Below are 287,643 nucleotides of genomic sequence, written 5' to 3' on the forward strand. Positions count from 1 at the left end.
GTAAATATCCAATCCCCCAAGATGTTTTGTGATGGCAGAATGTAAAACAGCACACATCTCCTCAAGAGCCCTGAGGCTCTGATGTCCAGGGGATTCCTGCTGTCCTGAGCTACTCTGGGCCACAATAGCAGCAGAAGGCTCCAAACAAAAAAAGTAACATAACTCAAAATGTGGGAGAGCAGACAGAAACCCTTTCCAGTTCCAAAGGCAGTCCATCAAACTTGTGTCTCCTTTCTCTAGCCCATGCTGTCACACCAGATGTTTCTGCCTTCTGAGGGCTCTCTCCCAGCAGGAAACTACAGGTTAGATCTGAGCTAATGGTAAGGAACAAAGGCATCAGTACTGGGATGAGGGGGTGGGCAAGATACCTAATTTTTAAGACAAGGTCATTTTTACTTTTTAAAAAATAATGCAGGTGACGGGGAGACTTTTGTTATTATAGAAAATAAACTTTTTTTAACACATTCACTCGACTTCTTGAAAATCTGCCACTTACTCCCCTGATGATGCAGAGTCTCTATCCTTAGCTGACTCAGATTACTGAAGTGCCTTCTTCCTGGCTAATTGTTAAATATCCTGGTTTAGCATAATTTTGTTACCTTGCTTTTTCTCTTGTGATTACACATGGTGTTAAATACTTCCTGTAAAACTGTCACTTATTTGTAATGGCATAAAAAGCTTGGAATAAAACTGTGTACATCTTAGTGATTTATTAGAATAGTTTTTAATCTTGTACTTTGAAACTCAAAGTAGCCATTTAAGTTTGTCTGTGACTATGTCCCCAGTATTTGTTGTAGGGCACAGAAGTTGCTCTTACAGATTTACATGTGTTAATCAGAAAAAAAATCACAACTTATTGATCAAGTTCTGTGATACACTTGCTAGATATCACAAGTACATGAGTACCTGAAAAAGTATTCACAGACCTCACAGGTTCTTCAATAAGACCTTTTCACTGGGTTCACACCAAACACAACACTAATTAACAAATAAATGTCTTTTTTTTTTTGTTTGATCACAAAATACACCTTACTTACATGTCTGGTTTTGCACTGAAATATCTACCAGTCTTCTTTAGCAGGAATAAGCAATACCTGGTACTTACAGTTTGACAAAAGACATTTACCTGTGAGTAGAGCTGAGAGAGAGGGAGAGACTGAAGTTTTAGGAAAGTGAAGCCTGTATATAATAAAGTCATAATAAAAAAAAGAACCATGAAAGGTGGCAAATCATAAACAAAATAATGTGTATCTGAATATGAAGAATGGGATTAAGATGGGTCATTAAAAATTGCTAATTCTTGCTTTTGAGCACAACTGCCAGGCTTCAGCTTTAAGATGTGTGTTCAAAGGGAATCTTTGCATGATCACTCCATTTCCTGTTTCAGTTTGTGCCCATTGACTCTTGTTCTACAGGCTTTGCCTTCTCCAGCCACTCCTCTTAGGCATATGGATGCATTGACCAGATCCTCCTGAGCCTTTTCTTCTTCAGGCTGAATAACCACAGCTCTTTTAGCCTTCACTATGCAAGGTGTTCCACTTTCTTAATCATCTTCATAATCTTTCACTGGACTCATTCCAATAAGCCCCTGTCTCTCTTGCACTGGGCCTTCACCAAGGCTGAGTAAAGAGGAAGGATCACCTCGATGCTACTAATGCTCTGCCTGACCCAGCCCAGAAGGCTGTTGGCCATTTCACTGAGGGCACACTATTGGATCATGTCCGTTGTCCACCAGAAGCCCCAAGCCATTTCCTGTAAAACTGGTTTTCCAGACAGTTTGTCCCCATTATGTAGTGATGCATGAAGTTGTTCTTTCACAGTGGCAGGAGATGACATTTAAGTTTTTTGAACTTAATGGGACTCCTTTCAGATTGTTTCTTGAGCCTGCCAAGGACCTTTGGAACTGCATCACAACCATCTGAGGTCACTTGGTCTGTTCAGCCTGGAGCCAGAGAGGAGACCTCATTGCAGTTACAACTCCCTTGTGAGAGGAAGAGGAGGGGCAGACACTGACCTCTATTCTCTGGTAACCAGTGGAAGGACCCCAGGAAATGCCCTGAAGCTGTGTTAGGGGAGGTTTAGGTTGGAAATCAGGAAAAGGTTATTTCCCCAGAGGGTATTTGGGCAATGGCACAGCCTCCCCAGGGAAGTAGTCACAGCACCAGCCTGACAGAGTTCAAGAAGTGTTTGGGCAATGCTCTCAGGCACATGGTGTGACTTTTGGGGATGGTTCTGTGAAGGGCTGTGAGTTGGACTCTGTGATCCTTGAGTGTCCCTTCTGACTCAGCTTATACTGTGATTCTGTGGTTCAGGTCATTAATGAAAATGTTATTGATGAACATTATTGGCCTCCTCAGGCATATCCCCAGTGACTGGCCTCCAGCTGGACTTCAAGTTGCTGATCATAATCTTTCAAGACCAGCAGTTCAAATGGTTTTCCATTTATCTAGTTCATTCTTCATCAGTTCATCAATAAATATGTTGTAAGAGATGGTATAAGATGCCTTGCTGATCTCAAGATAAACAGCTGTGCAAGAAATTCTGTTCTTATTCTTTGTGATAGATTGGCATTTAAGAAAACAAATAAAAACACCTAAGGAAGTTAAAACTGCTGGCCATTTCTGAGAACTTTTCGTGAGATCAACCTGTGAACATCACCTTAAGACCTAAGCCCAAAAATTTCTTTGTCTCTTTGGTTTCTGGCTTTGAAAGGTAACAGAGCTCCAGCTGGCCCTTCATCCCCCGCCCAGGCCATACTTACATTCTTCTATGATCAGACATAGCTCCACTGCATGTACCAAGTCTCCAAAGCCATGAGCACCCTGGCCTGAATGACCATGCACTGATTCTGTTGTGTGCAGGATGCTGGACTGGATAGCCTCTTGAATGATGACATGTTTTGTTATGGCAGAAACAGCTGAACTGCTCCCTACCAAGAGGACCCAGGGCTAGGCTCTTCCTGCTGTGGAAAGGAGCTGGGATGGGAGACATAGGGAACCACCATGAAGGATCAAGCTTGCTTCTCCTGTTGGACAAAAGTAGGACAGGGGAGAGGAGGGCAGTGAATGCTGCTGTTGGGAGGGTCGTTTCCACATTCAGCACTGAGATACTGCACCAGCCTGGCTTGCCCTGGCTCAGCAGCCACTACACCAAGGATGGCAGCCCCTCACAACAGCCTCACCAGCCAGATGCTCTGGGTGAGGCCCCTGATAACTGTGAGCTCCTTCCCAACTGCTAAAGAACATTTCCTGGTGGTCAGATTGAAAGGAAAGCCAGAGGGTAAATCTAGAAGGAAACAAGCAGAAAGAGGCAAATCATGCAGACTTAGCAGTTTGCAAGAGTTGGAGTTTTTCATACTAGTTAATTATTTGCTCAGAGATGCTAGACTTTCAATAGCCTACAGTACAGTGGGGAGATAATGCAGTTATTAGATTGTGCTAAAGAAACGCAAAGAACATGAGAACATAAAAAAAACAAACTTTAAAAGGCAAGATTTTTTTTTCCTAATAAGTCTCAAACTGGTGATTTCTTGTTTTCATTTAACAAGGCTGAGATTGTTGAGTCAGACATGCAGTATTGTAGTGCCTATGGCAACATTCACTCAGAATCCACTTATAATAAGAAACACAAAATTGAAAAAGTAGCTCTTAGATGATCCTCGTCTAGATTTCTAAAGGTTGCAACCTGGTTGACCCAGAGCAGAAGTTTTAAAGGGATTATAAATAATGGCATGGGAAATTGAAAAGCAAAAGCAGAGAAAATGTTACCTTGAGAAGTCCATAAATTGCAAAAACAAGTAGCTGGTGAGCAAATTAAGTATCTGATATAAAGATGAAAGTCAACATGACTAAGTCAAGTTGAACACAAACAGGTAAAACTGAGAAGTTAATAAATTAAGAAGTCAAGAAATCACTCCTTACTGTGGTAAAGATAAAATCTCAAAAAGATAACATTTTTGAGAGTTTTGGGAAATGGAGCACTTAGTCACTTAGTTGCATACTGAAAATATATCCAATATTAAGTCCTGTTGGTCACTGCGGTGCTTCAACACCAACCAGAAATTAAACTCCAAGAAAGCCACTCCCTTCCCTTGCTCCTTCTGGTAAGAGAGGGACAAAAGCAGAGACTATGGGTTGAGATAACAATTTACTGAAAGCAAAAGGCAATTAAGAAACACACAGTAACAGCACCAATATTAATAACCAATATTAATAACCAAAAAAGGTGTTATACCTGTAGAAAGGTATTCACCATCTCAACTTAGCTCCACATGGATGATACTTTCCTTTCAGCACCACATCCTGTAGCTGTGTCTCAGAAAAATGGGAGAGAATGGATGGAGGCAGAAAAGGATGGAGTCTGCAGGGCCAGTGCTGACAGCTTTCCCACTGGAGAGAGCGAGGCAAAAAATTACACACTTCCAGCAGTGTTCTTACCTTTTCTTCCCAAAACCATGCCCCCTACAGAGGATGTGCCTGGTACAGGGTAACAACTTAGCCACGCCCATACGGCACTAAGCTCTGCCCCCTCTCTGCAACCAGGAGAATCACTTCAGTATTGTTGAGAGATTGTTCATTTGAGTTGTACTTGGAAATGCCTCCATGGCTGCATCATCCGCCTCTATCCACACTGCACAGCACTTTTGGAGGCTCTCAGTCGTGTCTGTACTGTCTCAAACACATCTCACCTGTCCTGTAAGGTCTTACTGCACACTTGGCAAGTCTCCTCCTGGGGTCTCAGTAGTCATTGCCACACTATGTGCATCCTCCACAGCCTATATAACAGACATGTGATTACTTTTTGTTATAAACCAGGGGCTAGGAAAGAGGGCCACTGGAAACAGGACAGATCAGTGGATTAACAGATCAGTGGAGCCTTTTCGGCGCCCTCCCCACATGTTGAATTATTGAAAAGATATACAGAGCAGTGAAGATTGCTCTGTAGGACCGGCTCATCCCAACAGAGGGGGCTCCTGCAGGGATGAGGCACACTGTCACATCTCATAGCATTCATTTGTCATCTCTCCAGCATGTGTCCTTAAGCCTGGGCTCCCTCTCCTTGGAGGAAGCCCGAGAGCCTGGCTCCACATCAGTAGTGCTCGCTGTTACCCAGGGACATGGCCAAGGCTGGTGGGGAATCAGGGGCCTTCTCTGATTAGTGTATGTTTGGTTGAATCCTGAAGCTAAGGTCCTTCCCCAGGGCACTGATTCCAGGGACAAGACACATGTCAACACATACAACATATTTTATTTTTGCCACAAACCTCTACTGCAGTCTGATATCATAATTCTTACTCAAAGAGATCATGGGCAGACAGCAGGCCCTGTTAATACCTCCTTAATACCCCATGATTATCTAATTCATTTCATGGAGAGTGATCGGCCTCTCAGTTTCAAACACCCTGAAGTCGGCCACTTACAGACAGAGTTGGGCTTAGTCCACTGAGCTGAGGACAGGAGACTCAGGGAAACACAACAATATCTGGGGATTTGTCTCAAAGGAAACAAATCCCACAAAAGCCGTATCTCTTCTTCTCAGCTGTTAAAACCTAAGGACTAATTGGCTAGGCAGACAGGGAAATAAAAGCTGTTAAAACAATCTCAGTCAAGCTACCCCATTACACAAAATAAAACCTGAAAAAAAATCATTTTCCTCCAACTTTTCCTAGGAACTTTACAATGTTTTTTCTAGAAGAATCCACAAAGGAGAATTAATAGCTCTTACAAGGGCAAGCAGGAATGGGCACAAAGAAAGCTTGGAGCTGCAGAAGGGCAGAACTGAAAATTAATAATTCAAGTATATTGTGCTTCGTTATTGCACACATCCTAAGACACCTTCCTGAACGGGCTAATTTTGAAGACATCTGAGTAAACCAGAATTATAACAAAAAAGTTGTTATGGCAGTCACATTTGCAATGAAATTCTTCTGGGTATATAACAATTTTTTGGAAACAAGATTAAGATTGTTTAAACAGTGTTTAGAAAATCTGAGATCTTATCCTAGACCAGAGCAAAATACATCATACTGATGTCATTGGACATTCTGGAATGTTTTACAATAAAAAATGTAGAAAGATATCACCTTGCATGAAAAAAAAAATGGCCTTAAAAATGGTTTAGAAATAGATGGAAGGGGGAAAGTGCAACTTGACTTTAGGTAAGTCTGTCTATGTATTAGCTAAGCAAAGGACCCAAAATTTATATATCCTGCCTGTCAGGACTTGACCCAGTAACTCAAGTGAGGACTACAAAGCAGTTTGATTTCCTCAAAAGAGCTAACTCCACTGAATAGCTAGGTCATCTTAAACTTTTACTAAAGAGCTAAAGCTTGAGTTAAATTCTACTAACTCAGGTTGAGAGTGCAAAAGTACTAATTCTGCTAAGAGGGGCCTGAAGTAAGCTGTCAGTGATTTCTGTTTAAGATTTCAGAAAGCTTTCACATATGAATCCAGGGTCTAATCATATGGTGCTGTAACTCCTCAACAACATCTGCACCAACTAACTTTAGCTCAACATCATTACTGGTTATTTTTCTCATAAGTTTGTTTTCTTCTCCTTTAGTCAGCTTCTGTGACACCTTCCTTGTTTCCAAAGGCCAATCCCGTGACAAGAACTTGGTCAGGGTGTAAGATGATTTCCATTATTAACAATATGATATGGTCCATATGAGTATGTTGCACAGTTAAGCACTTTTTATGTTACCAAGTAGAGCTGTTACTTACATATAATCGAGTCTCAATATTCAGGCAAGTTTCATACAGAACACACATTATTCTTGTATGATTTCTTTGTTTTTACACTTTAATCTTCTTCAATAGGGAAAACGTGGTCCCATAAAGCAACTTGCAAAAATTTTTATATATATTATTACCAGAAAATAAATCAGAGGTGAGAAGTAGGAAAAGGGGTAGGTTTGAGCCAGACAAGGCAGGCAAGAAATGGGCTAGAAGATGGGGGAAAAAAGCAGATGGGAACTAATTTGTGCAAGACCTTGAAGCAAGGAGTCTGAACTGTATGTGGGAAGCTTTAATACAGGAGATTTTTTCCATAAACATTCAAACTGAGGCAACAATATTTGAAAGCCTTAATAAGATATGAATTTGGGTAACACTTTAATTGTCTTTCTGAGAAAATTACTCCGGCAAAACAAACTCTGGACTATTTTTCATACTGTTTTCCCCATCTGTGGAGTCACTAAATAATTATGCCACTATTGTGTTTGAAGCCTCACTTATTAGGAATTACAGCAACACCTGGTTATACTGACACTAGCTATGGTTTAGTGATGAAACTTCCTGCAGTTGCTTTAGTAACCACTTCTAGTGAAGGATAGGTAGGATTAAACATTCTCTCACTCTTTTGGAAACTCATTAGTCTCTACATTACTAATGTATCAATTTAGTAATAATAATTCTTCATACTTACCAATGTACTGACCTCAGGACCTGACTTCTGGGGTGACATTTGAGAATGTCTTAGTGAATACATACTAGTTTTCCTCTGTGTTTGAGCAGGCTTTTTTCCTTTGTTGAATTTCTAATCAGCACCTGAAGGATCCCAAAAGGGTATTTCTCCAGTCCAGGAAAAGCCTCTGGAAAGGCTACAATGACATTGCCTCTTTCATCCTCAAGGTCTTGGATGCGGCAACTAAGCTCTAACTTTGCATATTTCTTGATCTATCACTTCCTAAAGGAGAAGTCAAGATCTAAGCTAACAGACTCTAACAAAGGTTCCCACTGTCAAGGGACAAAACAGCCTATTTTGCATACTGTTGCATCTGGAATTTTCCAAAGAGCCCTGAAAACTTAGACACCAAATGTCCATTGTAATCCCTCAAAAGTGAGACACTGAGCTCCTTGAGTAATGCTCCAGCCAACAAATCCAATTATGCTGAGGTACAGGTGATGTGACTGGAGCTGACTGTACTCTGACAATGGCTCACACTGGATGGGGGCAGGAGAGCACAAGGACAGGATAGCATTAGAAGCCATGTGGCATTCTGTGCTTTGATAGTTGTGCACTGACACTTCTGCAGCTCTCTTACCTCTGGCAGCTTTAGATGCCAGCTGCAGATAGGCACTCTAGGTGAGCCCAAAGACCTATTTGGGGGCAGTCTAAGTGCAGGTCTGAACATGCACCCTTCTGTAGATGTTTGTCTTTTCAGTAGTACAGCTTACCTGCTACGATTAAGTCCAGGAGCGCTAACACACAGACCTGGACTGGGAAAACTGCCAGACTTTTGGGATGATGCTGACAGTACAGGCTCTAGTACAAAAGATAAATTAAGTTTGTTTAAACTCCTATTATCTCTACCTATTCTTTAGCTGAAAGGTACCTTTTAGAACTGAGTGTAATTCTGTCATTCATGTGCTTGTAAGGTTTGGCATCTTACATAAGCATAATAGCAATTCTGAAAGTCTTGGAAGGGTGCAGAGAAGACATCAGGAAAAGCATGCACACCACAGAAGACTGTGCCAAAACAAATGAGTTTATAAAGATCAGTTTGCTATGTAGTCTATCCAAACATTGTACATGCCATGTCTTTCACCGTATATTCTTCAGACTATAAATAAATCAAATTGACATATATTCACAATCTAGCACCATCTGCTGCGTAAAGGAAGAAGGCATTTTAAAAGCAAAGGATCTGTTTGTTTTCTTACATGATACATCTTAATCAGTGAAATGTATTCCTTGTTTTATAAATGTGCAGCTTGACTTTAAATATGACAAGCATTTTACAAGAACCATTTGAGGAAATCCTTCTAACTATGAATTCTCATTTGCTATTAGTTTCTGTGCCACATTAAAATTTCTTTATTTCCAAAGCATTAAGCTGAGAACAAGAAGCAGGAAGGTCTTATCTGAAGTGTAGTGAATCAGACCTTTATGGAAGAGATGCATATAATCAGAGATAAGGGTTATGGTTTTTATATAAATTCTTCTCATTTAAGACAAATAATTGTCTGCATCATTGTGAAGGGTTTTATTTTGCTAATTATATTTTTCAACTGTTTTTTATAGCCCTTTACAACAGGTTTGGGGTTTTTTTTTCATTAGCTATGACAAGAGCATGAGCTATAACTCCCAACAAATTTCATTCAGGAACAAAAGTTATACATTTATTTCCCATTTATTTATTTATTTTTTAAAAAATATGTATCCTTCTGAAATTCTAAGATTCTCTATTTTTAAACGTTTTGGAAGATCATGGCAAAGTATAGAGGCATCTTCTAAAACTTATACAGGCTAACTCAAGAAATTAAGCTTAAGCAACTTTGTTGCCTCACGTGAAACTAAAATTAACTCGTTCAGGAACTTAACTCTTCTTCACTTCTTCAATAATTAAGCTTCCTTTTTGATATTAGCATACAATGTTACAGAACCACTGAAATAACAGAACAAACTTGTTTACAATTTAGACGTCTTAGACTAAAGCAGTGAAAAATTGTTTTGCTTCCGCCCTCTGCTTTGTCCAAAAGGTATTATTCTTAGCTAGCTGGCTGTCAGCAACACAAAATAAAGGGATGTTAAACTAAGTTTTTGCTTTATAAACAGAAAAAGAAAAAAAAATAGACCATAAAATTTCAGTGTGCTGTTGCAGTGAATTCTGGCCTGCACAAAGCTGAAGTAGTTTTCCTTATGGGCACTGACAAAGACAACTGTCACTGTGGGCCACAGGGTGCTGTGAGCTACAACCAGAATCCTGCCTCATCTCAGACCAGAGGCTGAAGGTCCCCACAGTCCTTTGTTTCCATCAAAAAATGTCAGTTTTGCTTTTTTCTACAAGGAGGGAGGAGCTCTCTGGAGAAATAACAAGCACAAACTGGAGGCCAACCATCAGCTGTGTAGCTACTCCAACGCAATTCCAAGTTGTTGCTTAGCTGCAGATGTGCATTCCAAACAGGACTCTTTAGCCCCGTGCTGTAGCTAGCAGGCTCTTTAGTGGAGTACCTCTGAGAACCCGAGTGTTCAGCCTCTTTGACTTAGCAAGTATACTAAAAAAATACACTGTCTGCTTTTTTGGTTATTTCTTTTGGTGAGCTACTCATAGCTTAGACTACTGAAAAACAGGTAAGCACAAGCCTTACACAGAAAAATAGGACTCAGAGCTGAAACATATTTTTAGTCCTCCAATTTTCTGAACAGAGAAAAAAAAAAATTGTTCATGCTGTAAGAGTCAGTCATATGCTCCAAAACTAAAATACAGGCCTCTGCTGCTCTTACTCAGTAGCAAGTTTTAAAAACTATAAATGAGTATAAGGACTTCACCTCTTCCCATTCTTCCTAAAGTCTTCTCACTGAAACTGCTTAGCCATCAGCAATGAAATTGAAGTGATGCAAACAGCAGAACAGTGGTGAATTTTTCCTTAGCACTCTGAACCTCACTTTACTGATGTTGTCTTTTTAAATCACACTTACTTCATTTCAGATCAGGACTTCAAACTATCTGCTACTAAACCACTCTCTTTAGAAGCAAGCAGTCTACAATGTCTAAAAAAATAAATTCAAGACTTTCATTACCCTTGAAACAGGATAATACATTCCAAACAGAACAGATTAAAAAAATCAAAATTTAAACATCAAAAAGACACACTCATATGTAAATCTACATTAAAAGACTATGAATTTTGCTCATAGCTTTCCATAACATTTCAGAATATAAGCTCAAAACATAGATGAATACACACCTCAGATCTAGTGATCTGTTCCTTCAGCTACAGCTTTTTTCAGTTGTTAAGAAACTTTCTCCTTTTTCTTGTAAAATACAAGTTTATAGCATAACATATGCTGAAGGGAATCATTCCTCATTGGATTGACTTTGAATATACCTGAAAGCGTTTTCGTTGCTTGTAGATTTTATCTGATATGGTCCAATGAACTTCAGTGAGCTTGAACATGACCTTGACATGTTGAACTTTACCTTCAGGTGAAAATTCAGAAAGTAACTGCTCACAGTCAAGTGCAGAATTACTCTTTTCAGACAGAATCCTTGATCTTCACCATTCCCTGACCTGAAGCCAAGGGCAGTTAGATTTTCTCCCATCCTCATGTCTCCTTGGCACACAGGAAGTATGAATCCAAGCCTTGCTGCTCACTTCATCAGATGCAGGTGTGGGGATTCTCTTTTAATATTAAAAAACATGTACAGCTTACAAACTGACTATTTCAAAATATACTTCCAAGCACATAACTTCTAGTGAAAAAAAAAAATAAAACGTTTTTAAAATATTTATTATTTAATTTTATTTAATATTTAAAATATTTCCCTGGAAATATTTTCAGCATGAATGCACCCACACAAACTCATAGATTTTTCTGGATCACTAAGTCATTTCTTTGCAACACCAGAGTTGCAACCATAGAAAGGGACCCTGAAGAACGCATGTGTTTTCATACCTGCAGCAGAGCTTTCTGATCAGATCACGTGCGTGCAGGTGTGTGGATTTAAAATATGAGTTTAATACAAAAATCTTTGAAAATATATTCCACTAAGTGTATAGAACCATTTCCTTGTTTAAAGTGATCAAGTCCTCCCTAAGTATTGCACTATGAAGAAGTTCAAAATCTAATCTCACTTGCATTGCAACTGACTATATCTATCCCACTTAGATGTCGAAGTGCCTGGTAGATTTTTAATCAGTCCCACTAACTTCACTGGGGAAAGCAAGTGTTCAACACCTTTATAAAATCAGGTAATTTTAGGGGTTGTTTAAAGCTGTAAACTCAGGACTGTGTTCAAACCCATTTAGCAAGTTTAGAGGAGTAAGATCTAGACCCCTGGTCTGTAAGACCCTGCCCTACAGCTTGGTCATTCACAGCACCATTCATCTCCCATGTGCATCCTCAGGCAATGGATTCAACAGTAACTACCGCATTAACTAGTAAGATATATGACAGAGTTTTGTGCCAAAACCAAGTTTGGCTGAAAACTGAAATTACCTTCAAGATCCTTACAACCTACTTTTTTTGCAATTCTTTGCACCCCCTGCCAGATGCATCCAGATTTCTTGATAGTGATTCTATGAAGAGGCTAATAAAGGAGGAGCCAATAATCATCAAAACTGCTTCCCAAATTTAGAAAATGGTATGTTACTGAAATCAATTGCTTTTACAAGGATAGCTGAGGTTGGATGTGAATCTTTGGAAACCAAAAGACCAGTTTGCAAAATGCCTAGACTAGTTTCTGATAATGTCCAAAAGCCATCTCAATTTATTTATTCTTCTTGGCTCTTGACTTCCAACAAGCAAATAACATTCTATTCTTCATTCACAAAATACAGCCGTCATTCCCTGTTCAACTTGACTCAAAAAACCTGAGTCCTCTCACAGAAAATAAAATACAGAAATCTTGTCATTTAATGCATATGGCCCTTGAACAAACTAGCATCTCAATGAGTAACATTTTGAAGGAGTTAGTCTTTCTTCCATCACAATTCTTTCTGCCTACGCTTTCCACGTTTTGCCCTGTAAATATGGTTAATTATGTTCTTTATTATAAAAATGCAGAGGACATACCTGCTTTACTGCAGCTACCAATAATTACAAATTCAGAAGGCAAAAACTGTGGGTTTGTTTTTGTTTTTTCCCTAGCTTCAAGTGGTAGGCAGACAGAAGCAATGGTAGACCTAGAGACGCTAAGAACACAAAATCCAGCGGGTATTGCGCCCAGGCTGGCTCTGCCATCAGCTCCGCACCTACCCTGCGACCTGAAGTTTTCTCACTTCCCTCCAGACACAAATTTGTCCGCAGGGAAACCGAAGGACGCGGGAACCTCCATGGCCGGCACATGACTTAATGAGCCCGGGAGCTGGGCCACACGGAGCCGCTTCCCGCATCTCCGGGACTCTCTGCACCCTTCCCGCCGCCACCCTCAGCGCAGCCGCCACAGGCGGGGCCGCGCCGCGCGGGCCGGCCAATAGAAGCGCGGGTCGCCGCGGGGCTTAGCCAATCAGCGCCGGCGCTGGCAGCGTGGGCCGTGGCTGCGGGGGGGAGCGGTGTGGGCGGCGGCCGGGACGCTCAGCCCGCCCCGCGCCCCGAGCAGCGGGAGCCGGAGCCCTGAGCCCGCGGAGCCCTGAGAGCTCCATCCCGAGGAGCGAGAGGCCCGCCGGAACCCGCGGCTGCGGCTGCTGACCCGCCTGAAATGCTGTTTTCCCTGGCCCTGGTTGCATCCCGGGCTTCCGACACCGCCCAGATCACTGAGGTTTCGGGAGAACGCTGTAGCCTCATGCCTGGCCTGACCGGGGCAATAAAATAAAATCAATCAAAATTGAATAAAATAACCCAAAATGTGGTGAAATTTAATAAAATTTAACACGGGAAAAAATTAGAAATAACACCAAGCAGGCAGCGCTGCTTAGGAGAGGCTGTCGGAACCCTCGGGGGTGCGGGAGCTCCGGCGGGCAGGAGCATCCCGGGCCGGTCACCGGGGCTCGCCCGTGAACCCATGCTGGACCATGTGCCTCCGCTAGGAACGTCGTAGGAATGGGGTCCTGAAAGTGAATGTGGCAGAATTTCATCTGCGTGTCTCCGTCTGTACTTTGTGTTTCGATTTAGCCGCTGCATAGTAATTAAAAAAAAAAAAAAAAAAAAAAAAAAAAGCCGACATCCCATATGCAGTTTGTTTGTTTGTTTTTTTTCCCCTTGGCTTTGGTTATTTGAGGTTGGTTACATTTAATTCGGGTTTGGGATTTTTCCTTAACTCTAAGACTAATTATTATGTATACAGGCCGTTAATTCACACAAGTTGACGCTCTGGAGTACTTTTTTTTCTTTTCCTTTTCTTTTTTATTTTTTTCTTTTTTTTTCTTTTTTTTCTTTTTTTGTTAAGGGTGGCCCAAGTATTACGATTTGATGGAACACTTCTATCAAAACTCACAAACTCTAAAGACATGAAAATATTTCCCGTATCACAGTTGAATTATTATACCCTTTCCACGACCTCACAGCACACATGATGCATCCATCCCCGGCAGCAGCTCCACGGTGGGTGCCCTCCTTTGGGAAAGCAGGAGACAAATATATTGAAATAAAGACCTGGCAGGAAATATTCCAGGTCCTGCTGACGGTGCTATAAATGACAACAGGATTTTCGACTTCGCCAACAGATTAAAAAGATCCCCCTCTTTGCAGGAGAGGGTTTTCCATTTATTTTCATGTCAGAAAGATAACTTTCGTCTTGGGATAAAATGTATCGAGTAAGTGGGTGTACAAGGCCAAATAAGGGGGAAAAAATAAAAGAAAAAAAAAAACAACGCTGCAGTGTCAAAGCTTTAAAGGAAATTCAAAATCGAAATTTGAATTCCTGCTTCCTATTGCTATCAAGCACGATATAGCCTTTAGTGACCAAACGAATGATCATATTTGTAGCTGAAATTCTCACAGATACTGAAAGTAATTTGTTTGTATTTTACATTGCATCGCCTACACCCCAGACTGAAATAGGGCTCGATCCTGAAAACTCACAGTCTTCTAAGTGTATCGAACAATCAAAAAGATTCACCGTCTGCTTCAGAGTTGTGAGCTATGCTAAGCCAAAAAGCGGGGTTCCCCCCTGACTCTGCCTGCCCGAGGGCACACGGAAAGCCCCAGCTCGGACCTGAGCGGGCAGACCCGCGCAGCTGGCGGGTCACAGCTGGCGGGTCACAGCTGGCGGGTCACTGTCGGCAGTGTTGCATCCTTTTGCCTGGTGAGTTGAACGAGCTGCCAGGCGAAAGAGATAATTTTCTGACAGTCATTTTTTTTTTAAAGTTGAACTCGTTTCAGGTTTTTCATACCAAAGAATAAGAAGATTCTTCCTTCAAATAAAAGTAACAACGATTCTAAAGAAGTGTGTGCAAAAGTGGCACGTTTGACGGAGTGCAAACAGGTAAAAAAAAGACTAATATTGTTCAGCCTTTAACAGCTCTGCCCTTGCCTTTTGCACAACAAAGTAACAAAAAATATTTAAAAAACCCGAGACACCGAGAACGGATTTGATTTGGGATTTTTGCCCTTAGGTGAGAGAAGGAAAATGCTCAGGCGACATTCAGAGTCAAATTGTTTAGAGCTTGACCCAAAGACGCTGCATACATATGGGTCTGAGCTTCCAATCATCAGAAGCATTGTGAAGAAACACGAGATCCTGCTGACAGCACTTCAACGAACAAACAGTAGTTTGTCAGTAACTTTATTTCTTTTTTTAAAAAAATCGCATGACAAACTGGAACCAAGACCAAAATACTGTATCCACTGTACATCGTTCATTAGAAAACAAACATACACCACATTTGTATTCTACCAAACAGAGAGTGTATTTCCTTTAAAATTATATAGTGCGTGCTTTTAGAGTCATGCTTTTTAATATTTATTTTACATTTGTTACTCAAATATTATCTGCTATAAATAATTGCAACTTGATCAAATGGTGCACCTGTTATGCGAACCTCTTCCGTGCTGCAGGAGTGGCTTTTTGTTGCCTGTTCTTTTCTGTCTTCCCAAAGAGCTGTTGGTATTGCTTTATCAGGACTCGAGCAAGCACAGGTGAGGTGTCAAATAAAGTGTACAGGTGCCAGAGGCGCTTGCAGACCCGGGTCTGCTGCTGAGCCCCACGGCTCAGACCACTGGAACGAGTGATGGGAGAGCGCATAGAAAAAAGCATCGTTTCCAAAAGGCACAATTTTCTCGACACGAAGGTACAATAAAAATATATGGCCACTGAATTGCGGGCGTCTATCGGGATGTGGTGCCTGTCCAGTGAGATCCCGGGCCCGCCAGGGTTTTGCCCTTCCACCCCTGTCCCGGCACCGCAGCTGCTGCGCCGGGGGAGACGCTGTGGAGGGAACCCGGGGACGCCCGCGCACCCCTGCCCGCCTCGCCGGAGGCTCTGCCCGCCAGCCCGCGCTCCTCCGCGACAGGGCCTCCCGTGGGACCGCCCCGGGAGCCCAGAGCAATAGGGAGGGGGGGCTGCAGTGCTCCCCTCACCCCTGCCCCGCCCCGGCCGCCTTCCGCATCACTGCTCGTGGTGCCGGCTGCCGCTCTCCGGGTCGCTCTGGTCGTCGGTGAAGCAGACGTCCACGTCGCTCTCGTTGTCAGTCTTTTGCTCCTGCTCGGGCTGCGCATAGCCAGAGTCACTCTTGTCCTCGGCTGCCTTGCCGAGGCTCTGCCCCGGGTGCCGGGATTTGACGTGCCTCTCCAGGTCGCGGCGTCGCACCAGCACCTTGCCGCAATACTCGCAGCGGTAGGGCGTGTTGCCCTCGGCGTGCAGGCGGATGTGTTTGTTGAGATTGCTGGGGTCCCCGAAGGGCCGCAGGCAGACCTTGCACTTGAGCGGCTTGTAGCCGGTGTGAGTCCGCATGTGGATCTTCAGCCCGTACTTGCGAGAGTACAGCTTCCCGCAGTACAGGCACAGGTGCCCGGTCTTGGGTTTCCCTCCGGCCGCACCGGCCGCCCCCGCCGGCAGCGTCTCCAGCCTCCCTCGGCCTTTCTCGGCCGCCAGCTCGGAGAGCTGCTGCGTGTGCATGGCGATCTCCCGGTCGATGCTGGCCAGCGAGCCCAGCTCAGCGGCATGCAGACCCGCCGCCGGCCCCGCGAAGTACGACACCGACTCAGGGTACTTGAGGAGGCCGCCGAGGTGCAGCTTCAGCGGGTAGTAGGGCGCAGCCCCGTAGAGCAGCTCCCCGTTGTAGACGGTGAGCGGCATCACAGGCAACCCGCACTCGCCCGCGTACGCCTTCAGCCCCTCGAAGGGTGGCAGCGCGAAGCGCTCCAGGGCCCCGCCGGGCAGCGGCGGGTAGCGGGCGGGCGGCAGCGCGGCAGCGGGCAGCCCCCGCTCCACCTGCCGGAAGGCCGAAGCCTCCTCCAGCGGAGAGAGCAGGGGGAAGGCGCGCAGCCCGCCGCCGCAAGCCAGCCCCGCCGCCGCTGCCGCTGCCTGCGGGGCGGCCTCACCCGGCAGCGCTCCGCACTTAGGCGGCGCCTCGGCGGCGGCGCGTCCCGCCTTCAGTCCCCCCAGCAGTTTGGAGAAGCCGAGGGCTGCGGCGCCCCGCGCCTCTTCCCGCAGCGAGCCGGCGGGGCGGAAGGCCGAGCGCGCCCCGGGGCACAGAGCCAGCCCGTTGCCGCCAGCCGGCCCCAGCAGCGGCCCCGGCCCGCGGGCGGCCCCCACGCTCATGTCCAGGGCGCGCTCCTGCTCCTCCTTGCCCGCCGCCCTTTTGGGCAACGCCGGCTTGGCGAGCGGTGGGGAGGCGGCGACGGCCTCCCGCTTGACGGCCTCCCGAGGGCCGCAGCCGGGCGGGGGGTGGCCGCGCAGAGAGGCGGCTGGCAGCTCCTTGGGGGGCAGACCGAAGGCGGTGGCAGCGGGCCGGCCGTGGTCGTGATGGAGGAAGGGCCGGCCGTGGCTCAGAGCGCAGTGGAAGTGGACGTGCGCCTTGAGGCTGTTGGGATACTTGAAGGTCCTCCAGCAGTACCAGCAGATGTACCGCTCCTCCCCTGCGGAGGCAAGCGGAGGGACCCGTCAGAGGCGGCCGCGCATCCCCGTGCCTCCCCGCGCATCCCCGCGCTCCCTCCGCCTCGTCCCGCCCCCGCCGTGCTGTACCGCGGAGCGGAGCGGGCGCTGCACGGTCCGGGCCGAGCTCCCGCGAGCGGGGCGCCGTAGGGCCGGGGGGAGCAGCTGCTGCCGCGAGTCGTCTGTCGGAGGGCCCATCTGTTGGCGTTTGCAGAGGAGGTAGCGTATGTCAGGGAGTCGGCTGCACCGAACAAAGGCCAATCTAATGATCGTGAGCCCCTCATTAAGCGGCGAGACAATATCCGATATGTATGGGCCATATGTAATCGTTCCCTTTCAGAGGACAATGCCCTTTGTGCCCCGTCCCATTTCGACTTCTCTCAAGCGGAACAGACCTCGGTGGCCGCGGCTGTGGTGGCTGCCCGACACCGCTGAGGCTCAGACTCCACTTTCCCCCTCCTGGCCTTGCTTGCCAGGAGGGTACTCCCAAGGAGAAGCATCTCCCCAGCCCAGACGGTGAAACGCCGCCTCTGTGGCCACCTGTCTGTCTAGGAATCTTTCCTTCTTTCCTTCCTTCTTTCCTTCCTTCTTTCTTTCCTTCTTCCTTTCCTTCCTTCCTTTCCTTTCCTTTCCTTCCTTCCTTCCTTCCTTCCTTCCTTCCTTCCTTCCTTCCTTCCTTCCTTCCTTCCTTCCTTCCTTCCTTCCTTCCTTCCTTCCTTCCTTCCTTCCTTCCTCCCTTCCTCCCTTCCTCCCTTCCTCCCTTCCTCCCTTCCTCCCTTCCTTCCTTCCTCCCTTCCTCCCTTCCTCCCTTCCTCCCTTCCTCCCTTCCTCCCTTCCTCCCTTCCTCTCCCCACTTTCCCCTTTTCTTTACCTTTCCTTTCCCTTTCCTTCCTCCTTACCCTTCTCATTCTGCCCTCTCCTCTTTTTCTGTCTCTTTGTACCCATATTTCTTTCTCTCGTTACTTCCAGTCACCATACTACGCTGATAAGCCCCTGAATTTCCCTTTTGGCTCTTTCCCATCCTGACCGTCCTCAGCTGACCCTCACCCCGCAGTTTAATGCACCGAAACACCTAAGGAGGAAATGAGAGCCCGCTCCAGGCCTGAGGGCAGCTCCTCACGTTTCGGGGAATCCCGTGAGGGATGAGACGGGGTGAGACCTTGCGTCGTGCCCCGCGTCTGTCAGGGCACCCGGGGAGGACGGGTTGCCGGGGTGGATGCGATGGCCTCTCGAGACGACTTTTGACCAGGATCAGTCGATGCCCGCTGCGGGTGGGAAACGGAATCTTCGCTCTCCGCGGGAAACTCGTGTGTGAACTCGCGTGGAAGCATTGCGAGCTGTATCTCCCCGCCTGTGTCCTCGTTGCCGCGCTCAGCTTTTCCTCGCTAGCCGTGGAGAGGCGGTCCCGAGATCTGCAGCATTGTGAAGGCGTTGGACGCTGTTTTTCGCCCCGTCGAGGAGGGAGAGAGACGGAACTGTGTCTGCCAGGACCCCGGAGAGGCATCGGCCACGGGAGAAGCAACCGCGGTGGCAATCCCACCGCCGTGAGACGGAAAACGGGTGAAGGAGCGGTATGGATGGAAAGGATTATGGCCACGGACTGCCACGGACCCCCTTCCGCTCTCTTCGTTTGCCTGTGCAGGTCATTTCAGCGGCGCGAATCGGCCCCGACATCCTGGGCAAAAGATGGTCGGGACCGGCTCCCGACTGCCACCGAGCCCGGCCCGCCGCTTCCCTCCCTCAGCTCCAGTTCGAGAAGAACGGCTCGAGGGGAAAACAAAAAAACAAACAAACAAAAAACAACAACAAAAAAAACCTCTCAAAACACTCCCACCAAAAACCACCTCTTTCTCACCACGGTGACCAAAATTAACGGGGTCAAACATAGAAGAATTCCAAATTTTTGATTTGGTTTGGTTTTTCCATTTTGTGTTTTTTATAAAAAAAAAAACCCTCCGAATTATTCCGCTGTCATTTTTTTCGGTTGGTGGGGGTTTGGGAGTTCAGTTTGATTTTTCGGCTTTTTTTTTTTCAGCATATGATCATTAAAAGAAGAGCACTTCAGCATGCGGTTACACTTTTTCTGAGTCTGCATTAATCAGACTGGAAACTGTGGGTCCGAAGACACAGCAGATCCGTAGGGCCGCTTTGCAAATCAGCCTTGCTTCGACGGGGCGAGGGGGATGCCGCACGTAGGGAGCCTCTTGCTGACCTGAGCTCTCTTTCGTTTGTCCCCCGAGTAGCATTGGTACCCATCCGCAGCAAGGGCTGCTGGAGAGGAATGGGGCACAACTCACCGTCCTGTCCTCCTTGCTACCGAAATTTCGGCAGGCTTTTCGAGGGGGTGACCCTCGGAAGATCCGTGACCTCACTGCCCTTCGATGTGGCGGGGACAGAGACGTGACCAAGAGGTTTTTTTCCGGGTGTAGTTTTCAATTTGGGCTCTTGCACATAACACGAGTCGATGAGATACGATAGCCAGAGCCTGGCTTTCCCGCAGCCATCCCTTCGGGACGGACCCTGGTCACCTTGTGGAGCGACCAGCCGTGACGGGGAGGAGGGGGCAGCCCCTGCCCGGATCGTGTACTCGCTCCCTTCCCGGGGACACCGCCGAGCTGAAGGATCTTCCGCGTCAAGCAGGAGCGGCTGGGGTTCCCTCATCTCCCGCGGAGCAGGCTCAGCCCGAGGGTGGTACCCACTGGCAGCTGCCGCCACCGACGCCCCAGGGAGCGTCCGGACCCAGGACCAGCGGGAGGGGGTGGCCGCAGCCAGGGAAGCCCGACAAGTGAATGCTGAAGTGTTTCGTCTTTTTTCCCCTCGCCTTTTTTTTTTTTTTTTTTTAATGTGCTGTGCAATTCCAGCTAAGAATAGGTTTGCGGATTGAAACGAGCCGTCCCAGACGGGTGTCTTCCCCTTCCCAACATCTTTGGATGTCCTGATTTCAGTGTGATTTGACGCCGACTTAACCTTTTACCTAATGTATTCTAATCTACAGGGACTGCCCGGTTTTGGCTTGATTATGTGAATCTACCCTCAAGAGAACCTGAAAAGAGTCTCTGAAACTCTGAGCACGGAAGGTAAACCCGATGTTTTTAGAAACTACTGAACCAATTTGCTGTCTCGCATACCAGCTATGGCGATGTTTCACAGAAACCCCATTTGCCTATCAAAGAATCATTAAATCAGGACGATAACGGAACAACTCGACGCACGGGGCCTTTCCATACGCTACCGAGTTAATAGATCACCCTTTAAATGTAAGCAGATGGAGTCTTAGTTTAAAGGGTGGTGTGTTAAATTCACGGCAGCTGTACTGGCATTTATTTTTCTGGGGCCCACGTTTGCCTACCGCAGTTTGAGTTCCCGTCAAAGGTGTCAGTTAAAGAGGGCTTGTTTTGTTTCATTTCATTTGGGTGCTCTGAAATGAGTGCCCGCATCTGTACCTTTCTCGTCGTGCGTCGGCGTGGCCGTGACGGGGATGTCAAACCACTGCGCCAGAGGGTTGGAGTACCAGACGGTGAGCTCCTCTCCCGGCTGGACATCTCTCAGCGCCCGGTAGAAAATCTGGAGAGGGAAGAAAGGAAACTTCTTCAGGTGGCTTGAGAGGGGAGGCAGGTGGCAGAGAGAGGTGCCACGCCAGTCCGGAGCCGCGAGTGGGGTACCTGTCCTCCTGGCAGATCTGCAACAGCCTCCAGTGTCTGCTCTTGGGAGTTTCGGGCAGCTCTGATTAACCCTATCCACTCCAGAGCTGAGCTCCCGGCTTCATCCACTAATTCCCCTCTGACCATCCGCACCTGGAAAACAGGCGGCACTGCTGTCATTTTCACGTGAAACGAAACACAAAGAGAGCAAAAAGCTTACCCGTCCCCCTGCCTGCCTGGCCCGTCAAGCTGCTTCCCCACACTAGACAGGGTGCTGAGCATCGCAGCTGAAAGCAGCGGCGAGAGCATCTCCTTTTGCCACCCGTTTAACGCTGCCATCCTCACCCACCTTTGAGCAGGACATTCCCCGGCTCGCAGGTGCCTTGGGAGAGATGCGACTGCCCTAGCAGGGGTTGCAGCTCTGCAGGGTAAGGATGGAAGACCCCGTGCCCGGTGAGAGGAAACGGGATTTTTCCCTTGGGTCTCACTGATCCAAACGCGCCCTGTCCAGCCGCAGCTGCTACATTTCGTTTAACGCTATATTAAATGCCTAGGTACAATTTTTTTTTTTTTAAAGAGTTTATGCAGACTTTGAGTGCATACAAAACCATTGTGACATGCGGGACTTGTCGGGAGATGGGGAGAGGGAAAGGGGAGAAGATTCTGCTCAGCTACAAAGTCCCTGTAGCCCCATACTTCATAATCTGTTTGCCCATACAAAGAGAAAATGAAGTGCCCATTCCCTGAATGACCGTGCAATAAAAGTCATCGGAACAAAGCAGTCTAAAGCGAGAAACCAAGGGAGCCAGATGAGAAATAAATTTGAGTGGGCTGGCAGAGCGTTTAAAAACAATTAAAGTGCATTAAAAATCAGAGCGGAACGCGTGAGCTGAGGCTGCCCGGGGGGCGAAAGGAGGGGTCTCATCCTCAGCCCCCTGAAGAGCCTGATGGACAGGACGAAAGCCTTTCACCTCCTCCTCGATCCTTCGCTCGGACACGGACTGACCTCGAAGCCGGTAGCCGGGTGGCCGTCATCCCTCCCTCCCGCTCAGGCTTTGCGGGCTGTTTGCAGCTCCGGGGGGGAGGTCCCCCGGAGGCTTTGGGGGGAGGACGAGCTGTGCTGGGCTGCCCCGACACCTGCGACCTGCACCCCGACGCCGTCTCCGGGGTAGCCCCGGCCGTCCCGCCCCACACTCCCTTCAGGCCCAAGCCAAAGGACTCGCGGCCGGGAATAGGGATTTGGGGCACGAACCCGAGCCAAATGCAGAAATAAATCCGTGCATCTGCCTCTACCCTGCTCCTTCTCTGGACAAAACCCGGGGCCTTATGCCCTTATGTGACAGCCTTATGCCCCCGCCTCGCCGGGGCTCCAGGTGCGAGGAGCCGGCCGTGGCACGTCCTGGCTCTACGAGGGAAAGGGGCAATGCCCCAGTGAGCGGAGGCCCGGGGGGCGGGGGCTGGGTGGCAGGACCAGGGCCCTCCGACACCTGGCACGGGGCTCAGGCGACGCTTCCAGCACGTCTATATCCAAGGCGGGGGCGCGTCTGCTCCTCCGAGAGAGCCCCCGTATCCTCTGGCCTCGCCCCGGAGGCCGGCCGGGCTGGGGGCCCCGGGCTGGGTAGGAGGGAGAGAGAGCACGGGCGGGCAGGCTTTCCTGGCAAAACCACGGGGAGACATCTCAAGGCGTTCTGGAAATGTTTCCCTTTGCTTTCCTGGCTCCCTCTAAGAAGGAAGGATCGAAGAGAGACGGGGGAAGAGCAGCCTCTTCTCCCAGAGCCGGCTTCCCCCGAGCCAACGAATAATCAAGGTCCAGCGGTGCAGGAGAGACCGTAGGAAAATACCTTTTTTTTGGGTCCTGGCTCCTTGCGGTCTGACAGGTACTTGCCCAGTTTGAAGGCGCCCGGCACAGGACCCAGGCGCAGCCCAGCCGGGATGCAGCTCTCCGCGCTGACGCTGATGGCCGGAGCCCTGCTGGTTTGCATCGCTGCCGCTGGGTGTGAGCGCTCGGGAACCCCAACTACTTAAGGGGGCCGGAGTGACAGCGGCAGGCGGCGGGAGGATGAGCACAGGCGTATCTCCGCCCGCAGAGTGACGCGGCGCTGTGTGGACGCCGGCTTTTCAACGAGAGCAGGAGGGGTACCCCTTGGCAGGGGGATGCTCTGGGGCGCAGAGTTTGGTGAGAGAGTTTGGCTCCTCGAGCAGCTGCGGAGTCCCATCCAAGAGGGTCACATGGAGCCTTTCCCTAACCCTCCTGCATAATCAGGCGGAGTGAATGGCTGGCAGACAATGGGCCAGGCGACCTTCCCATTCCTAAAAATCCAATTTGTCAAGGGCAAAGAAAAGGCGCTGGTGAATCAAAGGTCTGGAGGGACCATTAATCCTCAGCATGGGGTATTGTCCCCGAGACAGTTACGATATTTTAAGTGACAAATCCACTGTATAATTTCTCCATAAATTTTACTTCCTTTTATTGTTCCTCGACAAACCAGTTTTGGAAAATAAGTGACTATTTTAAGTCTACTTGGCTGAGCCTTTTGAGGTTTAATATACTTCAAAGATTTTTAATTCTCTTCCCTTGGCTTTATTGTAAAGGAGATTAAACAAAGAGATGGGGAATGTTTTGAGGACTTGTTAACTTCTATTGATTCCCGGCGTGTGCCATACAGAAATTGGGCAGGTACTTGATGGGAAAACACCAGAAAATACCTACACTTTTTTTTTAAGAACGACCATATTACCATCTCAGTGGTTTGGTTTCAGGCCAGTAATCTGTTTCAGAAGAGCTTTGATCCTTAAGGAGGCTGAATAGCACAAAATATGAGCTGCCGTAGCCCCTGTAAAACACAAACCGCTGCACCTGCAAGTGCTGGGGAAGCTGTGTCTGTAGTTCCTGCTATTAAGAAATAGAGACAGGAGGAAATAGAGACATACAGACACCAGGAAACAGGCAGGCACGGCCAGCAGATAACACAGATATCTAGCAAAGAGTGTGCGGCTGGATTCCTCCTTTAACACATCCACAAGTTCTTCACCCACACACAAAATCTCTTGCACCAAAACCGCTTTAGTAGGTGGAACCTGCAAAAAGCAAATGTAAATAAAGCCAGAACGAAGATATACAAGTAGAGTGTGCGCCTATGTCCCTCCTCTTCGCATAAATATTTTAATTAAGATACAACGAAGTGCTAGGATTAAGTCATCTTATAATTCAGGCTGGATGAATGTCCCAGGAATTTCCCAGGAGCTGAAAAGGAAAGGTGTGCAACTTTTTTCTTAAGTGCATGCAACTGTTCAGAAATGCCTGTCAGACCAGGAAGGACACTAACAAATTCAGTTTTCAACTTTCACTTTTATACTCCTGTCTAATTCCTGCTGTCGGGTTTTCTCTGTTCCACGCCTCATAACACTCAAAAAAAAAAAAAAAAAAAAGATTTCTAAACCTTTCTGCTTTGGAGAAGTTGCAAAGTTGCACATGAGATTTTATCCACTGCTTTCAGAAACCATTGCAGATATGGAGCTTTTTTCTTTCTTTCTTTCTTTCTTTCTTTCTTTTTTTTTTTTTTTTTTTTTTTTTTTTTTTCTCTTGGCGTTTTTGTAATAGTCAGCCCTAATAAATTTCAAAAGGAAAGCCAAAAAGCTTAGAGGTATATTTGCCGATAGACGCCAGGTAACTGAGCTGGCTCTTCATAAGTAATCCGCTTTCTGCAAGATAAACCTTGGCACGTCTCTCTCGATGCGATTGTGCGCGGGAGCTTTACTCTGGATTTGTTTGCCGCGGTCACGAGTGGCAGGCACCGTGAGAGCAAAGGCCACAGGGATGCGAGAGGGGAACGAGAGCGATTTTGCACCGGCGCCCCTCATCAGCTGGCTGCCGCAAAAATCTTCTTTCCCCCCTCCCTGCCCTTCACCGCGCCGGAAAGCACTGAAAGCTCAGCCTGGCAAGTCACCGCCGCCGCTGCGATGATATTTGTCCACGCTGGCCGCCCGCCGCGGCAATGAGCTGCCAACCCGCCCGGTGCCGGCCGGCCGCCCCCCGGGGGCCCCGGCGGCCGCTGCCAGGGCCGGGGCGAGCCCTGGAGTGTCAGCGCCTCTGCGGGAGCGGCGGGAGCGCAGGGCTGGTCGGTGCGGCCCGTTCCGCCCTCGGTGCTGCCCGCGGGAGCGGGGAGGGAAGCGCGGGGCTCCCCGGACCCGAGGCACCGGGAAGGGACGGGGACAAGGACGGGACGGGGCGCTGCCACCGGGGGCTGCCGGCCGGCACCGAGTAGTAGTCTGTGAATGTATTTTTAGCAGTGGTCCGTATTGGTGCGCACGCGAGATAAATGTCGCGCCCGCCCCACCCCGTGCCTTCCCCCTGCAGCATCAGTGACCATCGATCCCATCTCTCCGGGGTGCAACGCCAGGGACCGTCCCGAGAGCAGGGATGGGTTCGTTTTCACTTCGGCAGGGTTGGGAAGAGGAGGGGGGAGAGGATGTGGGGAACTGAAGATGACCCCTTTGATCAGCGGCATGAATGGGGAAAAAAGGATAAACAAGAAGTTGAGAGCGATAAATTTAAGCCATGAACATGTCCCTGTAACCTCTGGCCTGGCCACTCGAGGATGAGACCGGCTTGAAATTCCGAAAGCCGCAGAGGTAGAGAGAGGGCCTTTAAGGCTACCAAGGTATCCTACTGCTCCGCCTCGGGAGCCGCTCCCTCCCAGGCCTTAATGAGTCAAAAAGCGTGAACGACACGCGAACAATTTTATCAATAGGACCATGTAAAGGCCGACTGTGAGGAAAGTTATTTATTAATATAGCCGATTGTGGCTGGTTCCCATCCACTCAGAAAAGAAAAGCCCTTGCTCTGGAAGCATTCACACCAGTTCTCCAATTTTTATTCTGTCCTGTGGCTCAAAGTTGAAGTTCCCCAAGTGAAATAAATTGTCCACAAAAGAGGAAAGGAACCACATTTTCTTTTATTTTTCCTTCCCTAAAAAGGAAGGGTGAAACCGATCTAATGTGCCCACTGGAGCAAGATGCAGCATGAAAGGCCGGGTGTTAAAAGTAAAAGCAGCCTTTGGAGCAAATGGGATGGAAAATTAAATGAAATTAAATAGCTTGAACGACCGTATTGTCCCTTATTAAAAAGACACATTAATTACATGGTTTCAGCTTTATTCAAAGACAATGTTTAGACTCAATCAAAACATTCCACTATCGCTCTTTATATACTTAAACCGGGCTGCTAGAGGCACCATTAAAGAGAGATCACTTTTGCCCAGAGATGCGATGAAAGTTATTTTCCTTGGCGGCCCTTATTTATGCCCACCGCTGAACTGCCGGTGCCCCTGAGTAACACTTTGGCACACTGTTCTCCCTGATTTAACAGGTTGCCCCATAATGAGGCATGAATGTTAAGGAACAACAGTCATCCAAAGAGGCACAGTTGCAGAGAGCAATGTCCCACCAGGGAGCTCCATTCAAACCATCAAACCGCTCCGGCACAGAGAAGGTTCAACACCACATTCAGACCAGCATGAATGCCTGTATACAGGGCCCGGCTCATTATGCCGCAGAGCACCGCAGCGGAGGCTGGAACAAAATGCTGCAAGTTCATTCAGCAGGCCATACTCCGGCGGGGCGGCCCAGCCGGCGGCTCCCGGGGTGACCTTTTTCCCAAATGTGTTTGCCCCGACAGGGCTGCCCTTCCCCGGGCTGCGGGACGGGACGGTACGAGACTCCCGTCCCCGCCCGAGCCGGCCGCGAGGCTCCGCGGCAGGTGGATTGGGATGCAAGGCACGGGGTGGAGGGCAGGGGGAAGGCTTGCTGAGACCATGAAACATGGAAATCCACTTTAAACTGAAGAGACCAAAATGGACACTTCTCTTTCTTTTAGCTTTTCATTTCCTCTTTTTCTTTCTTTTTTTTTCTTCTTCTCCCATTTTCTCCATTTCTCTTTTTCCCCTTTTCTCCTCTTCTTCCTCTTCTTCCTCTTCTTCCTCTTCTTCCTCTTCTTCCTCTTCTTCCTCTTCTTCCTCTTCTTCCTCTTCTTCCTCTTTGCCTCTTCCCTTCCCTTCCCTTCCCTTCCCTTCCCTTCCCTTCCCTTCCCTTCCCTTCCCTTCCCTTCCCTTCCCTTCCCTTCCCTTCCCTTCCCTTCCCTTCCCTTCCCTTCCCTTCCCTTCCCTTCCCTTCCCTTCCCTTCCCTTCCCTTCCCTTCCCTTCCCTTCCCTTTCCTTCCCTTCCCTTCCCTTCCCTTCCCTTCCCTTCCCTTCCCTTCCCTTCCCTTCCCTTCCCTTCCCTTCCCTTCCCTTCCCTTCCCTTCCCTTCCCTTCCCCCATCTTTCTCTATTGCCGTTTCCGCGTTTCTTTTCCTCGATCTCGCTCACCTTCTCTAGTTTCAGCTGCTCTTTCTCAAACCCCCTTTCCTCTACCACCCTCTCCTCTGTTCTCTTCCCTCCCCTCACTTCCATTCCTCCCCCGTGACGCCTCCCGCAGCAGCCGCTGCCGCCCCGCCGCGGCGCTGCCGGTGCCCGGTGCCCGGTGCCCGGTGCTGCGGGCGGGCGGTGCCGACCGGCGGGGCCGAGCGGCTGCGGCCGGGCCGGCGGCCCCCAACCAGCTGTGCGGTGCAGACGAGATGCGGGTGGGATATTAAAGCAGCTTTTGAATAGTAATTCAGGTTCTATGGGAATCCGGGCAGATGACAGGAGCTCGATTTGGTATTCGTATTGTTAATCGCGAGCGTCAGCCCAGATCTGATTCAAACACGTTTAGTGCTCGTTAAAAATTCCAGTGTAGGGGCTGAGATTTTTTTTCTTTTTAGCCCAACTTCAATTGGAGGCGAAGCTTGCCACATAAAGTATTCAAAGTCTGTCTAAAGTTGCCTTTTAACCGTATTCCCCTTCTCCAGCAACCCCCACCCTATCTCTTGGTTCTTTCGGTTGACATGGTGCAAATAAAAGTCAGTAAACTTGTTGCTGAATTGCAATGTTTCGGTGTACCTTATAAATTCATACCTTTTCTCCCTCGATCGCCTCAGAATGAGCCCCTGCCTCAATTCGATTTTCCTTGCTGTTGGGCACATTTAGGAGAAAGTCTATTTGTGAAGTTCATTTCTAGGCAAATGTATTCAAGAGCTGATTGGGATGAATAGGACCGTGTGTCAGCCGCCCCTAATTGGGATTAAAGCACTTCGGACCATATGCAGAGAGTGACAGAAATTCTCAGGTTTCATTGTGCTCAGACTTCCACCCGCCTGGACACTCCCCCTGGAAAAGGGGGATTTATAAAGATTTCAGGGAGAAATTGAGGAAATAAAGGAGACTCAGAAAATGACCAGTCCAATGTTCCTCTGCGGGGCTGCCAGCATGGCAACTGCCGGGGACAGGGACTGGCAGTGGAGAGAGCCCTGGCCCCGGGTTTCCCTTCAGAGAGAAGGGCAGCAAAACTCAGGTTTCTCGTGCTCGGCTTGCTTTTGGGTTTAGAAACCCTGGGGATTACACGGGAGTTTAAAACCCCATGAAAAAAACTTCCTTGGGCGATTCTAGCCTAATGAATGGGCTCCTAGAGGGGAAGGGAGGCAGGAAGAGGAGATGCGTGTCTCAGGGAGACACCACTGCCTGCTCAGGCCAGGCTGACATCAGGGAAATCAGGTTTTATTGGGACGCCGTCCTGCTGCAGCAGGGATGGCCGAGGGCTGTACTCCCTGCTCAGGCCTGCCTGATTTAGTGCACAATACGATGGCCCAGACTGGATGATCTTGAAAGATTCCTTCCAACCCAAACCACTCGATTGGTCTGTGTTTTTAAAGCAAAGCTGCTCCGCGTCCATATCCACCTATTGCCCTGCCTGTTCGTCTGTCTGTCTGCAGGTCAGCCATGGTCTAGCAGCCCCAGCACCGCAAAGCATCCTGCCTCTGCTGTGGGGTGTGCTTGTGGGGCCACAGTGAGATGCAACCTCCAAAGCTCAGGCCTGGCCTCCACACTGTGATTATCCTTTGTGTGAGGTCATCGGGATGTGGTAGCCCAAAATGGTGGTGAGAAAATTAACAATTAGGTGAGTGATTTCTAAACGCTGTGGTCAGTTATCAGAAAGATGATGTTTAATCCCATCACAGCCAGACAGAAAAGTGCCTGTACCGCTACCGGCCTTTGTTTGCAGAGGCTACTCTGCACCAATGTGATGATGGAGAGCTGGTGACCGCTCTCTCACACTCTCCGCTCTCCTCTTGAAAGCAGCCATCGTCCCGACGGGGCTGTTTTGTGCCAATGTACCTGGCTGGACTCACAGCCCGTGTCCCCGCAGTGCCCAGCAGAACTTGGCAACCCCGGGACGACACAGACACGACTTTCTGTGGTGATGCTGAGCTGGGTGTCCCTTCCATATGGGAAATGCCCTGGTGCTACCTGTAGGCTTGTTCGTGGCGGTAGGAAAGGTCCTGCCCTCGCCAGGTGATCACACTGGTCACCCTTGCGGGCACCTTCCCACATCCCTGGGGCTGGCGGGGTGGGAAGAGGAAACCAGGAGTGTCCCGTGAGTCTTCTGGGCATGGCGCCCGATTTTCAGCGCTGAACAGGGTATGCCACATGCGACAGGAGGCTGGCCCGGAAAGCAGCGCTATGGCTCTTAACAGCGGATATTGCTGAAGTCCCAGATCAAGGACTGAAGTCGGTTCTCTAGGGCAGGTTTGCCCCTGCATACCGCTTCTGGAAAGTGGAAGGTCTGGTTCAGAAGACGTTGACAGAGCTCTCTGCTCCCAGTCTCCTCCCGCACCGTCGGGTTCCCGACGTTGCAAGACAAAGAGCGGCGGGCACGGCTGTGCGGGGGACGGGGCAAAGCGGTCGTGCCGAGTGGCCGCCGCTGAGACTGGTAGAAGCTCCTGACATAATTTCGCAGCAATTACGGCTGGCTAAGGGCCGGAGGAAAAGGTAAAAACCCAGCCCTGACGTGCCTCCGCCCCGAGACGGCTACGATATTTAAATAAAAAAGGAAAGGGCATCCCAGCGCCAGCCGGCAGCGCTGCCTTAGCTTTCTGAGCAGGGGAGCTGGCGGGTTTGCCAGAACAGCCCTAGCCCTGCCGGGGTAACCCGTGTTTGTCCCTGCTGAGCCAAGTCTTGGCCCCTCCTTGAGGAGAAAAACGCGGCCCAGGGGCCAGGGCGGGAGAACAGGGGCTTTTCCTCCGGCTGCCCGGCACCCCCGAGGTGCCTGTGGAAAGGATGTCCAGGAAAATCCACTGCCTGGGGGCTGCTCCGCAGGTTATAGGCAGAGCTGCGCGCAACCCTCTACATCTACAGTATCCATAAGTGTCGCAGGCACCTCAGAAACAGCAAGCGAGGTCCGTACACATGCACCCGAGTATGTTCATGTGTAAACATACACAGGCATTTATTTATAAATTGATATGCTTGAGTCACTATAATCCTTTTTTCTCCATGGTTTTCGTTAAGAGAGCAGGGATGAAGGCACTTCCTCTCCTTCCTGACCGACCCTGAGAGACAGGGCTGTTATTTATTGAAAAGCATGTGGAAAACCCAAAGATTACTGAACGTATACAGGACCGATGCCTTAGAAGTCTGCGTGGCACCGAGTTGTTCCTGCTCTCCAGGGAGCAGCAGGGTGAGGAAACAGGGGGTGCTTCCCTCCCTCCCTGTCCTCCAGCATCAAATATCCACCGAAATCCAATTCATGGATCTATATTCTGATCTGAGCCCTCTCTGAGTCAGGCTTTGTAAAGACAGCGGTTGTAACACTTAAATCAGGTTGCCTCCACCTCTAGGCAGGCAACCTAGCACTGACTTTTTATTTCAGTCTAGGCTTTAATTGTTTGGTGTTTTTAAATATACAGTGGGAGTACCCTTCTCTGAGCATTTCCACAGACTGTCTCTATCCGTTCTGACAGCTTGATAGATTCCAGCCAGACCCTGAATCTCTTCCAGGGATGAAATTGTGCAGCGACAGGAGAAGTCAAAGCACGCAGGCAGAGAGCCCATCCCACAAGAGCTCCCCTTCTCATCCTCAGAGGACTTCTCTGCCGTGCTCAGCTCGGCTCGAGGCGAAAAAAAGAATTATGTGAATTTGTTGCATTTTCCTGAAGACCGATGGGAGGGGCGGGGGGGAAGAGAGGTTAATATCTTTTAAAATCAGCTCTGTGTTTACAGAAGAATTTCAGCTGTAAAACAAGGCACTTAATTTCTGTAAATATTCTCCTCGAGGGGCACAGTTATAGTACGGTAACAGCAACGACATAGCTGGAGCTTGTTTGGTAGGGGGATGCCAAAGACCTCGGGAGAAGCAAGTACCATCAGTGGCGGGACAGGAGCGGGGATCCGGGTGCGGCGGGGAAAAGGCACCGTGCCCGCTGCCGCGGCGGATGCCCTCGGTTCGGGAGTCGGGAGGTGCAAACGGTGGTGGTTTCGCCTGTTGGGCTCCCGCCGAATCCAGAGCTTGATCTGAGGAGAGGCAGGGGAAATAAATCACTGGCACGGAAGAAAGAAAGAAAGGGATGAAAAAATGGTAGCTGCTGGAAGGGAGATCTCTCAGTGCAGTGGCACCAGGGAGCAGGGCAGAGCTTGCTGGCTGGCTGGTAACAGTGTAAATGGAGAAAGAGATCGGTTTTGCCAGCGAGTAGGAGAAAGGGCTATAACAGAGCTGACTTCCTAATGAGCGCATATAATGTTGTTAAGGGTTTCAGCGTTTTATTCTGAAGACACGACTTTTCAAGATACGACTATCAGCAAGAAGAAAAAAAATAGAACTTTAGCAAAAATGCAGCCATCGGAAACTGTTCGTTACACTCTGGTAAACATTCCCTCATGGTAAAATTGTTGGTGGGGGCAGGAAGCAGAGCAAGAAAACGCATCTTCTAGTATGTGCAGCTCTCTAATTAATGAATTTGACAAACTGAAAGGTCTTTCTCTGGTCCCTATGACTTGACTTTTTTATTTTCTTATTTTTTAATTTTTTTTTTCTTTTTTCTTTAAGCCAATAAAGATATGCAATACTAGAAAATATTTGATTTACATATACTGAATACCGTAGGTTAAACCCACATTATCTAGGATTTATCAAGTACATCATGAAGAACAGCTCGTTTTCTTCTGTTTATTTTGCCATTGTATATTCCAACGCTGAAATATGCATAATTTTTGACAGATTTGGAGTTATAAGACCAAAGAAACTTGTAGGTGTCATCTGTCAAAAACAATTTTTCATAACAGCCTGCAGATGTAATGTTGTTCTTTCTATTCATTGTTTGTGCTATTAAAATCTAAATAAAATTATTCAGAATTTTTTTCCCAATCGCCTGTGGACCGCTGCCCTCAGCTTCCCCAGTGTCATAATCTTTCAGTCTAAATATTCAAATATGCATTTAGATGAAGAAGACAGATTAACCTCAAAGTTTCTGTCTCATTCTGCATCTCTCACACAGAAAAACAAGGGCACACTTCAGGCACACTTCAGGCACACACATACAGAAGGGTTAGCTCTTCCACAGCTAGGAGGAAAAATCTAATTTATCTTCAAATATTTCTATCACAGCTTGGTATTTGGCGTGGGGGTCTTTTTAATAAGCTGACTTCCTTAAATTACTTGTGGAATGAACACTTAAAACTGGAATTGAATCAAGCTTTGCTCAGCTCAAAATGAGTGAGTCGAACTAATCCCTTCTTTTGTGTCATTGTTTTTAAAACTGAATTAGGATGTCCATCGTAGAGGTATTCTGTCTTAGAAAGGACTTGTCACTATTGTATCTAAACCTATGTGCCGAGTGATTTGAAAAAAAAATAAAAATCGACTGCGCACATTGAATTACCGCTGAGAAAACGTTTTCAACAGTCCCTGTGAGCCAGAGCAGCACCCCGGGCTTTAGGGCTCACCCCCAAGTACAGAAACTGCTTTCGGATGAGTGTGGGATTGGACCTTCTGCAAACGCTAGCCCTCATAGAAGGAATACTTGACTTCCACTCATCCCTTCTGAGCCTTCCAGGCAGCCCCCGAGGTTGATACCTCAGTGCACTCCAGGGCACTGAGGTGGCAACGCCACACCAAGCTGTCCGCACCCACTGGCACTGCGGCTTGCGGGCTAAGTCCCTGCCCTGCCCGATCTGTGGAAAATCCTGCAACTCCGGACAGCTTTTGTTTGAGAAAGGACAGCTCCTTCTACAGCCTGAGTGCCCCGTAGCCGGTGTGCTGAGATTTTCCAGTACTTAACCTTGCAAAGAAAAAAGGTTTTTTTTCCCGAATTTGGGGAAATCAAAAATACGTTTGTCACCTGGGATGAGCTTCTAGGACAGGAAATATCTGGATTTTCATCACAGCCCACCTGAAGCTGTCACCCCTCCCCGTTGTGCCAGTGGTCAAAGCGAGCCCCGCTCTCCGTGTCTCTCAACTCCTATAAATATCAACCTTATGGGCGCTCCCCCCGCAGTCTGTCCGTGGGAGCAGAAGCCGGCCCGGAGCCGCGGGGTCCGCAGCGCAGCCGCGCAAATTGTGCGGAGAGACCGTGGGATGCTGTCGGGGAACAGGCTGCGGTATCCCTGTCCTGAGGCTCCGCCGGGCTGGCCCCAGAGGCGACTTGTGTTGGAGGCCATTTGAACCCGGGGCAAGAAGACAGCAGTTTCTCAAACTCCCTTTGGGAGCCCACAAAACCAGGTGGAAAAGATGTGCATAAGAGATGATATAGATACAGATGATATAGCTATAGATGATATAGATATAGATGATATAGATACAGATGATATAGATATAGGTATAGATATAGATAGAGAGATAGAGATAGAGATAGAAATAGAGATAGATATAGGTGTAGATATAGATATAGATATAGATATAGATATAGATATAGATATAGATATAGATATAGATATAGATATAGATATAGATATAGATATAGATATAGATATAGATAGGTATGTGTGTGTGTTTCTCATATATGAAACCTGTCCAGGGGAATAGAGACACAGAATTATAGAACAGGATAGGGATATATTTTCTCTCTTTGGTTCTATAGTTTTTCTTATATAGATCTAGAAATCCCCTCTGAGTTTCTGGCTTGGAGAGAAACTGTTCATTACCAGATAGAGCAAGGCAGCAAAGCCTGCCCTTGTAAAAGCATCTCTCAAGTGTGATCCGGCGAAGATGCAACTAATTAACTCGCTTCTCTGTTTTCTGCTCATTTCTCTCCTTTAATGTCAGAGGCTTGTTGAGGAAGGGGGTGGGTTTCTCCTCAGGCCAGGCTCTGTCAAGCTCACCAGGAGATGCAACCCCCTCCCGCCTGCCGGGTTGCTTCAAGGTTACCCGATACCTTCGTGAAGTCGTGCAGAAAATCCAGCTCCCGAGGTCCCACAGGACTGAATCAAGCAAGAAAATAAGTGTTCCTCATTTTATTTGAGTTAATAAAAGCGACACAACTGCTGCAATGGCGGGAGGCTTGGGTTGAAGGTGGAGGAGCTGCTCTTCAGGGGGAAATGCAGGTTTTTGAGTGAAAACCTGGAGGTATAGTGAGAGAGGTTCTGTGGAAGTGGGAAAAGCCTCTGTACAAGCCTGGAATAGCACAGGAGCATCCCTATTGTTTTGCAGGGAGGTGGGCTGCAAGCCACTTCCATTTCACAGCAGTATCATTTCCTCTGGAAGGGCCAAGAGCTCAGTGCAAAAATCTACACCCTTGAGGCAGGCTCACTTTCTCCTCTTCTCGACAAGCTGTTCTCCATAATTTATTATCAGTCCTGGCCAACTGGAGAGGTCCCAGGCAACTGAAGGGTGGCCAATGTGATGCCCATCTACAACAAGAGTCATAAGGAGTAGGCAGGGAACTACAGGTCTGTTAGCCTGGCCTTGGTTCCAGAGAAGGTTATGAAACAGATTATCTTGAGTGCCATCACTTGGCACGTACAGGACAATTAGGACATCAGGCCCAGTCAGCACAGGTTTAGGAAAGGTAGGCTCTGCCTGATCTCCTTCTATGAACAGGCGACCCATCTACTGGATGAGGGAAAGGCTGTGGATGTTGTCTACCTGGACTTCAGTAAAGATTTCAGTACTGTCTCCCACAGCATTCTCCTGGAGGAGCTGGCAGCCAACGGCTTGGACAGCACTCTTTGGTGGACTAAGAACTGGCTGGTTGGCTGTGCACAGAGAGTGGTGGTGAATGGTGTTGCATCCAGTTGGGGGCCAGTCAGTAGTGGGGTTTCCCCAAGGCTCAATTTTGTTTAATATTTTTATCAATGATTTGTACAAGGGGATCAAGTATACCTTCAGTAAGTTTGTGGATGACACTAAGCTGGGTGAGAGTGTTGATCTGCTGGAGAGTAGGAAGACTCTGCAGAAAGATCTGGATAGGCTGGATTGATGGGCCAAGGCCAACCCTATGGAGTGCAATAAGGCAAAGTGCTGGGCCCTGCACGTGGGTCACAAAAATGCCAAGCAGCATACAGCCTGGGGGCAGAATGACTGGAAAGCTGTCCAGTGGGAAAGGAACTGGGGGTGCTGGTCAATAGCTGGCAACAAGCCAGCATGTGCCCAGGTGGTCAAGAAGGTCAATGGCATCCTATCCTGTATCAGCAGTAGTGTGGCCAGCAGGATTTGGGAAGTGATTGTCCCCCTGAACTTGGCACTGGTGTGGCCACACCTCAAGTCCTTGATCAGTTCTGGGCCCCTCATTACAAGGACATTGAGGTGTTAGGGTGCGTCTAGAGAAGGGCAACCAAGCTGGTGAAGGGTCTAGAGAGTAAATCATGAGGAGAGGTTGATATTCAGCCTGGGAAAAAAGGGCACTCAGGAGAGACCGTATCACTCTCTCCTGAGAGCTGCCTGAAAGGTGGTGGAAGCAAGGTGGGGGTTGGTCTCTTCTCCCAGGCAACTAATGACATGATAAAGGGAATGGCTTCAAGCTGCTCTAGGAGAGGTTGAGGCTGGACATAAAAAATGATTTTTTTTATTGAAAGGGTGGTTAAGCATTGGAACAGACTGCCCAGGGAAGTGGTGGAGTCATCATCTCTGGAACTGTTAAAAAAACAACTGGATGTGGCAATTTGTGCTACAGTTTTGTTGACGTGGTGGTGTTTGGTCAAAGGTTAGACTCAATGATCTCGGAGGTATTTTCCAGTCTTAATGATCCTATGATTCTATGAAAAGTTGCTTAGGGTGCAGAAAGGTCTCCTGTCCTTGTTGGGCAGCAGCTGTGGTCAGCCTCCTGACTTCTCAGGAAGCCTTTCATTGTCCATCACTGCTTAATGCTTGTTTAACTGAATGTTTGCAAAGAGGTGAGAGAGAGGCAAACTCTCCCTGTGAGGTACAGGCTACCTAAGAGACCTTCAGTCCACTATTCATGTCCCAGCAGAGGTCTCCAATGGAGTGACCCTGGAAACTTGGTCTTTCCTGAGGGCAAAGCACTCCCTGATGGGGCACATGCCCCATGTGAATGAGTGTCTGGCCTGCAGGTTGATCTGTGTAGCTCACAGGGTTTGAAGGACAGCCTGAATAACTGTCTTAGCCTAGGCAGGGTGAGCTGCTCAGGATCCAGACCCAAAGGCTACTCCCTGCATGGAAAACCTGAGCCATTGGAGTGGAGGATACAGGAGGAGCTGACCAGAAGAGGAAAAAAATCAAACCAACATAACATTGATATGAAACTCCATCCTGCATATGCTCCTGCTGCATATTTTACTGAGAGGAGGTGGGGTTAAATGCCAGAGTGTCTGTGATCCAGAAAGGAAAACCCTTTGAAATAACAGGCTACTATGTGGGAATGCTGAGTTTTAAAATTATTTTAAGCAAACGTCAGTAGGAGGTGGCTGAATCATCTATCCTCAACAAGGGGTTCTCACAACAGAGCTGATGGTTTTAATAACACCTCTCTCCCTTGTTATTTATCCTCATGTTGTAAACCATACCCTCATTATTCTAAGGTCTTTCCCTCATCTAATGAAATTATTCTAAATGTCTTCTACATAAAATATTAAGTGGTTGCAGGAGTCTTCTTTTTGTGTGGAAGGGGAAGTGTGTGTGATGGTGCTTCAAATAAAAAATTCTCCAATATAAATTCTTTGCCCCTGACATTGTCATTCAAAGCAACAGAGTCCTTATGTTCAGATACATGCATTACTGAGCAGCTGAATTTTTATTTCAGATGTATAAATATTATTTGTGGCTACTTCCTGCTGATTTGACACATGGGGTCACATCCAGGGCCACTACTCCTCCAATCCACCTTGCTTGTTGCAAAATACAGCCTAAAAGACCACCATTATTGGGAAAAATATCAGACAACTGTCACATTACCTAACTTAGTGAAATCATAACAAAGGCTTCCATTAGAAGTGACATAACATAAGCTGGAAGGGGTTTTCAATTCCACTTACACTTCTTTTCCCTATTCCTTCCCTGAAATGGCTCACATTCTCAGCATGTTTTGTGGAAGCTTTATTAAAGTCAGTAAATCTGGTTTTGTACCACTCACTCATTTCCTGAGGGGATATTAAACAGCAGAGGGCAAACAAGAATGCTTATTGTCAGATCTGTGAAAATATATGTACTATTTTCCATTAATAGATGAATATGTAAACATGTGAAAAACCTGAGAGTATCAGCAAAGACTGTTTTTGCGTTCATCCAAGGGAAAGAGATAAAGAAAATACTGTATTTCCAGTTGTGGAGGAGGACCCATGAACAAAAAACTGACCATGTATCATCCTATTTATCTTGCTACTTATAAGATGTGGATTGGAAGGTTTGTTTATTTGGGGAGAAAAAATCTATCCTACTATCCTGTGTATATTTATATCTAGCAATGGGCTACTGAGTATATTCAATATGTTTGTGATGATTTTTATTAGGGGGGTAGAGGGGGAAGAGATCAGCAGAGCTGACAGATAATTTCATCTCACAAATATGACAAAGTATAATTTTACCTGCAGGTTCTTAGCTGCGATTTTTTCATCCTATATCTGGATGTCCCTCAGAGCAGCAGCCAGGTCTGAGGCTGAGCAGGAGACATCAGAACACACAGCAGCACTGAACATCTGTTTCATGAAATCTTCTTTTGCTTGTTTTGACACACACGCACAGAGGACATGGTAAATAAAGCGATCCTCCACACAGCTCCTGGAAAATAAGCAATGTCAAGGGGAAAAAGCTCTGCCCTGTCTGCCCCCTGCCATGGCCCTGCCCAAGAAAGCATCCTGGGCCTCCAGGGAGATGGAGCCAAAGTGGCATCCACACATGGCAACCAGATCCCCTGCACTGTGGGTCTATACCAGCTGCAGGCCTCCTGGCCGGGCAACGGGCATCCCCAGCAAGGAACCTTTGCCTTCTTGCTCAAGGGATGCTGCAGGGCTGAGAATGACCCCCTCTCAATGCACTGGAAGCCCCCTCAGTGCCATTCTGAAGGCAGTATCTCCAACAGGGTGTCCCCTTGTAGGGTACCAGGAAGGTGGCTGAGCAGGGCAATGTGTACCCCAAGGAGTCTTTGTTTCTGGTTTTGGGTTGGTGGAGCAGGGAGAGTTTCCTCCTCCACAGCTCTGGTACTGGTGTGGTCTGCTGCAGTGCTGTGAAATGGGGTCATGCAATATGAGGTCTGTCCTGCTGGGAAAAAGCTTGGGAGTGGAGCTGGCAAGAATCTGTGGTGCCAAGTGCTCCCATTCCAGCAGTATTAGACAGCCCCCATGGTGCCAGATACAGGGCAAGCAGAGCTGTTTCCCATGCCCAGTGTGCAGTGCAGCAATGGTGTTTAAAATAGCTATAGTAAATATCCTGCCAAGGCCCTACTAATTATTTCCTGCCATACTGCAGTGTAAAACCATAGAATTGCTGAAGCTGGAAAAGATCTTTGAGATAGTCAAGTTAACCCAGCACTGCCAAGTCCACCACTAAACCATGTCACCAAGTGCCACATCCCCATATCTTTTAAGTACCTGTAGGGATAGTAAGTCCATCACTTCCCTGGGAAGCCTCTTCCAACAGTTGACAAGCCTTTTGGTAAAGAAAGTTTATCTAAAACTTTACTGCTGCAATTTAAGGCCTTTTTCTCTTGTTCCATCTCTTGTTTGTCGGGAGAAGAAACTGACACCACCTTGCTACAACTTCCTTTCAGGGAAGCTGTAGAGTGATAAGGTCTTCCCTGAGCCTCCTTTTGTCCTGGCTGAACATCTCCAGCTCACTCAGCTGTTCCTCATAAGATTTGTGCTCTAGACCCCTCATCAGCTCTGTTGCTCTTTGGATAAGTTGCAGCACCTCAGCGTCCCAGAGCTTGACACAGCACTTGAGGTGCACCCTTTCCAGTGCTGAGTACAAGGGGATCATCACTCTCATTGGTCCTGCTGGCCACACTATTTCTGATACAGGCCAGGATGCCATCAGCCTTCTTGGCTACCAGGGCACACAGCTGGCTCTTATTCATCCAGCTGTTGACTGTGCAGAAGCCCAAATCATCCCCATGAGAGTGAGAAAACACAGGTACTAAATCAGAGCAAGAAAAAGGCCGGGGTCAGGTAGAGAAAGATGGTGAAAAAAAGGGAGATGCTCACTTGATGTGATAACCAGAAACATGAGGTTTGCTGCTATTTTGGTCACTCTAGTATGTTCAGGGAGGTGATGACATGCTTCTCTGTTATACAGCAGCCTCTGTCTCACTCTCTGCTGATTCCTTGGTGCTGTGTGTGATGTGGTCGTGGGTGGCTGTGATCTGGGGCATTTGCTGGCAATTTGGTTCACCTCTTTGTGACATTGACAGAGCAGAGTAAGTACCTTTTCCCATACCCTGCAAAGTCTGGATATTTTTTGGGGAAAGGTGTCAGGTCTCAGGTCAGAGAGCCCCCACAGACTCCCCACAAACCCAACCTGTGGTTTCCATCATGTCTCCTTGCACTGAGAAGGGAAAGATAAAGGGTATGCAAATTTTTTTTCTCTACCTCCCTCCTCCACATTCCTATGTATAAACTGTCTCAAACCTAGAGTCTCTCTGGCATGTCAGAATGGTGTCTCATTCTGCAAGCAAAGATGTTTAGAAACACCACTGTTTCCATCTCTCCCAGTTCCAGCCAGGACAGGGTTAATTTCTGCTGTAGCCAGGAGGAGCCAGGGCCAGGATCTAGAGGTATTCTGTGCCACCTCCTGTCACTTTCCAGGGACAGGGCAGGAGAAAGGCTTGCTTGCAGGTTGGGACAGCACTGCAAAGGGAGCGGTTGGACATTGATGGGGATTTCCACAGGGTGAGCGACAACTTTTGTTTTCTTGTACCCTCTGTCATTAGTATTGTTGCAGTTACTGTTCATTTTTTGTCTCACTGCTGTTTCCAGTAAATTGTTCTTCTCTCAGTCCATGATCTTTACCTTTTGTGCCTCCAATTCTGCTCTCCAGCCACCCACAGGGGAGGGACAAGGGCACAGGGAAGTGTGCGAGTCATGTGGGGTCTGGAGTAGTTTCAGTGTGAACATGACATTTGAGAATATAATTTCTAAACCACGACAACATCTTACCCTGTGCATCTTCCCTCTCTGCTTCATAGCTCTGAAATAGGACCTATATTTCCCTTTAAATGAAATAGGACCTAAATTTCCCTTTAACTTACCTGTTCCTGCATGATATCGATACATCTCAATACATGTGTTGATAACATCTCAGATTCCACTAAAAATGAGAGCCACCACAGGAAAGAGCATGGAAAGAAAGAAGGCCCATGTACTTCCTGTTTATAGTTTAAATTTATAATTATTAAGTGACTATCTCTAGAGGCTTTCCCCGATGAGGGAAATTCCAGCTGGGAGTAAGCCGAGCTGTGAAAACTTGGGAACAGCTAAGTTTAAGTGAAATTTAGGTGAGGCGGAGACAGCACAAGCAAGCTCTGGATCTTCCTGGCTGCTTACAACAGGGACCTTATTAGGAGAAGCAGCTGTTTTACACTGACAGAGGGCAGGTTTGGGCTGCATATAGGGATGAAATCCTTCCCACGTGAAGGTGGTGAGGCCCTGGAACACGTTGCCCAGAGCAGCTGTGGCTGCCCCATCCCAGGCAGCGTTCAAGGCCGTGTTGGACGGTGCGCTAAGCAACCCGGCCTAGTGGAAGATGTCCCTGCACATGGCAGGGGCTGGACTGGGTGGTTTGGAAGGTGCCTCCCGGCCCATCCCGGTTCGCGTCCCTGGGCCAGCCGGCGGGGCTGCGGGGGCCGGCGGGGCGGGCGGAACCCGCGCGCGGGGGAACGGTTCCCAGCGCCGCGTGTTGCCGGCCGGCGGCGGCGGCGCCCGCCTCCTCCTTCCTGCTGCCTGCGCGGGGGCGGAGGCGCTGTGGCGGCGGGGCCGGGGAATCGCGGGCCCGGGCGCCTCCTCCCCGCTCCGCTGCTTCCCATGGCCGGGAACTTCTGGCAGAGCTCTCACTAGTGGGTGCCGCGGCCGCGGGGCGTGGGGTAGGGGTGTTGCGGGCCGCCGCCGCGCTCTGTTCATTCATTGCCTGGCCGGGCGGCGGGCACGGAGATGAAGGGAGGCCCGGGGCGGCCGGGGGAGCGGCGGGCGGGTGGCGGGGCCTGCTCACCGCGGGGCCCTGGCGGGGGCCCGGCTGGGCTGCAGTAGCAGCCCGAGCCTGCCCCGCTCAGCCGCCGCTTGGGAAGCGTTTGGGCGCTCCGGGACAGGGGTCGCGTCCCGGCGTCGGTGCCCGCCCCACCCCGGGCTCCAGCGGCGGAGTGCGGGAGCCTGGGTCCCTGACACGCTTGTGCCCAGCGGCGGGGCAGCCGGAGCTCAGCTTGGGTTGGACATTAGGAAGTGTGATTGAAACTGGAACGGACTGCCCAGAGAGGCGATGAAGCCACCGTCCCGAGAGGTGTTTATGGAAAGACTGGACGTGGCACTCTGTGCCATTGTCTAGTTGACTGGGTGGTGTTCGGTCATGAGCTGGACTCGATGATCTCAGAGGTCTTTTCCAACCTAATGGATTCTGCGATTCTGTCCTGAAATGCTTCATGCTGAGCGCGTCAAGGTTTGAATGGTGCCCGTAATGAAATGGCTGCAACATAAACCTTGTTAGTGACTGTCAGGGTCTAAGATCTGTACAGTCAGCTCAGGTTGCTACTGGTGGAGGCTAATCTCAGCCCCAGTAGTTCATGTTTTGTTGTTTGGGTTTTGGTTTTTTGTTGGGTTTTCTTCAGTTGTCTAACTTTCAAAAACCCCGAAACAGTTGCTTGAGAAGATTGTTTGTGGGTTTTTTAATAGGCCACAAGCCCTTTATCCCTAAGCCTTAATTCCTGGTCTGTTTGTATGGGAGACGCTCAGTATAATATTGATAAAGAATTGCTGAAATTATTTTCTATTCCTTTAGCTTACAATGGATTTTGGATAAACAAGATCTATTGAAGGAACGCCAGAAAGACTTGAAATTTCTGACTGAAGAAGAATATTGGAAGCTACAGATATTTTTTACTAATGGTAAAACTTCTTTTATTTCTGCCATAAAATCTGTGCAATGTGTGCCATGTCTAAATGGAGGTTTGAATTGCTTAAGGAATGTAATGTTTTCATTGTGGTATTACATATACTTTTTCAGCTTATTTTAAGAAAGACGTGGAATATAAATAACGTCATTATTTGTTAGTTGTACTAACATAATTCTAGGAGACCTTGAAGGCTAATTAGCTGCATATATAACCTTTTAACCTGTGATGGGACAAAACAGAAAATTTTCTTGTTTTCAAGAGGTTCTTATCAAAACATAAAAGGAGAAGCAAGCAGAAATTGCTAAGCTAGTGTATTAAAGGCTCAATGTCAAGCATTAGTACTCAGCCTGGGCTTTTGGTGAGTTCTTAGGGTGGGGTAAGTATTTTAGGTGATCTATGCCTTCCTGTTAAACAGCAGAGTTTGGAAACTTGTTATTTGTGTATTTACATTCTCTGAAACCTGCAACACAGCCTGTGTTTTGTCTTCTAACTGATTTCCCAGTACCAGGTGGCTCTCAAATTGTCTACAAGTTTCTGAGAGCTGTTGGCAGGCAGCCTGTTCTCACAGAGAATTTGGGACTTGTATGCAAAATTGTCTAAGATTTACTTGATCTTTCAAAGCATTTAGCTATCCGTATGAATGGCCATACCTGGCACAAAGGCACGTAAAATTTTCTCTGTGCAATTGTTCAATATTTTAAAAAATCACCTTATGCAAAGGATATTGCTAGTTAATAACTTGTTTGTAAGCAGATCTTTATCTGTTTTTTGCAGCAGTTCTTTAAAGTACAGAATGCTTATTTTTTGCAGCTGTCTGGCCAGACTTGAGACAGAGAAGTGAAGTGACTTTCCCAAAGCCACTGGAAGATCTTATGTCAGTGCTGGAATGATATCTGTGAAAGATATTTATCCCAGCTTCTCTCTTAGCTTAGTTATTTTTGTAACAATTGCATATGCTATAAACATGATCACTATGGATACCTCTGTGTTGTTGCTTATAGGGCATTAGGAAATGAAGCTAGCAATGATTTACCCATTTGATCCAGTCCTGAAATTTCTTGAGGTTAAAACCAAGTGTCATAACTTTATAGCACAAAAACGAGACGAAAGGAGTGTTATGGATATTTTTAAAACTGTATTTCTATGCTAATTTTTACTAGTATCAATTTGAACTGTGAAATAAGCTTTTTAAGTGTTTCACTTAATTGTTTTTCTTGAGTAAACAAAGCTTTACAAAGTAAACAAGTTAGTTAGTTTTGGTTTGTGGTTCCCAGGGTCCTTTGCCTTGGCACTCCATGCCTCCCCTAAAGGTAGGTGAGTGACTGGGGGCAGCTGGAGCTCTGCCAGCATCTCCCCTGTGCCTGTATGAACACAGCCTACTCTGCAGGAGAGAGTGGTGCTGAGCCTTCTCCCCCTCTCTAGCAAAGAGGGCAGGACAGTCAGGGGTGCTCTCTGGGCAGAGCTCGCCTCGATGGGTTGTGTCATCGCCTGCCTCTGAACAGAGGCCGTGCTTTGGGTCCCCCCTTGTCTCCCATCTGCACTACCTGAGAGCAGATGAGGCTCGACCACAGCATGTCACATTCAGTGCGTGTCAGCCCAGGAGATGGTTGTTCCCTAAAGCAATTAAAATCTGCATGGAGAGGGGCAATTTCCTGCTGCTTCCTCATTGGAAAACAAGTGCAGTAGATCACTAACTGATTGTATAGCTCCCTGCAGCTATGAAGAAAAGGAAAAAGAAAATCTTCTAAAGGAGTTTGAAAAAAGAAACTGATATTGGTTCCTCTGTTTGGATCACCAAGCCTTAACTGGTTTTGGTTGAGAAGTGTAGTAGTTGTTTTCCTTTTTTCATTATGGGCAGAAGCAGTAATGTTTGTGTTAGAGGCTACCCAAAATACTCAGATTTAAAACAACATTTATAAAAAAAAAAACCAAACCACTAAACCCACTTACTTTGTAAATGTACAGGAATAAATTATCTTATAGTTTCTTTTCAAATACTAGAATAATTGCAAGTGTTGGACTTTTTCCCAGCATATACAAGCTTCCATTTCATTAAGTCTCTCTAGGCTCCTGTCCATTTTTTTCTCCTAAACCACACTTGATTTTTCTCTGACAGCAGATGGCCTAACTATTCCTGAAAATCCCATGGGAGTATGAAACATATTTGGAGAATTCTGTTTAGCCTAATACTTGAATTTTTTTGATGCCCTAGTAGTAGGACAGCTTTTTAGTCCCATGGTGAAATTAAAGTCAAAAATTCTTTCCAGCCTCCCAAGATATGCTGATAAAATGTTTGATATTTGTGCAGACATTGCATACTGGGTTTAACACCCTTTTCGGAAGTACTGCTTGTCCTACTGTCACTGTCAAACTAGTCCCAATTTGGCATTCTTCTCTAGAAAAAGAATGATATGACAGAGATAGGCATTTAGTGTTGCTTTGGGCCTTGCCCATGGGTGACAAATGTGTACCCTGGCCATTCACAGGGGATATGTGATAAGAGCATGGATAAAAAATTCTCCACTTGAATGTTTAAGTAAAGACTAAGAATTTAGTGATGACTGACAACAGAATTGTTTGCTTTTCCCACCAGTGGTCACTGTCTTGGTATTGCTGTACATATTTTAAATATCTACTTAAGTATATTTTAAGGTACTGTTTTTGACATTTCTCATGAGGGAGGAAAAAAAGAAGAGGGAGTCTTCGCCCAGCCGAGCCGTGCTCAGAATAATGGCGGCGAAGAAGTATGGGAAAAATAACAAGTAACAACCTTATTTTTCACTGTGCCATTCTTTACATCCAACCCCTGCTCTTAATCCCAGCTTGATGCATCTAATTTGCTTGGCACCTTTCCTTTGCCTGGGAGGCCAAACAAGATCTACCTGCACAGATGACACCAGGGTTGTTTCTTGGCCAACTGGCAGAGGACCACCATGATGGAGCAGCTGACTGCATCCTCTGGTCTCCCACCCCCTCTCCCTAGACTAAATATGTCATTTTTTTAACACCTGCTGCCTCTGCCAAATTTAATGACCGTGTTTGTGTTGGCAGCTTTACTTGTTTGAGAGAAACCCATCAATTTTCTGTGGCACTGAAGAGCTGAGGATTTATATTTCCTGTGTCTGAATTTGTTTTGCTCTAAAATGGAATACCTGAGCTTCACCCTTCTGAGATTTGTGTTGTCATCTTCTTAAAGGTCATACTCATTTTGTACACAGTGAAGTCAAGGTTCCTTTTCCTTTTTGAAGGTGTCCCCAAGCTTCAGGAGGCAGCGGTTCTTCACCTGCAGGTCTGTAGGTTCACAGCATCGTGTTGTGTCTCTCTAGAGCAACTGAACTGAGGGAGAAGACTGTGGTGCTGCTCCTTAGAATCCCCAGCACTAGCCATGTTTTGAGACCCGTTGCTATTTGGTGTCAAATTGTTTAAAAAAACTCAACTCAAGCTTTTGTTCATTTTTTTTTAAGTTATCCAGGCTTTAGGTGAACACCTTAAATTAAGACAACAAGTTATTGCCACTGCTACAGTCTACTTCAAGAGATTCTATGCCAGGTAGGACTGTTTACTATGATGGTACAAGAATAAAACATTTGCTAGGCACATTTTGGTAGCCCTTTAAAAATGCAGTTCTGTGTTAAAAACAGTGCCACTTTTGTTTTTTGGATGGTGTAAAGCTTTTATGCTTTAATAAAGTTAACTTAAGCTTTGCTTTTTCAAAAGGAAGTGTGGTGCTCTTAATAGATTAATCGTTCTACATGTATGAAACAACATATTATAATTTTGTTGTAACATTTCAGATATTCCCTAAAAAGTATAGATCCAGTATTAATGGCTCCTACGTGTGTGTTTTTGGCATCCAAAGTAGAGGTATGAAGTATTACAATTTTTTAATGTAACATTATGTGATGTATGAGAGAAAGAAAACGTTTAGGACTTTTAAATTTTTTGTCTTTCTTCATGCTTTGGGGGTTAAAACCTTCTCTTTTTTGCATAGATTTCTATAACATTTAAAAAAAGGAGACAGAGAAGGCCTTCAAAATTTGTCTGAATTACCCTGAAGTGCCTCTGAAAATTGAAAAGAATATTTTAAATGACTGTTTCACTGTGACAGTGTTTACATATTTACATACACTGTATCTTAAATTGTGTATATCTTAAGCAGTGTCTCCTTTCTGGTGTGTTTCTCCTTATTTATATTTACTCAAACTTTAAAACATAATTGGAATTTTTTCCTAATTATCTTGTTCTCTTTCATATAGCAAGGGATCCTCAGAGTTTACCACACTTTCATTACTTGAATTAAAAGTATGTTGTAGATCATGTGCTGTCCTTGAGAAATTATCATAAGGAACTGACCCCTTAGGGATCATGGTGAGAGGGCTCTGTGTCTCCACTATTGGTACTTCCCTTTGAATGTGGCCAAGAGTTGGCATCAGCTGGGTGCTGCTGTTAGTCCTCTGTAGCGCGACAAGTTTTACAGGTATTTGAGAAGTGTCTGTGTAAGGGAAAAAAGTCAAATTGGCCAATTTATATGTCAGCACTAAGGAATTTTACAGAAGGAACTCAAATACTTAATGGACTGTAGAAACAGTCCTACTAAACTAGTGGTGACGTGATACTGTTGTCTGTAGAAGTCCTGTGACACTTTTCAGTGTTTAGAAGACATCAAGTAAAAAAGGGAGAGTGTTTTTTTTTTTTATCAACATGTTAAATAAGCCTTTAAGCAGGTACAGACATAGATTAGATTTATATACATAGATGTACCTTAAATTAGAAGTCTGTGTAGCCTTCCTAAAGCTTTTGCAGCTTTAGAGGGCAGCACTATTGATTCAGCTATGGACTTCTCTGAAAGAACACTGTATATAGAAAATTTTCAGATTGCTGTCTCAGCAGAGGAGCTAAGACTTCAGGAAAACATAACTAAAAAAGGTAGTTAATGGCAGGTTTGTAGAGACAGTTTTCTCTCCAAATGGGATAAGGAAAAAAATAACCTTCTTGAAGCCCTCTTGTCTATTTTATATAAAGAATGTTAGCCAGCTGAGCTTTTGTGGCTTTAGTACCTTTCGTAAATCTTTACTGTTCCTCACAAACAAGCAAGAAACTAGTCAATGAAATAACTCTTAGGTAAAGAGTTTAATCCTGTTCACCTTAAGGAGAAAAAAAAAGAAAAAGGGTGGGGGAAAAAACCAAATACTGCAATACTGCAAAAAGAATCCCAGTTTAGTAAGAAGCCATTATTTTAATTTGATAACAGTGTGAGTATATGGTGTTTCAGGTGGTTCACCTCATTTGGCATTCTTTTTCTTCAGGAATTTGGTGTTGTTTCAAATACAAGGTTGATTTCTGCTGCTACTTCTGTATGTAAGTATCAGTGATTTTCATTACACTCTAGTTAGGTATCTCTATAGGGAGATCACTTTGTTTCTTTGCTTTTTTTTTAGAGGGTAGCTTTTTATCAAATCATGGCGGACTGTAAGAGCCAGCTAAAACCATTTAGAATAAATAAATGGCTTCTGTTTCCAAATACAGAGACAGAAGGGTCCTTTTTGTATTAGTTTTGGTTAATTATGGTTGGAATTTATGCCAGGCATAAGTGAAAGCAAAGTCATAAAATAAAGCTACTGACATTTATAAACAACCTCAAGTAGTAAATTGAATTCTGACTACTCAAAGATAGAATTGGGAATTTATGGCTTTGTCTGTTTAGTAAAAGGTATGGCTCTGTAGCAGTACCTGTTTTAAGAATTGTTGGTAGGCTGTATACCTTCAGTTTTTTTAAATCCTTTTCCCCCATCATAAAATTAGTCTTCGGACATGATATTTATTTCTAAAAATACATTTTATAACCTATTGTTCGCAATGAATTCAATAAAATTACACTGTAGTTACTTAATTCTCTGTCTTTCCCACTTGTCTTGTATTTCCCCGTTCATGTAACTTATATCTTGTCCATCAAACTCTTAAAGTGATGTCTTCCTTAGCTGAATGCTATTATCTGACCCAGAAGGTCCAGCTGCTCTCAGTGGGCAATTCCTGGCTGTGCTCTTCCAAATGTATGTAGGTCAGCGCTTTCAAAATCCCTTGTAGCTGTTGAGGGGACAGGTGACTGGCTGCTTCTGTAGCCTCTGCATGCAGAGAGTGTATCAGTCCATGGGGCTGGCCGTGTGACAGTTCTGTCACCAGGAACTGAAACACATCTTTGGTGCCAGCATGACCAAGACCAGTATTGGATTTAGCACTGAGAGTTGCTATTTTTACATCCGAAGCATCATTATGTGGAAGTTTTGATGCATCCGTGAGAAGGTTAGATGGATTTTGGTGAATATGTGGCGGCGGCTGATTTTACGTGGACATCTAGTTCTTAGCTGTGCTGTTTCTCAAAATCCCAGTCTCAGGATCCTATAGAAGATTTTCCCCACAGCCCTTCCTTCAGACCTAGAAGTCCTGTCAGCCCTGATAAGTACTATGCATTTCATGGAAGTAGGGGCAAAATGCAATAGGCTTTCTCCAAGCATTTATTCTTTTATTCTATCTGGTCTTCCTTTACCAGAGTCGATTTGGTAGCACACAGTGGTTTTTGGGAGGCCTTAATACCAAGGGCAAGAAAAGATGAGGCAAGACAAGTAAAAGCAAAAGCAGCCTAAAAAAAGGGGTGACTAATGTAATAATGCCTGGTTTAAGAGGTTTGCTTGTTTTTAGCTAGGTAGCAGCATGAAGTTAATAACATTTGCTTCCTTTATAAGGAAGATAATTCTAGCCTGATTTTCAACAACCTCTTCAAAAGGTTTTTCCTCTGTTAACACATCTCACTAAAATGATAGCTCCATGTAATGGTTGTGTCTACAGCTTGCGTTGTAGGAAAAATTCTTTTTCTCCCTATTTTTCTCCAATTAGTGTTTTTTTTACCATGTACCTCTTGAGTTTGCATACATGTTGAGAAACTCTTTTATTTATTCTTCTCTTTCTTGAAATAATTAAATTTTCTGACCAGTAGCCCAGTCTTGGTGTCCTACAACAAATTTTCTAGCAAAGTTCACCATAGGTCTGAATGGTGAATTCTTAGGTCCAGAGGACTGATGCTGTCTTTCCTTTGAAGTGATTGTCATACTGATTTTCTGGAAGTAATATGGATAATATAATTTAATAATATACTGTCTCTCATAAATAAAAGGAATATTGTCCACTTCCAGGACGTTAAATGTTACCTGTTTTCCTTGGAGGACAAGGACTTAAAATAGATTTTTAAATGTTTCACTTGTTCAAATCTCAAATCCACATCTTCAAGTGTTCTTTTTCTTTGTTCAGTGTTCTGACATGAAATCACTCTGGTTTTGCATATTAACATGCTTCCTACCAGTGCACTGACTGTACTCACTCTCCTTGTAAAATACACAAAGATTCATTAAATATCTCAACTGGAGATCATCGTTACATTATGGCCTGGAAGAAATCCCTTACCCTGCCCTTGGGTTTGTTTTTCTAAGACTTCATTAGTTTTTTTAAAATCTTGCATGTTGAAGAATCAAACCTATGTAAAAAATCCCACATGAAAATTCCATTTGGATTTGGAACTGACATCCAGAACATCAGTAGCTGGAGAGCTCTGTGAGTGTAACTTGTGGGAAGTTAGGTGTCCCTAAGCTAGTTGGTGGTTAACCAGAAGACTTGGTAGTGGCCAAAGCAGCAGTCAAGTGTCTGGCTGAGTATCTGTGCAAATCTGGCTTTCTGGATGTATTTCTCTTTCCTTTTCAGGATCTTAAATCTTTTAATTTATTTCTTCTCTTTAGAATACAAACCTTTTGTATTGAAAGCCACAAACTGAAAGTTGTGCTGCCAGATTGAAATGCTATATACAGATGAATGAATAGAAAGGGAATGAAGTAAAAGTATTATTTACATTATTTTTAACACACTTTTTTGTGTTTACTGTAGTGAAAACTAGGTTTTCATATGCCTTTCCAAAGGAGTTTCCTTATAGGATGAACCATGTAAGTATGCTGTTTGAAATACAGCTTGATCAAATAAACTAATAATTATTAGCAGGAAATTCTGTCTTTTAAATTCTAAGAAATAAATATTTTCATCCTCATATGTCAGGGTTGTTCTTGATTATTTTTGCATAGAATATTGGGAAAGTTACTTTTAAAAATAAGAATATTATGTGACCTTCTTTCCTTAAATTGTTTACAGGAAAGAAAGGTGATGTAATAGGGTGACTGAAATGGTAGTTTTTCTATAGTATGATGAGAAAAGAGATTTAGGATTTTTTGAATATTCTTGGTTACAGATACATTGCTCCAGGGAAAGTAAATGGCCTTTGCACCTGGAGTGCTTCCAGGTTTGCACACATGAGCAGTTGGCTTACAGAAAGCAATTTTATTTTTGCCTGTAAAATTTTATGTCTCTTGAAAAATAGTTTTTAATTAGTACTTAAAATTTAAAATTACCAGTGGTTTTCAAGGTATTCTCAGTCACAATACTTAGAAGTTTTATAATTTTTCTTAAAACCAATTTTGACTTGTGCTGTAGAATTTTGAAAGCTAAACATCTCAATAGTTTTAGATTGGCTGTAAAAAATACTTTTTTGTTGGTTTTCAGCCAATCTAGAAAGCCAAATGATACATCAGAATATAAAATACTTAAGGCCTTATAATAAAACTGCACTGCTGTTTTACAGATAAAGGCAAATGGAAATACATTTTGGAGTACTGCTTTCGTATAGCCAAATTAGTCCAGTCTTTTCCTTGATGTCACCAGTACATCACCCTCTCTATTGAGAGTGAAAGCTGATTTAATTGCTGCAATTGGAGAGAATATTTCATGTGAAATTAAATCTGAAAACATTTTGAAAGGCTATTTGACAAGTTAGTGGGCTGATGAAGATGCTCTAATTCTACAAAAGAACTTCTCTATTGCTGTGAAGTTTTTATGCACTGGGAACAATTTGCTACTACAAGATGTTGAAACAAATCAGACAGGTGCTGCCAATGAAGTAGTCTTTCATAGCCAACTTGATGTAAAATATTTAAATTCATTGTTATTATTACTGGAGTTAAGTTGTGATAGTGATAAGGCAATAGCCAATAATATTTTTGTTTGGTTTTGTGTTTCAGATAAAATGCATTTAGGACTGTTGGAAATAGTTGTTGAGAATTCCTGTGCATTTGTGATGTTAAACTGTGTCAGTTAATTCTTTCTGCTGCCTGAAACGTGCTTATTAACTGTGATTTTGCTTCTTTACAGATACTAGAATGTGAATTCTATCTCTTAGAATTAATGGTAGGTTGAGTTTTTTGGTGGAACTGCTTCTGTTTTTATCAGAGATGTAACTGTATCCTCAGTCCTGATGCAGAGACTGGGATGTCAGTGTCCTTTTTTCCCTAGTTGGAATGTCTAGTCATTACCATGGGGAGTTGTATTCTTTCTGTGCCCTCTACTTCTTGCCTGGAAGAATCTGGGGCTACAAATATATGTTTTAGCAGAAGGTGTGGGTACTATCCCACTCGGACTAGTCTATAACAACCTAATAATTAGAGTAATCTTCTAGGAAGTGAGATGTGGGTTTGAATCCTGTGAGGAAGAAACTGAATTTAGGCCTCCCATTTTCTGAGATGGTGCTGTAACTCTTAGGCTGTTGGATCAAAGGAGCACAGTAGGACATTTTCTTCCAGATGCTTTCAAAGAAAGGAGCCATACCTGATTTTTGTAAGAATAGCTGTGTTTTTTTGTAAGAATAGCATTGCTGTGTTTGCTCGAGTAGCTGAAAGGAGGCAACCCAGGCTTCTTAGGGGGCTTGGGTAAAGTGGTGCCTAATTTCTGCATATGGCTTGGACTTGGACAGGTTAAGCACTGAACTCTAGTACTGCTGTACTAAGGTAGTTCTGCTCAAGTGCAGAAAAAGGGACAGAGAAACCAGGGAGCAGCTTAGTGAATTAGGCAACAGATGAGAGAATATGTTTTGGGAACTGAGCACAGAGGAGATCACATCAAAGTTTTAGTTTGTACCTACAAGTTGTTTTAATACAGTTTTTAGATTATTGTTTAGATTTAGTCTTTCATACCTCTGCTATACTTGGCAGTAACTCTTGAATTTTGCATACAGGAGTTTTAGTACAAGCAATTGCATTTACAAGAAGTTATGTTTTGGGTATTCACTTATTTTTCCAGTATGCTATGCAATATATGGTGTGTGCAGTAACTGTGTTTCACTTAAGTGTTCAGCACATGTAACATAATGTGGCTTTTCCCTGTAGTATCCACACAGTTGGCTGCTTTTAGCAAGAGGATTATTCCTTCTTGTTTATCTGGACCTGAAATGAGGGGATTTGAGAGCAGTGGAATTTTTCTTTTCCTTCTTTCCAAACCAGCATCAATTATTTTGGCATGCTCTCCATGTATGGTATTTAGTAGCAGACTGTTTTCTGGCAGCATTTTGTATTTCCAAGTGGGAATTACGGGTTTGTAAGCAAATGAGGTTTCAGTGTGCTGCAGATGTGACTTTCTGTATCTCTTAGGGGAAGGACGTTGACAGACTGGCAACTGTGCTGTGTAATGGTATTCTAAAGAGAGCACTGCCCTCATTAGAGCAGGGCTAGGTGTTAGAATGCTACTTGAAAAAATAATCAGTAATTAACTTGTAAACCAAATGTTTTAATACAAAATGACAACATGATCTGCATTGTAGTCTAACTTCTGTCCCAATGACATTTTTCCTAGGACTGCTGTTTGATAGTATATCATCCTTATAGACCCTTGCTCCAGTATGTGCAAGATATGGGCCAAGAAGACATGCTGCTACCTCTCGCATGGTAATGAAGACAATGGAAATAGTTCTTCCTTTCATCAAGAAAGCAAGTGTTTAATAGTTATGCTTCAAAGGTGGTTAAGCTTTTGCTGAACAAAGCAGGCTTAGCCATATTTGAATACAAAGGGTGCCCTAGTTAACCTGTGCAGGTATATATCCCTGACTTAGCTTATTCTGTCTTTAACCCTGGAATAATTTTGCTTTGCAGTGGTCTAATTTTTATTTTTTAGACTAGCTCTAATAGCACAGTTTTAACATTACTGAATGGTGACTATGAGTAGAGGAAATTTCTTTCTGTCAACATTGTCTTTTTGTTGTAGCATGTCATAGGAAGTAGAAGCAATATACAGGGTTTTTTAACTGTGTTAGCAGAACTCTTATTCTTCAACTGTTTCAAATACAGAAAGACAGTAGAAGTACTACTTTTATGCTAGCCCTTAGTTATTTGTGGAACAGATAATTATTTGATGGTATGCATACACGTCCACTGAAGAAAGACATTCATGTACTAAAAGAATATTTCCAAATAAACTTCTGTAATTTCAAGGGAAAAAAGAAAGGTGTTAAGAGATTTTTACAAGGGAAAAGATCTCCTTCCTTGATGTTTTGCCCTGGAGCCTCATAGTTGCGACCATCTGGAAAACTGACAATATATTTGTAAACAGTAGTTTTTGACGGAATATAGTCTAAAGGTGAATAGAAAGATACTTACAAGTTCTTTTTTGCACAGGAGGATAGTGAATGACACATATAGAACTGATCTTTGTCTGCTGTACCCTCCTTTCATGATAGCTCTAGGTAAGTAACAAGTAATGTTTCCTGTCATGTTTAACTGGATGTATTTTGTGCACTATCCCATCACAAGCATTGTGATGAGTGCTCTCATAAGGTGCTTCAGGTTGTGTTTCATACAGCACTGACACTGTAGCCTTGTAACTTAAAAAGCCTTAAAGAAAAGTTAGATAATGAATCCTGAGTTTTCTCTGTTGAACTGTGTAGGGTTTATAAAAAATTGAATATTTCTAACTGTGTTGGGAGTGTATCTTTGTTCAATATCCATGTCACCTGATCTTTGCAGCTTGCCTACATGTGGCCTGTGTTGTCCAGCAGAAGGATGCAAGACAATGGTTTGCTGAGCTATCTGTTGATATGGAAAAGGTACTTTGCTTTTTATTCCCACCACTTGTTTATGGATTGACCAGAAATAGTAGTCATAGTTGTCTTACACATCCACAATACTGATTTGAACTTAAAATTCAATGATCTTGATCAATGCTTTTGAAGTTAGGCAGATCTCTTTGGAAGGGAGACAATGTCAGGTAATTTGGTTATCACCCTGCCCTAAAAGTCAAGACAAAACCATTGCATAATAGAAGGGTATTCCTGGTATTGCCATTTTCCAGACAGAAACATAAACCAAATATCTTTTACATTGTTTTCCAGAAAAAGAATTCCCAGTGTCTTCCCATCACACAAGATTGCTAGCACCAGTTTGACTTCTAAATTCAAGTGCATGTGATTTTCTGATTCACTTTTCAGCATCATGCCAGCACACCATTGTCATTTTCTCCTTATACATGTGCAGAGTATAGCATAGTGTAGAACATTTTTGACACTTTCAGGTTGCCCAGAGCTGTGACTTCAATCAGTGCTAAACAGGGAGACGCCAAGATCATTCTGTTGAGCTCCCTGCTAATGCAAATTCCATGGCAAATAATCCCCTTCATTAATTTATTAGGTTTTTGTGTGCAGTTGTCCTTAGACTAACAATGTTTTTCATCCTCACTAGTTTCTTTGACATTTTAGATTGGCTTCTTTAACCTTTATTTAGCTCCAGCAAGGAAATCAAAGTAGTATTCATATTCCTTATCACACTGTTTCAGGTAGCACATATTTTTTTCAGTTAGCACGTATTTTTTTCAGTCTTTTTTTTGAGACTGAGTGTCTGGAATTAAATAGCCTGTTATGACTGACATGTGCCATTTCTCTTTGTGCCCCTGGTATTGCCCTTTATCCCACTGATGTTTCAGCATTGTGTTTGTATTCCAGAATTTATCTTGAAATTTAAGCTCAGTGTGGATGCTATGCTGTGTCAAGAGCTCTGTGAATTATGCTGTCATACATTTAATGGCGGGGTGATAATAAACTGGCAGCAAAGGAGAACTAACCTGTACTTAATAGATAAAATTACCATAAGATTGATACTGAATATCTTTGAATGTTTACATGTAGTGGTTCTCGTGTCAGTGATAAAGCCTAAGCTTGATTTTTTCACATGGACACCGTGGACTTCTTCACCAACTATGACTTTTGTTTCAAGGATAAAATATATTGCTCTAGCACTTAATCAAAGTTCATGTATTAAAAAGCAGAAAGAAGTCTATTAGAGAATGTTCCATTCATAATATGTTTCATCATTCTCCAGCTTTTATATAGAATATTGCACTAGAAATTTAATAGGAAATTAAGGTAGATAGAAAGTGTCCAAACTGGTGTGGAATGCTTAAGCTTCCGGAAGCGGAATATGAAGTGTCAACAATTCTTATTATATGTATATAAGAATATAAGAAGTATTTAAAAACTTCTTGGCTCTGTTTCTTGGAAGGAAAAGTTCAGATGAATGTTTTGTGGTTTTGGGCTTTTGTTTTCCCATACTGTGCCCTTAATATGTATAGAACATTGATAATGTAATCATCAATTACTGTTTTGATAATGTGTGGTCATACAGCTGCAGTCATTCTGCCCAAGTCTGTATTTTCCTAGGAGCTTAGAGCTGGACAGTAGGTGCAAATAAATAAATAAATAAAAAGGTATTTAGTTTGCAGGGGAAGAGAAGCAGTAAATACAATTGAAAAGGAAAGTATTCAGTTCAGGCTTTGATTCACAATTAAATTAAAAAACTGACTAAATGCTTTTTTGTGAACAGATTAAGTGTGAGACAGCTCTGTTTATAATATGAAAATTGTGTTGTTTAGTTTCAGTTTGGGGCCTGTTTAGTTAATTGCACACTTAAATGGGCTATGATAAAGGTAAAATCACTGTCATGTCTGACCTTGGGATCTCTTTTCTTTCTAATGCAGATTTTAGAAATAATCAGGGTTATTCTGAAGCTGTATGAGCAGTGGAAGAACTTTGATGAGAGGAAAGAGATGGCTACTATTCTTAGTAAAATGCCTAAACCAAAACCACCTCCAAACAGGTACAGTACTATATTACACCCTTCCTATGGAAAAACTAGACTAGGGTCTTAAGAATGTGTAAATGTTTAATTCAAGGTATAGTGTGTATTTTTACAGTGCAGATGTTTCTGATACAGAACCAGCCTGCTTGTTCAGGAGCTAGTGGGAAGCATAACATTCATTATCTTACAGAGAGTTTTAATGTGATTAGAATGTGATCAATACAGCTCAGCAAGTGTAAGGAACCCCAGTGTGAGGCTCCATGGCTGGGCCAGATTCAATAGAACTGAGCCTGCTTGATGTCGTATTTAATTACTGTGATTAAATATCACTGTTGGGGGAATCTGCACACACAAATTCCTGTGCACATGCTTATGTAATGTGAATTTTGCAGTGTTGACTTCTGAAGTAGATTCAGCAGGCAGCTTCATGGAAATATATTGAAATTATTATTCACATAAACATGGTGAAATTATTTATGCATACTGAGAATAATCTTTGCATTTTTTAATGAAACTGAGCAGAATATTTTGACCTATTTATGTATATGTTGATGGATTTTATTTCAAAAGGTTTTACTACTTTCAGAATACTGTATTTTTTAATTTAAAAAAAAAAGGATAAAAATGTAATGTGATGCTTCTTATTGAAGAGACATGTTTTTGTTTTCTTCAACAGTGAAGGAGAACAGGGTCCAAATGGTAGCCAGAACTCTAGTTATAGCCAATCTTAAGGCATTCCAAAGAATTTCTTTATGGACCACTTTGACTCAAGACATCCTGGGATATTTCCTGTGTTCATGAAATGGACAGAAGGTTTTAGTACCATCTTTGACAAAAAACTCGGAAGAATAAATAGCTTGTTTGTGTCAAGCATTTTGAAAGCTTTTTCTCTAAAACTACATCATTTTCTCTGACGCTGGAGCAAATGTGCTAAGATTTTTCAGTGTAAGGAATCAAACTTTAAACCAAGCTGCAAAAGAGTAACATTTTTCACTCAAAACAAATAGTTCATTATTGGTTTTATTTGTGTTGAAGTGAACTATTTTTAGAGCAACAGTAACCCGAGGCCTAAGTGTAACTGTATTAATGACTTGTGTTGTCTTCATTTTGTTTGTGACTGAAGGAAGATAGTGCACTCTATGTTGAATTTATCCATTACCTTCAGTTTTGTTGATTTAAAAAAAAATAAATACAGATTCTGCAACAAGTAACACACAGTCCTTCTGAAACAAATGCCTAGAAGAGCCTGTAAAGAATATTGTTACAGTTTTAATGAAAGCTGCAGGAAAGAAAGTCAGATTCTATTTTTGGGTTTAAAAAAGCTGTATTCCTCAGTAGATCTACTTGGTTGTTTTTGTCATGATACATAGTAGCCCAGCTTACCAGAGAAGTGCAATATGTATAGTGATTCTGCAGTTTTCTGAAACATTTCAAGTGTTATAAATTAAGACAACCCAACATACTAGGATTTTTTTTTTTTTTCAAATAAATGTACTGTATGGTACAATCGGAATATTTCACAATCAAGAACAGATCTGGGTATTATAGCTATTTTTTATGGTGGATTTTTTTGTAGAAAAGATATACACTGCTAGTCTGCCTTCACTGTTAGTGTGAATTTGTGTGGTTCTTTAGAGAGTTTATTTAAGAGGATCAAGTGTTTGGTGAGCTTCATACTGGCTAATTTTAATTGGGATGTTAGGAGCAACTCTAGAATAACTGAAATGGGATTCCTTGGTTAACTTTGTGCTGGAGAAAATGAGATTTCTTCGAACAGAAGGCCATATCCTGCGTTACTTACTCAGGCAGATATCCCACTGAAGACAGGAATTGGCCTTAATTGATTTGTTGATTTTTTTTAGATAACTTTGTTTCTAATTAAGTTCTCTACAACTTTATTTTGAATGATAATGCCAGCTTGCCCAAGTATAAAAGTTAAATGATAAAGTTCAGTAACATTGTTCTCTCTCGTCTTTTTTGTTTTGATTTGTTTTTTGTTTTTGTTTTCCTGAAACAAAACATTTCACTGCCCTGAAATATTGGAAGGAGATAGTTGAAAACATGTGCTCTGTGATGTGTCTTGGTTCAAAAAACTGGCCCCTTAAAAAAACCCACCTGATTTTTGCAAATACCTGTCTTTGTAATTGGCTGGTCATTCAGTGAATTATAACTGAAGTGTTTTTGTATGTAGCCCATTAGGCTACTAGCATTTATTTCTGTTCAGGTTATTTCCATAAACCATTATGTGAACCAGCCCCAAACACAAAAAGTTATACGTTTTGGTCTTTGCTACTTGGTTGCCATTTGATCCATACCTTTTATAGACACTTGACTGATTAAGTGGAATTTGGCTATTTTGCTTTCATTTCTTGAAGTCTAAAATGTGCTATTTGTAATGTGGACTTGGGGAATAGAAATAAATCAAAGCGACTTGACCTCTGTTGTGTGGAGCTCTTAAACAGGAACTGTTCTTTAGGTAAGCCTCAGTCTTTCCACATACACCACATAATCTGCCAAGAAAGTTCATGTTTTGCAATTGGGGAATTAATAAAGAATTCTGGCTAGAGTGATTACATTTTTTCTTGCTGCTGAAGAGTCTTTGCTGACTTTACTTCGCATGTAAAGCACAATGGGACCTAAATCTCAGAGCAGAAATGTCAGGCACTTCTTGATGGTACCTAGAAGTTTCTAAAGGCATTTCTCTACTGGGAAGATGAGGCTAACTTTACCAGCTTTGATTCCAGTAAACACAGTGAAAGGCAATAAAGTGCAGTCAAAAGTGCTGGATTTAGTGAAGACAGTTTTAAAAAGATGTAATTTTAAACAACAAGAAATGGAACACAACGTGAATTCAATAGTCTTGCTACTAAGCAGGGAGGGAAAAAAAAACACCTTTCTTCAAAGTGAGAAGTGAAAAAGTGCTTCACTTCAAAGGAGAGGTGCATAAAAATGTGCTATCTCGGAGATAGCTGAAAGTCTTCACAGATCTTATGGCAACAGGTGACTCTGAAGTGTCAAAGCAAACACAAGCCATCTATAGTTCAAAAAGTCCAAAAAGACTTAAGGAAAAATCCCATAGGAAACAAACTGGATCAGAAAAGTTATTTATCTCAAACCCCATACTTTGGAAAGCAAATTGGAAAGGATCATCTAAGTTGACAAGCTACAAATAGTTTGAGAAACGTTTTACAAAAAAACTACCATGATTAATAAAAAAGGAAAAGAAAAAAGAGGTGTACAATAATTTTCCAATTATAAAAAAACCAACCCACCACTCCTCAGTTCAGAAAAGACAGCAGGGGTCTAGAAAAATCATGGGTGGTGTGAAGACTGATAGGTGACAACTACTCACTTCTGACAGAAGGAGCCACAGCAGCTGATGAAAGGAATACATGGCAATTTGGGAAAGATTTCTCACTACTGCTGTGTCTGGTGGGAGTTTCTGTTGAAAATTTACAAATACCCAAAGATACTAAGACATGCAAAGCCTGAAGCACTCGGAGTTGTAAATGAGATTGTATCCCTACATACTAACCCTGTTAATGCTCTTCCTCAGACGTTTATTACCAGTTGCTGCCAAACAGAAAATAATGGGCTAGGAAGATCTTGGTGTAACACAGAATAACTTGATTCTTTTTTATGGTTATGTAGTTTTAGGTGTTCCAAACAAATGTTGATGTAGCTACAAAAGGAAGCATTGGCTGCTTATGACTAAGTACTGACTTAGTTGATTAAATTGCCTTGCTTTGTTCATTTGTATGCTGAAGTTTGGTGGCTTTATCAATACAGCTAAGCAAGATGAATTATACATTTAACTAAATATTTCCAGTGGCTCTGAAATCCTCAATACAATCAGACTTTAATGATCTTCAGAAGGCATTGTTAGTCCTGGTGAGGCCTGGCATAACACAGCCAGCAGTGGGTTTCTGTTGTCCCCTTGATCCCTTGATACTTGAGTATCTGCAGTTTGACTGTTCTGAACAAACTACCCAACACATGTGTTGGAGAAATAATAACTTTATTTGTCCTGTCATCATGAGTTTAAACTGTCATAAACTACATCATACAAAAAAAGTAAACGTTATCTGCACTTAGGTTCTCTTCACATACATTCACCAAAACCATAACCCAAAGTAAAGGTTGAAAGGTTGAGCAAATTTAATGTCCTCTGTTCGTGTTGTAGTCTTTGGGTATAATTTAAACCAAGCAGTTGATATGCATGGATATTTGAAGGTGAATGTCCATTTACACAAGAAGCCAGTAGTGAGCTTTATTATGGAAGTGGAATGCATGCAGTTTGCTAAAGCCTACAAACCATCCTGAAGCCTTGATGGGGTAAGGGCTGGGGCTGTCATCTTCATTTCTTTTCTGGAGGTTCATGTTTTACCCAGTCGTCAAAGCCACCAGCATACTGCTGAACTCTGGAAATATGCAGAAAATGCCTTTCTTAAGAAAAGTCCTGCTTAATATTGTCTATTAAGAGGACACAGCAAAAGAAAAAAGAAATCAAAAGTAAAAAATAGACACCCAAAACCCCACAAACAAAAAGCCCTACAAAAAACAGATTAAAAAAAAAAAAAACCCAGAGAAATTCTCTGCAACCATATACACTTGTATCTAGCTTCAATGAGCCAGATAGACATTCCTTTAATACTATCTGCTTCCATGGAGTGAGTTCTGTAACTCTTTTCTTCCAAATGACAATGCTGGAGTTCAAACATCAAGCAAGAAATAGCAGCTGGATCAATTAAACAGTTGCCAGTTCTTTTTTAAAAGAATGTGAGAACAGATTCTCAGAAGTGAGAGATTTACAGTCTGTTTATTATGTCTAATACTTCAGCTGTCACCAAATAAACTAAGCACACTGATCTTTACTTCCTTGCAAACCTACATGCTCTATAGGTCTGAAATCACCCTGAGCAAAACTAAACTCAGTAAAACAAAAATCCACTGTGAAAACCAATATCGACTCCTTCGGTTAGGCAGCATGAAAAACAGGTAATGGAGGAAATTCTTCACTTTAAAACAAGAACATACTTCCATACTTTGACTACAATTATTATGAATGTTCCATTTCCTGAATTGCAGTTCAGTGAAAACACAAGCAAGTAACCAGTGTCTTAAATTTTATCTGCAGTCTTCAAGACAGCGAGGTACCTTCCAAAGATAGGTTTAACAATTCTGCAAACCAAATGCTGCATTTCACTGTATCATCATCTCATTGTTTTGTTAGCTATTGCCTTCACTGCTTTACTCCTGGCAAATAATCCAAAGCTTTACAGGAAGTGAAGGCATACTTTGTCAACAGTGAACTCTATGGGGAGAACTGCAATTCAACAAAGGGTGTGGCTTCTTAAACTATTTAAGATTGTACTGCTACCAAAGCAAGCAGTTCTCCACCTTTCCAATCTTCCTGCAACTCAAGACTAGTACTTATGAAGCTGTATAAGGAAGGAGAATCTCAGCAAGGGCCCCCTAAGAGGCAGAGGACCCTTCAGTGGCAGCGTGGTCATGCAGCAGCTTGTCACCTGTGGCACATGTGCAGAGCTGCAGAGGGGTTGTTTCAGAGGGTGGTATACCTCACTTTTACCACTTCAAGGTTCAGTGGAGACAAGAGGAGGTGTCTAACTCAATTACCAATTGTTTTGTTCATATTCCGCATGTAAATTTTTACCCTTGACCCCAAGGTGAGTACGTGTTCTGCTTCATGACAGAAAGTGTCATTAATCCCATTCTTAAAGTCATACCTGCTGAAACCCAAGGACATGGCAAAACCAAGTGCTTGTTTACTTCTTGTTCCTGCCAAACAGGAGAAAACCACAGGGTCTGACTTGGATGGCATTTTTTGATTATACTGCTCCTTGAACTCCGTTGGGTCCATTTGTAGAGCTTCCATTAATTCGCCCACTGGGAAATACAGGAAACAAGCTATTGTTTATTCTCCATCCACAGACAGGTTTACATTGCAAGACTTCTAATTGCTCTGGAGGAAAAGTTCAGCCTTATTACATGCCAGCACCTTTCTAGCACTGTTCCTCTTTGCTCAGTCACCACTTGACCACTGCAGCCAGGAGGAACACGGAACGCCTGCACATAGCGGCGTTGACAACTTACGCGGTATGTTGATGGACTCCGGGATTTTTCCAAACCTGTCGATCTCCCACCTCTCCCGCACGTCAACGTGAAGGACGTTTGCCTTCTTCAGGTCTTTGAGCTCCTGGTAGGAGAGGTTCTGCTCCGCGGCGGCGCAGAGGCTGCGGCAGGTGCGGCCTGGCGGAGAGGCACAGCCGGTCAGCCCGGCCGCGGGACTCGCTCGGGGCGGGCAGCGCCGCCCAACGCAGCCACACGGGGCTGTCCCCGGGCGCCGGCCACGCTCCCCCCCGGCCCAGGACAGACCCATCCCCTCCCCTGCTCACCGGGCGCTGCCGCCCGGCTCCAGCCGCCGCCCGCCGCCCGCAGGACCCGCGCCGCCCGCCACCAGCCCCCCAGCCCCATGGCGGCCCGCCCGGCGATGGCGGCCGCCCAGCCAGGCCCGGCCCCGCCGGCGGGGAGGAGACACCGCCTTCTCTCTCCACAGGGGCGGGGGCGCGGAGTCTCGGTCGCTCCCCGGCACAGGGGAGCCGCCTGGCACCTGCCGGCAGCCAGGTCACACAGACTGCGCCTCCGCTTTCAGTACAGCCAGCATTTACCCTGCGTAAATTCTACGAGCCAACCCAAACCGTTGAGACGCCTGAAAGTACCAGAGGCTGGGACATGAAAGAGATGAAGAATTTTGATGCCAAATCCAATTTAAACATCTAAACCTCTAAATGCTATGCCAAGGAGAAAAGGTGATTTTAGCACTGGCTTGCACCACTTTCACCACTGTTACTGTCCCCTTACAGCCACAGGAGATGTGGTCCAGTCACATCTCCTTTCTGGTGACCAATGAGCAGATGCAAGGGAATGGTATGAAGCTGCATCACAGGAGGTCTAGGTTAGATATTAGGAAAACCTTCACCCAGAGGGTGTTCAGGAACAGCCTCCTCAAGAAAGTGGTCATGGCCCCAGACCTACCAGACTTCAAGAGGCATTTGGACAATACTCTGAGGCACATGGTGTATAATTCTTGTGGCTGTACTGTGCACAGTCAGGAGCTGGACTTCAACTTTGTATGTCCCCTCCAGCTGACAATATTCTAGGATTTGATGATCCCTGGTTTCAGTTTTGAACATTTTAGTTTTAGTTCTGAAAGCTGTCAGTCTTCCAGCCACAAGGACTAATGGCCAAGACATACGTGAGTGGAGAAATGAGGATTCTTCTGTTCCACACATTTTAGATCAGTACTCCGTATTTACTGAATACATTTGTAGATATGTTACATACCAGCAATTCTAGTTTTTAAAAGCAGGCATGCTGGATCTTTTCATAAAATATGCATTTTGAGGAGTAGGTTGTTGAATCTTTACTAATGAGAGTTTTCCTTCTCAAAATGAGAACACAGTATTTCTTGGTACTGTAAAGTGTGACAAATTGAACTTGGCACATATAACTGGTTCACTAGCTGCCCTTCTGCCAGCCTCTCCATATGGCCTCCTTGACAGGCATTTGCAAATTGTCTGTCTGAAGCAGTATATTATATATGAATTGAGGTTTAATGCATTTCCTACAAGGTAAGGATAGAATGCACAACTTCTAGAAATGATCTTTTGAAGTATCATTTACTGTATATTTTATCTGTAATAATATAATGACCACACTTAAATCTCCACTTATTGCATATATCACCATAAGGACCATAAAGCATTGAACATGAAGCACCAGAACACTTGTCGTATGAAATGCATATTCACAGGAAGAAGCATTTTTATGGTTTTGATTTGACCCTGGGCCATACTATGTACAAAAAGAGAGAACACACTAGCTTGTTTGCTGAAATAGGAAGCATTCACTGGCTATCTCGTGAAAGACTGAGACAATTTGAGGTCAGAACAGATCAAGCTTAGCAAACTCCCACAGCTTGGTGAAAAGGTGGGAAGCAGCATATACAATTCGCCTTTTGTCTTAATGGATGCACTCAGTCAACTCCTCAGCAGCTTCCTTCATTTCACCTCTTGGGACTCTCTTTATTTCACCTCTTCTTGACTTTCCAGTTCTATACAACCTCCCACACTCAAACCCAGTGACACCCAACGCTCCTCCCTCGACTGCTGGAAACCCTTCACTCTGCCTGTCCTCAGTGGGGATATGCACATTTGACGCTGTTTTCCTTCCAGTCCTCCCCACGGTGGCTGCCTCGAAAATCCACGCAGGGCCCATACCCTGTTGCACAACCTCTGGGTACGACTGTCCACAGCGCTGGCAAACCTCTTCTTAGCGCGCTGCCCACGGGCACATACCCAGCGCAGCATCTTCAGCTCTTTCAGCAAAATTCAGAAGTGGAGGTCACCCCACCATTTGTCCTGAGTTTCCAGGGTACCTCGCAGCCAGACCTGTCGCTACCTGTTGCCTCTCAGTGGGCTCCGGAGCGCTCCCGGCCGGCCCCGCTTCCCCACCGCTCTTCCCACCTGGGGGACGCGTTGTGCCCTGGAGCCAGCAACAACCTTGCTGCCGCTCGTGTGGCTCTCCCGGGCTCCGCACGGAGCCGCCCGGGCTGGGGCTGGGGCTGGGGCGGGGAGCGGCGCGGCGAGGCCGTGGGCGGAGCGGAGCGGAGCTTCCTCCGCCGCTTCCTGCCGCCGCCGCGCCCGCCCGCCGCCGCCCGCCGCTCCGTGAGTGCGGGGCGCGGGGAGGGGGCGGGCGGCACGGCGCGGGGGCGCCGGGCCCGTCCTGCGGAGCCGGGGGGGTGTCGCGGAGCCGCGGCCGCGGCCGCAAGGTCGGCCCGGGCCGAGGCGATGGGCCCCGCCGTGGTGGCGGCCGGGCCCGCGGCCTGCGGAGCCGCGTCCCGGGGGGCCGGGCGGGCGCGGGACGCGGGCTGAGGGCGGTGGGAGGGGGCCCTGCCCCGCCGCGGCCCCCGCCCGGGCCGGCCGCTCCTCCCTGCTGCCGGCGGCGCCTGCGGCAGCGCTGTCCGGCGCTTCTCCCGCCGGGCTGGTGGCCAAGTGCGGCTCGTCTTCGGTCGCCGGCGACGAGCTGCTGTCGTGGGTGGCGACCGCCCGCTGTCGGTGTGGAGCGGTTAACCCTGCCGGGACATGAGAACGGCAGCGCCGGGCCGCCTCCGTGGGCCGCGGCGCGTCTCTCGGTGTGTTAGAGTGAGGACAGTCGGCAGCAGCGGCTGTGGCCGGGTTGAACATAAGGCCCGGTGACTTGGCGTAGGGAGCGGGGCGGCGGTGGGCGGCCCGCTGCCCGCGCTGCGTGTGCCGGCCTGCAGCTGCCGCGGCCTCCGCTGTGCTGTGCGGCGGGCCCGGTGCTAGGTGACAGCCCGGTGCTGGTCCTCGCCGTTAGGCTGAGACGTGCTATTCTAGACCCAGAGCTGCAACTCTCCACGTTTTATTTGTTATTGGAATTCTCTGATTTTATTCCTGGTTTGTTTGGGGTTTTTTTCCTTCTCCCTTTCTTTTGCTGTCATGTCCTTTACTTTAGGACTTTGTCCTGCCCTTGCTATAGCTGTGTTGCTACTTACACTATTAAACAGGATATACACAACAGCATATTAAACATAGGGACAGTAGAATGAAGACATCAATATGGCAGTAGCTGCAGGTGTAGCTCTGTATTCTAGTTGCATGTCATTGTTAACTACAAGTATTTCCCAATTCCATTAAATAATCCTCTCATACAAGCATAAAGAACAGACTTGTATTTAAGGGATTCTTTCTGCTGTCGTTTTCTAGCTATTAAAACAGAAACATAGTAACGGCATGAACATGTGCAAGCTTGAAGCAGATTATGCCTTTGTGAAATTGTTCTCATGTTTACTACACTTGTAAATATTTTGTCATATTTCTTCATGAAATATTGAAGAACTGGTGCTCTGTTGCTTTATTTCTGTGAGATTCATAGAACTGCAGCTAGTGTCTCAGAGGTTCTGTTTTGAGCATCAGTTGTAGATCAAGGACAGGTTGTTCCATTTCAGACATGCCATCAAAGCAAACTGGGGCAGTTTGTGTGGAGGAAGGAAATGGAATTAAATTTTTCTTTCTTGATGGCAAGACTTAGACTTTCAAAGAGCTCAAACTAGTAGTGACTTACTGTTTTATCTGTTCTACCTTCACTGATTAACCAACTCCCACAACACCCTTCCAGAATAGATGGGAAGTTATGGACAGCCATTGTCTTCCATGTTCTCCAAATCAGCCCTTAAGGCAGAGGTACAGCAGGAGTCTTAGCTTAAAGTATTGTCTTGTGTGGGTTTGAGCCTTCTGTCTCACACACATGCTGCAACCACAGTTTCTTTTTTATTTCTTTGAATTCACAGAATTAGCATTTCTCCAAAGTTCATCCTTTGCTCATATTGCCCTTTATTTTCTGTTACAAAATCTTGGACTGCTTTTTCCATGCTTCTTGGCCATGGTTTTCCTGGCAAGGTACCATGAATTCACTGGTTACTTTCCAGCTGTTTCAGTTCTTATGCCCTCAGATTTTCTGTGGTAATGGTACAGTAACTTTGGTGTTTGTATCATGGGAGAGCACAGTCTCTCATCTGACTGCCTTTTCGCATACAAAGTTTTTGCTTGCAAACCAACATCATTAATTGTATGGTTCTTTTTATGGTACTTAGGCATTTTGCTTTTTAAAGGATGAATTTTCTAGAAAGACCTGTGTTGGACTATGCATGCATCCACCCAGGTGTTTTTTCCCTTTTGATATGTTATAAAAAAGCCCCAAACATTTAATGTGGGATAGAGAACATAAACAAAAGTTGCAGTTTGCTTTATGGGGCTAGATATTGCCAGGCATATCTGAAATTTTCCATAAAACTTTGCTATAAGATACTAGCAAAAAATATGTCATCAAAGTATTACTCTTTTAACCCACTCAATGTTTAATATACTCTAGTCATAAACCCACTTACAGAGTCTTTTCATTTTTGTTTCTGGCTTCTGTTCATTCTTAGAAGAAAGTTTTCTGTAGCAGGGGATTTTAGAAGGAAATCTGAGGGGGATTGTGGAGGATATGAACATGAAAGTTGATAGAACATACTTAACATGGGCAGCTGGCTAAAGTGGATTACTGAAAGTGAGAGATACTATGAGATTTTTACTGTCACTTGGAAAGTTGTATCTAGCGGTCCAAAGCTTCTACCTCGCTCCTTTCTCAGAAAGTACATCAGTGTCTCATCCTTTTCAGGACTGTTAATACAAAGTCAGGATTGGCGTTTGAGCTCTAGTGACAGTGTAGGATGTGTGATGTGCCTTTGGGCTAGGAAATCTTGGAAATGATGCTTTCAGAATTTCAGATGACATTTTCCAGGGGAGGAAGCTTTGCTGCCACTACCAGTCAGCAATTCTGGTCCTTTTACTGCTCTCGCAGGCAGTGGGCACTTGTTTTCCACAAAGGTTTTGGTGCCTGTCAGAGTGCTGAGCCTCCTGGCCTGCTGATGGGTGACACTGCCCAGCTGCTGACCATGATGGATGTGGAGCCTGTTTTGATTGGGTGACACTTGGGCTAGTGGCGAGCAAGGCAAAATGCCACAGGTAATGCTTGCAACAGACGTCCAAAATATATCAACTTGCGGCTTACATCAAAACATGTAGCAGTTCTGCAGAGGATCTGGCATTACTGTTCCACACAGGGACCTTTCACAGATGTGTTTTGAATATCTTTGGGCTTAATCTGCACATCTGTGCTGTTCCTTCACACCTTTGGGGCAGGGCTGCAGTTGACAGCTGGACAGTTCTGTTAAGTCACATGAAAATGCTAATTTTTCCCAGTATTCAGTGTTTGCTCTGGCCTTTCAGTGAGACACAGGTTTTTCTTTGCATTAGCAATGTGAAATGATACAATTTTAAATTGAAAGTAGTGACACAGCTGAAATTTCGGCTACCTCAGATGAACTGAGGCATTGAGGTAAATGTATTCACCCCAGCTTCTTTGAATTCAGATGCTCACTGATGAAATAATTAACAATACTGGTTTCACAGCTAATGGATAGTCCTACTGGGAGAGTATTACCCATATCCAAAATAATACCTGGAGATTATCTGTAGACTGACTTGGCTACATTTCATAGGGTCAGTATGCTTAGATAGGCTAGTGGGTTTTGTATAATTCTTATTTTGTTTGCATTCCAGTAGTGCAACTGTAATCCTCCTAGTTAATCAAGAATCAGAAAAATTGTAATAGGTATTACACAGATAAGAACAAAAATGTGGCACTTGTCTGAAAGAGCTCACACCCTAATTGTAAGAGGAGGGGAAAAGTGGATATAGGCAGATGGAAGCAGTGATATGATATTAATCAGTGCAGCAGGTTATTTCTCTAACATACTGGTGTTCTGGTCTTTGTTTCTTACAAGCATCGTGGTGAAGGTACAGCATGGGAAGACTCACTAAGGTGACATATTTCAACATTTAGTAAGTGAACTGTAGACATTCTAGGAGGAGGGACTCATCTTCCAAGTGAGAAGTGCAGGATGGTAAGGTGGGAAAAGGTTTTAGGAAGTGGAGACAGTAAAGACAGTTTGCTTCTCCAACTCTCTTGCATAAAGATGTTTTGAAGAGGAATAACCTGATTGGTCGATTTTCAACCTGATAGTTTGGTTTGGTTTCCCAAGGAAAAGTGATTTTTAGTTCATACTAGTCTTGTACTAGCCTTGTAACTTTTATTTGTCTTAGCTCTAGTGAATTACTGTAAAATGATTTTTTTTTTAAAATAGCAGTTATTTATTTTAGGAATTCATTCAACTCTTGCCGGTATCTAAATATATACTTTAAGAAGAGGGTCAATTTCTAAATATAGAAACATTAATGCTGTTAAATATAGACTATTTCAAGCATATCTTACATTTAAAATAGTCTAGGCACACCATAGATTTAACATAACAATTTCAGCACATTGATTTTTGGCACTCTTTCAAATCTGAAGCTTTTAAAATTAGATAGGCAATCGTTTTGCTGCTTGTCTTAGTTTAGGGCAAATTAGGAAGGAAAACTCCAAATGGGGATTTCCCCAGGGAAATGCCCCTCCCCACTAACTGGTCCGGGAAAAGAAAAAATTCCTTAGAGAGAAGTGGAAAAAGCTGTTTATTTAACAGAAATTGAGTAATATTAAATAATAAAACCTCTTGCTGTTCGATGGGATGGCAAGTCTAGGAAGAAAAGTCCTTTTCATGTGGTGTAGCTCGGCTCGCTCAGGTTCTTATCAGTCCCTCCGGCGCTGGAAAGTGCGGAGGCCCAGGCCCCGGTGGGCCACAGGCGTGAGCTCCCGGGGTTTGGCTGGGTGTTCAGTCCAGAGCAGGCTTGCACAGATCCAAGAAAATTGGGAAAAAAAACCAAACAAAGGTCCAGGGAACTCCTCTGCCTCAGCTAGCTAAAACTAACTAAAAGCCAGAGAGAAGCTCTGTCCCGCTGTCTGTCCGTGCTGCAGACACCACAGTCCAGGAGCAGGATGAGTGGGAGTGATGTTTTTCCTTAACACAAACTGTGCGCTTCTTCTTCCCCCTCTCTTGCTCTCAAAGCCAGTCTTAAAGGTGCAGAACTTAATATATAACATAAACCAGACGATTGGGGATACCAGTATCATAAAGTCACCCCAGGACATTGCTTTTGAAGTGGTTTGTTCTTTATAGAATGGTGGAAATGAGCAGTTGAGTGAGGAGGTTTTGATCTTAATCAGCTTTTTGTAGGAAGATTGACATAAGGAGTCTTTTAAGAAGTAAAAAGTCAACTGAGAATAGCTAGTGATGGTGATGATTACACTTCAGACTCCTGTATGCTGAGCTCAAAGAATATGAACATGTTTGGCAAGAATTAGTTCTTAGTTTTGTATGAAATTATTTTTTAAAAGGAAAAGGTTTACGTTTTTCTAATCTAACTTTTTGTATTTTCTGGTTTTTTTCCCAACGAAACAGCATAATTTCTATTTAAGATTTTTACTGTGTGCCAAGTAGAGATGAGGGTAGAGCTGACATACTCTCTAAACTCAGTTTTTTTCTACCACAAAAATCAGTGTCTTTTTATTTGTCAGATTCATTAGTCAAATATCATGTGCACCATGACTTGATTTTATGTGTACAAAATTAAAAACTTAAATGTATTTGTTTTTCCATCACAAAAGACAACTTCAAGCAAAGATTTGTGGTGACCTCTTTCTGCATAGGAAGAGGAGGATATCTGTCCCCTTTAGGATACTCCATAGTTGGTGGCTCTAGACAGAAAATTTTCATTGGACATATTGAAAAAATATGAGAATGGGTTGGAAAGAGTTAAATCATGGGAATACTTCCCTGGTTTTTAATCTTCAGTGTGTCAAGTTAATTTTGTCTGAATTGTTCTTTTCTCTTTTGCCTGCTTGTTCTGAATGGCTTGTGCCTATGGCAAACAATAAGCTTTTGGGTTTTTTTTCTTAGCTATATTTTATGCTTTCTTGAGTCTGTTTGTTCAGGATTTTCATTCCAATAAAATCTCAAATCTTTTATTTCCCATAAATGGAAATATTTCTGAGAAGTTATATCTGAAGCACCCTAAGTTTCTTCCTCATTTAACTCAAATAAATTCCTGGCATAAACATTTTGATTTTGAAATTATTTGATTCATGTTTTTATTAAATGGGATCTTTAATTTGTAATGTTTTTGGTCCCTGAATGTACTGGAAAAGGGCAGGCAGTTCTCCATATATGCCCGCACCGTAGATTATGTGGAATAGCTTGTTGCTCTTACCCTCCCATCACACTCCTGTGCTTTTCAAAATCAGGCACAAACCCTGGCTGTCTAAGTCCTTGGTATGCTCTGTTTTTTCCAAGAGCTCACAGGTCAGTAAACATTGTCTGATGGATATCCCTCTATGTATGTGTCCATGAAAAGTAATTAATCTAATGGTCCGTGTTGTCTTTTCCTCTGCCTGCTCTTAGTGAAAGGAGACTGAAAAGTGTCTGGGCTGTGCAGTGTGAATGCCAGTGTTCATTTCTAATGCCATGTTGATTAGGTTGGGTTAGAAGTGCTGTGCTTTCAGTCATTGTGGGTATCAGCTGACACTGTTTTTTTACCGTGTCCCAAGGGTCCCTAGGATATGGGTCCAGCCATGGGCTGTGTTTGCCCTGATTCAGGTTGTGTCAACTGTTCTAAGGACCACAGGGTTTCACAGGTGGGAAACACTTGTATTTCAGCTGGTTGGGCCCACAATTATTTATGGGAGCTCTCTAAATGTACTGATACAAAGATGACTTTCATTGGGGTGAAGTCTGTGGTTTGGACAGTCTTACATAATCTGTCCAAAGAGATCAAAATTGTTATGCAGAAAAGACCTCATAGATTGTTTATGTCAATGTTGAATCACCTAAACACAACTATGTTCCTTTAGGGAGGACATTTTTGCTGTCTTTGCTATTGACTCTTGACATAATTTAGTGCAAGGTCTTGTGTTTTCTCACAACAGCTCTATAGGCCCCACTGTTTGATGAATGTCTGAATGAATCTTGTGCTCAGTTAACCAACAGTGTGACAAGTGGCAATGGGTAATTTCACATGAAACTTGGGTATATATGAGAACCTGCCAAGGCAAAACTTGAAGTTGTTTGAGCCTCCTCATGTTCTAGGGATGCCAGGTTGCATGGCTGTTGATGAACATTAGGTGTGCTAACATCTGTTGATAATATATAATCAAGAGCTGGAATATTTAGATCTTTCTTACTGTATGAACAGGAATTGGGAACCCATGAAATCAGCAAAGCTGAATTCAGTGTCACTGTTCACTTGCATGTCTAAGATTTATAACCTTAAGTATATGAAAATTTGAAACCTGTCATTTAGGAACATCATGGTATTTATTATACTATAAGCTAATTTCTGTGTAAATGTAGCATTTTGCAAAATAATGCACTGTGTTTTAAAGGATTGAGGAGACGTGAAGCTGTTGATGCAATGAAGCAGCGAGTAAAAATTTCTTTCATACTCTACAAAAATTTGACTTGTCCAAAGCACATCTCTAATGGGTAGGTTCATGCAGAAAACCTCTCGGACTAACAGTGTGTAGGGATGTAGGGCAGATGCAGGGACATCTATCCAAATGTGTAGGAACCTGGAACAGGAGCTCACTGGTACAGATTGCCTGCTTTGCTTCAGGGAAGGCTGTTCAGATACCAGTGGTGGTGGTTCTCTAATATCAATATTGATGACTGTTCTGCTGATTGGCTTAGTGGATAAGTATGGAGAGGGAATATTGAATTCAGTGTACTGATTGATTCGTGTGTCTCTCAGAGCTTCAGTACTACAAAGGTCTAAATGCATATACAGAAAAGATTAAAAAATCTTAAGTAGACAAACTTGATAAACTTTGGCAAACTTAACTAGCTGATCTGTAGTAGGAATATACCTTTTGCTATTCCCAAATGTGGTGCATTTTAGAGGTTTCCCATACCTAAATGCAGTAGCACAGCTGAAAACCAGTTGAAAACGAAGCTGAAAATCTTTGTTTCTGGTGGCTCAGGTGATGTTACTAGCCTGTTTTTGGTACACAACAAGACATCATTTTATTTTTGAACAGAATGGCCCATATGTTTTCAGTGTATGAGTATTTGACTATTTTATATTCATATGCTTTGTATGTGAAAACAGAAATCTGTTTTTATGAACCACACCATTAAAAGACAAACTGTATATTAAGCCCCAGCAGCTGTCTGTGTGATGCACAACTACAGTCATTCAGTGGATTCACATTTGGATTTTGATTAAATGACTGGTGTGCTGAAATGTCTAAGGATTTTTTTTTTGAAGTTTACTGTCAATATCTGTGCTTTAAATTCTCATAGGACTCCTTGATTAGTGACAAATTACCTGTGAGAGACTTCATCTCTATGGATTCTCCAATGTTTACTAGAGGAGTCAACTTGCACTCCTGTCTGTCATCCCTTGTAGGATAGAACACTAATCAGATTTGGAAGACTTATTTTTTTAAAGTGTTTGAAATTGCTCAAAAACCTTTAGGGAATGTGCCAAAGGTAGATAATGACTGAAACCTTTCATAAGGGGTATATGTTAAGGAAGAGAAACATTTATTTTGATTAAGTTTTTCTGGTGTGTTGTAGTTGTGATAACTTACTTTGCAATAACAAAAATAATCTTAATACCTCAAATATTTAACACCACTGCCTAGAAGTGAGTGTGCATGTGTCCCCTTTTCCTACAGCTACAATTCATAGTGTCCTGTAGTGTAACTGGTGTTGCAACATTTTTCTAAGTCTTCATTCCTGACACATTCATACTCCTTGTTACACAATAGCTGACATTAGACCAAGCCTAAAACTGTGCTTGTGATGCTCGAATGTGTGATTCCGTCTTGTGCTTTTAGAGTTTGAACTTTCTATATTCAGTAAAACACTTCAATAAACCATAGAGTAACCTCTGTTTGCCTTTCCTAGTAAGCAACAGATGCGGGTGAAAGATCCATCAAGAACCAACCCTGAGAAGCCAAAGAGAAGCAAAAGGCCTAACAGGCCACAGGATGAGGACTCTTCAGATGATATTTCAGGTAAGTACATAGGGCGATGTTTGTCCTGAGGTTGGAGGCTAATAACTTCCATGTTGACTGATGAACCACAAATCATTGGTACCATGAAATACTTTCCTTGCTTGAATTTATAACAGAAATATCCCCAGTCAAGTGTGTATGACATGATCAGTTGTTACACTGCATGACTTCCCTGAAGGGCTGGAGAGTTGGTTCTCTCTTCAAAGCGGAACGGTCCTTTCCTCTCCATGTGAGGTCAAGCACACGTGGCAGGAGGCTGCATGGCTGAACAGGGAGCTTCCAGCTGAGCTCAGGGGGAAAAAGGAATGGCAGAGAGGGTGGAGGCAGGTTTGGACTGCCCTGGCAGAGGTCTGGAGTGTTCAGGATTAGGGATTAGATAAAGCAACTTCAGTTAGAATTGGATCTGGTTTTAAAGAGTAAGATGAGCCTGTATGGATACACTGGCAGTAAAATGAAGACTAGGGTGAATGCAAGCCTGCTGCATGAGGGGGTGGGGGTTCTAGGGACACAGGATGTGGGAGAAAGCTGGGGAACTCAATTCTTCATTTGCTTCCATCCTCACATGTGAGCTCTGCATTTGATCCTCCCTGGCTCCTGACCTTAATGGCAGACTTTGAGATATAGACATTGTCCAGAGTAGAAGATTGAAAACTGTTAACCAGACTGGACATGCACAAGTCCATGGGGTCAGATGTAGTGCATCTGAAGGTGCTGAGAAAACTGGTTGATGTCATTGTGAGGCTGTGCTCTGCCATCTCTTCATGGCAACAAATTGAGGAGAGCAGTTGATTTGTAAGAGGATAGGTCTGCCATTCAGAGTGACTTAGACTGGCTGGAGAAATGGGCAGGCAGAAACTTCTCAGTGTTCAACAATGGCAAGTGAAGAATTTGGCACCTGGGCATAACCACATGCCATTACAGGGTGGGAATTAAAGCAGCTTTGCAGAAAAGGTCCTGGGGGTCCTAATGCACACACTGGATAAAACCAAGATGTGCTGTTTATGCCTACTGTAGGCAGGACTGTATTAAGGAGAGTGCAAGGCGGGCAGGTGATTCTTTCCATCTTTTCAGCACTTGTGGGATTTCATTGGGAGAACTGTGCCCAGTTGTGGGCTCCCTCTTACAAGAAAGGCTGTCTTGTCAGTGAGGCTAGTGGTTCATCCCCCTCCACATTTTTGAGGAGATTGAGAACATGATGTGGGAAGAGGGGCTGAAGGGAATGTCTTTATTTAGCCAAAGGAGTGAAAATATAATTTCTTTCATTGACTGCCTGTTGGTAGTTACAGAGAAGGCAGAACCAGGTTCTTGTAGGAGGTCTACAATGAGAGGATTAAAAGCAACAGACCAAATTTGGAAATGGGAATGGAAATGGAAAATTTGACTAGGTGTGAGGAAATTTATTTTATATTCACTCTGAGGGTGGTCAGACAGAAACCTGATTTTCTAGTGAGTTGGTGAGCCCTCAGCTCAACACTTAAGCGGAAAAAAGCTATGAGCATACAGATCTAAATTAGTATTTGGCATTGCTTTAAGTGAGGGCTTGGACAAGATGGCCTTCAGAGATTACTTCAAACCTAGGTTATTCTGTGATATAGTGGAATTTGTGAACAAAAATATGACAGAGAAGGATGGTTGATATTCACATTCAGAATGAGCAGTTGTAGTAGGGATGCATTGGTATTTGAAAATCTTTCTTTATGGGTTGAAAAGAGGTCAATGGCCTGTGTTGTTATATGCAAAAATAGATTAATCTATTATTTCATTGTCAAAAAACCAGGAAATTAGATTTCTACAAAAGTAATCCTTGTACTTTTGTACAAAGTAGTTTATCTGGTTTTAAGAGGTGGCATTTATTGACTTGAAAAGAATTTCCATTATGGAAAGACTGAAAAAGATTCCTTCATAAAATTCAGTACGTGGGGAGCAGCTGGCTGATCTTTCCTGCTCTAATGCTTTGCTGTTTTTTTTCCTAATGCTGAATTCATTGAAGACTATGGTCTTTCAGTATACATGTGCTCTCTTTCATGGCTATTATTTTTGATGGATGAAAGCAAGTATGTGTTATTTTCTGTAGGGTTAACCTGCCAGCACGTGAGCCAAGCAGTGGACGTGCACCATGTGAAGAGAGCGGTGGCTCAGAGCGTGTGGTCAATCTGTGCAGAATGCCTGAAGGAGAGGCGGATGAGCGATGGTGAGCCTGTGGCGCCTTCAGACATCTGGCTGTGTCTCAAATGTGGCTCTCAGGTAAGCATGTGCACTCAGTTTGCAGAGGTGGCGTTCCTAAAGGATACCACTGTTGTGGATCCTTGTGTTTGGCATCTCATTACCTCCAGAGGAACAGTGTGACGTAAGTGCTTAGTTCCGAGAGTCCTTGCTTCAGCTTCCTCACAAAGTGGGATGTGACCTTACGTTCCTATCTTGTTTTTGGCAGTGTTTAGGGTTAGCTTTGTGTGTCACAGTGTGGTGTGGCCTCAGAATTAGTGATGGTCCTGCCTTTTCTCTGTTCTTATCTGCATGCTCTTGCCACTTACAGACGATTGTCTATGGGAATTGTGTGGCTGCGAAATGCATCGGTTCAGCTGGCTCCTCTGGCAGAAGTTCCCATAGATAGGAATGAATGAAAAACCAAACATGTATACTGCTGAATGAGCTTGTGCTGTGAACACTCAATTCCTAGATTTGATTGAAACCAGAAAGGGAGAAAGGACTGCTGGAGTGAGAATGCTGCTCCTGTGGCAACTAGCCATTAGTTTGGATCAGTTATAATGTCAAATCATGGCCTCAGAGTTTAAAATGGCAGGTCCTGATCCCAAGGGCTTTCAAAGATTTCTGTCCTGGGAGTGATGGAAAGAAAAAATTCAGTTTATGGGCAGTGTGAGGCTTGGTTCAGCAAGTAATTTCCTGAACAGAGTATTTCACAGTTTGCTTGGGATTTCAGTAGGTTTTACTATAGAAAACTACTTTGAGTAGGTTTTACTATAGAAGCCATCTCCTACCAGTATAATATGAACATATTTGGTTTTGCAAAGAAACATGCTGTTCACAGGGTTCAGAAGATAGTTAACTAGATCTGAGGAGGACTCATACATCTTGTTTGAAAAAATTTCCATTAAGGAGAGCTTTTAAAAGGAGTTAGTTCTGTATGCTTCTTCATGATCATGCTGTTAACGGTTTCTAAAACTCATGCCTATTCAGAGATTCAGTAGTGAATCTAAGTCCCACTCTGTTCACACTTGAACAATTGCAGATGCTTTCTCTCAAAATTGCTGTAGGTAAATGGTGGGTTCTGAGCAGCTTTGTAGTACAAAGCACTTTATGTACTTTTTTCATTCACCGTCTGGAATGCCTTTGACATTCTTGAGCAGTGAGGGCTACCTGTGCTGTCCCCTTCCTTGATATTCTGTGGACCAAATATGCTATGTAGTTGTTTCATTCACAATTACTAGAGCATTCTTGCTTTTGTGAATGGTATAATTTTTTGTCTGTAGAACAAACTTAATAAATCTCTATACTGTTAAGTGATTTTTCCAAGTAGAAAAGATGAGAATGTTAAATCCTCTCAATCCTTACAATTGCTAAATAAGTAGGACAGAATAGCTTCTTGTCTAGTTTTGAAAAATGGAGTTTTTGTAGTTTTTTTACTAATGATGTGGTCTTTTCCTGCTTCCTTCCCCCCCCTTACTGGGTCGATGTGTCCATTTTTAGGGATGTAGTAAGAATTCGGAAGGCCAGCATTCTCTGAAACACTTCCAAACTGCACGCACAGAACCTCATTGCATCGTTATCAACCTCAGCACATGGATCATATGGTAAGAGTCAGTATGCAGGTGTTTGTGTGTGCCTTTACATAAGGACTTAACTTAAAGCATTGTCTTCTCAGGATAAAGGATGATGCTGACAGATAAAATTAATGCTTTCTATAGAAGAAAGGTAGGCTTTCTGGAGGCAGTATGTGTTTGTCCTTTGTATTTTCTGAAATTATTTAAATCTGTATGGACCACAGTGAATTGGGACTGATCTATAGAAAAGCATAGATGAGGTGAAGGAATTAAATTCTGTTCCATTTTTTAGTGTGAAAAATTGAAACTGAGAGCTTAAGTAATTTGTGTAAGGCTGTTTGGGAGGTTTGCTAGAGCTGGGATGTGCATGCAGAAAGCCCTGAATTCCAGTTTGTTTCTTCTTTTGTTTAGGTGTTATGAATGTGATGAAGAGCTGTCAACGCATTGCAACAAAAAGGTTCTGGCTCAGATAGTTGATTTCCTTCAAAAACATGGTGCCAGGGCTGAACCAAGTAAGTTTGCACAAATAGTTTTGTCTGAAGACACCTGTAATGTACTGTCTCTAAAAATAAGCATTTCAGATTTTGAGTCATGTTAAAAATGCAAATGAAAAATTGTGTACAATGTGACCATGATGTAATTTATAATTGGAAATCTACTTGGGGAAGTAATGCCTGTCAAAACATAGTGTCACTTTTTTTCTCCAGTATGATTATATTTTTAAAATATTTTGGGCACTGTAGGACAGTTTTTCGAAATTCTGTCTCTAACAAAGAAAGCTTACCATAGAGGAGCTGTTACCTCAAATAAGATAAGGTCATATAAATGAATAAATTAATGCATAAAAATATATTGAAGCATACACTATACATTCACTATAAATGAATTTAATTTTCTTGGCATGGATGTATCACAGCTTAAATTTTTCTGATTTAAACTTGTTCTCCACAGTTAGCTAGATTTGTTTAAGTGGATTGTCTAGTACTCTGCTGTTGGATGTCTTGTCCATTTTTGCTATTTGTTTTTAATTGGTAGAATGGTAATTTCTATTAAAATATAATAGTATTAAATTATTTTCTTTTATTAGGAGCATACTATGCCTTCTCAATATATGTGATAGTTGATGGAACTTTGTATGTGTGGCCCTCGCTGTCTACTCTTGATAATGTTGATGTTCATCCCTGCTGTAACACATGTGGCAGCATTTTGGCTTGTGACTTAAGAGAGTGCATTGAATTCCACATTTGCTTCTCAAACACACATTGAGTAAGCTTTTAAAACAATTGGTTGCATCTTTTAACAGAGATAATCAACCATTTTGAAGCAAGAAAGGAGAATAGTTGCCTTATAGAATTGCACTAAGTATTCTTCTAGCTGCATGTGTAGCTGGTAAATCCTACCAGTTTTAAGAGATGTTACATATTTCTTGAGGGGAAAAAATGACGGGCTGCTTAAAAATACAAAATTTTGTTCTAGTCACAGGTTGTATATTCAATTTTTAATTTTAATAAATTGATATATTGCTACCTTTTGCATCTTTTTTTCTTGGAGCAGTGAAAATACAGCGTGCGATTTCACTTCTGTTCACAACTTTAGTTTCAAATTTATGTGTAATTAATGAATATTGCAGCTTTCTTGCAGATGAAAATGATGTGGTGGTTTTATTTCAGTTAATGTAATGAAAACCATTTTATTCCATTATTGTACTGCTGGCTAAGACTTTCTTTGTGATACAACTCTGTGCCTTATGGTTTAAACTCCTAATTTGTGAAACTTCAGAACATCTAAAGCTTTCAGATTAAGAAGTTTAGAAGTTTTCTGTGAAATGTCTTAAATTAAGCAGCTAAAATTCCAAACTAACTCAGGAAAACTAAGTGTATTTATAGCAGAGCAGGGCAGCATATGTTTCTGCTGTATATTCGTGTTTAATCTTGATAGTCTATTTTGAAAATGCTTGCATTTCACGTAAATGTTTGCTGATATAACTGGAAACTTCACTGTAACTGGAACCAAAATGGTATTTTTTTTTTGTTTAGGGCTTAGGCATAGCCTTGCAGGTGCCTGCCTTGGCAGCAAGAGGTCTGAGCGTGCCAGGGTCACTCCTGCAGGGCAGTCACGTCTCCTACTACATTCTGGGAAGGGGTTGAGGCTCAAGTGCAGGCTTGGATTCATGCATAAAGCATGTGTGTGTGTACTTCCAGTGATGTTTTAAAGGTGAAAGTCTGTGACCCTCTCCACTCTGTGTTGAGCAGTTTGGATTGCGTTCCTGAAAGCTCTGGGAATGTTGGCCCAAAGATGATTTGTTGGGTTTTCCTGAGTGGCGAGGAAAAGGCAGAAAAGCTCTTTGCCTGGGACTGTCTGTTGCTTTAGGCCAGGCTCCTTGCTGGAAGAGGCTGGAAAATAGCCATGCTGTCTGGTGCACAGGACAGGAAACTCCTGACCAGAATTGGCACTCTTGGTTCATTTTGATAAATGACAGACTTGGTACTTCCCCTACAGAAATATATCTAAAGGTTTTTTTTTTCTTTTCTTTAAATTAGATTACTTTTAGGGATTCTGAAAAAATAAAATCTGAAATTGAAATGTAATTCATGCTTTTGTCCAAAACACAAAAGGACATGATGTATTACTGTGAAAATTAAATCTACTTTTGTTTTGGTTTAATTTCTTTTACTGTAACATTTTATTTCATGTTCCACTGATATTTTCAGTGTAACTGTCATTCTTTAAATTATTAGGTGGTGTAGACTTACAAAATTTATTTTGTATATTCACACCTTAAAAACATAAGCTAATTTTAAAATAATGAAAAATAACTTGTGAGAAGTAGTGTAAAACTAACAATAAATTCATATTTCTCACTTAAAAATCAATCTTGTACTTTTTTTCCCCATTGCTTTTCAATTTCTTTCTAAAAAAGTAGTCAAAGTGAAGACAGCTCTCATAGCAGAATGTGGCATTGTAACAAGAATTCATTTTATGTCTGTATTTCTTTTTGTTGTAACAACTGGTTGGCATGGTGCATCATTAAAATTCAAATAGCATTGTGTAGAAATTTCTGTAGAAATGCAGTATCAACATGGATTAAGTAGCAAATGAGGGCTGCTAGGATTTTTTTTTTTCATTTCTCAAAAGTGCAGGATTCATTTAAAGATAAAATAATCAGTTGAAACATGTGAGAGAGGGTTATATAGATTTCCTAATTAATGCATCTTGCAAAATAAACAAAAGCAAAATGCTTGTCATTTGGTACTAATGTGGTGGAATAGTGTGGCAGCAGGATCCTTGCTTTTCATTTGGTCCCTCATAAAGATTCAACTTCACTTCAGCTGTAAAAATGTGCAAATTACATTACTACTACATGACTGACTTTTGTAATTACATTAAGCGATTGAGATAAATCCCAGTGCTGGGTTCCCAAAAGAATGCTTGCAGCTGTGTGATTTTCACATCTGATCCTATGGTTTGTTGTACCCAGCAATGCCTGCTCTTTTCTTTTTTTTCCCCCCTTTTTTTTAGAGGAGTCTGTTTGGTTAAGAGGTCATGTTGGGCACAAGCTGGAAGAAGAAAGCAAGATTGCTTTCTAGGGTGTACCACCCAGAAATTTGTTTTGTGGAGAAGGTTAGCAGGCTGTGATGATTTCCACAGAAAGGCAGGTGCAGTATTGTCCGTGTGGCACACTTGTGAGCTTCACATGGACATAATGCACATGTAGTACACAGGAACCATGCTGAGACATTGCAATCTGTGTGTCTGCTCATTTACTGGAGAAAACAAATTGTTTTGCAGTCTTAAAAGTGAATCTTATGCATATTTTCTTCTACAAAAGCCAGATTATATGTTGGTGGAAGCATATGATTGCATACTTTTTCTAGAGCAGTTAATTAAATTGGTTTGTGTGGCAATAGAGTGGGAAGGAAGAAGATATATTCTTGAATTTTGAAGTTAAATTTATTGTTGGGAGGGGCAAGCAGAGGAATGAGGTTTTGCTAGTAAGTTCAGCTGCCCAGATTTGCCAATAAGTGAAAATTAGAAACTTGATTTTTTTTTGATGGCTGAAACAGATGTATAAAAATAGATATAATTTTACAGTACATGTGAGAGTTGCAGACTCATATGGAAAAACAGGTAGTGTGCCAAATAACTTTACAGATTTGAATTCTGCTGTGGCTATTAGTAATTGACAAAGGATCATATTGAAAAAAATGGTATTCTTTCTTAAGTGACTTCTACATGTAGTTTGGAGTCATAGAAGACCATTCTATCTACTTAAAATTAACTAGCAAAATAAAACAGATTATGTTGATTCTCTGAATATGAAATACACTTTAGCAAAACAACATTTCTGTTATTGGTCAGAAATTTTCTTTCATATTTGCTTACTTGCTAGTAAGCTCCTTGTAAAGGAATGAAAACTGAGTCATTGACAAAAATTTTTTTTAGGCATTCTGTCATATTTAACCACGAATTCTTACCTTTCCTGTCCATGTACTTATTTACTTGTGAGGTGTAGCTAACACAAATCATCTGAGAATAGAGGATGAAAAGCAGTCCTTGAATAGGTTGCTCTGCCACGCTGTGCAGATGTCTTTTCTAGTTTATAACATCGTGGCAAGACTCATAAAATATAATTTCAGTTTATAATCTCTGATTTGGTAGCAAATTAACATTGCTAGAGAAATTGGGCTTTTAAAATATAAAGGTAGTGATCATTTCAGAAGAAAACCAGGCTGTTTTTCTTAACGTTGGATTCTCATTATTGTACAGTGTTGAAAAAAAAATCTAAATTTTTTAGATAAAAAAGGAGTGCCAGACAATTTAGTAGCATTTTGTAGTACAGCATGATGAGAACTTGTTAAAAGAAAGTCTATTAACCTTGCTTTTACTGTGAAGACCTTCATCTGAAGTACCAGAGTTGTATTCAATAGAAAAGGCTTGACCTTGGAATAAAAGTATGTATTCCTGGAACCATTATTTTTAATTAAAAAAAAAGTTGCATTGAAAAGATGAGCAAAAGTGCTTACTCCCCTGGCTGAAAAAAAAATTGATGATGAATTTATCTTCTTGCTTGCATACCATCTGCAGCCCCAGGCACAGCTCAGTTTCAGCAAAGGTGGTACAGAAGTCCATGTGCACTGCAAATGTTTAAAATGCTGGCAAAATAAATTGATAGGGAACCCACAGTGAGTTTCCTTTTGCAGGCAGATGTGTCAGCACCGTGTGTGTTTGTACTCCTGGTGCAGTAAGTGGCTCTGCTTTGTGGAATGAATTGTTGTCTGTGCTAATGTTTGGCTTAGGAACCTCAGTCACTGCCCGTGAGGCTGGTGCTGAGCGGGTGTGGGACAAAGCAGTGTTCCCTGGCTGCAGAGAGCTTATGGGACAGGAGCGCAGGTGAGTGGAGCAGGCACAAGGAAAGTTGAAGAAAAGGGTGCTTTGGAAGCAAGAGCTGTAACAGAGGAGCAGCTTCTAGCCTTCCTGGGGGAGAGCAGGGTGATGTTGGGAAGCTTTGCTAAGCGTGAGGCTGTGTCTGTGTGTACAGAGGCAGCTGTCTGAGAGTTGGAGGTGGATGTCATGGTGGGAGCAGAGGCGGGCACTGACCTGGTGCCTCTGGAGAGGTGGTCAGTAGGGTGTGATGGTCTGGATGGAGCTAGGCAATGGGCTTTGGCAGAGTGCTCAAGAAGAGTGTCCCTGCAGCCAGATACACTTTGTCAAAGGAAGAGAAAGTTCTGATGATCAAGGCACAACTTAGGTGAGAATTTTCCTTGTATAGTTGCATCAGAAAGGTCACCTCTGCAGCAAAACAGCAGAAAGAATCTGATAGAGGGGCATAGTCTGAATGTGAGTCCCAGGCACAGTGGGATGCTTTGTCCCTGCTGTGGACAGACTGGCCTGCCTAGAGCTGAAGTCCATACTACCTGAAAAAGGCAGAGAGCTTAAGGGTCACCATGTCAATTCTCTAAGAGATGGGTTAACTAACAACAGAAGTCTGTCTGAATTTAATTACTACTGTGCTTTTCACCTGTCTGTCTCTCTTTAATGTTAACAAGGTCCTTCATAACAAATATTACTGCATGTGGACGAATGACTTGGACTACTTCTTTTATTCTGTTAGGCCAGGAGCTGAAGGTCCTTGTGGGCAGTAGCAGATGACAGCCATTTTGATGGAATCCTTCAGCTGGGATCCTTGTGTATATGCTGGCTTAAAAGTCACTTTTCATACCCAAAAGCACGCCTGTTAAATTACAGGTTTGCAAGATTGAGTCGGCAAGGGTCCATGAAACAGTTGTTCAGTGCAAATTCACTTTAAAAAATTACATATTAGCTTTTTGATTAGTAACATGCTTGTAGCCTTGGGTTAATCTTGCAGGAGGACCCTCCAGCCCCAATCTGTAGAAGTATTAGCTATCACAGTCATTACCAGCATGTTCTATTAAGACTGACCAAGTCTTCACATGTCAAGTAAACATTCAGCTTCAGGCCTGTCTGTCATTTATCACTGAGCTGGGGACATTGAGCAGAGCTAAATTAAAAACCACTGTGCCTCCTCTGGCTCTGTGTATGTACTTAAAAATATATGTGTTATAAGCAAGGCAGCAGATAATGTTTGTAATGGCAAAGCAGCACTTTTCTGTCAGGACTTTTTCACAGATACAAAAAAACATTAAAATGTCACGTGGATTGTGTTTTTAAAATTATTAAAAAATCAAGAGGCAGTAATTAAAACCTGAAGGAAAGGAAGTTCCTAACTTTGATACCAACATCCAGGCATTTTTCCTATTTCTTATTATTTCTTATCCCGATATTAATTATCCAGCTTTGTGGCAATCGGATGTCTGGTTCTCATTTATTGTGTTTTTTAATTGCATATTCATCCAGCTCTTATCACAAAGCTGGATGCTTTGGCTTTGTTTTCCCTCCCTTAAATAATTTATATGTAAGGTTCAGCAAATGGAACCTTGCTACTTGTGTGAAGCTGCCATTTAACCATGAAGTGAAATGCTTTTATCGAGTTTGCCCTGCAGATATGGTCCGCTGTGGCAGTGCTGTCCATATTTGGTGGCTATGCAAGGAGAGCCAGGTGGTGCTGCAAAGCATAGCACAGTGAAGCGTGGACAGATCTAGGTTTGACATTTGTCATCCTGTACAGCTAAAGGGAAGAGAAAAATCTGCTTTTCCATATGCTTATGCTTTAATTTTTGCCTGCAGTTTTGTCCAGATGGCCCTGTGAACATTGTTTACTTTAAGATGCTGTCCCAGATGTTTTTGAATGCCGATGGATAAATGCAACGACTGTGGTAAACTAATACACAAATTATTTCCACAATTTTGGCTTTTTTTTCTATAATTTTTTTTTTCTCTTTTTAACCATCTCTTTTCCCCAGCACTACTCTGGATAGCCCTCTTCTCTGAGGGGAAAACATCTCCAGATATAATATTAAACTTCTGAGAGAGAGCAGGGCCTTTGAGTTGCAGATACTTGGAGCTCATTCCCATGCTGTGGTTGTTCTGGAGCTCTGTGCGTGGATGAGCCTCAGACACTGTAGCATCCCCCTTCTAAGCATGCCAGTTAAAAGGTGTTGCTTCATGTAGCCCTTAAAACAGTGCGTGTTTCAGGGTATGAGCAGCTTGCTTGTTGTTTGTTATGTTCAAAACCACTTTGTCTGCTTTTTCAAGGAGAACTCTGTCTTTTACTTTGCCCTTGTACTGTCTTAATTTTCCACCTGAGTGGAAAGGAGAGTAATTTAAAGCTGTGTAAGCACTGTTAACAAGAACATTTAAAAATGTTTTTAAACAGCAAAGCACCTCTAACTCTGTTTTGAAAAACTCTGATACAATTTGGAAGAACAGTTGTGCCTCGATGGCACTGTAGGGTGCAGGCAGACTGCATCAGAAGCTTGTTGCCAGATACAATAGATACTTTAATGACTTCTTTTTTATTTAATTATATTTTTTTTCATTTTCTAAGCAAGAAGGTATTTAGGAGTGTACATAAAAGAACCTTTTGGCATGAGAATTTCATTAACGTAAATAGGTCTGTTAGTTATTTCTCAAGAACACTTTAATGAGACTTCAATGTGAAACTCATTAGAACAAATACATGAATTCATATGTCAAGACAGAGATTGTAGCATCACAGTTCTTGGCATCTATTAAGTCCATAACTCGTTTACATTGACGTGCATTGTTAATCAATATTTAAGACACTGCAGATGTCAGTAATGTTCACATTTAGTCCTGCAAACATGACAATATGAAAGTTGCTAGTAGAATTCCAGGCTAAATATTGTTATCTCAAGTCTTTCCATTACCTCTAGGCTACAAGTTAATGACTGTCTAACTTTGCTGCCCCTCATCTATTTAAATAATAAGGGAAACAGGGAATTATGTGGATGTTATAGTATAGTTTTATCAATTTTTTGTTACTTGAAATTAAAACACTAGCATTGTATATATGTGGATTGCATTAGTAATTCCTCAGGCTGTGACAAAGGGAGGTGATTTGAGGAGCAAATGTAGGGATAATGAGTCCAGTTGGGCTGTTGACAAGGCAGTTGGAATGAAGCACTGTAGTTGATAAAGACTTGCAGGGTTCAGTGGTAACTTTGGGCTGCCTCCTTTCAAGTGCACAAAAAAGCAGCCTTTGGGTGGTGTTTCTGATGTGTCTAATGAACATATATCTCAGCTGTCTATTGTTAATTAACAAACTCATTTTAATTTATTATTGCTTGTGTAATTGTGGAAGTTACAGTCTCATAGGACAGTACGATTATTATGGAAGGTTTTATTGGATATATGTGGTTGTTGGGGGCATTTTTTTACCCCCCAGGGCTTTATCTGTTGATGCCTGTTTTTTTGGGTTTTTGGTGTTTTTAAGTCTGCATATAGCAGACTATTAGTATACAGTATAGAGTATTATCAAGGTATCTTCCATATATGTTAAAGTTAATGGACATAATTATGGAAGGACTTAATTGATTAAACTATGCAGTTATGTCATCGTATTAATCTATAATTTAATTATAGGTTCATCAAAAATCATACGTCTTCGTGAAGAAAATAGTGAAACAAGTGAAATACTGAAAGGAAAAAGCTCTGGTAATGGTGCATCAGTTCCAGTTAAAGGAATAAATAATTTAGGAAATACCTGCTTTTTTAATGCTGTCATGCAGGTAAGATGGAAATATCATACCACTTTCTCTTAACAGATTTCAGAAATAATAAATCTGTATAATCTATGGGCTTCTGAAAAGGTTTTGAGTATTACAAATCTTCATTCTGCTTTCTGAAAGTCCTTTTCAAATTATTTTTACTTCTTGCTAGCCAAGGAATCTTTCCTGTTATAATAAAAAAGAATTCCTGGATCAGTAGCATTTTGGACAGTAATGAAACAAGTGAAAATGCCAAGTGTTTTACACACTGCGTATGTGTGTGGGTTGTACTGTAGCATATGGTTTTATTTGAAGTTCAGCATTATCAGTCATGACTAATGCAGGGTACCTACCATACTGGTGATGTGAATAGTGGTATTGTGTGCATAAGGTAAATGTCTGCACTATTCATTGGGGTGATTTTAAACCCCTACAATGGATGCAGTTATAAAATTACTTTTATTGATTATATATTTTTTTGGACTATATTCTGAAAATTCATTCAAAGGAATGAGCTATACTAATACACATCTATTGATATTTAGTGTATAACCAATCCGACATCCTCAAAAAACAGCAACAGCCTTATTGGTTTTATATTGCACCATCCTGTTGCTTATCAGCTGAGCAGAGATATCTCTATGTCTGCAGACAGGAGTGAACAAGTGAAAGCAAGCTGCTACAAAGGTGTTCTGCACTGGCACACCTCACCTTTATGTGTGTTTATGGTGTTGATTACAAAACTCATCAAACAGATAATAAAACTGCAAATTGTTATCTGTCCATACTTAGGACATCATAGAAACCTAAGTTATCTGCTGTCAGAGTTGACCAAAAATGAAGAAAAAAGGCTGAGATATATTCAGTTGGTTTCTCTCCTAAATTCAGAGAGGTAATATTCATTGTGCCAAAGCCTTTGTGCTTCATGGGACATGATGAGAGCGACTGCAGAGTTTAAAAGAGGCAAATGGTTTCTGATAATGTCCTCATCTTAAAAAAAAAAAAAAAAAATTAATCTTGTTGTTCAACGTAAATAGCAAAGTTATTTTTGAAATTACAGAAAAAGAAATAAATACAATTTTAGAAACAGATCAGTGATTTTTTTAGTTCTCTTTCTAGTGGTCAGATCTAAACCTCAGTTACACATTATGAAGTGTATCTGGTTTGGTCTATCCCTGAATCTAAAGAAACTGTGTAATTGAACAATCAGCATGTTTCTCATGGTTTGTTGTTTGTTTTTTTTTCCTTAAGAACTTGGCACAGACTCACGTACTAAATGAACTGATGTATGAGATAAAGGAGAAAGGAACAAAGTTAAAAATCTGTCATACTTCAGATTCTCAACTGGTAAGTATGCACTAAGAAATACAAATTTGGGAACACGTGGGAGGAAGCTGGAGGACAGGAAGGCATTGAAGGCACACTGTTACGCTCCCATTTCTTTCGCATTTTAATTGTTAGCAGGTTTATGTTACTGATTATGTGAACTGATTTCTTTTGCAAAAATCATTACTCAACCCTGGAGAAAGAGGAAGAATTACTTGAGTTCACATTTCGTGATATTGAAGTATCAAATAATGATAAGGAGGAGCAGCTGGTTTATTTCTATTTGCAGTTTAATTTCTTCAGTATCATCGTATGATACAGAAAATAGTCTGTTTGGCTCTAGAAAGTGTCCATGAAGTATTTTATTCCAGTCCATCCCAGCCCTTCATTGATAAGGCCTGTAAAGTTTATTACATGTTTCACGGGCTAGGGGATTAAAATGAGAGAGGTGAAATTTCAGTGAGGAACAAGTTTCTTGTCCTCCAGCTCCTTTCAGGCATATGGGAAAGTGTCTCCTATGGCTATTATCCAAAGAATATTCTGCTCTTCTGGTCATATCTTAGAGACTTGGGGTTTCATCATATGTTGTTGGCAATAAAGATAATACTCCTTTCCCTCTGCTAGCTGAAGCAAACAGTGTACAGAGGATTTTTTTCTTAGTTTTTTCCTTTTTTTCTTGCTGTTTGCTGTGAACTTTCTGGTAGCAGTGAGGGTAGAGGAATGGTATTCTGCTTCAGATACCTCTGAAATGATGATGATTTCACTGTGTTGCTGTAGGTGATGTTCATAGCTTCTTCAGGCGAGAACAGTGTGAAATTCACTGCATTGCTATCTTTATTTCCTCCAGTGGCAGTTCTGAGCAGCAACATGTTTCACAAAGTTACCCTGAGCCACAGCAGAGGTCTGGAGCTTGTTTTTGCCTGAAGGCTTAGCAAGCCAGTGGGGTGTTGGCTTATGCTTGATGTGTAACTTGCACAGCCATGAGGTTGAAAGATTTTTTTTTTTGTTTCATGACAGTGCTTAAAATGTAAATAAGGTCTTTGGAGTAGACTGTGTTTTCTGGTCATTGTATGCCAGTGCAAAATAAGAGGGCTGCAGTAGTCTAATTATTACTAGTGTAGAAGCCTGCAGCTTCTTGCTTGGGAAGGGGCCTTTTCCCACCTTTTGATAGTGCATATAAAGCAAATACTTTATTTCTATGTGTATCCATAGTGCTTATGTTTTGTGTTGATCTGCTTTCTGGACAAGGCACCCTCTCCAAGTGCTTGTCTGGCACTTGTAATCTGTTTTTCTGAGACTCAGGTCAGCTAGTAGGGAGCACTGTGGGCACATACAAACCTTGGAGCATGTTAGGGAAAGCTGGTGGTCTGTGGTCATTGCGGCACGTGGTGTGTAAGCAGTGTAGCACTGTCTTCTGCTTTAAAATTGGCTTGATTGGCTCCTGGCTGGATCCTTCCAGACCCAGAACATGCTGGTTGGGGTGAACATCATACCAAGAGGAGCTGTACAGGATGCACCCTGTGCCTGTCTCCCAGTGCCACAGGGGGATGTGTGGGATCTGCCATCAGCTCTTGCTGTGAACCACTGCTGGTACCTTCACAGCACCTGGTTTGTGGAGGAGCAGGGTGTGTTTCCGTGGCTGTCAGATGTGTGGGAATTTCAGTGTGTGGCTCACAGATCAGAGAAGCTGGATTCTGTTCCTAAGCTTGGGTAACAGAGAGCCACTGAGCACAATCTTACGTTGGCCTACCGAGGTGGTCAGCTGGGTTGTCTCTCCAGATGAATTTCAGTGCATGTGGGAGTAGGGTAAAGCAGGTAATAAAAAGGTTGTGTATTTTTGTGAGAACCAGAATGGCTCATTGACATGCCTGTTTCCAAAGCTATTGGTTACCACCAAAAATTGTTTGGTTTTGCAACTATTACTGCTTAATTTAAGAACAGACTTATTATTTATTTCAATCAAATGGGTGACATCAGCATTTAGAAAAAAACACCCTGGAACACTCTTAAGACTGAAAGTTATATTGCTCTTTATCACACATCTAGTAACTTGAAATAGGTCTTGTGTCATTACTTTTGAAATCTGATGTGTAATTTACCTTTGTTTTTGAAGGATCCTTTGGTGGTAAGCCTGTCCAGCCCAGGACCTCTGACTTCAGCAATGTTCTTGTTCCTTCACAGCATGAGGGAGGCGGGAAAAGGTCCTCTGTCTCCAAAAGTGCTGTTCAGCCAGCTTTGTCAAAAGTATGTATTGTGTCCTCAAGCTCATCTTTCACTTATTTTTTTAAATTTTAGTTTCCAGTGATGTGTTTTTAAGTGTGCAATGTCTATTGTACTTTCTAAAAAAAACCACTTAGATTTTTACCAGGCAGTCCAGAAAACAGCTTCTTCATGTTTTAATGTTGAACGACTCCTTGTTGCACTTCAGAGTTGTACCTGCTCTTCCCGTAATGTGTGGCCCAGTTCATAACCGTGGACATGCAACAGGCTTCGAACTGAGTGTGAGGGAGCAGAAGAGGGCATGGTAAAACTGAAGAAAATAGGACTACAAAATAGGACTACCTTCCAGGTTTTGTTGTTTGTTAGCATAAAGCCATGCTAACACTACGAAGTAGTGCACAAAGTAGCACAATGTGTGTGTAGGTATTTTGTAAAAAAAAAATAAGATTTTAAATGGGAATATCTGCTATGATGTCCAACCTTGGCATCAATTCAAAATTAAAAAGGGTCTAACAAGTAAGGACTTGAAGCAGTACTGAAATGGCATATGGCTCCAGATTGTAAAGAGCTTACAAGCCCTAAAGAAACTCCTGTTTCTTGGTGTGGAAAATGTTTACAGTGGTGCTTTGTAGGTACTTTAAATTATGATGCAAACAATCTTGCTTTTTAAAACACCTGTAGAAGACCTACTTAAAAGTTGATACAAATATTTAATTATTGACTTACTAGTAACAGAATCTGTAGAAGCATAGTAATTGTAGGATGGTGTATATGAATCTCATATTTAAAAAAGAATAATGTTGTATGATAATTTATTTTATACAGTATTATTCCATGGAACTTTAAGCATTCTGTAGCACAAGAGTTAGACAGAAAGTTGCAGCCTTCTACCATGGAGTTCCAGGACAACCTTACTGAGCAGGAATGGATTTAAAATATGGTAGAAAGAAACAAAAGCTTTTAGAATAGAGCAGGGACAATTTACTTCTGTAAAGAAATAAGTAATTTCCTTTCCTTTATCCTCAAAATTCACCTTCAGAAATCTAATATTGTATTTTTTCTATTGTACTTGTCTTCCTTTTGATTCTTTTGATCTGTAAAATGAAATGAGTGTTACCTTACAGCATTTTTGAGTCAAACAGCAATATTCTTTGTTTAGCATTATCTACCTGGAAGAAAAATATATAGGAAGGAAAACTATATTGTTTTCTTACTCCTCTTTGTGTTTCAAAGCTGTCTCAAAGATGTGAGTGTAAGAATTAAAGTTGGCTGAGAAATTGAAGGAAAATTATTAAATAACAATAGTAGTTTTTTTTCCCAGTGAGTATTAAGAATTGAAGTGAAGAAACGATGTAAAATATGTTTTGAAGCCCACCGTAGCAAATTCATTGTGAAATAATCACAATGCTGTGCACTTGAGAGAGATGGCACGGTAATTTTAGAAGTAACAGGTATTTTGTGTCTGCTCTGTGTGGATTTGTGTAGACATCAAGCGATGTTAGTATTAAATCTCAGCTATCTAGTTGTTCTTTTTTTGTTGTCTTTTGATCATTAAGATGTGCATACACTTAAATGGCAGCTAAAATAGAAGCATTTTAAATGTAGTCAGTAGACTTTTGCTGCTTAGCCATGTATCTGCCAGGTCCTACCACCTCTTGCCTTCATCCCTACTTCTTACTTTTGTTACTTTTATTATCTTTGCAAACACCACTTAGATACAAATTCTTTACTAGCTCTGCTATCAACAAACAACTAAAGTGTCAGCCACATCCTATTAGTGAGAAGTTAGATGTTATGGGGCAGTAAGGTGCTGGACAGGTATGACAGAGGGTTTTGGTCTTTGGATTGTTTTCTCGTTGTTGGTGACACAAGCAAGAAAGAGACGGTTTCAGAAAATTCAGCAGTGTGCACTGGTAAAAGTAGGAGAATGGGAAATCTTTATCTTTGCAAACTGAATATATGTATTATTTATTAGCTTTAACAGTATGAATGCAGTGTTCTGTCATGCCATGTTTACAAAGCCTTTTTATTTTTTTTTAAGTTGACTTTCTGTTTTTCATCAAAGTTGAAATGCAAGAGAGAGAAGGGCAATATTGCAGGAGTTTCAGGTAGGAAGAAGTCTGTGTTACTGCAGTGTTCTCTGTAAAACTACTTCTTGAATGCTGCCAAGAGGTTGTGCTAATGAAGTAATCCCAGAGGCAGGCACTAGTTGTGGTCTTCATGTTGCTTTAGCACAAACTCTTTTTATTCAACAAGCAAAGTTCAGACAACAAGTTTCCTAGAGATGACAGGATGAATATGTAAAAGGAAGAACTACACTGATACAAGTATCTGGGAGAAGGACCTGGGGAAGGGCATTACTATTCTGATAGTAATGCTTTGGGTTTATATATATTACATGAAAGTTTGCTGACTCCAGTAGCAACCTCTTTTTCTTTTTCTTTTTTTTTTTTTTTTAATTCATTCTTTCCCCATCACAGCTCTTTCTGTCTCAGTGCAAGTATACAGTAGATCACCATACCTTTCCTCAGTAAAGAATTTATGAAGGAGATTGTACAGATAGTATAGAATAGAAAAGGGCGCAGACACTGCCTTGTTCAGCTGCAGCTCTGGCATATCCCTGAGTGGGATCCCAAAACCTGCAAGTGGATATACTTTCACTGCTCAGAAGCAGTAAGAACTGGAATAGTCATTTTCAACTGCAAACTGCTTCTTTAAGAGTCTGAGGAAATCATGGTATGAAGTTCATAATCTTGTGTATGAAAGGACATTTGTGGTGCTCTTTTTTTTTAATTGAATAATAAAAGAAAAAAATGATACCAAGTGTTAATTTTATCAAGTGGTGGAGTAGCCAGGTTGAAGAAGGGGAGAAGAAGAAAAGAAGTGGATGAGTCTTTCTATAGCAACTGTTTAGCGTCTGGTACTAATTCATCCACTGTTAATTTTGTTAGTGTTGCAGCTGTCAGATGTTTTGCAGGACAGATTGTGAGCATAGCTACGGGGCCCTTCTGTTGGTTTTCCACTATGCTGAATATCAGGACTGCAGACTTCTGACTTATCTGGAGACTTAGTGACTAATGCAACACTGATGTATTAAGAGGACATCAATTTTATTTCCTTTATTTGTTATGATTGAATAATTTTATTGGTGGAAGAAAGCTTAGTTTTGTATAGCAAGTAAATGTTGAAGCATGTAAGTGATGAGTCCAGAAAGGAGTTACAAAATTTAGCTGCTTCAAACTTCCATTAATATTAATAGAGGTATTTTATTGCTACATTACCATGCAGGAAAAAATACTTCCCTAACAAAGATTTTATTGGTGTTCACAAAATCTACACGGGTCTTCCTTCTCCAAAGACTATTCATCCTTCCTTCTCATGTGCAGAAAGCAGAACTGAAGGCAGAGGTGGGACTGGCAGAATGGAAGTCATGTGTGGTTAGGACTGTTGATATTAACAGAACAATAGCTTTGGGGGGGAAACCTGAACAATTACGTGTTTATCACTTCTGAGATGAAATGCTAAGGAAAGCTGAGGTAATGTTATACAAGATACATGAGATAAAGGAAACAGGATTTTTCTCATTAATTAAGGAGTCTTTTTGAGCCTTTTCTTTTGAAATAATACTGCTTAAGGAAAAATATCTTCTTAGAAAAGATTTTTTGCCTACTTATTTTCCCCATTTGACTTTTACCATTTGCGTATAGTAGCAGCAGAACACACAATTTATGTTTCCTTGAGCAGTAGTTATGAATTATTTTGTGTCATTGTCATGCCTCCATGTGCCTTGCTGGTGGTGCTGTGTCACGTTGAGGAGCTCTGAGAGAGGAGATTACAGTTTCTCTGGGCAGCGGCAGTTGAGAGATTACGTGTCTGGTTTTTTCAGCAAACTTTGTTAGAGTTTTCATAATTTTAGGAACAAGTTTATGAGTGCAAAGTAGACAATTTGCATGTAAAAGTGTGTGTTGGCAGCAATCATCTGCATGTGTTCTTGAGCTTTATGTTCACCTCTGCTCAGGAGGAAGACCTGTATAGCATTTTGGAGAACACACATATATATTTTCAGTGTGTGGTATTGGTTAGCCGCATAAGCAGAGCTTATAGCTAAAATGAAGAAGAAAACCAGTAATTTTATTAGGTACATTGGCAGTGTATTCTCCATTTGGGTTAACCAGAATTTAGGGAGGGGTAACAAAAATAGGAAGCCTTTATGTCAACAGGGACTTGAATATTAGGAGTTTAGGCAGGAGAGAGCATGAAGACATGACAGCAAGAGAAGACAATGAATGATAAATTATAAATTATCTGTGCTTCTTTAATTGCCCTCATAAGAGTTCAAGGAGCTGTCTGTGAAGTAGATTTAGAGCTGGGGGAAAAAAAAAAAAAGAGTTTTTTAAACATTTTATAGGGCTAACCTATGGAACTAGCTCTCAGAGCAGAGTGCTGTTGGAAGCCTCAGCAGGGCATAAAGGAAGAAATAGATCTGGTGCATTGCAAGAAAGTAGAGGCATCTCATTTTCCCTTTTGGGGGAAGGCGAGATGAAATAGATGGGCCAGTACCTCCAAAGGAGAGTTTACTGCTGTCTAACCATGCCCTTGAGATAGTGCAGTAGTGCCTGGTGTTATCTTTTACTTACATGTGGAGGGAAGCCCATGTTTGGTTGGGCTCCTCCCAGGCACCTCCTACCAGGCAGAACTCTGTAGTGTATGTACTGCATTAAAGGATTCCTGTGCATGTTGCCTTATGGAGAAAATCAAATAGCATCTTCTGTTTTCTGTTTCCAGGTTATTGTTATTTCTATTTGCTTATTGTTGTTTCTAGAGTTTTCCAAGGTATTAGGCTATCTTCTGCACAAATAGTAATTCTTGAAAGGATGATTTTGGAGATTTTTAATAGAGACAGTGAAAGTATGTCAGCTCTGTGCAGTATGATTGAATTACTTTAATTGTATCTCAGTCCTGCTTTTAATGCATAGCTTAATTTCTCTCAAATGAATATAATACAGGAATTAAAACTATTAGTTTTTTTTTCTTTGTAATACTATGTAGTTTTTGTTATTGCAGCATTCTAGGAAGTAGATCTTCATGAAAAGTATTTCTTTAACTGACAATCAAGCAATTACAACTGGTCTCCAGATGAGCAGCGAGAGGGTAGATAAGATGTCACAGTTGTCCTTCACCACTTATGGCCATTAGCAGGAGTTCAACCTGTTCTGTCATTATCCTGCTGACACTGTACAACAGGTTGTATCGCATTGGCACTGGCTTCCATATGTCAGCACATCTGTGAGCGGTCAACTCAACCAACCATCTCCAAGTCCCCCACTTTTGCCAAGGATATTGCTTGAAGCATATTTTCAAGGAGACGAGAGCACACATCTTTTAGTTGTCAGATTTCTGTGTATCAGCATGGATTAATTCCTTTTTCTTCTCTCATACTGGTTTATAAATGTAGGAAGTTTCCAGTAAATGCATTGTAAGGTGTGAAATTCTCCCCTTTCTTCTTAGAGTTGCTTTTTTGTTTCCTCTTGTAGTTCCCCCTCAAAACAAATGCACTAATTTAAAATGTTTTCCACAGAAGATGAGATATTTAGAATTATATGCAACATTACATAGCATGCTTTGTACACAAATGACAGATTAAATATGTTTTAAGCAGTGTTAACAATGACATTATTTGTCAGTCCAAGTAAATGACTCAACCTTACAGGGACTCTTTACAAGTCACTTTCCCTGCCACTTCACTTTTAAAGTGGCATCTGTTTCATTCCCATCATCCTTGTTTCCATTAAAATCAGGCATATAGATTTAGTACAGGCCCTGAGAAGCCTAATTAATCCTGTACTTGTAAATGCACTGTGTTCTAATAAAATGAAGAAAACCCAAAACAAACCAAAATGAAAAACTTCCATGGCTGAATTAATTTTTTCCTCTCTAATTTAAGCTAAAAAAGCTGTGTGGAACATGCAGGTAAATTATTTTACTTTGGAATATAAATTACTAAACTAATTTTCACCTGAAATGGTTTTTGTATACTCATCAATGGTAGGTTACACTGCAGTAACAACAAGTATGTGTGGGACTTTTCCTTATTTGCATTAAAGGCTTAATTTTGTGAGGTGTCTATGCAGTGAAAAAAACCCTCCTGTAACAGTGATGGAGTTTTTGCTTGCTCCTTTGTCAAGTATTTATTAATTTTTCTTCCTTTTATTTCTTCCCTTCCCCTTTCAGGGATCCTGCCTTTGTTACCAAAAATTAATTAAATCCCTATTAGTATCAGGATCCAGAACATGTGTATGTGGAAGGTTTTCTTGCTATACTGGAACTGTTAATGTGCCTGTACTGGAGGAGATGGGCTGAACATACTCATTGGTCTCACTGCCTCAGGAAAAGAAGAAATTTCTTATAAATTAATGATAATACTGTGGCTTAGTAACCAGATTTCTCAGAATTGAACTGATTTTGGCATCTGGGTTTTTTTCAGATTTGTGGACATTCAGTGAGAGAATGTTTTAGTGAATTGAAAAGTGAAACTGTGCATGCATGCAGCTACATATGTTATTTATTTTTTTAATGTATATTGACTGTTTTAGTGGAGCCAAAATAAAAGTTCAGTGCTTTTCATAAAGTATTTGCGATTTATAATCAAATTTATTAGAAATAAAACATGTGATTTTAATAGAAAAAATATGACATTTTAGGCATATTAAGCAAAATATTTAATTTTTAAGATTATTTCAATTTTTTAAATTTGAAATTAATTTTTTGAGGTTTCCTTGTTCATAAAAAAAAAATTAGTTTTCAAAAGAATGCTTAAAGAAGTCACCCACTACCAATTCCAGATTTTATAGTAAGCCTTACAGTACAGTAGTATCATTAAATAATTTTTAACTCAGGATATTGTCAACTTTGTTTCAAAAACTAGATAAGAAGCGCAAATATGAAAGTATCTTATTTGTAAATGTGAACATGTTGTTTTGCATATGCAGGTCCAGATTTGCTCCATTTAATTTTAGGCACTGACCTTAGATCTCTGCGTTGTCACCTTCAATCCTTCTCCAGTTACACCTCAAGGTGCCTCCAGGGAGCAGCTCAAAGCTGAGACCCCTGTATCTCTATCCTGCCTGTAGCCCATGTCTGCTGTGCCCTGACTTGGCGTTTTGACACTTTGCCCAGCTTTACATTTTACTCTTGTAGGCGTGTTGCACATCTGGGGTCTTTTCTGATCACCTTTAATTTCTCCTCTCCATGAGCACAAACTTCTAAGGCAAATCTGAGAAGCTTTAGTGTGTGAGTGAGATGGAAGCCTCACTAACCCTCGGAACCGTGAACAGCTGAAGAGCTTTGCTTGGGCAAGTGAGATCATTGTGCCGGGGAAATACCGATGTGTATTTGCAGCTCTGTGTACTGGCTAGCCACAGCATGCAATCCACAGCTCAGAGTGAAAACTGGTTTGATGTGTATTTAGTAAAATTGAAGAGCTGAGTGAGTGGTTGGTTTTTCTGGCTGCCCTGCCAGTTTGATAAAATTCCTGTTTGAGCTGTGCTAATCCAGTTGTCCCCTGTGCAGGTTTTGGAAGGGGTGCACGTGGTCAGGCCTGCATGTACTCACCTCAGTCTGCAGCAAGAGTCACACCTGCCATTTGGTGGCATTACTGGAAATTCAGAAACCTACCTGTTGCAATCCTGAGTAACTTGCCCTAGGAGACCCTGCTTGTGCAGGGAGGTTGGCTCAGGTGACCTCCAATGGTCTCTTCCAACTCCTTGTGATTCTGTGGAATCTCGTTTTAGTTTAAGTAGTTCAAGACTGTAATTAAAGATCTAAAGCGTAACCTGCCAAGAAAGGTATGGTTTGGACAGTCAGTTACAGTTTAAATAGTGAATAGAGATATGTTAATAGTAAATACTGTTCACTCATTTGAGGTCGCAAGATCTTGAAAAGATGCAAACTGTTTATTAGAAGCCTTCTGGCTGTGGCAAGGAGAGCACCTTAAGGATCTATCCATATACTCATAGGTTTATTTTTTCTAATTTCTATGTAATCTCTGCCTGAAAAATATGATATTTGGAGTACATTTAAATGCTGTGAATACTAAAAAAAGAATTCAACAATTCTTGAATAGTAGTGATTGATGCTACTGAATGGCTGTCTCAGAAGTGATCCAACATTACCCCTGTGCAGTTGTCTAAAAGATCACCAGTGTAAATGGGAGCATAGTCAGAAATAGATGTTTTTTCTCTTCTGGCTTCTGAGGGTGATGCAGATGCTGCTGGTGATCTAAAAGGACTGTTTATGCACATTTGAGATGTCTCCTTGATTGAGAAAAGGATGAGATAACAAAGGAGGTCATGCACTTGGAAAATCTTTCTCTCTCTTCCATGACATTGAGAATCACTGATGATATAGAAGTACTGGTTTAGTCTGTCAGGAGAGGTCTGCTAGCATGGATGAGACTCCATTGGCAAATCTGTATTTTAGTCAAGCTATACTCTGTAGAATCAAACTGCAACCTAGATTAAAGTGCAGCCTTGTTGGCAAAATTGCCTGCTGCACCAGGAGCTTCCTAAAGCCCCATGAAGTTCTGCAGGGATTGTACCTATTTATACCCCAGTATTCAACAAGTGTGTGATGTTGACACTGTCTTGTTAAGAATCTCCCAAGATAATTTAAAATTCTTTACTGTTTCTTTCATAGGGCTCCTCGATTTAAGGGGTTCCAGCAGCAGGACAGCCAGGAGCTTCTTCACTATCTGTTGGATGCAATCAGGATTGAGGAGACAAAAGTAATGTCTTTGTGTATCTTTTAAAAGTGAACTAGTAGTCATTGCTTCACTGTTCTTCATGTTCCCAATGTTTTAAAGATGTAGTCAATGAAGTAGGAGTGTCTATTTTCATTATCTTGAGAAAAATAATTTTTTAAAAAGATATTTCATTATGTTCATGTTGAGTTAAAATAGTTGATTGGAATCAAAGTTTCAGTTAGCAGTAGGAATAAGGTAAGTAGAAAATGAGAGTTTTAGGAATTCAAGTTGTTTGCCTTTAAAAAAATGAACAGGTGGAAAAATAAAACATCTGAGACGTAAAGAAAGTAAAGGTAGGACCTCTGCATTAGCTGACAAAGTGAATTTTAAAGCTTTGGAACAAAAATTAGCAGTTCATAGCTATGGGTCTACCCATAGTTATTATATATACGCATTTTTTCTTTGCTTAAAATCTACACCCAAGTACATGAAGCAGTAGAAGCAGTGTGTTATATTGAAAATGTCCCTGTGTGAGTGTTTTTGGATGTCTTTTCCTTCATTATTTGTGCTTCCTATTTTGACCATATCAGATTGAATCTGTCTAACTTAGTCTTGGACCCTTCTTTTCAGATGATACTTTGTGGTAAATAGCCTTTTCTAGGCCTCCTCTAAAGGAAGGGCTTAAATCTTGTGTTGACAAGAGTATTTCCTCTTCCCTTTCGTTTAGTAACCTGATGAATGTCGTGATCTTGAGCTGAATTATCTCACAGATAAGATGTAAAGCTGTGTCTGAGCCTGGCTTCTGGCACTAGAGTAGAGCTGAACAAATCCCCATCCTGCCAGAATCCTAATATTTATTGGTCTTGTAAGCATTCTTGATTATAAACAGAACTGAACTGGAAGAAGAAGCAGTTAAACCTTACCACTCATGCTTAGAAAATGATGTCTTGAACATGGCACACAATAGAAGCAGCTGACTTCAGTTAGAAAACAGTTGTCATGTTTTTGCAGCAGAGGGAAACTTTTATTATTTTATTTTTTGATTTTTATGTAATAAAAGGTGAAAACTATGTTTTCTTGACAAAGGAGATGTTACAGAAAGGATTATTACATCACGTTACAATCACACAGGATTATTACAAGAACTAAGCTGCTTCTCCAGGAGGTGCTTGTGCTTTCCCCTCAAGTCAGTCTCCTGTCAGCTTCACCAGTGGATGTACCATCATTGCAATAACCTACATTAGCATTTGCCTTTTGAATCACTTATTATTAGAGAGCAGTGACAGCTACAGTACCTACCTAAAAAGAATGGTGGAAGTTGGTAAGAATTTATGGTGATTTTTGGGCAGTATTTCTGCCACTCCATCACCAGGCAGGGAGACGTGGGTGCCACCCTGTCCTGCAATTACATCCCACTGCTGCCCTAATGGTGCATGACTGCAAACATATCTTTTATCACCTCGGGGTGCTCTGCCACCGACAGTACTAGTAAAAGCTCTTTCCCCCTCTCTCCCCCTGTGTTTTTTTAAATTATCCCATGTTTCAGGTCCGTAGATGGCAGACAACCAGCTGGGCACAGGCAGGAGCCTGGTCATCCCTGCTTTCCTATGCCTGTCAGGATTAGTTGTTTTTAAACCCTTAATTTTGATGAGAAATACATATAGTACATGACACAGCACTAGTTTTGGGAGCTAACTAAAAATCCTGTTACACTTTTGCCTGTTCTGTATGGTTTTGTGTTTGTATCTGACACCAGTGCTGAACTTTTTCATATTCCTGAGGAAAAAAGTTAGAAAGCTTACACAAGTGGACTTTTAAGCTAAAAGCTTGGCCGTACAACAATAAAGATGACATAGCGTCTGCTGTCTTTAGCAATGTGGGCTGGAGATGGTTTCACACCGGGGCCTGAAGTGGCTGAACCCTGCTGCTAATTGATTAATGTCTGCTGCCATTGTCCAAAGCACCCTGCCCATTCAAAGACTATGTCTTTCTTTGACCTAAATAAATGGTTCAACGAGCTAATCCCAACAAAAGGGTTGCTTATGGCCCTAAACCCATTTATGGTGCTCAACTTCATGAATTACCTATTGATTAATCCTTTTAGTATATTGTTGGCTTTAAGATGAACAAAGCTGAGCTCGGGGCAGCGGGAGTTAATTCACAAGCCAGGTCACATACTCCTAAGGTCGGAGTGTGAGTGTGACGTGGTCTGATGGGTGTCTGAACTGGAAACCAAACCTCTGACACTGTCATCCTCACACTATAGTGATATGTGGCTTGGAAGTGTGCTTTGCTGCCTGGAAACTAGAGCCATTTATTAATCTTTTCCTGTTAGGACAGAGGGTTTGGTATCACCATTTGTCTCTTAGAATGGTATTTTGCTCTAAGTGTGACTTCAGTATTTAATTATAAATGTCACTTGCACACCAACAAGGGAGACTCGTACATGTTACTAGAGTTTGTGTATCAGAGAGACAGGATATTTGCCAGGAAAAAGGAAAGCACAGGTCATGCATGCTAGCAGAGTCAGGGGACCTGATTCATCCTCCTGCTTCTCTCTCTGCAGCATGTCAGAGGTTGGGCTTTTCTACCAGCCCATGCAGTTCTGCTGCCAGGAATACATCTCTTCACCTCCAGGGAGTTGAGAAATAGCAGGGAGAAGGACCCCCTGTCTGGAGGGGCAGCTACAACTCATAAATGAATTTGCTTCTTTCTGATCCTTCTTTCAAAACTATAGCTTTTAGGATTTTTTTTGAGTAAATGTTGATACCATTTACATGGATTTGTAAGAAGTTTTCTAACATCCCTCTGGAATTGGCAGTGTTAGAAAATAAACAGAAGTGATAAAAATACTGCTCAAATGCAGTCACTGAAGTCTGGTACTGAAAGACTCTTAGCTGCCTTCCAAGCATTTTGTATTCTAGTCAATCAGTGTAAGTTCATTCCCAGTGTGAGAAATGGATAGCATTAGTTCACTGAAAGTCTCATAGTTTCTTGGTAACCTGTGAAGTGCCCTATGATGGTTCCCTTTTAAGGAAAGGAAATTTCTGAATGATTATCTACTAAAGTTAAGCCCATGTAGTTTTGACAATTTTAATGAATGACAACAACAGTTCTACAATATTAAATTATGCTTATTTTATGTAAATAAGATAAAGTCTAATCATATATGACTAGTTTTTATAATATTTACACTTAAAATACTTGGTTTTATTTTTACTTCTAGCGTATACAAACTGGTATCTTAAAAGCATTCAATAACCCAACTACTAAGACAGCAGATGAAGAAACAAGAAGGAAAGTCAAAGGTATGCAACTCTTTATTGAAAACTTCTAAAACTGCACTAGTCTTTAAATACGATTTTCTTCAGAGCTGCCTATTGTGAACAGGAGATCCGAAGTGCTGTAATGGCCAGACTTTATTCTGTGTTACTCTAGTGCCGCCTAGTGTGTACCTAAAGTCTAGAGAGCTTAGTATGTGCTGACTTGCATCATTATATCCAGGAGAAAGGCTCCCCAATGGTAATCAGTCCATCTCTTAAAAATAGGTAGAATTTAAATTTGTTTTCTAAAATAGCCTGCTCTATATTTTTTACATAGTCATAATTACTTTATACTTAGAGAGGCCACTTTCCATAAATAAAACTGATTTCTGTCAGTTGACTGGTACTGTGAGCACTCTAAATACAATTACAATGTCAAGATAGGCAGCTGTTTTTAAAGAATGCAGTTTTTTTTTCAAAAGAAGAAGTTTTATTTTATTTTTTTTATTTTTTTTATTTTTTTTGCATGTGTTTGTTTATTCAGTAGTTCTAATTTGGGTGATTTTATTTTAATGGATGTCCTAATGATTTAGATATTTTGTAAGTTGTCCTTCCCAAATCTGTCCAAAATGCATTAGAAAAGGATTTTGTTTCATGTTCTAGAGCTTTATAGTTGCAAAAACCATTTCTAAAGGGTGATAATCTCTCTGTTTACTGCAGTGTCTATATCAAGGCAATGCAATGTTATGTATTCAAAAGAAAACTGAGATTTTAAGAGCTTCTTCTTAAGATAATCAGTATTATTACTCTTACAGAAGTTGGGGAAGGGAAGGATAAAAGGGAGCCTTCTCATTAAAATATTTTTAAAAGTTGAGATAACAGTATATGATGTATTAGTTACTGTATTGTGTTCAAAACATTTTGAATATGTTTAAAATTGTGCTTTCATGAGATATCTTAGAAAGAATTTTGTTGTACTTATAGTGTGGCATTGGATGTGTTATTTTTCACATTTAAAAAAGGCAATGTTTTTTCAGCATATGGAAGAGAGGGTGTGAAGATGAACTTCATAGATAGGATCTTTGTTGGTGAATTGACTAGCACTGTCATGTGTGAGGAATGTGAAAATGTAGGTATTCTGGAATTTGGTTTGATGTGGAATAGATCACATACTGGTTTGATTACATTGTCTTGAAAGTATAAAATTGTGTTGCCAATTTTATACTTGTTTGTTTGTTTCTTAAAACAAGCCTTTATTGAAACTTTCTCATTTGAAATTATGTATTCCTTCTTTAAAGCATTATCCTCCCAAACCTAGGAAAAGCGATCCTTTGAATTCAAAAAGGATTCAAGTACTGGGCTTGATTTTACATCTGACTTAAGGCTGGAGGTTCCAAATTCTATAATCACGTGTGTTACATGTTAACTGAGTTATTTGGTATTTTCAAAACACCTATTTTAAGACATAAATCCTCCTGCCTTCTCTTCTGGGATACACCTGAAAATTGGAAATTACTTATTTTGAATTAGAATCATTGGGAAAATGCTAAAATTACTTCTTTTTCTTTGAAGTATTTTTTATAATTAACATAATAACCCTAATGAACAGTATATTCCTTTCATAATTAATACTACTGACATTCCATCATAAATGCTTTTCATGATCCTTGTAATTTTCTTTTAAGTTTGGCAGAGAAAAATCTTAATTGCATGACTTTTCTTATTGAATGTTACATTTGTGTTTGGTTTAAAACATTCTATTTCATATTATAGAGATTAAGTAAATTAATCAATCTGAAAAATAAATCACAGTCCTGCAGTGCCAGGTAAACTTCTCTGTGTGTGATGTGTAGATTACTCTTCAATGTGCTACTAGTACCAATGAAGAACTTTGACCATATAAAAAATAGAGGTTGTATGTATTTTGCATGTCTCATCTATTTTTGCTGGATCCTTATATTCTGCCTGCACAGGACTTGGGAATATGCTAGCCGTAGCCCTTTGAGAAAGAGTTTAGCCTCCATTTTCCTTTGCCTGCACTGGCAAGATACTTTTGATCCATGTTTGTTCATGCAAACTGACACTTTAGAGGAACCCCTGTTTGAACATTGCACACCAGGCAATAAGTCACCAGAGCTGTCTGCTTTTGATCTCATTTATTGTTTTACTGGAACCTAAACATTCCTGAGCACAACAGATAAAAATAAGCTTGCAGTCCATACCAAATGTCACAGGTGGAAGACAGGGTCACAAATACAAGAGAAGGGACATGGAGACAATAATTGATGGCATGACTGTAAATTAAATACACAACATGATTTTTACTTCCTTTTTTAAGGTTTAGTTTTTCACAGTCTTTTCCGAGGTAAGATAAGTCAGTTTTGGAAGGAATTCGAGAACAGCAGGGGAGAGAGCATAAGGAACTTAGGGATAAAGGCAGATTGAAAGTGCTGAAAGAGATTGTCTTTAGGTATGCTTTGCATGATATTTCCATCTTTTACATGGCAAAATGAAACCTCAGTACAAAAAAACAGGTTGTTTTCTTTCCAAGTCCTTTTTCCCCTGTAATTTGATTTATTTTACCAATCAGTATATGGTATCAAAAAATCTAACAAAGCTTTTGAGTGTAACCAGTAAGACTGACTTAGTCTTAACTGAGAGAATGAGGTTAGAACCTGTCACTTAACTATCATTAACCAGTCCTTGCTGCATAACAGCTCAAACACCTGGCAGAAGTGTCCAGAATCAGGGAACTCTAAAAGGTAGCTTTCTGCAGAATGGTACCACAGAGGCCCACATGACTTGAAAATCCATCTGGAGCTCAGAGAAAGTGAGCACCACACTGCTTCAAGTCAGCTCACGTCCAGATGAACATGCATTGCCCTTTGCCTTGCCATACTGAAGTTTTGTTTGGTGTTAGAAAGAAAATTAGAGCTACCTTAATAATTTTTTTTAAAAGTTAGTGGGAAGTTCTTCATTGTAGTTTCATACCTCTTGTAAGTAATTAGCTTGCTGTATAGTTTTTGATAATACATTGATTAAATAAAGGGAGCTATGTACTAAACCCATATACTGTTCTTTGTGTTTAAGTGCATTTTCTCTTTTTCTTCAAGATTTCAACAGTAAAAGAACCTTTCATTGATCTTTCACTTCCTATAATAGAGGAGAGGGTAAGAAACAGAATATATAATATATGCTTCCAGTGAATTGTTTCTAATAGCCTTGTGAAGATATTTATCCATATACACATAGTTTCGATTTCAAGCCTAAAAATGTAACCTTGTCCATAAATACATGTACTGTTATCCATCTATTCATTATATGATTTTCTTTATAAATATATATATTTATAGGCAATACAATGTCATAAGTGCATATATCTTTAAATTAGTCCAGACTTGGATCAAATGCCTGCAGTAATCCACAGAATATATAGGTCTTAGATTAGCTTAATTTAATAGCATGTACTTATATAAACAGAATGATTGTAAGCCTTTTTTTTTTTTTTTTTTTTTTTTTTTTTTTTTTTTTTGAGGTCCAGAGAGTCAGGTTCTAACCTATTGGTTTGCATATAAAGAACCTGAGGGCTGATGTTTACCTACAGGATGAGACACTTCTAAAATGGATATTTTAATTTATTTATTCTGGTGTTCTCAGCATTTCATGGATTGCCTCCATTAGCTGCAGAGGAACTGTGTTCCTTTGAAGGCATAAACTGTTTTTTCAGGACTTGGGCTTTTAATTTGAGAGTAGTGGGGGTGGGTTGGGAGTGGTTCTTCTTCCATCCTGCATATATTCATCTACATTTAAGGGAGAGTAATTAATGTAGTATTTATTTCTGTATAAAATGTATTTTTCTCCAAACACCATTTTTTTTTTTTCATAACAAATTCTTTGTGGGTGCACTGAGTGTAGATGTCTATGGGACTTAAGGCTTTTAGAGCATTTTGAGTATCTGGGCTCTTGTCCTTTCTGGCTCCCATGTGTAACAAGGGCACTTTTGGGTTCTGTTTGAGAGCAATTTCTGTGGGTGTTTAGCAGTCTCTGTACTCACTTGAGGATGGGCATTACTTTATAGTCAGCACTTTCCTTTACAGGCCACACGTGCAGCTGCCAGTAACGTGATAGGGGGTGTGGCAGCTCTGTTGTCACAGGCTGCACCAGGGACTGACTTAGGGGGACCTGTGTCCCTTTTGATAAAGTCACATCTCGTACAGCTATGCAAGTGCTTATACAATAGTAGAATAGATTATTTTATATTGTATTACATACAGAAATTTTGTATCATTCCTATTTCTTGTGGCTTTCAGTTGAACCTTCAGAGTTGACAGTGAGTTTATGATTTAAAAAATTAAAAAGTAGTCTTATTTCACAATTCAGGGAGTCATTTAATTGGTTTTATGTAGGTTGCTGTTTTCTAAAATAAAGGAAAAAAATCCACCTACATTCATCTTTTCTGTAGGTTGCAAAGGAATACAAAATTGATATGTTGCCTTTCCTAATTTCCTGTCTAATTTCTTAGGTTGCAAAACCTGTGCCTTTGGGAAGAACAGGTAAAAGTAAAAGTGTACAGGAGGCAGATCTTGGTCAGTATAATTGTTCTTCTATCGGTACACTGAATAATCAACCCAAAATTGTCAAGAAACACACTTTAACAAAAGATAAGGTAAGAACTTAAATACTCAGGCTAACCAGTCATCCTGAGTTAACTCAGGTTTCTAGGGTGACTGAGAACTTCTAGGGAATTTTGACACATGTCATTGGAGTTTTTTAGTATATATATAGCTGACATAGACTTGTCAGGTCATCATTAGAAGCGTGAGAAATTACAGTCATTGGTAACCATTTAGCTTTCAGTTATAGGGTTTCATTTATAAGGAAAAAAAATCTGCAGGCTAGTTTAAATTTATGTTGCTTTTGGGACTATTGCAAGGGTCTGTGCTCTGTTGAGTGCCATAAAATCTCTTATGAATCAGGTCCTAACACATTAAACACATGTGGAGAATAAATGCATTGTATAAAATCCAACATATAAAGTACAAAATATAAAAGAATGACAGGAGAAGAGAATGAGACAGAAGTAGAAAAAGGACACAAGGTAGAAATAAAGGAAAGGATGGAAAGAAGTAGTGCAGAAACTGATTGTTATAGAAGAAAAGGCCTAAAACTCAAACTATTGAGATGAATGGAGGGATTCCCATTGGTACCACTGGAATTTTGATCCAATTCAAATAAAGGAAAAAAAAAAGGGGAAGGAAAGTTGCTTGTTTCATTTCAAAAGTAGCCAAACAAAAGTAGGCAAGAAAAGAGTCATGAACATTTGCAAATCACCTAAAATTATGGCAGCTTTGTGGGTTTGGTTTTTTAAATCTATAGGAGTAGTTTTCTTTGGAAGCAAACTTTTTTTCCTTCTTGCAATCTTGATTAAAAAATAGTCAACTTTAGATAACATTCAAATCAGCAAACATCCTCCTAGGGATGCCTTAGTCAATTCTATGACAAATGCCTGCAAGGTGAGTTGCATTTTTTCTGGAGGTGCTCATCAACTATGGTCTCTTATGGGAGGCCAGGGGAATAGCTTAAACTTGAGGACCTTTTAGAAGCTTAAATTAGATTAAGGGACTACCACTTCAAATGTGCCATCTACAGCTGTCACAAAGTGAAAGTAATTAGTTGTGGGAAGTATTGATCTCACAGTAAGTATAATGCTCTTAGCTGACTGGGATGTAGATTCCTAATCCTAAATTAGTTTAAAAACATCTTAAGGAAATCAGCTATCTTAATCATGAGAGATGGAGAATATAAAACAATATAACCCCCCAATAATTTGCTTTGCATTTGTCATGTTTCAAAAGATTTGTTTGCTTACAAATCTGCTTCCTGTTTCTCCCCTCTATTTATATTTATGGCAATTAATAATGCCATAATTTACAGAATCAGTTGAACCATGAGAGACGGCTTGCCAGAAAAGCTTCCTCAAAGGAAGAAGAAAGAAGTCCTGTTATCATGCAGGAAAAAGCCAGAAAGCTTGAGCTAGAAGGTAGCTCTGGTGTGCTGTACTCCAAAGACCCCTCTGCGGAGGCGGCTGTCAATGGAAGCCAGACGGAGGGCAGTGAGAAGGAAGCCAGCCGCTCCGAAAGCAGCTTTGATGCAGACAGTGAAGCCTCAGAAAGTGAAAGTGCTTCTAAGCAAACACCTTTGAGCCCACCTAGCAGTGTGTCTGGTGCTCATGTCAACCATTTAAACCCTAAAGCGCCGCACAACAAGCCAAGCGACAGCAACGAAGAGATGATTTCCAGTGCCATATCCAAGCTTAACTTCTGTGATCCTGTAAACGAAGATAAAAAATCAAGCTGTGGAGATGCAGCATTAGGTTTATCAAATAATTCCATGTTCTCAGTAGGCAAATCCTCACTATCCCAAAACCCTCAAAATGCTTTCCAGACACTTTCCCAAAGCTACATAACTAGCTCAAAGGAATGTTCTGTTCAGTCCTGCCTGTACCAGTTCACCTCTGTAGAGCTCTTAATGGGGAACAACAAGCTTTTATGTGAGAGCTGCACAGAAAGGAAACAGAAGTATCAGAAGAAAACCAACTCCACAGGTAAAGTGCTTGTACCTCTGGACAATTTCCAGCATTGCCTCCGAAAGCCTGCGTGCTGGCTGCTCTTTCATTGCTCCAGCATGGGCCTCCCTGCTGTGGTTAAATAGAAAATGTCTCCCCAAGCAAAGCTTGCTTATAACAGTTTAAAACTTCATCAGGCCATGGCAACAAAACTAATTTTTATATTAGAACATAATCGTAAATGCAACATAGAATTTATTTTGCATCTTTATTCTATCCAAGATAAAGAATTTAAAGAAGACTGTAAACGGAGTATGTGCATTGCTCGATACTAAACTTTGCTGCTGTTCCTGTTTCTTACAGTCCTCAAAGCTTTGAAATAAATGCTGTAATATTCAGCCCCAGTAGCCTACATACTCAGGGAAGTAATGTAATTACCTATGGAAAAGAGGCAAAAAAAGAGAGTTGTAATGAAGAGAGGAAAAAAAATTCCAAAAATTTGTAAGAATGGAGATGAGAGAGAAATACCCTCTTATGACAATGTTTTCCTCCATGCTTGTATAGCTCAAGTGGACCATTAGAGTTCACCAAATAAGAAAAACAACTTAATGAAAAACTAACATTTTAGAAGGACTGGAGGGATGGGGTTTTTAATGTATGGAAATTCAGAAGAATAAAAAAATTAAGCTCTTCTGAGAATTTGTAAATACAATAAAGGTAGTTTGTATAAAAACAAAAAATGTTTGCAGTGCATTTATAGATATCTGGAGAGATAAAAGTTAAGCATGAGAAAATTCAGAAAAATTATTTGTATTTTATAATCATTCCTTTAATCATCATTGGACTCTAAGTGCTATATACATAACACCTTGGTTCCATGGGCACCATGGAAAAGGAAAACCAATTCACAACTAATCATTAATTATTTTTTCTTCCTAAAACCAAAGATGTAAGAGTCACCCAATTAAACATTAAATGCTCCATTATACCTCAAATGAACTATTTTCTTTTAAACATATGTAAAACCAGTAAATTGATTTTTTCAGCAAAAACAAATGCTAGTTGTGTGTTCTCTTTTACTGCGGAGATTTTCTGTGGAGCTTTCACTGTGCTGCTTTTGGTAAGCAAGCTGTGTTCCGTGCCTTCTGCACCATAGTGGGTTTGGAGGCCACATATCCCAATCCTGTATGCTGAAGCCAACAGGTTAGGAAGCTTCCTGAAGTAGACAGCCCTCCTCAGACCTTTCTCTTAAATAAGTATGAAGCGTGTAGTCATTCAGAAAGTACTGAAGAATGGAAAACTAAACACTTAGTGATTATGACATTAGCATAGATAAAGAGACTTGTGCCTTCCAGTTTTTGTCCAGGGATCATCCATTTATTTTAGGCTTTAACAGGGAAGTTGGGTGCTGTAGTAACAATGTAGGTATCTCAGTGTGCAAGCGGACCTAGATAGTGGACAGGCTTCCAGCTTCTGATCTGATTTTCACAAGACTGGCTAAAATAATGCTCAGATTTCACAGATGATGTTTCTTAATAACCAGAAAAATGAGAAAATATTTTTGTTACTCTACAAAATTTCCCTCTGTTTTATATAACAAGTACAAAAACATCACAGCATAGATCTATTCTGTCAGATGTTTAGAAAGTACTGTAAAAATTTCATGTGACTGCCTTCGCTTTACAAATTATTTTGATATTCATAAATACAGAAAAGAAAATGGAAGGTGTCTACACAAATGCTCGGAAACAGCTCCTGATTTCCTCAGTTCCTGCTATTCTTATTCTCCACCTGAAAAGATTCCACCAGGTAAGGGGCCAAACCCCTCTTGTATATTTCTCTGTCCCATTGGTGGATGTGCAATTCTTCAAGTGTCACTGTGGATCCCAATACTGCCTTTTTAGATGGAGACCTGGTGGAAGCACTGTCTGAAACATGCTGATGTTGTGATTATCCTAACACCTTCAGATTGCATTTAGCAATCCTAATGTATCCAGGGAAAAGCCTTATGAGTCCATCATGCTTATGTGTAGCAGACACTGTATTGAAAACATAACAAAGAAGGTTTAAATAATTTAAACCATTTAAAATCTTACTCTTGGATTTGGTTAATTTTAATAGTATAGTGATACACCTTATCTTTAAAAAACTTCCTAGTAAAAATATTTTTTTTATTTTTTTTTTTTCTTTTGAAGGCTGGTTTGAGTCTACGGAAAGTAAACAGGCATGTGGATTTCCCATTGATTTTAGACTTAGCACCATTTTGTGCTGCATCTTGCAAGGTACTGTATCAAATCTTCATTTCTATTGTACTTCAGCTGTTGGTATCCTGACCACAAGTTAAATTGGATTGATTGTGATGATAATGATGATGATTTCCTCCTTTTTAAATTAAATTGTAGAGTGAATTTTTCAAATAATGTCCTAAGATCAGAACTGTAACTGTGCAATCCCATTCATATCAAGAATATCACAGTAACATTAGTTAAGCTGTGGGGCCCGATGATGTTGGTGTATACAACAGCATTAAGGACAAGTATTACTGCCACTATGATAACTAAATTAGTAAGACTACTGAGTACTTGTAATAGAAGTATTTTGCTGTTAGAAATGCTGTGAATGTTTGCATCTTTTGGAATCATACTGCTGATAGCTACTTAAGATGCCTGTAAAATTCATCATGAAGTAATTCACCTTTGCTTTTTGTGTTTCTGGGATTGCAGAATGTTATGGATGGTGCAAGAGTGCTGTATAGTCTTTATGGAATAGTGGAGCACAGTGGCTCAATGAGAGGTGGTCATTATGCGGCGTATGTGAAAGTCAGGACATCCTCCAAGAAGTTGCTAGAGCATATTTCTACCACTAAAACTGTTCTGGGTATGTACAAACAGCACTTCCTTTCCTTTACTGTAAACCAAAAGTAACTGTCTACAGGGATTTATAGCAAATAATCTTTTAGCTGAGAATAATCTGTGATTTTTAGATAAGTTGTAGAAACCCCATCCCGGGATGTGCTCTAGGTCAGGCTGAATGGGGCTCCGAGCAGCCTCAGTGGAAGGTGTCCCTACCCATGGCAGAGCTGTTAGAACTAGATGATCTTTGAAGTTCCTTCCAACCCAAACCAACCTATGATTCTGTTAATTATTCTTTTTTGTTGTTGTTGCACACAGTACATATCCGACTTCTGCTATTAATCCCATATAGAGCTGAGTGAATAATGGAATTTTGATTCAGCTATTAAACAGATAATTAAGGCAAAATTTTCCCCTATTTCCTACTCAAAATAATACATCCATATGAATAGTTGTGCCTGGTAAAATTTAATTATTTGGCATATTTGGTATCTGAAAATGGTTTAGTACACCATTTCTGTGTTGTTTATACATAGAAATTTCTACATACCATTTCTATGTATGTTTAGTACACCAAATCTATGACATTAAATTAAATTACATTTTCTGAATATTTGAGCATTTATTATGTATCTTATGTAGTTTAGGACTGGGAATTTTTTAATACTTAAAAATCTGGAATACTCTGGTTTAATGTGAACAGCAAGAATCTTTATCATGGAAGATACAAAGTTTGGTGTAGGGTTTCTGTCGGCATTTTGAGAACAGCAGACTAGTTCTTTGTTATTAATACTTGATGGATATGTATAACAGACAATTGAGGATACAAGCATCATAAAGTCACCCAAGGACAAGAATGAAATAAGTTTCCAGGACATGATCTTTAGTGAAAAATTTGCAGCAGCAATAGTATGTTAAGCTGTCAAAGTTAGGTAAATATATTTACCGTTTCCCTTCTTGGGGGAAAGTGAGAACCAAGCATATTGGTTCTATCACATTTCTATCATATGTAGTGTCACTTCACATTTGAAGCTCATTTCCCAGAAAGACAATCTTTTACATTATTCATTAAATCAAAGTTTTGTTCAGTCTTATGCTTGTCTTGCAATGATTATTAGAACAGATTAGATCTTTTTGTTTCTTAATTTCACACTGGACAGTTTTTAAAATAAGATCTTTTTTCTATGTCAGAACTGGTTGTGCTCTAGTATAACTTACTGTTGGAACTCAGCAAGCTGGAAATACCTTAGGCTTTCTAAAAAAATATGAAAAAAGCTATGGTAGCATCCGTTCCAAGGCATTGTCTTCTACCAATTTCTCTTACAGTGCATTGTGACATGTAAAATGAATAGCAGACTGTATCTAAGTAATGAATTACTCCTGTAGGTCAGAAGCTGCTCTAGCTTTTTGAAATAGCCACTGCATTTGCTTGATGATGTCATGAAAGACAAGAAAAAAATTTCTTTTGCTTCTGCATTTCAGGTTTAAAAGAAGCCATGGGAGCATCAGGAGGACAGTGGGTGTACGTTAGTGATGCCCATGTTCAGATGGTTCCAGAATCAAGAGTACTAAATGCACAAGCATATCTACTTTTTTATGAAAGATTATTACTATAATTCTTAGCAGTTTAATTTCAAAGATGATAGTGTTATTTAGTTTACCTTATTTAAAGCTGCAGTGATAAGAGTACCTGTAAATATTGTGCCTTTTATCTTGTAGAGAATTTATCATATTTTGACTCTGAAGTTCAGTTAAGCTGTTATAAATATCTGAATGATTCTCTTAAAGTATGCACTTTGCCAAACATGTAAAATTCCTGGGTTCTTTAAAACGCAGTACCGTTAGAATGTAAGCTGATGTCCTATCCTACTGAGGTCTAGGGAAAGTTTGTTTTTGATTATAATAAAGATAAGCTTTTGCCCATAGTTCTAGAACAGTTGAGAATAGAAATACTGATAGCGCTAAGTGCCTGGATTTGCTGGTGTACAGTAACAATACAAGGTGTTCAATTTCTTTTGATCCAGTCCAGACCTTTCCCATCACTGGGTTGGATGTCAGCTGTTAAGATTTCTGTAAACAAGAGCCTGTCAAATAGTGTTGCTTCCGTGTTTAGTAATTGGAAAGCAGAGTCCTTCCAGAATGGATTAACGACAGCTGTCTCTGGGTAATGCTTCAGTGCACTTTCCTGATACGAGCTGGGAATAGATTGGGAAAACATAGCTTCTAAATAGTGACAGTGAATCCTCAGATACCCAGTACCCTTTCAGTTGTCCCCAACCAGCACTGGTATAGCAATGTACTCCTGTTTCAATATAAATATGTACTTGGTGTGCATCAAGTATATCTCTGAGATATATATACACACCATAAATCCATCAGTAGTTATTGTCATTTTACCTTCTAGGAAAGAGAATTGCAAATAATTTCTGTATTTAGTAATTTTTCAACTTCACAATTATGACAATGTACAGCATATAAGCTTGTGTATGTACAGAATTTAAGCGTAATACAGTAAATTCTGTTACTTTTGGTTCCAAATATGAACTTGTTTATCTGTTCCTGAATACTTTTCTCACAGGAGTAATAAACTATAAATTATTTTTGCACTTTGTGTGTGAGATGGACAGTAAATTATAACTTTTGCCCTCTGATAAATGTCTGGACTTCCTTTTGTCAGCAGTGGGGGACAGCAGGTGTCCTAATGGCAGACCTGGTTTCTGTAGACTGTTTGACTGCCCTGTTTTGAGGAGTTACTTCCTTTGGTAATTTCTCATTTCCATCCCACAGAGTAATAGATACATTCTAAGGTCAAGACTTGATGACTACTTGAAGTTAAATGGTAATTAATTTCTTTAATAAGCAGTTGCTTAAATACAAATTACTTCTGTAATAGTTCCATCCTGTATGACTTCCTCTTTGGTAGAGAAAAAAATGTTAATATATGCTTACTGTTTTAATTTATGTTAATGTTTTTTTTAATGAAAAAACATGCTGTCCCTATTACTGATTGTACCACATGTTGTCATACCTACCTGCCTGACTCTCCTATTCTCTCATCTGTTTCGGAGCTTCATCCCACTTGCATTCCCTCTTGTGCATAAGAAAATGGCACAGCCTGCTAGAATTGCACTTGCTCAAACTGCTGAGGTGTATCTCACAGCCACATGACTTGCCCATTCTTCTGCAGGCACTAAGGATTGTTAGGCCATACACCTGACAGTCATAATGGAGCGAGCCTCTGGTTGCACAGGATTTTATTCTCAAAAGGAAAACTTCTCTGTTTAGATCAAAATTAGGCTATGTGTTTTGGCCAAAACCATGCTTTTTTTTTCCTTCTACAAAGTAAAATTGTCTCAGTCTACCCAAAAGTAGTAAAACACAGAGAAACCAAGCAGACAGCTTTAGCCATCTGTATTCCAACTAACAACATCTTAACCTAAGTCTACACTAAGTTAGAAAGAAAGATAATGTTTAGACGAGAGTTGGTTAAAACACCTTAATTCTCTTTTAGCCTCTTATCTTCCCATACCATTCATCCACCTACATGCACCTTTCTCCTCGGTGTATAACTGTTCAACACTCAGAATTAGTACCAGACAACAGTTGTAGCAAATAGCAACTAAGTGTCACTTGTGTGATACAATCTTGCCAGGAAGATACATGGAGTGAATCCTCCACCCTAAAGCAGGCAGAGTGAGTAGCTGACACCTGAATTTCCTCCTTTTGCTGACTTCAGTAAAACTACTGAATTTAAGTACCCATATTAATCTAATTTTTAGCCTAGAACTACTTCCCTAGACTGCACAACTAGGAGAGAAACAGAACAAGGTTCTTAACCTGTTACTTCTTACTTTTAATGCTATTTTCAGGAAATTCGTGAGGCTGTCTTTGCTTCTTTTTAACTGTTTTTCTAAACTGTTTGCTGAAATTTTCCCAAGTGGACATAACTACCTAGGATGCCATAAAAGATGCTGGCAGGATTATTTTCTCATTAACAGCCAGGGAACATCTACCTGTATTTACAAGTATTTTATAGAACATGGAGAGAAAGTGCCATGAAAAATAGCCAACACCTTTATTCAAGATAGCCATCACTGTTGCTCCTAGATGAGGCGTTCTGAGTTGAAATAAAAAGCTGTGTTGGCAGAACTGTAAGCCTTGAGTCAGGAACAGATATGAAAATACGACAGAAAGAAGCAGTTTCTAAAAATAAAGGCAATAGGTGAAGTTATGCCTTCAAAATGAAAAAAACAATGACCAATGCAAGATGTTACACACAATTTTAAATGCAAGTCACAATGTCCTTTACACAGACACAAGTTTTTTTGTGTGAAGTTTGGCTCTAAAGAAACTACATACATGTGTATACTGAAGACTTCTTATAATACTTCACCAGAAATTGGAAAAGAAGCTCAGAGCATTCTGAGAATACCAGAGTATACATCCTATATGTGCTAGAATGTTAAATATGATTCTAGAGTCAAGGAACTGGCAGTTTCCTGCAACTGCCAGATGTGTGCACACTATTGTAAAGCTGTATATTTTCAGAATTTAAGTGAAGGGCTTGAAAGTTTAAGACTCTCCTTAAAATGTCTTATATTACCAACCAAAAATCTCTTTAGGCCTACAGCATGTACTTTTTACAGAGCTTCACCACAATTTTGTGGTCCCCCATCCTGAAAAAGTGCAGTAGCCTGGGTCTTCATGTGGCATAGCTTCAAAATGGCTTTCTCTTCATCCCACCCTTCTCTTCTCACACAGGCAACACTGCTTTCTTCATCAACCCCATCTGTTCTTTATGTTTTTGGGGTCTCCATAAGCCTCTGTGTCAATGTCTTTGCTTTCATTGATCCTTAAGCATAATAAGAAGTTCCCTATCTCATCACTTATTCTGTGAACTTGCAAAGCTCTTGCAGGAAAAGCTACTTAGCTGTAGTCTGGTCTGTCCCCACCATCACACTGGCTCTGCCTACAGGCTGCGATACCCCTGAGAAAAGCTGTAACTCCTGAACAGCTCTCTGCTGACCAGTCACAAGACAGTGCCTGTAAAACAAAGGATCCAAATTAGATAGTTCCTCACTCATCAGTAAGTAAACCTCACCTATGGGAAGTACCTGATTTACATATATGGACAACTGGAACTCCATACAAGTTTTCCCAGAACAGAGACAACAAAGACCACTGCATCACCTAAGAGTTAGTACAGATTATAAGAAAGAATTTTGTTATCTTTGGGTTTATATATCATTTACACCAAAAGTGGCAAAAAGTGATGGAGAGATTTATTATAACAATCTATCTACAATATATGTACAGACATCATGTTTGCATTAGTCTGTTCTCCTAAGAGATGGCTACAAATAGAGGTGAAGGAAAAACAAACCCTGAACTTTGCTGCCCAGAGTGTATACACTGTAATTGCCTTCGTTTAGAAAATTAAATCTATGCAGTCTGCCAAACCTTCCTTCTCTTTCCCATCTGCACCCTCTGTGTGTATCAATGAAGTGCTCTTGCCTATGGATTTCAAGTGGTAGCAGGTGAGAGTGGTTTATAAATTCATTAAAAGGCTGAAATGTCTTAACTCCACCATTTGCTTCTCTGTATGCTTCTTTTTTATACTAACATAAACTGAATCATAAAGGGGCATGAAATTAATGCATCTACATTCTCAACCTGTTATAAAAATCTTATTTGAACATGTTCGTAACAAACTAAGAAAGGAGTCATTTATTTAGTAGAAACTCTGAGATGTACTGAAATGGAAACAAATTAGATGGAAACAAAGAAAGCATTTAAATACAATTCTTCTGTTAACAAAAATTTGCTAATTCAGTTTTCATTAGAAAACGGTAGCACACCTCAGAAAACAGCTTTACAGCAGCCCTGATTAAACCAAGATTTGATATTCCTTAGTTTTCAATATCTGGACTCCGTTTTGCTGTACCTTGTACACATTTATGCATTTGTACAAAGATTTATATATCTATGTGAAAGAAATACCACTATTCTTTGGTAGAACCATTTTTAATTTATTATTAACAATTTAATTATTTTAGAACCAATTATTGTTGCTTCTGTGTCTATTTACCATGTCTTAGGCTGTCATTTTGCCAGCTGTTCTAGCTGTTGTACTTCTGTTGGTGTATAAACAAAATGCAGAAATGGTGGAAAAGTGATTATTCAAAATTATTCATAATCTATTTTTTGTAAATTAATTATAAAATATATTTTCAGATGGATGTCTGTTCATCCAAGTCAAAACACTTCTTTGCACATTACATAAGAAATCTAAGTGAATTTATGTTATAATAATTGCAATGCATTGCAACCACTTCAAAACTACTCAGTGTAAATTCCACTCAGATAAATTTATAAATACTTCTATCTTCATTGATAGTAGGAAAAACTAACTTTTAAGTGTCTAGAGTGTTTCTTACATCTATTGCAGCTTCCAGTATTTTTCTAGTACAAAATATAAAGGTGCAGTACTGCTTTTAAAAGAAAACAAGAGCATTTATTTTGAGTGGGATTATGACCTTTTAGCAATTTCCTCATTGCTTTGCTAATTTAGGGCTTTTTTGCTTTTGAGCTGTGTAACCTGGGAATTATTTTAGTGTATTCTGTAATGAAACCACCATGTCAACCATTCCCTATTTAGCCATTCCACAAAGTTGAGTTCTGATTCTTCTGTCATTTGTACATGGAGATAATCCCTGATATGGTCATATGTGCTTCCATTTACACAAAAGACAATCTAAGTAATCAAAAATCTTGTTACTAAGTTCAAAATACTTGTGAGCAATAAATCAAGCATGTTAAAAGTTTCATCTAGTTTTCATTCATTTCTTTTTTTCATCTATTAGAACTAATAATCTGACTCCATTCTGCAGATATTTAAATAACAAATAGTATTTTTAGAATTTGATTACAGTGCTGATACATGGTACATTTCATTTGTAGGTTTCTAATTCCAAATATTACTAATTAAACAGGGTCTTACATACAGACTGTATTTAAAAAACAAACATAAGTCTGATCAGTTTTCCAGTCTACCCAAGGGGCTTTAACAAGTTTCTGGGAGAATAGCTGCATTTGTCATCTATTAATTTTGTCTTTTCATCTGTTATATAGTTAGAAAAATGTGTAAATAAAACATCCAGCCATTTGGAAAACGGTGTTATTTAAATATAAGCTGTATGTTTTACATCTGAGTTAATGTATTTTTATCTTGTCTCACATCATTGCCTGTGAAAGAGCTCCCCAGAGATGAGTTCATATCCTTGAACACTTAAGTTATACTGCTTGTTTCCCCTGCCTTACCATCCGTGGCAAAGGGCATAGATAAAGTTTGTTCCCTTTACAAGAACTGAGTTCTGTAATTCTGTTATAAGACCAGGACCAAGAGTGGGACTCCCTCACATGTCCAGTTTCAGTAGCTGCTGGAAGTTTGTCCATCCGTAAGCATCACTCTGGAGTTCCAGCTGTGAGATGATACTGGACAGACTTAAAATTTCCACAGCACTTCTGTCCATGGAAAGCATTCTCAATCCATGTGACACGTAAAGGGGAAAATCTAGAATGTTTCAGCCAACACTAATATGTAGCCTAAGTGGCACTGACAAATCTTACACTGAAATAATCACAAAAGCTTATTGAATCCTTCATTTTTCTATAGATTTATAAGAGTTAACTTTGTAGTAACAAAGTGTGTGGGTATTAATATCACTTCATGCAATGACCAGAGAGATTGTGGATGTTTTAGGCATTTAAATCCATGACGCTGAAGGAAGAGAAGGCAGTGATCCCAGCGGTAAGTAATGTGCCAGCTAATGGAAATCTCTGCTCCACACAAAGAAATGGAATTACTCAGTCCCAGTCCCTGCCTACAGAATCATCCCCAGTGTTGATACAAGAAGAGCTGTTTACTGCAGGTGAGTTTTTTTTTTCTTCATACATTAAAACAAAAGGAAAAAAATCAAAGTAGAACTCACAGAATTTGGATATTCAGAATAAAGTACTTGGAGAATTGCCCTGCTTCACAAACACTCCTGGATAGCCATACATCGGCCTGACTTTGAATGTTGATACCCTGTAGCTGTGCAACACAAAGTTACATATTTCAGTGTAGGGCCATTGTCCAGAGCCTGTCGTGCTTGCACCACTTACACGCGTAGCTACCAGCTTTATATACTTCTTCACGCAGCTTTATATACTTCTTCACGCAGCTTTATATACTTCTTCATGTCGACTCCGCACTGGAAACACGGATCTCACTCTGACTAGAAGTTCCCTGTGGAGCCCCGGAGCTAAGTTGCCTCCCCTGGGCCTCCTCACACTACCGCAGGCGGGAAGGTGAATCCCGCTGGATTCCCAGCGCTCCGGGGCAGGAGCGCGTCCCCGCCTCCCTCTCCCGCCGCGGCGGGACCGGCGGGGCTGCCCGCAGTAAAGATGGCGGTAGCGCGGCGTTGGCGCTGCCGGCCGGGACAAGGGAAACGGGAAGCGCCGCCCGGCCGCCCTCAGCAAAGATGGCGGCAGCAGGAGCCCGTGTGGGCCAGGCGAGGGTCAGCACCGTGACGCCTTTCACTTCCGGGTGAGCGCCAGCGGGCGCCATATTGTCTTGTCCGTGAAGACGAGGAGTGATAGCGGCAGCAGCGCGGCCGCGGAGCGGCGGCACCGGCGGCGGCGGGAGGCGGGGGAGCGCGTAAGTAGCGGGGAGGGCTCCGCTCGTCAGCGCTCCCGGGGGGCCGGCGGGTGTCGCTGACCCGGTCTTCCCCTTCGCTCCGAGCCGAACCGGGAGGGCGCCGCGCGCCGCGGTGGCGGCGGCAGCAGCTGCTCGCCGGGCGTGAGGAACCGGCGGCGCCGCCAGCGGAAACCGGCGGCCAGGACGAGAAGGGACGAGCCGAGAGTCGCTCGCCCTCCCCCGCCGCCCGTCCGGGGGTGGGGGGGGGAGGCGGTGCGCCGCGCAGGCGCGGCGGGGGCGCGGGGGGGGCCGGCGGGGACCCCCGGGCCCCCCCTGCCCTGCGCCGCCCCCCCCGGCGGGGGTCCCCGGCGGGGAGGGGCCCGGGGCCGGCACTGCGCATGTCCCGGGGCCTCCCCGCGCCGCTGCCGCTGCCCTGGCGGGGCCGGGAGAGGCCGGTGCCGAGCGCGCGACCTGGCGGGGCCGGCCATCCTGGGATGCTGGGAGCGCGCGGCCGGCCCGGGCGTGCCGGGGAGCCGCCGGCTGTCGGGGAAGCGGCGCCCGTGGATCCGCGGGGCAGAGCGTCTACTTGGTTTAGCCGGTAACCCAGTTAGGGAAGCAACATGTGCACTGGGATTTGGTAGTTGGCTGTGTCAGCAGCCTGGCTCCTGCGGATGAAGTGCATTTGTGGGATATTTGTGCTGTTTCATGGGTTTCGTGGCCGCTCCTGTGAGTTCGTTCCACTGGAGGGCTCCAGAGAACTGAAATTCACACAGCAGCATTTGTAAGATACCTGGACCAGTAGCTTGGCAAACGCAGGGTGTTTTTAAATGGATCCTCAGATGATGGGTTTGAAAGCCTTCTTGCTTTCAGCACTTATCCCTGCAGGTTCTCCGTACTTCATTAGGCAATCCCACAAAGTTGTTGAAGTGAATTTTAATGGAACGTGCTAGGCTTTACAGTTAAGGTTGGAGACGCAAAAGTGGTCTGAGGGCTGGAACTACTCTAATGTGAAGACAGGCAAAGAGAGCTGCGATTGTTCAGCCTGCAAAAGAGAAGGCTCCAGGGAGACCTTATTGCGGTATTTAGCGGTATTAGGTGTTTTCAGTACCTAAATGGTATGAGAGGTACTTTATTACATGAAAAAAATGGTGAAAGACTTGTTACCAGAGCTCTGGATGAGGGACAACAGTTTTAAACTGAAATATGGATTTAGGCTGAACATAAAGAGGAATTTTTTTATGATAAGGGTGCAGAAATAGTGGAACAGGCTTCCCATATAAGTTGTTGCACGATTGGAGCTGTCCAAGATCAGTTTGGACAGAACTTTCAGCAACATCATTTCATGCAAGATGTTGAACTAGATGGTTTTCCAAGGTTCCTTCCAACTCAAACCATTGGATAATTCTGTGATGTGCTACCCCAGACAAAATTAATGAAGTTTCTGTAACAAGTGATTATGCAGAGTATTCAGTCACCTTGATTGTTCATTTCTTCTCTTATAGTTACACTTGTAAATGTTTCCAAGCAAATAATCTATTGGAAAATGTGGGATATAGGAAACAAGGGTTGCCCTAAAGGCTTTGTTTTAATGCAGAGGCAGCCACCTTTCAGAGAGGGGGAATGGTGGTCTTCAAAGCATAAAGCATGTCTACCAGCAGACAGTATTCTAACATCATTTTCCAAAGACAGGATTACAAATACCGATGCAGCCCAGCCGAACACGTGTACTGTTGGTAGGAGTAAGAAACCTCTTTTTGGAGTCCAGCTGCACTAAAGACGGCTCCTATGGAGGTGACAGATGCTCCAGCTCCCCTGACTGTAGAATAGAGGGGAACTGAAAGTCTCAGCTGTGTCCGGGGACAAGTTGCTAGGATTGCTGACAGACAAGCTCCTGGTTTTTAATTTGTTTGGTGCAGCAGCAAACCTTGTGTCATCTCTGCTATTATGCCATGACAAGACTTCCTGTACTGTCTTTGTTCCATATGACATACAAACTCCTGATCTGATAAGAATGCTTTCTATACTTTGGGCTCAGAGGTGTTGTAGAGCTTAAAAGTCCACAAATTTAACACAGTTCCACAATTTGTTAGTGGTTAACTCACTTTATAAACTATAGTGGTAGAGGGCAGTCATAACCATGTTTGATTTTTAGTTAGGTGCAGGATTATGCAAATATACAATGGGAGCAGGAGTGTCCGGTCTCACTTCTTTTCATGACTGAGGTATGTTCCTGTTCTGCTTTTAGTGACAAATAATATTTTGGCTAGGTGTTACCAAAGTGTTCTTTCATCACTAGCTGATCCCTTATTAAGTGATAACTGTATTTATCATTAATTGTAATATCTGCTCATGACTACTGAGGAGTTAGTGGTAGTATTTATTTTTGTGCAGAGCATGTTCATTGCAGAGGAAGTTGTAGATGGACCATTCACTTGAGAAAAGAAATAATGCTGTGTTACAGGGCTAATTGAAAATCCTGCATCAGGACTTTCAGTGGAATGGTACATGAAAAAAAAAAATTTTCCCCACCCCAAACCCAGTAGAGTTTTGACTTAAACTGCCCAAGTTATGATAATTTTTCTGTGGTAGTAAATGTTCTAGCAGTGGTTTTGGTACTTTATAATAATCAAATCACATGTTTGTCTTCATGTCTTAGAAATACAAAAAATAAGTAAATGGTACCTGGATGCCAATATCTAGTCCTTTTGTTCTTTTTTAACAGTTGTGTTCAGGTCAGTGGATATGTGGATTTACATTTGAAATTACAGACCTTGGAGGATGACTCCCTGAAGAAGCTTTTCACAGTTTTTTTCTTTTAGTTGGTATTTTGTTTTGTTTTGTTTTTTAAACTTTTTTCGTGCTGCTTCATTTTGTTAGCGTTGTAAATATTAGTCAGATGTACTGATGTGTGAACCAGGTTCTGGAAAACTTCATGGATACTGAGCAAGATACTAGATACTTTCATTAGTTCTTTTTCTGGTTCTGTGTTTTGAATCTTGGTTACACATTTGAAAAGCCTCTATTCTTCAGTCTGAGAAGGAACAGTTCTGATGTTAAAAAATGCAGTGGAGCAACTTTTAGTGATGCACAACTGTAAGTGAGCTGGAAGATTTCACATGTTTTTTGACTTGATACCATGCTAAACGGATGCCAACAGGCAAATAGGTATAGCTTCTGGCCCTCAAGAGGAGAAATGATGCATAGTATCTGGTCATTAAATACCAGGAACAAGTTAGGGTGGTGCCCTACATGATGTATTAAAGTCTTCGGCCAAGTGAAAGTGTAATGAGTGAAACAGCAGGGAAGACAGTTACTTTAACTTTCTGATTTATTGCAGACTTAAATCACGCCATAAATATTTGATATTATGATCAACAGCTGAGTATAATATAGTAGTAAAAATGAATTCTACCATGTAAAATTGAAGCTGGTATGTTTTTGTCTGAGTGATGGTATACTTTCATTCTGACTCAGAGTGAATGTGTCTGCGGCCACTCTGTAGTATCTTGCAGGGCTCGTTCCTATGTGGGTGCATAGGATACGGCACTTTTCCAGACTCCCACATCTCTTTAACTGCAGAAGGGTTCTGACTTACCTGTGTCTCCTATACTAAGACCACCAGCCAGTGATAATTCTTGTCATACCCTTTCTGCATTAAACTTTTCATCTTGCTAGGGGTCTCCTTTGGGTATGCAGAACTATTTTTCATTTGCAATTCCCTTCAGTTGCACCTCTTATATACAAATTCTTACAGAAAAGTATTTTTTGTTCCAGTGACACAGTCATGGAAGAAGTGCTCAGTTTACATTTCCTTCCAGTCTGGAGTGCTTTGAAATAGATGTCTTTGGAGTTTGTACAATATGTGTCCATTACTGACTTTGGATTCCAGCTTGGTTGGGTGTTGATAATACCATGGATGAGCTGCTCTTTCTAATTCCTTGGGAGAACTATGTGAGCTATGTGTTGTATCCCTAGAGTATTTATCCACTATTCCTTTCAACCTCATTAGTGATGTCTTTGCTACCATAGCCCTGTTGAAGCAGTAGCATAGTGAGAGGAAGGGGAGGAGGGAAATGGCTCTCCAGCAACACTTGTTCAGCTTGAACTCTTGGAGGTATTGGCCTTATTCCTGTCTTTCTACTAACTGCTTTGATTCTGGTCTGCTGAATGTAGAAGTAGATTTGTCTTGCTTGCAACTGAACAGTTGCACAAAATTCATGATGGAAACTCATCATAAGCTTTCAGTCACTGTGCTAAAACTTCACCGAGTCAATACCAGCTATCTTGAATGAAAAGTAAAACCCTTACATTAGAATGAGGCACCCACATGAAATATCAAGAAATTAGGCTATTGATTTCAAAGAGCTCTGCTCCTGAAACATCTCCATTTTCCTTTAGGTTCACCTTCAGAGCCTAAATCTATATGAGATAAAGAAACCCTTCCCACAGAGTATGAGATGCTTTTGAGATCCTTCTCAAGATGTGATGTAGATGATTTCTGTAGCCCGGGTTCTTCAGAGAGCCTCAGAGACTAATCTGTCTTTTTTGCTTGTATTGTCTTAAACTCGTACCAAAAGATTACCTATCTAATGACACTGACTGTTTAATAATAATTTGTTTCAAAACCAGTAATTGCAGTTTGTTACAAACAAGGACTCCTACCTCTTGGGGTCTTTCCCTTCCACTGTATAGCCCTAAATATAGTCAAAAAATCATGGCTGCACTGTCAGGTTATCTTAGAGGATGTGGAACATCTGTCTAGCTTTTTTTTGGTTGTTGATGATGATATTTCTTTGCTATGATGGATATTTCTTTGCTAAATGCAATGACTGTTTGGAATGCCTGCAAGACAAGATCTTTAGTCACCAGAAAAACTCCTGCAGCTGTGTGTTAAGAGTTCAGTTTGCAGGTATAACTTGTCAGGCCTTCTTGTGTCATATATTGACCTGCTCTTCAGGAATGATGAGTAGCAGGATCAGAAAGGTGATGCAACATCATACCCTCAGCATCAGAAGGCTCTTGATTATTGGCTGTGGGCTCCAGAATTGTTAGTCTGTCTACAGGGTTGAATAAATGACACCAACAGATTGTGCCCTGAAGATCAGGTTCAATGATACTGATGTCTGATGCAGGAGTTCCTAACCTTGATCTCTTCTGCTCATCACACAGCAGGAGGTGAGTGCCACTCTCCTTCTAGTCTAGGCTTGGCTCTTAGGCTGTCTCTTGATTTCTTGGAGCTGGGATAATCTAGCTTCTAACAAATACTTGATTTCATATTCTGAAGATTACTTTTTTCTCATTTCTAAGAAATATCACTTTCATGAATTTCCTGGCAAACCATTCAGAATCTCTGTATCTGGTGCAGAAGCTGTTGAGCTGTAAGGTGTTCTGCATAGTCAGGATGGTGTGTAACATTCATATTGGGAAGAAGTAGATTGTCAGAGTGATGGGAGTTACTTAGAAGGAGCAAGAAAGTGTGTGCAAGATGCACTCATCAGGACAGCTTGGTATGGTTAGTTATCTTCCTGATGCTTTTCTGGAGCTGAGCTAACTTCCTAGGTCCCTGTGCTTCTTGTGTTGGGCTAGCTGCATAAGTTGGAGCAATTCAGTTTATCCATTAGCTGTATTAAATTCTGTTTGGGAACAGATCTTGCTTATCTTCCCGTGGGAGATTTCTTGATACTTTTCAGTTCTGCTGCAGCAAATGTCATAAGGCATTTAAGGAAGATAGTATCCCCAGGATGACAAGCAAACTTTGTCTTTTGACATTCCCAGGACTGAGCCTTGCTCCCTAAGACTGCTCTTCTCCTGTGTTGAGAGGTCAGAGCACAGTTAGCTCTGCACAAGTGCTGTTCAACTGGTAGTTTACAGTATGAAACTACTGAGGTAGGGTGTCCAAGGAACCTGAGTGAGCCTGTTAGTGCTCAGGCTCTGTTGGTAGCCTTGTCTAAAAGATGGCCCCATCTTTGATATCAAGGGCCTTCACTAAGCACTATGCCATTGGTGAATTCTCAGGAAACCATGCTCTTCTGGACAGGGTGTATTCCTGTTGGTGTGGAAATACGTAATTTGCTTCAAGATAGCTGTGTTTTGTGGGAAGTGCTTGGGGGAGTCTCCCAGAGTTAAAGGTGAGCTTGCAGATTATCACTTAAGACTGTTTACAGGTAAGTATCTTCTAAATGTGTGCCTTTCAGTGTGTGGTGTGCCTGGACACCTTGTACAACTGTGTTGGAAAATACCTTATTATGCTAACAAATAGGTTGAAGGAGATGCCTTTTTTACCTAAAAGAACAGGTTAACATTGAGGTGTAATTGGTAGTTGAGATGCACATTACAATCAAAGAGAGGAGAGGAAAGGTGCCTTTAAAAAGATGTTCTTTGTGTTTACCCAAAGTTAGTTTAAATACAATAGCAGAGAATTTGACACCACATTTAAATGTTTCTGAGTGCTGTTGGCTCTCAGAGGTTGATGGTGATCAAGGTAAGTCTTATCTATGTTGCTGTCTCAGCTTTTATCATGAGCAGGGGAGCCCTCACCAGCAGCCCTATCAAGGCTGGCACATTTTCATACCAGTAATTTGCTTTAATAAAACTTCAGTAGATTCTGGTCCAACCTTTGAATAGAAATTTAATTTAAAAGGAAAAAAACCCAATGTGTGAAAGAACGTATTTCAGAACATGTTTGCTCTTAAGAGCTCCAGCAGGATTTTGAAATATCATGTGCACTTTCCATAATCTGTTAAATACGTGTAACTGAAATGAAATGTGAGTTGATGGGGTGTTTTGCTCATGTGATTGTGCTTCTGTATAAAACAAAAAGAATCCTGAATTGGCTTCTGTTTCTTCATTGGTAAACAGATTTTTAATAGATTCAGGTTCCTGTTCTGTGATCAGACATTAGGGAACAGCTCTTGAAGCACCAATAAATGTTCTTTTGTTTCTTTGTGTGTGCTAGAGAGAGAGGAAAGAAAAAAAGGCTATGTCCAATTGAATTGAGGGACAGAACAGCTAAGTAAAAGAACCTTAACCCATCATTGTAAAGGAGGGGTAGTATCTGCATTTTCCTTTGGAAGTAGGTGCCTATAAAACGGATCCTTTCTTTGCACCTGTTGCTTTTCAAACCTCCTGTATGTACTAGTGATGTCAGAACCAGTACATCTTAACGACTTGAGGCACCCCCCTCTGTTACTAAGTGTCTAAAGTAACGTTTGAACTGAGTGAATTTTAGCCAGTATTCATCTCCCTCCCCTCCAGCTTCAGTAGAAAATAAAGCTTGTTTCACTGTGATTTGGATGCTCTGCTGTGTACTTGGCCTTAGATCGCTGGTTGGAAATAGAGCTGTCAGTTATATTAGGTGTGAAGCCTCTTTATTTCAGGTGGTGCTGATTTCAGAACTTTTAAGAAATAAAAACTTGTTTATTGTTTGTGTGGCAGCATCCTAAGTTAGTTTTGTCAGTGCAGATTTTAGTTAGTGAGAGAGGACTTTGAGTCTCTTCTCTCCATTATTAAGTACTACTTGTGTCTCAGGTTGTTTCTTGTCACATACATTAGTACAAGAGATTCCAGTTGTTTCAAGCCTTTAATGCCCTTATGTAAAAAAGAGTAACATCAAGTAGCATAAATGCTTATTTTAGTTATCTTTTAGAAGATGGCAACTGCAAATGAAGAGCTAAAAGTTTCAGTGGGGTTTTTGCCTCTGAAACTTAAAAGCAGATGAAACTAATAGATACTGCAGTACTTGGCAAAACAGTTTTTGAAGGCAATGAACCATCTTTAAATGCCTGTAGCCTCCCTGTAGTAGATGAAAAAAAAAAATTGTATCAAGTACCTTTTTCTGGTTTACATTGTACCAGTTGGTGAAAACTTGGAGAAAATGCAGGAAAATAAGTGGAGAACTAAAAAGCAGGGAACTCTGTTTCCCAGAAAATTATGTCCTGCTCTTGCAGGTCACAATATAGAGAGAGGCCCTAGAACTAATCTCTTCTGTTCAATGGCTCTGAGCCACACATCTGGTCTTCAATATTAAAAATTTTGAATACGTGTGACCTTCTTTTAGCCTGTATATGTAAAGATTACTTCAATAAACATTTTAAAGTGTGAATTTTATTCCTTCCATATTCAGTTCCTGTTTCTGTAAAACAAACATTGCTCAGTAAGGGAGATGAGTTGAAATAAAAATCAGTTTTGGACAGTTTTCACATCATATTTGAAAAAGAGCTTCTGCATGTTGCATAAAAAAGAGTGATGTCATTGCTTAAGTATTTGGTACATATTTCTGATTAGTAAAGTATGTTTTTACACTGAATTTGGTAATAAATATGAGTACTTGAAAGCCAGCATATTTTATACTTGCCAACCTATGAAACTCAGCATTTCTTCAAGAAAACCATAGAAGTACAAATTAAATACAGAATTAAAAGCTTTCAGATACTGTTCACAAACTAAAATTAGCTGTTTCAAATAGCAGTGATTTTAAATTAGTTTGCTCTGAGTGGCATAAATTGAATTAATCAAATGTTGAAGTTCTTCAGGGTTTTACACTGTTGTTGCTGTCTTGTCATAATGCTGTGCATCAAAATATAAACCAGCTCCATGCCTTGACCTATTGCTTTGTACTTACCCTCCTGATTTCATTCCCCAGAGTGGCAGTAGTAAGGTGAAAGAATCTCTCTAGGGCAAGTTGAAGACTGGGCTATATTATGTTGCAGAGCAGTGGATGAGCAACTATGTATGCTAACAGCTAAAACCCAACTGTGCTTTTTATTCTGGTCCTGCAGCCAGGTGGTGCTGAGTGAAAGCCTCTGACCTTCCAAACTAGACTGGACAGGTCCTAACTGCCTGTGGGCTTCCAGGTCCATGCTGACACCTGAGACAGGCTTGGAAGCACCCAGAGAGTGCGGGGTGGCCTGGGGCAGTGCTGTTCTCTAAAGGGGACACGGTGGGGTCCTTCAGCACCACTTCCTTCACTTTAGGAGTGTGGATTTGCCTTCGCTGTCCTAGGGCATAATAATGTGCTGGCAGGGCAGCCAGGAGGTGAATGAATGCTGCTGCTGCCTGAGGTCACTGCCTGTCTACTTTATCCCTTGGTCACCTTGGGCATTTCACATGCCAGTTGCTACAGGCTGCAAGGGAATATATCTTTCCCACAAGATTTATTAGAATATCTTGTAAAATAATAAGGCACTTATTGTCTTGGGAGGGCAGGTTTTACTGAGATGGGGAGGCATTTGTTGCCTTAGACCTTGTTAATGATCTAAACAAGTGCTTCACTTTGTCCATACTGAGGATCAAGACCTGAGAGTAAGAAACAAAAAATGAGTGGGATATTAAGTGTCCATTTCAATTGAGAAATAGATATATAATTGTGTTAGCTGGAACATGTTTAAAAAATCTGGTATACTGAAGATTTTAGGACAGAGACAGAGCCAGTCCAGTAAAAATAAATCTCATCTAATCCTATCACGTGAAAGCTGTGTGTAGGAGGTTCCAATTTAGTTCCATTTGTAGAAGTGGTCTTAATATTGTTACACTTCATGAAGAGAAATTGGTATTTAACTGTGTAGAATTTTTTTTTGCATTCAGTTATATGCAAAGCTGTCTTCTAAATCATTACTGAAAAAATTTAAATATTTTGCTAAGTTTTAGTGTAATTCCGTAAACTTGTTGCAACATACTATGTATTGAGGTAAAAAAGTACTACCAGAATTTGTGAAATTGATGCTTATTATTGCTAGTAGGATTTAACAGCTAGAAACAAAGGAAGCGACACCATGAGGCTGTGCAGTAGTCTTGAACCCCAATTCTTATAACTTTTAAGATGTAAACAAGTTTCTTTTGACATTTGAAAGAATTTTTATTCTGGATGGAAAGATGAACTGAGGGAAGGAAGAAACATTTACTTACCTTTTCTTACTATAGGGTGAAAATATTATTTGCAGTTACTGCGTCATGCCTAGTGTATGAAATATGTGTCTATGAATTCCTGGAGAGCTAGTTTAAGTCAGCTAAAGTGTTGCATTAAGTGTGTTAGTAGCCACCTGTACACTCAACTGGTGAAATAAGTTAATTTCCTAGGTACAGATAAAAATGGGAAGAGACAAAAGAAAGGGTGATGTCTTCACTTATTAACGGTTTGAATAGCATAAAAATATTCATGAAATGGGAAAAAGCCTCCATACTTAGTTTGGCAAGGAAAGATAGTGAAAATAATAAAGTATTAGGTAGGTTTTTTCCAATACTCCCCCTGTTGCTAGAGTTGATCTGGTCTTGTTTAAGGCCCCTCTAAAAGGCATTTGCAAGTGAATGTTTCAGAGCCACACATGTAATTTTTTGTACAGTGTTGGCAATAAGTGGTCTCAAAGGTGATCTACAGTTCTACAGATAAAAGATTTAATTTGACAGAAATATGCAGCATACAAGCTTGCATTCATCTCTGCATGGGCTGGTACCCCTGGTGTTGAGTGCTGGTGCACTTCTGTAGAGTGATGCTCTCTTCAAAGCAGTCATGCAGTTCCTTGTGTGAGCAGGCGAGCACAAGATGCCTTTGCGAGCAGGTTCCAGTCCAGTTGCTTTGTCCTTGTGCCCAGAGCAGGCTCTGTCTGTGGGGTGTGTGTGTCCCGCTCCCTCAGAGCCACTGGGGTTGCTCCTGGCTGGCCACCCAAGTGGCACTGGCTGCTTTGAACTGGTTTGCTCTGAAGCAGAGAGGTTCTATTCATCTATTTTGTATTGCTCTTGGCTGTGAGCCACGACTGGGTCCCGTATGCTGCTCCTGTGACCTCAGGGGATGAATTTTTCTCTCTTTTGAGTTTGGATTGCTTGAAACAACCTACATGCTTGATGTTTTAATAGCGCGAACTCAGGGATTGTATGTTCAATTCCATGAGGATATATTCATTGAGTGGAAAGCCTGTTGAGAAGTTCTAACAGATTGGGTAGGACAGAGGGAGTCACACTCAGTGCATTTCTATCCATACTGGTTTTTGGGAACAGCTTCTGGAGTGAAGTGTTCCCAGAACTGTGCCTAGTCTTTGTCTTCGGAGAAACTGTTGGGAGCAATGCAGGTGACTGCTCTCAGGTCTTCCACACGTAGCAGGTTAGGTGTGTGCCGGAGGTACAAAAGACTGGAAAGAACTGGTGTGCCATTGCAGCACACCTGCCTGGACTGCTGTGCCTCGTCAGATTCACACAGAGCTGGCCCTGGAGCTTCACTCTAAGCAGGCTGTGGAGCTCTGCTGCCTGCCATCTGGACCTAGGGCTGCTGCTTGCTCAGTGAGGATATATACGGCACGGCAAAAATTGTTTCTCGTGGTTTTAAGGGACAGTGGTAATTGTGTGGTCATATTTATTTTTCTTTCTCAGATTTGAAGGTATATATTATTTGGACATTAAAATGAGCCTGTACAATATATAACATGCATGTGGGCACTGTCTTGTACCTGTGCAGTTGTCCTGTGCAATCATTAACAATGTGTTTTACCATTTGGTGACTTTTGTCTTGCTTAACAGCCTTGCATGACACTTGTTTAGAGAAATACACATCTTTTCCTTAAGAAGCAGGCAAAGATACCAATTGTGCCTTTTATATTTTTACTTGCTTTAAATTGCATTTATTGCCGGATGAGATCTTGTCATACAAACTTGTCATATCTCTCCTTGAACATCATTTGGTAGTTATTTTCTTAGTACAGAGAAAGCGTACTAGACACCTGAAATCTTTCAGTAATATTTCAGATATTACTCTAAAGGATGAACCTTTTCCTCCAGCTTAAAATATTAAGCCAGCATTGCTTCAGCTTGCTTTGCAAGGCTTAACTGTATCTGCAGTTATGTAAGTTTCAGTTATGTGATATTTCATGGGCATCTATTTAAACATACAACTATTATTTTTAGTTGAAATATAGACTATATAAAGACTTAAAAGATGTGGGATCAAGGTGGACAACCTTGGCAGCAATGGCCTTTGAACCAACAGCAGTGGATGCAGTCATTTCAGCACCAGCAAGATCCAAGTAAGTATATAGAAAGCTTTGTGGATTAGTTCTTTTAATGTGTTGTCATTTAAATTTTTGAATCTTCGTAACAGAGCATGACTCATAGTTGCCTTTGTAGCTGCTCTTAAGATAATACGTTTGTGATGCTTTTCTGAACTAGAAAACAGAAAACATATATTAGTTCCAAATATTTTCACATAGTTAATATATAATATGCAAATACAGGCAAAAGGTATGAGTTATCATACACAAATTACCAACATTTTATCAGTCATACAGATCAACATTTAGACCTCATTTACCAGATCTGTATAGCTGTCAGTTCTTCAGCCAAGCTAAATCCTTTGTTTGGGAGAATTTGCTTTTTTATTCAGTACCTGTGTGGCAGAAGTATTAATGCAGATTATATATAAAGGGAAAAACCTCACTGGAAAACTAATACGGGTCTTGATTTAGGTTACAGCAGTGATAATCATGATCTCTTGTTTGGAATTATTTTTCCCCACCAAAACCACCAAATGCTTTAAACAGTAGAACATAATATACCTTAAATTGAAATGAGGTGGAAACAATTCAAAATATCAAGAGAAATAGAGAAATGGATGAAAGTGCAGGTATGTATTTAATGCAAAGTGATCAGGCACACAGGGTTTACTCTCACTTTAATTTCCGTTAAATTCACTGGAGAGTTTTCCTGACTTGATAATAAGCAGAAGACTTACTAGTGTTCTTATCTGAGAGTGCAATTTATTTGTTTACTGGTAGGAATGGCAGTAAAGAAAAAAAATTGGAGCGAGAACTGTAACATAATATATGGCAAGGGTTATATGAAGAGTGTACATTGAAAAATAATTTTCTAACTATGTATCTTTTTTACTCTGAAATCTTAATGAATTTATAATTTAAGGATATGTATATTAATTTCTGATGTCAGAATTAGCTCACCTATGAAAAAAGTGCATTACTACCACCCATTCAGTCCTAATGTGAATGTAAAATAATCTGTTTTACAACATTTTGAACATATGCAGAGAAACTGTACTTCAGCAAGTCTGTACACTGACATTTGATTTGTTTCTTTGACTGTACACTGTGAATAAGTTTAAATGGTGCTCACAGTGCTTGCTGAAGGTAAATGTTGCCCATTTATCTTGAGCAATAAGACACGTAATTGAGAAAGTGTTAAACTTCAGATGTGTGAGTTCTAACCTTTTTAACTTCCTCTGTTTATTTTAGGCCAGATTGACTGGGCTGCATTAGCTCAAGCATGGATTGCTCAGCGAGAAGCCTCAGGGCAACAGAATGTAGTGGAACAACAAGGAATGATGCCAAACGGACAGGATATTTCAGGAATAGAGTCTGGTCCAAACAACCATAATAATTTTCAGGGGGATCCCAATTTCAACAGAATGTGGCAGCCAGGTTTGTTTCCCTTCCTGTTCATTCCTTTTTTTCATGTTTCTTCATTTTATTCTTACCAGACATTTTTTGGTGTGAACATGCCCTGCCCCTTAGGCTTCAAAACGCAGAACTACCACTTGATTTATTAATCACAGCTCCTACTTAAAGAGGTACTTTTGCCTCTCCTGTAGTGTAATACCTGCTTCTGGCATGATCCTGACATGTAGAATGAGTTCACAGTATAAGTGATTCTGGCTTTAGGTGTCTTAAAATCTTTAAAAAGGGAGATCAGCAAAATTCTGTGTGAAAAGCATGTTTTTATTGTGTTTCATATGCTTAGGATTTACTCTTTTTAACTTGGGTATCTGATTGTCAGAATTTTTCAGTTACTGTAAGTTAAAGTTGATTGGATGCCTCTGTTAGTATTGATTATTTACAGTAATTTTTAACTTCTTCAAAACTTGTTTTTTTTCCAAAAATTAGTTTTCTTTTTAAAACTTCACAAGATACCACTGCTAATAACAATGGGATAGAAATGGGTTATTTTCTGCTAAGAATTTTTCTGAAATTGTTTTCTGAAAGCTGGATTATGACACTATACTGCAGTGCAATTTGAAGTATATGAACAAGACAGTAAGCATATGTGCACGTCTTCAGTTGTTTTGGGGAAAACTGCACTTTGTGCTTGATTCTGTTAATGGTTGAAAGAATAACACTCCCAGTTTTCTCTTTCACTATCCAAATTTATTGAAATGCAGCATTTAATAAAAGTAAGCTTAATATGTTATTGGTAGTTCTTATATATATATGTAGTAAAAGGGAGGTAGCTATCAGGTTTCACCCAACTGCACTAGGCTACAAGTTATTGTAGGCACATGTAAGAATTTTTAATTTTTCTATGTGGCAGAGTGTATTCTAGCTGTATTTCTGTACAGTAAATAGAAATTTTCACAGAAATAGAAAAGCTATGATAGCACTTTTTAGTTGCTACAGTAATGGATTCACTTATGATGCAGAGGGGAAGGACAGTAAAAATTAAAGAAATGTATTAAAGGACTGGATAGAATGTAGGAATTAACCTGAGAGGCTAGATACTAATTCTTTTACTGGAGAGAGTTATAAGGCAGCTCTGTCACGGTCTATAAGAATCTGTATAGTGCACATAAAATTTATCTTTTTGAGGAGTCAGTCAAAAAATTATGGTCACACAAGCTATTAATTCATTCCTTAGAGCCTTTTCACACTGTTAGCCAATTGTAACATATGTTTGAGGGCTTATGACTATAGGTTATCCTAGGACCTCTGCTAGATATTGGGCAATCCAAGGAGTCATCCACTATCCGGACTCAAGACATTGGAGCACAGGTTTCAGTGGTTGTGCTGCTTACCAAACCATTTTCTTTCCATAGTAGGCATTTCAAGTCTATTATGCAAAAGAGTAAAATAGCTCCTTTTTAGCTTTCAAAATTGATGAGAAGTAGGAGCAGTTTTTCAACAGTTTAAGCAATCTGTAAGTCTTGTGGTGAGTTCACTATCACTAGAAATTTGTAAAAACAAATTTTTAGGATGTCTGTCCAGTTCTGTCCCCCTACTGCATGTTTCAGTTCAGCTATAGCTATTTGTATTTATTTATTTGAAGGAATTATTGAGACAGTATAATACAGTCTGCAGATTGATTATTCTTCATTGCTTTATCATCTGTGGTGCTTTGAGGAATCTTGTGATAAATACAAGAACACTGAGTGATTGGTGACTCATATAAATTATACTAACTTGGTATCAAATTGTATTCTAATTCCTAAACAGAATGGGGAATGCCTCACCAGCCCCCTCACCCACCTCCAGATCAGCAGTGGATGACTCCAACCCCAGGTCAAATGGAAATTGTTCCTCCATCTGAAGACAGCAACAGTCAGGACAGTGGGGAATTTACTCCTGACAACAGGCATATATTTAACCAGAACAATCACAACTTTGGGGGACCTCCCGATAACTTTGCAATGGGGCCAGTGAACCAGTTTGACTATCAGGTGAAACATATTTGTTGCTTTAATATTGTAGACGCGCAGAGTCCCTTCCATGGATGTGTTCCTCTAATATCATCTAGCGGCGACTTTCATTCTTCAGTTCTACAAACATCTACAGAGTCTGTTATCTGCTAAGACACATTTTAACCAAACACTTGACAGAAGAGACTTTAGAGTTCTCAGTTCTGTTCAGAGGCAAAAGGGTTTTATTTTTCTACCGTAGTAATGAAAAATGCCTGTTTTCTGCAATATTAAAATGAATCACTGTGTTCCAGTATATAAATTAACATTATGTAGCTTTGTATTTAAAAAAAAAAAACTAAACAAAAGAGAAGGAAAAAAAAATAAAGTTCAGAAAGATATGCTTAAATACTCTAGATAATGTACCACAGGAAACAGTCCTGTATTTGCAGGGAGATAGACTGGATGATCCATTGATCTTTTCCATATCTATCTACTGTGATTCTTTGAATAAACAATGGTATTTCTAAAAAAAAAAAAATTCCATATCCACTTTTTTTCTTCATTCTGGCATATAACATGTATAGTATAATAAACATGTAGGTGGCTTTATCACTAATAATAACAGGGTGCATTGCATAGATCTTTAAACACAAAGAAGTTTTGTATCTTCCCTCTATTTTCAGTATTTTTCTTTCAAAACTCCTGATATGAATGACAAACTAACTGTGTAAAAACCTACCTCCTGTTCATAAACAAATACTATGGATGATGGGCAGAAATTTTGTTTGTTATCTTCTAGGCTATTTTTTATCTCCTAGATTATTTTTCCTCTTATAGTTCTCTTGTTCAGAAGTATTGTTAAATAGGGACAAAAATTTTCCAATACATGAGTTTGTTATGATTTTTGTTTATTGTCATGGGACAAACTCTTAAAATTAGCTTCTCTAAATACCATAGAAAACTTGTTTTGCGGTGAATGAAAGAGGTGTGCTTAACCTGAAATTGTAGTGGAGAGTTCTTTAGTGCTAGTAACTTAAATACTCAGTAGAATATTTCATACTATACCCTTTTTCCTAAACACTGTCTTCTTAAATAGTGTCATTAGGCATTTCTGGGCAGTAAATATTAAAATAAAAAACTCCTCATATACGCCTCAAGACTTTTGGATTGTATACAGATTGCCCAGAAGCCAGGATCTGTACTAAAATTGCATATTTAGGCATCTAATAATTTCATCAGTCATATTAATAAGATCTATGAAGGATTACTGGAAAGTGCACAGTGCAAAATTCTTATGTAATAAAAGGCTGAACTTTAAATTTTTGTTCTCATATTGTAGTCAAGACTGCTAACATGGCTAGACTTTTGAATCTTAGTTTTGTACACTCTTTATTTAACTGCATGCTCTGATGCTAAGCTGGCACGGAACTGATGGAGCTAGATGGTGGTTATAGAGCTTAGTGTTCAGCACAATATGAAAGATTGGTTGAAGCCCTTTCAGGTTTGTTAAGTATCCCTGTTCAAGTCTAAGTTTAGTCATTAAATATTTAAAGGAAACTTGTTTCTTGGGGACCACGGTAAAAGAGATTGAGAGATCTCAGTAGCATAGAAATCATGGATTCCTACTTGCATGGATTTTTGTAGACCGACTTGCTCACGTGCTGCATTTAGTGTTACCATGTGAAGAAAAATAAACTGCATTACTCTTTCAGCATGGGGCTGCTTTTGGTCCACCTCAAGGTGGATTTCACCCACCTTATTGGCAGCCAGGACCACCAGGGCCACCAGGTCCTCCAGCACCTCCTGCACCTACTCAAAATCGAAGGGAAAGACCCTCGTTCAGAGATCGACAGCGTTCACCTATTGCGATGCCTGTGAAGCAGGAGCCTCCCCAGATTGGTACATGTTAACCACTCCTTAATGAAAAAATGTAAAAGCTGTGTTTTATAAGAATTGCAAAATTCAAAGACCTTTTTCTTTTTAATAGAAAGTAAAAGAGCAGGGATGGAAAAAGCCATTATAAATGTTTTTTTCCCCACAATCAGATGTGGGACTTGTTTTGATGGGGGTGGAGAGTTTACTTTATTTTGGGGGATATTTTTATTCCTTTTTTGGGGGGGAAGGTTTTTTCATCTTGCAAAATTGTAAACCTTGCTTATGTAGATGCTGTGAAGCGTAGAACTCTGCCTGCCTGGATTCGTGAGGGCCTGGAAAAGATGGAAAGAGAAAAACAGAAAAAATTGGAAAAAGAGAGAATGGAGCAGCAACGTTCACAGATGTCTAAAAAAGAGAAAAAGGAAAGTGAGGAGGCTGAAGAAGGGGATGGCCCACGGTTACCTCAGAGAAGTAAATTTGTAAGTAGAAGGGTTTGTTTTTTGCTCAGGTTTGTATTTCCTGAAAGGTACCAACTTTTTAGTCTCTTCAAGGGAGAGACTCTGCGTTCCTGGTTACCTCATTGATTATTTAAAGTAAGGTTAAGCTGCTGCTCTCTTGATAATTACTTGATATTTTACTTTTGAAGTAACTTTTGAAGTTTTTAATGGCGAAGAGGTAGAAGTATGTAATTTGATCTGTAGTAGTGAAGAAACAAGGCTGAAATTGAACTTTTTTTTTTTTTTTTCCCCCTTTTGGAACGTACAGAGCTTTTGAAAGTCAGAATTCCAAAACAGCAGCTTAAAAAATTCATATACCTGTATTTTCTAAACTAGGCCAATTTAGGAAACCTTGCATTGCCTTCATTTTAGCAATTTTCTTGTTTGTAGTCCAAAGTCCAAAGTGTCTGGCAGGAATCTGACAACTAAGTATTTTCTTAGCTTGTGTGGGTACAGGTGCCTGCATATTTTTTAGGAAGGGAGAAAATAGATGGTTTTATGGAAACTGTAATACAGTTTCCAGTACAAAGTAAATGAAATTGACTATTACAAACGGAAACTAAGGAGCTTGATATTTAAGTTTTTCCTCAAGTGTGTAATGCTGTTCTTGTAGGACAGTGATGAGGAAGATGAAGATGCTGAAAACACAGAAGCTGTAAGTGTTGGGAAAATCAGCAGGAGTCCATCCCCAGCTCCTCAAGAGGAGCAAAGTGAACCAGAAATGACAGAAGAAGAAAAGGAGTATCAAATGGTATTAATAATGTAGTTCTCACTAAGTTTTTCTGTTTAATTGCTCATATTTTTCTGGCATATCAAAGTAAATCACTTTTTGTATGCCTGGTACTGTCAACAGCGGTACAGTATGCATTGTACAGTAAAGCAGGGTTATATTTGCATGTCTCTTCATAATGCTTTTTCATAGAAACAAGGATATTGGTTATATAACTCATATTTAGCACAATAGTGAAATAATGTAATGACTGTAATCTTTGCATTGATCCTTATTAATTCTATGGTTTTGCTTCAAATACCAAATTTCTGAAAACTTTTAGTGATTAAACGCATCCATTCCAAATCTGTACTTGAACCTCAGCTCCTGTGAATTTAAGAAATGTATTCTTGCAAGGAAGTGCTACAGCCCTAAATCCTAGATCAGCAAGTCTCACTGTGTCTGCACAACCTTCATACTTCAAAATCACAGTTAAATATAAATTGTACAACTGAATCCTTGTTAATCAAGGCCCTGCATTCTCCTAGGTTTGATGAATATATTTTTGTAGAGCATGTGGCCAGACGTAAACGACTTTGAGAACTAGCTACCATTTCAATTTTTGTAGAAAATACGTGATAATAAAATGCTATGTAAGTAACCTCTGATGATCTTTACAGGCAGCATACCAGTCAGAGAAGTGCTTTTTATTTTTTGAAAGAATAATTGGAATCAGTCTAAGTACATTTCTGATTTACATATTCATTTGTTACATCATCTTAGACATTAAGATCAGTGCCTTGGATAGCTGTGTGCAATACTTGCAAACACAGTTTACAGTTAAAATGGAAACTTTAAAGTTGTGAAATCAGGTCACATTTAAAGAGCTTCAATCTTTTTTTGGTTTTTTGGTCATGTCTCTTGAAAGAAGTCATTAAATAAAATATACAGGAGGCCACTTTCATAGTCATCAAAAGAAGAGAAGCTGTATGGATATAATTTGAATGCAGCATTTATTCAAGATGTTTTGGCCTTTAATTGTATATGCAATATTTTTTCCAGATGATGCTAACAAAAATGCTGCTGACAGAGATTCTCTTAGATGTCACAAATGAAGAAATCTATTATGTGGCCAAAGATGTTCACCGTAAAGCAACTAAAGGTATGCCGGATTTTGGAGGTTTTTTTCTTTTTAGTTTCTTCTGCGAAAATTCTGTATTTGCATGTCTTTAGAACATTTAACCTCCATAGTTCTCCCTCAAGAACAATTCCAGTATAATGCATCCAACTTGGGTAGAGTTCAAATCCAGTAATCATGTACTGTCGTCCTGTGCAGTGTATTGTGAGTTACTTGAGTTATTCCATTTTTTTCATACAATCCATTTCAGTTAAAATGGTACCTGTGTGTCAATGGCTCTTGAGTTGTAGCTGTTCCTTACTACTGTCATCTTTATCTCAAAGCTGTTCAGAAGTGAAAAGAGATGAACTTTGAGTCCTCAATTAGTAATTAATTTGCTTTCGCTATTAACATGTATTGTACTTACAGAACAGATTATTTTAATGTAACAGAGTTAATCTAAGTCTGTAACTACTGAAGTTGAAAATTACGTGCAGATGCTGTAACTTGGAAATTGATTTATGAGTATATATTTGGGTTTTTTCTGTTCGCTGTTAATTTTGCAGTTAAATTCTAAATCTTCATGGTCAGAAAATCTAGAAGTGGTTTTAAATGGATGATGCGTTTTTAATGTTTCTTCTCTCCCTCCAAAGAACAGCAATAGTAGTAGATTTAACAATACCATAGACTCATGACTATGAAATCGTGGCTATTTGTGTTAACATGTTGTTCCTGTTGTTGATGTGATACAAAGCTCCTGCAAAACAGCTGGCACAGTCCAGTGCACTGGCTTCCCTCACTGGACTCGGTAAGTATGTTCCTTATTTTTGAGAGGGCTTAAAGGGGGAGTTTCACTTTTGCCTTGCATTTCTAGAAATTGCATTTCGAAATTAGATTTGAATTGCCGGGGAGTATGGGTCACTTTCTGATAACTTTATCATTATCAGCACCTTTGTTTGTTCCACAGGTGATCCTACTGATATATAAGTGGGATAATTGCTGGAGTAAAGGACTAGGCAATGTGATTTAGTGTATGAGAATCTTGCCCTAATTTTGAAAAGACGTAAAAATTTTAGATTTACTTTTAAAAGTATGATAGTTATAGAAGCATACTGCAGCCTTCACAGAAAGGAATACTATTTCATACTTTTCTTCTGTTTTGATCCATGGAAACCAGAGGGGAAAGTTGATAGAAGAGTAATGTGAAAGTCTATAAATAAAAATATCATAGTCTTTGTAATTATTATCTTATTGAAAAGCTACGTAAACACAAAGGTTTCCATATCATATACTGCCAGAAACAACACAGGAAAGAGAGATTTGAAATTCCAGCTTGAGACACAACTGCAAGAGATTTCTCCCAACATGACGTTTATCATCTAAAATGTACTACAGCAATGTCAGTGATCAGTTATGTGTTCATTACATGGAATATTGATGAATTAGATTGAATGTTACCATCACAAGTATTTGTGTTTCAAAACTAACTCAGTAAATATCCTAAGGACCTCAGACTGAAAGAAATCCATGTCTGATGTTTAAATTGACTTTATCCTTATCAGTCCACTAGTTCCAAATATCTCTTGGGGAGAAGAAAGTCTGTTTCTATTCCATCTCCATACATGTCAAAGTGCAGTGTTTTCTAAATCATATGGAAAAATTGATATGGCATTCAGGATTTCTGTAGCCTTGGACTACGGAGGCAGCTGAAGTCATTTCAGAGATGTCTTCTGGGAAAGATCCCAGGCATTTTCTGTCCCGTTGCTGATAAAGAGGCAGGCACTGTTACAGTCTCCACAGGGAGCTTTTTTGGCCTTTCCATACACTGGAAAAAAGTACCATGGTCACAGTGGTTGCTTGCTGAAAATAGAAAAGCTGTTCCAGAAGGAGTAGAAGCAGACAGTGACCATCATTGCAGACACGGGGGCCTTGAACACACTGGCAAACAACACTGGCACTTACCAGAATAAAGTGACTTCTTCAGAGACAAGGAAGTGAAGGAAGGGCAATGTTACTCTCCTCTTTGCCTCACAGAAGTATTAAGAACAAAGCTTAATCTTTCCTCGTGATAGACTGGACTTTATGCACGCAGGTGGACTGGGTGGTTATGGATCAGGAGACAGTGAAGATGAGCGGAGTGACAGAGGCTCTGAATCATCTGATACTGATGATGAGGAATTGCGACACAGGATAAGGCAAAAACAGGAAGCGTTTTGGAGAAAAGAGAGAGAACAGCAACTACTGCTAGAAAAACAGCTAGAAGGTAAATCATACAATGTCTTCTTACTGTGCCACTATACATGGAGTTCACTACTTACTGTATGTAAATTGACGGCAAAGAAATGTTTTAAGCAAAAAAATGTGAAACTAAATTTATAAATAATGTATTTTTAATACACATTTTTAAAAAAACCAAAACCCTGTGATTTACTTCTGCTTCTCCATACAAGGTACACTTTGTCTTTTGTACAAGTAATGTAGGCCAAAATGGTAGCATGGTCACCTCCCGGTGCTGAGGAGCTGTCTAGAGATGGATGCAATGCTAAGAAGTCATGAACCAAGTTCACAGGCTGGAGGAAAAAGTGCTATTACGATAGAACTTAAAATTGATGGTTTCCTCCTTTTAACTTTTTATTTAAAGGCCTGAAAATAAGACATATGGAGCCATTAATAAAAGTCTGGGCTAGCTAAACTTCTGGTTTTCCTAATATTCCTGTCTCTCTTTGAGTGTTTGAAGATGTATGCATAACAGGATAGCCATATGGAGAGTGACTGAGTGGTGGCCTGTGACCTCTGCCTGCCTAGTGCAGGAAGCCAGATGTCAGTGTGGAGACATCTCCATGGGACTGTTTGCAGAAATACAAAACTAGAGTGTAAAGAAGTTGATTCCATACATCCAAAATACTGAAGAATGCTCCTGCAGTGTTTTGGAAAGGCATTTGTAATGGACAGTACAGCATCTTCTAACATACACTATCTTCTGCCTTATTGCTTAATAACTTGGGGACCAGCTGGAATGGTTTTCTGGGTTAAATTTGACCATTAGCTGCCATTTGGACCACTCTAGGTTTCTGGATGCAGTTTTATTCCCTTAATTAATTCAGGAAATGATTGCCCACATCAAAAGGCCATTTTTAGGCAAAAAATGTATCTCAGTTATTTTTTTCTGGATACAATTTAAAATGGGGAAATAAAGTTGGCAGTGATGCAAAGGTTGAATAAAAATAATTTTATTTTGGAAACCTCTGAAACGCTCTGAGGGTCTCAGTATGTGAGAAATACAACTTCTTCAGACCAGAAAGTAATCCTTAAACCCAGACGATTTGGGCTCAAATAAAGGCAGGAAGCATCAGTATTTCCTACTGTACTGATGAGGAGCCTTGTAGGAAGGAGAAAGATAGAATCATGTGTGCAGAAAGGTTGCAAAAGGAAAAAGTCTTGTGTGTAGATCAGTTTAGGAGTTCTGGTGTCCCAGGATATTTGTTTGAGAATCTTAAAGCACTAAAGTATGAAATAACATAAAGACTTCTTAAATGACTGGGCTCTATACTTTTTCTAAATCAAGAGGATAACTTTCCTAGAATTATAAGAATACAGCAAAAAAGAGTGTGGTTTGTTAAGTAGTTAGTGTGGTGGCAGTGTTTTAATTATAAGTATTATGAGAGGTGCTTGGAAAATTTGTTTTGTCAGTGTAATGGCGTGAAAATTACTGACATATTGCTCTAAATTAATTGATTCTTTTTTTATGTGTGCTTCTTTTTTCAGAAGAAAAGCTACAAAATGAAAAAGTTTCAAAAGAGATGAATGAATTTATCAACAAAGAACAAAATAGTAACTTAGCATCACAGGAGATGAAAGAAATTGAAGCAGACATGGTTCATGAAAAGAAGAGATCTCCAAATGCAATTGTACCTGATGTAGAACTCAAGAAAGAGGGTAAAGAGAGGACAGGAAGGAATGGGTCAAGAAGTTCTAGCAGTGGTAGCAGCAGCAGCAATAGCAGGAGCAGCAGCAGTAGCAGCACAGTATCCAGTTCATCGTTTAGCACTAGCTCAGGTAGTAGTCGCAGCACTTCACGGTCTTCCTCTCCCAAAAGGAAGAAGAGACACAGTCGCAGTAGGACACCGTCACATAAAGTTAGGCGCAGCAGAAGCAGGAGTTACTCCCACAGAAACAGGAGAGAGAGGAGTAGGAGCAGGGAGAAAATAAGGGAAAGGAGAAGATCTAGTAGAAATCACAGTGCTGAAAGAGGGGAGAGGCGGAGAAATCGGAGTCCTTCGAGAGAGAGAAGCTGGGATAGACGTAGAAGCGGCAGCCGCTCGAGAGACCGGCGAGCCAACCGTGCGAGCCGCAGCAGAAGCAGGGACAGACGTAAAGCCGAAGACCAGCGTAGAAGCCCTACTGGAAATAGGCACAAACATAAAAGTGAGGGTAAAGATCAAGAAAGGAAGAAGGAGCAGGGTGGAGGTGTAGATAAAGACAAAAAAAAGAACAGAGAAAGGGAGAGAGATCAGGAAAAAAGAAAAGATAAGCCCAAAAAAGAGGAAAAAGAAAGTAAGGCTGGCAATCATGATGACAGTAGATTAAAGAGAAAAAGAGACAGTGAAAGAACTTTCTCTCGCAGTGAATCAATATGTGTGAAAATAATAAGACAGGATTCCAGACAAGAAAGCAAAAAAATTACTACCAAAGATAGCAAAAAACGATCAGGCTCTGAATCTAGTGCAAGGAGTAGTTCTGAATCACCAGGAAGTAGTAAAGAAAAGAAGGCTAAGAAATCGAAGCATATTCGGTCATGCTCCATGGAGAAATCTCAAAGGTCTGGTAAGAAGGCAAGCCGCAAACACAAGTCTAAGTCACGATCAAGGTAGTATACTTTTTAAGTATTTTGTCTGACTTTTAAAAAGTTTTTTTATATTCGTCTTCATGTGTACGGCATATGAACTTTTTTAATAAAATATGGTATTTATTAAACTTTTTGTCTTAGGCAAAAGTAACATTGGAGAATCTTTTAAAACTATTAATTACTAAGCCTAAAGTGTGTGTGGGTTTGGGGGTCTTTTATTTTTTCCAATTAACTTTTTCCCCCTTTTCCTTTATTTTTCAGATCAACAAGTCCTCTTCATCGTAAACGCTGAGGAATTTATGGCATCAGTGCTATGACGTTTAAAAATTCCATGAGTTATAAAAGGCTTGTCTCATTATAGAGGCACATTGTGGCTATGTAGGTGAAACCAGAATCCTTTTTTTATCTGTAAATAGGTGTATTTTTTCCAAATGCTGCTCAGAATTAAATACCTAATAGGATTTCTTTGTATTACATTTTTTCAAGAACGGTAGTGCTTATTAAGACTATAAAACAGGCCATTCTCTTTCAGCTGTAATGTTCTTAAAATTACTATTGAATGTACTGTGATGTCAATAAAGCTCTTTAGTTCATTTTTTGTTTAAAATTCTTGCACCTGAATTTTGTGGTAAATGGTAGAAAGTACTTAAAAAAAAAAGAAAAAGGCAGCTTTTTTGGTATAACAAATTTTTAAAGTACTTGAAAAAGATTTAACCTGAAACACTTGTAATCCATGGACATGATGAGATAACTTCATTGGGGGTGTGGAAGAACAGAGAAAAGACATTTTATTTTTCTTTAGATATGTGTAATAGGTTTTTTAATAACCCTTTTTTTTTTGGTCTAGCTGGTACTATATGCTGTGTGTGTAAAATATGGGTCACTGTATTACAAGCTATACTTAAACAGACTGAACCCCATTAGGAATATGTGCGATTAACAGATCTCACGTGGCAGTGTTAAACTCTGGAACTTTATTCCTCACCCAGTTTTCAGAGAGATATTACAGGGATATTACACACATCTCAGAATTTTAGATGTTTTTATGGAGTATGTTTATAAATGTCACTCAGTACACATTGGAAAACTGACAATAGGTTAACTTTACATTTTGGCACATGCATTAAATATTCATAGTCAATATTAAAGCTGGTTCTTAGTGTCACAAGAATTGTGACTCATGTAAAGCTGATACACTGATGTATTAGCAGTGCTGCTAAATTTATGATTTTGATATTACCATAAAGTGAATGAAGTCACTGATTACCTACTTAAGGGAAATTGACTATTGCTGTTAGAAATAAGAGTGTAAAATAATGTAAGTAAAAAACCAAACCAACAATACCCAACTCTAGGCCAGTGACTGTTACAGAAGAACATAAATTCAGGGAGAGATCTGTGCCTAAAAGGTCTGGTATGACACCAGTTGTAAAAAAGGTACAAGGCTTAACATCAAAGTAAATTCTCTTTGATTTGCTGTATCTTCTAAGAAAAAAAAATTATACTAGTACAGGCAACTTGCAAAGCATGCCTTCATGAACAGATTAATCCATTTAACTAAATCAGAATTCAGCTATGCAGCTTTTTTCCACTGTAATTATTTTCATAAATAAGATGCAGAAATAAACTGCTTCAGTGCAGAGAAATACATTTTAACTATGTTTTTAATAAGCAAATGAATTGCCAGTGAATACATGCATGTTTATCAAAACACTGTTACAGATAAATAATCAGTTATAAATTATAACAGCCCCCTCAATTATATCTTTCACATAGAGTAAGCAGTCATACTTATTAGAAAAATAAAGCATAATTTATAACACACAACTTTTACTTGCAGTGGTAGGAATATAAATAACAATGTATCGATCCAATCTCACTACACTCTTGGCTCTGGGTTAAGAGTGAGGAATTTTTGGAAAGTAGGTAGCATAACAGTTCAGATGAGCTAGAAGGACGTTCTGTGAGAACCAGAAAGAAACTAGAAATAAGCTTAAGAAAAGCTGTTGAGGAATACAGTTTCCAGGATGCATTGAATTTGATTTTCAGTTCAGATTTTATATTCTCTGTCTAATAATAAAAAGATTGTGTATGAAAAGCTTTATATACTCTGCCAACAACTGGAATTCTGTCACTTCCTGTAAATATGAAAATTATTTTTTTGACACAAATGCACTTATATGGGTAGTGACTGTATGCCAATAAAAAGAGCATACGATCTCTGTACTTAACTGTTTCAGAAATCTTACTATAACGGCCTACTCATCACTCAGTAATTAAATACACGTCGGTACTCATCAGCATCACATATATTAAACTTCTTTGTGCTTTGGAAACTCCCCTTAGAAATGCCTTTCACCAGAAAAGGCTAAAACAACAACCACTCTTTTAATTCCATACATCTGAAGTGATCCTAAAATGTGCAAACACATACAAAAATGGGAATGTATAATTTTAAAATGACCACCGTAAAAACATTTCAGTGCACTACAAGAAAGAAATACATAGGATTTTGAATGTTATGCAGCAGCATAACAGTTGGAGGCATTTCCCTTGAAGACTTTTTTAATAAATAAGGGATGGTGTGGAATCAAATGAACAATGATTTCCATGCAAATTGTTCTGAAGGTGAATACAACCAAGCCAATGTCCGTATGTGCCCCCAGGTACCTGCTACACCATGTAAGAACAAGAAATAGCTGTGGCCATAGATAGGACAAAAAAGAGTAATTGAGTAAATATTCTGACATTAAAGATTCAGCAGCTGTTGAACAGTGCTATGTTTTGAAATATGGCACAATAACAAAAACTGTTCTGTATTTGAGGCTCTGTTTCATGGAATAGCTAGTTGCAAACAAGCATGTACTTAACTACTGTTAAGTAGACCACATTGCCAGTGTGCATGTATTTACTTGCTTGTAACCAATTTTAAAATCACAAATATAAAAACAATGGCAACGTAAGGTTTGGCTCTCGCTCAGATTTTGCGTTTGCTAAATGGATGACAAGTAATAACGCTGGGTAATATGGGGATGCATGCTTTGAAGGAGGGCTTAGTTTTGTCTCTTAAGGAGACTATCCTAGCATAAAGGATTTGTTGGAGCTCTGGTTTTTTCACTGGCTCTGAGGTGTTATTAATGACTTGTAACTCCACTGTGAGCTTTGTTGGATAGAAAGCAGGTGAATGGAAAAGTGAGGCAGGTACACACTAAGCAGGTGTGCCATATATTTAATTGCTGTCAAGCTTTTTTGAGCCCTTTCAGCAGTCCTTATTTAGTTTTAAAAATAAAATAATCCAACTTTAACTACTACACGAGTTATACTGTATTTACAGGAGACCTGTAAACAGGCAGATTTCAAGCAGTGAGGGTTGTAGTATCAAGCAAGGTCAGTTCATAAAGCACGCTCTGGTACCAGAGGGAAGTCAAGCCAAGACTGGTTATACTGCAAATTTCGTGCCTGGAGGATGCTCCTGCCCTTGGCTTTGTGCAGGCCGTGCCTCCTGCCTGCAGATGCCAGCATCTGCACAGCCAGGCAGGGAACCCAGCCTGTGATCATCATCTGCCTGGCGGGCACGGGAGCGCTGCCAGCTCTGCTTTTCACAGCTTCCTGTGCCTTGCACTGCCCTGCTGCCTTACAGACAGCTTTGATTTTCACTGGGCCTGCAGCTCAATAAAGTGTCGTAAAAAAACTGGCTTAATTATTTTCCATTTGTGTGTGTCAGCCCTGAACTGCCAGGGCCGTTTGCCTGAACCTCATTCAGCTCGGGGCCCTGGGCAGCAGTGCTTGCGAGGGAGCAGGGAAGGCAGCCTTCTCCTTCCTGGGCCACAGCCTGGACTTCATCGGCAAGCCTTGGCAGGGCAGCCTGTGCGAGAGGCGGCAGCATGCCAGCTCCGATGGTTCCCATGAGGAGCCCGCCCCACGCACAGGCTCATGCGGACCCCACAGGTTCTGCTCCAGGCCGCAGTGCCGGCTGCTGGGATCGCTGCCCTCCTGAGCCTGCCCCGAAGCGAGTGCTGTTGTACTTTGTGCCGTGCCCTCCAAGCCCAGTGTGTTTCTTGGTAATGAAAGGGACTGAGAGCTGTGGGCTCGTCGCTGCGTAATCCAAACGAGCCCCTGCTTTCGGGTATTTTTGTGTTCCAAGACATGGCAATGACGGGGCACCGATTTAAGCAGAGTCGCTCCAGGAGAAGCCCTGGAGACGAGTGCTACCGTGGGCCTGGCATTGGCACCGGCCCCTGCGCCGGGCGGAACCTTCTCGGCGCCCGCCCGGCGAGGCAGCCGGCACAGGCGGCCGCGGACCGGGGCGGGGCGAGCGCGGCGGCGGCGGCCGCGGCATGTGGGGCGGCGGGGCGGCCCGGGCCCCCAGCCGCGCCCTGCGGCGCCGGCGGGCGGCGGCCGCGCTGCCGGGGGCTGCGGTCGGTGAGAGGGCGCTGGGTGGGCACGGGAAAGCGGGCGGGAGGGCCCCGGCGCGGCAGGCGGCAGAAACGCCGTAACGGGGCTTGGCCTCGCCGGCTCCCTCACAGCCGGGCCCCGCAAACCTTCCGCCGCCGGCGGCCCTGGGCGTGTGTCCGGCAGCTGCCGGCCGCGTCTCACGGCACCCCCGGCCTGCTTAGCGCCAGCCCAGCGGCGGCCCGTCGGGAAGGTGGTGTTCTCCTGCCGCCTCCTTTGTAGTCCAGAGGTGTCTGGATCGCTCCATCGCTCGCTGCGGCCTAAGATCATCTTCGCGGGGTGGTTTATTCTGGGTGCAGTGAGACATTGCTGTGATTCGGGGGCTGTTGGTGACCAGGCAGCAGCTGGATGTGAGCGAGTGTTCGCCGGGCTAGGGAGAGCCCTGCTTCGGCTAAGTAGGAGTGGAGAACAGTTGCGGGATATTGTCCCTGTGCACCGTTCGTGAGGGTTTTTTGCTTAGGTTTCCTTACAGTGCAAAATGAGTGTGCAGCTGTGTATGTCTCATTATAACACATAATAAACCCAGCGCTGCTGAGTGGGTGTGTGTGCGCAGCTCACGGTCAGAGTAAATATTATGGGGAAATTCACACTAACTGAAACATTTCAGTTGCATTGTTCAGTCTCTGAACATGGCATAGTACATCCATTTGATCAGTACAGGGGTGGTGAACTAGCATACATTCTTTTATTTAATCCCCAACTCCCTAAGTACGATAGTGAGCAAATGTGCAAAGATTTGAATGGTTACTATTCTGCTAGAGCAGCACTCTTACAACTGCGTGTTTTGCCTCTGACTTCTTGTAATGCTGATGTTTTCTATTTGGTTGTCTTTTATTTATGCAGATGACCATGTTGATCTGTCTCTTCAGATGGGTCTGAGATGTATCCCTCAATATTACAACAGGAAAAGACAACTGAAATCCAGTAGTACCTTGCCTGTCTCTCTGACTGAAATGAAAAGCAACATGTAAGTATTGTATCTAAAATAACCCTGTGTGATAAGGGCTACCCTTTTCTGTAACAATTTAATTTGACTTCATGACAGTGTCATGTGGAGCCGTTTATATATCTCACATGTTTCAATGTTTGATGTGGCCTGTTGTTGTTTTACTAATTGCCAACTGAAAAATTGCTGGTATGCAGCCATCAGTTTGGGAAGATATGTTACCTATTCAGTGTATAATATCTGTATGCTACTAAACAAGTGTAACTGGAATCTCTGAAGAAACATGAGTTTTATCTTTTTGCATCTTCTGATGCAGTATTTATTTTTCCATATTTAACCTGCATGAAATTCAAGTATTGGTTTAATGACATTCAGCTTTCATTATTTAGGTTCACTGTGAAAAGACCTTTCAGCACTTCACACTCATCAGTGGATTCAAAGGAAATGAAAAAATTCCAGCTCCTTGCACATAAGTGGTGGGATGAAGAAGGAGAATATGCAGCCCTTCATTCTATGAATGACATTAGAGTGCCATTTATTAGGTATGGTTTTGAAGACAGATTTTTTTATTTAATATGCGCTATTTCTGCTTGACCTCAGAAAATATTGTAAAAAAAGCCAATTACCAGTACTTAAGGTAACTACATATTGCATCTAGTGAATCACCTTGTGGGTTCGACCTTAATCACATCCCTTTTCTTTCAGAGATACTCTGTTGAGCATGAGTAGTAATTATCATCTGGGAAATCCACTTTCTGGAATCAAGATTCTTGATGTGGGCTGCGGTGGAGGACTGCTGAGTGAGGTAAGGAACAGCATGCTGTGCGTTTTCTTGTTAAAAGGCATGCAAGGTATTTGAATAGTTGTAGTAATTACACTGCTTAATTTCTAATCCTCTAAGGAGGACATTTTCTCTTCTGTGATATGTTAGCTCTGAGTAGAGTGCAGTGCACTCTTACAAAAAAACCCAGAGAGTATTCGGATAGCATAGTGGTGGTGATTTACAGAGAATGAGGGAATTGGTAATGAGAAATCCTAAAATTCTGAGATTCTAAATCAGGAGAGTCACGATATTCTCACTACCAAAGAAGTAATTTTTGTTATAAATTTGTTCTTACACATTCATTTATTTGAATTGCTTATCATCAGTGTTTTACATGGGGGTGGGGATTCTCACCTTTGATCTTATGGGAAATGCGTGGAATAACATCAAGCAAATAAATCATACCTCTTGTGTCAGTAGTGATTGCAGTGGTACAAGGGCTGATGTAACATGGCCTCCAGAGAAGTCTGCACAAACTTGCGACTGATAAGTTACTGTTTGTGGTGGAACACTGTTCTCTCAGGCTCTGAACAGTGCCGTGTCCCATCAATAGACTAGGGATGGTTTGTGAATTTAGGGTTACAGATCTGGCTGACTTACTCTGGGAACTTCATCAGCATCTGAAGCGAGGTGTTAAAAACAGACCTGAATCTCTCCTGTGTTTTCTTTCTTCTTTTTTTCTCCTCTTCTGAGCGAAATCTTGTAGTCTTGTGAGAGGGGTCTCTCCAACAAAACTGGTGTGCTGCATCACCTTCTCAGGCTGAACAACTGGTGAATTTCAGGTTGGAATATCATACATGTGGTCATGTTTTGCAGCCTGTTTCAGTTTCAGAAGAGGTGATGACTAAGGTGTTAACCTTGGAGTAAGAAGACACCGGAGAAACCTGAGTGACAGCCAAGGCTGATGCTATCCTATTAGACATCAGTGTTTAGTTCTCAGCAGTGAGAAAGTCACAGAGATAATCATGTATTAAGTAACCATTAAAAAGATATGAGGATTTACCATTACAGGTGGATGTTGAAGAAAGTAATGACAGTAATTAAATATCGCATTGTTTTCTGCCCTTTAATTACTGTATTGATTTTCCTCTTTTGTTTTTTCTCTATCAGAGTGTAGGGTAAAGAAATCTTTATTTGGTGTAACAAAATGGATTGAAAACAAATTATTCTAGAAGACGATTTAGATGTGTGTATAGTCCAGTATATAGTTTTCTAAGAAAATTAACACCACCTTTCCCAAATCTAAGGGTGTTTTTGCTTTAATAAACATTTAAAATAAAACTGGTGGATCAGAGCTCATAATTTACTGTTGTTTGTCTTGCGTTGATGCTTTCTGCATCTTGTCTGTACATTGCAAAGTTTCAGAAACCTTTTAGTAAATTGTTTTCACGCAGAGAATAAATTACACTCTTTTTTATTAGCCTTTAGGTAGACTGGGAGCTTCAGTTACTGGAATTGATCCTGTGGAGGACAACATTAGAACAGCAGATCAGCACAAGTCATTTGATCCAGTCCTGGCCAAGAGAATACAGTACAAGTCCAGTTCACTGGAGGAGATTGTGGAAGAGTCTATGGAAACGTTTGATGTAATTGTAGCTTCCGAAGTAGTGGAGCATGTGGCTGACCTTGAAATGTTTATCAAGTGTTGCTCTCAGGTGTTAAAGGTAAGAGAGTTTTTGCTTTCATTATTGGGAATATTTATGCTCTTTTAATATTGTAGCTTTTTAAAAGAAATGTGAAAACACATTCACATTATAATGGACACATTTCTCCACTAAGTCAGAAGCATGTTCTAGAGGTGCCTTCCACTCTTCTCCATGATGCAAATACATCTTCCCAAATTCAGTAACCACAGTTAGGGTAAATTTATTTTCCCAATTCAGCCTCAGAAAAGTGTTAAGGCATTATCTAGCATTGCAGGTTTGCATTGCATCATGACCTTAAGAAATCTGGGTGCATCTGATTTCACACAGGTGAGAGAAAACGTGGCAGTGCTGCTGTTGATGGATAGCTGTGGCTCAGACTGCATGGGAACTCTGTAATGATGTTTCTGACACAAGACTTTGATCCAGTACTAGCAACACATCAGATAAGATCCTGGATTGCTTTTAAAGGTTCCTAGTTAAGCTTTGGAGATAATCAGGTTGTTATTCATCTTGATACTAGTTCATTTGCAAAGAAGGGTGCTAGCTCAGCACAGAAGTGGAAGCTTTTCTTTAATCTTTTTCTGGTCATCAGAAGAATATAAATTATTTCAATGGAATGCATCACTAATTTTTAGCCTACTAGGAACAAAGAGATTATCCCTTATTTCTGAGGACTTAGAATTTGTTTCTGGCTTTGTTTCTTTGCTCATGTAATTATTAAAACAAGCATGGCATGGCAATCAGCACTCTCAAAAATTAAGGAAGCATTTCACATTTTACTTTCAATTGGTTTCAATTAAAAAAGTGGTTTGTGGTTTTATTTTGATTTTTTGCTTCATTGTTTTATTGGGGTTTTTTGTGGGTTTTTGTTGTTGTTATTGGGTGTTTTGGTTTTTTTTTTAACAATAGATATTGTGTATGCTTTAATACCTTTTATTTATCCATGTTCTGGGCAGGAAGTATTATAAGTGATTTTTCTAGGTGTTCTTTGGGCTAGGAGATAGTTTTTAGGCCACCCAAGACCTGATTATTTTGATTCTTTGAAGATTCCTGAGACATACTGTTAGAACATTATATTCTTTCTTGTATTAAAATGTTATAAATATCTATCTTGGGATGAAATTACTTCTTACTCTTGCATTGTGCAGACTTTGACGTAGACAAATTATTTGTCTTAATGTGATTAAATTTACAATTTAAAAAACTGAAATACTCTTCTAATTGAACATTTTAATATTTTAATATTTTAATTAGCCCGAAGGTTCTTTATTCATTACGACAATCAATAAAACACAATTGTCCTATGTCCTGGGAATTGTGGTTGCAGAAAAAATAATGGGGATTGTACCAGAAGGAACACATGAATGGGAGAAATTTGTTCCCCCTGAAGAACTGGAGCGCCTCCTGGAATCAAGTAAGTTTCAGGCCAGATGGTGGAAATGCAGAGAGATATCCAAATGGTCCCAAAGTAGAAATGGCAAAGGGATAAGTTAGGTGGGGTGAGTGCTAGCAACAATACACAGCTTTTCCTGCTTGAGTTAACAGTTGTATATTAAGAGTATCATCCCTGGTTTAAAGACACTGCTGCTTACTGGATTTTGCATAAAATAAATTAAATGGAATCCTAAGAATGCAGTGATTACTTGTGCAAAATCACTGTTGCAGCTGCCCTCAGTTGAATAGCCTAAATAAAAAATTCCAATGCTTTCCATTGTGTTCTGGTGACAGAATGTATGCTCTGAAGTGGTTCATAAGCTCTAGGTCAGGTTTGGGGAAATAACTGTGTTGACACTCTGGGGCTGCACTGCTGCCACTGCATTGTTTCTCGCCTTTCCTTTGGGAGGAGGTGTTTTTATTTTTGGTTTGCTGCTCCATGTTCTCTATTCATATGTTACTAAAAGATTTCTTCCAAAATGTGAAGATAAAACTTACCACAAATTCATTAGTCAGTTCTTGAGAAACACTGTGACACTGATTTTAATTATTTCTAATTAAATTATCGTGGTCTGATTGCTTTTAAAATAGACAAAGCACTGAGCTGGGAAAATTTCTACCCATTGCCCTCCTTCACAACAGATATTTTAAAACCCTCTCACCAAATATTTCACTTTGCTCTGGTTCACTGCAAAGAAGGTGAAGTATGAGTAGAGCTATTTACTTGGCAAGGTCTTTTCCTGGCACTTTGCAGTGATGCCATAAGGAATATGACTAATACTGGTTCACATACTGGTGGTTCTTTTAGTTCTTCCTTTGAAAGAAGCAGGTGCAGTGGTGTGATTTATTTTGATTGGCTGTTTGTTTTCTGCCTTCCATCCTGTATCCTGCTGGGATACAGCAGATCCATGCAGTGAACTGAGTGCTGCTCAGCCAGGAGTGATAAATCACTCTTTATTTGCACCGAGTCCTTGATGGCATTTGTGTGCCTTTTTCTTACATTTTTCTATTCCGAAAGGGAATCTGAAGAATCCTTGCAAAGATGTGCTCAGATTTTGATTTTGGAGTGTGTGATATCAGTCTGAAGCATGTCACCACCTACAGAAAGTGTTACCAGCCAGCCAGATGAGGAGGTGTGAGGCTGGGGTTTTTAACAGAGCCCTGTAGCTGCTGGTGGTGCATGGCCTTGGCACAGAGCTGTTGCAGCCTCTGCCAGGAGCAGGACCTGCTGTCACCAGCAATGCCAGTGGCACTGCATGTGGGAGTGTCTGACAAAGGCCAGCTTCCTCCCCAGCCCAGAGGAAGACGCATGTTTCTGTTTTAGAACAGACTTGCAGTTCTAAAGAGCTTGATGTTACAGTGATGAACAGTATTTAAGAACATCCGTTGCTTTATATGGCTTCTTTCTTTCCTAGATGGCTTTTCAGTCAAGACGGTGAATGGGATGTTGTATAATCCGCTCTCGGGCTCCTGGAGCTGGGTGGAGAGCACAAGCCTGAACTACGCAGTGCACGCAGTCAAGTCTGGGGCTTGGGCGCAGTCACACACCGCAGACACCCCGCCACAGACAGACATTCACCAGCACTCAGCCACAGCTGGCACAGCTGGCACTGTCCCAGACAGCACCGTCTGACATGTGTGGTGATAGACTGTCACCAGAACAGAAAATGAGCTTTTACTCAGATGGACACAATAAAACCTTTGCTAACAACAAGCTTCCTGTTTACATCAATAATACTTGTGCTATTTTTGGCCAAATATTTAGGGCAGTCTCAAATCAAGTGCCCGCTGTCTCAGGAATCTTAATATTGAAATGAACAACACTTTTAAAAAATAAGTATTTTCATGAGAAATTTTGTTTCAAATTGTTGGACAGGGAAATGCAAATTATTCTTTTGGTAGCTTGGAGGAAGCTTTATTACGTGGTGGCGTTCTCAGTCCTGCTGGGACTCAGATCTCCACAGAATAATGGTGTAGATACAGAGTGGGTTACAAACCACAGTGCTGTACAATAAGTGAAATGACCTAAGTATTTAAGATACGCAACTTGGTAAAAATATATGAAACACTTAAGATCTACACGTTTATCTGTAATAGACCTTTCTCCCTGAGGAGAGGAAACAAAATAGTGAACCTTTACTGTGGAGTCCTGCCATTTCTGCAGTTGAGATGAGGTAACTGTGAAATGGAAGAAGAGTCTCTGAGACCAGACTGCCTCAGCTGTCAAAGCCCCTTCACCATAAAGATATTTGTATCTGTGCCTATTACTCAACTTCCTCGCTCTGCCCAAATAAAGAGAAACTGAAGGTAAAATCTTACCAAGCAACCAGAGCTCCATAGAAGAATGACACATTACCAGTCTGTCCTATAACTGAGGTGCCATACCTTTTTATTCTTAATGTTCTAGAGCCCAGATAAGGAAAAGTAATTTATAGTGACTTTCTAAATAAAGTGTCGTGTGTGTCTATGATTGCATCTCTTTCCTTCTTTCTCCTTTTTCTTTCTGCTTGTACACAGCTAGAAAGGTGTCTTGTTTTTGTTTCCAAGGATGAAAGCAAAACTTTTCTTTTTTTTCCCCCTTCTTATTTTTCTCCCTGTTTTAGTTGCTTGTGCATTTCTCCTACTTGTACAGGTATGGTGGGCTAAATTAGTTTTTTACACATTCACATTCTTTCTCCTTTGTTGTATCTGCATGTTGCCTTCAGATCCAAGTTTCCTGATGGATTTGATGATGCCCAGAAGGATATAGTTAATTTATAATGGAAATAATAGTAAATCATAGCTAATAAAGATTAAAAAGTAGTATCTGGTGTGATTGCTTCCATGACAATCAGTTCTGCTTCATAATACTTCTGTGGACTATTCTTGAAAGACCGCCAGCTTATTCACCAGTCTTCACAGAAGTAAGCGTGAACGCCGTTTATTTTATCTTTATAGGGTTTTACAGGGTCTGCGGGCAGAGCAAGCTACTATTGGCTAACACACACAGTTTACATTTTTTCTCCTACACACAAGAATATTGTTTTGCTTTACTCTCTCTTCTGCAGGCAAGTTTCAAGGATTTTAGCCCTTAATATCACGACTTATTTCAAAGGCTGGTTTGTGCATACAGGCCTTTACTAATATATAAAATATATCAACAGACTATAGCTTGGCTTTCTGAAGAAAATTCATCATCATGTTACGAGTTTAGTGATGGAGAAGCCACCACACCAGTAAATAAATTGTTCCAAAGGCTCATCAGTGGAAGCAGTTTAACCTTGGAACCTCACCAGTGATGTCTTAACATCCTCATTTTTACCCTTAAGTACCTCTATCAGCCGCAGTTTTGAGTTGTCACCCCTTAATTTTCTTTTAGATAAGTGGTCTGAGATGGCAGCTATTGCCGCTACATGTGAGTTTCCAAGTTCACATAAAGTCATGTGGTCAACATGGTTTCTGGAGCATGGCAGTGGAACTGGCTACAACATTTCATTAAGGGTTTCACTAATGCTGTCCACAGGAGGAATACATCATTCCCTGTCTGTCTTTATTCTGCAAAGGAGTCTCTGCTCCATTGGTCATGCATGCACCAATGTGTGCACCAGTGTGGTGCGCAGCATTTAGAAGAGGAGTCATGCTGAAAGAAAATGTGGAGTTAAAAGAGATAACCAACTCTGCTCCTAACTCTGTTCAGGCATGTTAGATCACGTGCCTCCAGTGAGTTCCCCTAATCAAATTACCAACATCAATCTAATTTACTACAACTGTGTGACTCTTGTTTCAAATTCTGCCAGCAGCTCTGAAAAGCATTGAGACCTGGACAGTCTAAGGTAGCTGACAAGAAACTTCCCCCAAGAAGCAGTCCCCCCTCCACTGAATTGTTTTGAGACTTGTCAAGTGAAATAAAAATAATGTCATAAAACTGGCAGAGAAAGAGCTGATTTTTGTTTTATTTAAGAGCCCTAAGTCCAGATGTTTGTGTGAGTAGCTGTTATCCCGGCTTTCTCATCCTTTCTCTTTTTCCTCACTTCATAGGTTCACAGAATATTCTGAGTTGAGAGGGACACACAAGGATTAAGTCCCAACTCTAAAGTGAATTACTTCTTACTTCCTTGTAGTTTTTAATTAAACTGTGAACCACCTAGGCAAAGGGTATTTTGTTTTGCTATTTTCACTGTTATTTCTATTGCACATAGGACAAAAAGCCTTTGATGCTGCCTGGGTTCTCTGTCTAAGCTCACAAGAGGGATCTTGTACCTAATGAACAAAAGGCTGGCATTTAAACAACATGCACATGGACCTGGTTATCAATGGATACCTCTGGTTTTGACAAAAACCTTATCACTTAATCTAATGCTCATATATGTGCATTGAAGCCCTGTCAATCCAGGAGAGTTTTGACAGCAGTGTGGACAAATGAGATGGGACTGCTTGAACAACTCCTTGTGCTTTTAGTATGTCTCCAGATGTCCTGATATGCTCCATCCCCAGTCCTTAGCCCTCAGTTTTCTTCTTCCGGGGATTATCCTAACTAGTCCAGCTGCATTTCATCCCTCTGTTTAAAACAACTTTGTTTTAATGCAGAAATGATTGAATGTAGTAGGAATAATTTTAATGAGATAACAAACAGTACAAAAATATCCTGTACTTGTAAACTGGTTTTGGTGTTTAACATCACTACCTCTTTCATAAATGTGCAACTGGCACAGTGTAATCAAATTGAATATGTGCTATGCACTTGTGCTCCAGAAACTTTTTCCTTAAAATCTGTGCATAGAAAATCAATGTTATTTTCACACTTCTCTTAGCCCAGAAATTTTGTAGATGCTATTGAAATGGACAGAATTTAAATCAAATAAATACACAAATCTTTTGCTTTCATTTTGCAACTTGTTCACATTTATGGAGCCATAGCTTCAATGCTTACAGGAACAGTGGTAGTAGGAAGGTGAAAAAGCAATGCTATTGCAGTAAGCATGCACCCAGGACTAGGGGTGAGGCAAGAGGTGATTCTTACCTTGATATAGGGAAAAAACTGTATTTGGGGCTTGGTCTTTTTCAGGCTCTGTGTTTATTTCTAGTTGTATACCCCTGGCTCTCCCGTTACTAGTCATTTATTCCTGCAATAAAACAAATCAGAGTAAGAAGCTGTTCCTGAAAAAAAAAAAAAAAATTAAAAAAAAAAAATTAAAAAAAAAATCCAGCAGAGCAAACAATGGTGTTCTGTGTGGTCTTGGCTATTCAGCTGTGGTTTGGCTTGTTATGTTGTTTCATCTCTCCCACATTGTTCCACATGGTCCTGGTCCCAGCTCTTACATCAGATTGATTATTGTCTGAAGTAAATTTTTTTTTTTTGCTTTCTTTCCTTTATTTTATTATGTTTCCCTGGGATGCTGCTGGTGGTTGTACTGTTCAGGGAGCTGAATTCTCCCACTGTGGAGGACTAGTGCCATTTGGGAGGTAAGCACTGGGAATAAACGGACAGGGAGAAGATGGGACAGAACAGCTCCTTGAGGGGTAGTAGGGTTTTAGGTTGGCTCAGCCTGTCTTGTGGAACAGTACATTCAGATAATAATTGAAACATTAATTGTGCTCAAGCCCAACTGGAGTAGTATGAGAGCCTCAGAGGAGGTCTGCATTTAATCTCCATTTTAAATAAAAATACAACTTGAAGTTTCCATGGTTCCCATCATGCTATCTTATTGCCTATTGTTCCTTTGTGGTCCAGTGACATTTTATGGCCATTTTTGCAGGACTTGACAATTTATTTCCTTAAATTTCCACTAACACCCTGTGTCAGGTTCCTCGGGGATGGAAAAAAGAGAAAGGAGTGGTTAAGGAATTGTGTAGTGGCTGTGAGTTGAGACAAGAATAATGAATATCTTGTTGGAAGTTTTTAACTATGTTGAAATCCCAGATTTAATTTTAAAAAAAGGCAACAAACAAACTTATTTTTCATACACTTTTAATAAATGCTTGAAAGGAATAATCCTATGCAGTCTAGAAGTTCAGAAGACTCAGTGTCTGTAATAAGACAGCCTGATGAAGCAGACTGGAAGAGAAAAAGTGAGAAAGAACACCTACTATGTGGGTGCTGATTCTGAATTTTCAGGGGTTTGAGAGGTGCCCAGGAGTACCTGGAATGGGGGAGAACATTGAAAAGCCAGAAATAGAAGGAGTATGAGCAATGCCTGGAAGATAAGTATGATTCTGATGGAGAGAAGAAATGTGAAGTAGAGGTATAGAGGGCAGTCTAGTGTGTCTTTGAAGAAGAACTACTGATGGTTGAGAGAGTGGCTCTGTGTCAAACTGAAGCATAAAAATTGAGGTGTTCACAGCCTCCCACTTGCTTTTGTGCATTTACCTCCAGTGCCTCATTCCAAATGCCTGCACCCTTGCTGAACTCCTAGAAGGAAAGGCGGCAACTCACTAATCATGAGTTGTGGGCAGATTTCTCATTCACGCTATTCTCCAAGTTAAAGGACAAAATTCTAATCACTTAAAGTTTGCACTGACAGTACACCTTACTTTTATTGATGTGTTCCACTGAAGCAATATAAAGTTTCATGTTATATTCTGGCTAGAAATGCTAGGATTTCACCTAGACTGTAAAATCACCTGACCTGTCTTGACTTACACGCAATTAATTGCACAGCCACCTCTCAGTGCATTACGAATTCAGGGTATATAGTTTGATCTCCATTTTATTGTGCTTGTATTCCCCCATGGAGTCACCCCAGTGAATATGATCAATATTCACTTATTCTAAAAAGATACAATATTTTTTTCCTCTTAAAAGGATACCATTAGTGTTCCATTAATAAATCTGAAATCTCTGTTGCATTCTCATGAGATATGTTAAAAAAATCCCAAAATAACTTGGAGATTGAATTGCTAACATTGCCTTGTATGGTAGTAGTATAAAAACTTACAACAGTAGAAGATAGAGAAAATGATATGGTGTTTATTTTCCCGAGTTATAATATGCACATACAACCTGCAGACATAAAATAAATAAGCAAAACATACAATAAAGGATACCTCAGAAGTATGTATCCAACTCAAATCTAAATAAGCAGATTTGTCTCAAATGTCCTGTGATGCAGCATAGCCCCAGCACTGAAACACGGGGTTTCATTTCCAGCTTTGCCTTCCAGCTGTTGCAGAACTGGCAGCTCAGCACCCTGCCTTCCTTGATCCACTTCCAAGTCACGCTTTACAAAACTGATGGGACTTGGCTGCCCCTGGGGTACCCCTTCAGGGTGCCCCCTAGCTGTAACTGAGGAGGTCCTGACCTGGATGGGCACATCCACAGCCACCCAGTGCTTGCCACTGCTGCAGGAACACTGAGCACTGTGTCTCTCCCATGCTTAGGGATGTTAAAAACCACTAAACCCCTGTGTTGCTCTTTCTACACAAAGCACTACCAGATTGCCTTTCAATGTCAAAGAGAGGTATGTGTTCATTACTCTCCTCTCAGCCCTCCCAATCCTAACAGCAAGACCATCTAACCTCTCAAGAGCACAAAGCTTTGGAATACTGAGGTGGTTCTCTGATCATGGATTTGTCCAGAGGCCTCTGTTCTGCAGCCAGGAAAAATTACCTCTTGTATTTAGAATCACCCAAACAGCATTTCTCGGTACACCATAGTGAGAAAAGTCCTGCCAAAGCTGCCAACCAAAGGTGTCTGCCAAGAAGAAATATGTGTGTATAGGATAGGACTTAGGTCACACTGCTATGGCTGAAGACTAAATACTCTGGAGAAACCTTGGTTATGCCTTCTCCAGGGGAAGCGTGAGATGAAGACACCAAAGTTTCTGAAAGTGTTGTCAGATGAGATGATGTCTCTTGAGAGGATAACTAAGGGAGGAAGCTACACAGGCTGAAAAACTTCATGGCAGGTAATGAAAGAAACTTTACCTGGACTGTCTAGGCAGGACAGCATTCCCATCTGAATTGTGCAGCATCTCTCCCTTATTTAATCTTACCTGTGGATAAGCAAAAAGCTTCTGTCTACAGGATTATTTAACAAGCATTTTTTTCCAGAACTACACCAAAATCCTCCTACCTTCTACAGTGCTTAACAGTTCACCTTCTTGGAGGATGCAGACTGCAGGCCATTGGCTCTGCTACTGTCTCTCCTATCTGTCTATTTCCAGAGCTCTTGGGAGATGAAAGCACTGCCTTGGCCTCAGGAAGAGTCTCTCCTTCCTGTTCCCATCCCTCCTCATTCCCCTCCCACTGCTTTCAGCTGAGAGTTTATTTGCAGACAAATGTGTCATGCTGGAATGATCTCCTCTTCCCATTTTGTGGCCATATTGCTCTGGATTGGCAGGGTTTGTTTTTCCTAATGGTACATTGCTCCATTTTGCACTGTCTGCAGCAGCCAGTGCTTTTACCTCTATTACCACCTTAGACTAGTTACAAGGAAATCTAAGGCAGATGCATCGAAGCAACTCATTTTCCCACAAAAAAACAACAATTCTTACTTAGGGTAAAATCTGAAGATCATATAGATCTCTTGAAAAAAAGTAAATATGGTAAGGAAAGGAAATCTGTGTAAGAAAATCTGCAAAAAACTTCATACATCTCTATTATTAGTTAAATATGAACTGAGATGCCAATCAGGTTGTGTCAGTATGTACTGCAAATCTTCTGAGGATGCTGTAAATCACAGAGCACTTGTAAATGGGCAAAGACTTGGAACCAGGCTATGGCAAGCAATCTGTAGCAGGTTCCCAACACTATTCTTCTATCGAGAAAGTTTTATATGAAAGACCTGAGAATAAATCACGTAATCATGACATTGTGAGAGTTGTCAGTTGTCCAAAAAGCTTGTAAAACAGTAATAAAATTAAAAACAACTAAAGAATTTTGAGACTGTAGGTCTGTCAGCTGAGTAGCAGTCAGCTATACCCAGCTACCAGCCTGAGTACTTCCACCTGCACAAGGCAGTAGGTTTTATGCAAAGGCTTTTTCTTTTTTTTTTTCCTGTGAAAGCAAGGAACTTGAGTTACATCATTCAGGGCATCCTCAGGATATGTGTTGCCTTAGAAAGTGGCTTTGTTTACCAGCAAGTGCAAAGTAAACTCTGGAGAACTGCTGGAATTGCACTTAATGTGGGCTTACAGACACTTCCGTATAGCACTGAAGTAGTTTAGATTCTTGATGTTCTGCGTTTTCTATGCATTTGTACCTTTATTATATCATTAAAATATCATTAACTCCTTTTCTAAATCCAAACTGAAACACAGCATTACTGTTTTGCATCTATACCCTGGCTATTTTTATCTGAATAATTAAAAAGACATGTTTATGAAACTCAAGCTGCCCTGAGAGATCATTAATATTACAACAAAACCAATCCTGGCAGCAGTCAGCGATTGTTTCAGAAGGATCCTGGAAGCCTGCTGGCAATGAAAAAGCTTTTTTCAACCTCTCATAAACTCAGCCCTCACCACAAAACCCCTTAAATTATGTCATCTACAGTGAAGGGCTCAGGAAGTCTGGGCTGCTTCGAAGAGAAAGAAAGCATTTCCATACCACCGGATGGTGACCCCTGCACGAAGTGAGAGCCCAGCCTGAGATGGGGAGAGCCAGTCCCCATGCAAGGGCACAACAAGGTGCTTTCACTTCAGGCAGAACAACCTGTAAAACCAACCCATGCTGATTCATGGAGCTGTCCAAAGCTGCCCAGCCTTTGAGCACTTGGAAAAGAGAGAGGTAGTGAGTAGGAGTCACGTATGAGCACAGTGCAAGACGTGAGTGGAAAATGGGTGGCCCTATTTCTTAAAGCCCCAGGGGAGATCTGGCCAGTGAAACTCTGCTTTTCAAACCCATCTGGCAGCAGTACATGAAAGTAAAACCTGTGGTAAGCATGAGCTCAGAGCATGAGCTCTGATCTTTAAAAAGCTTTCTCAGTTCTGAGCTAAGACACAGATGGGACAGCTTGTGCTCTGGCACTCTGCAAAGTCCCATCACAACCACTGGGTTCAGATTGTGGTTTCCACACCCGATGCCACTTTTGTGGGCAGCTTGCCATGGTAACCTCAGGCTTTTAAAAAGATATGCAATGAACTCAAGGACATTACAGAAAAAAAAAAAAAAAGTAATCAAGATCAAGATCAAAAGATCAAGAGTCTTTATGCCAATGTACAGAATGTAGTAACATTGTAAGTGCCTTCCTGCCCCCAAATCAAATTGCAGACTTTAGAAGAAAAATCTGGCTTGCTATAGAACAAACTTAGATTTATGTTAACTAGAAAAATCTACTTATTGTATTCTGTTACTCTCTTTTCCTTTTAGCAGCTGCACTAGAACAGATTACAGATAGAAGTGTACTTTAATGTATTAGATCTTGTTTTGCTCTGTGTGATGTATCTGAGGGATTACTGTTCCAGTCTGTGGTGCACTCAGTGTGTGTTTGCAGACAGACAGGCTTTGAGTGTATCACTCTTAGCTCTTCTTTTCCCCACTCAAAAAAGTGAACAGTAGTAATTTAGCAAACATGCTAGTTACCTATCCCTGAGCAAGACAGCGAGGCAGCTGCCAGTACAGTGGGCATCACTTGTGAACCTCTTTGAGTCAAATTTGTGAAAATAAGACCATATCTCAGGGACCACCCAGACTGCAGCACTTGTAATGCACAGGAGCAAAAAACAATACTTGGGTTCATGGGCCCTGCTACCAGCTAATAATCCTCTCTAATACAAGACATTTGCCACAGGCAACAGTGTCTGAAGGAATGGACATGGCATTCTTCCACAGCCAGGGAAAAGGCAGGCTAAGAATGTGCTTTTTGCTGTTTCGCCTGCAGATAAGCTTGACTACCAGACTGCCAGGCCAAATGGATTCAATACCTGCTGGCAGAAATCTTTGAAAACTGAAGGAAGAAAGACTGGCAGAGCGCCAGTAGCGAGACAACCTCATGTGGGACAGGTATGAGGGTTCTTGTGTTCTACCCATGTTCTTGATTTGCTGTTAAACTCTGGCAAATAAGATGTGATACTGGGACCTGCACCTTTTAAATGGCCAGGTCTGGTCAGCACCATGCAGGTCATAATCAATCTCCAAAAATCCTGTTTATGAGCAGGAGAGCAAGGCTGCTGGGGTTTCTATGCAGATGTGTTTCTGACATACCATGAGGTGCATGTGCTCTGTTGCTGAGGCTTCCCACACTATTCTAGGAGGCATCGTTATGCTCTGGACCCTTGTAGCTTCCAGGCAACACTGCAGCCAAAATGGGATTGACACAGCATAAAGCCCTCCACCAAAAGAAGGATAGCAGTGCCCTTACTGAGCAAATGCTAAACACCCGACTGAAGTCCTGCTCTAAGAATCCTGGGGCAACCAGGCATAAGCTGGACTACCAAAACAGCATCACTTTTCAGAGCATAAACTGCAGTAATGCATCCAGGTTTGCCTAACTTTTCTGGGTCTGTGCTAGGACCTTCCCTCTCTCCTCTCCCTCACAGGTCTTCCCCACTTGTGCCAGCCATTGATAAAAACACAGATTTTAAGATAGCTCATTTGTCTCAGAGAGTCAAGCAGCGGCAGCAGCTGGGATGTGGATGCCCAGGACCTCTCCCTGCCCTCACAGAAACTTAGATCCCATCTGTAACTGGATCCCTCTTATCAGTAACACAGTAAGCAATTCCCATGCAGGAACAAAAGCTGAGACCAGCTACCAGGCTGTGACAGTCCAGATTTATTAGGCTGTCTGCCACTTGAAACAAATCTCCAGCCTGAGATTTGCAGGTGCTGTAGCAGAGAAAAAGCACTTTCCTTTTTTGTCTCTTCATTGCCCTGCCTGCAAATGATCAGCTGTGGCATGAAAAGGCTGCTGCTCTCACTTTCCACTCTTGTTTCATTACCTGTGCATCACCTGTCATGTGGGATGTACAGAAGCTGCTCAGCCAGAACCTCGCTAAGGATGAGTACAAAGAAATGCAGCACCTTTTGGAGGGCATAACCTGTAAGTGAAATGAGATTTGCTGTGACCTCTCTGATCACATTGACTCCTGAGAGTGGAATATCAGCACAGTATCAAACACATACTTGCATGGCAGCCTGTGGCTACTGAATATATGTAAACAACAAGCTAAAAGTGAGGAACAAAACAAAATGCTGCAAGGAGCTACTGCAGGAAAGTTGCAGAGCACAGCAACCTTCCCTGGTGAGCGCAGGTAGGAGGCAGAGCCAGTTCATAAAATCACAGAATCATAGAATATCCTGAGATGGAAAGGACCACATGGGTCACAGAAGTCCAGCTCCTGGCCCCGCACAGGACAACTTCAAGAACCACACCTGAGAACTTGTTAGACTCTGCTAGGTTTGGTGCTGTGACCACTTGCCTGGGGAGCCTATTCCAGCATCCAAACACCCTCTGGGTAAAGAACCTTTCCCTAACACCCAACCTAAATCTCTCCTGACAGCTCCAAGTTGCTCTCACTGATGTTACACAGCAAAATTAAATGCAAAACCAGCCACTGCTGGTACTAGAAGTTACTATATGGTTCTGAACTTCATGAGTTTGCTTGGGGTCCTCCTCTTCCTCATTCACCTCCTTTGTCCCATCTGTCCCATATCCTGAGGTGAAGCATCTACAAAGTCCTGGTTACACACTTTGTCCATCCCTCCTGGACACTGAAAGTCGGTCCATTTGTGTTAAAGATAAGGTCATTTCTCTTGCCCAATGGCGTAATAAAATATCCAACTTGTGGGAGCATTTTGAAGCAGCTTTGCAAACAGCATTTGCCAAAGGACTATTTAGGCAATGGCATTACTCAAAAAACAAAGGGCGCTGTCTTGGGGTTGGTGTGACATGCAGAGCCAAGGATATTTGGCAGAAAGTAGGTGAAGTCCTGCTCGTGCCATCATGGAGTACCCAAAGATCCTACGGCAGCAGTGGCATGCTGGGACCCTCAATGCCAGTAAAATCTCATGACCTTGTGGGCCAAGGGATTTGCTTTGAAGCCATTTTGCTTCCCTTTCTGCTCAGAGTGATGTTTTCCTCAGTCACCTCATCGAGCACCAGAATAATAATAAGAAAATCGCCGCGGTGTTGACAGACACAGTGTGGCAATGCTCAGCCGCGGCCAGACACCCGAAGGGGGGGTGGGGTGGGATGTGTGCGTGTGTGTTTTTTTGTCCCAAATTCAGGGTGAATACGAGAATTCTGTTCCTCTAGGAGCAGCAGCGCGGCGATGCTCGGACCGCGGGCATTTTAACAGGGCAGGCACACACACAGCCCTCCGAGCGCGGCACGGCGGCTCCTCGCCCTCACTTCTGGACAGCTCCTGCCGGGCCCGGCGGACTCCGCAGGGGCAGGGCAGGACACACCCGGCCCCGTCCACCCCATCCCCTCCTTCTCCTCCCCATCCCCTCCCTTCCCAGCCCGGTCGCGCAGCCGCGCAGCGCCGGCCGAGGGAGCCGCCGGAGCCGCCCAGCGCGGCGCGGCCCTTCCCCGCCGCGGGGCCGGGCTGGGCCCGGCAGCACCGGGCTGGGCCGGGCCGGGCAAGGCAGGGCAGGGCAAGGCAGGGCGGCTCGGCGGCGGGGGATGCGGGTGCCGGGCGCAGGATGCTGTGGGGGGTGGGCCTGGCGGCGCCGCGCTCCTGCGTGGCGGACCTGAGCCGCAACCGCAGCCTGTCGCTGGGCTGGTGCGCGGGGCCCGAGGAGCCGCCGCCCGCCTTCTATGGGGGCGAGATCGTCGCCTTCCCGCTGTCGGGCGGCGGCGGCACCATGGCGGCGCTGGGCTCCGACTCCTGGTGGAAGAAGACGCTGTACCTGACGGGCGGAGCCCTGCTGGCCGCCGCCGCGTACCTGCTCCACGAGCTGCTGGCCATTCGGTGAGGCTGCGGGGCTGCCGGGCGGGAGCGGCGCGGGCGCTGCGGCGCGGCGAGCCCAGGGCGCTCCCCGCGGAGCCGAGGCCGCGCTCGGAGCCGCTTACACCTACCTGGTCAGGTTGGAGAGGTCCGGCGCGTTGTGGGGGTGGGGACTCTCCTTCACCGTGCTTTTGCCATTTACCTTTCTTTTCCCCCCCTTCCCCCCGTTTTCCCCCATTCCCCTTTGCGGCAGCGCAGGAGGCGGCTCCGCGGCGAGCCCTGCGCTCGCCCCCACAGGTGGCCCAGACTGGGCCCTCTCGCTGCCTCCGGACCCGGGCAACCAAAACCTGCAGCAGCCCCCTAAAGGCTGACGAGTGTGTTTCCAGGGCCGGGGTTTCTCCTTTGTCCATTTAATGTACTGATGTATCACGCACCTGTGCGTTTTAATTTTATTTTTTATTTTTTTACAGTAAAGAGGAAGAGCTCGATTCGAAAGATGCTATCATACTGCATCAGTTTTCAAGGCCTAGGAATGGCGTTCCGAGTTTATCCCCGTTCTGCCTGAAAATGGAAACGTACTTGAGGATGGCTGATTTACCCTACCAGGTACATCAGCAGTTTGCCTTTGCCTTGCAGCTCTCTGTGGTTGCATGAAATGGTACATGGGCATCCTGCCTCTCATCCCCCTCCGTCTCTCTCACCCAGGGAGATGTAAACATACACCTACAGCTAGGTGGATATGCCAACACTTTTATGTCTCCAGTTGAATTTGGTGTATAACCTTTAAAGATATGACTTGAATAAGATCATCTGGAACAGCTGTAGATTTAACTGGCAAACCTAAATCATTGTTAAAAGTTAACTTGGCTGGAAATGCTGAAGTGGGAGAATAGTCTGGAGTTTATATAACATTAAATAACACCCCAAAACTGAAGCAGAACACTGCTTTATTTGATTATTTGATCCTTGAATTTCACCATGCTAAAGATATCAAGATTAGACAGCTGCAGGTTCTTGTTTTTCTGGAGGCCTTATCTCTGCAGCTCTCCTGGGAAGAGGTGCTTACCTTTTGCTTCACCTCCCTTGGCTGATGCTTCCTCCCTAGTGAAGTGAGACAGGATTGCTTTCAGAGGCCATGTCTGCTGCTCCTTAATTGTGGTTGGGTGCATCCCATGCCATCTTCCTGCAGGGAATGAAGCCTGAACTACTCTAGCGAGTGAAAGCTGTGCGAGTGGACGCTTGAATCTCACAGTCTTGCCCGTTAGCATTGGGGTCGAGTTGGGACGCTGCAGGCGTGGCACACAGCTTGTGGTGTTGGCAAGCTGTACAGCACACAGGCTCTTTGAGACATGGGATGGTTTTCTTCTTTTGTGTGTGTTAAGCACTGAGTGCCTTTAAGATGATGAAATAATGATGATGTATGTAACTAAGATCTTAGGTAAAAGAAATGCCTGTTTTTTGGTTTTTTTTCCCTTTTTTCTTCTCCCTCTGTTTTTTCCTAAGTAATGTAAGTTTGGCATTTTACTCCATACCCGAGGAAGAATGTTTTGTATAAGTCAAATGTTGTACAGTGGAAAACCAATGCTATTACAACTTCTTTTTTTAACACATTTGCCATTGATATTTAGCTTCATACATGGCTAAACTCCTTTACATTGGAGGAGAAAGAAAGTCTAATCAGTACATTTTGCTTAATTGTTTAAAAGCCTGAGGTTAGTGTTTCCTTACAACTCAGTAGTACTTGAATCAGACACATGGGAGTACTAAAGAGGAAGACTTCCATCCTGTGGGATGTATTTTCCTCGTTTAGATTTACAGAACTTGCAAAATTCTGAAGCATGAACTCGTCCTTTGAGCAGGAGGACTTTGTGCACATTCCTTTTCTCAAAATAATTTGGGTAGAAATTGCATGTTTGAGGGGATGATTCTCTTGGTGAGATCTTTTTTCTTTCCAGTGGCAGCTGATGCAGTTCAAAGGTTTGTGATTCTCAAGTTTGCTCTGGTGGAGAGTAGCTGTAGAAAGCTGTGTTATAAAAGATGGTTGTGACGGGACATGGCCACTTCTGAAGGATAACACCGCATTTATGTGGTTCAGGATGGAGTCGTTTAGAGTGCTCATGTTGGTCAGAAATGACACAACTTTTTGAAGAGAGGAATTTCCAGAGGATTATCCTCCCCTCTATTTTTTTTACTGAATGTCAGCATTGCTTTTTGGTGTTGCATGTCTCTCTATCCCTCAATACTCAATAGCTGTGAGTACACTAAACTGACAAGACCATCAAAAGCAACATTCCTACCTTCAGCTGCTTCCTCCTGTCCCTTCCTGCACATGCTTTTCTGTGGAAGTTCAGGCTGATCAGAGCTGACCTAGCTAGAGGCATGACATTTTAGTTTATTTGGTTTTAACTCAGCTTGGTTCCCCACATGCTCTGTATGCCATTTTGGAGGAGCAGGAATGGGTGCTGGGAGCACCAGGTTGGTGCTTTTAGCCATGCTGGCTTACATAGGTTTAAGGTATTTGTGGGGTTACTGACCCTCTGAAGGCTTTTAGAGGTAAGTTTGGTGGAGGTGAGCTTATGAGCTGAGTACATAGCTCTTTTTTTTCTGGAAGAAGCAGATGTTGTTTCTCTCCTTTTGTTATGAGTATGGTGCTGCATTGGACTTTGGCAGGTGGAGGAAAGTATGGATGCTGCTGTGGGATTGAGTGAGAGGGGAACTGAAGGGGGAACTGTTCCTGGCTATGGTTTCTTGTACTCTGCTTGTAGGCTTTCATTTTGTTCCTTCATGACTGTGTTACCCTTAGCATGCTGTATGTATCAGAGGCAGCCGGTGGCTGCCTGGCAGGCAGCAGGGTGGGTGTGTAGGGAGGATTCAGAAGGATACATCTTGCTTCCCTGCACACTGTCAGGGGCCATGATGGAGAAGCACTGGAGGTGGCCGCTGGTGCTCATCCCAGGAGACCTGCTGTGGTCATCACCTTGCTGAGGAAGGACTGCTTCAAGGGGAGGGTTATGAAATGGAGTGAAGAGAAGACAGTGCGATGCTCAGACCGCTTTTACACTTTTGATTCCTTGTGTTTATTGTAGTGCATTAGACTGTTGAGTATTGTGCTTTGTGTTACACAACCTGCTTTAATGGCACATGAGGGTTGGAGTAGAGTGACGTATTCCTACCTTACTCTCACCTGAATTTCTCCCAACACATGTGCTGTTGTCATGTGCTTGTGTTTTCTTGAATCTGCCTCTCTATGTGAGAGTTTCCATGAAAAATTATTTGGGCAGCCCCACCCCAGCTGGGCTGTTATAATCCCTATTGGGTTTTCAAAACATTTGATGCTTTTCTTGGTAAAGCTTGCTTTGAAAGAGCCCCATTTGTGTGCTCACCAGGATCTTTTGGGTATTCCTTGATTGCCTCAAATCAAGAATATGAGGAGCTGAGCCTTTATGTAACCTGATAAATAATTAGCACAGTGGGAATGTGCTGTTTTCATGCCAGGTCTGTGGAAATGGCAGCCTCCTTAGGAAAAGATGTGAGTGAACGTAAAATCATAAACAGGAGTAATTGAAAATGTGAAATCTGATTTCTTCTGCATAGTACTATAAAATTACCCTAGAAATACCTTATTTCCTTCTTTTTATAAATTCCTTGTAAATGAGGTTCAGTAGAGCTATTGTTGTTGCTCTACTGGCACTTAATGTACTGTGAATGAAAAGGGATATTCTTTTGGTTTGCTTTTGGTTTTTAATGCTACCATAGCTTTTCCCTGCTTAGCAGCTGGAACAATTTTTAAGTGGAAAATACATAAATATTTGATAGCAATTAGTATCAGCCATAAGGATACAGAGTTTTCAAGCATAAAAATGTCTTTTTGAGAACAGTGGATACAAGAACAGTATAACAGATTTCTCAAGAGACGAAGGTTTTCTCAGGTCACTGAAAGATATTTCCTATTTTGTTTGATAAACAGTATGTAATGAAAATCTTTTTAGGCAATGTATTTATATGTATTAGATACCTGTGCTTGAAGAAATGTGCAGCTGAGTAATAACAACTTGTTTTTTTTCTGGGTTATGGTATGGACTGCAGTAATTGCAAGATGTAATAAACACATCTTCAAGTCCAGCTTCTGCAAACCACCAGTGTTTGTGCGCAAGAAGGGAAGTATCTTAATGGAAGGGCTTAATAAAGATTAAACCAGTAATGCTAAGGATCTTCTAAACATGGTGTGTAGTTCCAGGAAAACCTTGTGCTTCTGGAGTAAAGTTATAATGAAAAATTATGGAAATGTATCAGTCAGTTTAAGTGCTGAACGACCATTTTTGATGAAGGAAGGGTCTTGGATGGTGGAAGGACAGGGCAGTGCTCCCCTTTCAGTTTCAAACATTGAGTGGTTTTAGAGCTTGTGCCATGGAATGGCCCCCGTGTCACCCACACAAGCGGGTGGGAGGGATTCAGGTGCTTTATTCACCCATGCAGGGGTGTGGTGGGTGAGACATGATATCATCCAGTGTCCCTGCCATGTTGTTTGTTTGGGCACAAACGCTGGAAGAGGCTACAGCCAGAAGGCATTGTTTCCCAGAAGTGTTACCCATTTGTTTTCATGGCTGCGTGATCCTAGTGCATTGCACATCTACATTTGCAGTGGCAGGATGCTGGCACTCTCAGACTGAGCGGGAGTTGTGTTCTGGTTTATGCTTCTTGCTGCCAGAGCACCTTAATCAATCTTAAGTGGATTCAGGAAAGGTAAATACTTGGGACCCAAACAGATCAATCCAGATCTACAAACCTTAAACCTCCAGCAATTAGGAGCTAGGTCCTGAAATGCTTGAGGTGACTGCCAGAGATTGGATGCAGAGCCTTTACTGCTCAGCTTTCTGTGCTAGGAGTTTTCATTCACTAAATAACAGGATGTGGGGATGGGAATCACAAGATAGGAAAAAGGTTATGCCCTGTGTCTCTGTCTTCAGGACTAAGAGAATTGAAGACAAATGTCTGATCATGTTTTGGTAGCCAGCAGTTGCTTGTTACATGAGATGGAAATTCTTTAATCTCCGTGTTGTGCCTTGTCATGGAAAAAACACATTGCTGCTTCTGTGTGAGTGCTGTGCTGAGCAGGTACAGCAGTATTCAGCTGTGCTCTACTGTGCTAGCCTCTTGGGAGACCCAGTTGTAACAAGTACGTGTGTAAATGTCTGAGATTTGTAAGTTTTGAAGTTGCTGAAAGCATCTCCCTTCTGCTCAGGAGGGAATGATACGCCTTTCATGTACACTTGTGATTGTGTGTGTTTTGTCTTTATGCAGCCGTCTGAGTTGGATAGTAATTTTTTTTTTTATGGTACTTTTAACATGAAAAGTGCAGATGTGGGCAGGAACTGAATTTAGTTGTGAGTCCTGTGATTTAAAACTTGTTTAGAATAATGGGTCCAATCTTCTGTGAGATCTGAGCATCTCCAAACCTTAACTAACCCAGGTATTTAAATAATAAATAATATAATATCACATGGCATTCAGCATAAAAGCATGGAACACCTTGCAGGGCCTGGAAATAATTTTTCCTGAATTGTCATGTAGGGTAAAGCTGCTGCTCTGATTGAATAGCCTCTGCTACTCTAGAGGGTTAATTAAAAAAAAAAAACAAACATTTGTTGGATTTGTGGATTTGTTTCTTTAGAAACACAGAAAATTATTTAAAAATATGTATTCTCATTGGAGCAGAACCCAAAGGGTTTTTTTTGTCTGTGTATTTGTTTGTTTATTTGATTTTTTTTTTCCTTAGAACTATTTTGATGGAAAACTTTCCCCTCAAGGGAAAATGCCTTGGATTGAATACAATCACAAGAAAGTATCTGGCACCGAGTTCATTATTGACTTTTTGGAAGAGAAACTTGGAGTGAATTTAAATAAACACCTTGGTCCCCATGAAAGAGCTGTTTCCAGAGCTGTGACCAAAATGGTGGAGGAGCACCTGTACTGGTAAGCTTGCATGGCAGAGCTGGCTGTTCTTGTGCTGTCAGATGTGTCCCTGAGCTCGGGCCTCATGGGACATGAATGCTTCTTATCTCTTGCAGAAATCTTGGGCACCCAATTATTAGCTTCACAGCTCTCTTCATTCTAGGAAATGGCTGCTCCTTTATGTGTACAGTGGCATGAGGCAGGGATAATTCCCTTGAAAAGTTGTCCTGTGTAAGCAAGTTAAAGTCAGGCCCTTTGACTGCAGCTTTGTAGAAGGGAGCAGCAGTGGGATGCTCCTCTGTTCAACATGACTTCTGAATAGGAGCAGCTTTCTTAATAAAGACCAAAAGATCAAGGTGGCTGAATATATGTGGTCTGGGGAGTGTAGAGGAGTGAACCCAGTGTTTGTGGTGAATCCAGAATATTATTTTCTTACTTTTGCTGATTTTAATTACGTGTGAGTGATTGTAGTAGAGATCATTGCCTTTTCTGTAACACAGGGTACTCCTGTTGATATGTATTGTTGACAACACTGCCAGTTGGTAGTGTACAGTATTAGCCACAGTATCCTGAGAAGCCGAAGTGTGTGTATGAATGGAAAATAGAAATAGAACCTTTCTGGTACTTTATGCATTTTACTGATACCTTTGAAAATAGTACTTATATTTTCCTTGGTGCTTTACGTTTTAGTCCTTTTTAGGTGCCCTTTCCAGTTTGGGCATAGAGACAGCAGGTCAGACATGCATCTTGGATGCTGCATTTGCTGCCTTAGCAGGCACAAGGCTTTATCCCAATAGTTTACTTTCTAGTATGCATTGAAGTCCTTGCTACACTAAGTTTTACATTTATGTTGCACGTTTTTTCTTCAAAACAATGTGTGAATTTTAAATTGAATGCATTTAGCTGCTTTTTCTTTCACCTTTTGATTGAAGATCAGCAGCAATACATGCACATATAGTTCTTCAAATAATTTTTAGTGTCTCCTGTGAACAATTTTAGCACTCAGTAATTAGCAGATTGAAGTGATTTGGTTTAAAAATTAAATCTATGCCTTCCAAGAAGTGTGGCCTTCACCAATTATACCCATCTGCAGTGTCATAGCCTCCCAAACATGATACAGGCAGCCTGTAAATTAACTTTTTTTTGGTTCATTTTTCCTGCCTCAGCTATTACAGCTGCCAAAGGGAGGATGAAGCCTTTTAGTCCCCTAATGCTTCATCTCCTTGCCTTAGTGTCTGTTGTTTCATGGTTCATAGATTTAACTGCGTTAAATGTATCATTGCTGATGGCAGGCTTATACTGCTGTTATGTCTCAATTACAAAGTGCTATCCTCTGTAAAGCTGTTGTCCGTCCATCCAGGCTCCCCTGGAGCTGACTGGGCACTGCTGGACGTGACACAGGCAAGTGTGGGAGACAGGTATTGCAAATTTAGGCACTGGCCCAGAGAGGGGGCTTTAAAACAGGCGGGCAAAGTTACATCAAGAGCAGAGATGTGCATGCCTGGCAGTGTATCCCTGTTTCCTTTCCTGTGTAGTCACACAGCTGAGTTCCTCCAAGGCATGTATCTTTGCTGCAGTGCAGTCAAAAGTCCAACTCAGAGTCTTACTCTATGTCCCTCTGGCTGTACCAGAGGCTTGATATGTTGGCATGGTTATACCTTGCAGATTCCTTGTAGCAGGCAAAGCCTGAGCCATGAGGTGTTGCACTTGCACTGCTGTTTTTTCTGGAGAACAACTTTGACCATCCTGTGCTTACACCAAAGTAAAATCAGGCTTTCACTGTGTAGGACCATATTTCTCCTTGACAGCATTGCATCTGTGGTTGTAGGGTCCCTTCACATCTGTCCCTGAACCTTCCCACGAGAAGCTTAGGGTTTTTTTGGTGTCCTCGTGTCCCATGGTGAGGAATTTGAAACAGTGGTTGCCTTTCTGAAAAATAAGGTATATAAAGCCAAGCCTCCAAAGCAGTGATATGTCATGTGATTCCTACTGTTTTGTTGCCAGCAGCACGCGAACTAGCTTCATCATAAATAAGTAATGCTGTAGTACATTTATTGGACAAAGAAGAAAAGTACATCCTGTGGTGTGCTGTCCCTAGGTGAAGCTCAGCATTTCCTCCAGAAATGTTTTGTTTTGCCAAGGCAGTGGCTCATCTTCAGCAGTTAGTGCCTCTTACATGTGGAAGTGGCTGCTCTGGCTGGAGTTGAGAGCAGTGTGGGGCTGTTAGAACCTCCTCGTCTGGACACCTTCTCTCTGCCCCAGGCTGTGGCACCTGGCGGGGCTCAGGCAGAAAGACAAGTAAGCATACCTGTTTCTATGCTGGGGTTACACCGTATCTCTGAGATGCACAAGACTGATTTGGAGCTGGTGCTGGAGCTCCATTCCCTGGAGAATGCAGTAAGCCATTAGGCTTTTGCTGTGTTTAGCTGGCAGAAGAAAAAATAGTCCTCTAAGCTGAATGGGTGTTGAGGCGAGCCAGTAGTGAAGAGATGGAAGTGGAATAATTTTGTGACTCTCACCCCAGGTCTTGGATGCAATGCAGACCTCTGTCATCTTCTGTACACTTGCTCTGAGTCAGCTCCACTGCCTGCAGTGACCCGTGGGCCCCCAGAAACCAGTGGGGCACTCACAGCCACTCTTGGGGAGTGCGTTGGGTTTTTGGTGTAACTGCTGCACATTTGTGGGATCGGACCTCTGGTTAAGAGAGGTCTGATTCTCACTCCCTTCTGGAACTGGCATGCTGGGCTCGACAATTCTGCTGGGATTCAGGCCAGGCAGGTCCTGGTGCCTGTAGGGCTAGCAGTCACTGTGAGATGCTTTCTGTCACTTTGATCTCAGGAGATGGATCTTAGGTCTGTGACACTAATGTACTTAGTGAGAACATAAAGCCTTGAATATTCGGCTTAAGCAGACTAACCTGTTAGATTGGTTGAGCTGTATTGTCAAACACAACTGTAGTGATTTATAAATACATGTGTGATTTATAAATGTGTGTGTATGTATATATACACTTGCAAATATATTTGACTTGTTTCTTGCTTTGTCTTTCAAGAAGCATGCATCATATGTGGTGAATGGTTGAAGTACAGGAAGAGCATGATATGAGAATACGGATGAATCTGACTTTGGTCAGTATTCAGACTTGCCACGTGTTAAACATAAAAATATTTCTATAGTGTAAATATTTTTGAATACATCAAGCCAATTTTAAGAGTAGCGTCTCTCCTACTGCTGACAGTGATGAGGCTTGAATGCCACTTGTGGCTTAAAAGCCAGTTGCTCTGAGAAGTTGCACAGCGGGTGGGGTTTCTACAGCTGATTGTGGAATGAATATGTCTCTACAATCCTTTTGTATATCAAGAAATTCTAGTCTGCACAGGTTCAGATAGGAGAATAACATCCTGTTCACATTCTTGTGAATGCCTTCCCCTTGTCTTGAGGTTCAGACAGTTTTGGGATAATCAGGCAAGCTGCTGTTGATGAGTCACTTTCTTCATCTCCTCGCCTGATTTATGTATTGAGGCCAAAGCTGCTGTCACATTTAGACTTCGGATTTACTTCACCCCTACAGCATTGCTCTTTAGTGCATTATTGTTTTATTTATACTCTAAGATTTGTACAGATGTGCTAACACAAATGCAAATGGTAATGTTTCCCAAAATGCTCCGTTCAGTCCAGTATTTAAAACAATTATGTCATCCCATAAATATTTACTCTGGTGTAAAATGTATAGTTGTGCTGTAGTGAAGTAGATTATGTAGACTACTGAATTCTGGCATTTCCTAACCTTTTGTAATATTGATAATACTCCATTAATGTAGTATGAATAGAGGAGTGATAGGTGGAATTAAAATTTGAGAAGAGTAGAAAACACTAATTAATGAACCCTTGAATAGAATAACTTCAACAATGTGCTTGTAAAGCCGGTTTTAAAAGTGTTTTTATCTCTCCCTCAATCACAGAATACTTTTTTCCTTGTTTTGTCTACTCAGAACTGTAACATTTTGGAAGTAACCTGTGACTGTCTGTTTAGCTGCCTTCAGTTCCCATGTAAATTTGACATTTGGGACATGTTAACAGTTCTGCTCATTCAGAGGGACAAGCAGATGTCTTAAGATTTGTGCTTGACAGTTTAGCCTAAGCAGGATTACTTAAATCCTGTGTAGTTCTTCATTGCTGTCCTGGTCATTAAGCCTGATCTGATTTCTGCCTATTCCAGACCCACAGACCTTCTCTCCCAGGACAAGAAAGTGAGCTCTGGGGAAATGTATTTTTACATTAAAGTATGGGCCAATTAGCTTTGTGGGAAACCTTGTTCATTCTGTTTTATGAAATTAAAATAATTTTGGGCATGGTTGATCACTCTTGATGTGATGCCAGCTCACTGGTGTGGTTGGAGTGAGAAATAATGATGGCAAGTCCATAGGGCCAGGTTTGATTTTGTGCAACTGGGTTGCTGCAGTGGAGTTCCTGTGTTCTTTTTCTGTTTTGTTTTGCCTTCTTGTTGCTCTTCTCCAGGCCAGGCCTGCTGTCCTAAAGGAACTAAATTGTATTGCAGAGTTGCCAGATGAAACAGGTCAGGTCCATCCTGGGGGAGGAGGGTCTTTGCAGCAAGACAGAGCAGTGCTTTCAGAGGTCAAGTTCTTCTTAGCTTATTCAAATAATAATAATAATTTACAGATCAGGAGAAGAACTCATTCAGAGCAGTACTGTGGAGAAGGACTTGGGGGCTCTGGTGGATGAAAAAACCGGACATGAGGCAACAGTGTGAGGTAGCATGCTGGGCTGCATCAAGAGAAGTCAAAGGAGGTGATTTTCCCTTCTATTCTGTGTTTGTGAGATGCCACCTGTTTTCCAGCTCAACTGAGTTCCCGGCGTAAGGAAGATCTGGACCTGTTAAGCAGGTCCAGACAAAGCCACAAAGATGATCAGAGGACTGGAGCACCTCTCCTGTGAAGACAGGCTGAGAGCTGAGGTTGTTAAGCATCGAGAGCAGAGGGCTTCAGGGAGACCTTGTTGTGTCCTTCCAGTACTTAAATGGGGCTTAAAAAAAGAGGGAGAGTGACTTTTTACATGGGTAGATAGTGATAGGACAAGGGAATCAGTTTTAAACCAAAAGAGGAGAAATGTAAATTAGATGTTAGGAAGAAGTTCTTTACTCGAAGGGTGGTGAGGCACAGGTTGCCTAGAAAATTGTGGATGCCCTATCCCTGGAAGTGCTCAAGGCCAGCCTGGGACTGGGCCAGGATGGGACTCGGAGCAGCCTGATTAATGGTGATTAAAAAAACCTGATATTTAGATTAACGGGTAATATCCCTGCCCATGGAGTAAGTGTCCCTGCAGTGGACATCTAGTTGGAAATAGATGATTTTTAAGGTCCCTTCCAACCCAAGTCATAGTATTTTAATTATTTCCTAGTGTTCATGTCAGGAGTTTTTCCTATTCAGAGCTGTACCTGCTGAAGAGACCTTGTCCTTTGCCAGGCCACTGAAACATGACTGCTGCAACATTCTGCTCTATAGAGTGCCCTTACACCTTCAGGGCAGCCTTGTTTCCATTTGTCTTAAATCCTGTTTTACCTTTGTTCCTGGAACTGTCTCACACCACATCTTCCAGACAAAGTCAGTGCTTTAGGAATTTCAGTAGCTCTTTGCTGCTGCATTTGTTGGCTTCACATTCCTCCTGTATTGCTGGTGCTGCTGCTAAATCTGTCTCTGATTCAAGCTTTGCATTGCTGTAATCTGCTCAATGACTTGAGTTTATCCATCAAGTTTGAAAAACCAGGACCATGCAGAGCACCCCATTCTAAAAGTAGTGTTGAAACATGTGAAATGTCAGCAGGATGCTTTTGTTATAATTATACACTGCTGGAGGTTGTGGAGTAATCTGTGGAGGGTCAAAGCCATCAGAAGCAGAGCAGGTGTGTTTTTGTTCTTCCCTGTTTATACGTTTGCAGCAAAAACCTGTTCACACCTCACTGTTGCTGACTTCAGTGAAAACAGAGCAGAAGGCATTGAACTGCAGTAGTCAACGTGAGTTTGATAAAATGTATGTTATCAAAACTCACAGGAGTTCTCCAGGAGATAATGGCTTTTTTTTTTCCTTTCCTTTCTTGAATTAGGTTAAGGACTAAGCACTAAGGAAATGATGTGGAGCTGGAAATATGTACAATGATAAAACTGAAGTAATATTCCAAACTTAAACAATGAAGCCTTGGAATGGCTTGGATTTGAATATGTGTATCAATTCCCAGTGTTTCTGAGTCCCTGTAGGCTTCCTGCGTTTTTCTTGTCTACTCTGATGTCTTTAGTTGTTTTTCCATCAACCCTTGAATTGGGTGACAAAAGTTCATATAGATGGTCTTTGTGGTTTATTTGTAATTTCTGAAGATGCTGGATATTAAAAAAGTTAATGTTGCTTTTCCTTAAGTTTCTGGAGCAACAAATCAAGATATGTTTGCCTATAACATTGATAAAGAACAAAAACTCATGTGGGAAACAAAACTTTAAGCTGGTGAAACAGATTTTTATAATAAGACTTTATAAAATAATGTTTGCCATTCAATAAAACATGGAAGGCAACAGTGTCCTTTAGAAATGTCTCATGAAATCAACGTTTTGAAGAGAGGAAACTGTACATGAGAAAGCCAACCTAATGACCACTACCTCTTTTTTATATTTTACTTTTTAAAGATCGTGTTATTCTTAATTTCCGAGGAGAAGTGAAATCTTCTGAAAAATTACTGCTTCAGTATTTATGTTGGAGCACAGTTACTGCTTGCCTAAGTGTGAGCAATATAGAAATGAGAAAGGTTGGTGGGAAAGATTGATTTTTGGGGGGCTGTTTTGTTGTTGTCTTTCCCAGGTCTGTGCAATGAGTCATCTTTAGCTAATAAAGCTGTTTGGCACTGCGTTTTGTTACACAAGTTTAGCAGAATTCTGCAGCTTTTACTTTATATTTCAACAGGAATCTTGTTTTCTCCTGGAGTGAGTCATGATTTAATGAGAGAATAAGCACCGGGCAGTCTGCCTAAGTACTGTAAAATGGGTTTGCTCTGCTGGCACTCTGAGTTGCCTCGGAGTCTGCTGTTTAGGGAAGCTACCTCTCCATCAGGGCAGTGAGCACTCACCTGCCTGACCTCTGTGCACGCCTCTGCAGGGTGGTGTTGGGCTCACTGGGGATTACACTGCTATAACGTCTTTCTGCATCCTTCTAGGACTTTAGCTTATTGCCAATGGGTGGAAAATCTTCATGAGACTCAAAAGATGGTTTCGCTTTTTGGCCCCTTCAGCGACTTGCTGAAGTGGATCTTTTGCCATCTGACCAAAGGAATCGTGAAGCGGGAAATGTACGGCCATGGCATTGGGCGCTTCTCGGAGGAGGAGATGTACACGCTGATGGAGAAGGACATGCGGACTCTGGCAGGCCTCCTGGGTAAGGTACAGCGAGTTACGGTGCTCTCTTCACAGCTTCTCGCTCCACAGGGTGGAATTGACCTCCAGTGCTTCCTGACAGCTTGATCACACGCAAATAAACTCATTTTGGCAAAAGCTAGAAGCTGTCATTTAGTGCCTTTCTTGCTCTGGCAAAGACACTGTTTCTTTTCCCACTGTTTGCTGCCAAATTGTGTGTGTAGAGGCATACGAGGATTCCTTCTCTGGGCACAGAGTTTGTGTATGTAGAGGAGCAAAACGTGGCCTGGTGTTTTGGAAGAGCATTTAGCGACAGGAAATTAGGAAAATGTAGTGTTTAGTTCTGCAAATGAAACCTCTTATTTAAACCTTTTTTGGGGGCTGGGGTGTGTGCGTCTCATTTTTTGTTTCCTGGTGTATTTCCTTTCCTGTTTTTTATTTGTGTCTGTTTGACAGATCGTTATGAGGCTGCCATTTGAAAACCCTTTGCAGATGTTATTTTGATGAGCTGAACTTTGTCGTGTTGAGCTGGTGTCAGCAGCTCTATTCAAAGCTCCCAGTAGGAGATGGTTCTGTGCTGTCAAAATAGGTGCATTCAAGATTATTGGTTATCTTGGGTGGATCCCATACAATTAGTCTTAAGGTTGACCTCACTTAGCTAGAATTACATGAATTTCTGTTCCGTGGCTCAGGCTGAAATATGCACTGGAACTGTTTTGCACTGTGCTTCTTGCCTTCTGCTCCACCGAGAGCTAAACATATTGTGCATCTGTGTAAAACTTGCTTTTGGAGGAATTGCCTTGGTGCAGGTTGTCACTTTTCCTTAAGCTTATGTCTCTCTGTGTGAGAAACCAAGAGAGAAGCCAAGAGAGATGGTACCTGCATGTTCCCTGTAACAATTGCTGTAAAGAGGTGGCTGAGTGGAGGACAGGAGGATGCCTCCCTGCCCTGTGCTCCAGAGGTGGGACACACTGCACATGCTCTGAAGAGACAAGTGTGGAGTGGGTGAAAGGAACAAGCTGGGGAGAGCCAGAAGGCAGAAGCTGAGTGCTTCTGAGAAAGGGAAGGAAGAAACATGCTTCTGGACTTGCAAGGTGTTTTGGAAAGGAAGGTATTTGCAGTGGACCCAGATATAGAGTTTTCTGTAACTTCGTTTTCTAAAACCTGTTGAGTTGTTGACCAAGGTGGGAAAAAACCCATGAGATGCATGGACACAATGGGAAAGGGGAAGATTTGTTGACAGCTCCTCTTTTGACAGCACTTTTTTATGCTGCATTTTATGTATTAATAGAAGCAATTATCTATTCTAGTGCCTCTTCAGAGAAAATCTGTTGTTTGGAGATTAAGAGGTCCCTTTTCTTTGAGAGGGAAGAAGGGAGGGAGTAATTCATTTTAGAAGAGGAGATCTGGTCATGCCTGCTTCAGAGCTGTGGCCAGCTCTAAATGTTCTCCTCTGTGGGCCTACCAATGCTGTAATTTTGAGATTGGCACTGTGTGGCTCCATGCTCATCACAAGGAGTGGGGTTGGGACAGGAGCTGGAGCAAGTTCAGTCTATGACTTAGTAGCTCAGCAAAGTCCCCTGGTTCTGGCTAGACAACTTTGTCAGGCTGAAAGAAGTGGCAGTGGATACGTCTGCTAAAGTCATCTCTGTCCGCCAAGAGCAGAGAGAACCTTCAAGAGAAAATTAAAATGTGTACCTGAGTACCTGTAAAAGTATCTTGATTTGCTTATTTCTCCTGAGTGTGTACTGGCACTCAGATTTGTAAGATTTCAAGTTCAAAGGAATCATTTAATCTTCTAGACAGATCTCTGTGGATCAGACTGCTTGACTGCTGTCTTGAGGCCTGTGCCATTTTGCTGGCTTGGGGGATGGCTTTCTAAAAGCCATCCAGTTCTAATTACGAGATTTCAGCAGGTGGAGGTGCCACCACGTTTTGCTGACAGATGTTAGTCACTGTCTGAATGTGTTCAAAATTGGACTTGTTTCAAATGAGAGTTTGATTCTAGCTTGCAGACAGATGCTCTTCCTACTTCTCTCTTCCTGGGTAGCTTGGGTCATCTCCCTGTGAAGGTAAATGCTGTAATCAGTCTCTGGCTTTTGTGGAAAAAGCACTGGAAATCCTCAAGCACTTCTTCACTATAACAAAATTTTAATTGTACTATTCTTATGTTACCAGCAGAGTTTTTCTTCTTAATTCAAATTGTTGTTGAGAATGTGCTCATGTACTTCAAAAAGCCTTGATGGGCATTTTCTGTATTCCTGTTATTTTATTACGTTACCAGCTGAATATTGTACATTTTTTTCATCTTCCCCTTTGAAATGGATGTCAGATTAGTCAGTGTGCAGTCACATGAATCATTATATTTTCCCTTTTATAATTCCCCATTATTGGTGAATTTGTCTACTTTTCTGCAATTGCCTTAATTTTCATTAACATCAGTATGCTCATGTTTTCTCCAGCCATCTGTTTATGATTGGATCTACTAAGTGTGGCCTCCAGGTAGTATCCTGGAATGGGGACAGAAGGTGGGATGAGGACTTCGAGCCTAGCTAGAGGCTCCCCTGTTTCTAAGGGGGAAGGAGAATGCGGTCAGTCAGCTTACTGCCTGCACAGTCTTTGTGAGATTTCCCTCCATATATATGTATCCAAGTGTTTTCCCAGAAGAGAAAGTAGTTGGGATTTTGGCTATTATCTTAAGAGCTTAAAAATGATGCCTGTGGTGCAGAATCGCTGCACATACCAAACTGTAGCTGTCAAGAAAATCAGATTAATGCTCCCCTTTTTTTAACAGGGACCATTCACATGGGAACAAGAATAACTTTTGATTCTAAGAGCTGCTTCCAGAGAATGATAACTTTGCAGCTGCCAGTTCTTATGATGTTAACTTTGACATTCCCAATCATATCTTTGGTGCTTTTTTATTTTTATTTTATTTTTATTTTATTTTTATTTTTGAGAATAATTTTTCTTTCTCCCTTATACCCATTTCCTTGACAGACTCCTCCAGATCTTATAAACATGGAAATTGGAACTAATCCCACTGTAGGGGATCAACCCATCCCATTGGTATCACCTTTCTCTGTCCTGCAGTCTTTAAACCACAAATGTAATTTCCTTGTATTGTAGCAGTTTCCTACTGTCTGGTGATAGTGTAAGAAGGTGTGGGGAATGAGCACATGAATTAGCAATGTATAAAAATACACATTTTGGTAATTGTTTAGAAGAGGCAAGTGAATGACTGTAAATCTGTTGGTGCCATCTCAGCTGTCTGCCTCTCAGCTCTTTGGTAGATGGGATTTTGAGCAGGGAGTTGCAGGCCAGCAGCTTCCTGAAGTGGATTTTGAAATGCATTTGATGCTTTGAGAGGGGCAGGGGTGCTCAGAGCTGAAAACTCAGAGGTTGGACTAAGCTGGATCTGAGCCTCTAAAGTTAGTTAAGTGCCCTGTAGCAGACTGCAGGTGCTGTACCTGCCTCTGTGGAGGGGTGCAGCCTTGTGTCCCACAAACCTGCTTCTTGCGGGGATTTCTTGACTCACTCTTGAAGTAGCTGCTTTTGAATCCTCTGGTGCATGCATTTGCAAACAGTGGAGTTGTGTACCCTCAAATTCCTGGGCAGTACAAAGTTGGTCCAAGTCCAGTGTGACCAGGTGATGTCATTTCTGTTGGATTAGCCAGGGGATGCAGAGAGGTGTTTGAGATGATCACTGCTGAGGCAGCCTGGATGTGACAGACACTGTAATCTGGGCTAAAAACAGACACAGAGATATCTGGTCTATCAGAAAGTCTTCTGGACAAAAGTTGCACTGGAAATTTTGAGAACAGATTGGAAATGGTGGGAGAAAATGTGCACAGATGGTGTATTTTGTGGTGCAGCATGACTTAAAACCAAATTTGGAGTTTTATGATCCTACAGTTTTATTTTCTCCTTTTGCCCTTTGTTTCCATGCACCTGAAGGGTGGGGTGTTGTGCCTGGGGAACCAGAGGGTGGGATGGTTTAGCCCTAACTCAGAGCTTGCTTTAATTGTAGCAAGATGGAAACAGTGTTTCTTCCCAGCATCCCTATGGATTGAATCTCAAGACCCAGTTGTATGGTACTAAATTCCTGGTGCTGGCATGTAACTGTGGTTTAGGGATGAATTTTTGAACTGTGTTTGAGATTGATGAGTGCTTGGGTGTCAGATAAATACCAAAAAGACTAAACATTTACCCTGTACAGAGTTTTCAAACAATAAATTGATGGAACTGTGGAAGAGCTGGTGAGAGATAACTGCATATTCAAATGACATCTGACAGGCCAGAGAAGGTTATTGTTACTGGCTATTCCTGAGCACTGTTTTGCTCTGCTCTTGTGCAGGGGATTGGCAGCATTCCTTGTACTGTACACTGGAATTTGATGCATTTTACACTGGACAGTTCCTCTAGACTTGTGCAATAAACCTAACATTGAATAACCTGCTGAATTACAGGCAGCTCGGAAGAATGTCCTGGGGAGATGGTATAACTGGATTTTGAGGATTCAATTAGGTACCACATTTCACAGAGCTTATAGCACTTTGGGGTGAAGCAGGAACAGTGCAACCAGCTAACCTGACCTCTGCAATACTTCATGTTTCACTGTGTGCAGTCTTTGTTCCAGGTCTCCTGCCTGTGATGGGAAATCAAGTATACAGTGGATGTTTTGTTGCAAACAGTGGCTTTGAAACATGTTATTTTCTTCCCTGTCTTAGTTAGTTACCCCTCTGTTTGTGCTGTGGTGACCATTTAGGACCATCACGACATTGGGGTGCCCAGAGAGGTAAGCAGAGCTGCTGTGAGGAGCAGACATGTCCCTCCACTGCACCAGGCCAGTCCCAAAGGGCTGCTGTTTCACTTAGTGCCTGCATGCCCAACATGCCTCTGTTTGATCTCTACCTGTCAGGGGTCAGTGGGGGTGAGGGCACTGCAGTGCGGGTGTGTGAGAGGACCTGTCTGCTCCTGCCTGTCTCTTTGTCCTCTTCTGGGAGATACAGGTTATTTCTGAGCAGTTGCTGCTGGTCTGACTGCTGCATCTGTTTCAGCCTGAACAAATAGGGTGAGAGGAAAGCTTTGGGTGTGACTTTTCTTTTTCCAGCTGATGGGATGAGTAAATTGAACCTGGATCTGCATGGATGAGAGGTAAAGGGTGACCAGCTTCTTTCAGCAGGTTCATGATTTTAGATTGTGGTTCAGCAGTTTGGGGTTTGCACCAAGGCAGTAGTGGTGTTTTCAGGCATTTTGTAGCTGCAGAGCAGATTTTAAATGCAGCAGAACGAGTACAGTGTGTGAGTGCTGCCAGCTGTGAGGAGGTTCCTTGGCCAGTGGTGGCTCTGTAATGGGCCTGGTTATAGAAGTCTTGAGCTTAGGGGAAGCTGCACTAATAGATTTCACCTGCTGAACTGTAGAAACAGCTTTGGAATACCTGTCTTTTGACAAGTGAACCTTTTCACTGAAATTATTACAGTAAAATAAATATGCTAAATGTGGAACTGTAATTTTTTTTTTTTAATTTGGGAGAAGTAACATCCAGTCAATAAATATTTGCTGTTGTATTTACAGGTGACAAGAAGTACATTATGGGATCAACTGTTTCCACTGTTGATGCCACTGTCTTTGGACATCTGGCACAGGCAATGTGGACATTACCAGGGACTCGACCAGAGAGACTAATCAAAGGTAAGAAAACTTGAGTGATCTCTGATTAAAAGCTCTTGGTGGTATTTTCCATGCTTAAACTTGGAGTATCTTGGAAGGACATTTTGAAGACCGCAGTACTTCTGCAGACTGTTCCTGCCTTTGATGTAGCATTTGTATCCTGCAATGTTGTTTTCTCTTAAAATTCTTTGTTTTCTCTTTAATGTTCTACACAGTAATTGTTTTTATTTCTGTACTTGATCTTTTCCTTGTTAATGTGGCAAAGCCTTAAAGCCTCTAAGTAGTGAATGCTTGGTAAAGTATGAGAGAACACAAGAATAGCCATTAGCCAAATTCTGCTGGACTGAGTACTCTCCTTGATAGTAGAACTGCAAGTGCCATTGTCTCACTGAAATTCCAGCCTTTGCTGTTCTTTAAGATTCCAGATAAGGAAGAAATCTGGCTTGGATTTGGAGTCACTTTGCTTTTGCATGAATTGGAAACCAACCTACCTACCCCTCCTCTCCACAGAGAGTTGTTTTTTGGTTTGGTTTTTTTAGTGGGGTGATATAGATGTTAAAGTATCTTTGCATCCCTTTTCATAGTAAAACTACACAGCATGAAAAATGGGAAGAGCTAAGGAGGAAAAGGATGTAAAATAGTGTAAAAGGAATGAATCTGACCTGTAAACATACTGTGTGCAAGAGAGCTCTGCTAAACCTGCCAGTTAAGTGGCACAGACTTACTATTTTCCTCAGATAATGATCACTTGAGATGAAGATATAAATATTGGCTATGTAGTTCTTTCCCTTGATGTCTGAGGCATCACAGGTAACATTCTGAAGGGTTCATGGCTGTCTAGAAGGATTACTATGCTTGTTGAACTAGTTTGTCTCTAATGAAAATAAATAGAAAATAATAGATTGAAATACTCAAGCAGAGTGGTTGATTATCTGTACCTATCAACCTACTTATGCTGTCATGAATACAGGTTTTACATACACCTCCTCTTTAATATGCTTTCTCTCCTCTTTGAGTTTTTTAATGATTCACTCTGTAAGCATACGTGCATTTATAAACAAGGTATAAGATACTAAGGCTGGGAGCAGTAGGAGTGAGCCAGTGGCCATATTAAATGTGAATTCATGTTGCAGACAACGCTGCCATCTGGTGGTGAAAACCCCACATTCGCTGTATTTAATAAGCATACTGTGCCATCTAGAAGATCAAATTCTGTCTTTAGGAACCAGGTGTTTGCAATTAAGCAAAAAGTTCTGCTACAAAGACCTGTTAGTGTCTTGTCTTGATTTCTTTTTGTAGAGGTTGAATTTGGGATACTTATTTTTCTATTTGTGTATACATGCATTTGTGTTTATTCATTTGTAACCCTTCTTGTTGTATGTATTTACATTAAAGTTAAAAACAAAGCTGCTAAGAGGATTGATGGCATCTTGGAATTTTGAAACCTCTTTGCAAAGGCACTACACAGTTTGTTACCAAACACAGCTAATTTGGTTTTGCATCATTAGGTTAGAGTTAGAGCATTATTGTCTGGATATGTCTGCTGAAGTCTATTGTGCTGTGTTATGTTGCAGGTGAACTGATTAACCTTGCTATGTATTGTGAAAGAATAAGGAGGAAATTTTGGCCAGAATGGCACCATGATGATGACAACACTCTGTATGAATCTGAGGAAAGCAGCGAAGCAAGCAAGACTTACTCCCCTTTGCAGGACTTCAGTTTTTATTCAAGGACAGAAACATTTGATGAGGAAGGGAACAGTATTTCCCAAACCCCTGACACAGATTACACTGGACACTCCCTCTTTGACTCGGATGTGGACATGGATGAGTACAGAGATCATGAACAATGCAAGTGAAATGTACAAGTGTCTCCCATTGTGCAGATAAGCTGTTTATTGGGATCACCTGATTTGTTTTCTCCTTCAGGTCATGAAGAGGTTTATACCACTTTGGAAGAGACTACTGTTCTTGATTCAGCTGTCACATACTGCTTGGACTATTTCAGCCATATTTTGTTTTGTGTAATTGTTCAGGTGGACCAAGGTAAACACATTTAAAACACATGTGGGCAAACTGGAGGTCTAGAGGGCAGCAGGACCTTTAAATCTATTATTTTTGTTCATGTTCAGAACCAGATCCCCCATCCAAGTGGGACGAACTTGTGGGAAGTGGAGCATTTGTCACAACTGGTTTGTGCTGTTATCTTATCTTTACAGCAACGGGTTGAGGACAAAAATGGAAGAGGCATGACTGGTACAGCTTTCTTCCATGGAAGCAGATGAGATGCTGTAATGAAAAGCCCCTGGTGGTGTTGGTTGACTGCCATCTCAAGATAAGCCAGTGGTGTGCTGAGGTGTATCAGATTCATGCAGCACACTGGCCTGTATTAGCAATAGTGTGGCCAGCAGGACCAGGGCAGTGATTGTGCCCCTGTCTCAGCACTGGTGAGGCTGCACACCAAATCCTGTATTCTGTTCTGGGCCCTTCACTACAAGAAAGTCATTGAGGTGCTGGAGCATGTCCAGAGAAAGATAGTGAAGCTGATGAAAGGAACTGGAACACAAGTCTTGTGAGGGACAGCTGAGGGAGCTGGGGGTGTTTAGCCTGGAGAAAAGGAGTCTCAGGAGGGACCTTATCACTTTCTACAACTGTCTGAAAGGAGATTGTAGCAAGCTGGGGGTTGGTCTCTTCTCCCAGGCAACAAGCTCTAGGATAAGAGAAATGACTCAAGGTGTGGCAGGGGAGGTTTGGATTGGGTTTTGGGAAGACCTTCACTGAAAGAGTTGTCAAGCATTGGAGCAGGCTGCCCAGTCACCACCCCTGAAGGTACTTAAAAGCCATGTAGATGTGGCACTTGGGGGACAGTGTTTGCTGGTGGACTTGGTAGTGCTGGGTTAACACTTCGACTTCAAAGGTCTTTTCCAATCTAAAAGATTCCGTCATTTGGCTAAGTTTCAGGGGAATTTTATTTGATTGCTACCGTACTTTGGGTGCATATATTACAGGATCTGCAGGGAAGAATTGCTCCCAGTCCTTTTGGAGACAGTCAAGGAAGGATGGAGGAAAGCATATTCCTGCAGAAAGGAGCTGGTCAGTGTTTCTTGTTCTTTGCAGAAGGCTGAAATCATTACTCTGGAATACTTCTGTGCAGGAGGGAGATGTCAATGTTAACTCATCTGGAATGCGTGTTGGTCAAATTTCTTCTGTGCTTTTGAATTACTATTACGTTTTTACCTCCCTGCCCATGGCTGCTGTCTGCTATTTCTGGGCAAGGCTAAAGAGCTGGGATTTGTTGCTAAAAGTCTGGTGTGTCTCAGCAGTGAGTGCTTTGTGTTCTTTACCAACAGACATAGCAAACCCATGAAGGTTGCAAAGCAGTTTGAGGTATTAGTAGGCGTGGGATGCCGTGTAGTTGCAAGATGTTGGCCCAGGCAGTTGAATGCTTTATAGCTATCTAGGAACGTGCTTCAGGGGGTGCTGGGCACTGTGCTGGCTTGCAGTGCACAGTCCCTAAAGCTGATGCATGGGAGGAGGTGAGATGGGACAGTTCCCTCAGCACTGCCATGTGTGTGGGGAAATTCAGATACTGAAAACATGACCAGAATTGAATTTAAGTTGCCTTTGCTGGCACATCTGGGATGTGGATCTGGGTCTCATAATGATTGCACAGGTTCTGACATGCTTCGTGTTCATGTCTCCCTAAATGCAGGTTAGAGATGAGAATAAATCCATTAGATTTACTCACAGCTTTGAAGTTAAGCATGTACTTCAGTGTTGCTTGGCCATGATTAGTTATTTTAGTAGAGAGAAAGCATATCAAATGTACTGAGCTGTTGTGTTTTTGAATATGCATATAAAATTGGGTATTTGACTGCACACTTTGTTGGTGGCCCGTTTTAATTATGACTTTCTCACCGATTTACAGTTAAATGAATCAGTATCCCTCAGCAAAATTTTTATAATGTGCTGGTTGTACCAAATGTTCTAGGAGCAGACAGGGCAGATGACTACTTTAGGATGTTAATTGTTGGTAGTTGTAGTGAGTCTGGAGCTTGAAATAACTCCAGCATTCAAAGACTAGCTTTCTCCCTGGGATCCTTGAGTGCCTTCTGCAGAGGAAAGTGCCTGCTCTGGGGAAACACGGAGTTAGCCATGGCTTTGAAAGCAGGGACACCTTTGTTTGCAATGAAGCCTCAGGTCTGTTCATGCATGGGAGCCACTGCTGACACTAAGAGCTAACAAGTTTGGTGTGGATTTACACCTGTTTCCACAATTCCATAGGCACGTCCTTGGAGCCATGTTCCAGTCAATATTGTGGGTAAGTATCATTTGCAAAGTGGACCAAAACTGAGGAGGAAGATATCATCTAGTTACTTGGGACCCTTCTCAGGAAATTAAGCACAAGAATAGGGCACAAGAAGATAAGTCTTGGGCTTGAAAGTGCAGAGGTGATGGCCTGAAATGTCTAAATAACTCCATGGCCAAGTCAGGAGAGATTTTATCTGCAAAAATGTAGGTATTGATATTCTGAATGAAAGGAATCTGCATCAAAAAGCTCCTATTTAAAATCATTAGTGTGTTGGAAATTCTGATGGAGATGTTCTCACTCATTTACTGATGCATGCTTGAAGGCTGTGCTTTCTCCATTTGTTCAGCATTGCAAGGTGTGCTTGCAGCAGATGAGTCCCAGTCATTAAAAGACCGTTAAAGGACAGTCAGACCTCTTTTAAAGGATTAAATCCATGCATTTTCTTTGGAAAGCTGTCTTGGTAAATTATTGTGGGGAAACAAACAAGTTTTAAAAAATCAATTAAAATGTGTTCATTCATCTTGGTTTGGGGAAAAAAAAAAGTGTTTTCTTAAAGAGGAACCAATTGTTTTTGACTTTCCAAAATTTTGCTAAAAGAACAATGTTTTCTTAGTTTTGCAGTCTTTTTTTTTCCATTATTTCTATTTTTAATGTTAGTGCTGAGGGGCTGTACAGAACTAAAAATAGTCAGAGAGCATCTTTATTTCCTTTTGTTTTTCTTTTTTTTTCCTTTTCCTTTTTTTCCTCCCTCACTGATTAAAATTGTGAGCGAGTCCATTGTAGGGATGCTGGAGGTCCTGACTGTGCTGCTGGTGGGTTGAGGGTCAGCAGGTGTCTCTTTAGCCATGAAACTTGGGACAGCTGTGGATTGCCAGCTGCCCAGCAGGTGAGCTGGGATAGCGGCTTCTGCCAGGAGCTGGAGGCCGATGGATGCCAGGACATCATCTCTGAGTTGACACAGACCACATAAGGTTTTTCCCTGGCTGGGGGTCCCTCTGCCACAGCCAGAAACTCACTGTGGGGTGATGTTAGGAAGGGTTCGGGGGCCCTTGATGCAAGAGTCAGATGTCATTGATGTCTCTGAAAGCATCATGGGTGCCAGCACCAAACCTGGTCCCAGCCACAGGCCTGGCCCAGTTTGGGGTAGTGGCAGTGCAAGGTACTGGCAGGAGGAAAGCTGTCTTGGGGCTCCTCTGCGCCTCCTCAAAATAGGAGCAGCCCCTCTCAAAATAGGGCAGGGGAGCCCTTGGATGGCCATTGGAGTATACAGTGGAGAAGGGAACGGTGGGATACAGGGAGTTGCCAGGTGGTGGGTCTCTGCAGGAGGACTTGGGCTGTACCTGTGGCCTGGCTCATGCCACTGTTCAGTGGATGGGTGGGGCACCTTCTCTGCTTGAGTTGGAGCCTGAGCTCATATCTTGGAGAGGAGACAGCACCGTTCCTCCTGGTTACTTTATCTTAAATACTGCCAAAGGCTGAGTGCTGCCTTTGTGTTTCCATAGTGTTGCTTTAAAAGAGTGAGTAATTGGTCTGCCCCTCATTTGGCAAATGGGAGTTCAAAACAAGCCCTGCATTTCCAGTGGAGTTAGATTTGAAGCAGTCTGTTGGTTGGATTTTTCTCATGTGAATTGCAGTTTTTGACTGTGTGACACTGTCGTGTCAGAAGGGATTTGTTTACCCCTGTCAGTCTCATTGGCTCTGTCAGCAGAGCTCACTGTTACCTATGGGGGAAACAGGCGCTGGGATGTATAGGTCCTACAGAAATCCTGAAAATGTGGTGTTTGATTTAAAAACCAAACTGAACCTGATGTTTCAGATCTGGAGGACTGTTTCCATCCAATTATAGCACTGCAAGTAACACATTTTGATCTTTAAAACCTTGGCAATGTCCCTCCAGATCTATATTCTCTTTGAAAAAATACTGCCTGAAATATTTCTGCAGCAACAGTTCAGGCACAAATTTGCTTTTGTCAGTGATGTCTGCTCAAGTAATCATGACAGTTTCATACTGTTTTCCTTGAAAGGCCTGTATCTGTCAGATGCTAAGCCTTACAAAATATTGCCTGCTGGAAAAGCGTGTTATGTGCAGATTTATGCAGGGCAGCTCACCAAGTGAAATTTCTGTGGCAGGGGATGAATTCAAGTGGGTCTTGTCCTTACGTGTTTGAATAAGAATTTGAATCTGTTTTTTGACAAGTAGCTGTTTGGCCTTACCCTCCTTCCCTCCCCAAATACTGCAAAATTATGGTTTAGGCATGTGATACTAATAAAGCAAATTATTCTCTCTGAATGCAGAATTAAGTTGGATGGTCCTGTTGCTGGGATATGGAAATGGGTACCCATAGGTGTGAGTCGTGCCCATACATCTCAGCAGCTGTGATCTGGAGGAGCGCGCACATTGTACTGTTTAATGTCACGGAACCAGAGGACTGGAGGTTCTCTGAATGACTGCAGTGCCTTTCAGCAGTTGATCAGTGCTATGGGGTAGCCATGTATGCTGTGCTTTAGGTGCTCCTTAGTGCTGGGTAGACTCTGCAGGGGCTCATCTTGGTAGCTCTGGCTCCTGTGGGGCATCAGCCTGCTGTCATCCCGTAGCTGAGCTGCAGAGACAAGGGTCTGTTTGGGAGTGAGCATTGGCAGTGAGCAGAGCTTTGACTCTGCTGGTGAACGTGGGCTGTTGTATTGAGCTGGTGTCCCATAGAGTGAAGGTGTTCCCCTGCACCACGTGTGTGCATTTAATTTTCAGGCCAGTGGCCCCAGTCTTCACAGCTTTGCCTCAGTGGAGAGAAGGGTTGCAATATGAATCAGCTCTGTCTCAGTGGTTTGGGGCAGTCCTCTCTTTGATGGCCTTTGAGGAGCGCTTCTTCTGTGGTCATTCCCAATGGAGGTGCCCCATTGTGAAATACTTCTTAGAGGTTTCTGCAGCTCTCTAAAATTTGGAAAGTTAAATGGTATTAGTCTGTGTACAGCACAGGAATGCCAGTCACTGAAAACACTGCGTGTCACTACAATGTTAAACTCTTAGTTCTGTGTCCTGGTTGCACCACTCCCAGGTTTTTCAAGGCCAAGGAGATAGTTATGGGCTTTTGGTCAGACTTCAGCGTAAAAGGGTTTGTGGGATTTCATGTAATGATTTACACATTCAGCTCAACAAGCTAAAGCTGAAACATATGCTTCCAAAAGGCATTCAAGTTTTGCAGAATAAATAAAATCCTGCTCCACTTTGAAGTCGTTGACAAAAGTGCCATTTGCTTCAGCGGTGCCGGAGTTTCCAACAGAGCTTCCAAGTGACCCTGAATTTACCACTTCTCTCATTTCTGTCTAATTAATTATACTTAAGTAAAATTTTTCTTTATTGTGGACAGTAAAGCAAACAAGATGTGACTGTTCTTTTTTAAGCTCCCTAAAAAAAGTGCTTTTTTCGGCTGCACTGGTCACGTTGATATTTTCACTGGGCACTATGATTGTGTGTGTTCTTCCCTCACTTCTTAATTTGTTCTTCTGACTTACCTTTCTTTGAATGTACAGGTTTTTATTTTTTAGGATACTTGAAGAATGAAAGTCCCAAAGACAGGGGTGTGCAATCCAGCAAGAATAAAGTGTATGTAGATGTGCATGGGCGAGGGATATATCCAGCTAGATGCAGTGTACAAGGTTTAACAAAATGAAGCAACACATTTCTAAATGGGGACTCTGATGCTGTAGCTGCATTATATTGTTTGTCTATGAACTACACGAGACATATGTCATTTTAGCACTGTTATTACTAGTTTATAAAGCCATATTTGAAATTGTACACTTAATTGTAACATAACTTTAAATTGTGCACTGTGTTGATCAATGTACATATATATGAAGATCTGTATATTTTGTCTTTATGCTGTATGTCATTGGTGTGTAAATTATAACTAATCGATCTAAGATACCTTTCTGGTTCATGTCCTTATTCTGTGTCTGTGTTTTCTGTAGAGCTGTGAACAGCTGAGAGTTGCTCTCTTGAGAGTGGGGATTGCATGAAACTTTAATGACCAGTTAAGCCCTCATCTCCCCAGGCAAATACTTTAGCCACAAGCATTGTTTGAATGGAGCCATTCTGTCACTGATCCCCTCTCCCCTTGACTCTCAGGAAGGATTTCAGGGTGTAGCACAAGAGGAAGAACTGACATAAACTTGGATTTGAGGAGGGGTCCCTGCTCTCCTCACTCTGTTTTTATGGCTACTGCTGCCAGTGTGAAAATAATCCTGAGAAGGCAACTCTCTCAGGAGTGCAGAAGCATTAAGGTCTTTGCTCAGAGCACAGTGATAGCTGGTTTCACTATATTTTGGAAAATTTTCAGCAAGTGCAAGTCCTTGGCCAGGCTTAGTGTGCTGCTCCAAATGCAGCAGAGGGGCTGACCTGGAGGAGGAGACAAGACCTGGCTGGAACAAACACAGGGCAACAGCGGGCAGACAGTGAAGCTGCAAAACAACACAGGGCTTTCAGACCTCACAGAGTGACGGTGTCAGTGTTGCATTAAAAAAACAACAACAAAAAAAACCCCCGAAACACCCAACCCAACCAACCGAAAATAACACCACACCTGCCCCCCCACCCCACCCCCCCCCGCAAAAAAACAAAGACAAGTCAAGCCCAAGCCTATCGTATCATTCTAGCAGATTTTTAGCTCCTTTCATTGCCTTAAACTATTATGACTGGTGAGGTTGTTTATAGACTTTTTCATTCCATGAAGGGTAGAAATTTCCATGTTTTAATAAACACAGAGGTCAGAAATGTGCACCTAGGTTTAAATACAGAACTTGGAACACTAAATATTGCAAGCTTGGAAGAGCTGGCAGCCAAAGCAGAGTCCTGTCAAGTTCAGGTCTCTCTGTACTAGTGAACTTCTATCTTGGTGAAGTATTCAAACTCTTGTTTATTCTCTACTCCTAAAAACTCTAAATTGGGGCATATGAGAAATACTCTGGATGCTACACAGTAGTTGTGGGCCATATGGGCACACACAGCTGCTAACTGCAGCTTTGCCAGTGGGAATTTGGTCAATTATAGTAACTGGTGGTAAACCTGATCTTTCAGAGTGCTGCCAAAAAGGTGGGGGTGTGTGTGCCTGTGTTCTCTGTGAGGAGATGGAGGCAGGCATATGGTCCAAAAGTGCCCCAGGACAGCAACCCTTGGGGCACTGCACAAATAAGTTCCCTGAAAAGCCATTTATCTACTGGCCAGATCCTGTGTGGCAGTGACCCTACTCATTTCAGTGGGATTTGCATGATGTGTAATGTGGACCTGTAAAGGTCCATTCAACCCCAAAACATTCTAATATTGCTCATTTTCCAGTTAAGTTGTTCATAGCATCTGGTGAGAACTCTGCCAGCTTTTCCTGCATGCTGATGTCTGTTGTGAGATGGGCTCAAGGGCGTGAGGCATGTCCTGGGAGACCTGAGGCTGGCAGGATCCAGGTGAGACCTGAGACCAGGAGCAGCAGTTGGAGGCCAGACAGGCTATCTACAGTATCTGAAATGATGGCTAAAGAGCTGCAAACAAATCCTACCTAAAGGGAACAATGAAGGGGAAAAGGAAAGTGATGGTGGTGTTGCAACTAATATTATTCAATGTTTATATTGTGGTAGGGCCCTAATAATCTGGCCAGCATGAGTCCTTGCATGTAGTGTTCTTCAGTGGCTCAGATTGCCAGCTGTGAATTTGTAGTCTGAGCAAAAAAGGTGCAGCAAGAGAGAGAAGAGATAGTCTTACTGCAGTGTTGGCTGTGCATTTAGCCATGAACATTTGATTTTATTTTAAGACTTTTCTAGGCTTCTCTAGGTGCCTGCATTTTTGTAATCCACGAGGAGCTGCTCTGAGTGGCCATGCAGCCTCAGGGCTCCTCAGCAGAGCAGAAGTGTCTGCTGTCAGGTGAGCTGAACTGCTCCTGCTGAACTGACTGCATGATCCAGAGCTCCAGGGGGGACTGTGGGAGATGAACATGGTTCAGAAGTGTACCCTATGGTCAGACATCAAATTAACACCACAACCTCAGGCTGAATCCCACCCAAAAACGATTGTGTCTTTACCTGAAAGCCCAGTGATCACCTCTGCTTTGATACTTTTTCTGGGCCATGATGTACCGTTTGAGGCAGAGGAAGTTGTTCAAGGGAACTTCAGACTCTAACACTGAGCACTCCATGGTTAGGAAATACCAGAGTTCCATTGCACACGTAGTTTTAATGCCACCTCTTTTGCGTAGGTATGGAGTGCAGATTTCAATTCTTTCTTTCTCTTACTGTTTTTTTTCCTTAAGACCTCTGCCTCATCTGGTGCAGGGGGTAGAGAGTGATGAATTAATGATGACCTGGTGGGGATTTCTTTTGGAGTTTGAACCCTAAGCTTTACTTACTGCACAGGATTCAAGTTCTACAGTGGAAGCAGAATGATTAATTTCCTCGTGAGCTTCTCTGTGGCAGTCATTACCATGGTTTCTGGGTGCTTCAAAAATACTAACAAGTTGATAAATGCAGTAATAGACAAGACTAGAAAGACAGAGTTGTCAAGAGCCTTGAAACTAAGCGCAAGAAATTGGAATTTGATACAGGAAGCGCCAGTGGGTGGACTCAAAGAAAGAAGGAAAGACATAAACAAGTAATAGGCATCAAATAGTTTCTTAGCAGATGCAGTTTAAGTGGGTTAGAGGGTCTTAGGGAAGTGCTGATTAGGATGGAAATTGAGGGTCTAAAATAAAGACTTGTTTATCAAATCAGGGAGGAAATTACTTAAAGGAGAAGTGCGATACAGAAGTACTAACATTTGGAGAGAGGTCGCATGGGCTGTCACCAGGCAGAAGTTTTTCTGTCCTTCACAGTAGACTCTGTGGTGGCTGAGGGTGTGCTAACCTTACGGACAGCAGTGAAGGGAGCTGAGTTTCCTCTGCTTAGGCGTGAAGACTTGGAGGTTACGCTGTGGTTTTGAAGCCAGCATTTCTTTGGGAGCCACCTGAAGCACGGTTATTATCTAGTAAGCAGCTTTGATTTATCAACTACATCTATGCATAGGGAAATTGCCGTAATTTCACATGCAGTGATTCACTGTGACAAAGAAAACCATAATTACCCGGGGTGCAAACTTCACCGCATGCTAATGCAGCTCTTGTTGCCGCGGCTTCTCGGCACTGTGAGTGCAGCACTGCAGAAATAGCCTGTGGAGCAGGGAAAGGTGATTGCTCCCAGGAGGATCTGAAGTATTTGGAGGTAGAACAGCCTGCTCACTGTTGCTTGGGAGACCCAGGGCTGAACATAGGAAAGGTTGCCCCTACCCTAGCCTTTCTCTGTGCCCAACCCTATTTTTGGTCCTGCCGCTGAAGATCATCAGTGATTCACTGTCACACAATGATTCAGAAGGGGAAAATGCGAAGGTTTGCTGGTGAAGAAAGCATCACTGTGAAAGCAGGTGGCTCCCAAATGTGTGCATGTTTTGATAAAGCAGGGGGTGAAGTTTGTGCCTTCTCTCTTCTGAGTAGTTGAGCGAGTTGTGAACAGCTCATGCTTTTTACAGCTCTGGAGAATTTTCCTGTAATATTTCAACTGTAAAGTATGGTTACACATTTTAAAGGTGGGACTGTAGCTATTCTGCCTGCCCAGCTTAGTGCTACCTGAATAGTAAATATTCTCCCAGCTATTTTCTGAAAGCCAATGCCAGCCCCGCTATTCCCATAAAATAATTCAAATAGTACACTCACTTTATTCTACGTGTCTTAACAAACACAAGTTAGAATTTCATTGTAGCACATAACCAGCTACCAAAATCCTGCAGAATAACAAAGAATTGTAGAAGTGTGAGGATGATATGAAGAATTTCTAGCTGCTGTAACTATTGTTAGGGATTTGATTTCTGCTGAGGCCAAAAGAGAAGAACTGAAGAGGAGAAAAAAAGCAACTCCATCTGATACACCATTTATATATCTATGGATACATTTGGAACCCACTTGGAGCGCCAGAGTGAATAGCAGCCATTTTAAAGCCTGCTTACTGAAGTAGTTCACAAAATCAAATCCCTCAGAAAAGTTGTTAAAGAAATCTTCATTTTTTAAATTGAAAGCCATGAAAATATTAGTACTTTTACAATAAGTGAAAAAACATGACAAACAAGAATGAATGGTGTGACTGTAAAAGTAATCTGTCTGTGGTTTTGGTTGCATAAATATCGAATGCTTCACAATGATATGCCTTGCCTATTATTAAATACATTTTTTTAATCTGTACATAGGTTTTGGAGAGCTTTGGAGCTATGCTTTCCATGGGCCTGGTGGTATCAGAAAGGACCATGTACTGTGATATACTCTGGCAAATAGCCACGACTGGTGAGGTGCGAGCGTTTAAACAAATGGGGTAAACCAGAAGCTTTGAATAGGAGGAGTGTAATAGAAGACAGGCAATCATTTTACACATGCAAACCTATGGTTATTACGTGAAGCTTTAAAATTCTAGCTAGTATGATTGTAAAGCTTCATGGGGAAGAAAGAGGATGAGATCCACAGGAGGGTGTCTCTTGCCATCTTATTTAACACTGTGATACCTGACAATAGAGATCAAGTGGCTGCAGCAGGCAAGTTCCTGTTCACAAAGTCTGTAGGAAGCAGCATGCTTTATTGCAGTTATGGCTTAGGCTGTCTTGAAGTAGCTGCTGCTGGCTAGGTAGATTTTGGGATAAACTTTTACCAGGATAAAACCAGGCTCTGAAGCTTGGTGGCATCTTGAAAGTTTCAGAATGACTTTTATCAGATTACCTTAACATTGAGCATTTCCCATGCTAATAAGGTGAGAAACTTCTGTGTTTGCTGCTGAGGTTTGAGGCTTCTTTTCAGGATGGGAACTAACCATTAGTAGATTCTGTAACATCTTTTACTTGCACAAATCTAAGTGCATACTTGTCTCATTGAATTGTAAGTCAGGAAGAAATTCATTCATCATCTAAATTAAACAGTCTCTTGGCTCTACAGACAATCTTGTGTTCTACTGGCTTTTGATGGCTGAGGAGATGGGAAGAGGGAAAAGAAACCGGGATGAGGAAGGAAATTATTAATACAATACTTAATATTCAGGTAAACATGTTTATACAATCCTAATTTGTACAGCCTTTATTACAAATATTGATGATTAAGTTTCACAGATACTGAAACATGGCAGAAATTACTTGAAGGAGCCACAAGTCATTTATTTTGGGGTGAATACTTCCTTGCAGCCTGGGATGGTGCAGCCCCCTGGGGCAGCCTCTTCACATGACACTCTTTGTCACTCAATGAGGCAAAAAATGTTGAAGAAGAACAAGTCATCCTGCAGCATTTCAGCTTGCAAATCTTATGAAACTTTCCTGTTTCTATTCAGATTCAAGACTGAATGATGCTTCAAAGTAAAAAAAAAATTAGAGAAATGAGTTTGATGCAGCCCTGGCCCAAGAAGCAGCTCACACCATGCCCCTTACCTGATTCCATGCTGCTGGGAGGCACCAGGACCAGTTATTAATTGCACATCCCTAAACTTCCGTGCTGGGGTTAAAATGACAACTTAGGCGTCAATCACCCTGATTTTGATCTGGTATAACAATGCCCCGAATAAGGAAAGGCCCAACAAAGTCCCTGTTTAGCTGGTTTTTCATTCTCACTCTGTGTGTAATCTCCCTCAAACAGAAGTGCTGTTTTTAGCTGTAATCTAAGCCTGTTTGCCCCTGTACCGCAGCTGAGGGGAGCTCATGTCATCAGACCACGGCTAACAGAAGCACACAAAGCTTTGTTAGGCAAGTAAATATTTTTCTCTTTGACATGTGAATGAAATGAAATAGATATGAGTGATTGACTGGCACCGGAGATGTCAGACCCCTTGGATGCCCCCCTTCTGGCCTAGTTTAGTCAGCATTTTGTTTATGTATTCAAAAATGTCATTAGTTTTTGTTTATCCAGAACTCTAAATGACTGAATGATGTTTGTAATTTAAAGTGCTGATCTTTCCCTCCTGTAACCTCCCCATCCTAAGCAGGGTATAGTCAGACAGTTTAACATTCAAGCCAAGTGAATCAGGCCACAAGCCTTCAGCAGCAAAATTACATCATCTAATGCAGACATACCATGCTTTTGAAATGTGTTGTGCTCCCTACTTGGTGCTTCATCTCTTAGCAGCCATATATGAGGAAGCAGAAATAAATCATCCACTTCGCATTCAGCAAAACATCATTGTGGATGACTGAAGTTGGGCTTCTACCTTATTTGCCTTCAGCTTGCTTGTGCTGTTCAGCCTCCTCCTGGTTGTTCTGACAAGTCTCCAGCAGAGCTGGCTGCTCCTGTACACGATGATGTGCATCCTCCTGTTCGTGCAGTCTGCCATCTCACTAGGAGAGGATGGAGTAGTGAAACTTTTGATCATAAATATTCCTATTTTCTTTCCTGGGGAAAATTGAAAGAGACTCTGAAGAGATCTGCTGGAAGAAGCTGCAAAAAAGACCCTGACATCTTCCTTCAAGGGGTTGCCCATGTGACACTGTTGTTGATTTTAGTTATGTCTTATTCCTAGAAGAGAGACATGAGATGTCCCATCCAATCTTGCTGTGTTTATACATCAGGGAAGAGTACATAATTCTGTTGTTTGTGCCCCTTTCTTCTATTGCAGAATCCTTGTTAATGATCAGTTGCTGTCAGCTGCAGGGAAGTTCCCAGCTCTGTCCTGAATCATTCCTTTGCAAATACCTCTTCTGTACTTGCTTTGATGGATACACAGGTGGTGGTAGCACAGCATGCTTGGCTGACTCCTGGATCCCCCTGTGCTGACAAATCTGCCTCCTTAGTTTCTCTTGTTTCAGTTCCTGACCACCTACTCTTCATTTTGTGGTGTCTGGGCGTAGCTGTCCAAGTGTACGTGCTCTCTGGATGCACGATGTTGTGCTGAAACAAATGCCTCCAGGCTTTGCTGCATCTCACCAAATCAGACATCTCTTCTGTGTTCTCATGGAGAGGAAACCAGGGCTCAGCCTTCTCCCTCTGAGCTGGATACTTACTGAGAAGCTGTATTTTAATAGAAAGACTTGCACATCCTTGAAAATTCCCTCTCCAGCCCTTGCTCAGGATTTTCCTCACAACAGCCCACAGGGTGGCTGCAGTGGATTTGGGCCCCAAGGGACATCCTTCTGCTGGATTCCCCTGCCACTGCATGGCGTGGGGACATCCAGAGAAGAGATGCTGTCCCTTAATTATCACATCTGCAATGAAACCTGTCATTCAGCTTCTGCCTCTGTGGTGACAGCACATCTTCCCATTATTTTCCCCTGTGTGGTGTCAGCAGTGTGGCAGTAATTCAGCAATCTGTAGATTACTGATGAGCAAAAGTGGGAAACAGTTTAGGCAAACAGCATAAACTCTGAAAAATGTACTCAAATTTTTGATTTAGACATCAAACATCTCTTAGACCTCGGGTGTATATCTCTTGACAACAAATGCAGCACATGACAAAAATGCAGCTGGATTAAAGGTTGCAAAATAACAATTCCAGCACACTTGACAATCCCGATCCTTCCTCTTTGGCAACAGCACAGGAAAATGAGTAAGACTGTGTAATCCCATCTGCACCTGATCAGGAATTTTTCAGGGACTCTTGTGTTGTATTAAGGAAAAATATGGAGTAAATTTCAAAGAATAATAGTTTTATAGCAAGATTTTATAAATTCCCTTTGTCACAAGAATGCACTACTATAATTTTATAAAAATTGTAAAGAACTATTCATATTAATACATTGTACCTTCTGATGGTTTTTCAATTCAGTTGTACATGTAATATACCCTCTGTTATTTTCTAGTAATATTCTACCCATATTTAAGGTATAAACTATTTTTCAGCCAAAAGCCAAACATTAAGTGATGGGGAAAGACAAGATAAAGAAAATCTACTAATTTGGCAAATGTATTTGCATGGACTTGAAGAGGAGGCCTTCCTTTGCTGCCTAGTGCTTTGGATGTGCTTCACACACAGCCACGGGAGGGCAGTGAATGACTTGGATATGCAGCTTCTTTCTAGTTTTTATCTGTTTTTTAATCGTTTCGTTTCCCTTCCACAGAGCTCCTATCTTGTCAAGAAATAAAAATTTGACGCTGATGCGAGAAAGGGGATTTGATTTTCATTTCCCTCTGCAGGTTTGGCACATTTTCCTCGTATTCTTGTTAGTTCAGCTTATCATCGGTGTGTGGAGAGTGTGTGATACCATCCCTGGTGCTGCATGCAGGGCAAGAAGGGAGCAGGGGAAACGTGTTTGCACAACTCCTGTGTTTGCACAACTTTCAAGGTCAGGACTTCCTTCCAAGAAAAAAAAACAGCAGAGAGCCCACAAACAGTTTAATGGTTATCCGTGGTGCTCACAAGTTGTCCTAGATACACTCCAAAATATCCCTTATTCACTGAAAGACTCGACCCACATTCCACATAGGTTTCAGCCAACAAACAGTTTAATAAAATCAGATCTAGACCATCCTGTGGGTTGCTAATAGGCTGGTCTCCTTTTGCCTTAGCTTTTTGCTAAGTTAGCAGAGGGTAAAAGTTGTAGTTAAAAGCACAAGTAGAAATTTTTGGTAAAGCCAAAGGAAAACAAATGTCCTCATGATCAGTGTTAGTGGCCAGAAGGTCTCTAACAACTAGAAATGTCAGGACAAGCTCTCCAGAGTGACCCTAAATGCTGATCAAAGGTATAGAAGTTGGCAAATAGTCAGGATCAGAGGAAGTCCAGCCTAGCAGCAAACAGAAGCAGCCACATACTGGCTGGACAAGTGCTCCTTAGAGACTGAGCACGAGTTTTACAGTTTTACAGCAGAAGCGATGTTTGAAACATTTGGAAGCAAGTTACGGAGAACAAAGGCTGTTTCTGTGGCACACACAGTGAGGGGAGGAGAGGAGAGCATCCACAGCCTGCCAAGGCAGTATGAAATATATGCCTGTGTCTCAATATGCCAGAAGCTTCTGGGCTTTATTCCCAGAACTCCCACTGGCATGTATGACCTTGTGCTAGTCACCCACGCTTGCCATGCCTCAGTTTCCCTGTTGCAAACTGGGGACAAGAGTACCTCTGAGCGCCTGTCAAGGAACCTATTTTGCAACTTTAGGATTGTAGGGAGAGGATGTCTTTTGAGTAGTATCAGCTGTCCAGCATTTTGGAGCTTTTTGACATTTACAGTAGAGTAGCCAGTCTTTGCACTGAGGCATGGCAGAAAAAGAAGGTCCCAGCAGAGGCAAAACTCACATTTTCCCAGGTACAATCTCCACCAGCTTCTGATGGAAAAGCCACCCTTAGCAGCTGACAAGGTGGGAGCTCTGTGACTGGCGCCCAGGTAGTTTTGACCCCATGTAGCAGACAGCATACAGATACACTGGCCAGATGTACAACAGTAGGTTATTGACCCATCCTTTTAGCTGCCAGGTTGGCTGGCCACCAGTTCCTGGTGCAAGGTTCAGCATGCCCACGCTGGCAGGAGGGGATGCTCAGGCTGCACTGGAGAAGCAAAAGGAGCCTGACCCTTAACCGTGAAGGGCAGATGAGAAACCATGGGGTGGCTGATGAAAATCTCGATTTGGCCAGCCTGATGCTTGCTGGGTCAGACTCCACATGCCCACTGTGAATGGATTGGACTCACTGTGTAGGTACATGTGTAATTTATCTGTCAGTGGTTTCACACAGATTTACAAATCTGGCTTATTTTGCATGGAATTACAGCCTCCCAGATCTGCCTTGGGTTGCAACATGTTTCTTCCAAATTAAGGTTTGGATCCAAAATCCAATCCATTTGGATTTGACATCCAAAACTGAATGTAAAATTGAACTTCAAGAAGTGGGATCTTCTGTTACATTGCTTTCACAAATAGACCTGTATCAAACTGAAATGTACCCAACACTGGTGTATGACCACAAATCCCTACACAGCCCACCAGTAACTGATTTTTGGGGAATAGAGGGAGAGCATTTCTGCTGTTAGATCCTTGTTCCCTTTTCTAATTGGTTACCTCAATAAAGTCAGGGGAGTAAAGATGTGTTGACAAAAGCATCTTCTAATAAAATAGATTGTAAATGACCTTTGTAAAAAACCAGGGAGTAATACAGAATCCATATCACATAACACAAGAGACCCTTGTGTTACCTTTCAGCAGCAAATGCAGCATGGGGCCTGTGACCACTTCATGTGTTTCAGATATTGAACGTTGCCTACTGACAGCTAGTTCCTTGTGACCTATCTACCAATAAGCAGAAGTTTTTTAAAGCTTTACTTTTTTTTATAAAAAGTATTACTTCTTTTTACTTTTGATATCTGGATCTTCTCCCAGCATCTCAACAACCAGTTCTAAAAACCCATCTCCTTTGAGGACTTGGCAGCCCACTTGGCCTCCAAGTTCTCTATTTACAAAGTAAGAACAATATTCCCTCATTTTTCCCTCTTTGGAAAAAGAATACACTAGAAACTGAGTTTTTGGTGTCCCAAGATAGAGATGTATGAATTCCAACAGGAGATATTTTTTACTTTTTTTTTGTATTGAGTGTTGTTACCTTGGGAGCAATGTGTAAAGACATAGACATATGACAAATGACGCTGTGTAGAAGGCTGGAAACCTGCCTTGATACGTACTGGTCCCACCTGGAGCATAACAACAAAGTTCCCACTGAAGGAGTACTGATGTTTCTCCTGTAAGAAACATGTTTTTCTGGGTGGAAAGGGAATTATTGCCTATGGCTGGTAGGTCTGTCAAGTGAAGAGGACACCAAAGCCAGCCCCACACCAATGCAGCCCAACCTCCACCAGTGCCTTCAGCACCAGAACACAAAGTCCTCCTCACCACAACTGACCCCCTCATGAAAGATATTGACTCTAACTTCACCCAGGTGATTTAGTCTTTACCAAAAATGACTCCAAATGAAGTCTAAATTAACTTGAAATACTGAAAAAAATGTTAATCTGAGTCAACCTGGAGGAAAATTTTGGTTCTGAGAGCTATTTCTGTTGCCTGTAGAGCTGAAAGCCAAATGCTTCTTTTCCCAGGCTATGCAGTGAAGTGGGTGGTGGAAGGGGAGAGAAGAACACGAGGTTACCAAGATCAACTAGTCTTCACTAAGAGTTTTGAGACAAGTCTGTTTTTGTTGCTGTTGCTATTTTTAAGCCACCTAATAAACAAGAAATGTTAATGACATCAGGAATCCCCTGTGGACATATGCCTGGTCATTAACTTCTCTTATTTTCCTAAGAAAAAGCAACAGCATTACATTGTGTTGATGCTTTTTCAAGAAAATATCACTGGCAAATAATCCTCTTAAGGAAGTGCAAGTGGCTAGAGGCAATGCTTGGGGCTGAAAAACACAAAATGGGCTCAAAACAAAACAACCACTACCCTCCATGCTACTCTGCTGCTGGGCCACCCTCAGAATACTAATACAAAGAGGTCTGGATAGCCAGGCACCAGCTCACAAAACGAAAGGGTTTGACCACCTTTTCTGATTGAAGAAAGCTATGTTTGATCAGTGAACGCTGTCATATCTTATAAAGGGTAGAAGATAAATCAGCTACCAGATAATTATAGTGTCAGAACAGTAGATCAAGTCCATCTCTGCTGCATGCCAGTGGAATTCTGATATATTTGACCAAATTTATTCGGTATTTTTACCTGCTACATCAGTCTCAGTTAAACTCCCAATGAAGACGGTGTAGCTGTTTTCCAGTGGACCTTCAAAAGATTTTTTGAGGTGTTCTCAAAGTCATTGCCTGTTTTTTCCTCACCTTCATAGCATTCCCTTTCATTCTAAATAAAAAACATCCTCATCCTCTAGATCTTATCCTGCTCCTTCAGATTCATCTCTAACTGTGCAGTCAGTCCTAGGCATTCATTGCATCTTTCATTTTGGTTCAAAAGAACCAAACCTTGGTGAGATCCATGCCTATACTGCCCAACCTGAAATGTTGCCCCACCTTTATATTATTTTCTTCGCTGATGCACATCAAAGCTGCTCTATTGCTCTTCTTCTCAGCTGGAAAAAGGAGAGAAAAGAGAACAAAAGTGTTGTGGGATGAGGTAAGGAGAGATCCCTGAGTGCTTAACATTACAGGCAAAACAGTCTTGATTTGAGGAAATTAATTTAATTTATTGCCCTTTAAATCAGATTGAGTTGAGATAACGGGCAACAACTCGAAATCTTAAAAAAATGTCCCCACCCCTCCCTTCTCCCTGGGCTTTACTCCTTTACTCCTGAATTCTCTACCTCCTCCCATCTGAGCAGCGTGTGGGGTGGGGAACAGGGGCTTGGTCAGTTCATCACACCTTGTCTCTGCTCCTTCCTCCTCATGGTGGAAGACTCCTCACACTCTTCCCCTGCTCCAGAGGGGAGTTCCTCCTACAGGAGGCAGTCCTCCATGACTTCCCCAAGGCGAATTCCTCCCACAGCCTGCAGTTCTTCATGAACTACTAGAGTGCAGATCCCTTCCACAGAGTGCAGCCCTCCAGGAGCAAGCTGGTCCCCCCACAGGGCTACAAGTCCTGCCAGCCAACCTGCTCCAGTGTGGGCTCCTCTCTCCATGGGTACACAGGCATTGGATCTTTATTTATCAATAACAGCACAGGGCTGCCGGTGCTCCTTGAGCTTTTTGTTCAGCATCAGCCTCATCAATACAAGGTGAGACACAAAAGATGTTGAAAGCTGGTGCCATTACAAAAGCAGCCAAAATTCTCTTGGTTACAAGGCCTTTTTAAAAACTTTCTAGCCAATAGGGTAATATTAAGAGCTTACAAGTGTTTGCTTAAGCCAATCATTAAAACTACATGTACACTTTGCCTCTTACAACGCCTGCTTATCATAGCTTAAAAACAACGGATAAAGCTTCATTATTAAGATTACATTTTTTTATTATCTTGCTTACCATATTGTCTAAGGTCTATCTCTACACAGCTCAAAGTCACAGCCTTATTGTTTCCTGTCCTTGCATCTCTCTATTCTTGCATTCTTCTATTCTGAGATCTGCTCTCACACAGCTTCTGAGAGTTTTCTACCTTTTCTATTTCCCACAATTCCCCCTCTTGGTACAACTATAAAGAAATCCTCTTCATTGTTTTGTTAATTATTAATTACCTTGTGTTACATAGTTCCACTACAGCACGTTTTTTCTCATCTAGCAAAATTAATGTTACAAGTTTTCTACATAAGGTTATATTAACAAACTTTAAAGTCACGCAGCTTCTGAAAGTTTTCTACCTTTTCTATTTCCCACACACAGGTGCTGCCAGGAGCCTGCTCCAGCACAGGCTTCCCACAGGATCACAGTCTCCTTTGGGCATCCAGCTGCTCTGACTCAGGGTCCTCCGTGGGCTGCAGGTGGAACTCTGCTCTCCCTGAACCCCCACGGGCTGCAGGGACACAGCTGCCTCCATGGTCTGCACCAGGGGCTGCAGGGGAATCTCTGCTTCAACAGAGCACCTGGAGCACCTCCTCCCCTTTCTTCTTCACTGACCTTGGTGTCTGCAGAGCTATTTCTCTCACATGTTCTTGCTCCTCTCCTCCAGCCACAGTTGCTGTTGCACTGTTCCCTCCTCCTGCCCACCCTGGCTTAAATCCCAGAGGTTCCATTCACCATTTGCTGATGGGTTCAGCCGTGGCCAGCAGAGAGTCTGTGTTGGAGTTGGCTGGCACTGGCTTCAGTGGACATAAGGGAAGCTTTTGGTGGCTTCTGACAGAAGGTTCTCCTAAGCAAACAAAATACGCTTATCAAACTATACCCTTCCCAGGAAGATGGGCATATGACACGTGCAAATTCTAGGAAAGTCTGTGACAAAGACTCTAGTAAGTGTAGTTTAAAAGAACTTTCCATTTTTGTAATCCTTATGAGCCCGTTTGCCTTTATTTTTGCTCTAATGGAATTCAGTGAATTTTTTCCTTTTTTTTTCTTGTGCGGGGGAACAAAATTCTCTAGGAAGTCTGCATATTTATATGTTCAATTAACTCTTCCTTAAACCATGGGGTTATCAGGGCTGGGTGAACTTCTGGGAGTGCAGAGCAGAGCCAGGATGATGTGTAGGAGATGCTCCAGTTCTGGCTGGTGAATAGACTATTGCCTAGACTATGTTGTGTGGCAAGGCAGCTGCTGGAGCACAACCTTGGTCTGTCTGATGAGGTCCGATGGCAAGAGGAGTTCAAGAGGAGAGAAGTGGCAACAAACTAATGGGATTGTGTTGTTGTATCTTTAGGGTAGGACTCTATCTTGTTTTCTGCTTTTTATCATTCCCTGTAATTATCTCAAAAGTTCATATTGCACTCAGCTCTTTTGCCTGTGCTTGGTCTGTAGAGCGTTTCCACCAGAGCAGAATTTGAACTGGGCTCTTGGCCTGTGCATGGCCAGTAGTAAAGCTGGTGATACGGGCCCTGAGAATTATGAGCTTATTTCCTTGCTCTGATCACAGAGGGATAAACCAGTCCTTATATATTATGAGGCAATTATATGAGCTAATGATTGAGTTTTCCTACTCAAATTTTAATAGCCATGCTTTTTAATTCCAGCAAGAACAAATGTGACACAGACTCTGGCCAGGCCAATAATGATTGCCAGTTCCCGTTACACCTTTAAAAGTTGGATAATATGTGTAGCACTTGCAGTGTTTTAGAGCCACTTAACATTGCCAAAGAGCTGAACAAGCAGTATTGCATTTCACGCTCATTTCTGCCAAGCAGGTGTTCACAACTACCAACCCCACCAACCTTTCTGCAATGAAACTCAGGTCTGAGGAGAGACAAGAGTGAATTTTTAGCTCATGCACATCCTTGCAGTAACGCAGCTCTCTGTTTTCCACACTGGAGTGAGATTACATCCGTCTGCACCTAGTCATGTAAGTGTGCCTCTCTCATGGCTGCTCATGTTTCCCTTTCTTCTCTTCATTGTGGGTTTAATGGGGTATTTGGGAAAAATTTGCAGTTTCGTGTTTTGTTTTCTTCAGGCGCCTGCAAGCAATTCTGATTCTTTGCAGTGAATGCAGGTGCATGAGGTTTTAGCCTGAGTCTTCCTGTGCTTTGCAGCAGAAAGCAGAACATATATATTGGAGTCTTCCTAGCTAAAAAGGCAGGTGGCTAAACTCATTTCTGGAGAAGCTGCTGCAATGTCAGCTGCTGCAGGCTGCTGCTGTGCTCAGCATCCCCTTGGGTCCATTGCACAGTGAACACCTGAGGTCACTGTGCACTGAAGTCACAATCTTTCCTTTGGAAAGGAAGATGCAATTAAACAAAAGGAAGACTGCATTAAGTACATCCAAACTAATTCATCTGTCTTCAAGTTAGAGGTTTAAATCAAATCCAGTTCCCTTACTCTCTTGGATCTCTACATTGGAATGATATAATGGAGTCACCCTTCATTATCCAATGTACAGAACAAGTATCTATCTCTAGAGAGCATTTTGTAACATCCTCAGACAGACATATACAACAGATGACAATGCATCACTTCTGCAGGCTTCTTATTCTTCTTGTTCATAATTAAAAACCTACAAATCAACAAGGTCATGCTTTGCCAGCTTTTCAGCCCGGCAAATTTGGTAAGATGGCTCCTTTTGTCATGTAATAGGTTTCCATGTTTCATTCCCTCTTTGAAAATCTTGGTCTTTCCTCATTACATAATTATATAATGTCTCCTGACACTGTCCAGGCAGCAGTTTTTCTGTCATGCAAGTGGGTCAGTGATACTAGTTTATTGTTAAGAACTTTGGGGCCAGGCATAATTGCACATTTTTCTCTTGTTTGTCTGTATTTCTGATCAATTTACACTTTGGAAGAGCCAGACTGAAGACATGTCATCATGGATAACTTAATGCATTGACTGTGGTGTCTGTGGTTATAAAACTTGAAAGAAAAATTCTTCCACCTACTGCAGAGGATTTGCCATATTCAGTCCTACTTATATCAGCAGGCCATGCCTCTCTTTCTCTCTCTCCCCCTTTCTCCTTTGGTGACAATGTTGGAATTTTTTCTGCATAACTTCATCCTTAAAGCAGACTTAAAATGTATTTTGGATCTTGTGTTTACTGAACTACTAGGTCAAGACTAAGGAAGTATCAGCACAATTGTGTGTTCCTGAGCCGGGGTGCAAACTTTTCCTTGTTTGGATGTAAACTTTCATGACACACAGGGAGAGAAATCAACTCCTCTGTTTGATGTGAAGAAATCAATGAAGGAGGGTGGACACATCAACTCAGACCTAGAACAGAACTCAGTTAGGAGGTACTGGGGTTAAAATTAAGACCAATAGGAAAAAGTTCAATGACCTGAGAGATTATGCCAAAAACTCTTGGTGTTGACTATCAGGTTTTGAAAAGATGATTTATAAAAGAAAATAAATTACTTGATAGACTGTGATGTAGAAAGTGCTGATTTCTGATCATAGTGAATACAAGGGAGCTTAAATTATTCTGTTAATATAATTCATTGGAAGGAGTAGATTAAACTACTCATAAATATTGTTGGGATCTCAGTTTAGCATACCTGAGAAAATAATTGGGATAGCCAGTGGAAGTGGCTGACCAATACAGAGCTGTGGTGGGAGGACTGAAAGGTGGTCTGTGCACAGAATGGAGCTGAAGATGGAACACATTCCAGTCATACCTGACATGTCATGAAGAGACAAATCATAAAATACGAGAAGATGAAAATCATAAAATATAACATCACCCAGAATTCTGGTCTGAGTTCTGCTTTCTTTGTCTCAAAAAAGAAGCGTGAAGCAGAAGCTGCAATCTCAGTAGCAGAGGTGGTTGTTAAAATAGAAGGTGCTTCCATCTGAGTTATGGTTGAAATGACTAAGACTGCTTAGCTTGGAAAGAAAACAAGGAAGTGGGAACATATTGACAGAATATATAGCGCTGAAAATGGAAAAGTAAATAGATTTCATATTCTTGCTGGTAATGCCAGATGAAAAGATGAAATGAATGTCTAAACTTGAAAGCACTACTACTACTTAAAAACAAAAACCAAAAAGCTTTTTTAACATAATGCAAAATAAACATGTGAAGTCATGGTGGTTTGATATGATAGAGCTCCAAGTGGTTAGCAGGATTAAAAGCAAATTAGACATTTACTATTAGGACAATTTACTATTAGAGCAGACAACAAAGAAGTCTACAGCTATATTAGATGCAATGAAAAATGCAAAAGGAATATAAACCTTTTTGCCTCAGTGAATACATAAAGCAGTCAAGAGACAGGGTTTAAGCAGACACTTCCTCCATGTAGAGTCCTACATTCCAAGAACAGGTTTCTCCTTAATTATCTGTATGAAGATTTTTGCATCTTTCTTCAAGCCATCTGTCACTGGACACTATCAAACTTTGGTTGACTACTCTATTTTTGTGGTGGAGATTAGGGAAAACCTGATCAAAACTTGTGAAAGTGGCGACTACACTGCATTCAGGACCAAAATAGATACAACAGTTGCAGAAAATTTAGATTTCTTGTAAACCAGGTTGGAAATGAACTTAGTTAGGGGAGGGAGAGGAAGAGTTTGGTGAACTATATAGCCAAGAAAATCTAAGATATTAGAGAAAAAGGAAAGAAGACATGATGCTGGAAAAAACAAGGGAAGAGAACTAATTTTTTGGGTGCAGTGTGGGCTGGAAGAGATGTAGAACTGGGACAGTGGAAAAAAGACCTTGTACACAAGCCTGTAAATAAAAATGACTCAAAGAGATAGCAGACAGTATCAACTTAAACTACTCCTAATTGTAAAATATAAGCTAATTGATTTGTACAAAGAAGCAACTTCTGTTCTGCTCTATCCTATTCTCTATTCCATCACAATAACAGTAACTTCAGCATGTCTATACTAAACTCCTTCTAACTTACACTGAATAATGTTTATTTAATTATTTGTTTTTAAATGTTGTGGTTTTCCCATGGCAAAGAGCCTCAGGGGCATTTGTTGTAGGGTCTTTCAGATTTTTTTAAAAGGTACCTTGCTGATAGTGTTAAAGATGACAAGGATGGTGAAATGTGTTCTGCATATGGATCAGGTGGAATTAGCAATGGTTCACCACTCCTGGGAGAGTTCATTCAGCTGCCACAGACTGGCCCATGAGAATATTTCTGGAGAGATGAACTTTATCTAATAATAAAAAGTCCACTGACCTGCTCTCATGTCGCAATTCCTATAGCATGAATAATTGCACCCTCCTGTATAATTGGCAACATTAAGAATGCTAAGTGAAATAATTAGGAAAGACTCAGACTTCACGAGCGCACCACGCTCTTACTTTGAGGATTTCATTCGTATTGAGGATTTCATTCGTACCTCTTCCCCTCCAATGGATAGTCACTGCTCGGCAGGGCTTCTGCTGGGAGATGTGGGCAAGCATCTGCCTCAGCAGCTCCTGCCAGCCTGACTCTGGCAGGGTGTCAGCAAGGCCCCAGGATAACGCATGGCATCTTCAGCATATCTGGCCTTTGGCGTTCCAGCAAATGTGTGGTGAGATGCGAGTCCATGGCACGGAGTTTTGCACCAGGTGACGCTGGTGCTTGGCACTGGGGTTTTCCAGGGCTGGAGGCAGCAGTGTGCTCCCAGGCACCATGGAACAAATCACTCAGTAACAGCAAGGCCCCTGTTTCACAAATTAATGAAGATTCATCCTTCCCTCCCAGATCTCTTAAAAAAGTGACGGTATCGCATTTATGGGAGAGCAGCCATTCAAAGCTGACTGAGCGTAAGGACACAGCTCTGTGGTGGGTCACGTAGATGGGAGCGTGCCATCTTTGCTGGGTCAGTCTGAAACCAAAGGAGAAAAATCCCTGACCATCTGGCAGGATGCAGCTGGCACCTGGGGTAGTTAAAGATATTTTTGCTGGTTGCAGGGCAATGCAGAGCTTGCCACAGAGTGCTGCATGAAGTTCCCAGACACCCCCAGGGAAAAACTCCAGTGATGTGCTCCAGCTTTGACTGGGACAGATCTGTGCACATACCGTGTTTGACAACCATCCACTGCCTTAAAAAAAACAAAACAGAGGAGAAGGAAATCTACATAGAGACAGGAAATACAAGCTGCTGAGATACAGCTTGGAATTAGGTGAGTGTGAAAGGTACTATGATAATTCTTAGGTCACATGTTGGGATGGAAATCTGCCATACTGAGTCATATGATGGATGCAGTCATGTGCACTGTTCACAAAAGAGCTGTGTCCCAAAATATGTCAGATCACAGGTGAGCAGGAGCCCGTAGGAGATGCATTCCTGGTGCCCTGTGCTCATGCCACACCTCCCCAGCACCCATGTGTGACTGGGAGTGAGGGGCATCACTCAGACGGGGGACTGGGAGAGGTGGTGGTCCAGCCTCTGTGCCTTGTGGCAAAGCAGGAGTAAGGGGACACCAGCTGAGTTGGTCTCATGGGAAACACCTGACATTTCCTTTGCTAGAAAAAATCATGTGAGAAAATCTTGAAATTAATACAATCAAAGTTTAATCTAGGAAGACAGATGGGAGGGAAAAAGGAAGAGCTGGGTTATTTCTGGAGAAACTAGTAGTCAAACCACTCTCTTGTGAATTCAGAAGATAAAGAATTAGTAAGGCTTCTGAAGAACAGGTGATCTTCTCAAGATGCTGCATTGCCACAGGTTTGTGATCTTTGCTGCTTGACAGCTGACCTCTGATTATCTGACACCATTTGGGAGAGGCCAGGGGAATAAGTGACAGCAGACTGTTGTCCTTAGGTCCTGTTCTGGTGTATCTCTTCTATCATATTGTCCCTGTGACTCACCTTTAGTCTGGGTCTCCAAAACACGTGCACAATTCACACAGAGTATCCATTTCTCATACACCCCTTCCCTGATTCACTCAATAACCCCCACAGCCCTAATTCTCAGCACAGCCCTCAAATAATACCGGAGTTTTCACCTCCAACTCATTCAGCCTTAAATGCTGATGTGCACCACTGGTTCTGCTAGTGCCTCACCGTGTACCAGCATTAGCCTGGGACTTGCTTTCACAGGCTTTGGGAAAGAGTTGTGAGGACAGGCTGGACAGTGAAAGCAGACAAACAAATGTGTCAGAACAGGTCTGAAACAGGGACTAACATCATGGTTTTATGCAGATTGCTAAGCTCTTCAGAGCGTCTACTAGGAAAATGCTCAAAAACCAGGTCCCAGCCACTGTCTGTTATGCCAACTACTCCTGCAAGCCAGGCTAAATACAGATTTTTCCCTTATGTTCATTAGTTTCCATACGTCAACATAAACTAAAATATAAAAGATTAAGGGGGAAAAAATTTTCTAGTCAGATAAAATACAAGGGGAAGGGAAATTAATTTAAAGAAGGGTTCCAAGGCATGAGGCAACAGGCTGCCTGCTGGGAATGGAGGAAATAAACGCTGCTACAGATGAAGATTTATAGGGAGATTTCTGAATGTGCTCAGCTGAAGCTGCTTCAGAAGGAGGATGGATCCAGTCTCTTAAGCTAGGTTTTAAACTGGATTCTGCCTGTCTTAACACTCTTTTATTTTGGCAATTACAACATTTGTGTTTATCCACACTTCTCAAACTCCATGTAATCTGAGGAGTTTGTGGTATCGTGTAGTATGGCTGACTCAGACACTAGGAACAGCTTATGTAGTGAGATTATGTAGAGAGCTATTTAACATTTTTGTCACATTCTTCCCAAAATGTCACATGAACAGATAATTTCTCCATTATTGTTTATACCAGCAGTAGTTAAGGCAAAACGATTATGCTCTACATCTTTTTTGATTTTGCCATTTTTACATGGAATAGAGATCAGAATGGTGGGAGCTAAATGATGACTTACCATGTGTTTAGACCAGTTGTTTGCTTTTCACACAGTGGTAATATAGACTAATTGCCATTTCCAGCAATAGCAGACAATTCTGATTAATACACAGTGAGCTCATAATCAATTAATTTTGATTATGCTTTACTAATGATGAACTAATGTGCAACTCGTCAATAAAAATTAAAGGTGTGCTGGACATTCAAAACATCATAAATTTGCAAATATTTGGAGCGTATGGCTGGGGCTACCTTGCCTTACGATCTAATGGAAATGCATAGCATTTTTGCATAGTCTCTTCTGGCTCTACAGAGAAAATCACAGTTTCACTGTGCCTGGGGCTGTCAGGTAGGCTGGAAGAGTGCAGATCAATGGCGCACAAAGGACTCATAAAGGAGGATTGCAGAATGAAGAAACTGGTGGTTGGTGGCTGGTACTGGCTGAAAACTTTCCTTCCAGTCTATTTTCTTCAAATGGGAAATTGGTAATTTGACAGAAGAAAAGTAATTTTCCTTGAAACTGTTGCTTGCAAAACAAAAACTATAAACTGCTGCTCTTTGGCAGACAATTGAAGAAAAAAAGGTTTCTAGACTCTCAGCAAAATTTCAAACTTCTGAAACAAAGGCTCCCACTGTCTAGTCAGCTCCCCATGGGCCTGTCCCTCCTGCCTCCTGAAATAGCTCTACAGTAGGTCAAGCAGGACACTTTGAAAGGTCATGTTTTGCAGATGCCTTCTTTCATCTAGATGTAAAATGCGAAGCCTGACAAGTTGTGCTTCCGTATCACTTTTTTTTGCCATGTCACACTTATGCCTGGGTCAAATGCTGCCTGCTTAAGTTATTAGCATTGTAAACTCTTATTATGTTCAGCATGCACTTCATATGTCATTGGCCTCCAGCTGTTGGTGCTAGCGTAGGAGAAGATGACTTGACCCTAGGTGGAGAGGAGGGGCGTTCCGGGAGACCCTTGGAGTGAGGCAGCCTGGGAAGCTGTCCAAGGGCATGCATGTGTAAAGAGCAGCTGTGAAAGGTAGGAGTTGCACAGAGCCATGCCCTATCACTCAGATTAGCAATTTCCTTATAGTTTCACACTTTTCTGTGATATAAACCGAGCCCGCAGCTGGCGTGGTAGCGCAAGCGAGCCATTAATGCATGAGCTGCTGTGTGACACCGGTCCTGAGCCACACCTGACGGCGTGGTGCGTAAAGAGCTAACAGCCAGCCCAACCAGGGCACCTCATGTTCAGCACTCAAGGGAGGGACACATTTCACTTCTGCAGAGCTGGTACTGAGGGCAGGCCATTGCTCTAAAGGGAGAGGAGTTTGGCTGCCTCAGTGGTTGCAGGATGGCCAAGACTTTTTAACGTGGAAGAGATGTTCCTTTAGCTCAGCTGGAAATCACTATAGAGTAGGGAAGAGGAAACTTTGAAGGATGAAAGCTACATGGAAAGACCAGGAAAATGGAGTTCCAGTGGGTACCTTAACAAACAGAATACAAATGCATCCCAGAAGGCAGGAGGAAAGGAGAGAGGGAAGGGGTGAGCTGCAGAAGAGATAGGAGATGTTAAATGGCTTTGGTCAAGACCTGGTGACAAATCTGTTTGTAAAAGAGGAGAAAAGGGCCAGGGGAGGGAAAGCAGCTAGGACAATAGTAAGGTGATACAATGCCCTTTCACTTCATGTCTCCCCTGAGCACTGAGCTGGAGAAGTTGTCCTTTTCTGTTGTCAGCAGCACTGTTGCAGTTTTCAGGAGCAAGAAGACTGCTGGAGCTCCTCCCAGCATGTGCCTCTGCAGCAGAGAATGGCCCTTGGTGTGGAGTACAGATGGGTGGTCAGGTACTTCAAGGGATTTTTGGGAGTACAGCCCAGAGCCCATAGGAAATGGAAGAGGGAAGCATTTCTGCCACTAGTAGGACACTGTGGCATTATAGCTAGGGGACCTGTGGCAGTCAGGAAAAAAAACACGTCTTGTGTTCTCCCTAATGCTACCTCAGGCCCACAGGTGACATGCTAAGAATGCTTTAGCACTAATTTCATGTCTCTTTCAGTCTGGCAGATTGTATGTTTCAGAGCATTTTTATACTTTTGGTAGTAACAGCATAGCCATGACTTAGTAACCAGGGGGCAGAAAGTGACACTTGTTGGGGAAATTTTAAGATTGTTCCTTTCCAAAGTGAGACAACAAAAGTCAGTGAATGCATGCTGTGTGTCACACAAATTTGGATACAAGGCTTGCACCTGAAAGAATCAACAGCACTTCTTACACATATATGTATATACATATGTATTTATGACTCACACATGGGTGCACATGCAATTTTTTTTTAGGATTATTTTTTCTAGTGAAAAAACCTAACAATGCTGTCAGCATCCTACAAATGAGATCTGTTAAAGCCAAAGATGGATGAAGATCAGGAATGCCCAAAGGCCCGAATGACCTGGGGACATGATTGCCACTTGCAATCCACCTTGGATTTTGCTATTTGGGGAAGGGGTAGTTCCCAGTCTCCAGTAGAGTCTGAAGGAGGACTGCACTGCTCCCAGACCCCAGGGACAGGGCAGCATCTGGGTTTGCGGCCCCTTTCAGTGCTAATTGTGTGAATGCAGAGTTTTGAACCCAACTGAGCACCACTGTGTTTCAGGTTACACAATACAGCAGAATGGGATGAGATTGAAAAGGCTAGATAAAATCAAATGCGAGGGAAGGATGAGAACACGTCCTTTCTTCTAGCCATGACTATTTTGTTGTGTCTGTTATCTAACCCTGTAATTAGGACAGCATTCAGAAAATGCGAACAAAGTTGGTATTCTTTTCATAACCCCCAAATCTTTGCATTGCTGCATGAAACTTTTGGCTTCAGCTTTTCCCTGTTCATTAACCATGCCAAAATTTTTAATCTAACACCACTGTTAAAGAGTGGCAGGCTTCCAGGGAAATATATCAGCCAGGCTTATTAATTTCATGCCAAGTGCTGGAGGCGTGAATGTAGAGAACGCTGTTTGAGTTTGGATAATAGGAATCAGGCAGCTTAAAGGCAGGGGATAAAGATCAGGAGCCCCGTGTCTCAAGAGGAGGAGCAGGTGCAGGCTGCAAGCAAGGCCTTCAGGCCCAAAGGGGCAGCCAGTGCTTAAAACAATCTGCGGTGCCTTTCCCCCCTCCCCCCTTTTTTTTTTTTAATTTGGCATGTGCCTCTCACAGCTTAACAGACCGCTGCTCCACAAAGAGTGGTAAACAGAGAAAGGGAAATTAAAAAGGGAAGTCCCATGATAGACAAAAACAAATTAGGGCAAACAAATTACACAGAGTCAACAAATAAACAAGGGAACATCTGTGAATATATTTCTTGGATTTTCTGATTCTGAAAGCAACCTGAGAAACAGTGGAGGGATGTATAAAATTTAATTGGGGAACCAAGCCTCCCCTCCTCTCCCCAGCCCTGTCTTCCCTGGGAAGGCTGAGTTGCAGCAGGGGGTATCTGTGCTGTCACCTCACTGGCATGGCATGGATGGGTTCCTCCCTGACCCCATCCCAGCCCCTGTCCTGCTCCTGTCCTGCTGCTTCCACCAGTGCCAGTCCCACTGGCTGCCCTGGGAGCACCAGCAGGAGCCGAGGCAGCCTCTGCTGGCACTGGGACGGGATGAGGCCACAGCCACATCAGTACATGAGTGCTTTCCCTTTCCCTGGTGCATTTCCCAGACACTCAGGCTGAGGCTGCAGCACACTGGGGAGTCAATAGTCGGTTCTCCAGCTCTTTGATATACCACTTATCATATCCAGAGAAAAAAATATGGATATAGGAATACATCTAAATAGAACCATAAATGTAATTGTATATTTAGTACGTACATTTGTGTTTTTATATACAGATACATAGAGAGATTACTGGATACGGAGATACGGATCCTGAACACTTCAGGGTTTCTCTTCTGGGAGGTTTTGCTGGGATGCCTCAGGATGTGAGGGCATATAATTATAAAAGTGAACTTGTGTAGAAATTCTGTGACAACCTCTTCACAAATCAATCTGGATCATCAGAAAATCAGTCCTCAAACAGCTGTATTTGCCTTTTGTGCAAACACTATCAGAAAAAGACCACTATTTATTTACCACTGGCTGTGGGGATGTATGGGAAAGAAAACAGAAGAAACTTTAATTTAGCAAACAAGTGTTTGCTTTAGGTTCTAGAAATTTATGGGTTTTTTTTTCCTTTTGAAAACTTCACATAAAGGGTCTGAAATCAGAGAAATCCATGTAAGGAACACTGATCTCAGAGTTGACTCGAGCACAAACCAAATATTTCTTTTATCTCTGGATCTTCACATGGCTCTAAATAATTTTCTCTCCCTCAATTATATTTATTACAACAAAAGATGGTTTCAAAAGAAACTGCTATGTGGATAAGCACTCAGAAGAGATACATCAAGACTGTCCAGGTTTTCTGTGCAGCCTTTAATTCACCCCCTGAATAAGAAGTTTTAGTCACAGCACTGCACAATATTTTTCCCACAGTGCTGTGGCCTTACTCTGTACGTGGAAGGGGCAACTATTTAAGAGGCAACTATTCAGCCCCTTGTTTTTGAATTATTCTATGTGTGGTCTCTGCCTACTATTCAAACTTAGCTCGGCAGGCAGAAGTTTTTAGTTTTTGTGAAGTTTTTCTGTATTGTTTGACACTGTGGTTTTGAGGTGCTTCAGAAACCTTGTTTTGTTCTCATGGCTCTCCAAAGAGAGTGGTGATGGTGACAGTGCTATTTTTGTCTTACAGATGAAAACTGGAGGCAAGGAGGAACTGCAGGTAGACTTCTTCCAGGTGATTAGTTTGAGATGTGTGGGACCTGGGCTTTATTGTCCCCAAATATTTGTATTTCTATTTAAGCATATATCTATGAAGCACAGTCACTCTCGACACATCTTTGAATGACTTTGATATTTTCTGATCTTGGGGTATTACACAGCAACATCACAGAAAGCATAGAAAAAATCAGTCTGATCTTGCTATAGACCCTGGTTGTAACACTGAAGAAAGCCTCCATGTGGTCCTGTGCAGCATCATATCCTACATATGTGAAATTTCCCCAAAAGCAGTAGTCATTTCAGGTGAGTAAGCCATAGCAGCAGCGTGGGCAGTTACAGCTGGTTGGACATTTCCCAATCACTACTTTCTCTTTTCATGTGAAGAATGGCCAATTAAAGCTGACTACCAAGAAGTAACTTCAGTGAAAAAGAAGACCTTTCCTGCTTCTGGTAATTTTAGAATCATAGAATCTCTGAGGTTGGATAGGACCTTTAAGATAATTGAATCCAACAATTAACACAACACTGCCAAGTCTACCACTAAACTGTCCCCAGGTGCCACATCCACAGTTTTTAAAATTACTCCAGGGATGGTGATTCCATCACTTCCCTGGATTATTTTTCTCACCCTTCTTGTAGATGAGCTTCACATTTGCCAGCCTCCAGTCAACAGGGACTTCCCTGGCTAGTCAGGACTGCTGGTAAATGATGGAAAGTCGCTTGGCGAGCACTTACACCATCTCCCTAAGCAGCCCTGAGTGGATCTCATCCAGCCCCATGGACTTGTGTGGGCGGTACCTGCAATTCTATCAATTGATCAGCAGTCCTCTGTGCATTTAAAAGCATCCAAAATTGTTGTGATTAAAACAATGAAAAGTAAATAAATTCCAGACAAACCAAAAGTTGAAGCAGAAAGCACAGTGCATGGGTAAAGCTCCTGCCTAACAGACTGATGCTGGAACTTTCCCCATAGATTTGGATGCTTAGCTGCTCAACTTTCAAGAGTAATTCTTAAATGCAAAATCTGGGCGAGAAGTTAGAATTCAGCTTGCTCTGAGTAAAACGCATTTATCTGAAAGGAAAATCACATTTTTGAAATGCACTTTCTGCCTCATAGCCTTCATGTGGCTCGGTATGCAGATCAAACCGAGTAGGTGCTGGATAAACATGATCAGTAAAGGTTCATATCAGACTGATGCACACCAGGCTTGTGGCTTCCAGTGTTATCCAGGCTGGTTATACCATGCAGAGAGAGGAAACTAGATGAGGCAATGAACACTGTTTCTTTCTTTCTTTCTCCATGATCAGGCTGGCTTGGTCAGGTGCTGTAACAGAAATGCTGAAAAAGTTGAAGAAACTTTTCTTATCTAAGAGTTGCTATTTAAAAAAGATGGAGGTGGAGGAGAAGTTATGAGAGAATATGGGCATGTGAGTATACTGCAGGCACTGAAGTTTCTGCACAATCCTGAATATAAGAATGAAAAGATTCACTTGGGAAAAAAAAAACCAAACAACAAAAAAAAAGGTTATCAAAAAAATTAACATAGGTTTCAACTGAAAGTTTTTAAATGGCAGGGATTGTTTTCCTAGGCTCCCTTTATTCTTGTCATTCTTTCATCTGACTGCAGATAAACACAGCTCAGAAGAATTTAATGAGTTTTGCTAGCTGGTTTGAGTCTAAGTGAAGGACAGGAATCCAGTGTGAATTTGCATTTGAAGAAATTTGTACCTTGTCCAAATGGTGCCTGTCACCTTGGAATTATCACAAAATTCTGCTCCATTTCACAGGGGCATGGTGAGATGTTTAATGCTATCATGCAGTTTCAAGGCCCTTTTTGTCACCCCCAGACAAGGTGTGCTCCGAGGGCCTGGGGTATACTGGGACATTGATTAATGCAGCTGACTGAGGGTTCATCCTCGTGGATGGGACTTAGGAAACGTGAGTTGGGCAATCCTTTGGTATGGAGAGGACATACCTGGCTTCTGTGAAGAAGGCTCTTCATTGAACAGTGAAGACACATTTTGCAATTTCCATTTGGTCCCAGGTACTGGGGGCAACTCTACTGGCTACCTGTGTCTCCTTAATTAGCTACAAAGATTTTCTCTTTAAAATAGCTCTTGTCTCATTCATCCATACATCTGTGGTCTACTGGTAGTGCTTTTCTTCACCCAGACTTCATCAGTGTAGAACATAAATTCTCTCTTCCATCTGCTATAGAAAATTTCCTCTACAAGGGCTGCTACAGCTCTGATTTAGAGAACCACCACTGTATCACTTGATAAGACAGAATCCTGTTTTTAATACCTGTTTTCTGGTTTTAACTTTGTTTGCAGCACGAGACTGTGTACGTACCTTTAAAATTCAGATCTGTGTCCTGCTTATTTTCTTCAAAGTTCACCTGAGGCATCTTTGCAAACTGGTTTAAGACATGAATGATTAAGAATGAGGTACTGTGTCTCTCTTAAAACTACAGGAGCTTACTAGAGTCTGTAAGTACTTAACACCCATTCACCTCATTTCAGGAGAGGTCAAACAGCTATACTTTTTTGGCTTCTAAATACAAGGGTTTAATTGCACTGTCCGCATTTCGATCTTTTTACATAGCTTCTAAGACTGAAAATTTGACCATAGCCAGCTAATCTGAAGCTTCAAATGTTGAAATTTAAATGCTTTAGCATTATCTGCATGGCACTGGTTTCAGTATCATTGCCTTCTCTACACCCCCAAAAATATTTTAACATATTTTGTGCAAATTTCTTCTCTCTTCCTTAACTTCTGGGCAATTTCAGGAACTTCAAAAGCTAAATAACACCTGTTACAAGCAAGTTCCATATATCCCTAGGGATGATATTAACTTGAGTTGCCTATGGATTTACAAGTCTGTCAGGCACTGTGGTGCCAGTTACAGTGGAGAGAGGTGGAAGTATTACCTGCTCAAAGGACTCCAGTGGTATTAAGGGTGACGGCAAGAAGTCACGAGTCTTTGTCTCTGGATATCTGTGAAAACTCTGCTGCTAACATAGAGCAATGTTCTGGGAGACAGAAAAGTCTCTTCACACACCAGGCAGCTCCAAAATTTGCCTCTTCATTTCACTGCTGTGAAATTAATGACATCTGCACCAGCCTGTGTCTCCTCATGGTCATACCTCAAGCTGTCTGTGTGCCTTTACGTAGCTCTCCGGCATCACTCGTCTCCTCTGGGCATCAGTGGCAAGAGGCTGTAGCAGGGAGAGCACAGAGATCCTTTGGGATCCTTTGGGCCTTTGGGAAGGAGGTAAATCCTTTTGCAGGAGAGGAACTCAGGCTTGAGATGGAGCTGGATGGCTGTCAGAATGCAGTGGAGAGTTTCAAGTTGTAGCTAGTGACCTGTGGAGAACACGTTGTTGGTTTGCTTGAAGTAGAAACAGCTGTAGCTCTGCACAGAGTTGTGGTGCTTTTTGAGAGGGCTGCAGACTGAGGAAGAGAAATGTTTCGTAGCAGATCATGGCTTGCTCTGCCTCTTTCTTTTATGCTATTACAAGATATTTGGATGGCTACTTGCAAAAATTCTTGCTTGAAATTCATCTTTCCATCCAATCAGCAGGATTTGATAAGAGTGCAAGTGCCACATATGTGTATATATATGTATATGCAGATAGATAGGCATGTCTATGAGCTCCTATGTGCAGACAATGGTTCCAATGGACTTGCCACATTACATAGTTATTTGATCCATGGAGGCTCACAAGCTCCTTAGGTTGCTATGCAGGCAAAGGCTTCCCACACTTCCTTACCTCTCCATCAGCAAGGCCACCTGGGGAATGAGGAGTTACTCTCAGTGAAGGAAGGGATTGGATTGGAGTGCTACTTCCAAGGTTGATTCCCAGGGTGGGTCATGAAGGGAGGCAAGTATTTGGTGTTCTCTCTATGACTTGGTGCAATTGTACTCCCCAACTCCTCTGTCTTGACCCTTATTTTTAGCAACACATGCTAACAGGACTCTCTGTAAATGATTTATTTATCATATCAACACATGTAAATGTGTTATTGATAAATGCCATGGAAATAAATTTGAAGGATTTGCTTTGGATTTAAATAACTCTTCTCAAAAGAGATTTTTCTTTCTTTGACAACAGCAGTGCCTGTTTACAGGACTGCAGTAGCAACCCAAAATGCAGGAGGTCTGGAGATAATTATATATTAGGAAGAATTTTTTTACTGTGAGGGAGGTGAGACACTGGAACAGATAGCCTAGAGAAGTTGTAGATGTCCCCATCCCTGGAAGTGTTCAAGGCTGTGTTGGATGGAGCTCTGAGCAGCATGGTCTAGTGAAACGTGTCTCTGCCCACAACAGAGAAGCTGGAATTAGATGACTTCTAAGGTCCCTCCCAACTCAAACCATTCTGTGACTCTATGATGATTCTGTGGTGTCTGTCTCTTTGCACTGCTACAGACAACCCAGATTCTTGCCAGTTCATAATGTGACACAGTTGAAACAGAACACTGGGTATTTTAAGGACCTTGAAAGCATCAGCTCACAGGTTGAGGCTGGAGTTTCTCCATCAAACACAGTTGCTTTTCAATTAAACAAGAGGACAACTCTGCAATATCTGCAAAGAGCAGAAATCTGCTCCTTAAAAAAAAATAAAAGGTGCCTTAAACGAGCTTCCTTCAGAAAGACTAGAAAGTACCTTGACTTTTCATTAAAGAAGAAAAAATTGTGTCAGAAAGTGGCCCTGACTGCAGTCCATCTGATTCCTAACTTTAAAAAAAAATAACAGACAAAAGATTATTCTTAAATTAAATGGGCAGGGGAGAAGATGGAACAACACATAATTGGGGCTAATAAGGCCTGAATCATTCTGGTTTGATTCATTAAGCCCCTGAACTGAATGTTAGTATGCCTTTTTCTGTACTCAGTGTTAAATTCCAATATGAAGTCTGGTCTTTTAAAGAGATGTCTTACCTGAAAATCAATGTACAAATCTAGACTGGCAGGCAGATGTTTTAGTGAATCAGACCTTGAGCTAAATATCAGACTTTAGTAAAACTTAAGCCTTGTGGATACAGACATTTTATTTGGTTCACAGTTTGAATAGTTTAAGAAGAAAGATTAAGGCAGGGATGAATCACTGTGTTAATGAAAGCTGATAGGTCTTGGAATGGGCTGTTGCAACGCTGATCTTGGTGTCTCAAAAATGTAATGTCATTATCCAGGCTTAGAGATTATAACTGAGAAAAAGTTTCTTTGTGCACATGACTCTTTTCTCAAACTCTCTTATTACACTCAAGACTTCAACTTCACAATGTGTAATGTATTATGAGACAGGCAGATGAAGAAAATAAACAAGCAGACTTTCTCTGAATTAATTGCAAAATTTTTTTTCCTCCTTTTGCCTTTTTGGACCCACAAAATGTGGCCTGGTTTCAAAGATTTTTTGAGAACTGGTTCTTGGCTTTAAGTAAGACTTCATAGACTCCAGGTAATTTCTCTCTGTCTGCAAGCTTCTTGAGACTCTTTTCCCAGAGTCCCTGATTCCATGGGACTGCGAGGACAGAGGAACCTGCAGTGACCAGCTCGTGTGACCTCTCTCAGGACACAAGCCAGTGTGTCCAGTCTCTGTGCCCAGGCAGCTCCTACATATTTACATATTTCCTACATTTTTAGAAACTTATCCACTCCTGAAATGAAAGCTCTGAGACATTCATAAAACTTCACCCTGTGATTCTTTCAGATCTTAATGAAGCTCCTTTTAAAAAAATATGTTTATACTTTTTTCTCTAGCTTTGACTTCGAACACCTGGACATCTTTTCCTGCTGAACCAAAAAGCCATGCAGCATAAAAGATCATGGTACCTCTTAAAAGTGCCTGCTTGCAGCAGTCAATCACTTCTTAAATATTTTTGTTTGAATAATATGAATATAATATAATTTATAGAATACATATTATATAAATATATATTATATAAATAATAATATATATTTATATAATATGTATTCTATAAATTATGTTATTTACATAATAAATAAATCTATAAAAACTAAAATTCTGGAATCTTTTACTATGGGGCAAATTTTATGAATGTTTATTACAACTAGAGCTTTTTCCAGTGTTTCCATCTTCCACTTGGCTCAGAGCCTTGGCATTCCTGATCACCAACTTTGCATCTTCACAAGGCAGTGCTTCCAGGGCAATGGAAAACCCCAAGGCAGGTGAATGTCTGAAAACCACTGATCTAACTAGAATTTTCAGGAGCAGCTAGACAACACACTAGTGAAAGAGCAAGTCAAAAATCAGGATGCACTATGTACCTCATGCACCACATATGTGCTCCAGCTGTTGAGGTGAAAAGGGACAATCTGCTAAACTACCCAGACCTGCTTTGCAGCAAATATCATTTGAAAGCTCCAGCTTAACTGAGGAGAGGGCTAAATAAAAGGTGAGAAGTAACATGCAGAGGTATTTTCTGTCTTTCACTAAGTTAGCATGATGACAGAGAGCTTTTAGAGAGTTTAATACCTGAAGTGGAATTTCCACATTTGAGGAAGCTTTGTTTTGTATTATATTACCTTTTCCTGCAAAGTTTATGAAACATGAGTGCTGTTAAATCATCAAAGTTGTTTTCCTTTTGAGAATTGCACCCTTCTGTTTCTTCTGTACTTGTTGCTTTGAGGATTGTTGCAGTTAAAAAATTAAAGTCTGGATCTCTTCTTATTACAGGACAGTTTGTAAATTCCAACTAGGCTTTTCTCAATTTGCATTTGTCATCCTTCAAGCTAATCTTCACTGCCACAAAACAACTCAAAATATTGTTTGAAGCCCTCCATTGAACTCTTCTTAACACGACTAACACAACTTTCCTGTAGTGCTTCATTTCACTCTGACCACTGTTTATTATCATCACAGAAAGCAAAAAAAAAGGGGAAACTCTGTTTCTGTGCACAAAAATAGAATTAAACCCTTTAAATAATATGATATGGAAATGTTTTTGACCCTTCAAAATTTTATGTTATTAAAAAAAAAAGGGAGCTAAACAAACAAATCACAAGGACTGAGATGAAAGAGGGCAAATACACAAATTTTCCTGTCTTCCATACCTCTGCAGTGATTAAACAGAAAACCCTTTAGCAACCAAGTTACATTTTCACTTTAAAAAATCTTCAGCAAAATATAACCTTGCAGCTGTAAACATATGTCTGAATAATTATTCTGGCTTTATATCAAAAAAACCACCTCTGCTGGAGCAGACAGATTTTAATTTAGCATTCCCCCCAGAGCTCTGGAGGGCAAGGTGGATGATTGAGAGGGCAAGGTGACTTGGCTTCAAGGGCTATCTTTATTTGCATGAATGAGTAACCGTAAAGCACAGAAAATATCTTAAAGTAAATTCTGCCTGTCACTGACAGTGATCTAAATGGAATTATAGTTGCATGAAACTCTTTTCTGCTAATATATATATATTTTTTTTTTCCTGTGAAATATCTCCCCCCACCCACTTTAAAATCATGCAAAAAAAGATGTGAGACCAAAACGAGCATTATCAAAGAGCAAGCAAGGAACATGATTAAGTACGGAGACAAATCTTTTAAAAAAATGGAATTTTACTACTCCTAGGCTGGATGGACAGGGTTGCAACTGCAAGCCTCCCATTTAAACACCAAATAGATACTGCAGAGCCCATGACAGCCAAGTCTTCTCTGTAGTGGTCTGCTGATGTAGCTCAAAGGCTTCTTGGAGAGGGCCGGTGACAGATGAGCATCTAAGTTAAATATTTTTAAGACCGCAATTTAAAGTTGATGAGTTTCTGTACAAAGGAATTAGAGTTGGGAATGTTCAACCTGAATAAGAGAGAAGGTATAAAGAAGGGAGGGTGCAAAGAACTGAGGCATTTTTCAGTGGTACCCAGTGGCACAAAACTGAAACACAGGAGGGTCCCTCTTGAACATGTTGAACATCGAGAAACGCTTTTTTTATGATGCGGGTAACATGGATACAGGCTGCCAGAGAGCATGTGGAGTCTCCATCTTTGCAGGCATTCAAATCCCAACTGGATGGAATCCTGTTTATTGCTACTTGTTTATCCTGATATATTTGTTAGCTACCCTGATAAGTCTCCAGTTTTTGGGGGAGGAAATTTGCAGTAGAAGATTTTTCCTGAGAGCAGATATCCAAGATGTGACCTCCTTTGATGCACAATTAATTTATGATTGGGATTATCCTCTCTCTACATGCATCATTTGCTGAGGATTTACTGAATAGGGTGTGATGGTCTGGCCATTTTGTACCTGAAAGTTACAAATGGAAGGAAGAGTTGTATGTTTTGTTGAAATTCTGAATATTTTCTGCAGAGACTGACACATGGGAGCTAATGCATCTATGCAGCTGAGATGACATTGCTAACAGGACAGCCAAGAAAAAAGACACCCTGACTTGCTGCCTCCTCAGCCAAGTTTAGTGGCTTTCTGCAATCGTTTCTGGAGCAGAAGGAAAAGTTGGAGATGTTCTGAGTCCTTCCCAACTTGGGAAGCCACTGCTTGTCAAGGGAAACACAAAAGCCAGCTAAAAGGGCTACAGGCTGGCGAGAGAAGAGAAACTACGTGGTATTTAGAGATAGAAGTAATTATGATAATTATTAAAAAAAACATTTCCCAGAAAAAAAATTTGCACAGCTTGAATTTATCACCATATGGAATTTTATGACCAGGGTCTAGGTGTACAAATAGCGGTGTAACATTGTAGGTGTTTTGCAGTGAGATTTGTTAGCCTGGTGGTCCCATTTTGACTGGAATGATTTTTTTGTGTGACAGTTCCTGGCTTCTTTTTGTTTGATCTGCTGTATTTAATAGCTTCCTAATTCCACTAGATTAGTAAAAGAAAGATATACCTAAAATAATTCATGTTCAAAGCCTCAGCATTTTCAAAATTTTGCCACGCTCCGTCATGATTTGGGGTCATTTCAATGTTATTCTTAGGTCCATGAAATGTCACTCACAATGGGAGGAAGACTGGGGAATACTGCTAAGGACTTGTCTACGTGGGGAAAGCAGAATGATGCTGTTATAATACAACAGTGGTGTTTCATTGGCATTCACCATGCCACTACTGATACAGCATATTTAAATTACACGGGAACTTCGAAAAACCTCTATTTGGTTATGTTATGGGAAGCAATTGCATCTTCCTTTTGTGTTCACCTCAAAATAAAAATAGTTTTTAGACGGTGTTTCCTGAGTTAAATGGAAGTGCAGCAAACAAAGTTCATTTTAAAAGATACATGATTCTGAAAATATGTGACTAGTAAGAGGAAGACAAGACAAAAATGCCAGTCCTTGTCTTCAAAAGTGAGGAAAATCTAACAAGAAGAGAACCAAGAAGGCAAAGGTTTTGGTGTTTCTTTGTATTTCATGAAGGATTAAACGAGATGGCTAAAGCAGTTAATAAGAGTTACTAATGGCTAAGGACTGTGGCTAAAATCAGAAAGAAATTAACATGAAAGTTGAGACATTTCAAAACAGCTGGACAAGTCGGGGCTGAATATCTTGAAAGCTGCCTGAAAGAGCTGGAGAATTTGCGGGCCTTTGGGAAGGGAGTGTGCATCTTCAGAAGTGTGGGTAGTAGCAGCTTGGGGATCTATTGTCTCTCTTTAAAAGAGATTCTGGGAATTAGACTAATTTTGACTTAATTATTTGATTATGTTTATAATTGTATATTATATTTTGCATTATGTGATCCATTAACTAATGGATCAGCCATCTAGATAAGAACAAAAAAGTGTCCAACGGCCAGTAATTGCCTCATCAAGCCAAATATATCCAGCCAAAGAAACCAATTTATGGGCAACAGACTTCATGGAGAAAGAAAAATGATATTCAGGATAGATCTTGATTCTTGGATGTCATGCATCACATGACAGGTTCATGAGCAAATTTAGAAAACACAGTGATTTGTGGGCAGGTGGGTGAATGGCTAACTGGAAAGCTGGCCAAAGAAAGCAGGCAACCCTTCACTGCTACACTGCAACTCTGCACTGATTCCAGGGAGCTGAGAGACTTAGAAAAATACCAAACTGAGAAACACTTCAAGAGCAGTGGTGGGCAGGGCTAGAATTCAGAATTACATTGAATATTTTTAGGAATTTATCTGCAAAAAATGGAGTAGTCTTTGATAAATGCAAGCTCCTACACTTCACAAGTGTGATTGACTGCAGAAATGCAAGGAAGGGAATAACTGTCAAGGGAGCAGTTTGGCAGCAGAGGAGCTGGAGGTTGTAATGATGAATGTACGTCCAGAGGATTACATAAGAATAATTAAAGCCACATATTCAGTGCTAGTATGCAGATATTCAGATAGCATGGCGCTCAGCACTGGAGACCAGTGTTAGGTACTGCATATTCCAGAGAGAGGAGGGGCCAGGGACAGGCAGCAGGAACAGGCACAGCAAACATGACCTTTGGAAGAAAAAAATCTCAGGGCTATCTTTGTTTCCTCTGAAGAAGAAATAAGAGTAAGGACATGGGCCAGTTTTAATGCACCATAAGCAAAAATGGGAGGTGTTAGAGTTACCTGGGTGTGCTTTGGCGGTCAGAGAAGTCCTGGAGGTGTGTATCAGGTATGGGGAAGAGGAGTTTTCTGCCAGCAAGAGCACCTGAGCACTGGACATAGTCCATGAGAAGGAATCAGGAGGTTGGGGTCTGAGACATTCAGAGTGGTTTTCTTCCATTCACCATATAATACATCAATATGCTAAGGGTAATAAGCCATCCCTGCCTTGCCTTTTCATGTCAAACATCTTCAATTTCTCCATTAAATAAGAATTACTTCAAGAGCCTTCTGCAAATTTTGGGTATTTCCACTCTGAAAAGTAAATTCTTTAATTTTATTTATTTTTAAAATAAATTTTATGCTTTTTATTTAAAGGAGAATCATACAAAATAAGGATTGAAGTTGTGAAGTTTTAATATAAATTTTTAGTTTTTGCTGCTTATCTGGGATTGAACCTTCTTCTGCTGGATCAAACTCTCTTCTGTTTGTGCATTTTAATAAACTGGTCTGAAACAGTTTTATTAATCCCCAAAATAGCTTAATTAAGTATTACTAGGCTAACAGAAGAAAATTGAAAGTACCTGTTCTCAGTCACACATCATGTTTATTGTACTAAACTAGCCTCTTTAATTTGTGCTTTTATGTGACATTTTAAAATGTCAATTTGCCATTAAGATAACATAATAATTAAAATACACATTCATAGTCTGACCATGCAAATATGTAATCCAGTTAGAGAATATTTGCAGTTAAGTGAAATTCAAATAAACACAAAGTTTTTAGATTCCAAATTACATTTTTACACCACAATGCTGATTTTTTTTAAAAAAGGAAATTTCACTGAACTGGCTATGATTTCACCTGCAGTTATTTACAGTCAAAGCAACCTTTTGTAAGCAATACATTTTGTGGTCATTTCTGCTTCTAGTAGAGATGTGTCATATATATGAACAGGTAGTCTTTGGTGCATTTTAATAACAAATATTACATTTTAATCATATCCTTTGTATTCTTACATTTAATAAATCTATATATACTGTACTTGGTAAGCATCAAATGACTGTTTCCATTTATTTTGCAGTTTCCCAGAACTGCTGAAAAGCCCATTTTTATATACTGGCTTTTTATTTCAGTGTTCATACTGATTAACAAGCTGACTTAAAAAATACAGACTGGGCATAGTTTCATAAAAGAAGAGAGCATATGTTCTAATCAATTAGACTGTTTGCTAATTTCTTCCTCCTCTGTGTATATATATATGTTTGTATATATGGGTTTGCAAATAGTCAGATAGCCCTTTTTAGCAGTTGAAATAGCAAAAACTGAGGAAAAAAGGTTCTGCAGGGAGCAGACACAAACCCTGCAGTTAAATCTTACTCAATGAATAGTGTGCCAGTACCTTGTCTGTGGTGGAAAGGGCTTCACAAATAAAATACAGATGTTTAGCATTCAGTAAGAGTATATTTGCTTGCAGTACCAGCTCTTGCTGCTTGGGTTTCTTGAGGAAATGAAGAGGTAAGATGACGATGGGGTCTGATGGAGAGAAGGATTCCCAGGGTGTCTGGGAAAACGTTAGGAAAATGCCTGTCTTTTCTGCTAGCAGATTCTGTGCATCCCCACATCACTGACCTGAATGAGAAAGTGAAGCCAAATCCGTTGCACCACTTCATTTCAGCTGGTTTCTGAACTGATTTACAAGAAAATATGTCAATTACTTGCAAGAAATGCTAGCACATGTAATACTGATTAATTCCACTAAGGATCTTTTCCAGGAGTCCTCATACAAGCCACCTCCCTAGTGACTTGATCTGCAGGATCAAGTCCAAGGTAAGGTCTGAGTAACACTTTTTTTTTCTTCTTGGAAAAAAGATTTTTTTCACCTGGCCTCCAGGTGAAATGTCAATGAATTTTAATCAAGTTATTACAAGTAAGAAATTAAATCTGCAGTTATGGTACCCAGAAAAAATTGTTTCAAAATCAGAATTGTCTGAATAACTTCATGAGGATTGGGCTCCTTAAACAGAGAAAAACCCCACCAATATTCTGCTTCTCTTGCAGTTTAGGGCTCTGCTCAAGGGCATAGCAAACAATCTTTACCAGAAGGCCTCTCAGGACCTCTGACTTTCTATTCCATTTAAGCCCTTCACTGGAAACCCTCAGGACAGACATTTTGCGCTCTCTGTCACCAGCTCCCAGGAACAACATTATGTAGACGATGCCTTGAACTATGTTAGCAGCACTATGTAAGAAATGATGTGATTCAGCTTGTTTGGGCAAGGAAAGATAGTGCAGAATTCCTGAGCAGTAGTGTTACAGGGTGATAACTCAGTGAAATTGAAGCATTTAATCCATGAAGGATAATTAATAGCACCACTGGTTATTAATGATTCTTGTTTTTCTCATTGTTCCAGGTGGATTATACTTTGAAGGGCAGCAGGCATTTAAACAATGTGGATTAACATTACACATCACTAAAATCTAAGCCTTAGATATGATGAACTGGGAAAAATCTCCTAATTGTTGTTGTTTATATTATTAATGCTGGTAGCTAGATCTAGGGTAACTATCCCTAACTTCAGTATGAATTTATACTTAAGCAACCACTTAAATTCACACCTTAGAATCTCTCTTATGTTTGGCCAATCCAAGGGAGCAATATTATGCATATCATATATGTATGGTATGGTTTAACTTTTTTATATAAAGGCAGTGCATAACTATTTGCAAAACTCTTTCTGAAGGTTGAAATAATGATGAATGACAATTATTTCCCAGGAGTAATTTCTTTTTTTTCTTCTAGAAGTGTTTATAATGTAATCCCAGATGGCCAAAATCATGCTTTCCTTACATGCAATTCCATTCATCACAGAGGTGCTTGCAGTGTTTCAGTGTTAAGAGTGGTCCAGATGTGAACTTACATAGGACAGAAAAACCCTGCAGGGTCTGGGGCTGAGGTCTGTGACTTGATATTCACATTTTATAAGGTATCATGGTAGAATCATGGAATAAATCAGGTTGAAAGGGACCTCAGGAGGTCATTTAGTCCAGCACCCTGACTGAAGCATGGACAGAAATAAGACAGCAGCCTATCTCCAAGGAAACATAAGAGCATGGATCTCTGCCCCATACTTCATTGCCCATGACCTCAGATTATTATCAGCAACCTGACAGAGGGTTTTGGCAAGTGGCTGAATTGCCACTGAGATCTCCAGACTCATTATAAATATTAAGCGGGTGCTGAGGATCCACTATAACTTTTCAGTTGCTGGTGCCACAATTCAGGCTGAGGGACATTTTACGGTTGATAAAAGACTCCTTTAAACCTCACAAATTCACTGTACTTTACACCCTTATGCTTCCTTTTCTTTGAAAAGTCTCCAGGCACCTAACACACAAACATGGAGTCCTTGTGCTTTGCCTTGCTTCTTGCTCATCATCTGTGTTGTGCCCACACTGGAGAAGCTGAAAAGCCCTTCTTAGCCCTGCTTTGTATTTAATTTATTTGTATATGGACCCTTTGGGGTCTTCTCCGGAGATGGACATTAGTATCTAGGACTGTGGAGGCAGGATAGATTGTGATTTCTGCCAGGTATTTCTTTATACATCAAAGACCACACTGTCCCTTCTGCAGTATCATTGCTGTGAGAGCTTCTGTAGGGGGCTCTTGTCTTCAGTGGTTCAGGGTCTTTCTTGAGGCCCAGGCAAAGCCTGCTCTCTGCTCCCCTATGTATTACCTGAACTACACTTCGTTCAACTATCCTCAAATGCACATTGCTGACTTACAACCATCCATCCAGGCAATTCCCTTCTGCCTGTAACAACAAGCTGCTCTCCTTGTTTACCACTCTACCAATCTTAGTGTCATTGGTGAGTTGTACGAGATTTTATTTTATCATCTGCACTGCAGATAAAAATTGAAATGTGCTCCTGCCTGTAAACCCTCTCTTCTGGCAGTGGCCATCCTTCATAATCCTCCACAGACACTGGAGTTTAGCCCCCGTTATTAAGGCCCGATACCTGTTCTGATTGTCATAGGTTCTTTCTAAAGGAGTTCAAAGAGCAGGTTTAAAGGCAAGACAAAGCTCTTTAGATTTTGAACCACAAGTAGCAAGTAGCCCAAAGTTACAGAAACAAGTATTTTTTAAGCAGCAGAAATTGAAATGTCTCTCTGTTGCATTGACCTATGCTCAGTGTTCTGCTTGTGTCTTTTTATGTGTGGTAGTATCCCTAAGCTTTACAGTAAATTCCTTTTAATGATGGCTTGAAATGTTTGATATTATCTAATGTTTTATGAGAAACACACAGAACAGAATACAAATCTTGAAAGATTTAAAGAAAAAGAAAATGAGACAGTGTTTTTAAATTTAGTTTTCCAGTTTGCATTGGAATAATTTCTCTTAGAGATATGCATTGTGGCTTTAAGGTTTTAAAACAATGGCATCTAGCTTCAAGGTACTCTTGATGTTTGCCAGAGCATCCTCATCACTATGTAAGCTATTTCTTCTCGTCTTCCTGTAACACCAAGGAGAGAGGAATACACAGTATTTTTATTTCCACAGGTGGGTCTCTGCTTGCTGGGTTTGCTGTTTGTGGCACAAGTGTGCCCTGTAAGATTTCATGCACCAGCATGTCTCCCTGTGGAGGCAGAGTACACTCCCCAGGCTCTCCTTGCTGGTGGGACTGGAACAATTTGAATTTCAGCTGGGCATTAATTGCAGTACAAGTGAGACACTGCTGCAGAGAGACAGAGATTTGACAAAAGTAAAGTTGCAGATATTACAGAGGGTGTCCTCGATGAGGTGCAGGATCCCGTTGCCTACAGCTCTCACTGCCTCCACACAGCCCCCTCCCCACAGCCATGGGTGCAACATCTCAGGATAGGAGCTAGGCTGAGGGAAAACACACATCCTTGTGGCCTCTGGGCACCTCCCAGTCTCCAAGTGCTCCTCCTCGAAGCCAGACTGGGGGAGGAGGCAGAGCTGGCTATTATTCCAGCTCTGAAGAGCAGGCTGGGACTCCTTGGGACTGTGCAGCTCTCCCAAGGGCCTGGTGTGCCCCCATGTGCCATGGGGGTGTGTCCCAAATCCTGGCCCACTCTCAAGGTCAGAAGGCCCTACAAACCAAAGGAGTCCAGGCTTGTAAGGCACACAGTTGTTTTCTGTCCCAGGTTAGCACTGCGCTGCTATTCAAATTCAGTACTTTCCAGAAATGTAGCTTTTGCTAATGATGATTTTGCTAGGGGAAGAGTTCCCTTTAGTCCTTTACCTTTTATGGTGCTGCATTTTTCTGGTAACTCACATTCCTTTAGGAACGCACCAGCTCCTGAGGGTGAACCAAATCTCCTCCTAAGCCACAGATTTTCCTGACACTTCTAGCTGCCCCATGCACGCCTCGTGCTCGCTGCCTGCACCCAAGCACAAAGCTCAACCAAAGCCACATGCTGCTTGCCCCCGTATTAGCCAAAAAACTGTGAGTGGTGGCTTTGGCTGAGCAGGATCTGCTGAAAGAAAGGCCTGGCAGAGCCCAGCAGATTTCCTCGTATCCCTGCTTGTCAGCAGAGGGGTGGATGCAAATGTGCTGCACAGGAGGTGAACCCTGCAGCTCTGCCCTGTGCAGGGGTGCGTGTGCAGTTGTCCTGCTAACCAAATGTGTGCTCTGATAACGCAGAGCTAATGCGATTTATGGGGCTCCAGTGATGAGCATTTGGCCCAAGATGTAAATTCAATAAATGGGGAGGGGGCAAATACATACATACGTGCATGCATGCATACATACATATATATATATGTACATATATATGTATTTTTTTTCAGCTTCCACTCTTGCTTATCTCAAGCTGGTTAAAAAAAATAAAATCCCCAAGTTTCTATTGGACTTTGGATGAAGCAGAGACAGCATATTTTCCCTGTCTCTCCTGAAGCATCACACCCCACTTTGGGAACTTCATTTATATGCACATCATATTCAATCTGACTGACTCCTACTGTACCTTTGAACAGATCCAATCAGATACCCATATGCATGTAAATGAGGTTCCCAGAGCTGCGCTCTCTGTGCCGAGGAAGAGGAGTTAAAGAGCAGCTCTTCTTGAAACTTGTTACGGTGACAATCTCATCCTGCAAAACATAATAAAGCCTTCCCCATCCCCCCAGCCCTGTTCCCCAGCCCTTCGCTTTTCTCTCTGCCACACACGTCAGGAGAATGCCCTGTAACTCACTTTTCCAGGCTGAGGTAATTTATTTAAACATGGATTATTTGAAAAAAAAAAAAAATGGGAAGGGATACAGGGTTTGATTTTAATCCCTGCTAACACAGAGGAAAGAATGCTCGTGTCACAACTCAGTGAGTGTAAAAATTAAAAAAGGCTGAGACTATTGTTTGAAAACAGGCAAAATAATTAAAATTATTATGGAATAATCACATATCACACAACAACCTCCCACTCTTCTGAGCAACAATCCAAAACAGCTCCTCCAAAGCAGGCCCAGGGGCAGAGGTTCTGTATATCATTCAAAGACCATCTGTCATTCAATTCCTGTAGCCCCTTTCCACTATTCTAAGGGCAGGCTGAAATTTAGTCCTGGCATTTCTTTTTCCATTTGCTAACAAACAGCAGTGATGGCAGATAAATATGGCAAACAATAGGTGTTTGTAATGAACTGGAAAGGGATATGGATTTTTGGAACCGGCACCAAGAAGTTCCCGGTCCCGCGTGAGGCTCTGGGGACCCCCAAAGCCTGGTTCTGCCATGTGGCTGCACAGACAGACATCTGCAGGCTGTGTTAGGCTTTCAAGAATTCAGCCAACCTGCTAAGGGGCTGATTTAAATAAGATCAAATTTAAGAACAAAAAAAAAAAAAAAAAGGGAAGACTGAAAGCTAATTCCATTCCAGGGTAGGATAAAGAGGGACACAAAAGGATCATGGATATACAGCACAAGCAGTGCAGAAAGCCCCCTGTTCTAACAATAATCTCTATTTTTTTTTTATTCTCTGCTTTTCTTAACTCATTCAGCATTTCCCATTGATTCACATAAGGGAAAAGCAGCAATGGATCACGCTTTTATGCTGTTCTTTGGGAAGTCATGCGTGCTAAATGCTATTTAAGCCAATGCTCATTTTATATTTATTTATTGTTTTGAGACTGAAAATGAAGTGTGATTGTGCAGAGTCAAAGCCAAATGACAGAATTACTGCTGCACACCCCTGGAATCGATACCGTTTCTTTTCACAAATTAACTCTCTGGGAAGTACTCAGTTGCTGGTATCAGAGAGATGCAAGGACACTGCTGGAGAGGAAGGAGGATGTGGGAGCATGGTGTCTTACCTCTGTTCTGCCTTTGAGGCAACAGGAATGCCTTCATCATGTGCAACAAATGAGATGGAGGGGCGAATAATAAAAAGGGTGCAGCTGGGCTGTTGAAGTTTCAGGTGTTGGGAGGACACCCTTCAACACCCAACCCAGCAGCAAAGAGTCTTTGTTTTCCTAGGTTGCTTTTCTGGTTTGTGAGGAAGCCATGAAAAGGGCTAAATGGCCCTTGTTTGGGACACAGACCAAGACTGAGGTAGGCCATAGCCCAGAGTGATTCTGGACTCCTCTGGATGTAGCTGGCAACCCATTTCTCCCTAGAGGGAATTACTAGGAAATCTGTAACAGATCACACAGGGGCAGGGATATGATGGCCTGTGTCCTTATCATCTTGGTGCTTGGCTGTGACATCCTGCCCCGTCTGGAAAGGGCATTCCTGTATGGCACAAAGTGCTGTAGCCCACAGCTGGGCTTCCAGGGTGTGGGCAAGGCTGAGCTGCACTGGGTGGGTGGGTGGGAGAGGGGAGGCTGGTCTTCACACCCTTGTCCACCACAAGCATGGGGGCCAGGGAAAATGGAGCCCAGCCTGACTCCCTCTTCTCTGCAGCACTGCAGGAAGGAAAGGCCAGGTGCGGGTTTGGCCACTTGCAGCCTCCATCTGTTGCCCTATCCACCAGTGCCTGGGGCTGGTCCAGCTGTTACCATGTCCCAGTAAATCCTTCCATGGGGGCTCAGCCACCTGCACTGGCTCTGCCTTTACCCCAGAGAGAAGTCAAGGGCCAGCTCCAATGGCCTGCCTCAGCTGGGGTGAACCAAAAAATCTTGAAAACAGAGGAGTTTTTGCAATTGTTACCTATTTGCAATAATTTTCTTGCACACACAGATAAGCCAAGCTTTCTCCTGCATACTGGGAAGGAAGAGCACGACTTCTTTGATACTGCTTCTCTTTTCATAACCTAGGAATTCTTGGGTGCAATGGGAGACAATAGAGGGAGACCATGTATTTACACAGATACAATCTGGATCTAGTATAAATCTAGGCTAGTTTTCAATTTTAATATAGATTCTAAGCAAGCCTTCTAATAGCTCTCTTTTGGTGTCTCTAACTATGAAGTATGGATAATTCTTAACAACAGGTGTGCTATCAGGCTTAATTAATTAAAGTAATGTAATTAATGAGAACTTGAAAGCAAGGTGACATGAAATGCAAACTAGTGCTATAGCAATCAGTCACTTTTTCCAAGTTGGTTGTCTTTGCTACCACTAAAATGCTCCTCTAGAAGAGCTTGTAGCTGCTTGTTTCAAAGTGGAAAATGATAAGAAGCATGTGTAGAACAATATGCTCTTAATATTGCACTTTGTGAAGAACTGATGACTTTGTTAAATGGTTTGCAGATGCCTGAGAGAGGACCCTGACCTCCAGAGCTTTCTATACTGCTTTTTTATAGCTTTTGCCCAGGACAAGGAAAAAAAAAAGACTCAATGTTTCTCAGAGCTGGGATGAGGGATACATAACTACACTGGAAAATAATATTTTAAAGCTGAATTTTACTGAATACTTCACTTTCTATAGATGCCTTAGCCATGAACTCTCTTTTACACAAGTTAAACAGGCAGATCCTCAGAGAAATTCTTTCTCCAAAGAATTAAGGAAATGAAATTAATTTGATCGGGGAAGTTCAGATTAGATATTAGGATAATGTTGTTCATCAAGAGGGTCATCAGTCACTGGAACAGCCTCCCCAGGAAAGTGGTCATGGCATCAAGCCTGTCAGAGTTCAAGGAACATCTAGATGACATTCTTAGTTTTATGATTTAGTTTTAGGTAGCCCTGTGCCCTTCCAGCATGAGATATTCTATGACTCTATGATAAACCTTTATATTTCTGTCAGGAAGTGCTGAATGCTGGGAAAAAGTTGGTGACATCACAGAAGAAGGTTGTGTTAGACATATGGATAAGAAGTCATGACTGGAGCTATGAAATTTGAAGAAGGCAAGACTGTGGGGCTCCACATGAGTTAGGATCAGTGTAGCAACATGGAACAATATGCCAGTGGCTCTGTCAGATCCACTTTCAGCTGCTCTCCATGTGGCATCGTCATTTCACAAAATCATCTGGGTATGGCTGTGGCTTCTCAGCAAAAGGAAGAAAAGCCGTACACCAAGAAAGGACAGCAGCAATCTGTCTGTGAGTCTATTCATCAGTCAGTCCTTAGACATGCTGGTTTTCATGGAGAAAACCTTGTAGATATCTGATTGTAGACAGCAGTATATTTGGGTACAGGGCATGGTATAAGCAAACTGATAAAGCACCTTGTTTTTCCTGAGCTTTTGCATTACTTCAAGAGAATAACGAGTTATTGCTACTTACCTATGCTAAATGAGCAAGAGATGAAACTTCCTCGACAGTCCCCTGGGCCATCTCCATACCTCATGATCATTTTCAAAGGGTATAATTTACATGAGATTTTTTTTCCTGCCTTGTGAGCCATAAATTTATAGGGAGCCCCTCTGAAAGACTTACTGCTTTTGTGAGGCCTCAGATGAAGTCAATCAAGCCAACCAGTATAAAATCCAAACTCCAATTAATTCCATCCCTGAGGACCATGTTGTTTGCTGTCGAATTGCAAGGTCTGTGGGGGCATGGGCTATCTCATTCCTGGATGGAGAGGGCCTATCTTGGACAAGGGGCATTTTTCAGTCCACAGCTTGAGTAGCTGTATGTGCTCTCTAAGGAGGAGGAGATCATTCACAGCAGTGTGAGTGTGCACTTAGAAAATGATAAATAAATAGCTGATGGGTTGGTTTCCTTTTTTCCTCACTTGATACCCTCTCTACTTGCTACATTCAATTATTTTTGGAAGCTGCATAATAAGCAAAATTGTACATTTCAGTGTTCCCAGACCAGATTAGAGAGGATTAAGCATCAAGGGGTGGCAGCTGGTCAGTTTATTGCACATTTTTAATGTGGAAATATTTCTAAATGAAAAAAATTAAAGGTGGGAGGTGGTAGCAAACTCAGACTCTTGCATCTGCTCTCCAGATAGCCAGCACTTCCATGGGGAGGGGATGAAGGGCATGGATGACAGGGCAACTTCATGGAGGTGGTGTGGGTAAGAGGCCAGGCTGAGGCATTCACAGCAGATCTAAAACCAGGATAGTTTTAGTCAGGGGCCACAGGGGGCCCTGGTGAGCACCAGGGCTGTCAAAATATTGGTGCTGAGTCTTGCACTTGCACACAGCAATGTGGTGGTGGTGGCAGTGGTGGCGGTGGCACCACAGACACTCACTGCCAGGATGGGATGCTCAGCTGCTGAGCTCACCTGCTCCCTGACCTCTCGTTGGAGGCCGGCCACACGAGTGTCAATTAGTGCTAATTGTGAGGGGTTTCGTTTGTCATGTGGCCACCTGTCCTCCAGGAGCCAGGCTGAGACCCCTGGCTGCCTGTAATGAGCAGCTGTCAGGCTCCAGCCACGCTCACACTCGCACGCCCAGGGCTGCATCCCAACATATCTCAAGGTGAAGGTGTACGGACCTTGTTCCTGGGAAAAATCTGTGTCATCTTCATCATGTCTAAAGTGTAACCTATATTTTAAGGGAATAGAAATGTGTCTTGGATTTTTTTTTTTTTTTTGGCTAATTAAATTACACCCACCTCTGTAATTCCAAGATGTGCATTAAAGAGTGTAATTAAATGAAAGCTCAAGTCACTAATTAGAACAATTCTTGAAGGGATACATTCTCCCAGTGATACTCGTGTAACCTCTATATGTGAATGATATGCATCTTGGCATTGCAAAATATGTGGCTACCCTTATGGCAGACTTTTTGGTAACAAGAAAAAAAAATACAGAAGAAAATTTCAGAGGTCAATCTGATTTCACCACTGTGCTCTTTGCTGAAAGGCTTTGTTTGGCAGCGTGTCTTCTCAAACACCCCAGCGGGCACACAGCCATTGATGTGTGGATTGAGGGTTAATGTCAGTGTGGGAAACCTTGACATAAAATCCTGCAATGTGCTGAGGAGGATCTGGCGCTGCAGCCCCGGGTATGGTAATTCCCAGCACTTCTTCTTCCCCCTGTCTTTACTGTGAGGCCCTACTGCCTTTATATCTCCTCTTGGTTGTGCAGATATCCTTGAAATTATTTCAAAAACCAGTCCTATAACCAAAATGTCTGTGTGTATGTGTTCATATAAGCAAGAATCCCTGATGCCCAGTGTAAGGCTCTTATTTCAAAGAAGTACAGCAAAAGTCCATGGCTGTGGCCCAGCCCTGGGGCTGGCAATAATGCACAGAGGTTTTCTGCTATTCCTAATTGGGAGGGCATCCAAAAGTCCTGCAGAGTAGTTTTTACTTCTATTCTTCTTTTTACTCCTACACTATGGGTTCCCAGCCATACGTGAGGGGACACGACTCTTTTTGCTCTGCTTTCATGTTGATCTGGGGCACTGAGGAGCTGAACGTGCGTGAAAGTGGAGGTGTAGCTGGTCTGTAGTTTCCTCATGAAATTTTAGGGCATGTCTGGCTAACACTGTTCCAGAAATGAGAAGGAAATTTTTGGCAGTCAGATGAGGTAGAAATATCTGTGGACAAGTGTGGACCAGACACTGATCTGATGGTCCTAGACACTGGGAATTGATCACCTTGGCAGAGGAGGCGATGACACACTGCGAAACTCGACCTACAGACAGGGATTATGGGCTGCATTCGTTATGCGGGGTAGCTGTCTCTCTGGGACCATGTTCAGAGGGAAAAAAGAGCATCTCTCTGCCTTTGCTTTTTTCCAACAGCATGCCAAGAATAGCTCTGCAGGGACTGAGCAGAGGAAAGCTTTTGATTGATGGTGCCTTACACATTTAAGAGCGATTTCATACAGGAGCCTGATTTACTTGCGCATCAGTTCTAGAGAAGGGCCCAGAGCAAAGCCCTGGACTCAGACACCTCAAGCATTTAGGAAATTCAGAAGGGGATCTGAATTTTCATGTATAAATTGCCTTATACCAATTCTTCCTTTAAATGTGAATCTACTCTCTCCTTCTATTCCTTGCTCCCTAAGGCCCCTCCCTAATAAACCATCTCCAGAGTAATTCAGGATGCCGAAGCCATTGATCTCGGTGTAAATCTCACAAGGCTGAGCACGCTCCAGCCCTGTGTGACTCACACTGCTTGGACCGAGGCTGTGCCCTCTGGCTGGCACAGAATGCCGTGGACAGAAAAGTTGTGTCCACGGATGGTATCTCTTACCTGCAGGAGGGCACACTGAACCTCAGTGCAAGGAGGACACAGCTGCAACTGATTTCTGGATTTGTTATTTGTAAGGCATCTGTGTCGTTGCCTTTACTGTAAAATGTCAGGTGATTCCAAATGACACAATCTAGAGACACTTTGTGACATGCAAACACACAAAATTACATGTAGAATTGTGTGTTTGAGTATGTAATGAAGACAGCTGCTTCATTTAGAGAACTGTTTTATCTCTGATTGTTGAAATTAATGCTTTTATACTTAATGTTTTCTGTAATGAGCTGCCTGAAATACTTTTTTTTTTTTTTTTGTCCAGCACGGGAATGGAACCAAGTATTGAAGTGAGTATGGAAAATGATGTCTAAAAATAAGAGTGATTATAAAAAGGGTTAAAGTGGGCAGTATTTGCAGTCTCATTTATCACAGTTGCTATCGTTGCACAGCATAATAAATGCAAGCCTTAATCCTATTAATAGTAACACTTGTGCAGTAATGTGTATTGCTGGATGCCAGTGCTTTTACAAAATACCCCCCCCAACATGAATGCAGTGGGGCCGGATTGCCAACCCTTTATCTATGAAGGCTGTAAGGCTGGTGACGTATCTTATCTACTCACTGTATATTTTCTGTCCTTTTGCTGTGGTGGATTTTTTACTTTGCTTGCCAAACTTGCAAGAACATCAATCCCCCACTGCCTTCCTTCTCCCGTCTACCTGTGTTTTCCAGCGTTTGTTGGCATCTGCAGCTCTAAAGTATGGAGGCAGACACCATCCTTTTAAGAATGCCTAGACTTTTAGAAGCAAAAGCTACTGGGAATTTTAAAAAAAGAACAGTTTTATATCAGTTTTTCAAATGAAATGTACTGAATTAAATGACTTGCTTTTCTCCAAAGCTGCTGAGCTTCCATATTTGAAGATGATGGAAACCATGGTAGCTCAGAGACCTCAGATAAGCAGCCAAAACATCATGTGATCTGTAATTTTTCTAGTCTTATTATGAGGGTGCTAACTTTTCCCCCCAGTTCAAATCTCTCTGAGCTAAAGCAAAGCCTGGAAAAGAAGTTGTTCTATTCAGTTTAGGTGAGAATTTGGAAGGTTGATAGAAAAGATACCTCCAGTAAGATGCGAGATAATCAAAACCTGGGTAAATATTTCATTCTTCAGAGGTTACTAACAGATGACTGAGGGAAAAAACATATGAAAAGCAAAATATTTCTAGAAATTCAAACCCCTAGCCTACAGTATTGCATCAGCAATATGGCCTGACTCAAGTTGCTGGAAGGTCCAGGCGTGGGCTGGGACGTTGTGGCTCCAGAGACCACAAAAGCACTGAGGAAGAAGAGAGTTTCTGTCCTGAACTACAACATACAGAAAATAGACCAGGAGGGAAATTGGTACAGATAGACACAGGAGCAGCAATACTGGTCATCTAGAAAAACAAAGGTGCAGGAAAGGTGAAGAAAATCAGGTTTTGTGGTGCTGCATTTGAAATGGAGATGGAAGGATGAAAACAAGCCCCTGGATGCCTAAACATACAGAGCTCCTTTTCACCTCCTGCACCAGCATCCTTAGAAACCAAGTGGATCTGGGCAGGATTGAGGATTACAGGTTGTTTTTCTATCAGTGTCACTTGTAAGGACACCTAAGGATAGTGCTGCCCAGGAACAAGGAGATAGATATGGGCAAAGACTGGTAAATTTAGCAAGTGGGAGGAGCAGTAAGAGGATGCAGGAGGAGGAGGAAGAAGAGGAAGAGGAGCAACCAAACTCAGGATGTACTGACTGTAGTCATGAGAGTAGGGCACATACTGTATGAAAGTCTTGGGAGGAAAGACACAGAGATTTGCATGCATCAAAGGAACTGCACAGATCAAAGAGGATGAGAATAAAGAAGGAATCTTGTAAATATATGTGTTGCAAAAATACTTCAGGTAAGGGGGCGAGCAGGGCTTTATTGCACTTCTCTACACTGTGAAGTGCTCCTTTTCCAAACCCATGTGCTTTCATATGACTCACACATCCTTTAGGTTCTCTTTTATGAGCAAGATCTTGCACAGACAGTTTTTGAAACAAGATGGGTCCATGACTATACTGTGCAGATGTCACTGAACTCAGTGAGAAGTGAAGGCATTTGTCCGAAGGGAGACTGGGGCTTTCAGCTCCAAAGTACTGAGGTCCTGATCAGGCTTCTTTGTTTGAAAGCTGAGCTCAAATAGCTCCATTTGTTCTTCTCTTTTTTTCTTCTTTTCCTTCTTTGGCTTCATGTACTGCTTTTTAAACTAAACTGTGGAAATTTTTAAACATTTGATATGGCATCAAGGAAAGAATAACTCTGCTGATGGAAGAGAAACAGTGAGAAAAAAAAAAGTTGTTTTTTTTTCTTCTTCTGGATTGAAAATATAATAAAAGCCTGGACCTGGTGTGATGCACTGTTATTCAGCATGTTTTCTGCTGTGAGATGACAAGCGGGGGGTGGGGGATGAGGATGGAGTTTCAGCTAATTCCATGAAACTATGCTGATTATCTGAGGTGTCAGATGTATATGTGTCAAGGAGCATTTGAGTCTTTGCTTCTTGTCAGATCATTTTTTAAATCAGGGTGCCTGGGGCCTTTCTCATAAGCAAAAACAGGATATAAGCCTTCCCCCCCCCAAAGATGATTATCAGTTTTAGAAGTACAATTGTATACTTTCAGAAGTCTGCTTGAAATGTTACCAGGCAACTCATTTGGGGAAGGAAACAAATGTCAGCCCAAACTCAAGGCTGAACTGCAAGGCAAGCTTTATAAATTCTGCCTTTGAAAGCAAAGACAGTGGGTCAACTTTTGTGGCCAAGGAAGCTGGTACAAACTGGTTCACTACTTACATTTACTGTACAGAAAAGGTAGGAGATGTACATGCTGCCGAGGAAAGGCACAAGTTAAAGCGGAAAGTGATCTACTTGAGCCAATAATTCCTTATTATGGGGATTCTGTGATTTTAGTAGATTATACTTCCCTCTCTCTTTAGTGCTTGACTTAGAGACTCCTGCAGTTTCAGATGGCCAAATTATGGAGTGCATAAAGTCCATGTGGGTTTAAATGTCCAAATCTTAACTGTCCTGCTACATACCATTGATGCCTGAATGAGGCATGGTTACAAGGACACTATGCTGACTTTAAGACCCCTGTTGCAGAAGTTCTTCTCCAAAACTCCAAAACAGGCAGGTCTGAGATGTCTCCAAATGCTCAGCCCTGTGTAGAGGGTGGGAGTGTGCATCCTACCATTCAGAAATGTTCTGCACTCGTTTTCCAAGAGTAAATGAAGATGCACAGGTCCAAACTCTCACAGAGGAAGATGTTGCAGCTACCTGTTGTGGGCAGGGACTGGTGGTTTGTGCTATCTGCAAAGAATATTTTCCCTTGCTTTGATTCACCTGTGAGTTTGCCTGAAGATGATTCTTGAATGTTTTTCTTTTCCTTCATGAAAACCTGTGTGATGAAGTAATATTTTAGACTCTCCTCCACATACTTGGAGCCAGCTCCTCCAGGTTACTAAAACCTACCCAGAAACAGGTATCTTTGAAGCACCAGGGCTGCAGCATCTTGGTGCTAACGCACTAACAGCAGCCCATATAAATGAGCCTGTTCATTCCCTGTTCATGTGCTCCTCCCCAGTTCTGCCACTGATAAACCAAGGTGCTGTCCTCAAACTTTTTCCTTCTGAGTGTACAGGGCACTGCTGCTGCTCTTAAAAACGTGAAGTTGTTGATTTGTTTGTGTCCTTGCCTACCACCCTCCCTCTGGTGTTCCTTGAATGCATGTGGGACTTCTGTCACAGCCTCCAGTGGTCCCCCAAGGACCTGGGCCCCCTTGGAAGGGGGAGATAAACCCCTGTGAGAGGCACTAAAGGCAGACTTGCTCCCTGCCCTCTTAGGGGCTCTGCTGCCCCATGTGCTGCTAGGAAGGAGCATGAGTGTAGGGTCCCTTCCTGTGGCCTGGGCTCTGCCATGCTGCAGAGGTTTGTAGTGGCATGTTCCATTTGGCAGCTCCATTTTCTCTCACTTGTCTGGCACTGTCACTGTGTCTTTGTCCAGAAAACTGACAGCATTTTCTTTTAAATGCTTTTGAGTACTGTAGACCACTCCCTATTTTAAAGATTTTGGCTTGTTAGAGCAACTGTGCTTTCTTACTTTTATTTTCTGCTCCCTCAAGGTCTCCTATTTACAGAAAATCCATCTTTGGGATGATTCAGGATGCAGAAGCAGTTGATCCCTGTATAAATCTAATGTTTCAGACTATATGCAGTAAACATGTATGGCTCTAAAGCTGCACTGTCCTGGTAAATGAAATTATTGTTTGTTAAAAAATCAGACTTTAGAAAACATTAGGTCTTTTCATTTGGGAACTGGCTGAAAACACCAAAACTGGTTGTTAAAAATGTGACATTTTCTGAATTTAGAGTTCATTCTGCTTGCTACTCTTATAGCCTGGGAGATGGATACCTTTTGTACCTTGTCAGAACAGGCACTAAGCCATCAATGGAATTTTGACTTTGTCCAGAGCAATACAGCCTGCACACTGCTCCACAAGAGTGGAACCAGACCAGGATGAAAGGCCACACTTCAAGGGCTGGCAGTGACCAGCCTGTGCCAAGGTGGTGGAGCCAGAAAGAACAATGGCTGTGGGATGGATCTGGCAGTGGCAGTACCCATCTCCTCTCATGGTCACCGAAATACATTCCATGCTTTTCTTTGTCACAAGGGTCAGTTGCTACCTGCCTGGTCTTCTCACAGCACTGGACTGTCTTGTTCCCTCCTTCATGTGTCTCACCTGGAAAGTATTTGAACCATTAAGTTAGATATTTTTATAGATGTCATGGAAATGAAGAGAGTACTAAAATTGCTGTCTATTTTTACAATGATTATTGAAAGGACACCTAGGCTACCATTGGATCTGTGATCCAGATGTAATAATTGCTTATCACTTCAGGTGGCTGCATAAAAATTATCTTGTAGGTCAAAAAACCAAAACTCAAATGCTGCAATATGGAAAAAAACCCATGGAAATCTTTCACGTGGCCACATGCCACTTAGCAGTGTTTTCCTGAATTTAACACCGCCAGGGTCATTCATAGAAGAGCCTCTGTGTGACACCTCCATTGAATAATAAGCTTTGACATCTCTCCACAATCTTTCTCTAGGAGGAGTTTCCACTCAGTAAAATCTCTGTCCACAAAAGGGGAAATACAGTGATCAGGGCTGGCAAAAAGCAACCTGGATGACAGACTTTGTGCACATGCCCTAAGTACCATTTAAACAGTGCAACATAAACCATGCTAGTTCATTTGGCAGCAGGACAAACACTATTTTAGCCACTCACAAAAACTATCTGAAAATAGCTTACACTGATGATGATGAGAAAGAATATGACTGTTTTGAGGGTGGCATTTACCTGGTTAGTAAATGGAAAGTAGTTGTCACTTGGGACTTCTCCAATGAATTCTTTAAATGCAAAATATATATTTATCATATTATTTATTATAACATGCAATTTTAAATCGATGTTGATCACTTAATATTGTCCATCAAGTTTTAAAAAATGTAGATTTCTTCTTCAGATTCAAATGTTTGTGCTATACTAATACAGATGTCTCAGCTTTTATTAATTAAAAAAGAAGAATAAAAGGCTGAGAGAAAGGGTTTTCAGATATTGCATCTTTCAGGAAAAATGGGAAGTAAGAATTTTAAAGACTCAAGAGGGGTCATTTATTTCAACACAGTAGCTTTTTAATTTTAAATAAAACCGTATCTGTGCTGGCTACTGTTACAAAAAATAAGGAAAATGCCTTTCTAGAGTGGAAGATGAAGTAAATGCACAGAACATCAGTGCACCAGGTAGGAACATTGCAACAGCTCCCAGATGAAATCCCACCACTCTGAAGTGGGTGAAAAACTCTCTGTGGGAGCACTGGGATTTCCCTCAATGTTTTCCCTTCACATGCAGGAAAAGCCTGTGTGGCAGCAGCATTGCAAGTCAATGTGCTGACACAGTGAATCATGGCATGAATTTATTTTGATAATCCTTCCGATACTGTAGTATATTTATAATTTAAATTATGAACTATGGGGAACAAGTATTGTGTCTTTTAAAAGCAGCATTCAATATGCTAATGTGTTCAATAAAGAACAGGCACACTCACAGAAATAAATGTCTCTTTGTTTCATATATGCTTTGTCAGGTTAAGGATACATTAGCAATACAAATTTTTATTTTTTTTTCCACCATGAGTTGCTTGCTATAAAGCAATGAAAACACTACTGAGGACCCACTTCACTCCAGCATGTGGGACCCACATGTGTACTGGACAGTGGATCTTCTGATTTCTTTTTTTTTTGTTTGGTCCCTGCCCATCAGTCCTTTTCTGCCTATCTGGTCAGCATCAGTGAATATGTGCCTGCTTAATTATGTATTATGTCCCAGGCATGATTAATCTACTGCAACTTAGAGGCAGGAAAAATCTTACCAGTACTAAGGCAATTTTAATCTCAGGCATCCAGATTTATTAAGCCACATAGGCCAGAAAATTCAGTCTCCAGAAAATTCTTGGTGATCCAATAGATAGACAAATTTGGAAAACTTCCTGGAGACCCAAAGGGTTGGGTTTTTTGGTTTTTTATTTCTTGTTTGTTTGTTTTCCTTCTTATTTTTGTTTTTCTTGGAAATTACAACTTCTCTATATGCCCAGGGAATTGAGGGGGGTATGGAATAAAAAAATGTTCATATGGCAGTGTGATGGTTTGAGACAATTGGTGCTGGTAACCATAATGAAACTTCAAGTGTTACATTTATACCTATAGAAATTTGTGTGTATCTGTGGGAGGTGAGGGGGAGAGAGAGGGGAATGCAAAAACACAATTAATTTCAGTAACCTCCACAGGTATCTCCCCAGCTGACATATGTATTCCCAGACAACAAGGAATGTGCTGCAGATTAGAGTGATATATAATTTCCTTTGCCTTTGCCAATGCCCCCAGCCCCACGCACCAGCACGTAGCTCCTCACCTTCCACAGAGCTCAGAGTCAGGCTCTGCTGTCTCTCCTCGGTACACACAGTCTCAAAGACACTCATTTTCCCCACCACTCCAGCTGTAATTCTTGCTTCCTGCTTCCCCTGCTTGATCACCTATTAGGCTCTCTTTTCCTACCAGCTTCCTTCTCTTCTGGCCCTCTCACAGCCGCTGATCCACCTCTAATTTCTCTCACACCTACCTCCCTGTGTCTCTGCTTACATTAGTCAAAATTGCCATTCCTCCTCAGTGATGCAGAAGAAGTGACATCCCTGTACATCAGGTAACCTCAAGTAGCTTTTTCTCCCACTTGTCCAAAGCATTCCTAGTTGTGATAGCTCACTTCTGCTACTTCATCTACTCTTTTTGCACTGTCCTGCAGGGACAGTGGATAAACATGTGAAGTGACCTCCTTGTTCAGCTGGGAAGCCCTCCTCTTCCCTCACCTTCCCAGACAAGTATCCATGACTGTGTTATTCTCCAGGTTAAATTGTAAGCCCATCTGGGCAGGCAGCCTTGCCCCCGGGGCATCCCTGGGCTCCTGAGGCAGAGGTCACTGACTGCTTAGAAACATCAGCAACATTATTTTCCTCCACACTTCTAGACATTGTGCTACCCTTGTAAAAACAGGTGCTTACCAAATATATGAAATTAAAGCAGCCTCATGGGAAAGAAAGCCCGGAGCACCCCAGGCAGGGAGGCTCCCTGCTGCCACCCAATTTGTGCATTAGAGGGTGATAAGCGGGGAGATGCGGTGCGGAGCCATGCCGGTCTCCTGGTGGTTTTGTTGTTGTTGTCGCAACATGGAATATCCAGACTTGCCAGTAAGTCAAGGAACAATCTCTTCATATTATGCCAGCTCGAATACTAAACCGGCTTACAGTCACACATCTGCATGATCCTAACCTTCCCTCATTACAAACACAGTAGGGATTTACTTGCACCACACTAGCTGCATGGGGCCAATATTTTTATCCAGCAAAATCACATATTGTTACCTCCATATGTACAGTGGAAACAGCATGAGTAATGGAACCTTTAATCCTCATTTTTTAAAATTAGATTATAGTTTTACCTTCACTTTCTCTTAGTTTTTAAATCTCTCCCAGTGGCCAGCACTGAAGATCCTGCTCCCCCTTTAATCACATTCTCTGGTGGCTCCAGTCATAGCTGGCTGGAAGGGGCTGCCTATGCAGATCCAGACCACAGGAGACTGCCTCTATCACCTTCAGTCACCTTCCTCGTGTCCCTTGAAGAATTAGTTTAATCGGAGCAGATAAAGTAAATGCCACATAATGTAAAATTAAATTAAAACCTATATGCAACAACAAAGATAGTATTAAGATGTATCCATCATGCCTCCGTATCTCTGCACTTGCAGATAAACAGAGAGATTTGTAAGAGACTTATAAGTTCCTGCCAGAGAGTACCAGAGGCTGGCAATATTGAATTAAGCTGCACATATTTTTCAAAAGCTTTTTGAAAGTAGTATGGTCTGCACAGCGCAGTGTTTTGTACCTGCTGCCACGCTCTGGAGTGAAACACATTACACATCATAACACAGTGGATCCCGCTTTAAGGTACAAAGCAAAATCATTGCGTGATCTACTCAGCTGCCTCACACTCCAGTTACATTGTTTTAGCCAGCACAGATGTTCAGCAGTGCTACCATGTAGTATTCTTGAGGATCTCTTAGTAAATTCCATTTAATCATTGCAAAGTAATTATTCTGCAAACTGCAGTCTGCTACGAAGAACTAGACATCCTTGCATAACTGTGGCAGCAAGCATTTTTTGGTCCCCTGAAACAATGGCTAGGACCCTGTCTTTGGCCTGAAAATTGCCATGCTGATAGGAACAGAAAATATTGCTGGAAGCTTTGAATACCCTGTGCCAAACTGGTCTTGAATTAAATGTAAACAAAAGCCACCTGATTGAGGAACCTTCACTGATAGGAGTGTTCATATTGTCATGCATTAATTATTATTGTTTAAACTGCAAGATGTGGTATGGATCTGCAGCACATACCTGCAGACACCTTTATGCTACTCACTTCACAAACACTGAATAGAATTATGGTACTCCCCTCTGTGTCAAATGATCTCTTTCATTCACATGCATATAGATATGTGTGTTTATATAGTATACACGTGTGCAGCATCACAGTGTGCAGGTCTCAGTGATTTTACCTTGGTTGTGTTCATCTCCCATTAGCCACAGAAGAACACTCTGGTGGGTCAAAAGGCCTCGGGATAGAAGCCAGGTTCTTGCCCCAGGTGTGAATTCCTGGACTCTCTGACTCACTTCCAACACAAACCAATTCGAACAGAAACAAACCTTCTCTCTCCAGTGCTGCATCAAGAAATTAAGTCTGCCTGCAGGTCAGAATTACTTCTCCATCTGTAAACAGCAGCTTGGGCCTGTAGAATGTGCTCAGTGCCCTACATCTCTCTGTCCATTCCCTTCAAGGAAAGTTGCATCCCTCACTGCCACTTCTTTAGAAAAATGTGCTGATTTCTGACACATTTGAATTTTTCAAACTGTACCTTGTGTTCAAAGTCTGTGCTAGCACACCTATTACCCCTCGTGCCTTTGCCCCTCCTGGTCATTTTTGGGTGTTTGAGTACTTCTTGGTGTCTGCCAGGGCCTCCACAGTGGCTGCTGGCCAGGATCCCAACTTGCCATAGACTTTACTCCTTTTCCCCCCACTTTTTACTCTTCACCACTTGTGCAATTTTCACTCCACTCCCCATATCCCTGCCCTCTTGAACCACCTCCGCAGAGCTCAATCCCTCCCAAGACAGGCAGCGCAGGGAAGGCAGCCCTGCAGGCAGCAGGCGCGTCTTTTCCCTTGCCTACGAGCACAACCCTGGGTCACAGCAAAGCCCCAGAGCCTCTCAGCAGCCACAGCCTGCTCTGTGCCCTCCACCTCCCGAGCAGAGATGGCTATAAAAAGCCTTTTACTCCACGAGTTGATAGGTGCTCACCCAGGATCACTGCTGTGGGATTTGCTAGCTGAGCTCTAATTAACTTAAGAAGTGTATAAAAAAAAAAAAAAAGAAAGGAAAGTTGCAGGATTTGAACCAGGAAGCCTCATGAAAGCAGATCGCATATTTAATTTGCTCTGTCAGACAATAAGAAGATCAAATGATTTAAACAGTTGATGTGTTGTGAAAACACATCCTGTCGCAGCTAGGATGTGGATGGAGTCCTAATCATTCATTTCCCCTCAGAGTCATTCCCCCTCTCTGTTTGCTGTGACACCATGGAGTTTGGAGTTTAATGTGCTGGTAATTGAAAGATGCTTCTCTCAATATATTTCAAGACAGATTTTTCAAAGAAAGAGACTCATTTTATTTTCAATATGTGAGATAATGCCATTAATTTCTTGTACCCCAGTTTTGTCCTTTGCCTTGTCCCCTCGGTAAATCATCAGTAAGCTTTGTTTACAGCTTCAGTTTTTTATTCATATCCTGCTTCAATTTTTTACCCATATCCTGGTTTTCTCCCCCTCCTTTTTGCTTTCCTCCAATTCTTTCTGCTTCTCACCATCCTTTCTTTCCCCTTTGAATCCAGAATCTCAGGAAGTTCAGTGAGCATGCCCTACTCAGTATTATTCATGCAGGTGTCTTACAGGACTCTTTTAAACACGCTGTGAGGAATTGAGTTCACTCTTGGGCAAAGGTTTCTAAGGAAGGTGACTTTTATTACTCAGATGCACTCTGCAGAATACAGATAAACTTCAGTGCTCCCCTCTAACCCTCCGTCCTCTCCTAGTGCTCCCAGCACAGAGAGTTATCTTCATTAACAAGTTCAAATCAGCACGGACTTGCAGCATCGTCAGTGGTCAATGAGTGCACGTTCTGCTCGGTCTGTGAGATGAGTTAAATGGATAAGTTACTTTCCCTGGTCAAAAACATCCTCTTTCCTTAATGGAACAGCTTAATTATTCCTTCTTTCTCCCGGCCCTGGGGGACAGATTATTAAAGACAGATGGGCAGAGAAGTGTGCATACATTAGCGGGTGAGTCTGGATGCAGCCGCTCCATGGATGGGAGGGCCGACAGCTGCATGGTCGCATCCAGACACCCGGGAAATTGCCTGAGCCTAGGGAGAGCCTCTGGTGACCCTGTGTTGCTGTGATGCCTTCAGCTGGGGGCCCACGGTGGCACATGTGCCTGCACATGAAATCCTGCACGGCTCCGCAGGCTTGGCCACAGCCATCAGACCTGTGCAGAGGTGCTATCACACAAAGATTTTTAAAAAAGTAATTTCTTTGCACCAGCTTCATGTCCTCCCTTCCCTGTTGCTTTGTGACAGCCTTTCAAAATTGATGTTACTGCTGTCTCTTTTGCTGCCACTAGTTCCTGTCCTTCCACAAACTCTCTGAAGTCGTTTGTCTGGGAAGTGGCATTGCCTTCTCGTGAACAGGGAAGCCAGCAGGGCTGCCATCAGAGCTCAGCTGAGGAAAGGAACATAGATGCTTGATGCTCAGTTTCTGCAGGTGGATTTTGGGCTGTGCTGAGTGAAGAAATGTGAAACTAATGTTTCGTGTTTAAGGACAAATCCAGAAGGATGATAACTATATTCTGATTCCTGATGTGACCAGTACTTCTGCTATTCTGGTCCCAACATTAACATGAAGCTGTCCTTTAAGCCTGGCAGGTCATTAAGGTGGAGATTTTGAAGTGTCCAGATGATTTAGGAAAAGAAATTCCCATTAGCTGTATGGTTTATGTTTCTTGGCCCATTTACCACTATTTAAAATTTGTTGCATTTTGTGAATGACCTTCTCAGGTGGTGTCTTACTTGGGCAGCAGTGGTAAGCGTCACTTGTGTGCAGCTGAAACAAGGCTTGAGTCACACGAATCACACAAATTCTCCCCATGCTCTGTTGGTAACTAGAGTCAGCCCTTGCAAAGTCTCATAACTAACTTAAAGCATTCATCAGTCTTGAGGGGGACTCAGCTATCCAGATCTAAGAGCTTGGTTACTTGTGCTGTGAGATTGCTTCAGTGCATCTCTATAAAAGCGCAGCTCCGCTTTGGTAGTGCAAATGATGAGGATGATGAAAGTGCATAGGATCAGGGTATGGAATGCATCCATTGCACTGGTGAGGGGGGCCCAAATTTTTTTCCAGGCTGTGTCTTGCGAGCCCATTTGCTCATCACTGAGTGGTGGTGCATAAGAAATGAGCTTCATGTCATACTGTGTGACATGACACGATGAATCCTTTATTGGGAAACTCCTTGGGATGGAGGGGCCATGCTCCTTCTTGTCTCAGTGCTGCACCTAAAACCAGTTTCCCAAGCTGTAACTAAGATTATGACAAGAAGCAACCAAAAGAGCAAATACCCTAAGAGTTAGCTCAGACAGTAGCAGTGCTCCCTACCTAGTGAGCAAAGCCAAATACAGATTGTCAGCCGTCCTTTTTATTTTTCCTTATTTTTTTTATTTTTATTGAGAAGACCCCATGATGAGTGGTTTCATTAACCCTCCCACAGAGACAGTTAGAAAACTTTGAAATAAAGTCAGCTGCTGGAAACCCTGTCTGGAGTCTGCACACCCTAATTTGCATTTTGATTTCTGTGATTTAACTGAAGGCACAGGTTGTCACTGCCAAATATCCCTCGCCTACCGAGGGATATACAAGGTAGAACTGCCCAAAGCAGCCTGACTTATGAGGACTGCCACAGCAACACAACCAGTGCATCCCTAAACATTTAGTAATAAAAAATCTGTTGTTCTTTAGTCGCCAGGATTTAACAAGCCTAATCCCTAGGAGAGGTGATAAAAATTCATTAATCTAATTAAATACTTCTTATTGCCAAAGTGACTTTGTAGAGGAGCTTTGCTGAAGGATAAGTGCAAAGTAAAATGGAGTCCCAGCAGAGAAACAAATGTTAGACTTCAGCAAGCTGGTACACGCTTCATTAAACTCATAATTATCCTTTGGTTCTAAGTAGCTGATAATATTTAATGAGTATCCAAGATAATTTAAAGAAAATGTTTACTAATGAGGAACAAACAGTGCTATGGAAAACTGATATCTGGGGTACCATAGCCGTGTATCTTACCTGTATCTTGTGTTCTCGCTTCTGTACAAGCGATTCAAGTGTTCTACTGGCTGGCGTTGCTCGGTTTCACTGAGATCCCCTGTGAGCTACAAGGCACCCAAGGGATAAAATGATGTGCTGGGGAGCAGGCAGCACTGCGGGGGACAACAGGAAAATAAACCTGAGGGGCCTGAGCACAGAGTAGGGAGTAAGGATTGGGATCCCTCAGTGATGTCAGGGGGCAGTTTGGCTAGGATTCTCCTAAACATTAACTTCTGGGTTCTAAATTGTGATGGAACCTAGTTTTTGGCTCCTTGTGGGAGGTTTGTGTGGTCAAGGTGAATGCCCTGCAATCTGTGTAGCTTTTATTATTAAATTTAATAGAAGAATTATTTGACTCCTAACAACCTACATATCATCTGTTGGCAAGTGAAGCAGGATAGCCAGCCAAGTACTGGCTGATTGCTTTCCTCCAATATTCCTTTACAGGGATTGGTTTCTTCTTCACTAGGGATTTGTGGCTTCCAGATAGGAATACCCTGTATTGGAGATACTGCACGTTTTCTTTGCGTTTGCATCCTGCAAAGATGAAGCTGTGTATCTTCCTGGGACAGAAGAGTTGATCTGCATTTAAAAGATGTCAGGGAAGAAAATTAACTGTTTCATGCCGATGCTAAGGTGATGAGAAGTAAAAAGTGGATGGGTGATGAGGAGGGGCTCACCACTGGAGAGTGAGCTGTACCCCTATCCACCTCTTGTGAGTGCTTTGCTTCTGCCCTGAGCAGCAGCCTACATCCTCCCTGACAAAACCGGGAGACCTGACACAGCTCCCTCTTGCTGGCTGGCTCCCACCCCTGTTTGCAAACATGCTGCTTTGGGAGGTCTGCTGTGTTTGCTCCCCCACAGCAGAGTGCCCAGAGTGAGCTGTAGTGACTCAAATCAGCATTATCACACCACAGAATTATTTAATTTATATGCAGCAGCCACTGTAAAAAGAAACTACCTGTACTGCCCATGCCTGGCTCGCAGTCTGCCATTTCCCTTGGGATGCAAGCTAGCCTGATTTGTCACTGATGGATCCATTTCTGGGAGCTGGCATTACTTTTACTAACGCCATGTCTCTCCCTGCTCAGTCATTTTTCTGAGGTTGTCCAGCAGAAGGGACACAACCCTGCCTTAAGATAAGGGTGGTTGTGCCCAGTTTGAACAGGACCAAACTTAATACGTGAGTTTTTGGGTGAATATCAGCTGCTGAGCTCTCTAAAGTCATCGAATGCTTTCCTGCAGTGTGTAGCAAACTCCGATAGCAGCCAACACTTTGAAACCAGATAGCAAACAGCAGGGCAGAAGCAGGCATAAATACAAAATTAATGTAGATATTTCTCACTTTCATCATAGCAGAAAAACAGCCTCTTTTCCAAAATGCCTGCATATAGCCTTGTGTCCTGATGGCGTACGTATATTACTGCAGGTATTTTGGTGCTGGAGTGAAAGGAAATGGGGACTGTGTGGATTAGGAGACCACATGCATGTGCCTATTTTATGACTGTGATTATCTTTGTAAGGTGCTTAAATGCTGCAAGTGTAGCATCCTATAAATGGGTGGGCAGATTAGATTAGATCTGCTATTCTCAGCAAGGGAGTTTATACCTGCTTGGCTCACTTGGAGGCTGAGTTTCTCTTTAAATGCACTATTGGTAGCTGTTTCTTATGCCCTTTATCAACTGAGTTTCCAACCGGCAGCCTCATAGGGCTTGATGCTGTATCTTTGATCTCAGATAGATTTTTGTATATAAAATCATATTTCACACCAGCTTTGCAAGCTGTTATGTTAATTCATTGGCTGTCTACTATCCTGGCTGCTATAAACACAATAAATACAGCATAAGGAATATATAAAGTAACACCCATCCATGCACCCAGTCTTGCTCCTGAAGCAAAATCCAGGGCAAACCTTTCATGTGGGGGAAGGGAAGGATTTTCTTCCACATCTGTATGTATCAGATTTTCAATTTTTGTCTGATGGAAGCCTGATGATTTCAGAGGGGTTGAAAAATAGCTGGTGCTTGGTCCATAATGACTGTGCTACTGTTATATCACAGCGCTTCACTGAAGCTGGGACTCTCATTCAGACAGATTGGCAGAGTGCCTGGACTTTTTTTTTTTTTTTTTTTTTGTTGAGTTTGTTGGGTTTGTAAGCAGGAATTGGGTAAATTGCTCTTTTGCAATATTAGTAAGCCTTGCAACTGGTTGTTGGCTTTAAAGCAGGAAAAATATCCTTCCGACAGCTGCTTTTCCTGTCTTTGACAGCAGCACTGCAGTTCAGTTTCTTGTTTTTGCCCCAGAAGATTCCAAACTAGCCAGTGGTCATCAGCCTATTGAAAAGAAACTCCCTGTTCACATTTGGAGAGTACAGGCATAGGAATGGGAATGGCTTATGCACCTCCTCTCGGAGGCAGGGAAAGAGTCACAAAATTGTCCCAGCTTTTTACAAGTTGGTTCCTTTCAAATTCCAAAGCGCTCTTTCCATTCAGCATCTTACAGCTGAACAGATATGTTGATGTGTTTACAACTACCGTGAAGGGTAGAGTTAAGTGTAACAATGATGTGAGCTTCAGAGCTCAGTGTAATATAACGTTACCCTTGTGAAATGCAATTATTTCAGCTCTTGTTTTTAAATAGTTGTTTTTCTCAGTGTGAAAGCTAAATCGCGTAACGTAGCGATGTTATTCATAAAGATATGAGTTTTTTTGTTCCCAGCAAATTCGCTTTGATTTTAAAGGAGAAATCAGATGTAAACAAAGCTTCTCTTAAAATCTACAAGGACTACATAAAACAATAGATAAAAATGCCTTTCAACAAGCCAGCCCATTCAATCAAGTCTAAAATGAACACCTATTCCTTGTTTCACATAAACACAAGGTGAGGGGTATCATGGTTTTAGAGCTTTCTGATACATATAATTTTCTCCTTGCACCAAATTGTCATTGGTTTGAGTGAGGAAATCCTGTGTAATAACATTAAAAGCAGATTGTGGTTATAGGCTTAAGGCCTTATCCTGGCTCTTATTCTTAACTCAAGGTATTCCAGTGAGGTATTTGAAAAAATGTGACTACTGTCCTGTCCTGTTGGAAGTTAAAGTGTGTTGAAGGGCTTCTCATGGGTACCAGCTCCCAGAAAGGCACAGTGTGGGCTCTGCCCCTTGCCTGTTCTGCTTGCACTGGATGGGCTGTTGAGAGCTGGAAGGCTTTGTGTGGGCTCTGATGACCACCTCAGCTCACACAGGGAAGCAGCAGTCAAGGTAATTGAAGCAGTGAGTTTGCAGAAATACAGAGAAACAGAGAAACAAAAAGCCCTCTGGATTTTTTTTTATGCTGACATGAGGAAATACAGCAGTTTCAACTCTTCAAGCCCAAAGTTTGCACCCCAAATACCCACAAACTGGAATTTGATGAAAACATAAGGAGAAAATAGTAGAATATTAATAAAAAGTTTAAACTTCATCTGAGGAATAGATCCTTCTTCTTATCTTGTAAATTAACCCTTTAATGTGTTTTTCATAGTTTGGTATATAATTTCTGACTTCCACAATTGAGATTTAATTATAATACTGCCAAAGTTTCAAAGGTAGCTTTTAAAAACAGCCATTGTTTCAGTAGGACAGGCTGAAGGGAAAGACTTTCTCCTCAATAATTTATGAAGAGCACATATTAAGTATCCAGTGTATGCCAGGTAATTGCACGGAGATACTAGGTTTTCACACCAGGTAAACAAATAACTATGATGGAAACCCAGCTGATTAATGGTCAGCTAAGAGCAACTGCAAGCAGTGGGCTTCAGTTCCAAAACACAAGAGAGTTTTTGGGGTAGAAAATAGCTGCAGTGTCTTATGAGTAGGCAGAAGGTTGCAAGGTTTGCTGAGATGGAAACTAGAAGCCTATAAATAGGAAGGCCATAGAAGGGCAGAGGAAAAGCTAGAGGATGCTGATATGTGAGATATTCTCACACTGCTCAAAGATTAAAAATTTGTGTGGATGATGGTGTGTGTGTGTTAAAAATGATGGCAAAGTTGACCTGACAGCCCTGTCTCTGAAAAGTTTGAGCACGAAGGAAAATGCTTTGGTTATGTCTGCACCATGGACAAGGGTAACAATGTGCAATATACTGTGTTTGTCCACTTGGTATAAAGTCAGCCTGTCTAAAGTCTTTGTCTAACATCAGAAGTGGGTACAGGAATATACATTTTATTTCAATGTCTGGTTTTCCCTCCTCCGTTTTCCTCCAGCACTTTAAATACCTCTTTCCATTCAAACTTTTATCCCGTTGACTGAGGGCATAAGGAGAGGGTGCTGCACCAAAAACCTGGCCATGTTCAGGAATGCAGATGCTCTTTTCAGCCCTGCCACCAGCTCAGTGAGCAAGCCCGGGCACATCAGCCTCCCTGCCTGCAGCCTGGGGCCAGCACTCCTGCTCAGCCCCCTGGGGCAGGCTGGTGAGCAGCACTGCAGCAGCCCTGGATTCATTCCATCTGTTATTAATGATGACCCCGAAGGACTGAAAGGAAGCTGCCTCTGCTTCCCTTGTGGGTCACTGACACACCGGTGAACTCAGTTTGTTTTCCAGCATCAGGTGTCTGTGCCCGAAGCCTTGTCCTCTCCCTGGCCACTGGCAGGGCAGGGGGGCTGGAGGGTGTGAGGGGGAGCCTCCGTCAGCAGCTGCCTTTGCACGTGGGACAGCGTATTGTCTGTGGTGCCAGGGCTGCTGCAAGACATCCTGAAGGCTTTACAGTGCCTTTCATATGGCAAGTGTGCTCATATTGTTTGAAGAATTGAGTCAAACTAACCTGCTGCAGGGATGTATTCATTTTTGCATGTAAGACTTCGCAGCTGTTATGTCATGGGCGCAGCATAGCATTCTCTCAAATTGTTTGTAATTCAGCATTTAAAATGATATGGTGGTGTTAGTTAAGCAATTATCGAGACCTCAATTCCTAGGCACAGAGGTTCCAGGTTATAGGTCTCATGAGTTTTATTTACTTTAATTCATGTCAGCTCATTATCAACCTCATCAGGGAGTGCAGACTTAAAAGTAAGCCTGGATCAGTCATTATTCTAGGTACACACATGTGGATTAAGGGTCTTTTCATCCATACAGTTTGGGAAAGCGGAGCGGAAATCTATATTGTTTCACTTTCCATTATTCAAATCTGTAAAATAATTTTTAGATGAGTCGGGGAGGCCATGGAGATCACTAATAACATCTCTTGCATCAGAAGTAATTTGGTTTGTAACTCTCTATGATCAGATCAAATAATCCTTTTATACCTGACCAAAATTGCTTTGTAGGGTTCATGTGCTATTGCTAATAATTATCATCACAGTGTGTCTTTGAACTATTAGGCATTATGTTATACACATTTTTATGATGAGGATGTTAGAATAGAGACCTAATGTTTCTTTTTGATGGATTCCATGAAACACAAGTACTTTTCCTAAATTGGACACAAGTGTGTCCACTATTGGAATCTCTTGCTAACTACCAGTCAGCCTTCAAGTTCAGAAAGAAGTCATGGTACCTTCGTGACTTCAGCCTCCTTCTTCTGCTGCAGGTATCACTTGGTTTGACTTAGTCTTACTGACTTCTCTTGATAAGAATAATAACCAACTTTAAAAATCAGGTAATCTGGTATTTAACTGACCATTATCTTTTTAATTCTGATACACCTTTTATTGAAGTAAGAATGCAGAATCTCTAAATTACTGTGGGAAAGTGTGAACTTAAGCTTTAGTCCTTTTTTTATTTTTTTTTGTGAAACTGTGGGCAAACTTCTTAATCTTTGTAAAGTTATGTCTCTGTCCATAGGGATTTTTCACTGCTTTAAATCTCCCAGCTATGTTTCTCATTTGGGGCATCATTCTGCACAGGTGGAGAAATATGATTCTAGTTTCTTTTAAAAAGCTTCACTTTATTCAGATTTCAACATAAAACATAGTAACTGTTGGTGTACTAGTCAAAATTTTGTAATTTATTGTTCCTGTGCTAATGAATACTGAGGTGTAGACTTTTCATTCCCCCTTCCATTCACATGTTGATCCAAATCCTGTAAAATACAAACCATTTTGTAATTTTAACCACTATATTCATATCAACGCAAGACTGACATCCCCATATGTGTTTATGAGATGCATCTGTCACTGTGGCATTATACCGCGCATATTTTTGATAAGGTTTCTACTCTGGGGTTCCCCCTGGGATTTTGCAGAGTGGATGAGCAGACCCTGGGGGCTGAAGCCTGCAGCTGGTCAGACTGCTGAATTCTAGGTGCCAGCCAACAGGATATTTAAGCCTTATGCATGTCATAACAATGAGGGCAAATAAGAGAAGCCAGTATGATATACCAAAGAAAAAAAAGGATTCAAGTTTTTTTTCCAGGGGCAGGGAATTGCACAGTGTGAGGGGCTGCCTGAGTCTGGCTCCTGCCAGCTTTACCTTTGAGTTAAACAGCCAAAGTGTCCTATTTAAAAGCTGATGTAAAAATGAGGCGGGTAGGGAGAGATCATTTCTCTGATAATCTGGAGTCAGGCCATTTAGGCCTTAGCAGATTGTAACTGATATCTTGATTTTCACCGGGAAGAAAATGGGTGGCCAGCACAAAGTAATGAAAGGCTTTATTACCATACAGTACCTTAGAAAGCTCCTTCATTGTACAGTGACAAAGAACTAAAAATTGCTTAATCAGATCAATCTAAAAAGGAGAAAAAAAGTAAAAAAATAAACAAACTTTGCCAAGAGCTTGAAGTCAGGAGCAGAAAAAGGCACAGGCTGGTGCATCACAGGAGGTCCCTTCCGTCCCTTGTCCTTTGCTGCACAGAAGCTCTGGCTCTGAGGAAGGGGGTACTTTTCTGTTCTCTGTCTCTGTACTCATCCCAAAATGCAGATTCTGTCTCTGCTAAGTTGATTGCTTCTGCGTTTTATCCTGTTTGTAGCAGAAAAATAGCAGGGAAGACAACCAGGGAATAAAGGCTCCTGTAAGAGCTGCAGAGTCCTGTTATGTGAGAGAGCCTCAGCACCAGTGCCTGGTGCTTGTTTTCCTTCACTTTTGGTGGAAAAGTATGTCAATGGATGTCAAGGTAAATTCTTCTCTTCCTCTCCTTCCTCCCTTCCCCCCGTCTCTCCTCCTTCAAGTCTGTCTTTGTGTCATCTCTTCAAAGTACACTACCTGTAAAATATTGATTCACAGCAGGCTGAGCTGCCAGGTTTAGATTTCTTTTTCACTGGCAGCAATAATAAACTACTACAGACAGTGCAGGCTCAGTACCAGCCTCATCATTGCACCACAAGCACATCAGTCTCTCTTATGCGTGACTCAACATAATGAAACAAGGACCCAGAGGTATCTCAAAAGGAAGAGGGAAGGGAGAAACAACCACAGGGGACATCAAAGGAGCCTAAGGAGGCTGTAAGCTGAGGATGTAGCAAGTGCCACCTTAAACAGCAGTAACAGCAGCTCTGTTTATTCAAAATAACTTGTCAGAAAAAAACACAATACAATAAAACAACTGGTGCCACTTGAGACTGGAAACCTAGAATAAACAAACTCTTTCCTTCCTCTGTTCTGCTTAAAAACAGGAATACCACCCACTCCTAGCTATCTTCATAGTCTTTATGCTGTTGAAAAAAAAGTGTCAGGAATGATTACAGGAAGGTAAAAAGACCCTCAATAGCTTATGGCAGTGCTATGAAAATTGTGCCTGCTGGGAACCGTGGATAGACGCACACAATGTATGAAATGTGTTCCAGTTTGATCAGAGGCAAGGGTTTCTTGCCTTATGAGCTGTACAAAGAGTAAGGCAGAGGTTTTGGTGTAAACCAGGGTCCCATACTGGCACTTCCCTCTTTGGTGTGCACTCACTGGAATGCTTGAAGACTCAACTAATAAAGCCAGGCAAAGGACAGATGTAAAATGTTCTTTTTTGAGGGAAAAAAGATAGAACAGGGTATTATTTTCTTTCCTGTAATACCCATACTCTTTTGTTTATACTTGCATTTTCTTTTAACTGTGACTGTTCTAAAGAGTTCTCATGAAGAAACAAATTGTAAATTTCACATGATCTCTTCTAGACTTTTCTGCCACTTGCCTCACATTTAAAATTTTTGGGGAAGAGGAAACAAACAAGTAATGCTAATAAATTGATAGGAACCGTCAATAACTCCAGCTTTGCATTCTTGTTTTCCTGAAGTTTTCAGACAGCAATGGCAGGTCTCTTGACATGCAGTGTTGGAGTTCTGAATGGCTGTGGCACCCCACAGATTTCACCCCTGGGTTCCTACCCTTCCAATGGAGCCAGACCACATATTTGAGTTATAGTTATAGAAGTTATAGTTTGCAAGTTGTCATCTGATCTCCTGAGCTTTCAGGGCATCACCCCTTGGGAACTCCTTCCAGCAGAGGAACTCGGAGAAAATAAGAAGCCACTGCTGCAACGTGGCCAGTAGCTTGGAAATTTGGCTGTGTCCAAACAGCCTGTGTCCAAATACCTGAGGGGCTTTGAAAATCATTAAGAGGAGGGATATTACCTGGATTTAGATACCCTCAGATGTCTGTGAGCAAGCCAGCCACTCCAGCATGAGCTGATGAAGAGGAAGGGGAAATTTAGCGTGCAATGCTTAAGAGAGAGGTACCTAAAAATTGTCACACACACTGATATTCATGTTAAAGCCTGGCTTGGTGTAAAGTACCCAGAAATTACAACATCTGCTCCCAAAACAATGAAGTTAGTTTAAGAATATTGGGATTTAAAAAATAACACATATAAAGGACTTAGTTTCAAATACTTTACAATTTTCTAAGATCGTGTTTCCAGCATTTTTCTGTGATCACAGGCCTTGGAAAGGCAGCTATCCCTAGCAAAGATGGATTTGCTATGGTGTCTTTCTTCCATCTGCTACAACTCCCATATATCTGTCTCATAGTGTCAGCAAGTCATGTTACCACTGCTCCTCCTTGTGTCCCACAGTCCCCTCAGTGCCAGCTCAGCCACAGGCTGCTGGGATTTGTGGCCAGTTGCTGGCTAGAGAACTCACACTGTGTGTGGAAACAATTTGTGTCTCTCCTTTTTACAGATTTTCTCAAAGCTTGTTAGAATACCATCTCTCTGCAAAATCTCTCTGCTCTGGCCAATGGGATCACCAGCTGGGAAGGAACAATGGTGTGTAAACATCATCCTGTGTACTGAGGCTCATACCAAAGACAAACCCACTCAGTTCTGGGGTAAACATTTTTTCCAAGATTCATGTCTCAATGATAAAAGCAAAGCCAAGAGGTAGAGATGATGCAGTTATTTCTGCCTGGCCCTGACTGCTACCTTTATGGATTCTGTGTTCAATACAAATAATTCAGTGCCAGATTTTGTCACTGTCATTGCTGCTGAGCAGTGCAATAGAGTTGCTGCCCTGCCTGGCAGAGCAGGCTTTTCTTGCTGCCTCCACATACCATTACTCATGGGTGCAGCTTGTCTCTGGAAGGAGAGATTGCTGCTGCAGGAAACCATCCTCAGAGGAGCCAGGGTGCCTCCATCAGCAGTGTAGGAGCTGCTTGGCAGGAGTGGGGTCCAGCACGGGTCCCCCTGTGAGGCAGCCCGTTTGTGTGGTGGTGCAGCAGCATTCCCCACACTCATGGACCCCATCTGGGTCTGCCTGGGCCAGTCACTGCCCCTTTGGGAGCACGGGGCAGGATTGGAGCCTTCTGGGTCAGGACCACCTTCATGCAGGCATGCAGCAGCCAGAAAGGAATAACACAAATGTGCTCATGAAGCCACAGAGGAGAAAGCAAAATTAGAGAGCCTGTGCTTGCAGTTGTCTTATTTTGGCAGCATTTTGGATGGAACCCACTCCAGGCTTAGGGACAGTCCAACACCTGGGTGTCCATTACCATTTTTAACTGGGTCTCCAGATGAATAGTTGTGTGGAAGTCCATTCCTGACACAGCAATTTCATCCTGCATTGTCCCAAAGGTACAGACTTAGGTGGGGTGAGCACCATAGATGCCTCCATCACCCCTCTAATCCTTTCAGTGCTGTGCAGAAGGCTCTCAGCAGATAAAGCGACTGCACCCAGATTTGTTTTTCAGCATCACTTTAATAAATATGAGGATGGCAGTAGCTTTCCTCCAAGGCATGCTCTCCAGTGTGACCTCCTTTTTTATCATGGGCTATAAACTTGGGTCTTCATTTTGTGTCCTGTTCAGCAGTGAGCACTCTGCTGTCAGTCAGGAAGGGACGCTGGCAGGGAACAGCACAAGATGGTGCTGCTGACAGTCCTCTGTAAAGGGAAGTGGAGAGCTCGGTGCAAGCATTTCCCTCTCCTTCACTCTCAGAATTCAATGCCTTGCCACTGGATGGGTTCTGCTGAGACCTTTCTGGGGGTGATGTAAATCACGTCAGTGCTCCCAGCCCTCTTCTGCCCAAGTAGTTGGGAAAGGGCAACACAAGCACTGTTCCCTCCCTTGGGCAGACCAGGTGAGGGTCAAGGAAACAGCAGGTAGCTCCTTCCTCACGTGGCAAGGGAGGTGGTACAGGATGCAGGAGGGATGGGCTGGGTGCCTGGGTGGGCTAACAATGTTTTGTCTCAACTCTTGAGGCGTGAGAAAGCAAGGATTTCTGTTTCATCTGTGCCTCAGCCACCACAAAGATCCTTGAGATTCAAGAGAAGATGGTAAACAACTTAAGATCTGATAGCTCATTTTTAACCCTTTGCCAATACCGTTCACTTCTCGTCAGTGCACCGGGGCCCTGCTGAGCGAGAGTGGTGTGATTGTGTTGCATCACTCCTGGAGAGGGAGAATTGCAGCTCTCAAGGACCAGTGGCACTGAAGATTTGTTACATTTACCTTTTGTCTGTATTACCAGATTGCAAGTTGCTCCAAAAGGAATGAAAAAATAAAAAAGAAAAATTCTTGAGGAGCTATGCAAGTTAAAACAATTGAGTCAGAGCAACACATTTAAAATGGAGATGTCCCCTGTTTAATCACAGGCAATGTCAAAGGTAGTCTCTGTTTGTGTTCCCTCCCTCCCTGGCAGGGAACAGCACTTACTTTTCTCTTCTGTCCCAGCTTTTCCATTTTTGGTTTACAACATCAAAGCTTAAAGAGCCATAGTTCTCACCCACTAAAAAAAACCAAACAAAACCAACTAACCAACCAGCCAAAAACAAGAAAAAAAAGAAGCCACAAAAGAAAAAGAAAGAACAGGAAAGACAGGTTCCAGCCTTTTTCTTTGAGGCTGCCTGTCCATTTACTTACTGTCCACTCTTCTCTGCATTTTTAATAAGGCAGCATAAGCATCTTTGAGGGATTCTCCCTGGTCTGCACTTCATTGCCTGATACTCACAGACCTCCTACCACTTTTCTGGCTGGGGTCCATGGGGCAGAAAGCAGGCACAGGCTTCTGGTGAGGATGCTGAGCCAGGATTTAGAGATCCTATTGCTCTAATACAGTGACTGTGAATACACAAAGGAAAGGTAAATGAGCATGTGTAAAGGAGGAAATTTTTTTTCAAATCATTTTGTAACCATGGTGGCCACCAGGTGCCACCAGGTGCCCACCCAAGCTGCTCAATCTCCCCTCTTTGCAGGACAAAGAGACAAAACATAAGGATGGCTAGTGGGTTGGGATAAGGACAAGGAGAGATCACCATCATGAACAAAACAGCCTCAACTTATGGAAATTAGTTTAATTTCTTAACAAACAAATCAAAGTAGAATAATGAGAAAATAAAACTGCATCTTAATACATCTTCCCTACACGTACCCCCTGACTTCTTTCCGGGCTCAGCTTTACTCCCAAATTCACTACTTTCTTCCCCTCAGTGGTAATGGAGGCTGTGGTCAGTTCATCACAGGTTGTCTCTGCCATTCCTTCCTCCTTATTCCTCGCACTCTTTCCCTGCTCCAGAGTGGGGATTGTCCCACAAGAAACAGTCCTCCACAGACTTCTTCACTGTCAGTCCTTCCCACTGGCTGTAGTTCTTCACAAACTGCTCTAGTGTAGGTCCTTCAGGAACAGACTGCTCCAACATGGGTTCCCTATGGTGTCACATGTCCTTCCAGGAGCCTGTTCCAGCCTGGACTCCTCTCTCCATGGGCACACAGGTCCTGCCAGGAGCCTGCACAGGCTTCCCACAGGGTCACAGTCTCCTTCAGGCATCCAGCTGCTCTGGCAAGGGATCCTCTGTGGGCTGTGGTGGAAATCTGCTCCATTGAGAATCTCCATGGGCTGCAGGGCCTCAGCTGCCTCACCATGGGGCTGCAGGGGAACCTCTGCTTTGGTGCTTGGAGCATCTCCTCCTCCTCTTTGTCCACTGACCTTGGTGACTGCAGAGACGTTTCTTGCACACACTGCCACTCCTCTCTGGCTGCAGTCACTGTTGCATGGTAACTCTCCGCCCCCTTCTTAAATCTGTCATTCCCAGAGGTGCCACCATCATTGCTGGCAGGGATGGACTTGGCCAACGGTGGGTCCATCCTGCAGCCAGCTGGCATTGGCTCTGTAGGACATGGGGAAAGCTTCAGGCAGCTTCTCACAGAAACCAAACCTCACTACCAAAACCTGGCCATGGAAACCCAATAGATCACCTCTCTTTCTTTCCTTAAGAATTTATGAGTTTGTCCTAGCAATAATAGTGTGCTTGATCTTTCCTCCTTTATTATCAGTTTTTAGCAGATACTAAGCCTGTCTGATAAATTTAGACTTGATTCAAGTCCATATTTTAAAATCTTTTGTATTTTCTGTGAAGGCCTCATGACTGCTGTCTTTTAAATCCATTCTTGGTTTCGTGCTATAGACATCAAAATTTTGCTTATGATTTAATTCAGTCTCTGTTCCTTGTTCTCATCAGTCATTAAAAGCTCAGCCATTCATCGGAGGTTTGTCTTTTGTGATACTTTTTGGTCACAGCTTCTTTTTCTCTGAGGAAAGGGTCTCAATGAAGAGCTGTGATTTAAGAATTAAGGCGATGGCTCGGTGCAGAAAGCATTTCAGAAAGCTCTTTTGATTTCCTGTTTCCATATGAGGACTTTTAAGGGATTTTTTTTGTGGAAATCCTCTATTTTTGCTGAAATAGAATTGACAACAGACTTGGTGATGCTGTCTTGATTATAGGGGAAAGTTAAGCTTAATTATTAGAAAGAGGGGCATTTTGTCACTTGTGTTTGTGCTGTTTTCTGTTTCTCAGGTGGTAATTGTTCCTCATGTTCTTTTCTTGCACGGTAACAAAGAAGAAACAGTATTCAGGCAATTTCTTCTTAAACACTTTGTATCACTTATTCTATTTCCCCTTTTGTTGACTTTGCCACAGTTTTTCCACAGCTGTTTTACAAAGTAATTTGCAGAGATGAGACGTATTCTTCCATAAGTAACATCGTTTCCCAGCCTTTTCCAAAGCCTTCCTCTTGTTGTGGATGTTACAGATGGATGAAAGCACCGTGCACTGCGCTGAGGGCTTCATCGTCCCCTGAGCAGACCTGGTTCCCACGGCACTAATGCAAAGCTAACAGGCAGAGAGAAGTAGCTAAAAACATGAATGAGTGCTAGGGAGGAGCACAGGAGAGCAAGAAAATGAGAAAGTCAAAAGTACAAAATGCCATTTTAGGACAATAACTCTGATATAAGAAGTAAAAATATGACCCTTACAATTTTATGATATATAAAAGCTGGTGCAATCATGCCTTAATTTCTGGCTTCCAAAGGGAAAGACATGAGTGCACAGGCTATTCTTAGTTTTTCTTCAAGTAGAAGAACCAAGACCATTTGGGTTTTGTGTTTCCTTTGCCATTTCACCATATTCCCAAGAAGGCAGCAAGTCCATGGCTAGATTTCTTTCAACATGTTAAGCCTAGCACTGATCTGTGAGGATTACCCCACAAAACCAATCCTATAAAATAGTACAGCAAGACTGCAACTTGTTAAAAATACTGCAGACAAGGCTCTGCTTCCAGGTACTGGGAATACTCAAGGCTTACACCACTTGGCCAAATTTGGCCACAGCATTCATAGGGCACATCTTTTGAAACTGTACCAAACAAACAGAAACATTAAACAAAGAAGAAACATTGGTACTGTGCATCTGCAATGCTGAATATTCAGGTGTGAAGATTTTTTTACTCATTATGCTGTTGTAAATCAATGGGAAATAAGTCACTGAAGTCATTCCAAGCTGAGGGAGGATACATATCCCTAGAACCTCTCTGCCTCAAAATATCTTCATGGCAAGCAAAAGCCACACATAATAGTTAAAAGAATCTAAATCAATCTTCTTAAGATTTGTTGATTATGTTCTAGGGTATATGCCAGAGGGAGGGAGGGAAGAATAAGCCAATATTTTACTAGGCCAGTGCTTTTAAAAACATGCTTCTGAATTTAATGTAATACCCTCATCACTTGTCAAACACAATGCTGGTCACCAGTGTGACTGAGGGAGAGAAATAGATTTCATTGCTATGTAGTAGGAACTGTGCTTAGCTATTGTTCTCTGAAACAGCTGTCAGCAAAATCCCTCTGCTACACAGGGAGATTTCAACAGCTGGAATAGCTGTCAAATAATTGTCAGAAAGTGTGGTGCAGTGACTTTCTCCTGAATGGAGACAAGTATAGGACATGAGAAAAATAGGGTACCAGGAATGGAAAATTACTGGGGTAGGGCATTGATCAGTTCTCTTCTTACTCCTCTTGCTAGGCCCTAATCCTGGTCACTGCCAAGGAACAGAGAGCCCAAGGGTCCTTTGGTTTGCACCTGAAGAGCAGCTCCATTGCTCTGTGTGAAATGAATCTGTCTTAGCTACCGTGACATTTAGAGGCTGTAATTTCCACAGGCTTCCATGCTCAGTTGGTGCACACCTGCCTGATGAAGTTCTTAACACTTTTCCTTGGCATGTGGAGTCCCCACTCTTTGACCCAGAGCAACCTGCCCTCCTTCCTAAGGGCAGCACACACCTTGCCCCATAGGGGCTTTGCTAGCACTGCTCACACTCTTCAGTCTGTTTTATATTCCTGCAGCGTAAGACCAAAGGTTTCCACCAAAACAGTAATCCTGAACAGCTGCAACCAGGCAGACAAAATGCTTTGAAACAAAGTATAAGTCTTACTTACTCCTTTGAGCAAAGTGAGCACAGTGAGCATTTCAGCCTCATCAGTACAGTTTCTGCTACTGCTGAACATTGACTGCAGGAATCTATCTGACCACAAAACTGCTTTAACAAAGCATCTCAACTTCAGAAGTGAAACTGTCCATTAAACTTGTTGGCTATGCTTCAGCTAGTTGCCAAAGTGAAGCAGATGTTCACCCTACTTTCTCTAGCAATGTTTGTCTGTTTTTGCATGCCTGTTAGGTCACTGCTGGGCAGGCACTGGTGGTTCCCATGCAGTTGGGTTTGCTGGTGGTGGGGGGTCACCTAACTTCATCCAGTTAGGGAACAGTTTGGCTGTAAAAACCTTAGGGACATACAGAAATGGCTGCTGCCAGGGTGCACTGTGCCACATCTGCTTTCCTGGCTCTGGTCCCACCTCACATCCTCCAGTATGTTTGCGTCAGTTCTGTGGGGTTTCCCAGGAACGCTATAGAACTGTAGCTGTAAGTGCTCCTTACTTGTTGTAGAGGCCAAATTGATTGCTGCTGAAGATGGCACTCATTGCCATCACAGTTTAAGTGATACTTTTGTGCATTGGAGGAGGATTATCAGAAAAAGTACAGTATTCCTTCTAAGCAAAAAACTTGGATAATTTGAAAATACTCCATTCAATGATATTTTCTCTGTACTCTCTCTTCCTGTTCTAATTACTATATATGAAATTTAAAAGATAATAGCAGGTTTTTAGTGGGTGCCTACGTGTTTCTTTCCCTGAACTTCGTAGCATTTACTTTATTTTTAAAAACAGTGCTTTTCTACACCAGCCCATGCCAGATTTAAAGCTGCCATCAGTGGCCTTGATCAGCTCCCAGCAGTGAGACCCCAGCCCCATGCTTTTACGAGGTGCCTGCAATGAAGAATTAGAAGCTAGGCATTCACATTGAGCTTCCCTGAAGAGAGGTCCTGTTTCCATGAGCAACAGAGGCCAAGATTGCTGTTTGCAATAGAGTGGTCACTGACACTTGACCGAATATTTTGGCAATTGTAATAAAATTGTACCCACAGGAAAGTGATAAAAGGCTCGATCCTTCCTATGAATCTTCAATGTCTGAGCACAGAAATACTGGTTAGGTGATTCAGCAACAAAGTATTAGATTTCTAAAACTCCTGAGCAATTACCTAAAAGGTATTACCACAAGCTACCAAACATATAATCCTTTCTTATGGATTTTAATTAGGTATTGTTTGTCTGGTGCTTTGGAAATGCAAGAGGCAAAACATGGTTCTAAAGTGTTCATTTTCTAGTGGGACCACCCTGGAGGTGGCAGAGCCTCCAGGCAGGATGTTTTGCCTGCTTCCAACCAGCACTGCTGGTGCCAGCTGCTTCAAGTAGCTGTGATGGGAGAGGAACAAAGCCATCAGCTCCAGCTGATCCAGAAGAGTGCTTTAGAGTCTCCCACTTCCTTCCTGCCGTTTAAGTGTGATGTTCTCCCTTCTGCCTCAGCCACATGTAGTGTGTCTCTGATATACTGATACAAAAGTCTTAAACTTTGCTGATATCAACTGTAGATCTTAGAGAAGCCTCAGGAAATGTCCTTAATTATTTAAAAGGAAAACTGTAATAATAATAGCATGCTATCTGTGATTAAGCAAGCAGTGGCAGCATGACAGATTATTTAAAATGCATTGAAGGAGAGCATTGGCTTGGTGGATTCATGAGGACCATGAAAGTCATCTGATGGAACAGCTCTGGTTAGTCTGGACACTTTGTATAAAACAGCCATAGAGGAAACATTTTGCACATCTTTGAGGTTTAAAGAGAATATAATGCTTGTGGAGCTGATGATTGGTGGCAGCAATCAGAGATTTCACCCTGGTTCACCCTACTTGACTGTGTCTGTGCCAGTAGGCCAGCATGGTTTGGCAGAGCAGGTAGGTAACATTGGTCAATGGTGCCATTCACCCAATACAGGTTTAGAGGGAATGATCAGGTCTGTGCCATGGACTGAATGCCCACAGCATTGGAGAACATGAAATGCCTCTCCCATAGAGCAAATCTGCTCTGGGCATGAGCTGTGGTGAGAACCAGAGCTCTCTAAGTGGAGTGCAGTAAAGGCTTACGGTGAAACCACCCTCTGGATCTGAATGGAGAGGCTGATGTGGACTCATCCTTCTTCTGCTAAATCGTTGGTGCAGACATCCTCCCACCTGTGATGTTTTACATCCCCTGGCTCAGTATTCTCTTAGGTCTGGAGGAGCCTTTGTCCTGGAACGCTAGTGCAGTGGCACAAAGGCTGTCTAGGGCTGGGTGTGTCTCTGTCATGTCTGCTGGAAATATAAATGTCTAAACCCTCACTAATAAAGAGAAGTGGAATTTGTCATCACAGCACCAGGCCCCACCAGGAAGGGGTTGTTACCAGAACTATTGCAGCAAATGGGATTGGCAAAGGAGATAGGAGGTTCTTCATTTGAAAGTGTTTTGAATACTTGTAGGTATTAAAAGATTCTTTCATAAGACTGACATACAGTGGACAGAATTAATACTCCTTCTATTACTCTCTTGATCTTTCTTAACTCCAGATTTCCCCAAATTCACTGTTGCTTGTAAAAGTTTAGGCATTACATCAGATATCATCAGTGTGATGCTATTTCATTAAAAGTCTAGCAAACAGAAACCTGTTTTAAACTGCTTGGGATAAAATAATAACGATGATGATGATGATGATGATAATAGTAGTAATAATGATGATGTTGGTAACCACCTGTGATTATGTACTGCTGTAAATGGAGGGGAAGTGAAAACATTTTGCTCAGAGGTTCACAGTACAATATGGGAACAATTACTTTTAGACTGTGCCTTTCTCAACAGAGGACACATTTAAAAATTTGAAGTCAGTGGCCTTAGAGAACTTTTATGCACAGCTTGTGAACATTAAGCCCCTTTTACAACATGCAGCTGGCTAGGACAGCATGGCAGGGTCTCACCCCAGTCTCTTGGGAATCGATGGCAGTCATCTCCTAATGAGAAAGGCACTGAAACCCAGCACCGATGTCAAGGTGGAGTCCCCACTGAGAATATGACATCAATGGAGAAAAAAGTTCCTCTTTTGGCAAGGTGTATGAATATAAAGGAACTTATAATTGGATTTCCTTAAAGACTTGTAGAACTAACACTCTTACAACTCTTCACATTGAAAGGAAGTTCTTTTAAATTCTGTTAGTTCTCCAGCCTACATTTTTTAGAAAAGTAAGATGTGCAGCTTCTGAAGAAAGCCAGGAACAATGAGGTGAGCCGTATTTGCATTCACGAGTTATTCTGTGGTGGCACATTGTCATCTTTTGTTGAAATATCACAACTTTCAAAAAGACTCCTTTGAAGCTAAAGAATTATATTTCATCTTGTTTTCTAAAAAGTTACACTGAATACACACTTTGAAATGACAACGTGAGATCTGACTGCCCTTTAGCATAGGTCTGTCACCTAAGGTGCCTGTGTTCAAATTGAGGTCATTGTGTTTTCTGTTAGCTGTGGATGATAGTACACATCACATCACTCTGTATCCACACCACTGGCATCCCAACATTTGGCATGAAAGTCTGCAAGATACTCTATTTGGAAGATGAACAAGAGTCAACTAATAAGGGCATTAGATTTAAATACTAGTCTCTGCTTTGAGTGGTTTCTCAAAGATCAAAGTTGAGGCTGATGCAGGGCTATGTGCCATACAGAATTAACGCTCTACAAGACTGAAAAGAAGGTATTTTAAATGTCTGAGTTATGCAGTGCTGAAAGGCTTCTGCTCTCACTAATCAGTGGGACAGAGCAGTCCCAAACTTTTAAGACAAAGCAATCATGGCAGAATTAGGAACCAAGTGCCACCTCCAGCCTGGAAGCAGTTTCTTTCTTTAAACAAACTGAGAACAAATAGCAACAGTTTACAGCCAATCTCAAAATGGGCATTAAGAATGTATGGGCAGTAGGAAAGCACCTCAGCTGCAAATGGACATTCAAGAACTTGCAAGGGATTGAGATCAGGTTCTCTGAACCACTCTTCTCTCTATGGTATGGTTTTCATGCTGGTCTGCACTGGTGACTAACGTAGGCACAATCAAAATGTACTTGAAACTTTCAGTGAAAAAGCCCAGTGAGCTGCTTTGCATATCCTAGATTTTAATGTACTCATTGACTGTCTCGCTGAAGTGTTGTCTTATTAACAACGTGCTTTTATTCAGGTAGTTACCATTCTGCAGAGGTCTGGAGTCCCGCCCAAAGCCTACTGCTGACTTTTCCTTCATGACTCAGGCAGAAAGCTCAACTCCTGTGCTACTAATTCCCCATTAGCTAGAAGGAGAACATTAAATTTTTGGTAAGCTTGTGAGGCCTGCTTCAATAATCTGGGAAAAAAGGCTTTTTAGCATTTCAAAATGAGGTATATAGGGGATTTGGTTTTCTTCTTTATTATTTTTGGGCTAAGTCCTGAACCCCTTACACAGGCAAAACCCCATTCTGGAGTACTTCTGAGAAGAAATAGTGACCAAACCAGCATTTGTTGCAATGACTTCCACAGCTCTCTGGCTATGACGCCAAATGAGCACGCTGCTTTCCAAGAACATGCCCAGTATCTGGCAGAAACGTCATTTCAGGACTGACTTGCTCTTAAAGAGGCATCAATTTTGCTCTAAGTGCTATTCCATTAAGAAGAGCTGCAACCGATGCTAGGACTTTATGTTAATATGGAGTCTGAAAGCTTAAAAACATAGACTGCTCAGCAATTAGGAAACTGCACATCAATTAGATCTGAATTTGGTGCCTTGCCAGCCTTACAGATTTCATATATGACCCGGAATAATCATGGGACCAAATTTGTAAAAGGGTACATTAACCCCAGTCGAAATTGGCCTCACTTTGCCATGGCTCATCTAAGCAACAGCTTCTGTTCTATGCAAGACATCTCTGTCTCACAGAAAGAAAGAGCCGTCCCACCTGGTTTTCCAGGCAAAGAAAAATAGGACACTTTTTGCTATTGCTGATCATTTTTGTTCTGTACTGAGGGAGCCTGACCCACTGGGCCAAGAACACCTTCCTCAGCCCTCAGGGACCCTGAGAGAGCCCCCTGTTTTTCTGCTGCTGGGTTTCTCTGGTTTTCCTCTGCACATGGGCAGAGCATCTGCATTGCAGACTTTTGTGGTGGAAGGGACCACTGGGGTACTAAGCCTTTCACTGCACTAATCCCAAGGGAATCTGGCCCTTCTCTCCCAGCTGGGAACTCTTCTTCTCTCTGTGTGTCTGTTTCTTATTTGTACAGTGGAGATAACGACACTACCACATCCCACAGGGATTTTGCAAACAGAAATCTATGAATATAGTCCTTGGGATTAGCAGAAAGACTGTGATGATTGGGATCACAGAAATACTCAGATAGATCTCTTAGGGAAACAGCTGGTAAAGGTATTGGGAAGGATTTAATTGCCCTCTGAACAATTAAAATAAGAAAAGGCCATAGTTCTAACTTACTAAGTAGGAGTAAAACTGAACTATTGGATTTTACTCTGCTTAAATGAGAAAAACTGATTTTGTAATTAGATAGTAGAATTCTCTGATACATTCAGTTGCTTTTATTATCCAATGGTTTACAAAATAGGAGTAATCTCTGAGACCTCTTGTAATGTGTTTAAATAAGCCCAGTACCAATTAATATGAATGGAAAAGGTTGCACCCAAACAATCACAAGCCTGGAACTGTTAGCATGGTCATTTATGGAGAAATCAGTGCTGAAATAGGAGCAGCAGAACTTGCTCGAGATTTGAGTGCATAGCCCACTAATGTTTCTGTCTCTAAAGGTCAGCTGTGGAAACAGATGGTCAAAAGAAACTGGCTATAAATCTTATTGCAGTGGATACTAGCAGTGAACATAATTTTTAAATCCTCAGAACAGAAGGCAAAAATATTATGACTTGTGATCACAGTCCGCATTGCTCCATTTCCACTCTCCTAAGTTCTTTTACATGCTACCATGAGTCTGACCAGACTTTCTGTGTTGAGACACCCCAAAATCTTGTGGCATGTCTTCTTGCACGGGGCAGGGGCAGCTTGAGTCCCTAGGACCTGAGCTTAGTCATTGCCCAGGCTTTCTCTTGGTATCAATGTCCCAGGTGAGTAGAGCAGCCCTGGCCATCTCTACACGCTGCTGTCCCCGCTGTGGCAGGTAATGCCATGGAGCATCAGCTGCTGGGACTCTGTGTACACTTTGTTTGGGCTTCAAAAAGTGTATTTATTAATGCAATCCTGTTTGGGTTTGGTTTGGGTTTTTTTTTTATGCTTCCATATGCTTTTATTATGAATTCTATGAGTTTGCATTTATTAGAATTGAATTCTGGTTTTACATAATCTGTTTTTGCTATAATACTGGCATTGTGCTGGTATTGAATGATTCTTAATTCTGCCACTGCTTATTTTCTTGACCTAAGGAGAACTACAGTGTGTGAACAATGCTCATTAAACCCTGTCTGCAAGCAGTTTACCTTGCTGTTTCTGTCAGTCCTAGGCTTAGTGAGAGCGTAGGAGAACAGCTGAGAGAGCACAGAGAAGTAGATAGGGACATTTCCAGGCACTGCGAAAAGCAAGATAGTGGCATGTCCCACTAAGAGGGCTGAGTCCAGGCAGTACATATAGTTGATTAATTGCATATCTGTATGATGCTAGGCACTGTACAGATGTACTCTATCTCTCTAAGCCCTCACGGCCAATGTCCCTTAAATCATCCATTCCAACGGTGTCATCCACTGCACAAGCTGGCACACATAGTTACATAAATATCAGCTGACATTTCACATAAATAGGGCGATCAAAGGCAATACAAGGTTTTTTTTTTGACTATGAAATTATGAAATCATGACTCCAGAAGACACCTTGTTCTTTCAACAACTGTTCCCTGAGAGATTTTGCCATCTACAAAGTGTGATTCTCTAGATATATGATGTGGAAGCAGAGGTCCCAAGAGCAGGCTGTGCAATTAAGATCAACACATTTATCCCAGGCTTTGACACCCTGTTATGTCTGTGTGTGTGATGACTATTTCTGCAGGACGAGGGGCTCAAGAAGATCACTTCTTGAGGGATGGTGGGGGCCAGGAGCTGGACCTGGTCAAGAATATGGACAGGCTCATGTTTTGTGAAGAGTTTTAACATGAGGTGGGGAGGCTGAGAAATCTTCTGTGCCTGGAGAAGGGCTGGATGTGGCTCTGATGAGGGGAAAACAGACACTCTGGACAGCCAGTGATGCCCATGCTTAAACTGGGGTCGTTCCTTAGCGGGCGGTTGCCCTGGCAGAGCTCTGTCTGTGACCACCTCGTGTCTGCACAGCTCTGTAAGGGTGAGTGTGCCTCATGCCTGAGCGACTGGCAGAAGAGAGTGGCAGCATGTCACTGCCTTCCAAGCCTTCTGGGGAACCCTTCACACGCGTCCTATTTCCTCCAGCCCCCAGACAAAGTGGCAGAAACCGAAATCTGATTTACAGCTTCCGTTCTCTTGCCTTAATAGACCGGGGTGTGATCCGAGCTCGCACGCCCTGCTGCTCATCGCATCTGACAGTCCAGACTTGTACCTCCAGGACTAGGAGTGTTCTCATCCTGCAGCCGCTCTCATTATTTCACTCCAGTTAATAATGTCTGTCTCTGTATGGGAGGCTTTTTTTTTTTTTTTTGGAAAAGTTAGGAAGCAACTCAAGTCCTGTGATTTTCTCAGATATTACATTCATTATTTTCTCATCAATGTAATAGTCAGATTCTCCCATGATACGACAGGAGCATGAACAGACATTACAGCTGAACAATCCCCTTTTACAAGAACAGGCCCTTTATCACTGTCTCCTACCCCCTTTTGCAATATTCTGTGGTTTTGAGAGAAACCCGGTTTCTGAAATCTTGAAGAACTATATTAAATACCACTATTGTGATTCCTTTTCACAGAGCATTTGGCTTCCTCTTTCTTATTCTGAAAAGAGAACCCTCAGTTCTGATATAGGATCTGCATAACATGAACAATAAGGGGAGCAGCAAAGCATGCGGGAGAGCCTTTCACAGTTTTTTCTTGTATTTTTCTATCTTCCTCCTCCTCCTGCTTTAGATTCTCCAAGTGTTCTTCTACTTGCCATCAAATAAACAACCCTTGTGAAGCTTTGGGCTCAATTAAAGTGTTAAATATGCTACTACAATCCTTCTTAACTTTGTTCAGAGTTGATTGTATAGATCTAAAGGTAAAATTCTTTTTTCAACCTATACGTATTCAAGAGAACACCAAAAAACATTCTAAAACGGGAAGAAAAAAGGCTGAGGTTTTCATGTTACAAGGCAATTTTGGGAGCATTAGCTAAGGAATCTGCCATTGTGCTTTACATACGAAGTTATTGTGCTTAAGAAAGATGTTACCACACATGTAGCATGACTGGAGGCACGATATAAAAGAATAATTAGACAAGTACTGCCTATAATTATTTTGGTAATTTTAAATCTTTGAAAATATTCATGTATTTGTATTTGTTACCTCTTCTAATTTGTCTTGAAAATAGGTCTGTTTACAACACAGAACCAAAAGCATCTGAAAGAAGGAAAAAAACTCCTCCTCCCATTTCTCCCAGTTTCCACTTACATTTCAAAATCTACACATCCCTCTACTTCAGATCCCAGAGTTGGAGGTGCTAAATTTCCCTTCCAACCCAACACTTTGATTCATTTTTCTTCTGTTTTAAGAAGTAGAAGAAAAGGAAAAAAAATATTCCATGTTCTTGGTGGTAGAGGTACAGAGTGGATATTATCTAAACTTCCAGTGAATCACAGCTGACAGTGTTGCTATTTCTAGGCCAGAGAATCACTCTTTGAACAAAATGCAATTGCTGTGTCTTTTCAACCTGCGCTTCAGCAGAGTGAAACAGCAGGATTCCCGTACTGTATAATAACTGTCAGAAACAATTTCTGCTCTGTAAGTGAGGTGAAGCAAAATGTCAAAATATTTGAATACATTTCATTGAGGATATCTTCTTTTAAATTAGTGAAGGCTAGAGGAAGAGAATCCTATTCTCTTGCATAATAAATATGCATGAAACAGTAGGGCCAAGTGAATTCTAATAAAGCTGGGTCCTTGCTCGTTAATGTGTTAGAGAACAACAACAATAAAACACAATAATTATTAGTTAAAGAAATGCCAGCACTGGCCTTTTACCAACACTCCTGAACATACAAATCGCAATAAATTTAGACTGTCTGAAGACGCTGCGTTAATTACCATATTTTACAAAATGCCTTGGGTAGGGGGGAGCAATCACAGTGACCGAGAAGGATCCCAGCCTGAGTGTACACATCTCGTTGTTAGTACAGCTGCTTTCCTCGGAAATCATTAGCCAAACCATGTTATCTATGCTCCTACCCAGAGAAGAATGCTAAGGAAAGTTTACTAACAAGACCTCATAATTTTTTGTGATTTTGCAGTCCAAAGCGGCTTATGAAGAAAATGCTTCAGAGTCTACAAACACCTAGAGTTGAGATACTTTCAGTGTAATTGTCTTGAATTTGCAAACAATTCTCTTGTGCTCCCACTTACTGCTCGCAAAGAAAGGCTGCACAGGTTAACATGTCTCAAGCACAGTAATAAGCAGCAAGGTGACACATTTGTGCCCAGGAGGATGGGTGAGCAGAACACCTAATTCATGTGCCCCGAGAGCTGCCAGTCATGCAACCCTTTCAAGCAATTTAATGCAAGATTCAAGAAAGCTGCAAAGGACCAGAAGAGATCTGCAACACTGAAAGGCAGAAGCTTTATCTGAAGTCCCACAACAGCGAGGGAATTACATGGAAGCAACTCAGCAGCCCTAAGATGTGGATCACTCTTAAATGCCACGGACATGTTGGCTCCCTGCTTTTCTTGAGTCCCTGTCAATGTGAGGTGGAACACCAGAGCACTCAGGTGCATCCAGCACAGAGTTTTGTCCAGCCATAGTCAGTCTAAACTGATTCAGAGTAAAGCAGAAAAAAGCTTGCCAAAAGCCAAACCACATGGCCAGGAAAGGAAAAATTATCCCCAGACCCTGCAGGTCACCTGTGGAAATGGAAACATCACACTAATGTTAAGTAAGGGAAAGGTCAGTGAAACATATATTTGTGCAGGTATAACTCTAGAAAGAGGAATATGAATGCCCATAAAAAAACCTCCCTTCAGTTTCCTGAGTGAGTGTTCTTGCTGACTGTATTGAAATGCTGAAGTGGATCCGTCATTAAGGTGGTAAGCAGAAATAATAAGCACAATTTATAATGACATGGGCACACATACATACACACACACACACACACACACACACACACACACAGAGGCAGGAATTCTCTATATCAGTGAAAATAAGACTGGCCCTGCATTGATTTAGGATTCATTAGTTCACAGAGCTCATTATGCAACATCATGAGATAATAACAGTTCAGCCCTATTTTTGGTTTTCTACTATAATCCAAATAAAGCATTATTTTTGCTGTTGATGCTAAAATATTCACATCTGAAAAAGCCCATTTCTAATAACTTTTTAACTTACTGTTTTTTTAAAAAGTATTGATCTGAGTAGCTAATACTGATGGACTGCTATGTAATATACTGATCTTCCCATAAATTTCCACTCTGCTTGGCATTGTGATCCTTTTCCCATTTAGGACCCTGGAAAAATCTCATAGGAGATGACCAGAACAGGTTAATTTGAATTACCATATTTTTCTGTAATGGAAACTGGAAATCTTTTTTTGGTAAAAGGTTTATACTTACAGAAAAACAGAAAAATACCTAAGTTGCAGGGTTTTCTAGTGAATGTAATACCAGTCAATAGCCTTGTTTAGAAATGTAGACCGAATTTGTTGCATTCCAAACCTCTGCTAGAGAAGAAATCTAGTAAATTTCTATCCAGATGCCCACTTATCAGAGGGCATTTTGATAGCAGTCCAGTGTGTAATGACAGATTACAACATATTGACTGCGCTGAGCACACTGCCAGTTACACCAGTTCTACTGAAATGCATTACTTTTAGTACAGGGCTTTTTGTATCTATCCAATGTGTTTCCTCTGCAGGGAAAAAAACCCCAGAATTTACACTTGTTTACATTCTTAAGATGCCTGGGTGATTTTATTTTGAAGGCAAGTGATAGAAAATAAATAATGTTGTTTTCTTTCAGATAAAATCTTCCTAATTTGTGAGGATTCTGCTTGTTGATTTGATTGCTGGGCTGCATTATTTAAAATAGTGTAGCTAGAGATTACAGGTTTCTTTGGTAATACTGAGATAAAATTACAAACCATTTTGCTGGTGTTCAGAGAAGATAATGGCAGCCCTTGGTAATGTACAGTGGTCTGCCAAAATTGCTGAAAAGAAAGAGGAAATTTCATCTAATCCACATAAATTGAGTATGGGGATTATCAGGCTCTCTGAAACATGCTTACTTTAGTTCTGGCGTGTGGCAGGTAGCTATCCAAGATGAAATGTGCATCTCTGCTCATCTAACCATAGGATATACAGGATTGGTCTCAATCGTCTGTTTGCAAGTATTTTGAGTAAATTCAATAATCATAATTGCCTTGTTTTCCTCGTATTTTCTTTCTGTTACTGCTCAGCCTAATGTCTCTCTTCTTCTTGTGTTTTCTCACCCTGGGGATCAAGAGATTGTCTCTAATATCTGTTAATTCCTCCCTCATTACCAATTTTTGATTCTCTTCTCCATCCCATTAAAACTCTGACTAATTGAAACCTCTTCTGTATGTAATATTCCTTGCTACAGACTTCTTGTTGATTGTTCTTTTACCTGTTTACACTGTACACATCCTGTAGCTGAGCATGCACCCTGCTCACAGGCTGAGTAAAAAAATGGAAAAAACCATGTTATTTTGTAACAGTTTTCCGTTAATAAATGCCTTCTTTTATTTGAAGATAACACAGGTGATAATGGTTCTCTTACTTTTCTTCCTGGTCTATGAAGAAATTTAAATAAAACAGTTGTCTTTCAGTGAACTTTTCAACTAGTTTCAGACATATATACACCAGGGTAACACATTGCTTTTGGAAGAATCAATCTGGCATGTATTCAAATGGCTCAAATTCATTGAATAGTATATTTTTAAGGTATTAAAGAACAGGCTCCTTGGTAAGCATTAGGAAGCACACCATTTGCAGTTCCGATGTCAGTAATTTTTGCTGTTACTGTGGCACCAAAGAACAAGCAGAGTTACCATAAGCCTTCTAAAAGCTTAGTATGTTTTCATTTTTAGTTATCTAAAAATGTTGAGGGGACTCTGTTCATCTTTTCCAGAAAATGCTCCACCAAGGAGGGAATCAATGCTTGATGAGGTAAATGTTTTGACGAAGTCATAACCTTTTCTTATGGTTTTACAAGAAAAAAGTAATACAGACTTGAATGGGAGAGTACAATGCACCATGAAATAAAGATTACTCTGAACAAATATATAAAGGAGAGGGTACCATAGGACTGCTGTTGCCTTTCATGTGGCTTCACAATATCTCATAAACCCCAAGTCCCTCTGAGAAGCCAAAGCAAGAGCTGATGAGTATAATTGACCCTATTGCAATTTAAATTTCCTGGCTGATGTGATATAAAAGGTTTGGATCGAATCTGTTGAGGCAAGATTGCAGGTTTGGATCAATGCTTTTTCATATTACTGTAACAGATGAGCATCAAAATTCCTGTAAATATTTCTCTCGCAGTTGCCAGTAATTATCTATGTAAATGACAACTGAATGGCTTTAAAATAAATTTAAATCACAAAATCAGGTGCGATGTCTATGTTTCTCACTCATAATCTTTTATCTTTTGTTCTTTCCCACCCTTGTCTGTGTTTCCTTCATCACTTTTCCTTCAATCTTTATCTAAACATGTTTGGTTTTGAATGCCAGTTGTTCCTCAGGCCTGCAGTCTCTGTCGGGCCTTTCATTTAAGCAACAAATGGAGTGCAACAGATGGAAATGGGACTGGAACTACTGGATCTATAAATGAATTGGAAAACATGTCATGTTGATTTGTGGAAGAAGGCTGGGATGAATAGTGGTGAGTGGCAAAGTGAAGCCTCTGTTTTAGGGAAAAGAATATTTAACCTGCCTGGGACAGTAAACCCTTTGCAAAACTTCAGCTGTAAGAGGGGCCAAAGTTGAGTCAGGTACATGAGTGACTCTTGTCATCTGTGTGAGTTTTAACCCACCAAGATGCAAAAGACAGCTGAGAAGGTGAACAAATTCTTTCTTCTAGAGGGTCTTCTCTGACTGACACAAATACACAAAAAAATCACAGATTCACAGAATAGTTTGGGTTGGAAGGACCCTGAAGATCATTTGGTTCCAACTCCCTGCCATGGACAGGGGCACCTTTTACCAGACCAGGCTGCTCAAAGCCCTCCCAATCTAAAAATCTGTAAGCAGCCCAAACAAATATTTCCCTAATTGTGATATATATTTAACTTGGATTAAAAACAAAACCTGCAAATGAAAAATTATCCCTAATATATATATTCTGAAAAGCAGATAAAGTAGGAAGAGGTGAAAATGCAACAGAACTATCAGGAATGGCAAAAGGCAACTTACCTATGAAAATGAGAATAAAAATGTCTCTAGAAGCTGAAATTGAATACACAGTAGACCAGCACCTGAAGTAAAGTCTCACACCCTTTCAGAAGGGTTTTGTTGTAGACATAATTCAGGAAAAATGAATTCATTTGAGACACTTCCTTAATCATAAGACTCTGTCTTACAGGAGAAACAAGAACTACAAAAATAATTAGGGGCATGGAGTGAATTCATTTACAAGGGGAAAGATAGCTAGTTATCTTTGCTAGGTGATGATTAAGAGTGGGAGAGGGATGCATAATAAGAATTTACAAATATTAGAGGCATAAATATACAAAAAGCAGATTATAAATATGCAGCAAAGTATTTTTAAATCCAAGGACCAATGTTTGGGTTGTAGGTGACTTATTTGCTAAGGGAAAAAACACATGATGTAAAGCCTTTTTCTATGTAGGTTACTGGTTCAAATCTGCCCCTGGCATGACATGACTTTATAAGTTAAAGACTATTTAGAATTCTCCTTGAAATAAATTTTCTCCTGTTTCAGGAGAAACTGTCTTCATTACAAAGGCTGAAGGCTGGACCAGCACTTCTGCTTGATGACTCAACAGAGCAGCAACTGGCATGCACAGCCCTTCCCAGGGTGGTGAAAGTGAGGTTGGTTGGTGTGGGAAGCAGAGGCAGACTTGCCCTAACCCTGTGCACTTGCCCCTTCACTTTGTCCTGCGGGATCAGGATCCTGTCAGGATCTTATTTGTGATACCGTGTGCACGTAAGTAGTGAAACGGTGATTAGTGAACGTGATTTTATGGAGCCAGATTTGTGCAAAAATTGCACATATGTTAAAGCCTATGGGAAGGGTTTTGCAGGAACAGATTTGCATTTATTGCGCTCACATACAGAGTTATGGATACGCAATTTCAAACAGATGAAAAATTTTATTATGTTCCTCTCTAATAGAACTCTAAGCACGACAGGACAGTGTTATGTCCCCACGGACACCTAGACAAGCACTAGGATTTATCAAGGGTCTTTGTGTAAGGACTGACCCAGCTGCTGCACTGGCTGATGCCTGCAGGACGAAGAAGCACTACAAGTCGGTACCCTCTTCTCTTGCCTTGCTAGCCACCATAAAAAAAGTCTCCAAATTTGTAAAGTTTTAGCCCATTCTGTTGTGTAATCACAACTGAATTGCATACATACTGTATGACCTATATGGAAAGCCAGAAGAAAGGCTAAAAAACCCTCTCCAATAATAAACAGCAGTAGCAGGGGATCTGGATGCTTCTAGCAACACGTGTAAGTGAATCAGAATGTTCTTGCAAAGCAGACTGACAAATACTCCCTGTAGAAGTAAAAGCTGCTTTTTAAGCTACCTCATACTTGACAAAGGCAATCTGCTATGTACACCTATACTAATCTGAGTGTCAAGAAATATCTTTCTCTGAAATTTTGCACATAATTTGACTTAGAAGGAGGAGAACAAATAAGTAATTTGCTAAATCTGAGAGATGTTTGTAGCACTTCCTTTTGCTGAACCAGAACATACATTGCATTAGGACTCCTTAATGTAGGTATTGTTTTGCTGTGGAAGGTTACTGAAAATACGAGTTTCAGAGAAAATAG

The 287,643-nt window shown here is 41.8% G+C and overlaps 7 protein-coding genes across 15 annotated transcripts; 5 read left to right on the top strand and 2 right to left on the bottom strand.

Annotated features, from left to right (window-relative positions):
- Positions 1–15,443: 15,443 nt before the first annotated feature.
- Positions 15,444–23,102, bottom strand: PRDM13 (PR/SET domain 13). Its single transcript, XM_005518604.2, has 4 exons — positions 22,962–23,102; positions 21,142–21,273; positions 20,923–21,043; positions 15,444–17,463 (listed from the first exon to the last, which is right to left on the bottom strand). Exons 1-4 carry the CDS (start codon positions 23,100–23,102, stop codon positions 15,992–15,994), a joined length of 1,866 nt encoding a protein of 621 aa, XP_005518661.2. The 3' UTR covers positions 15,444–15,991.
- Positions 23,103–39,474: 16,372 nt separating this feature from the next.
- Positions 39,475–58,927, top strand: CCNC (cyclin C). Of its 6 annotated transcripts, none has more exons than XM_088053160.1 (12): positions 39,475–39,545; positions 42,396–42,502; positions 45,975–46,059; positions 46,305–46,374; positions 47,817–47,868; positions 50,440–50,495; positions 51,751–51,786; positions 53,224–53,315; positions 54,042–54,109; positions 54,390–54,469; positions 56,392–56,510; positions 57,169–58,927. In XM_088053160.1, the coding sequence occupies exons 1-12, from the start codon at positions 39,526–39,528 to the stop codon at positions 57,221–57,223; spliced, it is 840 nt and encodes a 279-aa protein (XP_087909286.1). In that variant the 5' UTR covers positions 39,475–39,525; the 3' UTR covers positions 57,224–58,927. The 6 variants fall into 6 exon arrangements, with proteins under 6 accessions (XP_087909286.1, XP_087909285.1, XP_087909289.1 ...); XM_088053159.1 differs by lacking the exon at positions 39,475–39,545 and adding an exon at positions 41,011–41,124; XM_088053161.1 differs by lacking the exon at positions 39,475–39,545 and adding an exon at positions 41,062–41,196.
- Positions 58,928–60,493: 1,566 nt separating this feature from the next.
- TSTD1 (thiosulfate sulfurtransferase like domain containing 1) lies at positions 60,494–62,987 on the bottom strand. Its single transcript, XM_005518228.2, has 4 exons — positions 62,909–62,987; positions 62,607–62,762; positions 62,240–62,399; positions 60,494–60,913 (listed from the first exon to the last, which is right to left on the bottom strand). The coding sequence occupies exons 1-4, from the start codon at positions 62,985–62,987 to the stop codon at positions 60,850–60,852; spliced, it is 459 nt and encodes a 152-aa protein (XP_005518285.1). The 3' UTR covers positions 60,494–60,849.
- Positions 62,988–65,185: 2,198 nt separating this feature from the next.
- Positions 65,186–114,996, top strand: USP45 (ubiquitin specific peptidase 45). 3 transcript variants are annotated; one of them, XM_005518227.3, is made up of 18 exons: positions 65,186–65,239; positions 73,981–74,090; positions 76,165–76,334; positions 77,796–77,899; positions 78,281–78,381; positions 86,894–87,039; positions 88,270–88,365; positions 90,458–90,588; positions 99,259–99,346; positions 102,531–102,612; positions 103,605–103,696; positions 105,681–105,737; positions 107,090–107,233; positions 108,502–109,171; positions 110,844–110,941; positions 111,328–111,414; positions 111,856–112,009; positions 113,467–114,996. In XM_005518227.3, the coding sequence occupies exons 2-18, from the start codon at positions 73,991–73,993 to the stop codon at positions 113,598–113,600; spliced, it is 2,454 nt and encodes an 817-aa protein (XP_005518284.1). In that variant the 5' UTR covers positions 65,186–65,239; positions 73,981–73,990; the 3' UTR covers positions 113,601–114,996. The 3 variants fall into 3 exon arrangements, with proteins under 3 accessions (XP_005518284.1, XP_014119004.1, XP_087908669.1); XM_014263529.2 differs by lacking the exon at positions 65,186–65,239 and adding an exon at positions 72,537–72,555; XM_088052543.1 differs by lacking the exons at positions 65,186–65,239; positions 73,981–74,090; positions 76,165–76,334; ... (4 more) ...; positions 90,458–90,588; positions 103,605–103,696.
- Positions 114,997–120,590: 5,594 nt separating this feature from the next.
- Positions 120,591–145,697, top strand: PNISR (PNN interacting serine and arginine rich protein). Its single transcript, XM_005518226.3, has 12 exons — positions 120,591–120,685; positions 132,554–132,672; positions 133,891–134,076; positions 135,862–136,085; positions 137,759–137,945; positions 138,210–138,400; positions 139,032–139,169; positions 140,190–140,289; positions 140,999–141,052; positions 142,337–142,507; positions 144,010–145,111; positions 145,352–145,697. Exons 2-12 carry the CDS (start codon positions 132,585–132,587, stop codon positions 145,380–145,382), a joined length of 2,472 nt encoding a protein of 823 aa, XP_005518283.1. The 5' UTR covers positions 120,591–120,685; positions 132,554–132,584; the 3' UTR covers positions 145,383–145,697.
- Positions 145,698–149,427: 3,730 nt separating this feature from the next.
- On the top strand, positions 149,428–156,105 carry COQ3 (coenzyme Q3, methyltransferase). Of its 2 annotated transcripts, none has more exons than XM_005518603.3 (7): positions 149,428–149,512; positions 150,386–150,509; positions 150,878–151,030; positions 151,194–151,293; positions 152,733–152,975; positions 154,212–154,371; positions 155,807–156,105. In XM_005518603.3, the coding sequence occupies exons 1-7, from the start codon at positions 149,428–149,430 to the stop codon at positions 156,022–156,024; spliced, it is 1,083 nt and encodes a 360-aa protein (XP_005518660.2). In that variant the 3' UTR covers positions 156,025–156,105. The 2 variants fall into 2 exon arrangements, with proteins under 2 accessions (XP_005518660.2, XP_014118797.1); XM_014263322.2 differs by lacking the exon at positions 149,428–149,512 and adding an exon at positions 149,629–149,771.
- An 11,794-nt stretch (positions 156,106–167,899) lies between these two features.
- Positions 167,900–195,490, top strand: FAXC (failed axon connections homolog, metaxin like GST domain containing). The gene is made up of 6 exons (XM_014248347.2): positions 167,900–168,220; positions 168,667–168,802; positions 173,973–174,169; positions 181,365–181,582; positions 187,138–187,254; positions 188,808–195,490. Exons 1-6 carry the CDS (start codon positions 167,952–167,954, stop codon positions 189,089–189,091), a joined length of 1,221 nt encoding a protein of 406 aa, XP_014103822.2. The 5' UTR covers positions 167,900–167,951; the 3' UTR covers positions 189,092–195,490.
- The last annotated feature ends 92,153 nt before the right edge of the window (positions 195,491–287,643 follow it).

The sequence above is a fragment of the Pseudopodoces humilis genome, chromosome 3 (genome assembly GCF_049639895.1).
Source record: "Pseudopodoces humilis isolate 2021_Gansu_Grassland_sample_001 chromosome 3, ASM4963989v1, whole genome shotgun sequence".
Lineage (NCBI taxonomy): Eukaryota > Metazoa > Chordata > Aves > Passeriformes > Paridae > Pseudopodoces > Pseudopodoces humilis.

Coding starts and splice junctions, on each gene's coding strand:
- PRDM13 (XM_005518604.2), bottom strand. CDS start 23,102: ATGCAAACCAGCAGGGCTCCGGCCATCAGCGTCAGCGCGGAGAGCTGC. Junction 21,274..22,961: donor AGCCAGGACCCAAAAAAAAG/GTATTTTCCTAC, acceptor CCTGTTTTCCAG/GTGCGGATGGTCAGAGGGGA. Junction 21,044..21,141: donor CAGATCTGCCAGGAGGACAG/GTACCCCACTCG, acceptor TTCCCTCTCCAG/ATTTTCTACCGGGCGCTGAG.
- CCNC (XM_088053159.1), top strand. CDS start 41,024: ATGAAATCCTTCCCACGTGAAGGTGGTGAGGCCCTGGAACACGTTGCC. Junction 42,503..45,974: donor ACAGATATTTTTTACTAATG/GTAAAACTTCTT, acceptor TTTTTTTTTAAG/TTATCCAGGCTTTAGGTGAA. Junction 56,511..57,168: donor CCAAAACCACCTCCAAACAG/GTACAGTACTAT, acceptor TTTCTTCAACAG/TGAAGGAGAACAGGGTCCAA.
- TSTD1 (XM_005518228.2), bottom strand. CDS start 62,987: ATGGGGCTGGGGGGCTGGTGGCGGGCGGCGCGGGTCCTGCGGGCGGCG. Junction 62,763..62,908: donor GAGCCGGGCGGCAGCGCCCG/GTGAGCAGGGGA, acceptor CCTCTCCGCCAG/GCCGCACCTGCCGCAGCCTC. Junction 60,914..62,239: donor ATGTCCTTGGGTTTCAGCAG/GTATGACTTTAA, acceptor GCATATTTCCAG/AGTTCAGCAGTATGCTGGTG.
- USP45 (XM_005518227.3), top strand. CDS start 73,991: ATGCGGGTGAAAGATCCATCAAGAACCAACCCTGAGAAGCCAAAGAGA. Junction 90,589..99,258: donor TTCAGCCAGCTTTGTCAAAA/GTATGTATTGTG, acceptor TTTCTTTCATAG/GGCTCCTCGATTTAAGGGGT. Junction 103,697..105,680: donor TGTGTGAGGAATGTGAAAAT/GTAGGTATTCTG, acceptor TTTTTCTTCAAG/ATTTCAACAGTAAAAGAACC.
- PNISR (XM_005518226.3), top strand. CDS start 132,585: ATGTGGGATCAAGGTGGACAACCTTGGCAGCAATGGCCTTTGAACCAA. Junction 136,086..137,758: donor TGAACCAGTTTGACTATCAG/GTGAAACATATT, acceptor TTACTCTTTCAG/CATGGGGCTGCTTTTGGTCC. Junction 138,401..139,031: donor TACCTCAGAGAAGTAAATTT/GTAAGTAGAAGG, acceptor CTGTTCTTGTAG/GACAGTGATGAGGAAGATGA.
- COQ3 (XM_005518603.3), top strand. CDS start 149,428: ATGTGGGGCGGCGGGGCGGCCCGGGCCCCCAGCCGCGCCCTGCGGCGC. Junction 151,031..151,193: donor ATTAGAGTGCCATTTATTAG/GTATGGTTTTGA, acceptor CTTTTCTTTCAG/AGATACTCTGTTGAGCATGA. Junction 152,976..154,211: donor GTTGCTCTCAGGTGTTAAAG/GTAAGAGAGTTT, acceptor TATTTTAATTAG/CCCGAAGGTTCTTTATTCAT.
- FAXC (XM_014248347.2), top strand. CDS start 167,952: ATGCTGTGGGGGGTGGGCCTGGCGGCGCCGCGCTCCTGCGTGGCGGAC. Junction 168,221..168,666: donor CACGAGCTGCTGGCCATTCG/GTGAGGCTGCGG, acceptor ATTTTTTTACAG/TAAAGAGGAAGAGCTCGATT. Junction 187,255..188,807: donor ACCAGAGAGACTAATCAAAG/GTAAGAAAACTT, acceptor GTTATGTTGCAG/GTGAACTGATTAACCTTGCT.